Raw genomic sequence first — 288358 nt, forward strand, 5'->3', positions numbered from 1 at the left:
ATGTTTTTCAGAGGTATCTGTCAAAATAGAAACAGATTTAACGAGTGGCATTCCACAGCCCTGTGTAATGATATAGATTACCAATGACAGCAACATGACGCAGAAGTGGATTCATACAACTCCTCAGATGAAACGTTCTTGGATTTCTCTCATCCATCAACTGATTCCATAACGTTTCTTTCCTAATAATACTGAACATAGCAGGCTGAAAACCAAACTGGGGTACAAAGGCCTTAGGAGAGACAGTAAAGGAAGAGGATATTGTAACATTTCCATTTAAAACAGGGGTCCATGGCACAAAAAAAAAAACAAGATTGGGGACCCCTGTTCTAAAATCAGTATAATGCTTTGACCACAGCCACAACCTGAGTGTAGTATTCTCTCACTGTGCCTCTGCGTTTCTCCAAGGCAGTAGTCTACTGCCCATTTGAAGAGTTGCATTCAGGTTGGCATTCATTATGTAACATCCCGGGCTCCTTTGGCCTCAGAGTCTCAAGAGAAGTGGCCTTTTGCAAGGATTCTATTTCTCAGCGAGGTGCATTGATGGAAATAGAGGGCAGTTTTGCTAACGCAGTCCAAAAGCCAAGCATGTCAAGTCATTACACAGAAGCTTCATTCAACACACTGAGGTCAGTTCTGTTTTATTAAATTTACATTCAGTCACCTCCTCCAAATCACCCATCAGTTGAGGCTCCAAAAAAATACTGGTACAAGTTTAGGTTTGCAACAGTATTAGAAAAACAATATTGCTGATTTGTTTGTCAACAGAGAGAGGGAGAGAGAGAGAAGTAAAGTATCTACAATTGGCTACAACTTTTATGAATCATCATTGCTTTGGATAAATGTGTAATATTTGGTGAGGTACAAACACAATGATGGACTAGTGTGAAGTTTTTAACAATTGAATGAAGAACAGTAGTTGGGAATTGAATGGATAACAAGAGCAAAATGCTCATTTATCAATAACATATGCCATGTTTTTGGAAAAATAAACATTCTATGTTTAATTTTGATCAGAGACCAAGAACTCCTCCATCTTCACCAAGTCGCCTATTAAAATACTGCACAGGAAACGTACACCGAAATGCAACCACTTTAAGAGTAAATAGAAAGATGATGATGCTCATCATAAACACTAAGAATTCCACAGATGCTGGAAATCCAAAGGAAAACACAGGAGGATCAGCAGAACAGGCAGCATCCGTGGAAGCGAACAGTCGATGTTTCTGGCAGAGGAGGCTGCAGCTGTTGAATGTCCTTAACGACTCACGTGGCAAAGACATATCCAGACTCCAAATACTGCAACAAATATACTGTAGCTCTTCTACATAAAAATTTTGCAGACTGAACTCTCTGGTGGGCTGTGCCCACACAGTAAGGCTGTCAGGTTTAGTTTCCTGCACCTGATTCTCAGAGCATGCTAGCACAGCAGGGATATACTGCATCCGGTCTTCAATTCGCAAGCCCCAGAATTTCAGACAGGTTACTAATGCAGTAAAGTTAATATTTTGATCACTTTTTTAAACAAAATAAGCACTGACATTGAATCTTGAATAGAGTAACAGACAGGAGTAGTTGTGAGGAGCACAGGTCTGGGAAGATGGAGAGGATCGGACGTAGACTACTGACACAAGGTGCAATCTTCACAAAAGCTGGAGAATGCCACCTTTCGTTAATGTTGAGAGGATTTGTATTTGAACTAGGATTGTACTCTGGAACTTCACACAAAAGTCACAGGATGTGGAGCCAAGACAGGTGGATGGCTCTAAAGTAGGGATTTTACAGGATGGTGGCACAGGTTGGTGTGGGTGGGGGGGGGACAGAACAGTCAACCTCTGTGGTTCCCAAGTCCACTTTGAATTTTCTGGCTGGTCTTAGCTCTGGGACAGGCCGTCTCAGGAAAGTCCCTCATGTTTCAACTCATCACTGAGTGGCCCTATTGGGCATTTGTCTTTGGTGCACACAGGTATGGATTATCTGGCTATCTCTGCTTTCATCTGTAACTGATGAAAACCCAGCAGTTTGTTAAGGTGATTTCTCCCACCTGAAGGAAAAACCAGAGTGTAAGGAGAGTGATATTTTAAGTTCCCGGACAAGACTCTTTAAGATGAAATAAATGAACAAACATAATGAAAGTAAAAGAAATGGAAATAGTAAAGGCACAAGGCACACTGTGCCCAAATGGTTCACATTATTTCAGTTAAATATTCCAATCATAACCATTCTAGGAGCTACAGAACATTTTGTATGGTAAATTTTAAGTTAATTGTAAGGATACAGGGGGCACAAATTCCTTATCTATACGTGCTCAGCCTTTGATATTTTGGCTCATGTGTAAAGTGCTCTGGTTCTGAAATTCAGTTCACCGACCTTGATTTTGGAAACAGAGCACATCACACGCATACACACATTACTCTCTCACAAGGGACAAAGGTTAAAGTTGTACCCTGTAGTAGCTAACGCATTAAAAAAGCCTCCTCTAGCAGCTGCCAGATCCAGAGCTCAGAGGAAAGCTAATCTGTGTGAAGCTTTCGTTCACAAGTCTACTGCTGATGAAGAAAAGAGATCAGTTTAACATTCTCAGCCAGTTTCGTACAAAAATATAAATGCAGCCTGGCGTAGAAATCACTGCTTCATAATGTGCCAAAAATAACATGAGTTACAGAAGATACCCAAAAGTGACCTCAGCAAACTGTCTTGGGGAGCAAAATAATGACTGATGGTATTTTCTGTTGCTAATACTTCTTGATAGATAATCTATCAGTTTCAAACTTATCAATACCTGTGACATATCTGAACTCATCTCTCTTCTGGCTCGATATAGGGCCTTGGAATGCAAAGCAATGACATGTGGGATTGAATTGTGGCTCATTGTGGTGGGTTCATCTTAGCATCAGATGGTGGTTAAACCCCCATTCTCCTCTCCAGACAGTGTTTCACAGCCCAGTGTTGGTGACACTATTTCATTGGATATTCAGTGACCCCAAATACTGACAGTGACCGCAAACAACGCAGAAATAGATCACAACAGCTTCTCAGATGAAAAAATCTTGGACTGCCAGCCACCTGTCAAATTAACCAATAATGCTTCTTTCTTTGTAACATTTGTCCGTGATTGGTTGAAAGTTAAATGGTTAAATGGGGGGAGGGAAATAAAGGCTTTGCTAGGGAGCAAGGGGAGAGGAGGAGTATTTTTTAGTCTTCTGATCACTTCAATGCATCAAGGGCGGTCGCAACTTGAGCGAAGACTTCATCCACTGTGCCCTCTGCGTTTATCTAATGTGTCAGGGAGGAAGAAAAGCAGTCAGTAATTGAGGAAATTGAGAAATCCTTCTTTAAAGGTACTTCAATACAATTCCGTGCTACTACCAAAAACCCCACGCCTCCATGGCCCCTGCCCTCTCCTGAAGTACCCGTAGGCTCGATAGGTGGCATTCCCCAATACTGGACTCAGCGTTTGCTGATACGCGAGTGCTAGCTTATGACTGTGAGAACTCTGAATTACTCTAAAACTCTCCTAAAAAAACACACACAGGCTGTTTGGCTGGAAAATTACAGGTAAAAGGTTGCTTTGCCTTTCCAGGGACTGATGGAAGAATTGTTACTGGCACATTGCCCCATGTCTCATTAGGTCAAGGTCTGCCAGTGCAGCTTAGAAACGGCTTCACCAGTTTATTGACTTTATGAGAATGGCTATCAATTCTACTGAGATGGCAGCTGCAATTCCTTTTGGAACTATGACCCAAGTGTCCCTGGCATGGCTGCCTACCATCAGCCTGAAACCATTAAGGAGCTGGTGTCACTAAGGGACTTCAGAGAATTATGACTATGATGTCAACAGCATACAGTCTATCTGTATAGAAACATCATGACATCGTTGCACTGCAATGGACCTCATTTTTTTCTGTTCTTTCTTATAAAAGTTGTGCACTACTTACACTTTGCTTGTAAATGCTGCTTATGAGAAGCTAAGTGCTGATGTAAAATTAGCTTTACTGGTCACATGCACATCGAGGCATAGAGAGAGATGTGCGGTTTGCGCCAAATCAGATCAGCAAGGATTGTGCTGGGTGGCCTGCAAATTTTACATGCTTCCGGCACGAACATGGCACGCCCACTTTGGTCTTTGGAACGTGGGAGGAAACTGGAGCACCTGGAGGAAACTCACGCGGACACAGGGAGAACGCAGAAGCTCCTTACACGATCAAACCTCGATCTTACAGCCGGTGCTGTAAAGTAGTGACGCTATCGGAATTCAGTATTTCATAGTGCTTCTGTGTACATGTGACAATAAACTGGACTTTCTCCTGTATTTTACCCCCTCTGGCCCCACGCAGCAGTAGGTCTCTTATCTGCTTCCAGTCTTGCACCAATCCTGCCTCTCTACAGGACGGTCTCCTCCCTCCCAGTCAAACACGGTCTGTGTACCAAGCTAACCTCCAAGGACAGGGCAGCAGCCAATCACACTGGTGCCACTGCCCTGCCTACCTTGCTAGACCATCAGGGGCGGTTGCACCTCCATCCTCTCAAAACAACACAAGAACTACAGTGAACCGTCCCGACAGCAGGAAAGGCCTTTCGCTGCAATTTACCGTCCCTGCAGGACTTGTGTGCATCCAGGACGAAGAAGCGGGCAGGAAAAATCATTGCAGACACCACAACCCAGCTAGCAAACTGCCTTTTCCAAAAGCTCCCTTCTGGAAAGTGATATAAGGCTATTAAAACTAAAACTATGCCATCTAAAAAAATTCTTTGCCCAGGCAGTTAATCTGGTCAACCATTATTTTTAGCTATTCCCTCACTTACTTTAGCCACTGCACTGTAAGTACTTTAAACCACTTTTCATAATACTTTTTTACATTGTAAACACCGATGTTATTTACGTAGTTCTGCACATTTTATTCCATCACACGCTTCACCATATTTTATATAATTCTTTAATCTTTATAATAGTTAAATGTTGCTTTTTGTTGCACGCCACACCACAGTAAACTCCCGATACATGTAAATGTATGTGGTGAATAAAGTTGCTCTTTGATCCTCGATATGAAGGACTATGGTGTTGACCGAGGATTTATAAGCACTCACTGGGCCACTATATGTCTTACTAACTTAACTACTTTGCTTAGGGTTGGAGGGATTGAGATGTTCCCAGGGCAGATTTGTGACCCATTACGTGCTTTCTCCCCATTTCACTCCCTTCTCCCCCCACCCCCCCGCCCCCAGGGTTCATGGAGTCAGTGGGAAATCACCCAATGAAAACTACATACTAAAGCAAGGCAACTGGGCATCAACTCTCAAACAAGAGAAAAATCTGCAGATGCTGGAAATCCAAGCAACACATACAAAATGCTGGAGGAACTCAGCAGGCCAGGCAGCATCTATGGAAAAGAGTACAGTCGGTGATTCGGGCCGAAACCCTCTGGAGTCCTGGCGAAGGGTTTCAGCCCAAGATGTCAACTGTCGATCTTTTCCATAGATGCTGCCTGGCCTGCTGAGTTCCTCAGCATTTTGCGTGTGTGTTGCTGGGCATTAACTCTGTTACTTTGGGGATTAACCAGCACTTGCCACCCTCCAGTATCTCCATCATTGGGACCATTCCTCTAGCGTGATGGAAGTGACACCTGGTTCTGCTCTTTCCAAAGGAAGGGCCTCTACAACAGCAAAGAAAAAAACTGGATTGAGCAGATTTCCCTTTAAGGGTTATTGAATTCTCATTTAAACTCGTATTTGGATAACTCAACCCAGTCTCCAAATGCCCAGAGTTTACCCTTGACTTGGCCACTATTTTACACAGTTTACTGACTTGCTGAGCCATCTAGTATTGAACTGAATGGACCTGAGGAAGTCTGCCCTCAGTAGGTTCTCCTCTAGTTTAGAGGCAGCATTGCTCACCTTCCTGATGATGTTCCTGCTTTGATAGTAATTGATGACAGGTTCTGTTGCTTTGTAATATGTTTCCAGACGTTTTGTGATGGTTTCCTCGTTGTCATCAGAGCGCCCACTGGTTTTGCCCCGCTCCAGGAGACGTTTGATCATCGTCTCCTTCCCTGCATCAATATACAGGAGCAAGGTAGGTGGTCCGATCTGCAGAGTGGGGAAAGCAGAGAAGCAACCAATCAGACAAAGTGCTGTCATCAAAGTGCAAACTCTCACTCCTCTCGTCTTGTGTTCCACACAGGCAGATACATTAGGGGAGTAGCGAACGAGAGGATCTCCCAGTACCACCCACTTCAACTCTGCTTCCCACTCCCATTCAGATATGCCCATACATGGCCTCCTCTACTGCCATGATGAGGCTAAACTCAGGTTGGAGGAGCAACACCTCATATACCGTCTAGGTAGACTCCAGCCCCTTGGTATGAACATAGAACTCTCCAACTTCCAGTGATTCCCTCCCCTATCCCTATGTCACTCTGCCCCCTCCCCCAGCTGCCTATCACCTCCCTCATGGTTCCACCTCCTTCTACTACCCATTGTGTTTTCCCCTATTCCTTCTTCACCTTTCCTGCCTATCCCCTCCCTGCCTCCCCTCCCCCACCCCTTTAGCTTTCCCCTCACTCGTTTTTCACCCGGAACCTACCAGCCTTCTCCTTCCCACCCTCCCCCCACCTTCTTTATAGGGCTTCTGCCCCTTCCCTCTACAGTCCTGACGAAGGGTTCCGGCCCGAAACGTCGACCCATCGTTTCCACGGATGCTGCCCGACTTGCTGAGCTCCTCCAGCGTGTTGTGAGAGATACATTAGGGGCATTTAAGATGGACACATGGATGATAGAAAAATGGAGGGCTATGTAGGAGGGAAGGGTTAGATAGATCTTAGAGTAGGTTAGGAGGTCAGCACAACATCCTGGGCTGAAGGGCCAGTACTGTGCTGTAATGCTCTACGCATGTGTCGCTTGAAATCTACAGAATTTATTTTATGTATCAAAATAAACTTCATTCATGGTCAAAAATCATTTACAAGAATAAACCACACAATGCTTTTTCACTCTTACATTCATAGTTAACGCTTTAAGTAGTGTTTTGTTACATTCTTCAAAACCAATAGGCTGCTGCCTCCTGGGGTGATGCTTTAGTAACTGAGGGGCTTCCTCACCCAACCCAGCCCCTCTCTGTCAAAGTCCAAAGTACAGTTACTATCAAAGTATATATACATTGTACAACCTTGAGATTCGTCTCCTTACAGGCCGCCACGAAACAAAGAAATTCAAAAAAGAACCCATGAAAAAAAGCTTGTTAACCATCCAGTGTGCTGAGGTAAAACAAAATCATGCAAACCATAACCGCAAACATCAAATTGAATTGACTTCATTACTTGCATCCTTCATACTGTATACATGAGGAGTAAAAATCTTTGTTACTTCTCCATTTAAATGTGAAATGTGCAATTTATAGTGATTAGAATAAAATTACGTACAACAGGACAGTCAATATAACAGAGAAATACAACTGTATCATCGTGGATTAATCAGTATGATGGCCTGGTGTCCCGGAGCCTGTTGGTCCTGGCTCTAATGCTGCTGTACCGTTTCCCGGATGGTAGCAGCTGGAACAGTTTGTGGTTGGGGTGACTCAGGTCCCCAGTGATCCTTCAGGCCCTTTTTACACACCTGTCTCTGTAAACATCCTGAATAGTGGGAAGTTCACATCTACAGACGCGCTGGGCTGTCTGCACCACTCTCTGCAGAGTTCTGCAATTGAGGGAAGTACAGTTCCCATACCAGGCAGAGATGCAGCCAGTCAAGATGCTCTCAATTGTGCCCCTGTAGAAAGTCCTTAGGATCTGGGGACTCATACCAAACTTCTTCAACTGTCTGAGGTGAAAGAGGCGCTGTTGTGCTTTTTTCACCATACGGCCGGTATGTACAGACTACGTGAGATCCTTGGTGATGTGTATGCTGAGGAACTTAAAGCTGTTCAGCCTCTCAACCCCAGATCCATTGATGTCTATAGGGGTTAGCCTGTCTCCATTCCTCCTGTAGTCCACAACCAGCTCCTTTGTTTTCGCGACATTGAGGGAGAGGTAGTTTTGAATTACACAAAAAGTGTTTTGAACCGAAGTCCACACCCACGGACCCTCAGCTAAGTGCAGAGCTGAGTAAACGTCACGGAGCAGCGAGCTAAACTAGCCTCGGGCCCCGACACCCTGACCTTTCCAATCTGTCCCGGTGCCTAAATCATCTTTGAAACATGGGGTTCAGACACTTTGAGATGCCCTGGGGCCTGGACCTCACTTGCTCGATTCTCCGACTCGGCCCGGCGCTAAAATCATCGCCCAAACATGGGGTTCAGTCACCTTGATGTGAAGCACTCTCTATACTGTGGTGCTTCCCCGCCAATGCTTTGTGGTGGCTGCACCAAGCTTCTGTGCATCTCTCAGCACGTACTCCTAAAGGCTGGGAACCTACAGAACCCACCTGAGGGGTAAGTTGGCTCCACCTTCCTACGGCTCATAAAGACTCGTCTGGTTTATTTAATTTGTGACTTTGATATCCCTTAGGGTACAAGGGTAGAAGCATTCCCACATTTAATAGCTACCTCAGGCACAACTTTCACAACACCCACAGCACATACTGTGAAAAGAGTGAAGCTAGTTCTGCACTGGCCCGTCAAGCAGTCCCTGGACAGGTACAAATCCCTTTGCACTAAACAACTCAGATACTGCACCACATGGCCATTGTCTTTATCTGCGTCCCTATGACTGGCCTCAAACCTCACCTCGTTCCTCACTGTACCAGTGCCTACAGAGTGAACCCTTGCCCCTTTCAGCCAGCCTCCCTTCCGAAGAGAACCAGCTACTTAAACATGGAGGTTCTTGCAGACAACTCGCCCTCATCTCATGAGTCCTGATGCAGGACCGTGCCCCGAAACGCTGATAATTCCCTTCCCCTCTGCAGGGGCTGTGCAGCCCACTGAGTTCCTCAAGCAGCTTTTATTTGTTAAGATCAGGGGCTCCCAACCTGGGGCTCACTGGCCCCTTGCTTAATGGTATTGGCCCATGGCATTAAAAAAAAGGCTGGGAACCCCTCATTTAGATACAGGCCCTTCCAGCCAATGAGCCTGCGCCGTCCAGTGACACCCATCTGACCAATTAACCTACTAACCCGTACGTCCTCGGGTGGGAGAAAACCAGAGCACCTGGCAGAAACCCACATGGGTTTATGTTCCAGATCCCTGCATCTAGTGACTTGTCACTCATCCTCATCCGAGCTCCACCTGCACTTATTTGCCACCAGAGGGAGATATGGCAGCAAACCAGGAACAGCAACCCTGCTTGAACTTACTTGGCCCTCCCTAATTCAGCTAAGGTTACCAAGTACATCAACTTCTGCTTATTATGGAACTAAGTAGAAACTGTGAACATGGCACAGGAAGGTACTGTCAACCAGCAACCAATAAGATACAGTGTCAGCCCTACTTTAACCTTGAGGTAGAGTTTTGACCCTGCAATTATTAAGGGACTACGTATCATATTCTAGCAGTGCAAGTGAAGTAATTATCACAGCTGGATTTAAGAGTCATTAGTGACTTTTGGAACTACTCTATTATCCTGTGTTTAAGCTGCTTTTGCATGCCACATATTGAAAATGTAGCTTGGAATTCACTTTCATCTTTTGTCAAAAGCCTATTAAGGCTAATCTCATTTTCCTGGATTCACTTCATTAAGTATATCAGGGGAAAACTGGAACATAATTTTAGATTTCAAAAAAGCCACAAAATTACTGAGCAGCATTGAGTGCTCCTGTTCCAAGGGCCGCATTATACTGGAGTCACTTAATAACAAGGAAGAAGGGCCTGAACATTGAGTTGTAGATTTGTTACGCACTGAAAAAGGCCATTCAGCCCACTCACTCTGCCTGGCTTCCAGCAGAGCAATCCCATCAGCCCCATTTCCCCTACTGTTTACCAACACACTGAAAATTATTTTTTCCTTGCCAGCTTATACAAGTCCTCTTTGAAAGGGACTTTGTGAATTCCAAATCCTTACATTGGTATACTACCACCCCAAATTTTAAATAAGGACCTTAGAAATGAAACAGATTTGGCCAATTGACCCTGCCAATCTGAGATCATGACTATCTTTTACCTTAGTGGCAACTCCTTGTTCTCCAATTCACCTAACATCCAAAAAGCCATCAACATTTTGTATACATTCAGTTCAAAGTTCAAGATCAATTTATTATCAAATTACATACTATTTTTAGGGGCATCCGTTGGATTTGCGCCTTGGAAGGTTTCCATGGCACAGGCCTGGGCAAGGTAGTATGGAAGACCAGCAGTTTCCCCTGCTGCAAGTCTCCCCTCTCCACGCCACCAATGTTGTCTAAGGGAAGGGCATTAGGACCCATACAGCTTGGCACAGGTGTCATCGCAGAGCAATGTGTGGTTAAGTACCTTGCTCAAGGATACACACGCTGCCTCAGCCAAGGCTCGAACTAGCGGCCTTCAAATCACTAGACGAACGCCTTAACCACTTGGCCACGCGCCAACGCTACATACTACATATCACCATATACTACCCTAAGATTCTTTTGATTTCAGGAATTCACAGTAGAACAAAGAAATACAATAGAATCAAAGAAAAACTGCTTACAAAGACTGACAAGCAATTGATGTGCAGAAAAAGACAAACTGCAAATACAAAAAATATTAATAAGTAAACAGATATTAAATAAACACAGAGAAAATGAATTTTAGAATCTTTGAAAGTGAGTTCTTAAGTTGTGTTCAGTGATCAGTTCAGTGTTGAGGTGAGTGAAGTTACCTACGCTGATTCATGAGCCTGATGGTTAAATGGTCATAAATGCTCCTGAAGCTGGTAGTGTGGGACCTGAGGCTTCCTTACCGATGGCAGTAGCATAAAGAGAGGGCAGCTCAGTATCTGAGCTGCCACAGGTCTGCTCAATGGAGAATTGCTTAAGGCCATGACTTCTAGTTCTGGATAGCGGACCACTGAATTACTGGAAATATCAACTCTACATCAGTGATGTCAAGCTCCCTATGAATTGTGTAAGTCCCTTTGCTTTGAACTACGTTAGCTCTTGTTATGCTTTCTATACTAGTCATTATGTTGTGCATTTCTATTCAAGTCTCCTCTCAATCCTCCAACAATGTCCTGAAAATGAAAACAGCAGTGGAAGATCCAAAGTTAGCAGGTAGATACCACTTGCTTAAAACATCCTAGGAATTCAGAGGAAATATCTTCACTGACTAAACAGTGAAAACCACCATCGCAAGGGGCAGCTGAGACACCAATGGAAACATTAGACCCACAGTGCGGGTGAGAGTTAGAGGAGATGCAGATGCTGGAAATCTTTTCCCACAGGCACAGTCTGACCTGCTGGGTATCTGCAGCATTTTCTGATTTTATTACAGAGAATATAAGAATAATTCAGAGTCAGAAGAGGCTTAATAAATTCAATTCAATTAAAGAGAATTGAAGATGGCACTGGCTCTGCTGTACATTCAGGGCATGGTTAATACTCTAACAAACTTCTACAGATGCACCAGTGGAAGTATCCTGACTGGTTATATCATAGCCTAGCATGGCAATTCCAATGCACTGCAATGTCAGAGGCTGCAGAGAGTAGTGGACGCAGCCCTCTCCACCAGTGACGTCATCTACAGAAGGTGCTTCCTCAAGGAGGCGGCTTCTAATCATAAAGGATCCCCCAATTTCCAGACCATGGTCTCTTCTCCCTCTATTGTCAGGCAGGAGGTACAGAGGCCTGAAGTCCCACAGAATTAGGTTCAGGAATGTCAGGTTTCCAACAACCATCAAGTTTATGAACTGACATCAACTGTGGTGAAGTATTTTGAGAGGTTGGTGATAAAGCACATCCACTCCTGCCTGAGAAGCAACTTGGATCCACTCCAATTTGCCTACCGGCACAACAGGTCCACAGCAGATGTCCTTTTATTGGCTCTTCACTCAACCCTGCAACACCTGGATAGTAATGATGTAACATCAGGATGCTTTTTATCAACTACAGCTCCGCATTTAATACCATCATCCCCTCAAAACTAATCAATAAGCTTCAAGACCTTGGCCTCAAAACCTCCTTGTGCAATTGGATCCTCAATTTCCTCACTTGCAGACCCCACCCCAGTCAGTTCAGATTGGCAACAACACCTCCTTCACAATCTCCCAGCACAGGTGCACCACAAGGCTGTATGCTTAGCCCCCTGCTCTACTCGCTTTACACCTATGACAGCTCTAATGCCATATTTAAGTTTGCTGACGACACACTATCGTTGGCCAAATCAAAGGTGGAGACGAATCCGCATATAGGAGGGAGATTGAAAACCTGACTGAGTGGTGCCACAACAACAACCTGTTACTCAATGTCAGCAAGACCAAGTAGCTGATTATTGACTTCAGTAGGAGGGAGCCAGTCCTCACTGGGGGATCCGAGGTGGACAGGGTCAGCAACTTTAAATTCCTTGGTGTTATCATTTCAGAGAACCTGTAAGTACAATTACAAAGAAAGCACAGCAACACCTCTACTTCCTTAGAGGTTTGTGAAAATTCGGCATGACATCTAAAACTTTGACAAACTTCTACAGATGTGTCATGGAGAGTATAGTGACTGGTTGCATCACAGCCTGGTACGGAAACACCAATGCCTTTGAATGGAAAATCCTACAAAAAGTACTGGATACAGCCCACCCCAGTACAGGTAAAGTTTTCCTCACCATTGAGCATTATCTACATGAAACACTATCGCAGGAAAGCAGCATTCATCGTCAAGGACCTCACCACCTAAGTCAGGTTCTCTTCTCACTGCTGCCATCGGGAAGGCGGCACAGGAGCCGCAGGACTCACCCCACCAGGGTCAGCAACAGTTATTACCCCTCAACCATCAGGCTCTTGGGGATAACTTCACTTGTCCCATCACTGAACTGTTCCCACAACCTACATACTTACTTTCAAAGACTCTTTTCATCTCATATTCTCAATAGTTATTGCTTATTTATCTATTATTATTATTTCTTTTTTTCTTTTGTATTTGCACGGTTTATTCTCTTTTGCACATTGGTTGTTTGTCCACCCTGTTGGGTGGCGCCTTTCATTGATTCTGTTATGGTTCCTGGACTTACTGAGCATGCCCGCAAAAAATGTATCTCATTATGTACTTTGATAATAAATTTACTTTGAGCTTTGAGCAACCCTAACCCGACCTCAGCAATGGAACATCACAGGCCACCTCTTGCACTACTCTGGACATGTCTCTGATAGTGCAAAAAGAAAAGGGCACTGTCTGTCTGTCTGTCTCTCTCTCTCTCACTGCCCTGAATAATTGATGAGTAAGTTATATTCTGCGTGATGTTCGCACCTACATGCCTGTGATGTTGCTGCAAGTAAGTTTTAATTGTACCTACACTCCAGCATACTTGAGCATACAACAATAAACGCAACGTGGCTTAAATTGACTTGGATTCCACAGGATTCCTCCAGAGGCAGAGTATAAACAACTCCCATCTGTATATGTCACCACCTTCAGCAATTCTCTTCATTTCCGGGTTAAAGTTAAGCACGGAGAAGGAATCCCAGTGAAATATTATAGAAAACACCATTGATAGATGTTTATTTAAAAACTTAAGAGATACAGTGCAGAACAACCAATGGGCATCACCCACCCATCAATCTACCTATTGAACACCAGCCTAATCACAGGACAATTTACAATGACCAATTAACCTAGTAACCAGTACAACTTTGGACTCAGACACCCTGAGCTGTATAGTGTCACTCTAACTGCTAGATTAACACCAGAGGCACCCCTGTGGCATTGAAACTAATAAAACCCTTCAGAAATATACAAATGACTCCTAGATTCCTACTCCAGACAGAGGGCACTTCTCATAAATATTCTCTAAATATTTTCTTGCAGGCATTTACAGTAAAACGAAGGAATACTTTGGTCCTATTGTATTTCTTTGTTTTACTGTGAATGCCTGCAAGAAAAACTCAGGGTAGTAAATGGAGACATATATGTACTTTAATAATAAATTTACTTTGAACTTTGAAATATTTCTATCATTCCTTCTCAAGACTCCAGATCTCCCTTCACTACCCAATCCTACTCAGATACTAACAGACAGAAGGAAACAGAAAATACTGAAGATGCACTGCTTGAAGGCCTGAACTGTTAATCCTTGTTTCACTTTCCACAGGTTTCCAGTATAGGCAGTGGTTTTGGTTTTCACTGATGGCAGAAACTGTAAAGGAGCCCCCTTAACTTTAGTCCAGAGGTGAAGGGAATTGCTAAGGAAGGCACCATATAGAGAACGAGAGGGGAATTGTCTACCAATCCGCTGCTGGAGAAAGCCAGTGGAATTTGAGTTACTTCATACAGAATTTATTGTTGTGTGCACTAGTATTGCGAGGTACAGTACATTGACAAAACTTGCTTGCAGCAGTATTGCAGACATATAGTACTGTGCTTTTGTCTTAGGCACCTATTCATAGCTAGGGTGCCTAAGACTTTTGCATACTACTGCCCTAATTTTATATATTGTACTGTACTGTTGCCGCAAAACAAAAAACAAATTTCATGCCATAGGTGAGTGATGATAAACCTGATTCTGATATGGATCTCTATTCTGGACTGAAAGGGGGAAGGGGGCAGGGAAAGGGGAATCATGGTTGGGAAAAGAGGGAGAGGTGAGGGGAGGGAGCAGGAAGCACCAGAGAAACATTTTGATTGGAATCAAATGGCCTCGTCTGGTGGCTCAAGGCTGGGTGTGACTGCACCTGCGCTACTCCCTGCCCCAGCACTAATTACCTGTTCAACACCCCTCCCGTGGCGCTCCAGCCTCACCATTCCCAACATCCTTTTTCCTTTGGTGGAGGCTCTGCCAATTGCAACCTGAACCTTTCTCGACGTATTCTACGTCATGTGTGATGCTGAATGGATGAGCTGTATTGTGACACCTTCACAGCAACGGATATTGACCAGGAGACAGGACTGGTCTTGGGTTAGTAACAAAGGACCTTTAGATTCCACCTGAGAAGTCAGTAGTTTTGCATCTCATTTAAGATATCACCTATGACAGTATAGAAATCCACCCGTACAGGTCAACCTGGATTTTATAATTAAATCTGTGGAGAGGGACTTAAAACACACACAACCTTATTGGACGGAGATTGTAAAACTGGCTGAATGGTGCCACAACAACCTTTCAATGTCAACAAAAGCAAAGAGTTGATCATTGACTACACGAGGAAACCGGAGGTCCATGAGCCACTCCCCTGAAGGGGACTGGAGGTGGAGAGGATCAGAAACTTTTAAATTCCTTGGCTTTCTCATTTCAATGACTCTGTCCTGGGTCTACTAAGTCCAAAGAAGGCATGACAACCCCTCTACTTTCTTAGAAGCTTGAAAGTTACCACTTTCAAGTTCCGACCACTCACGTTCTCAATATTATTTATTTGTTTGTTTATTTTATATTTGCACAGTTTGTATTCTTTTGCACACTGGTTGTTTGCCCACCTTTGTATGTATGAAAATTGATTCTATTTTTGTTACTGTGAATGCCTGCAAGAAAATGAATCTCTGGGTTGTATAGGGTGACATGTATGTACTTTGATAATAAATTTACTCAGACTTTGAACTTTGACTCTTCTAGGAGGCTCACTCAGCCACAACCGCACACATAGCGGTTAGTATAATGTTATTACTGCACTGCCAAACCAGGTTCAATCCTCCCGCTGTCTGTACGGAGTTTGTATATTCCCCGCTCGACCACGTGGGTTCCCTCTGAGTGCTCTAGTTTCCACACACAGTTTAGCAGGTTAATTGGTCTCACGGCTGTAATTGGGTATCGAGGGGTCGCCCAGTTTCAAGAGGATTAGAATATAAGAGTGAGAGAAAAGCCTGTTCCTGTGCTACATCTCTAAATAAATAAAATAAGCAACACACGTCAAAGTTGCTGGTGAACGCAGCAGGTCAGGCAGCATCTCTAGGAAGAGGTACAGTCGACATTTCAGGCCGAGACCCTTTGTCAGGACTAACTGAAGGAAGAGTTAGTAAGAGATTTGAAAGTGGGAAGGGGAGGGGAAATCCAAAATGATAGGGGAAGACAGGAGGGGGAGGGATGGAGCCAAGAGCTGGACAGGTGATTGGCAAAAGGGATATGAGAGGATCATGGGACAGGAGGCCCAGGGAGAAGGAAAAGGGGGAGGGGGGAAAACCCAGAGGATGGGCAAGGGGTATAGTCAGAGGGACAGAGGGAGAAAAAGGAGAGAGACAGAGAAAGAATGTGTGTATATAAATAAATAACGGATGGGGTACGAGGGGGAGGTGGGGCATTAGCGGAAGTTAGAGAAGTCAACATTCATGCCATCAGGTTGGAGGCTACCCAGAAGGAATGTAAGGTGTTGTTCCTCCAACCTGAGTGTGGCTTCATCTTTACAGTAGAGGAGGCCGTGGATAAGAAATATCAGAATGGGAATGGGATGTGGAATTAAAATGTGTGGCCACTGGGAGATCCTGCTTTCTCTGGCGGATAGAGCGTAGGTGTTCAGCAAAACGATCTCCCAGTCTGCGTCGGTTCTCGCCAATATATAGAAGGCCACATTGGGAGCACCGGACACAGTATATCACCCCAGCCGACTCACAGGTGAAGTGTCGCCTCACCTGGAAGGACTGTCTGGGGCCCTGAATGGTGGTAAGGGAGGAAGTGTAAGGGCATGTGTAGCACTTGTTCCGCTTACAAGGATAAGTGCCAGGAGGGACATCAGTGGGGAGGGATGGGGGGACGAATGGACAAGGGAGTCGCGTAGGGAGCAATCCCTGCGGAAAGCAGAGAGAGGGGGCGAGGGAAAGATGTGCTTAGTGGTGGGATCCCGTTGGAGGTGGCGGAAGTTACGGAGAATAGTATGTTGGACCCAGAGGCTGGTGGGGTGGTAGGTGAGGACCAGGGGAACCCTATTCCTAGTGGGATGACAGGAGGATGGAGTGAGAGCAGATGTACATGAAATGGGGGAGATGCATTTGAGAGCAGAGTTGATGGTGGAGGAAGGGGAGCCCCTTTCTTTAAAAAAGGAGGACATCTCCCTCGTCCTGGAATGAAAAGCCTCATCCTGAGAGCAGATGTGGCAGAGACGAAGGAATTGCGAGAAGGGGATGGCATTTTTGCAAGAGCCAGGGTGAGAAGAGGAATAAAATCAGCATCTACCTCAGCCCCAGCTAGAGTTTGGGTGAAAGCTCTCATTCTGAACCGCACCCAAACAACACAAGTGCCCGAAACCTCTTACACCCACTACTGGAGGCGATATCAAATAAACAGCCTTCACCGGAGAAACTCAGTGCCGGCCTACTCCTTGGCTGTTTATTTGAGAATAAGCAAACAGGGCGTGAAGGCATTATGTTCCTAATCTGTCCTCTGGCACTTTTGAAGCTGAATAATAAAGGCAGAAAATTGCTTAAATACGCTACCGGACCTCACGTTTATGTTTCAATTTTTAGTCAGTATTTTTTCCTACGCTAAAAGTTATGATTTTTACTTCCTTATATTTTCAGTCTGTGGGAGTTCATCAGTGCGATGGGCAGATAGCCAGCTTGATATCGTATTCGCTAGGTGCCAGGAATCCCTTGAACTGATACCTGATCATAATCTATGCTGGAAAAGCATTAAACATAGAACGTAGAGTGGAACAGCACAGAAAAAAGCCATTCGGCCTGTGGTGCCTGAGTTCGGACAGCAAGTTAAGAAAGCAGAAGTGCAAGGGGACTTGGGAGTCCCCGTGCAGGATTCCCTAAAGCAGGGGTTTCCAACCTGGGGTCCATGGACTCCTTGCTTAATGGTATTGGTCCATGGCATAAAAAAAGTCGTGAATGCCTGCCCTGAAGGTTAACTTGCTGGTTGAGTCGGTGGTAAGGAAGGCAAATATAATGTTGGCACTCATTTCAAGAGGACTGGAATACAAATGCAAGGATGAAATGCTGAGACTTTATAAGGCACTGGCAATCAGAAGTGAACACAATAGTGGGATCTCTGCAGACAACTTTGTTCAAGTTAGGTGGCAAGTCCTGTCACTTTGCTGCTGAACTTACAGTCCAGGATATCATCAAAGGAGCCCAAGTCTTAAAATGGAAACTGACAACTGGACAAACCATTGATGACTAAGTGCTTATAGATAACGGCCAAGTACTGTGTGAATGCGTCACCAAGCGTCACTCCATCATTGAAATGTTCCCACAACCTAATGACTCACTTTCAAGGACTCTTCATCTCATGTTCTCGATATTTATTGCTTATTTATTTACTATTATTATTTCTTTATTTTTGTATTTGCACAATTTGTGGCTTTTGAACACTGGATGAACACCCATGTTGGTGCAGGCTTTGCAATTGATTCTATTGTGGCAATTTTCTACGATGGATTCATTGAGTATGCCCACAAGAAAATGAATCTCAGGGTTGTACACGGTGACAGGGATATGTACTTTGATAATAAATTTACTTTGAACTTTGCCCTCTGAGAGGCTGGCACAATTAGAATAGGCTCCTTCCTGTGATCCCATAGACCAGGTCTATCAATATTAAAGCACAGTGTAAAGGAGGGTTAACATTTTATCTCTAAGTCCATTCCCAAGCTCAACCCAACACAATTTCCTCCCTCTTTTTACCCAAACCTATCTTGTGATTTTGGGTTCATACTAATGAAAGAAGTAAACTAATGGGAAGTTCATGATGAAGAGTCTTGATCTCAATCGTTGGCTCTTTATTTCACTCCATAGATGCAACCTTACCTGTTGAGTTCCTCTAGCATTTTGTGTGTGTTTATTTTGGATTTCCAGCATCTGCAGAACCTCCTGTGTTTCTGAGGGTCTCTACATCGTTTTTTGGCTACTGGGAGTGGACCATCTACAGGGAGTTGTTGGACCTCATTTGCAGTTTTGTGTCCTGACCTGCACACTATGATTGCAGAGTGAGAGCAAGGTTTGGACAGCTTCGTAGAGGGTCTGCAGTGATGGGACTCCAATCCTTATAGTTTCCAAATCTGTCAGTGTGGCCTTAATCATTAATTTTTGTAACAGCTCTAATAGAAATCAAAATCAGAAGAGGTGCACAATGACCCTTTTATAATTGATTCTTGTTAAAGTAAATTTATTATCAAAGTATGTATACACCACCTTGAGATCCATTCTCTTGCAGGCATTCACAGGATGCCTTGAATAGAATTTGTGAAAAAAAACTATACATATATAAAGACTGACAAACAACCAACATACAAAAGATGATTAATTGTGCAATTAAAACAAAATAAGTAATACTGAGAACATGAATTGTAGAGCATGTTTATCTGCAGAGCACCTTTCAAACAAAGCAGTTCAAAGTGCTTTACATAGAACAAGATATAAAAATCAAATATCAAATTTCAGAAAATATGTAAGAGAATAAAAATCATACAAAAATAGATATGATAAATAGAAGTTACAGTGCTGGAGATTCTAATTAAAAGCTACAGCAAAAAGAAAAGTCTAAAGCTTCGATTTAAAAGAGCTTAAAGTTGGGGCAGACGTCAGATCCTCTGGACAGTTATTCCAGATATCTGGAGCGTAGTAACTAAAGCCGCTTCACCATGTTTGGTTTTGACCCTGGGGACGGTAACAGACCCGCCCCAGATGACCTGAGAGCTCAGTAAGGTTCATAATGCAGCAAGAGATCAGAGATGTATTTTGGCCCTAGACCATTCTGTGCCTTATAAACCAGTAGTAATATTTTAAAGTCAATCCTCTGATGGACAGGAAGCCAGTGTAGTGATCTGAGAATGGGAGTGATACGTTCTACTTTCTTCCTCTTAGTGAGAACTCTAGCAGCAGTGATCTGATTGAACTGCAGCTGTCTGAGAGATTTTTTTAGAGACCTGTGAAAACACCACTGCAGCCTATTAAAAATAAATGCATGGATGAATTTTTTTCTAGATCTTGCTGAGCCTGTTAACTCTTAATATATTTTTAAAATGGAAGTAGGCTGACTTTGTAATTGTCTTAATGTGGCAGTTAAAATTTAAGTTGGAGTCCTTCACAACACCAAGATTTCTGGCTTGGTTTGTTGTCTGTAACGACCGGGATTCTAAATGAGCGCTGACTTTTAATCGTTCTTTTTGGCACCAAAAACAATTAATTCCATTTTCTCTTTGTTTAGCTGGAGGAAATTTTGGCTCATCAATCAGTGATTTGTTCAATAGTTATTTTAGTGATTGTATACAACCATAACCACTTGATGACACTGTTATATAAAATCAGCATCATTGACATAACTAAGGTAAGATATTTTGTTGCTTACCATGATTTGAGCTAGAGGGAGTTAAATAGAAGAGGCCCTAGTATGGACCCGTGAGGCACTCCACATGTCATCGTTGTTCAGTCAGATATGCAGCTACCAATCAATACAAAACAATCCCTGTCCTGTTTAAAACCACTTTAGGACTGTACCAGAAAGTCCCACCCAGTTTTCCAGTCTGTCCAGTAAAATGCCATGGTCCTTGAAAGTGAGTCTATAGAGTGTGAAATCCGTTCAGAGTTGTGATGAGTGAGTTATCCACACTGATCCAGGAGCCTGGTAGTTGCATGATTCCTGAACTTGGTGGTGTGGGACCTATGGCTCCTGTAACTCCGGGAAATCTCACCCAAAGTCTAAACATGCCAAAATGAACTGGCCATGTAGAATCATCTGCAGATGCTGGAAATCCACAGCAACACACAGAATAGTGAAAAAACTCAGCAAGGTGTCGCCTGACCTGCTGAGTTCATCCCGCATTTTGTGTGTGTTTCTTTGGCCAAGTAGTGTGCTCAAGAGAAACTGGTATCTTTGATAACTGTGCAAAATTAATCTTGGAGAAACAGGAGTAGAGACATTAAGTCACCGCCCTAAGCCCCTGTCCATCAGCAAGGTAATTTCAATGCACCAACAGATGGAAACACCAATTATTAACAGAGTTAATCATTCCTTCCAACTTTAGTTATTAAGTGCAAAAGAATTCCAAAAGGTTTGGGTGGCCCTCGCCATTGTTAGCATAGCTGTGTAAAGATATCCTTATCAAGGATTTGTTTTTTTGGGGTAGGAAGGGGTGGAAGCAAACATGACAGAGACATTTAGACAGGCACCTGAACAAGCTGGGAGCCGTCATGTGCAGGCAGATAGCTTTTGTTTAATTTTGCATTGTGGTTGGCAGAGTCATTGTGGGCTGGAGGGCCAGTTTCAGGGTTGTACCGCACTATGCTCCATGAAGGATTTTTGAGTGCCAGGTTACACCGAGGAAGCAGGGGTTATTCGACCTTGCGCAAAGAGAAGCGGAGAGATTTGTTACAGGTTCGAAACACTGCGGTGGTGTAAATATAGCAAATAAGATTAAAGATTAGCTTTATTTGTCACGTGCACATCAAAACATAGAATGAAGTACTTCACTTGTGTAAACAGCCAACACAGCCCAAGCATGTGCTAGGGGGCAGCCCGCAAGTGTCGCCAAGCTTCTAGCGTCAATGTAGCGTGCCCACAAAATTTTCTAACCTGTCTGCCTTTGGACTGTGGGAGGAAGCCAGAGAACCTGGAGGGAAGCCGTAGCTCCCACGGGGCCACGGGGAGAACGCACAAACTCCTTACAGGATATGGTGGGAATTGAAATCATGTCACAGGCGCTGTTAGGCGTTACGCTAACTGCTACGCCAGGCTATCCCCATTAGTTGATGATTCAAGGAGCAGTGGACAAATTTAGAACTGAAGGGTGAAGGGGACGCTGCTTGTGGATCAATACTGTGCGAAGGGAGAGGGTTATTGGCAGAGAAAGATTGGGGGAAATAGAACTGATGGGATTACTCTGTTGTTGTTCCTCATTGAGCATTGTGGCGTATTATGCGGCATTTTTGCTGTTTTCGTTGCATTTGTCTGTTTTTTTTTTACAAGGCCGTGTTGCTAGCTCGATGCTTAACCCAACATGGATGGAAAATGTGCAAGGGGCCGACTGGATTCAAACCGGGAACCACTCACCTCAAAGTCCGGCGTTGATGCCACTACACTACCAGCCAGGTTGGGACTACGCAGTCGCTGAGAAAGAGTGGGGAATAGAACTAATGGGACAACTATAGACACAGAGATACAAGAGATTCTGCAGATACTGGAAATCTTGAGCAACACACACCAAACGCTGGAGGAACTCAGCAGGTTAGGCAACATCTACGGAGGGAAATGGATAGTCAATGGATAGCCAAGACTCATCATCACTACAGGGCTGACTGAGAAAACGATCTCCAGCAGTGCCATAATAATTCTATGATTCTAAGGATAACCAGACACTTGATAATAATCAATACCACCACTCCCTCACCATGTATCCCACTCAGGTTTAATAGTGACAGCCTTAATGTCTGAACCTAAACACTGATTGTAGCCATCACAATCAATCCCAATCCCAGCCACGGAAAATGCCCATAAGAATGGAACAAAGAGAATCTGGCAGAGGTCAAAGTGAAGAGAGCCCTGACCTCATGACTAATTACATTCTGGCAGTTCACCCTCCAACTATGTAAAAACAGAGAGAACTACATTTCTATGATGCCTCCACAACATCACAAAGTGCTAATATTGAAGTGTGGTCAGTGACAACCAATGTGAACACTCCAATTTCCCACTATCAGGCTGCTCTAGTTATTTTCAAAATTTGCTAGAAGCACTCAGCAGGTCAGGCAGCAAATGTGGAAAGGTTAAAGTTTCATGTCCAAGACCAAAACTGGGAAAGAAAGGTTGGTCTTCAGTAGCAGAGAAGGTGGACATATTAGTAGTGAGATGACTTTTACGTCTCTCAATGTACTGCTGGTGTAAAACAGCAAAATTCACGACATATGTCAGTGACAATAAACCTATTTCTGATTCTGAACATTGGACACTGATGTAGTTCCCCTGTTCTCCTTTGAAACGGAGGCATACAACTGGACGGATTTTAAAACGAAACAGATGTACCAGGAATTTCACCTCAGCCCACACTCCCCATTTTCCCTCAATGCAGACTCCGTACCTTCTTCTCGAATTCTTCTCCCTGTTTCACCTCCCGGGGGTAACCGTCAATCAAGAAGCCCTTGGAGACACCTGCTTTGGCGATCATAGCGTCCTTCAGCATTTCCAGCACAGTCTCCTGCAGAAAGGGGCCAGGCAGAAAGAGTGCTCAGCGCGAAGCATCAACGGGAAAGGAAACAAAGGCCGGACCAGCAAGCTTGTAAATGCTGGGCTTGATAGAGTGAGTGTTAAAGATGAAAGGTTAGCTTCATCTGTCACGTTTACATTGAAACATACAGTTAAACGCATCGTTTTGCCCCAATGACTAACACAGCCTAAGAGTTGTGCTGGAGATAGTCTCCAAGTGCCAGCACGCTTCTAGTGCCAAAATACCATGCCCACAAATCTCTAACCTTAACTGTTCACCTTTAGAATGAGGAAGGAACCCCATACAGTCACAGAAGAATGTACAAATTCCTTACAGACAGTGGCAGGAATCGAACCCTGATTGGAGATCACTGGCACTGTAAGACAGCTGCACTAACCACTATGCCACCCCCATGTATCTCTCTACTGCCCAATAACAATCCATTACCACTTATATCATCATGTAGGAGCAGGCTTAGGGGCAGTATAATACACAAGGGTATGTGTGACTCAGCAGGGAAGGAGAAAGACCCCACCCACCCCACACATTCTCTCTTCGCCTCTCTCCCTTCAGGCAGAGGATACAAAAGCTCGAAAGCACTTACGCCAGGCTCAAGGTCAGCCTCTATCCCACTGTTATTAACTCTTGAACAGACCTCTAGTGTGACAAGACAGACTCTTGGCCTCACAATCTACCTCGTAGTGATCTTGTACTTTATCATTTACCTGCACTGCCCTCTTTCAGTAGCTTTTTCACTCTATTCTGCATTGTTACTGTTCTACCTTGTTTAATGCACTGGGTAATGATGTGATCTGTGTCAACAGTATGCAGGGCAGGCTTTTCACTATCTCCTGGTACATGTGACAATAATTAGCCAACTCCAATCCTGTGCACTAAAGGTCCGATATAATGGTACAATATTCTGCCCCTAAACCTGCTCCTAGACGGTAAGGAAGTGGTACAGTAACATGGTGGGGGGGGGGGCATAGTGGTTAGTGCAGTTGTCTTAGAGTGCCAGCAACCTCCGGTCAGGGTTCGATTCCCGCCACTGTCTGCAAGGGGTTTGTACGTTCTTCTGAGACTGTGGGGTTCCCGCATGTGCTCCAGTTTTCTCCCTCATTCCAAAGATTTACGGTTAGGGTTAGAGAGTTGTGGACATGGTATTTTGGTGCCAGAGGCGTGGTGACACCTGGATATGGTCCCCAGCACAATCCTTAGACTAGGTTGGTCATTGACGCAAAACAATGTATCTGGCTGGAAGTATCAGCGTGCACTTAGTTCTGTTGAAGTCAATGAAGAGAAGGCAATGGATGTTTGCCACTTTCTTTCATTTCAGCCCTTCCAATTCAGGACACAGAGCTTATCTTTTGAGTTCGTACAACAGGGCCTTTGTGATTCTGGGGAGGTGTGAAGAAAGTGTGACCTGTACAAAAAGGATGGGTTGCACTTGAATCTGAAGGGGACCAATATTCTGGCTGGGAGGTTTGCTAAGGCTATTGCGGAGAGTTTAAACTAGAATTGCTGGGGGGGGTGGGAACCAAACTGAAGAGATGGAGGAAGGGGCAGTTGGCTCACAAATAGTAAAAGCTTGTAGACAGTGAGAGAGGTTGGATAGGCAGGTGATAGAGAAGGGACATGCTCAGACTGATGGTTTGAGATGTGTCTATTTTAATGCAAGGAGTATTATGAACAAAGCGGGTAAGTTTAGAACCTGGATCAGTACTTGGAGCTGTGATGTTGCGGCCATTACAGAGATTTGGATGGTTCTGGGGCAGGAATGGTTACTTCGAGTGCCAGGCTTTAGATGTTTCAGAAAGGACAGGGAGGGAGGGCAAAAGAGGTGGGGGCGTGTCACAGCTGCAGAAAAGGAGGAAGTCATGGAGGGATTGTCTACTGAGTCTCTGTGGGTGGAAGTTAGGAACAGGAAAGGGTCAGTAACTCTACTGGGTGTTTTATTATAGACCGCTCAATAGTAAGAGGGACAGCGAGGGGCAGATAGGGAGACAGATTCTGGAAAGGTGTAATAATAACAGGGTTGTCATAGTGGGAGATTTTAATTTCCTAAATATTGATTGGCATCTCCCTAGAGCAAGGGGTTTAGATGGGGTGGAGTTTGTTAGGTGTGTTCAGGAAGGTTTCTTGACACAATATGTAGATAAGTCCACAAGAGGAGAGGCTGTACTTGATCTGGTATTAGGAAATGAACCTAGGCAGATGTCAGGTCTCTCAGTGGGAGAGCATTTTGGAGATAGTGATCACAATTCTATCTCCTTTATCATAGCACTGGAGAGGGATAGGAACAGACAAGTTAGGAAAGTGTTTAATTGAAATAAGGGGAAATATGAAGCTATCAGGCAGGAACTTGGAAGCAAAAATTGGGAACAGATGTTCTCAGGGAAATGTAAAGTAGAAATGTGGCACATGTTCAGGGGATATTTGCATGGGGTTCTGCATAGGTACCTGTCAATGAGACAGGGAAAGGAAGGTAGAGTACAGGAACCGTGGTGTACAAAGGCTGTTGTAAATCTAGACAAGAAGAAAAGAAAAGTTTACGAAAGGTTCAAAAAACTAGGTAATGATAGAAATCTAGAAAATTATAAGGCTAGCAGGAAGGAGTTTAAGAATGAAATTAGGAGAGCCAGATGGGGCCATGAGAAGACCTTGGCGGACAGGATTAAGGAAAACCCCAAGGCATTCTACAAGTATGTGAAGAGCAAGAGGATAAGATGTGAGAGAATAGGACCAATCAAGTGTGACAGAGGAAAATTGTGTTTGGAACCGGAGGAGATAGCAGAGGTACTTAATGAATACCTTGCCTCAGTATTCATTATGGAGAAGGATCTTGGCGATTGTAGGATGACTTACAATGGACTGAAAAGCTTGAGCATATACAGTGGCATATACAATAGCTAAGTGAGTAAAAGATGACCTGATTTCCAAAAGGCATAAAGTTAAAGATAACACATTTCTTTAACATTTTAAGAAAACTTTTTTTATTTCCATCTTTTACAGTTTCAAAATAACAAAAAAGGAAAAGGGCCTGAAACAAAAGTTTGGGCACCCCGCATGGCAGTACTTAGTAACACCCCCTTTGACAAGTATCACAGCTTGTGAATGTTTTTTGTAGCCAGCTAAGTCTTTCAATTCTTGTTTGGGGGATTTTCGCCCATTCTTCCTTGCAAAAGACTTCTAGTTCTGTGAGATTCTTGGGCTGTCTTGCATGCACTGCTCTTTTGAGGTCTATCCACAGATTCTTGATGATGTTTAGGTCGGGGATCGCGAGGGCCATGGCAAAACCTTCAGCTTGCGCCTCTTGAGGTAGTTCATCGTGGATTTTGAGGTGTGTTTAGGATCATTGTCCTGCTGTAGAACCTATCCTCTTTTCATCTTTGGCTTTTTTACAGACGGTGTGATGTTTGCTTCCAGAATATGCTGGTATTTAATTTAAATTATTCTTCCCTCTACCAGTGAAATGTTCCCTGTGCCACTGGCTGCAACACAAGCCCAAAACATGATCGATCCACCCTCATGCTTAACAGTTGGAGAGGTTTTCTTTTCATGAAATTCTGCACCCTTTTTTCTCCAAACATATCTTTGCTCATTGCAGCCAAAAAGTTCTACTTTAACTTCATCAGTCCACAGGACTTGTTTCCAAAATGCATCAGGCTTGTTTAGATTTTAACTGATGAAGTTAAAATAGAACTTTTTGGCCGCAATGAGCAAAGGAATGTTTGGAGAAAAAGGTGCAGAATTTTATGAAAAGAACACCTCTTCAACTGTTAAGCACCGGGGTGAATCGATCATGCTTTGGGCTTGTGTTGCAGCCAGTGGCACAGGGAACATTTCACTAGGTAGAAGGAAGAATGGATTCAATTAAATACCAGCAAATTCTGGAAGGAAACATCACATCGTCTATATAAAAAACAGCTGAAAATGAAAAGAGGATGGCTTCTACAATAGGATAATGATCCTAAACACACCTCAAAATCCACAATGGACTACCTCAAGAGGCGCAAGCTGAAGGTTTTGCCATGGCCCTCATGGTCCCCTGACCTAAACATCATCGAAAATCTGTGGATAGACCTCAAAAGAGCAGTGCATGCAAGACAGCCCAAGAATCTCACAGAACTAGAAGCCTTTTGCAAGGAAGAATGGGCGAAAATCCCCCAAACAAGAATTGAAAGACTCTTAGCTGGCTACAAAAAGCGTTTACAAGCTGTGATACTTGCCAAATGAGGTGTTACTAAGTACTGCCATGCAGGGTGCCCAAACTTTTGCTTCGGGCCCTTTTCCTTTTTTGTTATTTTGAAACTGTAAAAGGTGGAAATAAAAAAGTAATCTTGCTTAAAATATCAAAGAAATGCGTCATCTTTAACCTTATGCCTTTTGGAAATCAGTTCATTTTTTACTTGCTTAGCTACTCACAGTAACAGAAATTTTGACCAGGGGTGCCCAAACTTTTGCATGCCACTGTAGATATTAAGAAAGAGGGTGTGCTGGAGCTTTTGGAAAGCATCGAGTTGGATAAGTCACTGGGACTGGACAAGATGTACCCCAGGCTGCTGTGGGAGGCAAGGGAGGAGGATTGTTGAGCCTCTGGTGATGATCTTTGCATCATCAAAGGGGACAGGAGAGGTTCTGGAGGATTGGAGGGTTGCAGCTATTGTTCAAGGAAGGGAGTAGAGATAGCCCAGAAAATTATAGACCAGTGAGTCTTACTTCAGTGGTTGGTAAGTTGATGGAAAAGATCCTGAGAGACAGGATTTATGAACATTTGGAGAGGCATAATATGATTAGGAATAGTCAGCTTGGCTTTGTCAAACGCAGGGTCGTGCCTTACGAGCCTGATTGAATTTTTTGAGGATGTGACTAAACACATTGATAAGGTACCCCATGCAAGGCTTATTGAGAAAGTAAGGAGGCATGGGATCCAAGGGGACATTGCTTTGTGGATTTAGTATTGGCATGCCCACAGAAGGCAATGAGTGATTGTAGACAGGTCATATTCTGCATGGAGGTCGGTGACCAGTGGTGTGCTCAGGAAGGATGTGGAAACTATAGAAAGGGTGGAGATTTACAAGGATGTTGCCTGGATTGGGAGCATCCCTTATGAGAATAGGTTGAGTGAACTCAGCCTTTTCTCCTTGGAGCGACGGAGGATGAGAGGTGACCTGATAGAGATGTATAAGTTGATGAGAGGCATTGATCATATGGATAGCCAGAGGCTTTTTCCCCGGGGCTGAAATGGCTAACACGAGAGGGCACAGTCCTAAGATGCTTGGAAGTAGGTACAGAGGGAATGTCAGGGGTAAGTTTTCTGATGCGGTGAGTGCGTGGAATGGGCTGCCGGTGACGATGGTGGAGGCAGATACAATAGGATCTTATAAGAGACTCCTGGATGGGTACGTGGAGCTTAGAAAAATAGATGGCTATGGGTAACCCTAGGTAATTACTAAAGTAAGTACATGTTCGGCACAGCATTGTGGGCTGAAGGGCTTGTATTGTGCTGCAGGTTTTCTATGTTTCTAAGTGTGGATATTATTGCAGTCGTCTAGCCTTGTATCTCTTACACGATAAAGAGACTGATAATCTGTACTAAGGTAGACAGATTATCATCCTGCCATTTGTGGACTTCCTGGTGCAATTCTGAAGAGACTTTAAACATATCAGCAATAATAGTCCTGTCATAATTCTGTGGTTCTGGCAGAGAGACAGTGGACAGTGAGATTATTACCAAAAAAATCCACAGAAATTAAAAAAGAAGTTTGCTCATGGAGTGAGTGGGAACAAATTAATAGGAACCTTCAGAATGGAGTTGGTTCTACACTTCAAGAAAAGCAATTAGCGGAAAGATGGGGGAGAACGGATAAGTGGGCTAACTGCATAGATTCTTCAAAGAGCTGGCTACATGCTCCTCTTCTGTGCTCTGAGATTCAGATGGTCAGAATCTACCAAAAATAGACACAAGGACAACCCGCTCACAGCACCAGACACGACTGGACATTAGGAAAGAGATGACTGAGTCTCAGCCTTAAGGGTAGAAAACACTCAGTGGCTCTTTATTAGGTCCACATGAAACCTGCTTGTTAATGCAAATATCTAATCAGCCAATCATGGAGCAACACTCAATGCAAGGAAGCATGCTGACGTGGTCAAGAGGTTCACTTGTTGGTCAGACCAAACATCAGAATGGGGAAGAAATGTGATCAAAGTGACTTAGACCATGGAATGTTTGCTGGTGCCAGGCTGGGTGGTTTGAGCATCCCAGAAACAGCTTATGTCCTGGGCACAACAACCTCTAGAGTTTACAGAGAATAGTGTGAAAGACAAAAAAAAAATTCAGTGAATTGCACTTCAGTGGGCGAAAAAGCCTTGTTAATGAGAGAAATCAGAGAAAAATGGGCAGTCTGGTTCAAGCTGACAGGATAGTGACAGTAACTCAAATAACCATGCATTACAAGAATGGTGTGCAGAAGAGCATTTATGAACACACATGTTGAACTTTGAAGTGGATGGGCTACAGCAGGCGAAAACCACAAATATACACTGAGTGGCCACTTTACTAGGTACAGGAGGTCACTAAGTGTAGATAAGAGGACGCAAGTGAAAATGTAGGAAATTAACCTGTTCCCAGAAATGGGTTGAACCATTCAAATAAAGATTATTTTCCAGGAAACTGTTCCAACCACATCTTATTCTCAGTGCTGTGACAGGGTAGGGCTTTTCACCAGGGGAGATGGCATGTTTTAACAAGTAGTTTCAGAGTGGGTGAACTTACCAGCGGTACGAGTTCCCCTTTCTCCATGATGGCCTGGAGAGTCTTACCCCTGTCTGAGCCAGAGCTGACCTCCGCCCTCAGCAGGTCTCCAGTGGACAGGTGAGTGTAACCATACTTCTGCACGACCTTCTCACACTGAGTGCCTTTGCCAGAGCCAGGACCTCCTGGAGACAGGATGAAACCAGACACCATCAGTACCTGGACAACACTAGGGCAGTTCCATGCACAGCACAAACCAAAGCCTATGTTGTGGTTACAGATGCACTGGGAGATGATCACTAACACATCCTTTAGATCTCTGCATTTTATACAGAGCCTCAAGCAGTGGTTATGAGTTTCCCTGCTATGTGCAGAAGGCAGATACGTACAAACTGTGGCAATCCCCATGCAAACAGGAGCAGCCATGACTGTGATGGATTCTACTGACTGCTATCAATTTCAAGGCTGACACAAAGGGGGTACAGGAGCCTGAAGACCCACACTCAATGATTCTGAGATAGGTTCTTCCCCTCCACCATAAGACTTCTGCATCATTCACAAATGCATCAACACTGCATCATCATTCCTTTTATAGATCTATTTATTTTTGCAATTTACGGTAATTTTATGGCTTTGTACTGAGCTGCTACCGCAGAGCAACAATTATATGATGAGAAACACGAGGAAGTCGGCAGATGCTGGAAATCCAAAGCAACACACACAAAATGCTGCAGGAACTCAGCAGGCCAGGCAGCGTCTATGGAACGCCCCTCGCAGTCCTGAAGAAGAGTCTCAGCTTGAAACATCGACTGTTTGAAATGGCTAGCACGAGAGGGCACAGTTTCAAGGTGCTTGGAAGTAGGTACAGAGGAGATGTCAGGGTTAAGTTTTTGACGCAGAGAGTGCTGAGTGTGTGGAATGGGCTGCCGGCGACAGTGGTGGAGGCGGATACAATAAGATCTTTTAAGAGACGCCTGGACAGGTACATGGAGCTTAGAAAAATAGAGGGCTATGGGTAACCCCAGGTAATTTTTAAGGTAAGTACATGTTCCGCTTAGCTTTGTGGGCTGAAGGGCCTGTATTGTGCTGTAGGTTTCTATGTTTCTACTCTTTTCCATAGATGCTGCCTGGCCTGCTGAAGCATTCCTCAAGCATTTTGTGTGTGTTGCTTTGGATTTCCAGCATCTGTAGGATGGTGCAGGTGAAATGTACTCCTGACTTGGAATAACAGTGCCGTTTCTTTGTCCCTGTGGCTTCCAATTCCTGGCAACTTGGGAGTATGTTCATCTGAGGGACTGCAGGGTGTCTTTCTGCACAGCACTCCCACTACCTCGAGGTCTACACACTCCCACTTCCTCAACAGTCTACAAGGAATAGATAGATAGACATACTTTATTGACCCCGAGGGAAATTGGGTTTCGTTACAGTTGCACCAACCAAGAACAGAGTACAAACATAGCAGTACAAAACCACAAACAATCAAATAATAATATGTAAACCATGCCAGACGGAAATAAGTCCAGGACCAGCCCATTGGCCCAGGGTGTCTGACCCTCCAAGGGAGGAGTTGTAAAGTTTGATGGCCACAGGCAGGAATGACTTCCCACGACGCTCAGTGCTGCATCCTGGTGGAATGAGTCTCTGGCTGAATGTACTCCTGTGCCCAACGGTGTAAATGATGTTACACGCCGATGTCGGGTTGGCAGAGGGAGGGATGTACACAACAACCACAATTGCATGTGAGATTTCCCTTGGCAAATAATATGGCAGCAAATTCTGCCCTTGCAACCCACAGATCCCAAGAATGGGTGATGGAGCAGGGACTCCTAGTGAAACCGGAGACAGCAGGGCATCAGATGCCTCCTGGAGCGAGGCGGAGGTGGGTGTGGGAGGAAAGGGGAAGAGGTGTAATGTGAGACACATTCGAGCATCTGAAAGATGCAGAGATGCTTTTAAAGGTCAAGCAGTTGAATCCAACTGAATTACAAAATGTGCCTGAAGAGGTAGCTTATAGCCACAGCCATGGATTGCTGGAAGCCTGCCTGGACGTCAGCGGAATAAGGGAGAATCTTATAATCACAGAGGTTCCCAACCTAGGGGTCCATGGCATAAAAAAGGCTGGTAACCTCTCTTGTAGAGGTATACAAAACCATGAGGGGTATAGGTGAAATAAATGCACGCAGGACTTTTCCCCTCAGATTAGGTAACACTAGAACTAGAGGTCAGAGGTTAACAGTGAAAGGCAATATACTTAACGGGAATTTCTTCACTCAGAGGGTGTTGTCAGTATAGAACCAGCAGAAGTGGTGGACGTGGGTTTAATTGTAACATCTAAGAGGTGTTTAGATAGGTATGTGGATCAGAAGGATATGGAGGGCTACAGTCTGGGTGAAGGTAATTGGGGCTAGGTGGAAGACAAAGCCAGCACAGACTAGATGGGCTGAACAGCCTGTTGCTGTGCTACAAAGCTCTATGACTTAGGAATTCATGGTGATGGAAAGGAGAGCAAGCAGGAAAATTGACAACAGAAAGGATAGGGCTGAGACCAGAAAGACCGGAGGTCAGGGTGACAGGATGGTGGGAACTTGTGATTGCTTTTTCTCAAATTCAGTACCCTGAAGGTGGATATCTGTGGCAGGGACAGGATTTCTAACCCATCCCCTAACTGCCCTTGAGGGGGTGGTGACTCTCAGCACTGCTGTTAAGAAGGGAGTTCTGAGACTTGGGGCCCAAAGATGTCGAAGGCCTGGTAAAATGTTTCCAAGGCTGCAGGAGGTGCTGCTCTGTCTGAGGAGCCATAGCAAGGGAACTCTGCACCTTTCGAGGCACAGTAGCAGTGTGTCGCCCTAGAAGTGATAGCGAGTGATTGGTACACTGTACAAGGGGCTGGTATATGGTAGAGCTGCACTCTCCGGGGAGCATCACACTGCCTGAGGGACCGTATCCAAGGGACAACAGTGAGAGAAGAGTGGATTGTAGCAGGTGTTAACGGAATGGGGGCACTAAACTCTCTGTTGAGCTGTACTGTGGGGTGGGGGGAGGGTCTGAGCAGGTCACTGCTCTACCGAGCCAATGCCGTGCCGCTGCAGGTGCGGTACCAAGGGAGTCTGCCCCGTGCAAGAGGCAGTGGTGTTCCCCATTCTCCCGATATACAGGCACCCAGTATGGAAGGGGGCTGGCTGCTCAGAGGATTTACCGGTGGGCTTGCTCCTGGGCCTGGCCAAGATGGCCATTCACGGGTCCAGGCAGCAGACAGTTGCAGGCTTTGCCAGAGCCGACTGCCTACCCCTCTTCTGAAGATATGTTTGTACATTGGAGAGAGAGCATGTGTCATGATGGGTACAGTGGGGGATGTCCAGGAAAGGTGCCCCCCCCCCGCAGGGAACGGACTGTTTTATAGACAATAATAATCATATTTTAATTTGAATTTGTTCAATGTCTTGTAAAAAGGGGTTGGAGTGGAGATGCTTTGTCTGTGATGTTCTACTTGGCAGACGGGGAAGTTGTGGACTTTATGCACTGTACTCAGTGAGGGAGGTAATAAGCTGCACACACTGGCATGGTGGGAAGGTTTACAGTGTCGCACTCACTGGGGGTGGATTCGCAGAGTCATACTCACTTCGGAAGGGATTCCCGCCCCCCCCCCACTCCAATGTTCCGTGGGAGTTAGTAAGGAGAAGCCGTAAACACTTTGGGGGGTGTACTGTGGCACTGACCACATGGCACAACAATGCAAGAAGGACTACAATTCGACAGTGATTAAGCAAATCAAAGGATACAGGGGGGCTAGTGCAGGACAGTGGGGGGGGGATGGTTCTGAGGTAAAAGATCGGCTGCAACCTACTGAACTTTGGAGGGGACCTAGGGCCTCTAACCCTCATCTTCTTCTGGGACTCAAGCTCGGTCATGCTGCAAATGAGAGGGTCAAAGAAGTGAGAGAGACTGTGTACACGGGGAGGGAGGGAGGGCACAGCACTTCAGTGGGGTGAAGAGTACAGTGCTTCCCCCTATGTAAGGACAACACTACACCCCCATCCCTGAAAACAACGTCACGTCTCCCCGTCCCGTTCAGAGCCCCGACTGGTGAGCGCTCACACAAGCGACTGCCGCTTCACACCACAACTGTTAGGTTATTTTACACTGCTGTGATCTAAGCCCCTTTTTAAAAACTTCAAACATATAGACTTCATTCATAACAGAAATAAAACATACAAAGGAAGAAACAGTGCAAAACTTTTACATTCATGGTCATTCAGTAGTGCACACTTCTAAAAAATCAAATTAGTATCACAACAGTTTGCGTGGCTGCCTGGGATGTCACATCCTTCTATTGTTTTGGGGGAGGGGGTGCTTCCCCACCCGGCTCCGTTCCTCGGTGTGGGAGCAGAAGGACACTACACTGAGGTCTTTGCCCCTCAGAGCCTTTGCATTAGCTGCACCAAGTTCCTGTGCGCCCTCCTGCAGCCCGGAATGTCAGTCAGCAGCATTCCCTGACGGACATCTCGCTGCGTGGGCAGACCAAAGGGCGTCTCTCACCAAGTCAACGACCTTCCGGCGCCACTTGATCTACGTCTTGGTGTGTGTCCCTGGGGGACAGCCCGTAGATCAGAGAGTCCTCCGTTATTCAGCTACTGGGGATAAGCTGGACATGGACACTTGCGTCCTCCTCTACACTCCTTTGGTAAATCTACAGTCTGCCAAGAGATGAGCTCCACCACAACGTAGACAGTGCACAATATTGTCCGATTGTGAGGGTCCCTCTCACTTGTTGGTGAGATCTGGCGATAGTTTGGACAGTTTGCTCAGGGAACCAGCCTACATTCTCCATAGAGTCACTCTCTTACAGTGCCTCCAGGACGTTCCGCACTGACCAATGAACCCTCCCACAAAGGGCAGACAGTGCCGAGCTGAATGGGATGTTGTGCGGTAATGGGGCCAGATCTCTCCTCTGCAGGGCAGTCAGAACCTCAGCCGTTGTGAGACTTGGCGTCCGCCTGCTTTAGATGGAGCTACACACGAGGGGGACTTGTGCGTCGCGACCCGTCTACCTTGGATCTGCAGAAACACTGGAAGACATCCAGTGATTTCTGAGACAGAGGAGCAGGGGACAGGCCACACCTGCGCTCCTTCCTTTCCGTTCACAGAACATCAACAACAATGGCCAGGGTGGCATTTACTGCCCAGTGAAGGTTGCCCCTGGCTGAGGCAAGCCACTTCAGAGGACAGGTGAGGTCCACCACGCTGGCAGACTGGAGTCACAAGCTGAGCAGGACTGAGGTGGGCATTTACAACATTTCAGTCACCATTAATGAGAGGTAACGTTGCAGCTATATAGGACCCTGGTCAGACCCCACTTGGAGTACTGTGCTCAGTTCTGGTCGCCTCACTACAGGAAGGATGTGGAATCCATAGAAAGGGTGCAGAGGAGATTTACAAGGATGTTGCCTGGATTGGGGAGCATGCCTTATAAGAATAGGTTGAGTGAACTCGGCCTTTTCTCCTAGAAGCGACGAAGGATGAGAGGTGACCTGATAGAGGTGTGTAAGATGATGAGAGGCATTGATCGTGTGGATAGTCATTTTCCCAGGGCTGAAATGGTTGCCACAAGAGGACACAGGTTTAAGGTGCAGAGGAGATGTCAGGGTTAAGTTTTTTTTTACGCAGAGAGTGCTGAGTGCATGGAATGGGCTGCCAGCAATGGTGGTGGAGGCGGATACGATAGGGTCTTTTAAGAGACTTATGAATAGGTACATGGAGCTTAGAAAAATAGAGGGCTATTTCTAAGGTAGGGACATGTTCAGCACAACTTTGTGGGCCAAAGGGCCTGTATTGTGCTGTAGGTTTTCTATGCTTCTATTAACAATATTTGCCGACAATAAATAAACTGTGTACTCACCGACAACAAAAATAATTTTGCATCCCTTCAGCTTGTCTGTGGGGTTAAACAGAAAGAGGTAGTTAAAACTACCATTCAGAACTCCTTGTGGTCTTAAATACAAATCCTAAATCCCAGTTCATTGTAATCCAGACCTCCAAAAAGAATAGTTTTCTCAAAACTCCCAATTACGACTGGAAATCCCAGAAATCCTTGATCATGCTACGCTGGAAGAAATGTGCTCACATCCTGCCAAAGTTTCCCTCTTGTCTTGCAGTCTGTTTAACTCGGAGTAATGCCCAAATAAATCTTTTCCCATGTGGTTTTTAAGGCACCGTATCCTCCCCTCGTAAGGAGGTTATAAAGCTGCCCTCCCAATATCCCCGTGGGTGAGATAAACTGCAGGCGGCTACCGTGGCAATCCTCCCTCATTTAGGTCGGGGCAGGGACCCCTCCCCCTCAAGCCTGAGCTGTCCCACTGCCTGCTGCTTACCCTTTGCAGCAATGCTCTGCACTTTGGTCGAGGAGCTCGAGGAGCAGCTGACACCCATCGTTCACGTTTCTTTTTGATGGACCTACTGGGGCAGAGCTGGCATACACATAGCCTTTCCTTTTCAATCAGTGAAACTGTTTAGCCTGCAAGCAGCCACTGTTGAATCATGTGTTTCCATGGCTACAGTTGCTAGTCTCGGTATTTGGCCGGAAGTTGTGGCTGAACCACTAAGTATTGGAATTCCATTCCCTGCCTCGTCTGCTTCCTTCAACGCCGCCCTAAGCTAAGCTAACAGGCAGAAGTCGCCTTGGTGTTGAGAGGAAGGTGGCCAGTGGGACAAGAAAGATAATCAGTTCATAACAAGGCCCACCGAGAAGTGGGGGGGGAATAAAATGGAAAAGGGAAAGTAAGTGAGAATTAGTCTTTCAGGAGAGGAACCAGCCAAAGAGTCGGACAGGAAGTTGGGCTTAGTTAACCATTAAAATCTCCCAACATTCAAACCCATTGTTTCCTCACATCAATAATTTTTAACAGCAGAGGCTCACCTAGTGATACATTAACAAGAGCTGGAAAGCCACTGACCTCTTGTGAGGGCAGCGACATGATTTAAAGATGCCTTTAAATTCTGCCTTGCCAGAACTCTGACATTCTTTAAGTTCTGCACACGGGTGGCCTCCTTCGGAGAAGGGGGAGCGCAGCATTCATCGCGTCCACAGCAAGATCCCACAGTGGCCACCTGCTGAGTGGGCTGCTGGCTGAGGGAAACAGGCCAGAAGGCTCCCCGACCAACTTATGGAGGTGCTGGTGGTCTGTAAGTGGGAGATAACTTCCTTCTGTTGTCATTCAGGTGGCTGAATTACTCACAGCTTCTGTGACCCAGACCTCCCGTACTGTCTGTGTGGAGTTTGCATGCTTTCCCTGTGACCATGTGGGCTTTCCTCGGTTTCCTGCCACATCCCAAAGCCATGCAGGTCAGCGAGTTAAATGATCGATGTAAATTGTCCCTAGCGTGTAGTGACAGAACCTGGGAAGAATTGATGGGAACGTGGGGAGAATCCGGTGGGATTGGTGGCAGAAGGTGTGTGATGTTTACAGTGAATTCAGTGGGGCAGGGGCCTGTACCTGTGCCATACAATCCAATAAATCTGTGCAACCTACCCAGAGTAGGGCTGGCAGTTAACAGTATGAGGCTCGCACACATTCCCAGGCTCGGAGTCCACTTCATGAACTGGCAGCTTCATGAACTCCACCCTTCCACTGTTCCTCGACACTGAAGGCCAAAATTGTGCAGGGATTGAGCATTGGGAGTGGATCGAGGGTGGAGGAGAAAAGGGAGGAGGCCACAGAAGAGTAGTGCATTTAGGTGGTGTGGAGGACAACAGTGGTGATGGGAAATGGTGAACGGTGGGGTGGGAGAGGGCAGGTGGAGGGTGGGAGGGGCTGGATGGAGTGGATGGTGGGGGGGTAGATGACGGGGTGGACGGTGGATGGGAGAGAGTGGATGGTGGTGGGGGGTTAGACAAGGGGTGGACAGTGGGTGGGAGAGAGTGGATGGTGGGGGGAGGGGGGAGGGGTGGACGGAGTGATAGGAGAGGGTGGACTGTGGTGTGGGAAAGGGCAGATGGAGGGTGGGAGGGGCTGGATGGAGTGGTGGGAGAGGGTGGACGGTGTGGACAGTCCAGTGGGGGAGAGTGGACGATGGGGTGGGAGATGGTGGACGATGGGCTGGGAGGGGTGGATGGCGGGATGGTGAGGTGGGGGGGTATGATGAGGTGGGGCGGTGGATGGAGGGGTGGGAGGGGGTGGACAGTCCGGTGAGGAAGAGTGGACGATGGGGCGGGAGGTGGTGGACGATGGGGTGGGAGGGGGTGGATGGTGGGTGGGAGAGGCTAGGTGGTGGGGTGGACATTGGGGTGGGAGGGGGTGTTTGGTGGGGTAGAAGGGTAGAAGGTGGATGGACAGGTGGGAGGGGGTGGATAGTGGGTGGGAGAGGGTAGATAGTTGGATGGGGGAGGGGTGGATGTTGGGGTGGGACAGGGTGTTTGGTGGGGTAGGAGAGGGTCAGAGGGTGGATGGACAGGTAGGAGGGGGTGGATAGTGGGGTGGGGGAGAGTGGACGATGAGATGGGGGGTGGACAGAAGAGTGGGAGGGGGTGGACAGTCTGATGGGGGAGAGTGGACGATGGGGTGGGAGGTGGTGGACGATGGGAGAGGGTGGATGGACAGGTGGGAGGGGGAGGATGGTGGGGTGGGCGAGGATGGAGGGTGGGCACTATTGGAACTGTGAGAATGTAGAGGCAGTGATGGAATCCAGATGGGGGGGGGGGAGAATAAAATGTGATTGGTGGAGGATGAGGACAGACAGGTGACTGATGGGTAGTGTGGGGACCTGGTGGGCAGGACACCCTGTTCTGCATCAGGAGGCCCCCTCAGCCAATGCTGACCTTTCACCTTCAGCATCACCCCTGGTGCTGTACCAACCCCAGCACCCTGCTGGGCTCGAGCCAGTACGTGCAGTGACCCCAGTCCGAGGCCAGCCCCTCACCACGTCTACAATAATGGGCCCTGAGCCCAAGTACAGGACAGGCAGTGCCTGTATAACCGCATGAGGCCAAGAGCCAGCACCTTTGGGTGGGGGAGTGGGTGGGGGAGGGTGGTTAGTGTGGGAACTACCGCAGTCTGGCACCTCGGTGGATGCTGCTGCAAGTGCAATAAGCAGGAAACAGTCACTATACACTAACTTTGAAGAGCTTTGATCATAAATCTGAGACTGAAACACTCCCCCATTAACGTCTGTGCTTTCAAATCTTTTACAGATACTTTGTAGTGCAGTTATAAAAAGCACCAACCACTGAAACCATCTGATGAAAGGATGTGTGTAACTTTATAACATTCAGCCGAGAGGGGCAGGCACCACAGGATATCATTATGTCACTGACAATAACCACTCCTTCAGGTCAGTTCATTTCAACTATCATCTCAGAACGACCCACCCTGCTGATTTGCAGGACGCCCCTCCTGGGCTTTCAAGGAATGTGATCTCGCTGGCTGAATGTTAACTAGGCTTGATCCTGCAGTGATCTTGGGCTTAACCAGTCAAACATGGCATGTTCTAGGTTGTTAGGTATCACATATTGGGTGTAAACACATGGGGCTTGCCCCTGGCTGGCTGTGTTCCTGGAGGTGGCATGAGATCATGCCTCCCACCCCCAAGCAGCCTCTCCAATCATACATGTCCAATGTTTCATCTGAAAGGGGTCCCTCATCATTCTACACCCACGCACCTGCACCGGTCATAGACTTATAGAACACTACAGCACAGATACGGGCCTTTCAGCCCATCTAGTCCATGCGAAACTATTATTCTGCCTGGACCCATTGACTTGCACCGGGACCATATCCCTCCCATCCATGTACCTATCCAAACTTCTCTGAAATGTTGAAATCAAACCCACATCCATCACTTCCACTGGCAGCTCGTTCCACACTCTCACAACCTTCTGAATGAAGAAGTTCCCCCTCATGTTTCACCTTTCAACCTTCACCCATGGCCTCTAGCTCTCATCTCACCCAACCTCAGTGGAAAAAGTCTGCTTGCATATACCCTGTCTATACCCCTCACAACTTTGCATACCCCTATCAAATCTCCCCTCATTCTCCTACGCTCCAGGGAATAAAGTCCAAACTTATTTAGCCTTTCCCTATAACTAAAGCCCTCAAGGACACAGGAACATACATGCACAAATGCACACACACAGACATGGGCACACACCACCCTACAGAGCCAGAGTGCAGCCTCCAGGGCCAATTCCCCGCATCTGGAACCTCCTACACCACAGGGCAGGCGCTTCCCTTCGTCTGCTTGTGCAGATCCAGAAGTGCGGGCTGATTAGGTGCAGCCCTCGTCCAACTGGCTGGGCTGCACTACCTTCAGTTCGGGAGGGGGCAGCCTTCGTGCTCAATAGGAAACTTCCCTGAGCTGCCCCCAGTACACGACAGGAGGAGCGCGGATCTCCAACGAGGATCCCTCGTACAGCAGGGAGGCCCTGGGGACAAGGAAAACCCAACCTCCCAAGGGATGCTCTACTGTTTAGTTCCTTTGTGGGAATGCACTACTTTCAGAAACCCTTCAGACACCGATACTCGCCAATCAGAGTTACACAACCCTTTTAGAACGATTAAATCAAAGCACTATCATACAATGTTTCATACCTGTTCACACACTGACACAAGTCCTTGGAGGCGGAGAGGGTGGGTGGAAGGAGTCTAACAGAACTTTTCGCAAAATGAATATGCAAACCAGGGGGCTGATTTTCGAGTGGTGGAGTCATACTGCATGGGAACAGGCTCCTTGGCCATGCTGAGCAGGATTCCTACCCTAGCCCACCTTTCGCCAACATCTTTCTGAACCTCTCTTGTCGTAGTGTGTTATAAATATTGTTAATCTATCTGCCTTAACCGATTCTTCTGCCAGCCCATACTATTATTTATTTACTGGGTCAGACACCCTGAGCCAAGAGGCTGGTCCTGGACTTATTTCCTGGCATAATTTACATATTACTATTTAATTATTAATGGTGCAACTGTAACGAAAACCAATTTCCCTCGAGATCAATAAAGTATGACTATGAAATACAGCACGGAACAGGGCCTTCGAGCACCCAGCCCAGCAATCCCTGATTTAAACCTAGCCTAATCATGAAACAACTTGCAACGACTAATTAACCTGGCAATCTTTGGACCATGAGAGGAAAGGGGAGCACCCAGAGGAAACCCACCCAGTCATGGGGAGAATGTACTCATTACCGTCTGGGGTGAAAGAGCTGCCCCTCAAGGTTTCTATTAAATCTCTCCCCTCTCACTCTGAACTGCCACCCCCTAATTCTTGATTCCCCAACCCTGGGAAGATAGTGTGTCTTCCCCCTATCTATACTACTCATGCATTTATTCACCTCTATAACATCGCCCCTCATTCTCCTGCCCTCCAATGAATAAACCACTTCTCCTTAACTCAGACCCTCCAGTCCTGGCAACGTCCTGGCAACGTCCTGGCACACATCATTTCTTTAGTGGACGGTTAAGGGTTAATTATCAGCCAGGGTTCTGTCGCCTGATGGAGCCAATCTGGAGGGGAAGTGTAAGTGTGTGGAAGAGGGATGATGCTGGGATAGGGACTGGGAATGATGTTTACCACTCCCCCTCCATCCCACTCCGCACTGATGGCCTATGTGTGTATATACACACAGAGACAGACACACACAGACACACACACACAACACGAACAGCAGCGAACTGGCCACAGCTGAGGCCGCTGGCTGTCTCTCCGTGAGGAGGGAGGGAGGGTTAATTCCTTTGTCAGCAATCCAGATTCACTCAGAGCCTGAGCCAGAGGCAGTAGCAGTATCCAATTCCAGACAGCAAGTTTCTGCCTGTTAACCTCTCACCCCCGCCTTAGAGAAACGGAGTCATTACCTGACATTGTGAAATCTTCCGTGGCCAGAGTTCCCTCAGACTAGAACAGAAGAAAACAAAAACGGGGTTAATTGTCTTTCCCCCTTCTGGAAATCAGGAACATTTCTCTTTAATGAAATCTAGCATTGTGCGGGGGGGGGGGGGAGCAAGGATAATGTGGACGCAGCCTGCGCTAACACATGCAACAGCATGCCCTCAGATTCAAAGCACTACTCTACGGCACTGTAAAGACGGGATCGGCGGATCGCAGCTGTTGGCCCCGGCGCCCCTCCTCAGTCACCTGCCAGAGCTCAGCTCCAGCTGCCGGCGTGTTGTCGGGCCTCCCTGCCGCAGAAAGCCGTGTCTCCACTGAGCATGTGCGGCATCCCGGCACTGCATCTTGGGACCCACCCCTCAGGCCAGCTCCCCTCTTGTCCCACCCCTCAGGCCAGCTCCCCTCTTGTCCCACCCCTCAGCCCAGCTCCCCTCTTGTCCCACCCCTCAGGCCAGACTGGCCTCTTGTCCCACCCCTCAGGCCAGCTCCCCTCTTGTCCCACCCCTCAGGCCAGCTCCCCTCTTGTCCCACCCCTCAGCCCAGCTCCCCTCTTGTCCCACCCCTCAGGCCAGCTCCCCTCTTGTCCCACCCCTCAGGCCAGACTGGCCTCTTGTCCCACCCCTCAGGCCAGCTCCCCTCTTGTCCCACCCCTCAGGCCAGCTCCCCTCTTGTCCCACCCCTCAGCCCAGCTCCCCTCTTGTCCCACCCCTCAGGCCAGCTCCCCTCTTGTCCCACCCCTCAGGCCAGACTGGCCTCTTGTCCCACCCCTCAGGCCAGCTCCCCTCTTGTCCCACCCCTCAGGCCAGACTGGCCTCTTGTCCCACCCCTCAGGCCAGCTTCCCTCTTGTCCCACCCCTCAGCCCAGCTCCCCTCTTGTCCCACCCCTCAGCCCAGACTGGCCTCTTGTCCCACCCCTCAGGCAAAGCTCCCCTCTTGTCCCACCCCTCAGGCCAAGCTCCCTTCTTGTCCCACCCCTCAGCCCAGCTCGCCTCTTGTCCCACCCCTCAGCCCAGCTCGCCTCTTGTCCCACCCCTCAGGCCAGACTGGCCTCTTGTCCCACCCCTCAGCCCAGCTCCCCTCTTGTCCCACCCCTCAGGCCAGACTGGCCTCTTGTCCCACCCCTCAGCCCAGCTCCCCTCTTGTCCCACCCCTCAGGCCAGACTGGCCTCTTGTCCCACCCCTCAGCCCAGCTCCCCTCTTGTCCCACCCCTCAGGCCAGACTGGCCTCTTGTCCCACCCCTCAGCCCAGCTCACCTCTTGTCCCACCCCTCAGGCCAGACTGGCCTCTTGTCCCACCCCTCAGCCCAGCTCCCCTCTTGTCCCACCCCTCAGGCCAGACTGGCCTCTTGTCCCACCCCTCAGCCCAGCTCCCCTCTTGTCCCACCCCTCAGGCAAAGCTCCCCTCTTGTCCCACCCCTCAGCCCAGCTCCCCTCTTGTCCCACCCCTCAGGCAAAGCTCCCCTTTTGTCCCACCCCTCAGCCCAGCTCCCCTCTTGTCCCACCCCTCAGGCCAGACTGGCCTCTTGTCCCACCCCTCAGCCCAGCTCCCCTCTTGTCCCACCCCTCAGGCAAAGCTCCCCTCTTGTCCCACCCCTCAGCCCAGCTCCCCTCTTGTCCCACCCCTCAGGCCAGACTGGCCTCTTGTCCCACCCCTCAGCCCAGCTCCCCTCTTGTCCCACCCCTCAGGCCAGACTGGCCTCTTGTCCCACCCCTCAGGCAAAGCTCCCCTCTTGTCCCACCCCTCAGCCCAGCTCCCCTCTTGTCCCACCTCTCAGGCCAGACTGGCCTCTTGTCCCACCCCTCAGCCCAGCTCGCCTCTTGTCCCACCCCTCAGGCAAAGCTCCCCTCTTGTCCCACCCCTCAGGCCAAGCTCCCTTCTTGTCCCACCCCTCAGCCCAGCTCCCCTCTTGTCCCACCCCTCAGCCCAGCTCCCCTCTTGTCCCACCCCTCAGGCCAGACTGGCCTCTTGTCCCACCCCTCAGCCCAGCTCCCCTCTTGTCCCACCCCTCAGCCCAGCTCCCCTCTTGTCCCACCCCTCAGGCCAGACTGGCCTCTTGTCCCACCCCTCAGCCCAGCTCACCTCTTGTCCCACCCCTCAGCCCAGACTGGCCTCTTGTCCCACCCCTCAGCCCAGCTCCCTTCTTGTCCCACCCCTCAGCCCAGCTCCCCTCTTGTCCCACCCCTCAGGCAAAGCTCCCCTCTTGTCCCACCCCTCAGCCCAGCTCCCCTCTTGTCCCACCCCTCAGGCCAGACTGGCCTCTTGTCCCACCCCTCAGCCCAGCTCCCCTCTTGTCCCACCCCTCAGGCCAGACTGGCCTCTTGTCCCACCCCTCAGGCAAAGCTCCCCTCTTGTCCCACCCCTCAGCCCAGCTCCCCTCTTGTCCCACCCCTCAGGCCAGACTGGCCTCTTGTCCCACCCCTCAGCCCAGCTCGCCTCTTGTCCCACCCCTCAGGCAAAGCTCCCCTCTTGTCCCACCCCTCAGGCCAAGCTCCCCTCTTGTCCCACCCCTCAGGCCAGACTGGCCTCTTGTCCCACCCCTCAGCCCAGCTCGCCTCTTGTCCCACCCCTCAGGCAAAGCTCCCCTCTTGTCCCACCCCTCAGGCCAAGCTCCCTTCTTGTCCCACCCCTCAGCCCAGCTCGCCTCTTGTCCCACCCCTCAGCCCAGCTCCCCTCTTGTCCCACCCCTCAGGCCAGACTGGCCTCTTGTCCCACCCCTCAGCCCAGCTCCCCTCTTGTCCCACCCCTCAGGCCAGACTGGCCTCTTGTCCCACCCCTCAGCCCAGCTCCCCTGTTGTCCCACCCCTCAGGCCAGACTGGCCTCTTGTCCCACCCCTCAGCCCAGCTCCCCTCTTGTCCCACCCCTCAGGCCAGACTGGCCTCTTGTCCCACCCCTCAGCCCAGCTCCCCTCTTGTCCCACCCCTCAGCCCAGCTCCCCTCTTGTCCCACCCCTCAGGCCAGACTGGCCTCTTGTCCCACCCCTCAGCCCAGCTCCCCTCTTGTCCCACCCCTCAGGCCAGACTGGCCTCTTGTCCCACCCCTCAGCCCAGCTCCCCTCTTGTCCCACCCCTCAGGCCAGCTCCCCTCTTGTCCCACCCCTCAGGCCAGACTGGCTTCTTGTCCCACCCCTCAGCCCAGCTCCCCTCTTGTCCCACCCCTCAGCCCAGCTCCCCTCTTGTCCCACCCCTCAGGCCAGACTGGCCTCTTGTCCCACCCCTCAGCCCAGCTCCCCTCTTGTCCCACCCCTCAGCCCAGCTCCCCTCTTGTCCCACCCCTCAGGCCAGACTGGCCTCTTGTCCCACCCCTCAGCCCTGCTCACCTCTTGTCCCACCCCTCAGCCCAGACTGGCCTCTTGTCCCACCCCTCAGCCCAGCTCCCTTCTTGTCCCACCCCCCAGCCCAGCTCCCCTCTTGTCCCACCCCTCAGGCAAAGCTCCCCTCTTGTCCCACCCCTCAGCCCAGCTCCCCTCTTGTCCCACCCCTCAGGCAAAGCTCCCCTCTTGTCCCACCCCTCAGCCCAGCTCCCCTCTTGTCCCACCCCTCAGCCCAGACTGGCCTCTTGTCCCACCCCTCAGCCCAGCTCCCCTCTTGTCCCACCCCTCAGGCAAAGCTCCCCTCTTGTCCCACCCCTCAGCCCAGCTCCCCTCTTGTCCCACCCCTCAGGCCAGACTGGCCTCTTGTCCCACCCCTCAGCCCAGCTCCCCTCTTGTCCCACCCCTCAGGCCAGACTGGCCTCTTGTCCCACCCCTCAGGCAAAGCTCCCCTCTTGTCCCACCCCTCAGGCCAGACTGGCCTCTTGTCCCACCCCTCAGGCAAAGCTCCCCTCTTGTCCCACCCCTCAGGCCAAGCTCCCTTCTTGTCCCACCCCTCAGCCCAGCTCGCCTCTTGTCCCACCCCTCAGGCCAAGCTCCCCTCTTGTCCCACCCCTCAGGCCAAGCTCCCCTCTTGTCCCACCCCTCAGCCCAGCTCGCCTCTTGTCCCACCACTCAGGCCAAACTGGCCTCTCGTCCCACCCCTCAGGCCAAGCTCCCCTCTCGTCCCACCCCTCAGGCCAAGCTCCCCTCTCGTCCCACCCCTCAGGCAAAGCTGGCCTCTTGTCCCACCCCTCAGGCAAAGCTCCCCTCTCGTCCCACCCCTCAGGCCAAGCTCCCCTCTTGTCCCACCCCTCAGGCCAAGCTCCCCTCTTGTCCCACCCCGCCTCTTGTCCCACCCCTCAGGCCAAGCTCCCCTCTTGTCCCACCCCTCAGCCCAGCTCGCCTCTTGTCCCACCCCTCAGGCCAAGCTCGCCTCTTGTCCCACCCCTCAGGCCAAGCTCCCCGCTTGTCCCACCCCACTGCCTCCTTTCTTCCAATGTTCTGCCTGACTGTCACCTCTCTAGCAGATTGCCCAGCCCAGAAAAAAAACCTCCTTCAGTCTTCCCTGTGTCTTAACCAAGGAGGCAGTCCCCCTTCCTCCTAACCAGGGGCTTCTAGGTTCGAGTCCTGCAGCAGAAAATCCTAGGTTGGGACACCAAGGGGGTCTACTGAGCCACCTTCAGGTGAAAGGTAACCTCTGCCCTCACCTACCCCCTCTAAGATCACAGGGTAACATTCTGCAGCAAGCAGGGGGAGGTGACTGGGGTAACTCCCTGGCCAAATAATATTTTGCATTGCACGGCTGCTGCAAAGACAACAAATTTCAGAACATATGCCGGTGATATTAAACCTGATTCTGAATGATCCCTCATCAATGTCATAAGAGCACATCTGAGTCATACGGATGGTCGAATCCCTGCTGACCATTGAATGACTCCTACAATAGTCCTCCTTTGTTCCCCCACACTCTTATCGACACAATCCCCAGATTCGACTGTTCACCTGCTCGTCAGGGGCAATTCCACAGCGGCCAATGAACCAACCGGCACGTCTCAAGGAAACCCGAGCACCCAGAAGAAACCCATGGAACCACAGGGAGAATGTGCAAACACAGAAAGGTCTGTGGGATGGGGGAAGAGTGTAAGGAAATCAGGACTGAGTTTGGCTGGTGGGAACTGTGAGCCAGCGGCTCCACCAGGTGCACGATTGTGTGCTGTTCCTCTTCTTCTATTTCCGGCAGTTTAGAGGCATCTAGGCGTATTACTGCCCTCTGCAGGAATGTATCATTAATTATAGAACTTCAAGGAACTCAAATTCTCAAATATAACCTAGTCTCACATATAAACTGAATAATAAACTCTTCAATCAGATGTTGATTCTCTTGATGGCCAAACAAAGATTTAATAGAAAACCAAAATACATTTAAGCCAGACAGCCTCCGTCCTGTGTTTTTGTGATATCACACCGGAGGAATATTGTATCACTTCTTAATGCATGCATTACTAAATGACAATAAAAGAGGACTGTGTGTCTTCATAATCTAATCTAATCTTGAACAGCATGCTTCTTTCAATTTTGTTTCGATTACAGCTCAGCAAAACATGCTGGACTGTCTCTGGACCACCACAGTCACATAATCCAGTAGGATGTTTTCCTATTATCTTTAAATAATCGTTTAGCCCACAATGCTCCAACCTAAGTCTTGTTAATTTAACCATATCTCTACGATTTAAAAGGTAACAGTCTGAGACCTTTTTAACTGGTGGGTGACTAGAAAAATAATGCCTGCCCTTTAATTCATTTTTCCAATCCTCCTGCCACTCTTCTCTATACCTTTTTTAATCCTACTTCTCAATTCTGCTCTGCCTAGGGGAACTCTAATTTCTACTTGCCTGCTCTGTAAGGAAGACTTTGCAATGCCATCCACAGTTTCATTTCCCTCCACCCCAGCATGCCCAGGTATCCATGAAAATTCTTTGGTCGGCCTGAATTGTGTGCTGTTTACTCTCAGCCAGCCTTTTAAAGTAACAGCAAATGCTAATGCGGTGAGATGGGGAGGTGGGGGGAGAAAGAAAGGTAGAGAAAAGAGAGGAAAAGAAGAGAGAAAAAGTAACGAGCAAAATGGAGAAAGAAAGGGAGAGAGAAAGAGGAAAAAAGAGAAAAAGAAAAGGAGAGAGAAAGAGACAAAGAAAGGAAGAGAGAGAGATAGACACACACACTAAGGATTTAAATTAGTGTAAATGGAGCCAGAAGCTGTTCTTCTTCCTTCCTCTTTTAGCAACCCCGTTGCCTCATTTGTTTTATTCACTGACTCCCAGCAACCAGGACATTACTCTGGGCCGCTTGTGAAAGTGCAGCAGCCACTAGAAACAGAAGCAAAGATCGTGCCTGGATGTTTGGGAGTGTCCTGGGTGAATCACTTCTCTCCTTTGCTGCCACCTATGGAATACTCAGATACTGGCCACCTTTAGCATTTGCTAAACCCTGCCTTAGTCTGGCTGGTCTTCATCAAAGATCCAAGGACAGTGAGTGTGAACACAATTTTCTCAGCTCGCTCATATTTCCTTATCCTGATAGCTAGGAATTTGCTGATCAGCTTTCATGGGAGACTGGGAAGCACGGACGAGGATTCTAGTCCTTCGTGCTGAAGCTCAAATGAACATAAATTAGGGGAAAAGCAATTCTGGATTGGGAGTTGTGAACTGAACCAGATTTGATTAGGGAGCTTAAGGTAAAGGAACCCTTAGGACACAGTGATCATAATATAGAATTATGATAACGCTGCAGTCTGGGAAGGAGAAGCTGTTGTCAGATGTATCAGTATTACAGTGGAGTAAAGGGAATTATGGAGATATGAGAAGAGACAGCCAAAGTCGATTGGAAAGGGACAGTAGCAGGACTGATGGCAGAACATCAATGGCTGGATTTCTACGGGGCAGTTTGGAAGGCGCAGCATAGATACATCCCAAAGATGAAGAAGTATTCTAAAGGGAGGACGAGGCAACCGTGGCTGACAAGGCAAGTCAAAGGTAACACAAAAGCAAAAGAGTGGGCGTATAATATTGCAAAAATTAGTGAAGTTGAAGGATTGGGAAGCTTTTAAAAACCAACAGAAAACAACTAAAAAAGCCATAAGGAGAGAAGAGATAAAATATGAAGGAAATCAAGCCAATAGTATAAAAGAAGACACCAAATGTTTTTCAGATGTATAAAAAGGAAGAGGTGCGAGAGTGGATATTGGACTGCTGGAAAATGATGCTGGAGAGGTAATAATTGGGCGGGGGGAGACAAAGAAATGGCAGTGGAACTTAACAAGTACTTCGCATCAGTCTTCATTGTGGAAGACAATAGCAGTATGCTGGGAATTCTAGAATATCAGGGGTCAGAGTTCAGTATAGTTGCTATAACTAAGGAGAAGGTGCTTGGGAAGCTGAAAGGTCAGAAGGCAGATAAGTCACCTGCACCAGATTGACTACACCCCAGAGATGAATGAAGAGACTGTGGAGTCATTAGTAATTATCTTTCAAGAATTACGAGATTCTGGAATGGATTCAGGAAGAGTGGAAAATTGCAGATGTTACTCCACATTTTAAGAAGGGAGGGAGGCAGAAGAAAAGGAATTATAAGCTAGTTAGTCTGACCTCAGTGGTTTGGAAGATGTTGGAGTCCATTATTAAGGATGAGGTTTCAAAGTACTTGGAGGCACGTGATAAAATAGGCCAAAGTCAACATGGTTTCCTCAAGGGGAAATCTTGCCTGACAAATCTGTTGAAGTCCTTTGAAGAAATAAGAGGCAGGATAGACAAAGGAGAGTCAGTGGATGTTGTGAAATTGGATTTTCAGAAGGCCTTTGACAAGGTGCCACACATGAAGCTACTTAATAAAGTTAAGAGCCCGTGGTATTGCAGGAAAGATTCAAGCATGGCTAGAGCATTGGCTGATTGCCAGGAGGCTAAGAGTGGGAGTAAAGGGAGCCTTTTCTAGTTGGCTTCCAGTGACTAGTTATGTTCCACAAAGGTCGATCACTTATACGTCAATAATTTGGATAACAGCTTTATAGCCAAGTTAGTGGATGATACAAAGATAGGTGGAGGGGCAGATAGTGTTGAGGAAGTAGGCAAGCTGCAGAAGGACTTGGACAGATTGGAAGAATGGGCAAAGAAGCGACAGGTCAAATACAGTTTGAGGAAGTCCATGGTCATATGCATTGGTAGATGGAATAAAGGTGCAGACCATCAGACTATCTTCCAAATGTGGAGAAAAAGGTGCAGTGGGACTTGGGAATCCTCATGCAGGATTTGTAAAGGTTAACTTGCAGGCTGAGTCAGTGGTAAGGAAGACAAATGGAATGTTAGCATTCATTTCAAGAGGACTAGAATATAGCAGCAAAGGTGTAATACTGAGGCTTTATAAGGCATTGGTCAGACCACACATGGAGTATTGTTTTATCTAGAAAAAGATGTGCTACCATTGGAGAAGGTCCAGAAGAGGTTCACGAGAATGATTTCGAGAATGAAAGGGTTAATGTATAAGGAGCATTTGATGGCTCTAAGCCTGTATTCAATGGAGTTTTAGAAGAATGGGGTGGGGGAAGGGAGAGGGGAATTGAAACCTATTGAATATTGAAAGACCTAGATAGAGTGAATGTGGACAGGATGTTTCCTGTAGACCAGGACCAGAGGGCACAGCCTCAGAATAGAGGGATGTCCATTTAGGTCAACAATGAGGAGGGATTTCTTTAGCCAGAGGATGGTGAATCTATGAAATTTATTGCCATATATTTAAAGCGGAAGTTGGTAGGCTCTTGATTAGTGAGGGGGTCAAAGGTTACAGGGAGAAGGGGGTTGGGAGGGATAATAAATCATCCAAGTGAAGCAGACTTGATTGGCCGAGCGGCCTAATTATGCTCCTATGTCTTGTGGTCTTATAAAGTGACCAGCTGCAGGGGTCACCCTCCAGTTGCTGAAAGCGATCTGAGCTTGTTCTAAAACTACTCCTCAATGACGCAGTCAGCCACCTGGCGTGATTATTCTCGGCACAGGGCAGCGATCACCTTTCACACAGGCGGGGTTGGCTCTCTGTCACGCCTCCAGCCAGCCCAGTCCTCAGGACCCCCTGGCTCTGCTTCTGCACGTGCTGCCGATCGACACACCCAATTCTCCTTCTTTAGATCAGCAGTTAGCATCGGTCCACAGTGCCAGTGACCCCGGTTTGGTTCCTGCTGCTGCCTGTTAGGAGTTTATCCACTCTTCCCGTGACTGCGTGGGTTTCTCCCGGTGCTCTGGTGTCCCCCCACACTCCAAAGACGCATGTAGGGTTAGTGAATTGTGAGCATGCTATGTTGGCACTGGAAGCATGGAGACACTCGTGGGCTTTCCCCTCAGACAATATTGGTTGCAAATGATAAGTTTCATTGAATGTTTCAACGTACAAATAAAGCTTATCTTTAACCGTTAATCGTCAGACCAAAGGGAGGGGCTGCTTCAGAAAGAGCTGACAACCAGCACGTTGCATTTGATACCAGGCAATTCTGCTTCCTCGTCGACAGCGGGGATTGGAGCTATCTTTAGTCCTTCCTAGGCCCAGCTGTTTGCTAAAAGGTCAAGAGCCCACGCAGAATTGGTAAACGTCCCACCAGATGTCAGCGCTGTGCAGCCTCCAGACATCCGACGGGGAATCCTCAGCTGTTCGTGTGGGACCGCGCCAGCCAGGAACTTGCTTACTGCCCTTGACATCGCTGGAGTTTAGGGCAGTAGTGAGGGTCCTCCGTCTCTGTCTGTTCACACAGTCACACACAGGTAGAGAAGTATCATTCATTGGTCTGTCCGTGACAATTTTGTTTTACCAGTCAGGGTTGATATACCAATGCTGAACCCCCAAACCTAGAGGATAGGTGGACCACTCTTAGTCTGGCCTCTACCCTTTGACCTGTTTGGCATGGGTGACTCTACCAAGAGCTAAAGCACAAGGCCCTGACTCCAGCAACGTAGCTCTCCAGGTAATTGAGGCACACAAGCTTCCAAACCCTACAGTAGGGTGTGGTCCTCTTGGAGGACCAGCTTGGAGAGGGAATCATTATCCACGTTCTCCACATTCAGGGAATAATACCCAGCTGAAGGGAAAAACTGGCCACTCTATGATTTGGCTTGTACACTGGCCTCTCCTGTTCACTGAGAGAGGCTGTTCAACCCATCATGATCACCTTTCCTATCCCCTCCCACATTCCGATCGAATTCCATCAGACAGGTTGGCGAGGGGTCAGGAGAAACTCATATGAAACTGTCGGAGGTTTTGAAAGGGAATGTAATCCCGGACCAGAGAGATTCATATCCAGAGGAGCAAAGTCAGAATAAGCCACAAAGCATCTTCTGGAGGAAGTCAGTGGGTTGAGCAGCATCTGTGGGTCGAAACTCTTCATTTCAGGTTGAAACTCTCCATGAGGAAAAAGGTTGGGAATTGGAGAGAGATCCTTACTCAGGGAGCTATGGAGACTCAGTTCCAAGTGAGAACAGTAACTGTGTGCAGACCGAGGGGGCGGATCACTGTTTGAATGGGGGAGGAAGTTTGCTCGTGTCAGTTTTGTGATGGTGGCCCACAGGCTCCAGCAACAGACACCCACTGGCCACCCCCCACTCCCCCTTCCTCCCCACCTCTCTGCCGAGGAGCTGCAGCTGACACACAAGCACGCGGCGGTCAAGTCGAGCGAGGGGTCTGTCCAGACCCAGGACACCAGGGATTGAAATTAGGACCAGAGCTGGTCTGGATTCAGACCGACACCTCTCCCACCTTGGCCACCATGTGCTTGTGTCCATCAGGAGCTGCAGCTGGGGGTGGGGAGAGGAGGCAGGTCAATTTACATGTGGGTCAGAGTGAACTTCTCTGACCTGTAAAATGAAATCCCATCCCCGTCAGGAGACACTGATATACAGTGTTGGTGATACATTATGAGTGGGAGACTGACTGTGTGCATACATATAAGATAAAATATTAGTTTTTTTTCTCACATGTATCAAAGCATACACTGAAATGTACAGCTTGCATTGAGGATGTGCTAGGGCCAGCTCACTAGTGTTTTCACACTTCCAGCACCAGCAGGACATGCCTACAACTAACCCTAACACAAATGTCCTGGGAATGTGGGAGAAAGCTAGAGCATCTGAAGGAAACGCACATGGTCACAGACAGAATGCACAGACTCCTTACTGACAGTGGTGGGACTTGTGGCTAAAAGAAGTCCACAGGGAGCTTAACATCAAAGGACGTACTTCGTATTGAAAGGACAGACAGAAAGCCATAGGCGGTGGTGTGGCTCTGTTGGTATGAGATGGAATTACATCTTTAGAAAGAGGTGACACAGGGTCAGAGAATGTTGATAGAGATGAGAAACTGCAAGGGTAAAACAAAAATTATGAGAATCATATATAGGCCTCCAAATAGTAGTTTGAGATGTGGGGTTGAGATTGTAAAGGGAGCTGGAAAAGTCATGTAATAAGGGTAATGTCACAATTGTAATGGGGGACTTCAATATGCAAGAGGATTGGTAAAATCAGGTTGGTATCAGATCACAAAAGAGGGAATTTGTTGAATACCTACAAGATGGCATTTTAGAGCAGCTTGTGCTTCAGCCTACTCGGAGAAAGGCTATCTTAGATTGGGTGTTGTGTAATAACCCAGGTCTTATTAGGGAGCTGAACGTAAAGGAACCCTCAGGAAGCAGTGATCATAATATGATTGAATTCATAGTGCAATTTGAGATGGAGAAGTGTAAGTCACATGTATCAGTATCCCAGTGGAATGAAGGGAATTACAGAGGCATGAGAGAGGACCTTGCCAGGTGGATTGGAGGGGGATACTGGCGGGGTTGACAGCAGAGAAGAGATAGCTTAAGCTGAAATGCCTGGGAATAACTCTCAAATGGCAGGGGTAGGCAAGGGAAGCTAAGGACTGCATAAAAGCCGAGGAAAGGGCATATAAGGTAGCAAAAGTGAGTGGGGAGTTGGATGATTGGAAAGCTTTTAATAATCCAAAAAAAGGTAACTAAAAAAGCTACAAGTAGGGAAAAGATGAAATATAAGGGTAAACTAGCCAATAATATAAAGCAGGATACTAAGTTTTTTCAGTTATAAAAAGAGTAAAAGGGAAGCGAGAGTTGATACTAGACCACTGGAAAATGATGCTGGTGAGGCAGCAATGGGGGAGAAAGAAATGACAGACGAACTTAATGGGTACTTTGCATCACTCTTCACCATGGAAGACACTAGCAGTGTGCTAGAGGTCCGTGAGTGTCAGGGTGCAGGAATTAATGCCATTGCTATTACAAAGAAAAAAGTGCCAGGCCAACTCAAAGGTCTTCAGGTGGATAAGTCACTTAGACCAGAGTCCTGAGAGAGGTTACTGAAGAGATAACAGATGCATTGGTCATGATCTTTCAAGAATCACTTGATTCTGGCATGGTCTCGGAGGACTGGAAGATTGCAAATGTCACCACTCTTTAAAAAGGGAGGAAGGCAAAAGAAAGGATATTTTCAACCAGTTAGCCTAACCTCAGTAGTTGGGAAAGTGTTGGAGTCTATGAAGGATGAGGTTTTGGGATACTTGGAGATTAGTGATAAAATAGGTCAAAGTCAGCATGGTTTCTGTAAAGGGAAATCTTGTCTGACAAATCTGTTAGAGTTTTTTGAGGAAGTGGACAAAGGAGAGGCAGTGGATGTCACTTACTTGAATTTTCAGAAGGCATTTGATAAGGTGCCACACATGAACGCAATGCAGTTCCAGCAGGACTTGGACATATTGGAAGAATGAGCAAAGGAGTGGCAGATGGAGTACAATGTCGGGAAATGTATGACAACATATTTTGGTAAAAGGAACAATAGTGCGGACTATTATTTAGATGGGGAGAGGGTTCAAACATCAGAGGTGCAGAGGGATTTAGGAGATCTCGTAGAAGGCCCCTAGAAGGTTAATTTACAGACCGAGTCTATAATAAAGAAGGCAAATGCAATGTTGGCATTGATTTCAAGGGAAATAGAACATAAAAACAAAGGGATAATGCTGATGCTTTTTAAGACACTCATTAGGTCACACTGGAGTGTTGTCAGCAGATTTGGACTCTATTTTTCAGAAAGGATGTGTCATCATTGGAGACAGTTCAGCAAAGGTTCACGAGGATAATTCCAGGAATGACGGGGTTAACATATGAGGAGTGTTTAGCAGCTTTGGGCCTGTACTCACTGTAATTCAGAAGAATCTGGGGTTGGGGTATCTCATTGAAGCCTACTGAATGTGGAAAGGACTAGATGAGGTGGACATGGGGAGGATGTTTCTTATGGTGGGGGGTATCCAAAACTAGAGGAGAGCCTCAAAATTAAGAGGCGACCTTTTAGAACAGAGGTAAGGAGGAATTTTTTAGCCAGAGAGTGGTGAGTCTGTGGAATGCTCTGCCACGGACTGGGGTGGAGGCCAAGTCCATGGGTATACTTAAGGCGGAAGCTAATCGCTTCCTGATCGGTCAGGGCCTCAAAGGATATGGCGAGAAGGCAGGCGTATGGGGTTGAATGGGATCTGGGATCCGCCATGATGGAATGGCAGAGCAAACGCGATGGGCTGAATGGCCTAATTTGCTCCTCTGTCTTGTGGTCTTATGATTAGGCTAGCATGAAAAATTGGGGGATTGTTGGGCAGCATGGCTCGAGGGACTGGAAAGACCTACCCTGTGCTATATCTCAATCAATAAATCAATCAATAAAAAGATTGATTGATAGATAAATGTTTTTATTTATTTATTTGACAACATAAAGAAATAGCAGCTTGTTTAATTCGAGGAGATGTTGACTTCTCATTTCTCAGCCCTCATATCTTTAGAATCTTCTAAGAAATCATCTTTCATTTCGACCTATTCTGGCTCGTTCTCAGTGTCAGACTTCCTGCCTCACAGCAGGCTGTGGTTATTATCTGCCAACATGACACCCACTGAGCACTGAACTGAAGGGCTTAGGAGAATATTTTACAACAAATGACAAATAAAATGTTCTGGCGACAACAATTAAAAAAAAACTATTTGGTCTCCTGTCAAACTGTTGTCACCAGAATGGTTCAAGGTATAGATGAACAGTTTGTTCTGGTTCAATCACATGGTCAGCACGGCTAAGAACGCTCACTGACACGTCTGCTTCCTCAGAAGACTAAGGAAATTTGGCCTGTACCCCGTGGACCCTCAGCAATTTTTATAGGTGCACCATAGAAGCATCCTATCCCGCTGCACCACAGTTCGGTGCAGCAATCGCCCTGCCCAAGAAAGTAAGAAACTGCAGAGAGCCGTGGGACACGGCCCAGCACATCCGAGAAAACAGTTTCCTCGCCACGGGCTCTGTCTACACCTTTAGCAGCCAGCACAATCAAACACCCCACACATTCCCTCTTTCCCCCCTACAACGGGGAGAACATACAAACGCCTGATAGCACGTACTGCCAAGCTGAAGAACAGCCTCTACTCCGCTGTTATAAGATGACAGAGCAGTTCTCTTTCAGCTGGATTCCCTTCTTCCATCATGGCCTTGCGTTTCATTGTCTGCCTGCTTTGCACTTTCCCTATCAACGTAACAGAATATTCTACATTCTGAGATTGCTTTTTCTTATATTACTTCAACCTACCGATGTGTTGAAATGATCTGAATGGATGGTGTGCCAAATAAAGTTTATCACTGTACCTTGGTACACATGACAGTGAAGAGCCGTTTACCAGAAAGTCTTTGTTAAATAAACTACAGGAGGAGAATTAACTGTTACGGGAGGGGGTGGGTTGTTGGAGGAGGAGGGTCAGTGGAGGGGAGAGTTGGAGGAGGAGGGTCAGTGGAGGAGAGGGGGAGGGTTGGAGATGGAGGGTCAGTGGAGGGGAGGAGGGGGGTCAATGGGGAGAGGGGGAGGGTTGGAGGAGGAGGGTCAGTGAAGGGGAGGAGGACGGTCAATGGGGGAGAGGGGGAGGGTTGGAGGATGAGGGTCAGTGGAGGGGGAGGGTTGGAGGAGGAGGGTCAGTGGAGGGGAGGGGGAGGGTTGGAGCAGGAGCGTCAGTGGAGGGGGAGAGTTGGAGGAGGAGGGTCAGTGGAGGAGGGGAGGGTTGGAGGAGGAGGGTCAGCGGAGGGGGAGAGTTGGAGCAGGGTCAGTGGAGGGGGAGGGTTGGAGGAAGAGGGTCAGTGGAGGGGAGAGTTGGAAGAGGAGGGTCGGTGGAGGAGGGTTGCAGGAGGAGGGTCAGTGGAGGGGAGGGTTGGAGGAGGAGGGTCAATGGAGGGGGAGAGTTGGAAGAGGAGGGTCGGTGGAGGAGGGGGAGGGTTGGAGGAGGAGGGTTAGTTGAGGGGGAGGGTTGGAGGAGGAGAGTCAGTGGAGGGGAGGGTTGTTGGAGGAGGGTCAGTGGAGGAGGAGAGTTGGAAGAGGAGGGTCGGTGGAGGAGGAGGGTCAGTGGAGGGGGAGGGTTGGAGGATGAGGGTCAGTGGAGGGGAGGGTTGTTGGAGGAGGGTCAGTGGAGGAGGAGAGTTGGAAGAGGAGGGTCGGTGGAGGGGGAGGGTTGGAGGAGGAGGAGGGTCAGTGGAGGAGGAGAGTTGGAAGAGGAGGGTCGGTGGAGGAGGAGGGTCAGTGGAGGGGGAGGGTTGGAGGACGAGGGTCAGTGGAGGGGAGGGTTGTTGGAGGAGGGTCAGTGGAGGGGGAGGGTTGGAGGAGGAGGGTCAGTGGAGGGGGAGGGTTGTTGGAGGAGGGTCAGTGGAGGGGGAGGGTTGGAGGAGGAGGGTCAGTGGAGGGGGACGGTTGGAGGAGGAGGGTCAGTGGAGGAGAGGGGGAGGGTTGGAGATGGAGGGTCAGTGGAGGGGAGGAGGGGGGTCAATGGGGAGAGGGGGAGGGTTGGAGGAGGAGGGTCAGTGAAGGGGAGGAGGACGGTCAATGGGGGAGAGGGGGAGGGTTGGAGGAGGAGGGTCAGTGGAGGAGAGTCAGTGGAGGAGAGGGTTGGGGGTCAGTAGAGGAGAGGGGGAGGGTTGGAGGATGAGGGTCAGTGGAGGGGGAGGGTTGGAGGAGGAGGGTCAGTGGAGGGGAGGGGGAGGGTTGGAGCAGAGGGTCAGTGGAGGGGGAGAGTTGGAGGAGGAGGGTCAGTGGAGGAGGGGAGGGTTGGAGGAGGAGGGTCAGCGGAGGGGGAGAGTTGGAGCAGGGTCAGTGGAGGGGGAGGGTTGGAGGAAGAGGGTCAGTGGAGGGGAGAGTTGGAAGAGGAGGGTCGGTGGAGGAGGGTTGCAGGAGGAGGGTCAGTGGAGGGGAGGGTTGGAGGAGGAGGGTCAATGGAGGGGGAGAGTTGGAAGAGGAGGGTCGGTGGAGGAGGGGGAGGGTTGGAGGAGGAGGGTTAGTTGAGGGGGAGGGTTGGAGGAGGAGAGTCAGTGGAGGGGAGGGTTGTTGGAGGAGGGTCAGTGGAGGAGGAGAGTTGGAAGAGGAGGGTCGGTGGAGGAGGAGGAGGGTCAGTGGAGGGGGAGGGTTGGAGGATGAGGGTCAGTGGAGGGGAGGGTTGTTGGAGGAGGGTCAGTGGAGGAGGAGAGTTGGAAGAGGAGGGTCGGTGGAGGGGGAGGGTTGGAGGAGGAGGAGGGTCAGTGGAGGAGGAGAGTTGGAAGAGGAGGGTCGGTGGAGGAGGAGGGTCAGTGGAGGGGGAGGGTTGGAGGACGAGGGTCAGTGGAGAGGAGGGTTGTTGGAGGAGGGTCAGTGGAGGGGGAGGGTTGGAGGAGGAGGGTCAGTGGAGGGGGAGGTTTGTTGGAGGAGGGTCAGTGGAGGGGGAGGGTTGGAGGAGGAGGGTCAGTGGAGGGGGACGGTTGGAGGAGGAGGGTCAGTGGAGGGGAGGGTTGTTGGAGGAGGGTCAGTGGAGGGGGAGGGTTGGAGGAGGAGGAGGGTCAGTGGAGGGGAGGGGAGGGTTGAAGGAGGAGGGTTAGTTGAGGGGAGGAGGAGGAGGGTTGGAGGAAGAGGAAGGTCAGTGGAGGGGAGGGGGAGGTTTGTTGGAGATGGAGGTGGAGGGGGAGGGCTGTTGGAGGAGGAGGGTCAGTTTCTGACAACTGTGAGAGATGCTGATGAAGGGCAATGAGAAAAGTTTCAGAGAGAAACAGAAAACACTTTCCATGGGTTTAGGGTACACCCTCACGCTGTGACGAGAAGATAGCACGTCTGGTGCAGAGAAAGCAGGTCTTTAAGCATCTGAAATAATCTCTGCAGCCTGAGGGGTTCAGTGAGTGCCCTGGACTAAATCCTCTCCCTCCCAGGATTCCTGACATAGCCTGACGTTCTTGTGGAGGAAGGAAATATATTTCCCTACAATGCAACCGAGGTGAACAGAAGAACCCCAGAGAAAGCTCAGCTCTGTGGAAGCTAGGACCTGTCAGCAGCCACATCCTGCTCTCGCGACTGATGCCTGCTGCCAACACCCCGTGCAAGTTAGAGCGCTGCCCACCTCTGGGCATCACACACCACACAGGGACACATTACAGAGTGGTACTGGAGCCGAGGCACTGCGGGAATCGAGTCTGACACCAAACACCACTTCAGTGCTTTTACGGAAGAATAATTATTACACAATAACCTGTTTGGCCGTGCTCTCCAGGCAGGGGGTGGAACAAAGCAGACACAGAGCTTCATTTCCCCTTGAGTTTCAATTACAGCTGATGAAAAGTGACAAGTGAGGAATGCTTGGAATTTGCAGTCCTCCTCCTGTTAGGGAGACTTACTTTTAAGCAACTCAACTCCAAAGGAGCGGGCAAGACCATTTAACCAGCCCTTGCAATCAGCAGAGAAAAAGAAGAGGAGACACTTACCTAGAATGGTTTTTGAATGTGAACGCGTCTTCTGCTGAGAGCTAGGCAGCAAACTGGGCTTCAGGCGTAAGTGGTTTCTTGTAGTATCACCCTGGTCTATATATATCGTTCTGTGGTGGGGCTGGGCATGTCAAACAGTCTCATTGCAATCTGAGACAGAATTTTAATGTGCAGGAGGAGCCTTGCCTGGCAGGCGGTGAAGTCCGGGGAAAATGGCTCCTCAGCTGCTGCAGGCTGTTGCTCCCGATGTTTAAGGGTGCTGCAGTACGCGGGAGACACGTGTTCTGTGGCGGTGTTATTCTGCTAACCATGGCGGCCACACACAGCTTGAAAGCCCGATTTTTCCAGCGCGAGGGGCCGCGTGCGACCAAACTTTGCGGAGACCGGCACATTCCAAGGCCCACAACTGGGTGCTGAGGGGCAGACTGGAGCGGTCGCCCATAGTCTTTGGGGGGGGGAAGGGGGTACAGCTCAGGGCTGCCCCCACCCGAGCACGGAAGGGAAAACTGACGTCAGGGTGACAGGTTGCAAACCCGCGAGGGGAAACAAAATAATCTGCCCCGCACCGTGAACAGTGACATACTGTACTGTGTACTGGTGAATTTTATGATTTAAAACAGTTTGCAGTTTAACAATCAGGTCCATGAGATTCCGAGGCCTGACTGGAGACACCATGGCGACAACCGACAAGGGTGAAAGGTTTTCCTCAAAGCTCCAGGGTCATTACGGCTTGGGGGACTCTGCAAGTTCTGAACTACGGCTGGGGCCACGTAGTCATTGTGATGCAGACTAACAGCAGGAACACCCTGGGCCCAGCACGGCGATAAGGTGAAAGATTTGCTTTGTTTGTCACAAGTACTGTACATCGAAGCATACAGCGAAAGGCGCTGTTCGCACCAACAACCGACAGTCTGGGGATGGCGCTGAGGGCAGCCTGCTTCTGCCGCCAGCTCACTGCCGGTCCGTCTTTGAAATGGAGGAGGAAACTGGAGCAGCTGGAGGAAGACCACGCGGTCACGGGGAGTAACGTACAAACTCCTTACAGACAGCGGCGGGAATTGAACTCCGGTCACTGATAGCTGGCGCTAACCGCTCGACAGCGCATCTTTCTCAGTGGCAGGAGGGGATTCAGCATGCAGTCAGATGCTCTTACACGTTCACTGCCTTAGATGCTCTGGAGAAAGTATTCTGACTGGCTGCATTGTGGATTGGTCCAGCTACTCCAAAGCACAGGAATGCAAAAGAGTTCTTTGTTTATTGGATACAGAACAGAATTGGCCCTTCCAGCCCTTCGAGCCACACTGCCCAGAATCCCTCAATTTAACCCTGGCCTAATCACGGGACAATTTACACTGACCGATTAACCTACCAACCGGTACGTCTTTGGACTGTGGGAGGAAACTGGAGCACCCGGAGGAAACCCATGCAGTCACGGGGAGAACGTACAGGCTCATGACAGGTTATGGACGCAAGCTAATCCAACACAGGCACAGCCCTCCCCACCAGTGAGAGCTTCTACAGGAGGTACTGCCCCAAGGAGACAGCATCTATTGTCAAGGATACCCACCATCCAGGTCAGAGCCTCTTCTCACTGCTGCTGTCAAGCAGGAGCTACAGAAGCCTGAAGTCCCACACCATCAGGTTCAGGAACAGCTACATTCCTACAGCCATCAAGTCCGTTAACCGAGCTGCACAATCCCAGCCCTACCTCATCAATGGAACATCACAGATTGCTTCTTGTGACAACATGGATGCCTCCATTTGTGTCCCTTCAGAGACCGTCTGCCTGGCGTCAGTGGTCGCATAGCCAGGACCTCCTGGCTACTCATACGACCATCCACCACCTGCTCCCATGGAGTCTCGTGGCCCTGATCAGAGTGGGGGGGCTAAGCAGGTGCTACGTCTTGCTCAAGGGTGACCTGTAGGCCAGGAGAGGGAAGGAGAGCCTCATATCTCATTTGGTAGAGATATATCTCCATCCCACTACCCTATTTATAAATAACTTACGTAAATTCTGTCTGTTGGCTGTATCCACGTGCCCTGTGATGCTACTGCAAGTTTTTCCACGTACCTCAGCCTCACTGTGCCTGTACACATGACAATAACTGGCCTGGCAACACCAGCAGGCTTTGAAGACTCAAAGAGTAATTGAATGCAGAAGCAGGCCATTCAGCCCACAAAGTCTGTGCTGACCGCCAACCACCCACTTTACTCTCCCCAATATTCCCATCAGCTCCCAGTCTACAAGAGGAGTCAGAGCCGTCTCTATTTCCTGAGGAGACTGAGGTCCTTTAACATCTGTCGGACGATGCTGAGGATGTTCTACAAGTCTGTGGTGGCCAGTGCTATCATATTTGCTGTTGTGTGCTGGGGCAGCAGGCTGAGGGTAGCAGACACCAACGGAATCAACAAACTCATTGGTAAGGCCAGTGATATTGTGGGGATGGAACTGGACTCTCTGACGGTGGTGTCTGAAAAGAGGATGCTGTCCAAGTTGCATGCCATCTTGGACAATGTCTCCCGTCCACTACATAATGTACTGGTTGGGCACAGGAGTACATTCAGCCAGAGACTCATTCCTCCGAGATGCAACACAGAGCGTCATAGGAAGTCATTCCTGCCTGTGGCCATCAAACTTTACAACTCCTCCCTTGGAGGGTCAGACACCCTGAGCCAATAGGCTGGTCCTGGACTTATTTCCTGGCATAATTTACATATTACTATTTAATTATTTATGGTTTTATTACTATTTAATTATTTATGGTGCAACTGTAATGAAAACCAATTTCCCTCGGGATCAATAAAGTATGACTATGACTATGATTCTACCACTCACCTCCACACCAGGGATAACTTACAGACTTGCACGTCTCTGGGAGGTGGGAGGGAACACAGTCACCGGGAGAAATGCAGACTCCACACGGACAGCACTGGAGGTGGAGATTGATTCTGTGGCCCCTGGAGCAGTGAGGCAGTGACTCGCTGTTTTCACCTCACACCGTGTTACAGGAGAAGGCGACAGATGGATTCATTACGCTGGGTGTGAGGAGAGCTGGCACGCCCTCGAGCAGGACGTCAGCAGGTTTAGAGTGATGCAAACAGACGCCCTTTTGGAACTTGGTGGGACCTAGCGGCAGGTATTAACAGCAACGCACGAAGCCACCGTGTCTTCAGCTTCTTGACAGCATGCTTCCCAGATTCATCCCCAGGTGTAAGGCAGGAGGAGGAGGATGGCAGGAATTGTGGGTGGGAATGGGGTCAGGCAACAGAGACAGGGAGGGGCAGGAACTGAGGGTGGCTTGAAGCACTGGGGTGTTGGAAGGTTCATTGTCGGTCATGGGGCTGGGAAGCAGAGGACTTGAGCTTTGGTGGGACATGATCCTGGGTATCAGAGGAGGCTGGCAGAGACAGTGGGAAATTACCGAAGAAATCTATGTAAGGATCTGCTAAACTGGGAGCTTAGAAGCCAGAGAGAATTAAATAAGGACAATCGGTGAGCAGGACTTGCTTTGGGAGAGGTTGTGAGTGAGGCATTTGAAACAGAAGTAGGTTAAGGACTCAAAGGATTAATTAGAATTAGCAACCGAGTCTCCAAGGCAAGTGGATATGTTATTACACTCCATATAATCACTTAATTAAGGTTTAATGTATAGTGTAAACAGAAAGTTTGGCTGCTTGGTGTGCACCATGACATGCTTAAGGATGAGTTACAAGGTTGGTGGCTGTAACTTATGCTGAATCCACAAGTTTATTTTTCTGAATAAAGAACAGCATCTGAGATGTCAATAAGAGCCTCCTGCTCATATCAAAGTGCTTCAGAATGAACACTGTCCTCACCCTATCACAACTATTTCTGTGCACCCCTGTCACCCCATTCTCCGCAATGTATTTACTTACAGCCCCTTACGCCGCTGGCGTTTAGGGCAGCAATGAAGGCCCTTCGTCTCTGTATGTCCACAGATGGAGAAGATTCCTTCATTGGTGATTCCGTAACTGTTTGACACAGTCAGGGTTGTTAGCCCTGAGCTGAACCTCCAAACCTGGAGGACTGGCGGACCACTCTTAGCATGGCCTCTACCCTTTGACCTGTTTGGCATGGGTGACCCTACCAAGAGCCAAAGCTTAAAGCCCTGACTCCAGCCGACATCTCTCTCCGGGTTATTGATGCACACAAGCCTCCAAACCCAACGACAAGGTTGTGGTCCTCTTGGAGGCTTCTTTGCAACAGAAAACTCTATTTTTCTACCAGTTCTGATGAAGGGTGTCTGAGCTGAAACATTAACTGCTTCTCCTTCTACCGATGCTGATGGAAATTCTGGGGGTTTCCTGCAATTTCACCTTTTCTCCAAAATTAATTTCTACAAAGCGTCCACAGAAAAGGTTGGAAAGGGTGCCATTTTCCCCACTCTGTGTTCCTACTTCACTTGCAGTGATTGGTGGTTTTGACACCCAAGGATTTGACATTCGATACACCAGCCTCCCGAACTCCATGCTATGTAAACTTGAAAGCACTCTGACTTACTACACATCACTGGCCTGCAGTCTATCACTCTCCTTCACCCAGTGATGGACCAACCTGCTTGTTTTCTTCTGCCTGGCTGTTATCCCCCATCTCCAGCTTTGGATTCCACTCGGCTACACTGACTCTGGTCTTCCACGAGTCCTGCTGAAGGGTCTCAGCCCAAAGCAGCAATCGTTTATTTCCCTCCATAGATGCTGCCTGACCTGCTGAGCTCCTCTGGCATTTTGTGTGTGGTGTCTGGATTTCCAGCAAATTCAGAACCTCTTGAGCTTAAGGTCCATCTACCCCTCTAGCCTACTAATGTTGCATCATAACACTCCGAATTCTGCCTGAAAACATTCTCCATCCTGACCCACTGGGACCAGAACACCAGGGGTGAGGAGTGTGGGTGGTTTGTAGTCAGAGCTGGGATTCAGATTGAGGTATGTTTCCTGCTCCTGGAAACTTTTTCAATATGTTATACAGTAGTGTAATAAAGTGAAAGAAAAGTATATATGGGTATTCAGAGGAATAACATCCAATTGTCCAGAAAATCTGCACCATGTCCCAAGAGTGTCAGAGTTCTAGTGCATCTCTCTCTCTCAATCACAAAATAATCTGAACAACAGTTATGTAATACCAGTTACACTCTCCGCAAGTAACGACTGAGTGAGATTAGTTAACGATATAAAACAAAGTGCTGGAGCTCTTGTAACAGAAAGCTGAGATATAGTCATCAGGTGCTGATAAAATCTGGTCCTTTGGGAACCACTCTCTGTGCCTGCTCAGTACCCATTCTTAACCGGGGACCTCAGAAACAGAGAATCACCACGTGTGGGTCAACGCCTTCTCCAACAAACCAGGCTTGTTTGGAGCAGGAGGGGCATCCAATGCCCCACTAACTCATCCAGTCTATGAACAGTAGGCATCACAGCCTGGGTAACCACCACTTGCCCAGTACAAAGTAGCAAATGAACACTCTGCCTTGGAGCCACGTCGGACCGTGTAGCTCAGACATCCAGTGGGTCAACCGGTTTTCAGGGAATCTAACACAAACCACTGAGCACTGACCAGCTTAGTGTCAATGAAAGCCACTCCATCAAGGAGACAGTGAATTTAGCGACATGGCGTCGTGACAACAACCTTTTCCTCAACGCCAAAAGAGCACATGAGCTGGTCATTGAGTTCAAGGGGAGTGGTGCACCGGCTTCTGACCATATCTACGGTGGTGAGGTTGACAGCGTCATGTTATTGGGGATGAACATCTCCTGATCCAACCACACTGCTATCACAGCCAAGAAATCTCACCAATGCCTCTACTTCTTCAAGGGGCTAAGGAAATTTGACGCGTCCCTGTTGACCCTGGCCAGTGTCTATCTGGACGCTTAACAGCTTGACACGGCAACTGCTCTGACTGTGTCCACGAGGAACCGCAGAGAGTTGTGCACACAGCTCAGCACATCACTGAGACCAGCCTCCCCTCCGTGGACTCTGTCTACGCTTCTCACTGCCTGAGTAGAGTAGCCAGTACAATGAAAGACCCCACCCACCCCAGGCACTGTCTCTGCTCCTCTCCGCCATCGGGAAGAAGATACAAAAAACCGGAAAGCACTCACCTCTAGGTCCAAGGGCAGCTTTTGTCCCGCTGTTCTCAGACTCTTGAACAGACCTCTTAAATGATAAGGTGGACTTTTGACCTCACAATCTACATCGTTATGATGTTGCACTTTCTAGTTTACCTGCCCTGAACTTTCTCTTTAGCTGTTACACTTTGCACTGCTATTGATTCATCTCGTTCTGCCTTAGTGTACTGTGTAACGATTTGATCTGTATGCAAGACAAGCTTTTCACTCTATCTCGGCACATGGCAATAATTGACCAATAGCCATGCCAATGGAGTTGCCAAGTTGCCAAGTGTAAAATATAATAATGCAAAAAGTTATCAAAATGTGTAATTTTCTCCCAGCTTCACACACTTATAATTGGAATTGGTTGATGATTGGCACAGGTACTGAGGTACAGGAAAAGCTTGCCTTGCATACTGTTCATACGGATGATCTATTCTTGGAATATGGCTGGCCATGAGTTTGAGACCGTGAGTAAAATGTGTGCACTCCTTTAGTCACAGGGCTGGTGCGATTTTATCGCGTTACTTCATAAGTCATCAATTAATGAAGGCAGCAGGTGTCCCAGCCAGTTTACGACAGGTTTGATGACACAGAAGAGAACCAGGGGGTTGAAGGTCAGCTGATCACCAGTACACACAGCCGTGCGTGATACCAGTTCGATCTCCACCACCCCCCCAACTTCAGATCATTCTCAAGGGACACCAAAGACCCTCAGAATGGAAGGCTTGCACTTCCATTGGACCCAGACAGTGCCTGAAGCTGTGCGAGCTGCAGTGCTGGTAAGGATGGAAAAAAGCAATTGTGTATTCATGGCAGTCTCCAACATCAGCACGATGACTGTGACCAGGTGAAGCGATTTAATCACATTCACCGAGGGAGGAAGATCACTGAGGTATTGGGGATAGATCACTCACTCCTCAGCCATACTTCTGTTTACTATTCATAGGTGGTGTTGGATTAGAATGGAGAGTTGTTATTTTTCTTGCAGTTTCACTTTCCTATGCTTGCCTGTATTTTTATATAATCATGTACATATTTGCTAGGGTCCCTAAGACTTTTGTACAGTACTGTATTTGTCAACATGGAGCGGACAGCGAGTTTGTCAATCTAGTGGAAGCAAAAGATGTTGGGAATGGTGAGGGTGGAGTACCGTGGGAGGGGTGTGGCGCAGGTGGCAGAAAAGGAGTGCCAGGGACGGGGGTCTGGCACGGGTGCAGACACACCCAGCCCTGAGACACCAGACAAGGCAATTTGATTCCAAACGATTGGTTTTTTGATCATTACAAAATGTCTCTCTAGTGCTTCCTGCTCCCTCTCCGCTCCCTTCCCCTTTTCCCAACCATGATTCCCCTCTCCCTGCCCCCTTCCCACTCTCAGTCGACAGTACAGACCCATATCAGAAACAGGTTTATCATCATTCACACGTTATGACATTTGTTTCTTTTTGCAGCAGCAGTACCATGCAATACATAAAATTACTACAGTTCTGTGCAAGAGTCTTGGGCATCCTAGATATATATTTTATATTTACAGTGGCATGCAAAATTTTGGGCACCCCGGTCAAAATTTCTGTTACTGTGAATAGCTAAGCGAGTAAAAGATGAACTGATTTCCAAAAGGCATAAAGTTAAAGATGACACATTTCTTTAATATTTTAAGCAAGTGAACTTTTTTATTTCCATCTTTTGCAGTTCCAAAATAACAAAAAAGGAAAAGGGCCTGAAGCAAAAGTTTGGGCACCCTGCATGGTCAGTACTTAGTAACACCCCCCTCGGCAAGTATCACAGCTTGTAAACGCTTTTTGTAGCCAGCTAAGAGTCTTTCAATTCTTGTTTGGAGGACTTTGCCCGTTCTTCCTTGCAAAAGGCTTCTAGTTCTGTGAGATTCTTGGGCTGTCTTGCATGCACTGCTCTTTTGAGGTCTATCCACAGATTCTCGATGATGTTTAGGTCGGGGGACTGTGAGGGCCATGGCAAAACCTTCAGCTTGCACCTCTTGAGGTAGTCCATTGTGGATTTTGAGGTGTATTTAGCATCATTATCCTGTTGTAGAAGCCATCCTCTTTTCATCTTCTGCTTTTTTACAGTATGACGTTTGCTTCCAGAATTTGCTGGTATTTAATTGAATTCATTCTTCCCTCCACCAGTAAATGTTCCTCGTGCCACTGGCTGCAACACAAGCCCAAAAGGTGGCCGCAATGAGCAAAGGTATGTTTGGAGAAAAAAGGGTGCAGAATTTCATGAAAAGAACCCCTCTCCAACTGTTAAGCACGGGGGTGGATCCTTGTGGCTGAAAAGTTCTATTTTAACTTCATCAGTCCACAGGACTTGTTTCCAAAATGCATCAGGCTTGTTTAGATGTTCCTTTGAATCTTTCGAATAGAACTTTTGGAAATCAGTTCATCTTTTACTCGCTTAGCTATTCACAGTAACAGAAATTTTGACCAGGGTGCTCAAACTTTTGCATGCCACTGTATACCTAAGACTTTTGCACAGTTCTGTATACATACATATGTAATTGTTCAGTGAATTTTCCAGTAATAATGGTACAGTTGCTTCTGTATTTTTCTAGAAACTTCTTTGCTTTCAGAAGCAGATGTGAGACGATTGAATCCATCCGATTTATGGGTTGATTGTTCTTACTGCAATTTGCTGTTATTTCCAGTCTGATAATGAGACAGCCATGCCTACTTTTTGGTCTGGACCTTTCTTTATTCTCTTGACATTTCTTCTTGCTTTTCTTTGCTCTTGTAACACTTCACAAAACGATCATAAGCAGCAAGCTTTACACCTCATTCTTGACTTCCGAAGAACACTTGGATTGGAAAAACTTCAGGATCCAACAATGGGGAGACCATCGCATTCAAAGTGTCCCGCAATCAAGATGTCCTGCATCACATTCGAGGTGTCACTGGTTAATATTTTATTTATGTTTGATTCATTTGTCAATTTTATTCTTACCTTCCTAAGTTATTGTGTGTTATGTGGACTACTGTGCTTTACACCCTGGTCTGGAGAAACAGTATACCTGTATATCGTTAAATGACAATAGATTAGGTTAAATTAGATTCACCTTTATTGTCATTGTGCCGAGTACAGATACAAAGCCAAGGAAATGCAGTTAGCATGTGACCAGAAATGCAAAGAATAGTGTTATTTACAAAATAACTGCGAATAAAAAGTAAGTGCTACAGCACACAAATATAAAAGTACTGAGACAGTACAATATGGGTGCAATACTGCTTAGCGCTGTGATGTGAGGTTCAGCAGGGTCACAGCCTCAGGGAAGAAGCTCTTCCTGCGCCTGCTGGTGCAGGAGTAGAGGCTCCTGTAGCACCTACTGGATGGGAGGAGAGTAAAAAGTCCGTGGTTAGGGTGAGATGCATCCTTGATAATGCTTTTCACCCTGCCCGGGCAGCGTTTATGGTAGATGTTCTCAATGGTGGGCAATTGGGTGCCGATAATCTGCTGGGCAGTTTTCACCTCCTGGTGGAGTGCTTCACGGTCCGATACGGGACAATTGCCATACCACATTGAGATGCAGTTGGTGAGTATGCTCTCAATGGTACAGCGGTAAAAGTCCATCAGTATCCTGGGACAGAGGTGAGCTTTCTTCATGCTCCGCAGGAGATAAAGGCGCTGTTGCGCCTTTTTGATCAGGATGGAGGAGTTCAGAGACCAGGTGAGATCCTCGGAAATGTGGACACCAAGGAATTTGTAGCTTGATACATGCTCCACTACAGCTCCACGTATGTAGATGGGGACGTGAGTGTGGGTCCTAGCATGCCTGAAGTCCACAATGATCTCCTTGGTCTTCTGGGTGTTAAGGGCCAGGTTGCAGTCGGCACACCATGCGACCAGGTGAAGGTTGATTTGATTGGCTGGTGTTCTAGGGCAGTTCTAGTGGACATATCACTAGGCCAGGTTGAGGGTATAGGATGCTGTCATAGTCGTTTTGTGAAGAGGTCGGCTGTTCATCCCAGCAAATCTGTGCTGACCATTCCAGATTCTACCACCTGCCTACCTACGCACTATAACCTGCACTCATACCTGAGGCAAAAACCTGCCAACCTGCACATCTTGGGAGAGGGAGGAAATGCAATCACCATAGCACCGGAGCGTGGTGATTCATCACGAGCTCTCCCTGCACGTCTACTCAGGACTTCCATCATAATTGCTCTACTCATTTCAACCTAAATTTTCTGCCTTTAAGAACTGGTAATGGATCCGTGATCTTGCGATTTACCTTGCGGCTATATTTCATTAGGTGTTCGAGGAGATTTGGTATGTCACCAAAGTCACTCACAAATTTCTACAGATGTACCATGGAGAGCATTCTAACTGGCTGCATCACCGTCTGGTATGGGAGAGGGGGCACTGCACAGGATTGAAATAAGCTGCAGAAAGTTATAAACTCATCCAGCTGCATCATGGGAACCAGTCTCCACAGCATTCAGGATGGCTTCAAGGAGCGATGTCCCAAAAAGGTGGCATCCATCATTAAGGACACACACCTCACAAATCACACAAGACGTGCTCTCTTCTCATTGCCACCATCAGGGAGGAGGTACAGGAGCCCAACGGGACACACTCAACAATTCAGGAACAGCTTCTTCCCCTCAGCCATCAGATTTCTGAATGGATATTGAACTCATGAACACTATCTCACTACATTTTCCCCTCCCTTTTTCCACTACTTATTCAATTTAACTTTTGTAAGTATATATATCTACTCCTTACTGTAATTTGCAGTTTTTTATTATGTATTACAGTGTACTGCTGCAGATGGGGCTCGTCAGTCTTGGCCTAATTCTGCTCCTAAATCTTATGATCTTATGTTGAAGTTGCATAATATGTTGGTGAGGCATAATTTGGAGGATTGTGTGTAGGTTTGGTTGCCTACGTACAGACGTAAATAAGGTTGAAAGAATACAGAGAAAATTTACAAGGACGTTGCCAGGTCTATTGCAGACATCCCACCTCTCCCGGAAGTTCCGGGAGTCTCCCACATATTGATAGTGGCTCCCTGATGCCCGCAAATTATATACAATATCACGGAAATTAATTTTTTTGAGAGCGAGCGAGAGAAAGCAAGAGAGAGCGTGAGAGCGACCATGAGAGAGAGCGAGAGCAAGCAAGCAAGCGAGAGAGAGCACGAGCGAGAGTGCGCCATGGCAGAGTGTTCCAAAAAAAATAGAATGTACGTCACCCCAGACTACACTAAAGTGTACCCCTGCCTAATAGGGGTCAAAATGATGACAGTATTGCTCGCTGCACTGTTTGCAACAGTGACTTTTCTATTGCCCATGGTGGGTTAAGACTGTAAAGACATGTTGAGGTGAGTTTAACAGGTGTCATTTGTTCGTTAGCATAGCTAACGTTATTTAAACTAGCTGGCTGGCTGCTAAGGAGCTACTCTATTGCAGACATCCCACCTCTCCCGGAAGTCTCCCGCAAATTGATGGTGCTACCTCCCTGAAATGAGGTTTTGCAGGGTGGGATGTCTGCTATTGGACCTGAGTTACAAGAAAGAATTGAATAGGTTAGGACTTTATTCCTTAGAATGTAGAAGACTGAGGGGAGATTTGATAGAGGTATACAAAATTATGAGGGGTATAGACAGGGTAAATGCAGACAGGCATTTTCCACTGAGGTTGGGTGGGACTACAACCAGAGGTCATAGGTCAAGGGTGAAAGTTGAGAAGTTTAAGGGGAACATGAGGGGAGACGTCTTCATTCAGAGGGACATGAGAGTGTGGAATGAGATGCCAGCACAAGTGGTGCACATGAGCTTGACTTCGACATTTAAGGGAAGTTTGGGTAGGTACGTGGATGGTAGGGGTATGGAGGGCCATGGTCCAAGTGCAGGTCAATCAGAGTAGGCAGCTTAAATGGTTTCAGCATGGACGAGATGGGCCAAAGGCCCTGTTTCTGTGCTGTATTTTTCTATGGCTGGGATATTAAACCTGATTCTAACTCTGATGGTTATGCTCTTACACTCGAATATCATTTTCCAGCACTGCACTTTTTCAGTAACTCTTACACTTCATTCTGAATAGTTACTTTTACCTTATTCTCAATGCATTGTGTAATGATTTGATTTATATAAACAAGCTTTTCACTATGTCTTGGCACATATGCCAATAATACACCCTCACCAGTGACAGGGTACGTGCAAACTCCACACAGACAGTAGCCTAGGTCAGCCACTAGCTGATCCCTTACTGACAAACGGCTCCTCAATGGAAAATCATGCGTCCTGATGTTATGTAAATAACCGAGTGAATGGTCATTCCCCACGGAAGCCACCCGAGTGACTCCGGCAATGTACTTGCAGCTTCAACGAGCACTGAGCAGTAAATACACACCCGAGTCCGAGAAACCGTAAATGAACCATGGAGGCTGGTCGAACACAAGGACATTTTATTCCCAGCCGACTGGCTGTCTGGAGACTGATATCCGACACCGAGCACACGAGAAAGTGGAAAAACAAACTTTTGACAAAAGTTCCTGCGGTCTCCAGGAGCAAACTATGCAACAGACAACAACGTCCAGGAATAACTGGGCACCCAAGGTGATGCAAAGAATCTAAAGAAAGAATGGCCTGGGGAATTGTCTCCCTCTTCACTTCCCTGTCGAGTCTTTGAACACGTGAGCATGTTCCTGTAAATGCTCACAAGAAAATGAACCTTCAGTTCAAAGTTCAAGGTAGATTTCATTATTAGGGCACGTATATGTCACCAAACACTATGCTGGGATTAATTTTCTTGCAGGCATTCACAGTAGCATTAAGATGGCACATGGTATGTATGGATTTCCACATATGCAGAGCTTCTCGTGTACATGGTAACATACACCGTAGGCACTTTGAAAATAACTTACTTTGGCTTTGAACTTGGATAGGTTAATGAGGAAGTCAAAGAGGACCCTGTATAAAGCGATAACCAGGTGCAACGTGACGGCTTTAGCGACTAGCACTGCTTGATCGTGTCCCTCGAAGGGTCAAAAGGGACGGCTGTATAGATCCGATGTGGAAAGCTGCAGATGCCAAAAACCCAAAGCCAGAAAATGCTGGAATCACCCAGCCTGTTAGGCAGCATCCGCGGAGAGGGAAATGGAGGGAATGTTTCAGAACTGGTGGTAAAGTCGTCGATCTGGAACATTAACTCCACTCCCCACAGATGCTGCTCGATTAGTTGAGCATTTCTCAGAACAAACCTGCATCAACAACTCTGTTTAAAAAAAAGAGCGAAGGAAGCAGAGAGGCCAGACCTAGAGTCATAAAGTGTGAAACCGATCGTTCAGCGCAACTTGCCCATGCTGACCACGATGTCTGTCTAACCTTGGATCCAGAAGCCACTTGAAGCAGTGAAGCCGGACTCTCCAAAGCTGAACAATGGAGCTAAATCTGTAACTACATGAAGATTTCAGTCTATCCTTTCTGTGTAGATTCAGCTCACCGATGTAATTGCTTGCAACAGGCTGGTTGAAATGGACCAGTAAATGACAGAAGGTAATGTGTAAATGCTCCAGTACCCTTCCTTTTTAACCATCAAATGCTCAAGTGCTCCTCATCAAATGCCCCCTGGAAATTTCTGTAAGGTTCCCTCACTGGTTTCCTCTGTACCAGCAGCACATAGCGTACACCACAGAAGTCTTAGGTGCACATATGCAGCCAGGGCTCCTAAGACTTTGCACAGAACTGTATTTGTCTACGTGGAGCGGAGAGCGAGTTTGTAAATCTGGTGGGAGCGAAGGATGTTGGGAATGGTGAGTGTGGAGTGCTGCGGGAGGGGTGTGGGACGGGTGGCAGGGAAAGAGTGCCGGGGCGGGGTGGTGCGGGTGCAGAGACACCCGGCCCAGAAACACCAGGCGAGGTTATTTGATTCCAAACTATTGCTTTATTGGTCTTTACAGGATGTCGCTCCGGTGCTCCCCACTCCCCCTGTAGGGCAATGTAATGGCTGGCAGCAGTACAGGGCAATACATTAAATGACTATGGTACTGTGCAAAAGTCTTCAGCACACTAGTGCCTAACTAATTCCATGGCATATGTGAATGATGATAAACCTGACTCTGCTGTGAGTCTTTATTGTGGACTGAGATTGGGAAGGGGATAGGGAGAGGGGAATCAATGTTGGGATGAGGGGAGGGAGCAGGAGGCACCAGAGAGACATTCTGTAATGATCAATGAACCAATCGTTTGGAATCAAATGACCCTGCCTGGTGTCTCGGGGCTGGGTTTGTCTTCACCCTCACACACCACCCCCTCTCCTCACCCCACCCCGGCACTCCTTCTCTGTCAAACGTCCCGGACCCCTCCCGCGCCATTTCCAACATTGTTTGCTCCTGTCAGATTTGCAAACTCGCTCTCTGCTCGCGTTGACAAATGCAGTACAGTGCAAAAAGTCTTAGGCACCCTAGTTATATACTGTCAATGTGCCAAAGACTTTTGCACAGAAGTGTGACTTCTTGAAAAGAACTCCAATGTCCCGTAGTTCTGCTGAGGACAGTGTACCCACAGTGAATCGTGCCCACCATTCCAGGACAGTCCCACTGCATGTGAATTGTGGATGAGTGAGTCACTCACTCAGCACACTTCAGAGCATCGTAGCTGTTGAGTGAAAGCCAAATCCCATCCCGATATTGATTCCCAGTAATCTGCTCTCTCAGGGAGATACAAGCAGACTTTTTGCACTGCGGAGCCCAACGGTCCCGGAACATCTCGACGGTCGCCGTGGACTGTGCGTATTCCTTTTCAATATTCACCTGGGCACGAACATACCCCCTAAACATAGCCAGGCAGTCCGCCCGGGGAGAACCTCCTGCCACCCTTTTCCAGGAGCCATGGATGGCAATTTTCGCCAGCCCCAGGAGCAAGTTGACAAGGACATCCTCATCCCTCTGTGCCCCCCTCCTTACTGGATGACCATATATGAATAGGGTGGGACTGAAGTGCAACCAGAAGGCGAGAAGCAGCCCACGCAAATACACGAAAAGGGGCTGCAGCCTCACACACTCCACGTACATATGGTACACGGTCTCCTCCAGCCCGCAGAAGTGACACGCGGCTGGGAGATCTGTGTACAAACTAAAGAACTTATTGCAGGGCACCGCTTTATGCAGCACCCTCCAGCCGAGATCCCCAAGGTGCATGGGAAGGACTCCCTTGTAGAGGGACTTCCACTGGGGACCCCCCTCACCTCCAGGTGGAAAGACCGACCGCCATGGCGTGTCGGGACGGTGGACAAATGCTAGGAAGTGGAGGGTGTGGAGCAGCAGCCCATAAAGGTACCTCCTGCCTGCATCCCTGAATGGGATTGTGGGTGTTGATGAAAGACGGCTCAAGTTGTGTGGATTCGTCTCTCGGGTAAGGCTGCGGGGCCTGGGCCCGACGAGCAGCTCAGCCCGAGTCGTTCCACACACCTGAGCCGCACTGACATCCGTTGAGACAGGGCAAGGGTCGGCCAGGACCCCGCCCTCTGCCAGAGGAGGGGATTCCCGGCCTGAGGCAACCATGTTCCAGACTCTCAGTAGGTCCTGATAGAAGCCGGGCAGCCTCTGCAAAGCAGCACGGCTAACGCCCGCCGGTGGTAGCTGCATATCTTCGACAAGACAGCAGCCCCTCCGGAGGAAGAAAGTCGCCAACACGTGCCACCTGGGAGGGTGCTCGGCGTACAGGAATCTCTGCAGCGTCCTGAGGCGGAGAGCCGCCAGTCGTGTGCGTACACACACCAGCGACTGTCCGCCCTCTCCTTCTGGGAGACTCAGAACCGCTGCAGAGACCCAGTGCTTCCTGTTTCCCCAGAAGAAGTCCACTAGCTTCCTCTGCATTCTTGCGACAAAAGGGGCAGGGGGGGCCAAGGTGACCATCCGGTACCACAACATGGAGGCCACCAGCTGGTTTATGACCACCACCCTGCCTCGATAGGAAAGCACCCTGAGAAGGCCTGACCAGCGCCCTAGCCAGGCCATGACCTTTGCCTCCAGGTCCTGCCAGTTCGCCAGCCAGGTCTCCCCAGAAGGACTCAGGTAGACTCCCAGATAGAGAAGACGTCTGGTGCTCCACTCAAAAGCTCTCATCTCCTCCGGCAGGGAGTCCACCTGCCACTGGCCTACTAAGAGTCCGGAACATTTCGCCCAGTTGATCCTGGCGGAGGATGCCGCCGAGAAAACATCTTGGCACTCGCGCATCCTCCGCAGGTCACAGGGGACTGTCATCATGAGGAGTACGTCATCGGCGTAGGCCGAGAGGACGACCCCCATGTCCGGTTCGCGCAGAACCAGACCTGTCAGCCTTCGCCGAAGAAGGCTGAGGAATGGCTCAACACAGATCGCATACAGTTGACCGGACATGGGGCACCCTTGACGCACTCCTCTTCGGAAGTGGATAGGTCCTGTCAATGATCCATTAATCTTAACTAGGCACTCTGCGGCAGAGTACAGGAGCCGAACTCGGGCCACAAAGTGTGGTCCGAGCCCAAAAGCTTGCAGGGTGCCCACCAGGAAACTGTGGTCCACCCGGTCAAAAGCCTTCTCCTGGTCAAGAGAAAGAAACGCTGCCGGGGTCCCAGTCTCCTGGAGTAGGTGGATCAGGTCCCGTACTAGGTGGACATTGTCCTGGATGGAGCGGCCCGGGACTGTATAAGATTGGTCAGGATGGACCACCTGTCCAATTACCGAACCCAGACGGTTGGCCATTGCCCGGGCGAAGATCTTGTAGTCCACGCACAAGAGAGAGACCGGCCGCCAGTTCTTTAGCAGGCGGAGGTCTCCCTTCTTGGGCAGTAGGACCACAACAGCTCTCCGCCATGAGAGGGGCATTTCTCCGGTGGCTAGGCTCTCCCCTAGGACAAGGCTGTAATCATCCCCCAGGACATCCCAAAAAGCCTGATAAAACTCAACACTCAGTCCATCCAAACCAGGGGACTTGCCCCTCCGGAGTTGCCGAAGGGCAGTGGACAGCTCCTCCCGAGTCAGGGGGGCATCCAGACGCACTGCGTCCTCTGGACTGACCTTCGGCAAATCCAACCCTGCCAAACCAACTCCTGTCAAACTGATCCCACCCCGCCAAACTGACCCCACCCCGTCGAACTGACCCCACCCCCATCAAATTGACTCCACCCCGTCAAACTGACCCCGCCTTGTCAAACCGACTCCTGTCAAACTGACCACGCCCGCATCAAACTGACCCTGCCCCCGCCCCCGTCAAACCAACTCCACTCCTGTTAAACCAGTCCTGTTAAATTGACTCCACTCCTGCCAAAGAGCCTGAAGTTAGTGGGCTCAAATCCCACTCGAGGAGACGCTGATGCTGCAGGGAATTCCTCAGTAAGCACAACCCTACAGGAGTCGCTGGGCCTTGTGTTCAATGGAGGCCCTGCCTACTCTATAACAGGGATGTCAAAGGTGCAAAAGCACTTCGTCAGGGAGCCATTCCTGGTCTTCTGGCCCGGGGTTTCCACACGCCAAGTCATGGGATTCCCACACTTTTATCAATACTCTGGGATGCAGGATTCGCTCGCTCCCCTCGGCATTCCAGGAACCTGGAATTTCCCATGCTCTGCTTGACACACCGGGACCCAGGGTTTCCACGATCCCATCAACAGTCGGAACTTCCGACTCCCATGTTTCCTTCACCACTGTGGGACCTGGGATTCCCACACCCTGTTCCCATTCCCTGTTTCAGTGTTCTGTTGGAATTCACCAGATTCCATTTCCTGTGTTCCCTTTAACATTACCAGGCTTTTCTGTACAACTTACTGTACAACCATGTAACATCCAAAATGTGAATTATAAGTGTGTTAGAGTATTAAATGGAATAAATCCAATAATCTGGAAAGTTTCCAGTTCAGCAGAACTGAGATGGGAGAGTGGAGTTTTACTGCACCGAGTCTCTCTCCCTTTCCGTGGAGGCTTGTCTTACTAATCGGCCAACAGGTTCCGACCGTACGAGGCTACAACGCCCATGCTCTCGTCCTGTTATTCAGCAGGCCTGGCGGAAGGGAGGCTTAGCATGTGAGCCTCAACATGCATCAGGATTGGTTGTGCAAGGCAGGCCGGGAATATAAACTGTCACTCACCTGAACAAGTGGCTCCGCCCTATCCTGGGGTCTGGGGGCCTTGTCGGTAAACTGTAGTGTCTCCTCGGCAGCTGCCTCTGAAAGGAACAAACAGACGATGAACTGAAACCACCGCTGGACATTAGGACAAGATGAACATCGCGGCCCGTTCCTGCAGATCGGAAGTTTAATGTATGGGGAGTAGGGTTGCCAACTGTCCCGTATTAGCCCGGACATCCCGTATATTGGGCTAAATTGGTTTGTCCCATATGGGACCACCCTTGTCCCATATTTCCCCTGCTAAGGTAGAGTGTTCCTATGAAACCGTTCGTAAGTGGAAATGGCGGAAAGCGAAGAAGCAATTACCATTTATTTATTTGGGAAAAATTTTTGAGCGTTCCCAGACCCAAAAAATAACCTACCAAATAACACATAAAACCTATAACACTAACATATACAAATGTTTGTAGTAAAAGCAGGAGTGATATGATAAATACACAGCCTATATAAAATAGAAATAATGTACGTACAGTGTAGTTTCACTCACCAGGATTGGGAAGATTAAGCCAAAACTGAGTTGTAGAAAAAAACCAACACGTACACGCATGCACCCATCACGTATGCGCACGTCACACATGCGCACACAGGTGCCTACGCAAGGCTTCATGGTCATGGTAGTCTTACTTGGGGTAAACACAAGTGTCCCGTATTTGACTGCTACTTTTGTCCCTTATTTGGGAGTAAGAAAGTTGGCAACCCTAATGAGGAGTGTCTGATGGCTGAGGGACTATACTCATTGGAGTTTGGAAGAATGAGGGGGGATCTCATTGAAACCTGCTGAATATTGAAAGGCCTAGATAGAGTGGATGTGAAGAGGGAGAGTCTAGGACCAGAGGACACAGTCTCAGATGAAGGATGAGGAGGAATTTCTTTAACACAGGGGTTCCCAAACTCCCATTAACAGAGGAGCCTGTGGACTTCAGCTAGGTGACCCCTGTTTCAGACAGATTGTGGTGAATCTGTGGAATTCATTGCCACAGACAACTGTAGCAGCCAAGTCAAGGGGAGGTTGATAGGTTCTTGATTAGCATGGGCGTCAAAGGTTATGGGGGGGGGGGGGGAGGAGGCTAAATGTCCTAATTCTGCTCCTGTGCTGTCTGGTTTTATGGAGGTACCCCTGACATCAGAGGTCCCAGGAAACAAGTCACAGTGTCATAAAGTAACACGGGCTCTTCAAATCAATGTATCCATGCAGACTACGGTGCCCAGGTAAGCTTTGTCAGTGAGAGAGGTCAGGGGAGGATGCGCACTGATTTCCCACAGTACAAGCTGCCGACCCTTGCTCTTGCTTCAGGCACGGCTGGCTGAAGGCGCCAATTTTGAAAGATCAGCAGCAAAGCATTGGTCAAATATTTGCAACTGATAGCCTCTTCCCCGAAGCCCTTCATCCAGGACATGTTAGAGGCACTTATGGACATGTCCAATTCCTGTTGCTATCTTGGGAGGTTATTTGGCCACGTTATTTATGCATTCCCTGCTTAATCGCAGGCAGCTGATTCCGTGTGCGTGGGGTGGAAGAGGCCAGGGAACTGACGCACAAGCGCCCCCTCTGCTGGCAGACAGCTGCAGCTACACTCCGCCTCCGCCAGTTATTTAACTGGTAAAAAGGAAAGGAAAGGTTTGGCGTTTCTCTGGTTAGCAGACGATTTCCCTCCACGCCTCTCTGACGTAGTGGGGAACCACGTACGAGGCAAGTTACAGCAGTGGTTTGCCATTATCTTCTGCCAGGTGAGTTTCCAAAGAGATCACCAGCTCATAACCCAGCACGGATGGAAAGCGTGCAGGGGAGCCGGCTGGATTCGAACTCCGGACTGAAATACCTTTCGTCCCAAAGTCCAACGCTGATGCCACTTTGCCACCAGCCACGTCTTAAATGCAGGTACTCTGGGATAAAGTGATTATTGTCAAATGTACAGGGTACACTGAGAAAATCTGCATGCCATTCATACATTAGCACCCACTCAAAATCTGCTTTACTCACAAAATTGTTGAAAAGGTTATTGTGAGGTGCATTTGGTGAAGTTGACACAGTGATTTGTGCAGAGATAATGATTTACATGCCACACCCTCCCTGCCAACACACACAGGTTGAGCTGTTTTGCTGTCTCATTTGTTTCATCTAGCATATTTTCCCATTCAGTTCATCCTGGGTTCCAATTACATGCATTAATCTCTCTTTTTACTTAAATGTCTTTGTAATAATTCATTAAAACAGTAAACTTATCATGGCCCATTCAGAAACTCCTGTGTTCCCCAGTTTCTGTTTTTCACTTGGGCCCCGACAAAGTCCAGCAGAGGCCCATGGGGGAGGAGGCATACGGCCCATGTTGAGAATCACTGACTTAGAACACCACAGCACAGTTCAGGCCCTTTGGCCCACGATGTTGTGCTGATCTCCTAACCTACTCCCAGATGAATCTAACCCTTCCTGCCTTCACAACCCACCATTTTTCTTTCATCCACATGCCCATCTTAAATGTCCCCAGTGTACCTGCGTCTACCATTGACCCTGGCAATGACGTCCACACACCCACCACTTTCTGTGTAAATAACAATGGCAATGACATCCGTAAGGCCAGTGATGTTGTGGGGATGGAACTGGATTCTCTGACGATGGTGTCTGAAAAGAGGATGCTATCCAAGTTGCATGCCATCTTGGACAATGTCTCGCATCCACTACATAATGCACTGGTTAGGCACAGGAGTACATTCAGCCAGAGACTCATTCCACTGAGATGCAACACAGAGTGTCATAGGAAGTCATTCCTGCCTGCGGCCATCAAACCTTACAACTCCTCCCTTGGAGGGTCAGACACCCTGAGCCAATAGGCTGGTCCTGGACTTATTTCCTGGCATAATTTACATATTACTATTTAATTATTTATGGTTTTATTACTATCTAATTATTTATGATGCAACTGTAACGAAAACCAATTTCCCCCCGGGATCAATAAAGTATGACTATGATTATGACTCTGACTATCCCCCCCAATACTTTCCTCCAATCACCTTAAAATTATGCCCCTTGTAATAGCCATTCTGGTCCTGAGAAAAAAGTCTCTGGCTCTCCACTCAAACTGTGCCCCTTACCTTATACACCTCTATCAAGATCACTTTGTGGAGATCTGTTTTCACTTTGACAGAAATGAGTCTTTTTTTCTGTTGATCAGTGTCAAAAAAGCCAAATTAAATCCACTGTGATTCACTTTTATAAAACAATAAAACTTCTGGGGGGGCAGGGGGGGTGAATACTTTTTGTAGGCACTGTAGCTATGCTTCAAGCTAAGCAATTCCAGTACAGTTACATCACTGGCAGCCACCTTTGCTGGAAAGCTGTCCTATCCAAGAAAATACCCTCAAATCAGTCTATTCCTTGGGCTGGAGGGGACTGCTACTGTGCTGTGCAGCGGTCCCAACACCAACCACTGTGAAACTCGACTGGTAACTGGAGCCAGCCAGAGTAGGATCCCTTTATTCCCACTCTCTGTTTTCTGCCGACCAGCCAATGCTCCACCCATGCTAGCAACTACCCTCCAATTCCATGGGCTGTTATCTTGCGAAGCAGCCTCCTGTGCGGCACCTTGTCAAAGGCTTTCTGAAAATCCAAGTACACCCATCTCCTTTGTCTACCCTGCTTGTAATTTCCTCAAAGAATTGCAGCAGGTTTGTAGGCAGGATTTAAACAGGTAAATTAAATAATTAGTGTAAAATGGGTGAGGTAGTGTTCATGGGTTCATTATCTCACTACCTTTTTTTGGAGAATGGAGGGCAATGTAGGAGGGAAGAGTCAGATTGATCTTGGAGTAGATGAAAGGGTCAGCACAACATCTTGAGCTGAAGGGCCTGTACTGTGCAGTACTCCTCCATGTTCTATGCACATATTTTCACATCCAGAATATTCAAAAGGTAAACACCACCACCCCCACCTCCACCATCGCACGCTAAAAGATCCCCACTTAAGAAGACTCTCTCCCTCTTTTAACTGTGATGTGAAAAGTTACGCAGCAAGACCAGTGAAATCAATTCCCCCTCCATTGCCAGCACTGGCCGCAGAGCAGTACTGGTGTGAAAATGGTGCTGTGGGGAACTTGGAACAACTAAGTACCCAGTCGACTTGAACTGGGCACCAACAGCACCCCCTAGTGGAGAGACCACGGCATTTTCAGCAGACGCAGGAATCCAGAGCAACTAATACATATCATGTGGAGTAACTCAGCGGGTCCAGCAGCAGCTGTAGGAGGAAAGGGATAGTCGATGTTTCGGGTCAAATCCCTACTTCCGGACCAACTTCGTTCAAGGTGGCTTAGGATCACATATGAATTTTATTTAAATTTAGCTGCACCCCGATAACAGGCCCTACCGGTCCAATGAACCCGTACTGCCCATGTGACTAACTAACCTACTGACTCATTTGTCTGTGAATGTGGGAGGAAACTGGCACAGCCCGAGGAAACCCATGTAGCCATGGGGATAACGAATGAAGTCCGTACAGAGAGCGGCAGAACTAAACTTGGGCCAGTGGCACTGTAACAGTGTCACACTGACCCTCATTGGATCACTTCAGGATGAGGCAGTTCCAATAAAAGTTAACAGCAGCATTTTTCAGTAGATGCCAAAGGCCATAAGACAGAAGTGCAGAATGAACCATTCCATCATGGCTGATTTATTATCCCTCTCAACCCCTTCTCCCCGTAGCATTTGATGCCCTGACTAATCAAGAACCTATCAACTCTGCTTTAAATATACTCAACGACTTGGCCTTCACTACTGTCTGTGCAATGAATTCCACAGATTCACCAGCCTGTGGCTAAAGGCATTCCTCCATATCTCTGTTCTAAATAGACGTGCCTCAACTCTGAGTCTGTGCCCTCAGGCCCTTGACTTCCCCACTATAAGAAACGTCCTCATCATTATTTGATAGGTTTCAATGTATCCCCATTCATTCTTCTAAACCCCAGCGAGCACAGGCTCAGAGCCATCAAATGCTCCTCGTATGTTAACCCTTTCATTGCTGGGATTATTCTCGTGAACCTTCTCTGGACCCTCTCCAATGCCAGCACATCGTTTCTTAGATAAGGGGCCCAAACCTGCTGGCAAAACTCTGTGCAGTCTGACCAAAGCCTCACGAAGCCTCAGCGTCACATCCTCCCTAAATGAATGCCAACACTGATTTTGCCTTCCTTATCATTGACTCAACCTGCAAGTTAACCTTTATATAACTCTGCACGAGGTCTCCCAGCTCTGATTTTTGAATTTCTCCCCATTTAGAAAATAGTCCACCTTTATTCCTATGGCCAAAGTGCATGAGCATGCATTTCCTTACATTATCTGTAACTCTGTTGCTCATTCTTCAACCTAAGTCCTTCTGCAAAATCCCTGCTTCCTCAGTCTTCTTCGGTTGTCCATCGAAATCCGATGACTACATCCACTCCTTTAACGGTGAGATCTTTGATGACTATACAGTCCTATCTTGGACCCACAAGCTCTATTGCAGATGGGACATGTATATCTGGTAGGGGTGGTGGTAACCATGGCTTCATTTCTCCTGGCTCTCTTCTGTTGTCTTCTGATTGTTCTTTCCATCTCCAGAATACGAACCCCATCCCCACACAGCTGTCGCCAAGTGGTACGGTCAGCAGCAACATCCTCTAGGTCCTCAGGTCTGATCTTGCACTTCCTTAAAGCATTCTTCATTTGATCCTTATAGCACTTCTTCAGCCTTACAGCTGAGCATCGACCATGATGTAGTTTGTCGTATAATACTCTGCAGAGTAGCTGACATGGGGGCATCCTCATCACGTGTCCCAGCTGTCTCTCCACCCGTCTCCGTATCGCCTGCAAACTTGGCCACAAAGCCATCAATTCCTTCATCCAAACCATTAACAGACAAAGCAAAAAGAAGCAGTCCCTACAAAACACCACTAGTCACCAGCAGCCAACCGGATAAGGCCCCTTTATTCCCATGCTCTGGCACCTGCCAGTCAGCCAATCACCTATCCATGCTAGTGTCTTCCTGTAATACCACGGGTTCTTATCTTCTTAAACAGTCTCATGTGCGGCACCTTGTCAAAGGTCTTCTGAAAATCCAAATAAACAACATTCGCTGAATATTCTTTGTCCATCCTGCCTGTTGTTTCCTCAAAGAGTTCCAACATATTTTCCCCTTTAGAAAACTATGCTGACTTTGGCCTAGAAACATAGAAACGTAGAAAACCTACAACACAATACAGGCCCTTCGGCCCACAATGCTGTGCCTAACATGTACTTACTTTAGAAATTACCTAGGGTTACCCATAGCCCTGTTTTTCTGAGCTCCATGTACCTGTCCAGAGTCTCTTAAAAGACCCTGTCATATCCACCTCCACACCGTCACCGGCAGCCCATCCCACGCACTCACCACTCTCTGCATAAAAAAACTTACCCGACATCTCCTCTGTACCTACTTCCAAGCATCTTAAAACTGTGCCCTCTTGTGTTAGCCATTTCAGCTTCGGAGAAAAAGCCTCTGACTATCCACACGATCAATGCCTCTCATCATCTTATACACCTCTATCAGGTCACCTCTCATTCTCCGTCACTCCAAGGAGAAAAGGCCGAGCTCACTCAACCTATTCTCATAAGGCATGCTCCCCAATCCAGGCAACATCCTTGTAAATCTCCTCTGCACCCTTTCCATAGTTTGCACAATTTTATCATGTGCCTCCAAGTACCCCAAAACCTCATCCTTAATAATGGACTCCAATGTCTTTTCAAGCACTTAAGTCAGGCTGACTGGCCTATAATTTCCTTTTGTCTGCCTCCCTCCCTCCTTACGAGGTGGAATGACATTTGCGACTTTGCTGTATCATCTGCCTGTCCTTCCTCACAGTCTCACTGCACACTTCATCTGGACCTGGCACAAGGCTGGAGCCATTAAAGAGTGGGAGGAATCTGCCAGGGACAACTGGTCTGATATCCCTCAAAATTCAACCGATCCTCAACGTGATTTCTGCACGATGGCAAAACCTTTGGACGAGAGAGTGCTGGCAGCTTCTGTTCTGGACTCAAGCCCTTGACCTGGAGCCCTCTGGTCCCTGCTGACCTCTCACTCTTTCATTGATCTGGGCTTTAACCTCAAGGTCTTCGATGTCAATGACAGGTTAAGGGTGTGCGGAGATTTCACGATCAATGAATCAAGTGCATTGCCCTCCACCTGACGCCATTAGAATACGATTCTCAGTTCCCTGCTCCCTCCTGCTTTCAGGCAAGCTTGTGGAGAGTGGTAATATAAAAAACATAAATCTGTTTTCCACCGAGGGGCTGACGTCAGTCCCTGGTATGGTAACCATGCTCTTGCTGCACTTAGAGCCAACAAATTGATTAAAGTAGTCTTCCACGCACTTTACACATGGAATTCATACAGAGGAGAATCAAGCCTGCCGTTCCTTTGTACACCTCTGCTCAATTATAACCCGTAGATAAAACACACAACTTTACCCACACGTCCCACTTGCAAGAAGAAAGATGGAGGTCTGTAAAATTTGATCTATGTAGTCCCCAGGCAATTTTACCTTCTGTAGAGCGACTTAAGACCATAAAATATAGGAGCAGAAGCTGGCCATTCGGCCCATCCAGTCTGCTCCGCCATTCAATCATGGGCTGATCCAATTCTTCCAGTCATCCCCACTCCCCTGCCTTCTCTTAATACCCTTTGATGCCCTGGCTAATCAAGACCTGTGTTGCCAGGGGAGGCGATCAAGACTGCTTCGTCGACAGCATTTTAAAAGGTACTTGGACAGGTACACGGATAGGGAAGGTTTAGAGGGAGACGGGCCAAACACAGGCAAGTGGGATTAGTTTAGATAGGGATCTTGGTCTGCAAGGATCAGATGGGCCAAAGAACTTGTTTCTAGGTGGTATGACAGAATCAGAATCAGATTTTTAATCACTCATATCCTCAGGCCTCTGTTGGTCCGGGTCGACCATGGATATTGCAACCCATCTGTTTAGATACACAAGCCAGGGCAGTGCAATATGGAGAGCGAGCTGTTGCCCACGTAGTAAGCTCCACGCAGCTGATGAACCCAAAGGAACGACAGAGACCGATACTATTTGGCACCGGCAGTGTCGCAGGAGTCGCCAGCCAGTGTTGTACTCAACACAGGACTGCCTTAGGGACTCCAGCTCTAGAACCTCCCCTCGGGGCTTACTCCTGAAGCCTTTCCCATCAGCGGGTACAGCCACGAGGCAGCGGAGGTTTGAGATCAGAGTTTTCCTTCTCCGAGATAAACTGCCAGCCACGGCTGACGAGCCCCGTCTGCCCAAAGCCACTGGTTTTAACCCGCCTTTGCCCCTTATTCCAGCAGTAGAAACAGTTCTGCTGGGTTTAGTAGTGAAGCCACACGTGAAGGCCAGGAGCTGGTCTTGGTTGTCAGAGACTATTTGAGGTGCACGCCATTGGGAGCATTTAGTAGGTAGTAAGAGATTATCCCCACTACCTTCCTCGGCTACAACCTTAATAAATATCTGAAATTAGTTGTTTTGAGGCCGCAGTGCTGTGCAATACACAAAAAATTACTTTAAGTTGCAATGAGAAATATAAAATAATGAGTGCAAAAAGAGAACAGAATAATGAGGTAGTGTTCATTGTCTGTTCAGAAATCTGACGGCAGAGGGGGAGAGCTGTTCCTAAAACTTTGAGTGTGGGTCTTCAGGCTCCTGTACCTCCTCCCTGATGGTGCCAATAACAAGAAGGCATATCCCGTACGTTGAGGGCCTTTCAATATGGATGCTACCTTCTTGAGGTGCTGCCTTTTGAAGCAGTCCTCGATGGTAGGGACTCTAGCGCCCATGAAGGAACTGGCTGAGGTTACAACCCTCTGCAGCCTTTCCCAGTCCTGTGCATTGGAGTTACTACACCAAACGCTGACGCAATCAGAACGCTTTCTGTGGTACGTCTGTGGAAATTTGCTAGAAGCACAAGGCCGTAAGACGTAGGAACAGAATTAGGCCATTCAGCCCATCGAGTCTGCTCCCGGATCCCACTCAACCCCACACACCTGCCTTCTCGCCATACCCTTTGATGCCCTGATTGATCAGGAAACGATCAACTCCTGCCTTAAAGCTTGGGTGATGAACCAAACCTCGTGAAACTCTAAAAGAAATGTAACCACTGCTGTGCCTTCTTTGTAATTTAGAGTCAGAATCAGGTTTATTACCCTAAGTTACAATTAAAAATATATTTAAAAACAAGTAGTGTAAAAAAGGGCAAAACAGTGAGGGAATGCTCAAGGACATGTCAGAAATTTGACAGTCTAGGGGAAGAAGCTGTTCCTAAAACACTGAGTGTGCATCTTCAGGCTCCTGTACCTCCTCCCTGATGATATCAAGGAGAAGAGGGAATTTCCTGGTGGGTGAGGGTCTTTCAAGATGGATGCCCCCCTCCTGAGGCATCGCCATTTGAAGATGTCCTCGATGGTGGAGAGGCCAGTACCCATGATGCATCTGGTCGACTCCACAACCCTCTACAGCTTTTCTGATCCTGTGCCTGCTGCCTGCTTCCCGTTCACCAAACAATATACTACTCAGATAAAATACTTCCTTTTCTCAAAACCTTTCATGCAGCACCTTATCAAGCACCTCCTGTATAGTACATTAGCTGGTTTCCCCTATATTGGCAGCACATAATATTTCTGGTGTCAAAATGGTGGTTGTGACACTAGTGTGGTAGTGTTGTGGGTTGTGCTTGTCGCTCCCATTTTCAGCTTCCACCACTGGCTTGCAGTCTTGCGAGAAGGAGAGCTGAGTGTGTAAGTCTCTCCCTGCCAGTACACAACCTCTCCAACAGCAAGCCCCATGTAGAGCCTCCTCGCTGGCGATACACGGAAACTGAACTCCTTCCGGACTCAGGCTGAACCACAGAGGTTGGGGAGGAGGTCTGGCCCCTGCACAGGTAGCATGCTGGCCCACCGGCCTGTAGACACACCCTGGTGCTCGTGAACCAGATCCCCAGCCAAGGGTAAATAGCCCCACTGCCTTGTGGGCAGCCTCGAGACAGACGAAGGCTAAAGCAGTAAACCCAGAACAGCAAATCCGGAGTGGAGCTCCTAAGGCGGCTGGACGTCATTGAACTTCCTTCCAGCAGCTCCTGCAGCCGAGCTGGTGACAGACGTATTGCTTCACAGGCTTTCCTTTGGACTACAACGGCGAGGCCGAGAGGGAGATCTTGATGACTGGGCATCTCAGGATCTCCATATCCTGCCCAGGCTTGTGATGATGATCATCACCCATTGTCCTTCCAGACAGACGGCTGCCAACCAACCAACCATTATTTCTTCAAAAGAACTGGCAACTAGCCATCACACGAACTATTGAATCATGTACACAATCCCAGGAGTCTGTGCTCCAACTGCCTGGGAATTTTGGGTGAGTCACTCACTCAGGACACTTCAGGCCATTGGTAGCTTCTGAAACCTCCAGTCCAATCCAGAATTCAACTGCTAATAATCTGCTCTCTCTGAGAGACACAAGCCACTCTGCGAACGTTACTCCATGTGAAGCAGGAGTATAATTCCCTGAAAGTGATTCACATCAAGGATTAAGGGGAGAAGACAGGAGAATGGGGTTGAGAGGGAAAATAACTCAGCCCAAAACATCAACTGTTTACCCTTCAACAAAGATGCTGCCTGACCTGCTGAGCTGCCCCAGCATTTTGTGTGCGTTGCTTTGGACTTCGAGCACCTGCGGACTTCCTCGTGTTTGTGATCTCCTGTTGCCGCGGAGCGAAGAAATGAAGTGAAAAATGAGAAGCTCTGCACTGCTACATGTTGTGACCTTGCATTTATTTCTGACAGGGTGTTGGAAGCGGGGTCAACAGTCACATTCAAGAGGCAACTGGGGCTGTGCTCTAACAGGGACATGTCTGCAGGGCCGGAAGGAAGAAAAGGTGAGCAGGATTAATTTGAGAGCTCTGACAAAGAGCCAGAATGGGAACAATGGGCAAAGTGGCCTTCTTACATACTGAATGAGCCTGAGAATGCCAAGTAGCCAAAGAGAATTCCACGTGCAAATAGAACAGAAAGCCACAGATCTCCGGGCTCGAAGCCAAGACCTACGTTTGGACAAATTTCAAGCCTCCAGACAGATATCATTGTACATAGGCGTGATGCATTGTCGAGTGAAATTGGAGCCCACAGGCATTTCTTTCTTTCTGGTGACCTCCAAAAGTTTCCAGTGAAGTCAGAAAGAATTCCCCATCTTCAATTTGCTGACAACAGTCCTTTGTCAACTGTGAACTTGCAGGTAAGAGGATCTGGTTTACCAATGTGTGCAGAAAGAAGGGGATTTCATTAAAGCTAGTAGAATTAACTCTATCTGATTAAAAGCTTCCAGGAGCAGTTTCCTGTAAAAATTCACCAGCAGGTTTACAATGGAGGATTCAATCTGTCATGGTCATATCTAATAAATAAACCCTGACTCCTGTATTGTTCATAAAACTCCAAATTTCCACCTGACAACAAAAAAATGTCAACCTGAGACATGAACTATTTTCTTCTCCACGGTCCTTTCCCGATCTTCCAAATATTTCCATCCCCTTTTATTTCAGGTTTTCAGCAAGTTCAGCATTTTGTCTCAGTGCACCCCCCCCACCCCGTCACTTCATTATTATCCACGTAATTGTACTTGCTTCCCCCCCCCCCCTCCCCCGGGAGACCGTGTCTTTCAGATTTGTCTTTCTGAAGAGCAGTTGCTAAGTATAAAACGTGCTTGCCCGTGCATTCCCCAGTAAGCTCGGACCAGCGCTTGGCAGCTATGCAATTGAATAATGGCTGCCTGTGTCAGAACGCACTTTCCTTGGCAGTGGTGGACAATGATAACGCTCCAGTGTATCCCTGATGGAGTAGCGTGCCGCCATGATCAAATTACTGGCAATGCCTGCAGGCAGTCAGATGAAATGAAAGGCAGGGCTACAGTGGGAGTGCAGGCCGAAACACGGCTAGCCCTGAGGCTGCACTGGGATAACTTGTTTTGTAGACACAAGAGACTGGAGCTGCTGGATTTACGCACATTTTATTCCATATCTATTCTTCGACCTTTCACTTTGTTTTTATGCAATCCTTTATCTTTATAATCATTGAATGCTGTTGATTTTTGTTGCGTGTTGCGTGCTGGCCAACAAACCACAGCAAATTCCTCATACACAAATAAAGTTCCTCCTGGTATCCAGCGCTGCACACAAGGCGCAGGAGGAACTCGGCTGGCAAGGCAGAATTCCTGGAGGGAAGCAGACGGACAATGTTTAGGAACAAGCCCCTTCCTAATACAGATCTGAAACCTCGATAGCCCATTTCCCTCTGTAGATGACGCCTTGCCCTGCTGAGTTCCTCCAGTGCGTTGCAGAGTCATGGGGTCAAAGAAAACATACAGCACGAAAACAGGCCCTTCAGCCCATCTAGCCGGTGGCGAGCCATTTAAACTGCCTGCTCCCATCGACCTGCACCAGGACCATCGCCCTCCGTACCTCTACCATCCATGTACCTGTCCACACTCTTAAAGGCTGAAATCGAGCTCACGTGCACCACATGCGCTGACAGCTTGTTCCACACTCTCGTGACTCGTTTAGTAGGTGAGCGGTGGTGAGCACTTGAACTGTGGCCGAGGCGAATGATGCTGTTGTGACAGGATTTCTCCGTCTTCACTGACCTTGGACACACTCGGCAGGTCATTGAGATTTTTCCGTGGGGGAGGGGGGAGACTGACCCCGGCATGGACTTGCATCGCTGCATGCTGACCAGAGCTTGAGAGGGCCTTGTGGGCTTCTGTGCACACAAGACATCTCTTCCTTTTTACCTCCTCCTCCCAAAGCCTCCAGAATGGTGTCTCAAAACCTTGGAGTTTCTCTGCCAACCTGTGTTGTTCTTTGCTCTTTCCCAGGTGTAGTGACAAAAAAAACAAATCGATCCAAAATCAAAACAAAGCAATTGCCGCCAGCCTGCGACCTCATGGAGTCGCTACGCTTGCGTGACACGCCCACAGCTCCAGTTAATCGAATTCCCCATTTCGATCCTTTATTAGCAATTAACAAGTATTATTGAGCATTATCTCAGTGGTCAGCAAAGATATGACCTCCGCGGTCCCAAGCTGCAGACTGCCACGAAATACGTAATTTATTCCATTCACTTTTACCACCCCCATTAAGGTGACTAGTTACCTAACCTAGTTAGTTAGACCCCACTTGGAGTACTGTGCTTAGTTCTGATCACTCGCTACAGGAAGGATGTGGATACTATAGAGAGAGTGCAGAAGAGACTTACAAGGATGTTGCCTGGATTGGGGAGCATGGCTTATGAGAATAGGTTGAGTGAACTTGGCCTTTTCTCCTTGGGGCGACGGAGGGTGAGAGGTGACCTGATAGAGGTGTATAAGATGATGAGAGGCATTGATGGTGTAGATAGTCAGAGGCTTTTTCCCAGGACTGAAATGGCTAACATGAGGGGACATAGTTTTAAGGTGCTTGGAAGTAGGTACGATGGGGATGTCAGGGGTAAGTTTTTCACACAGAGAGTGGTGGCTGCGTGGAATTCACTGCCAGTGACAGGGGTAGGGACCGATACAATAGGGTCTTTTAAGAGACTCTTAGATAGGTACATGGAGCTTAGAAAAATAGAGGGCTATGCAGAAGGGAAATTCTTGGCAGATTCTAGAGTAGGTTACATGGTCGGCACAACGTTGTGGGCTGAAGGGCCTGTAATGTGCTGTAGATTTCTATGTTTCTAACCAAATAATAGTTACCTAGTTACCTACTAAGGTGACTATACACACAATGAATGCACAGTATAGAATACACGGTTCCTACACCAGGTCAGAAGTGCTTTCAGGTTCCTCATGATACACTGAAAACCCCAGCCAATCAGGATGAAGGCAGCGTGAGTTCGGCAGTGCAATCATCGGTGAATTGATTCACAGCTGTCGACTGCAGTTTCCCCACCCTTCAGCATAGAGCTAAACCATGCTCAAAAAACACTGAGCACAGAACAGTAAGTACAGGCCCTTCAGCCCTCGATGTTGTGACTATCTTTTAACCTACTTCAAGATTAATCTAACCCCTCCTGACCACATACCCCTCAATTTTTCTTTCCCAATGTGCCTCTCTGTGAGTCTTTTAAATGTCTCTCCATTCAAGTTCGTTTAATGTAATTTCCAAGGCATAAACTTGAAGGAGAATTAACTCATTGCTACTCCAGATCCGACGCAGCACAAAAAAACACAATGAGATAAAGACGACAATAATCATTTTTTAAAAGCACAATAAAAATAAGTACTTAATATAGCTTACATACGTAGATTGATTGTGTGTCCCTAAAGTGACACTAAGCACAGGAGTGTCTGTACATAAGGTGACTGACAGGAAATTATAAAGTAGTGGTGGTTGGGGGTTGTGGAGAGATCGTGTCTGTTGAGCTCTGCTGTTACCTCTGCGGCCAGCAGCTTAAGAGTAGTTTTGTCTAAGAGTTCAGCAGCACTGTATTCGCAGAGCTTTGGTTGCTGTAAGTTTAGTTGACTCCATCTTGGGTACTAAGCCTACAAACCACCCAGGACATCTTTAGGGAGCGGTGTCTCAGAAAGGCAGCGTCCATTATTAAGGACCTCCAGCCCCCAGGGCATGCCCTTTTCTCACTGTTACCATCAGGTAGGAGGTACAGAAGCCTGAAGGCACACACTCAGCGATTCAGGAACAGCTTCTTCCCCTCTGCCATCCGATTCCTAAATGGACATTGAACCCATGAACACCACCTCACTTTTTTTAATATATATTTTTCTGTTTTTTGAAATAATTTTTAATCTATTCAATATACATATACTGTACTTATTTATTATTATTTTTCCCTCTTCAGTATTATGTATTGTATTGAACTGCTGCTGCTAAGTTAACAAATTTCACAACACATGCCAGTGACAGTAAACCTGATTCTGAAATCCCTGATTAGAAACTTTAAAACACTAAGAATTTAAAACTGGCACTGTTATTGAATCTTCTCACACCCATCAGTGTTAAACATGGAAACGTTTAATCAATTTGATCACTTTGCACTAAAATGGACTTTGTTCTAATTTTGTTTTATTCTTGTAAAAAATGTGCATAACTTATGTTCATTAAATTGTGCGAATGCTGCCTGGCTGATGCCACGTGCCTGTGACGAAGCTGCAAGTAAGTTTTTCATTCCACCTGAGCGTACGCTTACGTATTCACATGACGATAAACATGATTATAACTACACCTCTAGCCTGGAAAACCAATTATCACCTGGAATTTCTGGCTTTTTCCAACTTAACTGGGCAAGTGAAGAAGGAAAACCCCAGTCCTGACTGATCAAAACCCTCAAAGCAGTTCACTGAGTGGAGCTGGGGTCCCACAACCCCAGCGACATGGGTCCAGTCCTGACCCCCGATGCTGATAGAGTGGAGTTAGCACATGGGATTCTCCCAGGTTATCTCACTTCCTCCCTCATTCCAAAGGCATGCGGGTTTGTCAGCTAAACGACCATGAATAATTTGACCAGAGTTAAGGGGAATGCAGGGTGACGTCTTTAAAAATGGCATTTGTGTAAATGGACGTTCAGTAGCCATCATGGACTCAGGGGGCTGACAGGTCTGTTTCTCTGGCTGGGCTAACTCTGGGGCCTGCCCCGCGTTCCTCAAGTCAGCAAGGCAGCAAAAATCCTCTGCAGGTATCCTGGCGCACCAGCCAAGAGATCTGCTGCACATCCCAAGCCAGCTTAACTCGGCACAGCTCCTGACTGGCCCACGCACTTCACTGGGGGGAAAGGGCAACAAAGAGACGGGTTAATTTTCTTTCCACTTTGATATAACAGTTAGGGTCAGTGAGCTGTGGGAACTCTGTTTTGTGGGAAGATGTACAGTTAGGGTTAGAGAGTTGTGAGCACTCTGTGTTGGTGTTGGAAGTGTGGTGACATTTGCGGGCTGCCCAGCACCATCCTCGCTGATTTGATTTGATGCAAACAATGCATTTCACTGTCTGTTTCAATGTACTTGTGGCAAATAAAGCTAATCACTTTGAATCTCTCTCTCACTATAATTAGGCTGATTCACAATATATTTTATATAATATATCAATTTATTTTTAAAATAAAATTTGAATGGATTTTAAGTCAGTGTCAGTTGCAAATATTTATTTTCATTGCCAGCCTGAGCCAGGGCCTAAGTTCCGGCGATAGGACCCACAGCATCCATTGGCCTGGATCTGGCTCTTGCCAATCAGCTGGCAGGAGAAGCTCAGCCTTTGGTTAGAATCGGAGTGGAGGCAGGAGGGAAATTTGCATCTCTGTGGAAGTCTCACTCTGACAAACAGAGAGGACAGGTCCTAACCGAAACAGTACCTTTTGATGGGACTGCTCGCTGAACAATTCAACAGCTTGCAGTCTCCAGAGGATCAGGTGTGAAGTCGATCGGGTGGGACGCCTGCCTACTCTCTCAGGCCAGAGAGAGTCCTGAAGGAGTCCCATCCACTATAAACTGACATCGCAGAGGGATCGTTATCAAATATCCAGTTAATAGGGAGGAAAACTGAGGATAAATCCAATATATAAATGGATGCTGGAAATCTTTGGCAGCACCCACAAAATGCTCAGCAAGTCAGTCAGCATCAATGGAAGTGAAATCAGGCCGAGACCCTTCATCAAGGCTGGAACTTCCAGTCCTGATGAAGGCTTTCCACTCGAAATGCCAACTGTTTATTCCTCTCCATAGATGCTGCCGGACCTGCTGAGTTCCTCCAGCATTTTGTGTGTGTTATTCAGAAATCCAATATTCACATTCACTCACAAATGGGAGTTCCTAGCACACCAGATTTAACTGTATTCAAATTTTGTATCACTTAAAGAGCACGAAATTCATGCATTATTCAACAGGCTCTTCTGTGATAATATATTCAGGCATGGGGACTGGGTTAAGTTCCCTCCCACACTGTCTGCTACTTCTCAGCTCACAAAATTTAAATCCCAAATCCCAGCACCGGCCTAAATTTCCATTTCTGTAGCTTGATGATTTTATCAATGCAAATATACTGAAGTGCATGAGCACTGAACTGGGACTCTGAGACAGACACTTTATGAAGTTCATTCCTTCCGGGGAAGTTAAAAATGCAGAACTATTTAGTGACATATGGAAAGGTCACTTGGTCCAACCTGTCAGTGGCGGCAATAATTCACCATCACGGGTCCATATTCCCTTGACCCTCATCCTCCATTTCTACCACCTCACCTATTTACACACGACGGTCATAGTCTGTGACATGTGACACACACACTCAATGTTTTATGAGCACCTTCTTCCCCTCCGCCATCAGATTTCTGACCGGACCATGAACACTATCTCATTATTTTTGCTTTTGACTCTATGGCTGGCTGGTGATATAGTGTCATATGCACTGGACTCCTGCTCACTGCTAAAGCGTGATCCCCAGACTTTCAACTCTCGGATAAGGCCTTCCCCAACTCTCAATTCCTAAACGTATCAACCTGCAGCTTAGAAAGAAGGCACCGAAATCAAGACCAGCACAGAAATCAAGCTGGATATCTTAAGCAACGTGCACAAAACGCTGGAGGAACTCAGCAAGTCAGGCAGCATCTATGGAAGGGAGTAAATAGTTGACATTTCAGGCCATGACAAATTCAGTTGCTGGAAATCTGAAATCAACATAAACAATGGGTTTGGTCTAAAACATTAACCCTGCTTCTCCCTCCACAGATGCTGCCTGACCTGCTGAGTGCTTCTTACATTTTCTGTTGGAATGAGGCCATTTCGCTAACTGGTCTGTGATGGTGTTTACGATTCTCCTCTCATTCCAAAAGATCGTACGTCTTAGCTGAATTTTATCACAGGTTGGACAGCAAAATTGTCACCATTGTATGAAAGTCAACCAGTTGTTTCAGGGGAAACAACTAACCTCGTCCTTGCAACAAGAAGAGTTTCTGTTGATGAGGGAATGGCTTCCTAGAACCTCTTCCTGTTTGGTGTGGTACATCCTTGGAACTTCCTGTGTTGAGCTTTATGAAGAGGTCACAGTAATTTCTCAGAACACATCTTACCATATCTACCCGTCGTAAACAGTCTCTCCATAACCACGGCATTGATATCACTGAATATTTCATCCTCTTCACGATCGGCATCCAACTGGAAAACAAAGGGAAATAAAAAAGGAAATACAAATCTTCCACATTGCACAGAGTTACTGCCTATCCAAACTGGGTGCCTCAAAATACTGACTACTGTTCGTATACGGTACTGTGCAAAAGTCTTAGGCACATGTAAAAACGTTCTGTAAGGTGAAGATGCTTTCAAACAGAATGAAAAATTTCTATATAACAAAATAAATTACTATAAAGAGCAGTAAACAGTAAAAAAAAACTAAATCAAATCAATATCTGGTGTGACCTCCTTTTGCCTTTAAAGCTACAACAGTTCTCTTCAGTACACTGTCGTGCAGTTTTCTAAGAAATTCGGCTGGTAGGCTATTGCAAGTTGGCCACAGTTCTTCTACAGACTTTGGCTGTATCCTTTGCTTCTGTCTCTCCAGGTAATCCCAGACAGCCTTGATGACAATGGGATCAAGGTTTTCTGGAGGCCATACCATTTGAAACTTTGTAAAAATCGAGGGTGCCTCAGAGTTCTTGCGGAGGACTGTAGTGCTTCACACAGGAGTATACCGGATGTGTGATTGGCATCTAACGAGCTATTAGGACAACTGGCACAAAGTTTGGGAAAATATACGTACTTCAACTATTTCTTACGGGAGAAGATGGAGATCCAGAGATGAAGGTATTTGAGGAGGGAATTCCAGAGCTTGGAGCTCAGTCATCTGGAGGATTGGCTGAGAGAAAAAGCAATAGGAAAGTCTGTGAATCTTCGGACCATTACAGAGCTACTACACCAAATCAAATCAACCAGGAAGAGTCCTGGTCTGAATGCAGGGTTCACTCAGCCAAGCAACTGACTTGAGAAGAAGTGTCAGATCAGAAAGGCAGGGGTTGCACCTGATGCTGCTGTCTGCTGACCTCTACTGGAAACTTGAAAATGTGCAGGTGTAGACTTTAAAATTTATTCATTTACGGGAAGTGGGCGTCGCCAGCTAATCCGGCATTTATTGCCCATCCCTAGTTGTCCTTGAGAAGGTGATGATGAGCTGCCTTCCTGAACCGCTGCAGTCCCTGAGGTGTAGGTACACCCACTGTGCTGCTAGGGAGGGAATTCCATGATCTTGACCCAGCGACAATGAAGGAACGGCAATATGTTTCCAAGTCAGGATGGTGAGTGACTTGGAGGGGGATTTCCGAGTGGTGGTGTTCCCAGGTATCTGCTGTTCTCGTCCTTCTAGATGGTAGTGGTCGTGAGTCTGGAAGGTGCTGCCTTAGGAACTTTGGTGTGTTGTTGCAGTGCATCTTGTAGCCAGTACACACTGCTGCAACTGTTCGTCGATGGTGGAGGGGTTGGATGCTTGTGGAAGGGGTACCAATCAAGTGGGCTGCCTTGTACTGGATGGTGTCGAGCTTCTTGAGTGTTGATGGAGCTGCACTCATCCAGGCGAGTGGCGAGTATTCCATTACACTCCTGACCTGAGCCTTGTAGATGGTGGACAGGCATTGGGGAGTCAGGAGGCAAGTTACACACCGCAGGATTCCTAGTCTTTGACCTGCTCTGTTAGCCACGATGTTTATATGGCTAGACCAGATCAGTTTCCTGTCAATAGTAATGATGGTTGAAACGAGCCTGCTTGCTTGAAAGGCCTTCCAGCACTCACAGGCCAGAATATGATGAAGGTATAAACTTATTGATTAACAATGAATGAACTTGAGAGGTAAATTGGGAGCCAGAAGATGTGAAGAGGAGCCTTGGGGTCCCATTTACCTCAAGAAACTGGGTTTGTTCTGCTTCTACTGAAGGAATTAATCTCAGATGCATTACAACAACAACAACAACAATCTGCCCACAAAAGAAACCATCGAGCAAACGAGTGCACAAGGCAAGCAAAGCCAAGAGTGCATAGCAGGTGTGAAGAGAAAGAGGGTTCATGGACCTATAGATAAAACTTACCTGGAATTTCATGTCTGTCAAAAACAATCCAACTAGTTGGAGACACAAGGGTCTGCACATGCTGGAATCCGAGGCCCGTTTTTCTCCTCGCCTGCATTAACATTTACCCACCCTTCTCCTTCTCCATCTTCCTGTCATCCTTTGTCCCTCCCTGGTCCCATCACACCACTCCCCCTCTATCTGCTCATATTCACTCCCAACAGAGGGCCGCCACCCAAGAGGTTAACACACTCCCTTCTGTCCCACTCCTCCACAGTTGCTACTTGACCCTCTGAGTTCTGCCAGCAGGTTGTTTTAAATTGCTCCAGTCCAGCTGACGACTGCCCTGCCCATCTAATCTCAACCCCCACAGTGATGTGATATCATTGACTCGTTTTGGTAACCCGGCCACTAATGCCAAGCTCTCGGGAGGAGAAGATGGCGGCGCAATGCAGCTCGCAGCGGCCACTCCAGTGGTGATGTTATTTGTCAAGTAGGATGCCGTGCACAATCCTGATTTGAAGGAGACGTACGTGAGAGCACGGAGGAACATCTGGAGAAACTTCTGAAATGCCTGTCTCGCTGCTGCTGCTACTGTGTGGTCCAGAATCTCTGGAGGGGAAGGCCCCGAGTCCTCAGCTTTGCCTGTTGCTCGGCGACTGGGGTGGGGTCGAAGAGCTCTGCAGAGGGTGGTGCTCGGAGAGGATGTGTCGGAGGGGCCGGTCGGAGGCTCGAAGTTTTTGGACGGACTCAGAGTCGGGTGCTTCCAATGGTGCTGCATCGGCAAGTTGGTGGCGCTTGGAGGTTCATGGCAGGGAGAGTTTCTCCCTTCTGCCGCCTGCGTGAGATGAGTCTATCGGGACTTTAAGACTTTTTTTTACCGTGCCCATGGTCTGCTCTTTATCAAATTACGGTATTGCTTTGCACTGTTGTAACTATATGTTATAATTATGTGGTTTTGTCAGTTTTAATCTTGGTTTGTCCTGTGTTTTCTTGTGATATCATTCTGGAGGAACGTTGTATCATTTTTTAATGCATGCATTTCTAAATGACAATAAACAAGGACTGAGTGTCCTCATCAACTAATCTAAGCTCCAAGTCCCCCAGCCTGTCCCAGCAGTGAGATCGCCATTAAGGTTTGTGTGTTTCTGAAGGAAGTAGTGCAAGGTCTGAATATTGCCTCATTGGATCACACAGTGCAAAGAAATCTGTCCACTGCAGACAAAAATCAAATTGCACCTCTTCAACAAATTTCCAAGTGGTCTCTCCTTATAACAAAAAAAGGGGGTATGCCCTCAACAGGGGTGGCCCTCGTGTGATGCCCTGGTTCATATTTTTTACTGTTACGCTGTAGGTATTTCATTTTGTGCAGCTCTCTAAGAGCTGTTTGCTCAGCTGTCAGCCTGTTTGGGTTATTGTTGAAGATAAAGGCCAATTTATACTTGTGCGTCAAATTGACGCCGAAGGTACGGCGTAGCCACGCACCCTATGCCGTAGCCTGATGCGCACCTCCCCAAAAATGTAACTATGCCTCGCGGCGACACAGATCACAACAACTGTGATTGGTCCGCTTGGTAGTGTCACATTTCCTCCTACGCTGCAATAGCTTCCCGTTGGGTGACTGAAGGGCAGGGAAGGAACTCTGGCTGCAATGCTTTCCAAAAAGCTTTACAGACCTCTGAGATTATGGAGGACCCTGTGCTCAACCCCAGTTTGTAGCTAGCTGCTACAGTCTGTTGACTTCCACCGGAAGCTAAAACTCGAATGGTGATTGCCAGTCTCTGAGTATACTGTGTGTACACTGATGCGAAATAAATGGTTGGAGACAATGAACCAAATCGTCAAATCTAAATGCCGACATCCAAAAATATTTGAAATGCATTTCCTCGTCCATGTCTCTCAGTGGCCGGACAAGCACAGAAAATTCACCCTCCTTCAGTTTCAGACACCATTGTTTGAAGTTTGAGTTTCTTCGTGTTGAGTTTCAACACGAAGAAACTCAACACAGTGGCATAGAAACCCTACCGCCAACTAGCGTTTTGGCGGTGAATTGCAGAGCGATGCAGACACACCAACGCACAAGTATAAATGCTCACAACGGTGTAGCCCACTTGCGTAGGCTACGGCATAACCTAGTACGCACAAGTATAAATCAGCCTTTAGGGATGATGTGGGATGTGTGTCATCCAATTAGTGGGAGGATTTTCTTGGTGAGGGACAGTAAGGTTGGTCTTGGGCTTTTGTTCGAGAGGAGATGAAGAGAGAAGACACTGGGGAGATGGATTGCGAGTGATGTTCGGAAGGTGGTCTGTGCTTTCACATTGACCGAAGGCCCAGCATGTGAGTGACAGAGAAGTTCAAGATGATCTCCAACTTGTGTACATTTCACTGTTTAATTAGAATGGGCCCTTTTCTTTTTGTTATTCTTCACTGACCCTTCAGTTAAGATTCATAAATATAATTCCTTTAATTGTATGCAGTGTTCTGTCTGTTGTTTTGTGGCATTAATTTGTAACAGAGTAACAAATGACACAGCATCCACACAAACCACAGAGTCGTCTACCTGCTGAACTGTGTCTACGCCCACCTGGACAAGCCAGCGAGCACTGTGAGGGTCATGTTTTTTAACTTCTCCAGTGCGTTCAACACCATCCGCCCTGCTCTGCTGGGGGAGAAGCTGACAGCAATGCAGGTGGATGCTTCTCTGGTGTCATGGATTCTTGATTACCTGACTGGCAGACCACAGTACGTGTGCTTGCAACACTGTGTGTCCGACAGAGTGATCAGCAGCACTGGGGCTCCACAGGGGACTGTCTTGTCCCCCTTTCTCTTCACCATTTACACCTTGGACTTCAACTACTGCACAGAGTCTTGCCACCTTCAGAAGTTTTCTGATGACTCTGCCATAGTTGGATGCATCAGCAAGGGAGATGAGGCTGAGTACAGGGCTACGGTAGGAAACTTTGTCACGTGGTGTGAGCAGAATTATCTGCAGCTTAATGTGAAAAAGACTAAGGAGCTGGTGGTAGACCTGAGGAGAGCTAAGGTACCGGTGACCCCTGTTTTCATCCAGGGGGTCAGTGTGGACATGGTGGAGGATTACAAATACCTGAGGATACAAATTGACAATAAACTGGACTGGTCAAAGAACACTGAGGCTGTCTACAAGAAGGGTCAGAGCCGTCTCTATTTCCTGAGGAGACTGAGGTTCTTTAACATCTGTCGGACGATGCTGAGGATATTCTACGAGTCTGTGGTGGCCAGTGCTATGATGTTTGCTGTTGTGTGCTGGGGCAGCAGGCTGAGGATAGCAGACACCAACAGAATCAACAAACTCATTTGTAAGGCCAGTGATGTTGTGGGGATGGAACTGGACTCTCTCACGGTGGTGTCTGAAAAGAGGATGCTGTCTAAGTTGCATGCCATCTTGGTCAATGTCTCCCATCCACTACATAATGTACTGGGTGGGCACAGGAGTACATTCAGCCAGAGACTCATTCCACCGAGATGCAGCACAGAGCGTCATAGGAAGTCATTCCTGCCTGTGGCCATCAAACTTTACAACTCCTCCCTTGGAGGGTCAGACACCCTGAGCCAACAGGCTGGTCCTGGACTTATTTCATAATCTACTGGCATAATTTACATATTACTATTTAACTATTTATGGTTCTATTACTATTTATTATTTATGGTGCAACTGTAACGAAAACCAATTTCCCCTGGGATCAATAAAGTATGACTATGAAAAACGCCCACTTGGCTTGCTTTAGTATGCAATTTTCATTGGATGATCACCCACTGACCCTATGAACTCTGGGGTGGGGAGAAAGCACGACCCAGTGGATCGTAAACCTGCCCCGGGAACCTCTCAGTTCCCCCGGCCCTGAGCAAAGTAGTTAAATTGGTAAGGCATGTCGTGGCCCAGTGGGTGTTCATAAATCCTCGGTCAACATGATACAGCTTCGTATCGAGGATCAAAGATCAGCTTTGTTTGCCACAATGTGTTTTAGGCATTTGCTGCGGCACGTTGGCGGGGCATGCAACAAGAAAAAAAACAACATTCACATCAGAAGCACAAGAGATTTTGCGGGCATTGGAAATTCATAGTAACACACACACACACAAAATGCTGGAGAAACTCAGCAGGGCAGGCAGGCATCTGTGGTAAGGAACAAATAGTCGACGTTTCAGGATGAGGGTCTTCATTAGAATATTCACTTCGGAGAAGCTAATGTGACTTTGACTTCACCTCTTGGACATCACTCCATTGGTTTCGGCAAACGTCTTGAGCCGATTTATCCAGCAGTATGTTCTGCATACTCAGGCACTTTGTTCAGACAATCATTGCCCTCCAGTGTTCAACGAAGAGTTTTAGAAACAATCAAGCTGAACTCAGCTCTGGCTGGTAGTGTAAGAGGCGCTCTATCAATCCAGCTGCCTGCTATATATTTTTTTTCAAGAACCGATAATCAGGAAGGTTATAAATTGCAAGGACAGGTCTGATTGAATCCCTCTCACACCAACCAACTGGCCACAATCTTATCAGGTTCTCCCACTTAAATGAAAGAAGCTTTTCTTAAATGGATAAATCTTCTTAATCCTTTTATCGATACATCAAAATGAAACCTGTGAGCCATATACAAAAACAACATCAGCTTTCCCAACAGTCCGCTGTAAATTTATATCCTAAAACCAGCTGTGATAGCACAACTTGGTGTGATAGTCACTAAATGTCAACAGCATGGGGGACCATGTAAACAGAATTACACGGAGGCAGGGATTTTATAGCATGACTCACTGTTTAAACAGTGATATTGAAGTTTGAGTAGTTTGTAACAACTAGGGATATAGAGAGGAGGATTCCGAATGGAAGTTTATTAAAGAAACTTCTCTCTTTTTTAACCATATAACCATATAACAATTACAGCATGGAAACAGGCCATCTCGGCCCTTCTAGTCCGTGCCGAACTCTTACTCTCACCTAGTCCCACCGATCTGAACTCACCCCATAACCCTCCATTCCTTTCCTGTCCATATATCTATCCAATTTAACTTTAAATGACAACATCAAACCTGCCTCAACCACTTCTGCTGGAAGCTCGTTCCACACAGCTACCACTCTCTGAGTAAAGAAGTTCCCCCTCATGTTACCCCTAAACTTTTGCCCTTTAACTCTCCACTCATGTCCTCTTGTTTGAATCTCCCCCACTCTCAATGGAAAAAGCCTATCCACGTCAACTCTATCTATCCCCCTCATAATTTTAAATACCTCTAGCAAGTCCCCCCTCAACCTTCTACGTTCCAAAGAATAAAGACCCAACTTGTTCAACCTTTCTCTGCAACTTAGGTGATGAAACCCAGGTAACATTCTAGTAAATCTTCTCTGTACTCTCTCTATTTTGTTGACACCTTTCCTATAATTCAGTGACCAAAACTGTACACAATACTCCAAATTTGGCCTCACCAATGCCTTGTACAATTTCAACATTACATCCCAACTCCTATACTCAATGCTCTGATTTATAAAGGGCAGCATATCAAAAGCTTTCTTCACCACCCTATCCACATGAGATTCCACCTTCAGGGAACTTTGCACCATTATTCCTAGATCCCTCTGTTCTACTGCATTTTTCAAGGCCCTACCATTTACCATGTATGTCCTATTTTGATTAGTCCTACCAAAATGTAGCACCTCACATTTATCAGCATTAAACTCCATCTGCCATCTTTCAGCCCACTCTTCTAACTGGCCTAAACCTCTCTGCAAGCTTTGAAAATCTACTTCATTATCCACAACTCCACCCATCTTAGTATCATCTGCATACTTACTCATCCAATTTACCACCCCATCATCCAGATCATTAATGTATATGACAAACAACATTGGACCCAGTACAGATCCCTGAGGCACACCACTAGTCACCGGCCTCCAATCTGACAAACAGTTATCCACCACTACTCTCTGGCAACTCTCATCCAGCCACTGCTGAATCCATTTTACTACTTCAATATTAGTCCCTAATGATTGAACCTTCCTAACTAACCCTCCGTGTGGAACCTTGTCAAAGGCCTTACTGAAGTTCATATAGACACCATCCACCACTTTACCCTCGTCAACTTTCCTAGCAACCTCTTCAAAAAATTCAATAAGATTTGTCAAACATGACCTTCCACGCACAAATCCATGTTGACTGTTCCTAATCAGACCCTGCTATCCAGATAATTATATACACCATCTCTAAGAACACTTTCCATCAATTTACACACCACTGATGTCAAACTCATAGGCCGATAATTGCTAGGTTTACTCTTAGAACCCTTTTTAAACAATGGAACAACATGAGCAATATGCCAATCCTCCGGCACTATCCCCGTTTCTAATGACATTAGAAATATTTCTGTCAGAGCCCCTGCTATTTCCACACTAACTTCCCTCAAGGTCCTAGGGGATATCCTGTCAGGACCTGGAGACTTATCCACTTTTATATTCCTTAAAAGTGCCAGTACTTCCTCTTCTTTAATCATAGTTTCCATAACTACCCTATCTGTTTCCCTTATCTTACACAATTCAATATCCTTCTCCTTAGTGAATACCAAAGAAAAGAAATTGTTCAGAATCTCCTCCATCTCTTTTGGCTCCGCACATAGCTGTCCATCTGATTCTCTAAGGGACCAAATTTATCCCTCACTATCCTTTTGCTATTAATATAACTGTAGAAACCCTTTGGATTTATTTTCACCTTACTTGCCAAAGCAGCCTCATATCTTCATTTAGCTTTTCTAATTCCTTTCTTAAGATTCTTTTAACATTCCTCGAGCACCTCATTTACTCCATGCTTCCTACATTTATTGTAGATATCTCTCTTTTTCCAAACCAAGTTTCCAATATCCCTTGAAAACCATGGCTCTCTCAAACTTTTAACCTTTCCTTTCAATCTAACAGGAACATAAAGATTCTGTACCCTCAAAATTTATCCTTTAAGTGACCTCCATTTCTCTATTACATTCTTCCCATAAAACAAATTGTCCCAATTCACTCCTTCTAAATCCTTTCGCATCTCCTCAAAGTTAGCCTTCCTCCAATCAAAAATCTCAAACCTGGGTCCAGGCCTATCCTTCTCCATAATTATATTGAAACTAATAGCATTGTGATCACTGGACCCGAAGTGCTCCCAAATACAAACCTCCGTCACCTGACCTATCTCATTCCCTAACAGGAGATCCAACACTGCCCCTTCTCCAGTTGGTACCTCTATGTATTGCTGCAAAAAACTATCCTGTACACATTTTACAAACTCCAAACCATCCAGCCCTTTTACAGTATGGACTTCCCAGTCTATGTGTGGAAAATTAAAATCTCCCACAATCACAACCTTGTGCTTACTACAAATATCTGCTATCTCCTTACAAATTTGCTCCTCCAATTCTTGCTCCCCATTTGGTGGTCTATAATACACCTCCATAAGTGTTACTACATCTTTCCCATTCCTCAGTTCCACCCAAATAGCCTCCCTAGATGAGCCCTCTAATCTATCCTGCCAGAGCACCGCTGTAATATTTTCTCTGACAAGCAATGCAACACTTCTCCCTCTTGTCCCTCCGATTCTATCATACCTGAAGCAATTAAATCCAAGAATATTTAGTTGCCAATCACACCCCTCCTGTAACCATGTTTCACTAATAGCTACCACATCATACTTCCAGGTATCAATCCATGCTTTAAGCTCATCCACCTTTCTTATAATGCTTCCTAGCATTAAAATAAATGCATTTAAGAAACTTTCCACCTCTTACTCTGTTTATCACTAACGATGCAAACAACTTTACTATTTTCTTTATCTTCCTTCTCTCCTACATCTGTTCCTACACTCTGTTTCCCCTCCCCCCTTGTATCTAGTTTAAGTCCACCGGAGCCTCTCTAGCAAACCTACCTACAAGAATATTTGTCCCCCTCCAGTTCAATGGTTGCAATCCTGAGATTGCTATCCTGGAGGTCCTGTCCTTTAACTTGGCTCCTAGCTCACTAAACTCACCTTTCAGGACCTCCTCACTCTTCCTACCCACATCATTAGGTCCTACATGGACCACAACATCCGGCTGCTCACCCTCCCTCTTAAGAACTCGATCCGAGATATCGCGGACCTTGGCACCAGGGAGGCAACAGACCATCCGGGATTCTTGATCTCTTCCACAGAACCTCTTATCTGTCCCCCTAACTATCAAATCCCCTATCACTACTGCTCTCCTCCTTTCCCTTCCGAGTTGAGGGTCCCATCTCGGTGCCAGAGACACAACCACTGCAACTTGTCCCTGGTAGGTCGTCCCCATCAACAGTATCCAAAACGATGTACTTATTATTGGTGGGAATGGCCACAGGGGTGCTCTGCTCATTCTGTCTATTCCCCTTCCCTCTCCTGACAATCACCCAGCTACCTGTCTCCTGACTTTTAGGGGTGGCTATCTCCCTGCAACTCCTGTCTATTTCTGCCTCTGCCTTCCGAATGATCCGAAGTTCATCCAGCTCCAATTCCCTAACTCGGTTTGTCAGGAGCTGCAGCTGGATGCACCTTTTACAGGTGTAGTCATCAGGGACAATTGTGCTCACCCTGACTTCCCACATACTGCAAATGGAGCACTCAACTGCCCTAACTGCTGCCTCCATTACCTACTCCTAATGTAATTAGATTTATTAAAGGAACTTACCCGGCCTTACCTCACTTGGAGTGAAGCTCTTCCTCAGCCTCTGCACGCCAAAGCCTTCCTATTCTGTCTCCCTCTACTCTGTCGCCCGCTCCATTAATCTGCTCTCTTTTAAACATTCCCGCTGCCTCACGGTCCGACTTACACGCACTTACGCAGTCGTGCCCCGTTCAACTGCCGAAGAAATGACTGACTTCCACAAACTGCTCTCTTTTAAACACTCCCGCTGCCTCACGGTCCGAATTACATGCGTTTGTGCAGTCGTGCCCCATTCAACTGCTAAAGAAAATTTTTGATTCCCCACCTTGGCTATCCTCTCTCCCTTCTCTCTTCCTCACCTGCCCATCATCTCCCTCTTGTCATCCGCCTCATTCCCTTTTGTCCATGATACACTGTCCTCTCCTATCAGATACCTTCTTCCTCAGCCCTTTGCCTCTTCCACGTATCACCTTCCAGCTTCTTAATTCATCCTCCCTTCCCCTGGTCTCACCTATCCCCTGGCACCTTGTGCTCCCCCCCTCCCCCAAGCATCCATTTGGCTTCTGTCCCCTTCCTTTCCAGTCCCGATGAAGGGTCTCAGCCCAAAACGTTGACGGTTTATTCCCCCTCCCCATCGACACTACCTGACTATTTACTCTTTTCCATTGGCTTGCTGAGTTCGTCCAGCATCTTGGGGGTGTTGCTCGAGATTTCCAGCATCTGAAGAAACTCTTGTGGCAATGGAACTAACTTCATGCTCCAGTAAATTACGGCTCTTTTCAACTGGACACTTATTTCTTACATACAAGATATAAAACTTTATGTCTTGACACCCAGGTGAAGATGTCATGTGAAGATTGTCCAATTAGATCAAATTAAAACTATTCAGCAGAACTATTGTCCGAGCTTATCTCAATAGACATGGTGAAAGAGAGCAAACACAAGAAGATCTGCAGATGCAGGAAATCCAAAGCACCAGACACAAAGTGCTGGAGAAACTCAGCAAGTCAGGCAACATCTACGGAAAAGAGTTAAGAGTCAACGTTTCGGGCCAAGTCTCTTCTTTAGGACTCATGGTGAAGGAAGGCTCCTGAATACCCCCTTCATCTGTAACTGGCAACTCCTGGGAAAGATAAAATAATCTGAGAAATTCTATCCCAACTCTGGGTTCCCGAAGATCTAGGTAATGGCCTACCTACACACAGGGTGATGTTAGCCACAGGAAGGGACCCTACGCAGAGATTAAATAAACAACCGCCGAGTCAGGATTTCCACAGAGACAGGTAATTATTAAGTTCAAGCAAGGCTCTCCTAAAACATAATTTAGCCCCACGTGCCAATAGCTTGCAGAGATAATCACTTGATTCCCCTGATTCAGGCAAATTGCGGCAAATCACTCTGGGGCTAAAAGTTCACCGTCGCACATTGGTTACCAGGCTTTACAATGCAATTTTAAAAGTGAGCTACTCGGCCACAGGATACATCACAGATGGAAAGAGCCCTATCCCAGACTATCCTAACAATCTCCTTCAGCAGGAGCTGGTCCTCTCTAATAGAGCAGTTAATTAACTTGGATCTCTGTAGCTCAGGACCATCCACCCAATCCTTTGAGAGAGGACTTCATGATGACCTGACACTCAGAGTGGGTGAAAACGATTGGGGTTACTATTCACGTGGAGGAGGAGGTTGAGGGGATACAGGGTCTGTGTCTCTCTTATAACCTCTGGAACGTAGAGCGCACGGAAGCGCAGTGGTTCACGCCACGCTTTCCAGTACAGGCGACCCGGGCTCATCTCCCATCTCTCCCTTTAAGGAGTTTGTACGTTCTCCCCCTGACCGCGTGGGTTTCCTCCGGGTGCTCCGGTTTCCTCCCACAGTCCAAAGTCGTACCGGATGGTAGGTTAAATGGTCATTGTGAAGTGAATAGGATCGAGTTAAATTGCAGGATTACTGAGCAGCATAGCTCAAAGGGCTGGAGGGCCTATTCTGGCTGTATCTCAATAGATAAACAACAATAATAACAGCACAGTACAGGCCCTTCAGCCCACAATATTATGCTGACCTCTTAACCTACTCGAAGATCAATTTAACCTTTCCCTTCCACATGACCCTCCAGTTTTCTATCATCCATGTGCCCATCTGAGCGTTTCTTCCACATCTCCAATGGACTTGACTCTAACAGCACCCCTGGCAGCATTCCACCCCCCCCTCCCACACACTGTGTACCTGCTTCTGACAACCCTCCTGTATCTTTCACCAATCATTTTAAAATACGAGCTACTTCCAGCCTAGGAAATAGCTTTCCCAGTGTTACTGTGGCAAGTGTGACAAGGTTATGGCCTGCCTCTGGATGAAGAAGCGGAACTAGATCTCATTCCCTTCTGCCACGGTCACCTTGCCTCAGTGAATGGTGTCCTTGTCCCTGACCAGAAAGTTGCGGGTTCAAGTGCTGCTGCAGTAGGTATTCCACTCTCAGAGATGCCGAGCCACTAAACCCCAGCATTATCAGCCCTCTTGGATGTGGAAGCTTTAGAGAAAGTTCAAAAGAGTACCAGGGTACTGCCTGGAGTTGAGAGCATGTCCTATGAGGGTAGGTTGAGTAAACTAAAGCACTTTACACGCTGTCGGAGCAGTGTTGCCAGGATAATCAAGGACACGACCCACCCAGCCAGCACACTTTTCGTCCCTCTTCCCTCCGGGAAAAGGCTCAGGACCTTGAAGACTCGTACGGCCAGATTTGGGAACAGCTTCTGACTGCTGAACGGATCCTGACCCGGATCTGGGCCGTACCCTCCAAATCGCCGGACCTGCCTCTCGGTTTTTTTTGCACTACCTTACTTTCCCTTTTCTATTTTCTGTTTATGATTTATAATTTAAAATTTTAATATTTATTATCAATTTGTACTCCAGGGAGCACAAAGAGCAGAATCAAATATCGCTGTGATGATTGTACGCTCTAGTATCAATTGTTTGGTGACAATAAAGTATAAAGTATAAAACTTTTCTCTTTGGAGTGAAGGTGGCTGAGAAGAGACTTGATAGAGATGTACAAGATGATAAGAGGCATAGATTGAGTGGACAGCCAGAGACTTTTCCCTCAGGGCAAAAATGGCTAGTACAAGGGGGGATAATTTTTAAGGTGATTGAAGGAAAGTATAGGGGGAATGTCAGAGCACAGAGAGTAGTGTGTGCATGCCAGGGATGGTAGATTCATTAGGGTCATTTAAGAGACTCTTAGGTAGGCACTTGGATGAAAGGAAAATGGAGGATAACGTGAGAGGGAAGGGTCAGATTGATCTCAGAGTAGGTTAAAGGGTCAGCACAACATTGTGGGCTGAAGGGTCTGCACTGTGCTGTTGCGCTCAAAGTTCTCTCACAGGAGTGTGGTGTACGGAGGTGTCATGATTAACGTGTCAGACAAGCAACCAACTGTTGATCCAGAAGCAATCCAATTATTATGAAAGGGATATTTAAATTCAAGATAAAAACATCTGAAATTTAATGGAGCAAAGCTTAGTCACAGGATCTATGTAAAAACCAGTCTACTTCTCCTTCTGAAGAGGAGGCGTCGTCCTCCTCCATTCAGGCCTACTTATGACTCCAAAGCAACTGATATGATTGATATTGGAGCACCTCTTCTATTTAAGAGCAATTCAAGATGCAAAACAGGTGTTGGCAATGAAATCCACATCCAATGATTGAATAAGTAAAAAGATCCCAGTGCACTACTCAATAAAGAGGATTTACAAGCGTTTTAGACAAAGCTTCTTCACAGTAGAGCTTCACAGCCTTCAAATGACCAGAGACCCAGATGACCAGTGCGCAAGGAGACAGTCTTACGACCTGTTTGCTTTGCTGAGAGTACTCTTCGATTCCAGCTTCTCAGCCAAAACAACTAATTAATTCCTGATTTACAAGAAAATAAATTCTCAAAACCTCTTCTCCCTTGGCAACCCACGTCCAGTCATTAAGAGTGAATGATCCTTCTGAGGCAGAGAGAGAGCAGGTGAGACAGAAAGGTTTCTAACTGGGCTGATGTCGTATGATATGTTAATTGGATGATTCATTCAGACATCTGACTGAAAATTGGAAATAATATGCTCATGAGAGCATAGCTTCTGTCGCAGGGTTTGCCTTTGTTCTGTCTGTTCATCTCTTCCTCCACTTTGCAAATAATAAAAGCCTGAAGCCATTTCTCCGGCTGTTCAGATTCTTGTCAGTTTTGAGCCCTCAATTTCTTGCTGAAACTTGCCTTTCTCTGCAGGTGCTGTGCCTTGCTGGTGTCTAGTTCCTGGGGAGGTAACACGTTCCCCCCCGTGCCCCTGGGGTAATAAAATATCTACATCTGTGTCTGTAGGTTGTACCGTGGAGAGCCTTTTAACCGGCTGCATTGCCATCTGGTACAGGGGGGTGGGGAGCTACTGCAGAGGATCGAAGTAAGCTGCTGAGAGTTGTAAAAATTAGTCAGCTCCATCATGGGCTCTGGCCTTCGTAATATGCAGGACATCTTCAAGGAGCAGTGCCTCACAGGGGCAGAGTCGATCAATAGGGACTTCCATCACCCAGGCCATGCCCTCTTCTTATTGTTACCATCAGGAAGGAGGTACAGAAGCCTGAAGGCACACAGTCAGCGATTCAGGAACAGCCTCTGCCATCCGTTTTCTGAACGGACATTGAACCCCTGAACACTACCTCACTACTTTTTTATTTCCATTTTTTTTTTTTGCACGACTTATTTAACTATATATGAACTGCAATTCACAGTTTTTTCTATATTGTCCTGTACTGCTTTGTACTGCTGCTCCAAAGTTAACAAATTTTGCGACGTATGCCGGTGATATTAAACCAGATTCTGATTCTAGTAGATATCAGCAGTGTCCGTCTTGGAGCTGTCAAGGTCCTAGTATCTCCTGCTAATCGTAGCCCAGAATCATGCAGAATCCTGCCTTTGGATACCTTAATTCTCGGCCCCAAACAGCCCTTCCAGATGAGGCAATACTTCACCTGCAAATCTGCTGGGGTTTGGCTATTGCATCTGGTGTTCCCAAGGTGGCCTTCTCTACATTGGTGAGATCCATTGTAAACTGGGGGACCGCCTCGTCGAACACCTTTTAATTCTGACTCCCATTTCTGCTTCAACATGCCAGTCCACGGGCTCCTCTTATGCCAAGTTGTGATCACCCTCGGGGTGGATGAGCAACACCTGATATTCCATCTGGGTAGCCTCCAACCCGTTGGCATGAATAGTGATTTCTCCTTCTGGTAAAAAAAAGTTTTTCCCTCCTCCTCCCTCTTTCTCTATTCCCCCACTCTAGCCTTTTACCCCTCCTCACCTGCCTATCAGCTCCACTGGGTCCCCTCCTCCTTCCCTTTTTCATATGGTCCACCCTCCTCTCTTGCCCTTGACCTTTCACCCATCACCTTCCAGCAAACCTCCTTCCCCTCCCCCCACCTTTTTATTCTGGCATCTTCGCTCTTTCGGCCCTGAAGAAGCGTCTCGGCTCGAAACGTAGACTGTTTATTCATTCCCATATTTGCTGCCTGACTTGTTGAGTTCCTCCAGCATTTTGTGTGCATTGAAAAGGCACTGCTTGTTTTATTTTGAGCAATACACAAAACACTGGAGAAGCTCAGAAGGTCAGGCAGCAAATCGGGGGAATACAGTCGATGTTTCAGGCCATGACTGACCCTGATGAAATGTCTTGGCTAAAACTTTGACAGTTTATTTCCCTCCATTGCAGCTGCCTGACTCGCTGAGTTCCTCCAGCACTTCGTGTGTGTTGTTCAAGATTTCCAGCATCTGCAGAATCCCTTGTGTCTCGGTTTTGTTTCATTTGGTTTGGCACAGCATTGTAGGCCAAAAGCCCTGTTCCTGTGCTCCGGTTTCTATTCTGAGGTCATTTCTAGGCAGGGAGTGTAGAGGGGATATTTAAGCCTCCAAATTCAAAGGAAATAAATCCTTGAAGGAAACTACATCTTGAACTTTTCAGAAATTTCCTTGTACTAATGCTGCTGAATAATAATCGGTCTGAAGCCTTAACTGTGCAGAGGGAGCTAGCATGTGCACAATGGAGCTAAACGTTCTGCTGAAGTTTCCATGATGGCTAAATTAAAGCCATTGTTCTCCCTATACCTCCCTGCCATACATCCAGTGTCACACCCTGCTGATTTCAATGCACAGCCACTTCAGGCATTTTGCTAAGCCACTGAAGCACAGCTTTATGGCAGCAATGACCAGGGTCCAGTTCCTGCCACTGCCTATACATTCTCCCTGTGGCTGTGTGGGTTCCCTCCCACATCTCAAAGACGGACTCGTTAAGGTTAGTAAACTGTGGGCATGCAACGTTGGCACGGCAACACTTGCAGGCTGCCCCCAGCACACCTTTGGACTGTGTTACTCGCAGGCAAAAACAACACATTTCACTGTGTGTTTCAATGCACGCCTGACAAATAAAGCCAATCGTGCAAACGTGGATAACGTAGGCTCTGCTGCCCGCCCATGGGATGGACTGAACTTCTTATGTAAGGGGGGGGTGGTATCCCTGGCCAGCACAGAGCCTGTGCCCACTTCTAATTGCCCCTGCTATGTACGCTAATGATAACCAGGGTCACCATAGCGGGATAGCCTGGTTTATTTAATTGCTTGAATTTATAAGTGGTGGGTTCTGAACTCACGTCACCAGATTCTGCTTACTAATCCAGAAATTCGGTTACTATGTTCTAAACCCTTCTGATCAGCAACTTTCGCAGCAGAGTGGTCACTGATATCATAACGTAACTTTAAAAAATAGGATTCAGGGCAGCTGAAGTTGGTAGATCAAAAGTAGGTGTCAAAATGGTTGTTGTGATGCGTCTAGTGTGATGGCATAGTGGGTAGTGCCTTTCGCTCCCATTTTCAGCTTCCACCACCGGCCAGCAGTCTTGCGAGAAGGAGAGCTGAATGTGTAAGTCTCTCCCTGCCAGTACACAACCTCTCCAACAGCAAGCCCCACGTAGTGCCTCCTCACTGGCGACACATGGAAACCGAGCACCTTTCGGACTCAGGCTGAACCACAGAGGACGAGGAGGAGGTCTGGCCCCTGCACACGGAGCACGCAGGCCCACCGGTGAGTGGACACGCCCTGGTGCTCATAAATTGACCCACTGCCTTGTGGGCAGCCTCGGGAGAGATGAAGGCTACAGGAGTAAACGCAGACAGCATATCCGGAGTGGAGCCCCTAAGGTATCTGGACGTCATTGAACATCCTCCCGGCAGCTCCTGCAGCCAAGCTGGTGCCACACATATTGCTCCAGAAGCTTTCCTTTGGACTACACCGGTGAGGGCGAGAGGGGGATCCTGACGACTGGACATCTTGGGATCTTCATACCTTTCACCCAGACTTGTGATGATGATCATCACCCATTGTCCTTCAAAACAGTTGGAAGCCAACCAACCATAGAAGCAGGTGATTTGACACAGCAAACTTATGCCAGCTTACCAGAGTAATCTAATCAGTCCCATCTCCCCTGTTTATTCTCCCTAACGTTGAACATTGGCTCCTGATCTGAAACATCGAACATTCACTTCCTGCTACAGATGCAGCCTGATCTGTTGAGTCCCTCCAGCAGATTGCTCATTGCTCCCTTCTTGACGTCTGGACACTCCAATATCTTTACAGCCAATAAAATCTTGACACCATTTTAATGCAGGCCACCACTTTGCAGTTCATTTCAATTCTGATTTTTTAATTATTATTTAGAGGTACTGCACAACGAGCCCGCGCTGCCCAATTTCACCCGTGTGACCAATTAACCTACTAACCCGTACATCTTTGGAATGTGGGAGGAAACCAGAGCACCAGGAGGAAACCCACATGGTCACAGGGATAATGTACAAATTCCTAACGGGCATCGGCAGGAATTGAACCCGCGTCACTGGCATTGTAACAGCATTGCGCTTAACCGCCACACTACCATGCAATGCAATAATAACCCAAACAATCAGCTTGCTGAGGGACAGACGGTGGCCATGACACTACGAGTAACCGCTCAGACCTTCACAATGATAGTGCTGTATTGCTCTCATCCAACTGTGAGGGCAGAGAGACTTATGTATAGCAAAATACTAACTTCAGCAACCAACCTTTAGACCCGAATGTGAATTGTAGGCTAAATTTAAAATGCAGCCCAGCACAACTGTTTCCTAGAGCTGTTGACAGGAGGCATTTGAAAAACCAGACAATCTGGATTAACATGCACTTTGGGTGCCTGGAGTGGGGGTGTGAAAATTAGATGTAAGTCAAAAGAAGCATTGTAGATACGGTGTAAATGTAGAATTGTCCTTTCATTTTTTAGTACGTACTACTGGGTCAAACAGGCCTCTCTCTTCAGAGAGCGTCTCATTCTGTCGAATAAAAGACTACTTTATGTCTACTGGCTGCGTCTGTCTGGTGACTTTGTTCACATGACGACAGAGAGGAAGCGAAGACCGCAGTTGATGGAAATCTGAAACAAAACCAAGGGACGCTGTAAAGACTCAGCAGGTCAGGCAGCATCAACAGAGAGAGAGAAAAACAGAGTTCAGGTCAATGACACGTCCGAACTGAAACTGTTCACACTGCTCCTCCCTCCATGGATGCTGCCTGGCTGGCTGAGTGTTTCAGCATTTTCTGCTTCTAGGTAACCTCCTTGACTCAACAAAAGGCGACAGCTCCCTCAGCAGTGCACCCAATGTGGATTCTGATTATATACCCAGCTCTACGGAGGGAGACTTAAACCCTCAGAAACAAAAGCACAACACAACACAGAATTGTTTGCCAACAATTATGCTAAAAAGACTTAAACATAACTCTCAAAAAGCATTACGAATAAATGCTTAAAACAGAATGAAAAAGGACAGGAAAACTCTCAATAACAAAATGCAAAGACTTCAAATCACTTTGTGAGCAGTGATGCACTGTGGCCTTACCCGAATAATGAGCTCCTTTTCCTGGTAATACTTCACAATCAGGTTGATGTTCTGCTTGAAGGTCTCGACCCTGCGCTCGATGGCGTGCCTGTTATCATCCAGCCGGCCTTGCTGCATAGCTCGCTTCTCCAGCCGCTGTCGCAAGCGGTGGTTGGAGCAGGCCAGGAGAAGCACCAGGTCCGGAGAGCCGATCTGCATTAAGCACGCATAGAAAGGAAACAGGTTTCAACGACTCGAGGAGGAACAGTCAGGTAGTGGAGGTGATCCCAAGGCAGCAAAAGGGTTAAGGTGGGCACGAGGAAAGAGAGTTAGCATTCCAGCTTAGTGGCTTGCAAGACTGAACTTGTTCGGAGGTCCCTGGGTATTGATGTCAGCAGATGAACGAGGTGAACTCTGCAGGTTTCACAGTCCCTGTTGACAGGCTGAACACCCCACTGTAGCCCAATCTACAGAATGCAGTCCAATAGATTTGTTCAAGCTTAAATCTACAACACACACTACCTCACACCACACGCTGCCATCGATTCTTCAGCCAACCAACACAGCCTCGGTCACTGTAGTCTACTAAGATTCTGGCGACTTTCTGCGCACAACTTATCTTTTCCTTGTGCATGCTGCTTTCTAAGACGCTGTGTGACTGGAGAAGGAAGCCTGGAGGTCAGTCCTAGATTTGGAGGACTGCCCGAGCATGTGGGAGGGAGGAAAGGGGCTGGTTTTGCTGCTGTGTCTGTTCTACTGAACACCGTTGCCATGCTCTGCGGGCTGCTGAATGTTTGGCAACACTTGCAGCCAGCCTCCTGCACGTCTGGAGTCTGAGCTGGTTGCAACGCAAACTACGCACTTTGCTCCACGCTTCCACGTACAGTACATCCAAGAGGGCCAAAACCTTGTCATTGGGTTTGGAGGCTTGTCTGCCTCGATAACCCGGAGAGAGATGTTGACTGGAGTCAGGGCTTTATGCTTTGGATCGTGGTAGGATCACCCATGCCAAACTGGTCAAAGGTAGAGGCCAGACTAAGAGTGGTCCACTGGTCCTCCAGGTTTGGAGGTTCAGCTTAGGGCTAACAAACCTAACTGGTAAAACAAAGTTGTTACGGAAACAGTGATGAAGAATCTTTCTACACCTGAGTGCGATGGTATTCCTGAGTCTCCACCTGGGACTTGGATGACTGACAGTAAACACAGAGGAAGCTACTGACATGATAAAGAAATCCCTGAACACCACCAGAGATGGAGGACCTTCATTGCTGCCCTAAAAGCTGTTACAGGCACCAAGTTCCATGTACATAGAAACAGAAAATAGGTGCAGGAGTAGGCCATTCAGCCCTACGAGCCTGCACCGCCATTCAGTATGATCATGGCTGATCATCCAACTTAGAACCCTGTACCTGCCTTCCCTCCATACCCCCCGATCCCTTTAGCCACAAGGGCCATATCTAACTCCCTCTTAAATATAGCCAATGAACTGGCCTCAACTGTTTCCTGTGGCAGAGAATTCCACAGATTCACCACTCTCTGTGTGAAGAAGTTTTTCCTAATCTCGGTCCTAAAAGGCTTCCCCTTTATCCTCAAACTGTGACTCCTTATTCTGGACTTCCCCAACATCGGGAACAATCTTCCTGCATCTAGCCTGTCCAATCCCTTTAGGATTTTATATGCTTCAATCAGATCCCCCCCTCAATCTTCTAAATTCCAACGAGTATAAGCCTAGTTCATCCAGTCTTTCATCATATGAAAGTCCTGCCATCCCAGGAATCAATCTGGTGAACCTTCTTTGTACTCCCTCTATGGCAAGGATGTCTTTCCTCAGATTAGGGGACCAAAACTGCACACAATACTCCAGGTGTGGTTTCACCAAGGCCTTGTACAACTGCAGTAGTACCTCCCTGCTCCTGTACTCAAATCCTCTTGCTATGAATGCCAGCATACCATTCGCCTTTTTCACCGCCTGCTGTACCTGCATGCCCACTTTCAATGACTGGTGTATAATGACACCCAGGTCTCGTTACACCTCCCCTTTTCCTAATCGGCCACCATTCAGATAATAATCTGTTTTCCTGTTTTTGCCACCAAAGTGGATAACTTCACACTTATCCACATTAAATTGCATCTGCCATGAATTTGCCCACTCACCTAACCTATCCAAGTCACCCTGCATCCTCTTAGCATCCTCCCCACAGCTAACACTGCCGCCCAGCTTCGTGTCATCTGCAAACTTGGAGATGCTGCATTTAATTCCCTCATCCAAGTCATTAATATATATTGTAAACAACTGGGGTCCCAGCACTGAGCCTTGCAGTACCCCACTAGTCACTGCCTGCCATTCTGAAAAGGTCCCGTTTATTTCCACTCTTTGCTTCCTGTCTGCCAACCAATTCTCTATCCACATCAATACCTTACCCCCAATACTGTGTGCTTTAAGTTTGCACACTAATCTCCTGTGTGGGACCTTGTCAAAAGCATGTGATAAATAACTCTACTGGGTGTTTTTTTACAGACCACCCAATAGTAACAGGGACATCGAGGAGCAGATAGGGAGACAGATTCTGGAAAGGTGTAACAATAACAGGGTTGTCGCGATGGGAGATTTTAATTTCCCCAATATTGATTGGCATCTTCCTAGGGTGAGGGGTTTAGATGGGGTGGAGTTTGTTGGTGTGTTCAGGAAGGTTTCCTGACACAGTATGTAGATAAACCTCCAAGAGGGGAGGCTGTACTTGATCTGGTATTGGGAAATGAATCTGGTCAGGTGTCAGATCTCTCAGTGGGAGAGCATTTTGGAGACAGTGATCACAATTCCATCTCCTTTACTGTAACATTGGAGAGGGATAGGAACAGACAAGTTAGGAAAACTTTTAATTGGAGTCAGGGGAAATATGAAGCTATCAGGCAGGAACTTGGAAGCACAAATTGGGAATAGATGTTCTCAGGGAAATGTACGACAGAAATGTGACAAATGTTCAGGTGATATTTGAGTGGCGTTCTGCATAGATACATTCCAATGAGACAGGGAAAGGATGGCAGGGTACAGGAACCATGGTGTACAAAGGCTGCAGAAAATCTACTCAAGAAGAAAAGCTTACGAAAGGTTCAAAAAACTAAGTAATGATAGGGATCTAGAAAATTATAAGGTTAGCAGGAAGGAGTTTAAGAATGAAATTAGGAGAGCCAGAAAGGGCCATGAGAAGGCCTTGGCAAGCAGGATTAAGGAAACCCCAAGGCATTCTATAAGTACGTGAAGAGCAAGAGGATAAGACATGAGACAATAAGACCAATCAAGTGTGACAGTGGAAGAGTGTGTATGGAACTGGAGGAGATAGCGGAGGTAAGTAGTGAATACTTTGCTTCAGTATTCACTATGGAAAAGGACATTGGCGATTGTAGGGGTGACTTACAGTGGACTGAAAAGCTTGAGCATATAGACATTAAGAAAGAGGATGTGCTGGAGCTTTTGGAAAGCATCAAGTTGGATAAATCACCGGGACCGGATGAGATGTACCCTTGGCTACTGTGGGAGGCGAGGGAGGAGATTGCTGAGCCTATGGCGATGATCTTTGCATCATCAATGGGGACGGGAGAGGTTCCGGACGATTGGAGCGTTGCAAATGTCATTCCTTTATACAAGAAAGGGAGTAGAGGTAGCCCAGGAAAATATAGACCAGTGAATCTTACTTCAGTGGTTGGTAAGCTGATGGAGAAGATCCTGAGAGGCAGGATTTATGAACATTTGGAGAGGCATAATATGATTAGGAATAGTCAGCATGGCTTTGTCAAAGGCAGGTCGTGCCTTATGAGCCTGACTGAATTTTTTGAGGATGTGACTAAACACATTGATGAAGGAAGAGCAGTAGATGTAGTGTATATAGATTTCAGCAAGGCATTTGATAAGGTACCCCATGCAAGGCTTATTGAGAAAGTAAGGAAGCATGGGATCCAAGGGGACCTTGCTTTGTGGATCCAGAATTGGCTTGCTCACAGAGGCAAAGAGTGGTTGTAGACAGGTCATATTCTGCATGGAGGCTGGTGACTAGTGGTGTGCCTCAGAAATCTGTTCTGGGACCCCTTGTCTTTGTGATTTTTATAAATGACCTGGATGAGGAAGTGGAGGGATGGGTTAGTAAATTTGACAATGACACAAAGGTTGGAGGTGTTGTGGATAGTGTGGAGGGCTGTCAGAGGTTACAGCGGGACATCGATAGGATGCAAAACTGGGCTGAGAAGTGACCGATGGAGTTCAACCCAGATAAGTGTGAGGTGGTTCATTTTGGTAGGTCAAATATGATGGCAGAATATAGTATTAATGGTAAGACTCTGGGCAGTGTGGAGGATCAGTGGGAACTTCAGGTTCGAGTCCACAGGACGCTCAAACCTGCTGTGCAGGTTGACTCTGTGGTTAAGAAGGCATATGGTGCATTGGCCTTCATCAATTGTGGATTGAGTTAAGGAGCCGAGAGGTAATGTTACAGCTATATAGGACCCTGGTCAGACCCCACTTGGAGTACTGTGCTCAGTTCTGGTCACCTCACTACAGGAAGGATGTGGAAATTATAGAGAGGGTGTAGAGGAGACCAAAGCAACAGCACTTCCAACAACTGGCTACATCCATCCCTTCAGTAATTAAGCATGGTGATTGCCATTACATTTCCTGTGATGGAGGAAGTGGTGATGAGGAACGGTAAAGGTCATTACAGCGGGGAAAGGAGAAAGGCAGAGGAGCTGGGGGAAAATGCTTCAAAGACTTGAACAATGAACGGTAGGACCCTGATGTGTGCGCTAGAGCAGGGGAGGGGCCTGGGTGTACAGATCAATGATTCCTCGAAAATGACATTGCAGGAAGATAGGGTCATAAGAGGTACCTACCTATTGGCACATTGGTCTTTATAAATCAGGGCACTGAGTACAGGAGTTGGGATGTTACGTATAAAACATTGGTAAGGCCAAATTTAGAGTATTATGTGCAGTTCTGGTCACCTAGCAACAACAGAGATATCAACATGCTTGAGAGAGGGTAGGACACACTTACAGGGATGTTGCCAGGTCTTGCGTTATAGGGAAAGGTTGAATAGGTTGGGGCGTTATTCTCTGGAGCATAGGAGAATGAAGGGAGATCTTTTAGAGATATACAAAGTTGTGAGGGGTGTAGATAGGATGAATGCTTACAGGTTCTTTATCCCCCTGGCTGAGACTAGAACTAGAGGTCATCGGTTTAAGGTGAAAGGTGAAACATTTAAGGGGAATCTGAGGGAAATCAGAGGGTGGTGCAAATGTGGAACAAGCTGTCAGAGGAAGTTTCGGGGAAGAGGAAGTGGTAGATGTGAGTCCACTCGTAACAGTTAAGAAAAGTTTATAAAGGTGCATGGATGGGAAGGGTACGGAGGGATATGGTCCAGGTGCAGGTAGATGGTATTAGGCAGAAGATTAGGTTGGCATGAACTGGATGGGCTGAAAGGACCTTTTTCTGTGCCAACAGGATGCCCCACAGATCACCAACCTGCCTGAAGTTCACCGCTCTAAGACACGTCACCCCGGCTGTTTTCTGCTGTTCCTTTAGCATTAAGAAACGAAGGTGCCCAGGTGCCCTCGCACCCACACAGAACTGTTGTTGCTCCCACCTTGTCCTTTGGCTCAGCACAACAACTTGGGTTTAGTCCTGTGCTGTACTAAAAAGCTGACATTCCCATGAATGAGAACCCTAACTTTCACTGCCCAAACCGCACCCCCTGTAATCCTCCTTCATGTCATGTCACCATTTGGTGACGTCACTCAGGGTCATGTGACATTGGTTCAGTACAGGGCTTCAGGGAGGTGTTTGGGCAGCATTGCTTAGGCCAGGTTAGTGGAGCGAGCTCTCATCCTGAGCTCCATGGTGGGACCCTCCCTGTGACAGACTCTGGGGTAAGAGAAGCGGCAGAGCCCCACCTGTTCTTCAAACGTGAAGGCCTGGCTGATCTCCTTAGGAAACCCATCCACGATGAAACCTTTAGCATCTGGGTGCTTCATGAACTGGTGCTTCAGTTCCTCGATGGTCGTTTCCTGAAAGGCCAGAAGGGGCACATTTTGGAGTTTGGTACTTTTAGAACAGAGAACACCTTTACCCCATCTGCAACAAGGCAGTATTTCCCTATGGCCAATCATTTTAGTTCAAGTTTTCACTCCCATTCCAACGTGTCAGTCCATGGCCTTCACTGCCACGATGAAGCCACTCTCAGGATGGACGAGGAACGCCACATATTCTGTCTGGTTATCTTCTGAACTGATAGCATGAACACTGATTTCGCTAACCTTATAATTTCTCCCCCCACTCCCACCACCTCTTCTCTTTTCCATTCCCTATTCTGGCTCCCCTCATCAGCTCCCTCTAGTGCCCCTCCTCCTTCCCTTTCTCCCATAATCCATCTCCTGTCCTATCAGATTCCTTCTTATCCAGCTCTCTACCTTTTCCACCTATCACCTCCCAGCTTCTTACCTTAGCCCCCCTCCCTCCCCACCCACTTCCTTACCCTTCACCTATCACCAGCCAACTTGTGTTCCTTCCTCCCCCCCCCCCCAATCGTCTTTTTCTGGCTTCTCCTTTCTTCCATTTTGTGTGTGTTACTTCTAAACACAGAACAGTACAGCACACTACAGGCCCTTTGGCCCTCAATGTTATGACAACCATTTGATCTACTCTACGATTAATGTAACTCCTCCCTCCCACATAGCCCTCTATTTTCTTTTCATCCACACACCCATCTAAAGTTTTCTTCAAAGTCCCAAATGTATCTGTCTCTACCACCACCACTGACAGATTCCATGCACCCACCACCCTCTGTGTGAAAAACATATCTCCAATATCCCCCTATACTTTCCTTCAAACCACCTTAACAGCTATACCCCCTCATATTACAGTAGCTATTCATTTAACTTTTTAAGATTATAAGACAAAAGAGATTCTCCAGTTGCTGGAAATCTGGAGCAACACAGACAAAATGCTGGAGGAACTCAGCAACAGGTCAGGCAGCATCCATGGAAGGGAATACACCGTCGACGTTTTGGGTCGGGAGCCTTCATCGGAGAAGTTTCTCCCGCATTTTGCGTGCGCTGCTACGTGTTACAAGCAGAACAGGCCCATCAAGTAACACAGGGGTGAAATGCTGGGGTCGTTAACATTACTGTAACATGTATCGACCCGGCTGGTGGCGTACTGGCATCAGCGTTGGACTTTGGGACAAAAGGTCCCGAGTTCCAATCCAGCCGGCTCCCCTGCACGCTTTCCATCCGTGCTGGTGATCTCTTTGGAAACTCACCCGGCGGAAGGCAATGGCAAACCACTGCTGTAACTTTCCTCGTACGCGGTTCCCCATGACGTCAGAGAGGCGTGGAGGGAAATCATCCGCTAACCGGGGAAAAGCCAAACGTGACGTAGCTTTCTTTTAGCAAGATACAGCTAAAAGCTTTTGGAGACACAAGAGACAGCAGGTGACGGAATCTGGAGCAATGAATAATCTGCTAGAAGATCTCAGTAGGAGGAATCAACACAGCCATGGGGAGAATTTACAGACCATTTCGGGAATTGAACCCAGGTCATTGGTGCTGCAGTATTGTTACGCTAACTGCTGTGTTGCTGTGCCCCCCCCTCCCTCCCTACTGCTTCACCCAGGCAGTATTCCATCCAAGCAATATCCAGGCCTGAGCTCACTTAGCTCGCGAGGTCAGCTGATCAGCTGTGAACTGCCACGGACCTGAATGTAGGAGGCCACCCAACAAGTCCTTACCGGAGGTGCCAGCTCCCCATTGGCGATGATCTGAGCAATGAGCTCCCACTTGCAATCGCTGGTGGCGCGGTGCAGCATCTGTCGGCGCAAGACCTCCCCCACCGAAATCGCCTCAAATCCGTAGTGGCGCGCCATCTTGGCGCTCTGTGTGCCCTTCCCGCTCCCGGGACCACCTGTGGAGGGGGCAGAGATCAGAACAGGTGAGGGGCAAAATGGACAATAATGAATACTGGTCCCCAGCCCCACTCATTAACGATGAACCCTGCAAAAATACTGTCCAGGAAGGGCAAGGTGAGGGAGGAGAGGCCCGCAGCTTCGCATGGGCAGAACTACCAGCTCTTGGGATACAGATGGTGGCAGGTTGTCATTCAGAAAGAAAGTTCAAAATTTAAAAATTAAATATCTGCTTCATTTCAAGCAACATACAAAAAGTGCTGGAGGAACTCAGCAGGCCAGGCAAAAAAGTAGTCGAAATTTCAGGCCAAAACCCTTTGGCAGGACTCAAATCCGTAATTGCTTCATTTGCCACACGTACATTGAAACATACAGTGAAGTGCATCATTTGCATCAAATCAAATCAGTGAGAATTGTGCTGGGCAGCCCGCAAGTGTTACCATGTTTCCGGCACCAACAGAGCATGCCCGCGACTCACTAGCCCTAACCACGTGTCCTTGGTGAGTGGGAGGAAACCGGGGCACCCGGAGGAAACCCACGTGGTCATGTGGAAACTCCTTCCAGGCAGTGGCTGGGATAGATCGCGGTTGGTGATCGTTGGTGCTGTAAAGCATTGCGCTAACTGCTAGGCTACCACGACAGGACTCGAACTGCAATCTTCTGATGATTTCGCTTCAAACACCAGCAAAGTCTTATTCGTTAGGCCACACCCTGTTCAGAATCACACAGCAACAAAAAACAGGCCTTTCGGCCCACTGAGCCCTTCCTAGCCACCTTTGGACTATAATGGACTTTGTGCTTTTAGCTCTAATTATATTCTTTCTTCTGTAATTTATGTCTATGTTTTTTGTCGTATATTTTATCCCTCTATTGCCACGTCTGTGATGCTGCTGCAAGTTTTTCACTGCACCTGTACCCATATGTAACAATAAACTTGACTTTGACTAAGCAGCCACTCACACTAATCTCATTAAATTCTCCCCTCACTCTCCCCAGGTTCCGTTGCTCACCTGCACGCTTAGGGGCAGTTTACAGCAACCAACCTACCTGCCTGCACATCTCTGGGGTGCTGGAGGGAACTGGGACATCCAGGGGGAGCTCCACACTGTCACAGGGAGAACATCAAACTTCACAATGAGAGCACCAGAGGTCAGGATTTAACCCATGTCGTTGGGGGGGGGGCGGGTTCTGAGGCATCAGCTCTATTAGCTACGTCACTGTAGTGGCAGGCTTCTTCTTAAAGATTTTGCTTCCTGAATACTTCTCGGTGTACAAACGTTTGTACCTTATGGATTTTGGGCTGCTGATCATGAAAATCACTATAAAATGTCCCCATAACACATCTTTATTTTTTGGAAATTGCCTAAATTTGCTATTTTAATTCACAGTTCAAGTCAGAGCAACTTATGCCAAGATTAAGGAAGGCATTTTTTTTTTGGTCCACGAATCAAACAGGTCATCAATGACAGGCAATTCAATGAATGTTAAATGGACTGAAAAGTTATTGTTGCAGAGGACGGCAAGGTAGCATTGTGGTTAGCAGGGTTCAATTCCCCCAGCTGTCTGTAAGGAATTCGTATGTTCTCCTCGTGACCATGTGGGTTTCCTCCGGGTGCTCTGGTTTCCTCCCACAGTCCAACGACATACCAGTTAGTAGGTTAATTGGTCATTGTAAATTGTCCTGTGATTAGGCTAGCGATAAATTGGATGTTACTGGGTGGCTTGGCTCAAAAGGGCCAGAAGAGCCTATTCCACACTGTATCACAATAAATAAATAAACAAACACACACTTCTACTGGGACCGGAGAAAATCACATGGAAGGCATTCAAGGATGTTGTTGAAAATTTTCTTGGCAACTACAGAGCACCAAACTACATGTAGCTAGTTGACGACATGCTTCAAGCATACAAAACTATGAAGTGCAACATGTCACTAAAGATTCATTTTCTGCATTCCCATTTAGACTTCTTCCCTGCAAATCTTGGCACTGTCAGTGACGAACATTGCGGTCACAGGGAAATGGTATCAGGGCAACTAGAATCCATCAATGTTGGCTGCTTACTGTTGGACACTTAAGCAAAGAAGCCTCAGATACTGAGTACAAACAAAAATCATCAACAAAACATTTTTAGCTTAGTTGAACTATTGAAAAACTTCAGCACCATTATGCAATTAAATGCATTATATTCAATAAAAAATTAATTTCTTGTTTCTCCAAATTCCCATGTAAGACAAGCAGTCTGAAACTATATTTGTGTTCAGCTTCAAGCGGTCTATCATAAACGAAAAAAAAATTGAGGAAGCAACACTTCTGGAAAAAAATTGTTATCCAGTGTTGGGGGGTGGGTTTGGGTAAGGAGATCCTGATGATGATGGATGACGATGATGGACAATGATGATGACGGACAATGATGGTGACAGTGATGGACGATGATGGTGATGGTGTATGATGATGGTGACAGATGGTGATGGTAATGGATAATGATGGTGACGGACAATGATGGTGATGGACCATGACAGTGATGGTGATGGACGATGATGGTGACGGATGGTGATGGTGATGGATAATGATGAAGGAGGAGTAGGGCTGTCAGCTTGGTGGTGCATCACTGACCAAACCATAAAAATGACCCACTTTTAACCAGGCAGTCTCACCATTCAGGACATGCCCTCTTCCCATTGCTACCATCAAGGTGGTGGTACAGGAGTTTGAGGACACACACTCAATATCCACCTATCACCTGCCAGCTTGTACTCCATCCCCTCTCCCCACCTTCTTAATCTGGATTTTTTTCCCTTTGCTTTTCCGTCCTGATGAGCCAGAAACATCAACTGTTGATAGATGCTGCCTGACCCACTGAATTCCTCCAACATTTGAGGAACAGCTTCTTCCCCATCAGATTTCTGAATGGTCCATGAACCCATGAAAATTATCTCACTATTTCCCTCTCTTCCAGCACAATATACTTATCTTTTATATATATTTTTCTTATTATAACTTAGTTTTTTTAAACAAATTGCACTGTACAGCTGCTGGAAAACGGATTTCACAACATACATCAGTGATAATAAACCTGATCCTGATTAGGCTGAGCTGAGCGCATAACCAGGGAGAACTGGACACTGACCTCATACTGACACAGTAGCATAGTGGTTAGCACAACACTTTACAGTTCTAGTGACCTGGGTTCAATTCCCGTCGCTGCCTGTAAGGAGTTTATACATTCTCCCTGTTCTTCCAGGTCCCCAATTTCCCCCCTCACAGTCCAAAGACCTCTACTGGTTGGTAGGTTAATTGGTCATTGTAAATTGTCATGTGGTTAGGCTAGGGTTAAATCAGGGTTTGATGGGCGGCTCGGCTTGAAGGACCTATTCTGCATGGTTTCTTAATAAATAACTAGTAAGTAAATGTTTTAAGGTCTCCCTGGGGGAAATAGCTGTTTTGTGGTGGGGGGAGAGGATGACCATCATCATGACCATCTCCACTCTAGTTTAATGGTGTTACTGTGCCAGCATTTACACAGCACAGGACAGCCTGACCCCTTGGAACTTGTTAACCAGGCTGCTGTGAGTGTCCGCAGCCTCACGTGCACCAACACAGAGCTTTAGATCCTGTAGTACTCTCAGTCTGCAAGAGGACTTATTAAATTCCAGGAGCTCCCGGGACAATCCGTGACGGAGAGTATAACACTGGTATAAAGATTCCATCGGTCTCCGAGAGCACTCTGAACTGGTGAGGTTGCCAAGCTCTCGCTGCCCTTCGCCACCTGCCCACTTCCTGCACGGTAACAGCTCAAAGACTGTTGCAGCAACTGCCTGTAAACCACTTCAGAACCTGCTGAGGATGTCAGGGGTGTCATCTGAAAGCAAGTTTTAAAAAAAATAAACACGTTGAGAAAAACAAAACTCGCGTCACTCTATTCCTCATAAACACAAGAGAATCTGCAGATATTAGATGTCCAGAGCAGCATACACAAAGTGTTGGAGGAACTCAACAGGTCAGACAATATCTATGGAGAAGAATAAACTTCTTGTTTCAGGTCAAGGCCCTTATCTATTCCTCAGTCTGGACATGTACTAAGGAAAACAAATCTTACTTTACAAGAGGTAACCTATGAAATGGTCAGATTCGGTGACGTGATACTGACTGAAGAGAAACTTCTACAAAAACACAGATTCAGCTATACTACAATTACCGAAAATAACACCACAATCATACGCCTCTGTAGAATCCAGGACATCTTCAAGGAGTGGTACCTCAAAAAGAAGATGTTCATGATTAAGGACCCCAACCACCAGGACATGCCCTCTTCTCATTGTTACCATCAGGGAGGAGGTACAGAAACCTGAAGGGACACACTCAATGATTCAGGAACAGCTTCTTCCCCTCTGCCATCCGATTCCTAAATGAACCCATGAACACTACCTCACTACTTTATTTATTTCTATTTTTTTTGCATTACTTATTTAATTTAACCATTTAATATATATACTGTAATTCACAATTTTTCTCCATATTATCATGTATTTCATGATAATATAGAAAACACCACCCACCCACAGCTCCAATCTGCTAATTAAATTTGCTGACCACACTACACTGATTGGCCTTATCTCAAGTAATAACGAGGCAGCCTACAGAGAAGAAGTCATCACCCTGACACAGTGGTGTCAAGAAAACAACCTCTCCCTCAATGTCGCAAAAACAAAGGAGCTGGTTGTGGACTACCTGAGGAATAGAGACAGGCTAACCCCCTATAGACATCAATGGATCTGGGGTTGAGAGAGTGAACAGCTTCAGGTTCCTCGGCATAAACATCACCGAGGATCTCACGTGGTCTGTACATACCAGCTGTATGGTGAAAAAGGCACAACAGCACCTCTTTCACCTCAGACGTTTGAAGAAATTTGGTATGGGCCCCCAGATTCTAAGAACTTTCTACAGGGGCACAATTGAGAGCATCCTGACTGGCTGCATCACTGCCTGGTATGGGAACTGTACTTCCTTCAATCGCACGACTCTGCAGAGAGTGGTGCGGACAGCCCAGCGCATCTGTAGTTGTGAACCTCCCACTATTCAGGAAATTTACAAAGACAGGTGTGTAAAAAGGGCCTGAAGGATCATTGGAGACCTGAGTCACCCCAACCACAAACTGTTCCAGCTGCTACCATCTGGGAAACAGTACCACAGCATAAAAGCCAGGACCAACAGGCTCTGGGACAGCTTCTTCCACCAGGCCATCAGACTGATTAATTCATGCTGATGCAACTGTATTTCTATGCTATATTGACTATCCTGTTGTACATAATATTTATTATAAATTATTATAATTGCACATCTGAACAGAGAAGTAATGTAAAGATTTTTACTCCTTGTGTATTTGAAGGACGTAAGTAATAAAGTCAACTCAATTGCACTGCTGCCACAAAGTTAACAAACATCACAACATATGCCGGTGATAGTAAATCTGATTCTGATACACTGCAGGTGATTATCTAAGAAATACAAGAAATCATAGAGAAAATTAAGTAATGTGAAAAATAACAATTTTACACTCTAATTCCAACACAGCCAGCATCCAACAACTGGAACTCATCTGTCACCTGTCCCTTAGGCCTTGCTTTCCCTCTCTTGTTGACTCCCCCTCCCTCTCCACCAGGTTCTGCCTTTCTCCGGCAGTTTGCTCCATGGCCTGTTCTAAGTCTAACAGCCCAAAGCTGACAACGTAAATGGAAAAGCTAGGTAAGGAGCCTGCACCGAGGTCACAGGGCAGGAGATAAGGTAAATTGGGAAGAGGTGGTTAAACTGACGTCAATCTTAGGTTTGTAAACACCTGCAGATTATAGGAGAAAGAGGAAACTGAACTCCATTTAAGTTATACTTTAAATCTAAAGTTAACTGTTTTGATGCACCACGTCTCTTGAGATATCACAGCCCATTTCTCCTCTGTCCCAATGAGCCATCGCCCCATGTTAACAGGGTACTGGGAAGCGGGGGGCAAGGCAATGGTTGCTAGCGGCAACTTGCACCTGTGGTGTAAGGAGTCAAGGACAACCGGAGAGGATGAAACACAAGCAGCCACCATGTGGAGCTCGTGGGTGAAAAGGAAAAGGAAGGAAATTGCCTTTTAAACTCATGAGAGAGCATAGGCCATCAACTTTTTGCTGTTGATGTCTCTGTAGCAGGCAATTTCTTTTTTACGAGGCCAAGTTGCTAGCTCAATGCTCAACCCAGCACGGATGGAAAGCGTGCCTGGGGAGCCGGCTGGATTTGAACTCAGGAGCCTTCGCTCCGAAGTCCGGCGCTGATGCCACTATACCACCAGCTGGCCTTGTGGGTGAAGGTCAACCCTACCACCTTTGGCCTATCCTCCCAAACAGGGCAGGGCAGAGTTTCTATCCCAACACTGGAAAATCATGAGCTTTAAGCAGGGCTAAGACCTGACACTTTTTCTGGGAAAGGGACGCAGAGATGGAATTGGGTTGAAGTTCATGAGGGGAAGGGGGATGGTGTTAAAACTGCGCTCAGTTGCCAAGTGCTTCATACAAGGAGCAGCAATGCATCAGGAGCTTCAGGGAGAAAGTGACGAAGTCTCACTGTTGATTCCTGATGCAGAATCAACCGTCGGTCAACCCCAAGCTGCTGCTATCAACTGGGACAGAATTACATCAGGATCCAAGCAGATCACATGACCATCCCTGGACTAGAGGGGAAAACTAAACCGCTGGTTTCATATCCCAAACCGTGGCATGACCTGTCCATCTTTGCTCCAGCTCCCTTCCCATTCTTGGAAGGGCCTTGGATTTTAACCTTTAAAGCAACTATCTCAACTGCAACAAAATAAGATGAGGAAAACTGTAAACTGAAGTTGCAGTTAATTATCCTCAGTGAAAATGCATATCAAATTCGACTTAAATAGCACATTTAACATGGCAAAAATGCATCCAGGCGCCTCACAGCTCAATTACCAAACTAAGTTACGACTTTGAGACATGTAGAATGCTCTCTTCCTGCCGCCGCCATTGGGAATGAGGTAAAAGAGTCCCACACTTCCAGATTTAGGAGCAGTTATTACCCTTCAACCATCAAGCTCTTGAACCAGAGGGGATAACTTCACTCACCCCAACACTGAGCTAAATCTGCAACTATGGACTCACTTTCAAGGACTCTACAACTCATGTTCTCAGGATTATTTATTCATTTATTATTTTTATTTGCAGAGTTTGTTTTCTTTTCCACATCAGCTGTTCGTCAGTCTTTGGGTGTAGTTTTTCACTGACTCTCTTAAGTTCTTTGTTCTACTGTGAATGGCTGCAAGGAAATGAATCCCAGGGTAGCATGTGGTAATACAATCGTACATACTTTGATAATAAATTTACTTTGAACTGAAATTTGGATCATAGGCGTCGTCTATAACCGGGGTCCCCAACCTTTTTTGCACCGCGGACCGGTTTAATATCGACAATATTCTTGCGGACTGGCCGACCGGGGGTGGGGGGGTGTTCAAGTACGGTTAAACTCACCTCAACATGTTTTTACAGTTAGGGTTGCCAACTTTCTCACTCCCAAATAAGGGACAAAAGTAGCAGTTAAATACGGGACACTTGTGTTTAGCCCAAGAAAGACTACCATGACCATGAAGCTTTGCGTGGGCTTCTGTGTGCGTATGCGGGACGTGTGCGCCTGCGCGTATGTGCCAATTTTTTTTCCACAAATCGGTTTCGGCTTAATCTTCCCGACTATACTGTACATACATTATTTCTACTTTATATAGGCTATGTATTTATCAAATCATTCCTGCTTTTACTATATGTTAATGTTATTTTAGGTTTTATGTATTATTTGGTATGATTTGGTAGGTTATTTTTTGGGTCTGGGAATTCTCAAAAAATTTTTCCATATAAATTAATGGTAATTGCTTCTTCACTTTACGCCATTTTGGCACGAACGGTTTCATCGGAACGCTCTACCTTAGCGGGGGAAATACGGGACAAGGGCGGTCCCGTATGGGACAAACCAATTTAGCCCAATATACAGGATGTCCCAGCATATACGGGACAGCTGGCAACCCTATGTTCAAGTTCAACAGTGCGTGACAGGGAATGAGGAAAGGTGCAGCTGACTCATATCGTTTCCTCACGGCCCAGTAGCACATGCTTTGCGGCCCAGTGGTTGGGGACCATTGGTCTATAAGGAAGCACCCCAAAGGCAAAGGGAGACATTTCCAAATTTCAGGATCTCTGCCTCTAATGGCGGATGAGCAGCGTTGTAGTGGAGAAACAGTGTTCACTTAAGACACAGCGCATTTGATCGTCCAGTCTTATAGCTCAGAACCAGGCCCTTCACCCCATCAAGCACCATCTGTACTCCGCCGATGTTGACAGATGGCCACCCCAGGATGCAGTTGCCATCTCCTCAGCGCGTGACTTGTTTGCTGGGACAAAGTTTAGGCAGCCAATTCACACTGGGAAGAGGCTATTTAAATAATCTCCATTTAGAAGGCAATTTGCTTCTAAATGCCACCTGCTCCCGCCCCACTGTAGTCCTTAGGTTCTGCTCTTCATTACATCCTGTGTAATTATAGCATCTGGCGTGTGTGAGTGCCAATATTAATAAACCCCTTTAATTGACAATATTTTAATATTGGTAAACAAACCAGCTCTCTTCTCCAGGAATAATCTCATGGGCTCATTACTTTCAAGGCTTCGCGTGTGCCAAGTCCAGTACTGAAATTCCTTTCAAGCAAAATAATTAGAATAGAATGCATCACAAGTGAATTCAGACCACTCAGACTGATTTGTCCAGGCGTGAGTGATCTCAGAAAAATTAAACCAAGATTCCCCTTTACTGCAAGTGTGGTTATTGAAAGCCCCTCTTGGTCCATTCGGAGCTGGCAAAAATCAGAAGAGCAATGGACACCTCTAACGTCCTGGTTGTAGCACCCTGGTTAAGATTTTACTGCTAATGCTGTGGGGTATTTCACTTAATAGTTTTCTGTAGAAACTGTGCGTTTTGCTGGTCGTGTTTGGGTTACCGTGAAAGATAAGGGGTTGTGACGTTCAGCTCAGGAATGTCGCGTCAGCTAATCAGGATGGTGGTGGAATTGGGGCAAGTTGTAGAGAATGCTGGGCGGAGAGGGCTAGTGATGGATGCTAAAGGGGTCAAGGCTCTTTTCAGTGGGAGTTGGAGAAAGAGGAATATTGAGAGAACCGGCGGTAAGAATCAATCCAAGCGGAATGCACGATTTGATGGAGTCCAAAATGTTAAGTTCTATTGGTGACCGGAGAATAGGAGTTAATGCTGTGAGTACAAAGACACCTCCAGCTTTTGGACAACCTGAGCTCCAACTTTGTGCATATGTGACAGTTTCAATTGTAATGGGCCTTTTTATTCATTTCCTTACTTACAAATATTTGATTAAGTTGACATTCACAAATACACCTTGCTTATAATTGTATGCAGTGTACGATCTGTTATTTCTTCCCGAAGGGTAATTGCAAGTGGGCAGAATTTACACAGTATTCACTCAGATTGGGGTGTGGGTGGTCGAAACGTCCCGGCTCTCCCGGTCTGGTGGGACCCAAGTCATATCGACCCTGGATGTATGGAATTTGAGAAAGGTGGTTTCCTCACCACTGAGACGATTGGATTGTTAGGGAGGGGCTAACCAGCCGTGATTCTAGAGACGCCCAAGATAAAGAGGTTTCAGTATGAATCTATATCTTTTAGAGCATACAGCAATGACACCCCTCCCCCCACTGACCTTTAGCACTAGGTATTGATCTGTTGCCTGCTCATGCGCTTTGTTCTCTCTCTCTCTCGTTGCAATGTGAAAACACCAGTTAAAGCCATCTCCAGCGTGTGTGCATTTATTTAATATATAGGTAGTTGTGCACAGACACAACAAATATCACAATCTGCACTGACAGTTAAGGGACGAAACAGCAAGTGTCAAACAGCAAGAGAAAGCTAAAGGAGCCATGTGTAACTATGAAAGACGCGCTGAATTTAAAGTGAAAGTAACATGGCAATGGCTTCAGTCAGGAAAATTGATGAATCTGATAGCAGTAATGAAGTCTGGGGATCGTATATTGAGAGGGTGGAACTGTATTGTAACGTGAACAACATGGAAGAGCAAAGGAAAGCCCCTACGCTTCTTAGCTTAGTGGGCACAAGGACATAGTCTTTTACTCAACCTAGTAACTCCCGAAAAGCCAGCAAGCAAGACATTCAATGAAATTGTTACAACTTACAAAATCACTTGAGCTCTAAACTGCTGGTAACAGCTGAGAGATTTAGATTTTACAAAAGGAACCAGTTAAAAGATGAAAACATTTCTGAATACATTGCAGAACTGTGCAAACTTTCCCAATACTGTGACTTTAGAGATGGACTTCCTGATGCATTAAGGGACAGGCTTGTATGTGGCATGCAAGTCAAAGCACTCAAAGGAGGCTACTGGCAGAAAGAGACCTAACCTTAGAACGGGTATTGACCATTGCAATATCGTTAGAGACTGCAGCAAAGGATGCAGAACGACAGAAAAGGAGGTTAGAATGTGAAATGCACAAAATGTCCTTGAATGGTATAAAAAGCCACAGGTGTTATCGATGTGGCAAACCCTCCCAAATGACTGTCGGTCCAAAGAAAAAGCCTGCACAAAGTGTCACAGACAAGATCACAGTGGCATTCAATCAAAGTTCCCAGTGTGACATCAACAGACAATGGCAGCCCAAATGGGAGCACCAACCAGAGACTGGCACAGCTGCTTGATGGTAGTGAGAAGGTGTTTGAGAAGGGGATTGGTAAATTCAAAGGCATGAAAGCCAGAATTGATCTTGTATCCAACAAGACGGACACATTACAGTCACCGGACTTGCCTCTCAGTGACGATGTCACTAACAGCAACATGACATGGGAAACCGAGAACATTGTCTTAGACAAGACACCTACCAAACTTCTTGCCACTCTACAGGTCCAGAGGCTCTATCCAGAAAGAAACAGTGCCACCTAAAAGACTGAATCTTTAGAACTGTGAACTTAGTCATGGACTGTTATTGTGAAAGCATGTTTTTTTGGAATATGGGTTATGAAGAGGAAACTAAATGTTTTGTACATATACAGTTTTATGGTGCATTAATCTAAAGGGGAGGAAGTGTAATGAATGGATCTATTTCATTTAGAGCAATGACCCTCCTCTTAGCACTACATATTGACCTGTGGCCTGCACATGCGCATTGTTCTCTCTCTCTCTCTGCAATGTGAATACATCAGTTAAAGCCATCTCCCTTGTGCGTGCCTTTACTTAGTAGTAGTCATAGTCATACTTTATTGATCCCGGGGAAAATTGGTTTTCGTTACAGTTGCACCATAAATAATTAAGTAGTAATAAAACCATAAATAATTAAATAGTAATATGTAAATTATGCCAGGAAATAAGTCCAGGACCCGCCTATTGGCTCAGGGTGTCTGACCCTCCAAGGGAGGAGTTGTAAAGTTTGATGGCCACAGGCAGGAATGACTTCCTATGACGCTCTGTGCTGCATCTCAGTGGAATGAGTCTCTGGCTGAATGTACTGCTGTGCCCAACCAGTACATTATGTAGTGGATGGGAGACATTGTCCAAGATGGCCTGCAACTTGGACAGCATCCTCTTTTCAGAGGCATGCAACTTGGACAGCATCCTCTTTTCAGAATACAGATGTTCAGAATTTAATATAGATGCAGCTGTGCACACCCACTCCTCCTGTCTGTCGCTCAAGTGGTCAGCATCGTCACGCCTTGCAGGGACTACACTCCGTGCCTCAGCATGCCCTGAATTCCTACTCCCACGCAGTTGCCGCTCTTCTTGCCTGACCATACCCAGCCCAAACACAAACCGTTCAGGTCAGCAGGTCCATGCTGTACTTGAGCCTCCTCCTGCCCTTCCGGATTTCTCCTGTCTACAGGCTCTTCTGTACTTACCAGTGTAAGAGAAGGATTTTTGCCCCATCCCCAGCACGGCACTGTGCCACTAAGTCACCTTCAGTTTTCCCCTAACTGCTCTCCAAGAAAGTGGGCTCCACTCTCTCATGTTCCTCCATTAGAAGCCCATCCCTCCCAGGACCGTGACCCTCGTGCCTTCCTCTACGCCCGAATGCTACCTGACCAACATACCATAGATTCCCTGTCACTCATTGTAGCATTGGTTATGTGCCCTGTACTAAGAGCTTTGAATTTTCACCTTTAACCTTTTATTCTCTCTCAAAACATGGCATCTATGTTCAAGGAGAACAATAAACCTCCCTCAGTCTGTGACGGTCTGTGATGGGGAAGCTGGTGTCTCCCTGGGGGGGATTGCTCTACCATGACGCTCTTCTGTCTGGGCAGCTCCTGACAGGGTCTGTGCGGCCCCTCGACACCAGGGGGCAGGTGCTGCTGGTGTGCAGCACCAGCCCAAACCCTCCCAGGCAGCCTCCTTCCTCCGAGCCACGGGTGTTTCATGGTTTTGCAGATCCGCACCTGGTTCCCCCACGCAACTGCGATGCTGTTAATAGACCTCTCTATAGAAAGTGCTGAATGATTCCACTGAGATTTCTTGCTCCCAGGCTCCGAGTATCAGTGTGGTAAACCTCAAACTGCCCTCTGAAACCTCAGCCCGAAAGGCAGTTAAAGGTGGATAAATACTGATCTTCTCCGACCTCAGGGCTTCCCACAGCGCTGCCCAGTGCTGGAAACGTAGTCACTGTGGGAATGCAGCAGCCAGTTCGTGCACAGCAAGCTCCCACGGGCTGCAGCCTTAATAATACATCTGGGCCAGAGAGACGACGAAACGAGGCAAAGTCCCCTGGTTTCACAGGATCTGTTACATCCACATGAGCAGACAGACACAGCACTGATTTAACTCTTTAAACGCAGGGCCAGAGAAAGCTCAAAGTAAAATTTACGTTCGGCGTACATCCATGTCACCTTATACAACCCTGAGATTCTTCTTCTGCGGGCATAGTGAGCGAATCCATAGAACGGTAACTGGAAACAATCGACAGAGAACTGTGCAAACGCAATTATAAGTAAATAGCAATAACAATGAGTATGTGGCAACAAGGCAAAAGAGTCCTTAAATGAGTGTAGGCACCCCCTTTTGTTCAAGAGCCTGCTGGTTGAAGGGTAGTAGCTGTCCTTGAACTTGGTGGTGTGAGTCCAGAGGCTCCTGTACCTTCTACCTGATGGCAGCAGAGAGAAAAGAGCATGGCCTGGGTGGTGAGGATCTTCAGGTAGGACTGGCTCAAGCAAGAGGATTATGACTGAGCCACAACTCACTTAGGGAACACACTCTATAATGAAGCAGTTAGCGGGAGCCTGTAGTGTAACCAGCACAGCAAAAACATTACACATTCAGTATCAATGTTCGGCAATTTTACAGTCAGAGCAAAAATAGCAGCATTATTTAGCATTGAATAAAACACCCTCACTAATCCTCTGTTCAAGCCTTTGTTCCAATGTTATTGACTTTTTAAAATTTTTACAGCACAAATGTCCTTGGGCACTTTATGTTAAAGGTGGGTTTTTTCTACAGACAACATTGAAGGAAAGCAAAGGCCTACCAATAACAAAGATGATGCAGGGCCTTGGTTTGCCTGGGTCGAAGACGTCATATTCTTGAATCAGCCCTGAAGATTCTGTCATGTCCGAGTCGCTCTCGATTGAAAACTGGGCTTGGATGGGAGGCAGACGATCATAGCGGCGATGGGGGGCAATTCCCAGCTCTAGAAGACAAGGTTAATTACAGTAAAGTGCAGCCCTGGTCCCAAAGGTATTTCAGACATTAACTCCCCTTCATCTCCCTGGCTACCAACCAGAAACAATCATTCACCCTGTCTCTACAGATGCTGCCTGACACATTGGGTGTTCCCAACGTTTTCAGTTCTGCTTCACATTTGGCTGGGATCCCTTGACCACTTAAGGTCAATTCGACTGAAATGGAGGCATCTCCCTCAGATTCAGAAACAAGAACTGATAAAAACAGAAGCAGGGGTTGGCCCATTCAGCTTGTTGGATTAGGATGTAGAATTGTTATTTTTAATAACAACAACAAAAAGTACCTTATTGATCCTGAGTGGGAAATTATTTTGTTACAGCAGCAACATTTAAAAACACAATTGGTGATAATAATAAATATAATAACTAATAAAGTATAGAATAATAATATACATAATTTACCATTGTGCAATAATAATGTACAAAATAATAAAACAGAGAATATTGTACTATAATGTGTGTTCTCCTGTCACTCAGAGATAAACTGTTGTATATGCTTATTGCATTTGGTATTTTTCGTGTAGTTTACTTTTCCTATACTTAGTACTGTTATATAATCACCTATAGACCTGCAAGTTTCCAGTTAATTTTCCAGAAAATTGTCAAGTTTGTCATTTAACTATATACAGTACATGTATACCATCAAACGAGACAACGTTTCTCCGAACCAGGGTGGAAAGCCTAACACATTACACACATATAACACACAATTACTTATGTAAGTAAGGATAAAATTTACACAGGGATTATGTATAAATAAACAAAGTAAAGAGCATAAATTAAATATTGGAAGGTACAGAACAGATTATCCAGTGATGCTTCAAATGCGACGTGGCAGTGGGTTCAGAAGCCTAATGGCCTGAGGAACAAACTGTTTCTGACCCTGACCATTCCTGCTTTTATGCATCGGAGTCTCCTGCCCAATGGTAGAAAGTCAAAGAGCATGCTGGATGGATGGGTGGGGTCCTTCATTATACTAAAGGTCCTGTCTACACAGCGCTCTTGATAAATGTCCCCAGTAGATGGTAGGGAGACCCCTATGATCAGAGGTGTCAAACTACCAGCCCGCGGGATGATTTGGGGGAAAAAAAAGTATATTCACCACCATTTATTACGTACCTGTATGGCAGCCGCTCTCTCTCCCACCGCTGTCTGTGCTGCCTGCTGCGCCGGCAGCTTGTTGTGTGTACTTAGAAAACAGTAGACGGCAGTTAACCACCCGCTGTGCATAAGCACCTACCACCCTGCACTGAAGACCACTAGGGCCCCACTTACATCGTCAGACACAGTATAAGCACACAGAGTACTCAGGTAAGTAACACCTGTAGCAAAGCTGAGACTGTTTGCTGCTGCGGTTCAAAATGCTTTCCAAGAAAAGTTGACATCGAAGGTCGGATATTCAATGATAATTGGAAAGTTTGTTTTTTCTTCTGAGAGGTCAACGGCAAACCTGTGTGTCTGATATGCTCGTAACAAGTGGCTGTGGCAAAAGAGTACAATATCGAACGACACTATGAGACGTCACACAGAGAAAAATACAACAAGTATACAGGACAATTCAGAACGCAAAAGGTAAACGAGCTTGAAGCAGCTCTGAAAAAAATAGCAATCAGTGTTCACCAAAAGTCGAGAGACTCATGATGGAGCTGTCAAGGCCAGCTATATTATTGCCAACAAAGTAGCTGCTGCGTCGAAGCCATACTCAGAGGGGGAGTTCATCAAAGCATGCATGCTGACGGCAGCTGAGCTGGTGTGCCCTGAGAAGAGACAGGCTTTTAGTAATATCAGCTTGTCAAGAAATACTGTGGCAGAGAGAATCGGGGACCTTGCAGGAGATTTGAACAGTCAACTAAAAGACAAGGTGAAGTGATTTATTGCCTCCTCTATTGACGTGACTGATGTAGCTCAGTTAGGAATACTTATTTGTGGTGTTGATGCATCTTTGTGTGCACATACGCCGGTCGTGCATGCAGCCTGGTACAGCCGTTCCGATCTATTCTTACTTTCTTCTTCTTACTTTTTAATTTACGTTAATTTTTGTATTTTTTTCCTCACAGTAACACGTCGAAGCTGCACCCTCTTTAACATGCTGGTAGACAGAGTTTTATTTGGGTTTTCTTTAGCGCTGGAAATGGTTACATCCTGACACACGGGACAGAAGCAAGGTCGCATTGTGTATTCCACGGACCAGCAAATACCGGCTAGTTTAGCAAACGGAGCAATGGACACCCCTGCTGAAATCCGAAGGAAAACACACAGGGGATGCAGAGGGGGATCACAAAGTCGAGGAAAGAGGACCAGGTCGAGACAACAGAGACTTTTGGAGAAGAGGAGTTTGGTGGGTAATACCGTTCCGGCTGACCGGAAGTGCACAGAGAGCAGTAAGCGTAAAGGAGTTGGGTGCTTAGTGATCTGGCTAACAACGGATGGTGCAATCCGGGGCATATTATGATTGAGGAACGTGTTTGCAGACTGGATATTGAACTTTTTATTGTTGAACTTCGGCCACATTCCACCGAGATACAACACTTGGCGGCACGGGAGGTTGTTCCTGCCTGTGGCCATCGAACGTGCAGCTCCTCCCGTGGAGGGTCAGACACCCTGAGCCAATAGACTGGTGCTGGACTTATTTTCCATTTGGCATAGTTTGCATTTTGTTGTTTGATTGTTTGTGGTTTTTGTATTGCTATATTTACGCTCTATTCTTGGTTGGTGCAGCTGTAACGAAACCAAATTTCCCTCGGGATTAATAAAGTATATCTATCTATCTATCTATCTTTGACCGTCACCGAGGAGTTTGTGGAGATGGTGCCCATGACAAACACCAGTACAGCGAACAACGTTTTCTCCAGCCTCGTCGAGGCCTTGGACAGACTGGGAGTTGACTGGAGTCACACTATCAGCGTGGCAACAGATGGCGCACCATCCACAGTTGGGAAAAAGACAGGAGTTGTTGCGAAACTCAGAGAGAAAGCTCAGACAGGGAATCCAGAGCAGGAACTCTGGAATTTTCATTGTATTATACACCAAGAGGCGTTTTGTAGCACGAGCCTGAAAATGGACAATGTCACGGATGTAGTAATCAAAACGGTTAATTTTATTAGAGCCAAGGGACTCAACCATCGGCAATTTGACACTCTTTTGTCTGAAAGTAATATTGGACACGGCCTACCCCACCACACTGAAGTCTGCTGGTTGAGCAGAGGGGTTGTACTCAAACGTTTTTTCCAATTACGTGTGGAAATTGGACTATTCATGAACGAGAAAGGGAAGCCAGTGGCAGAGTTGGATGACCCAGACTCCATCACACCAGATGGAGATGCAACTTGTCCAGACACTCTCAATGGTGCTCCTGTAAAATTCACTTGGGGGCAGGGGGAGCCCCAGTTACCTCAATCTCCTTAGGAAGTGGGGACGCTGCTGTGCCTTCTTGTTCAGGGAGGTGATGTTGAGGGACTAGGTAAGGTCGTCTGTGCTATGAACTCCCAGGAACTTGATGCACTTAACTCTCTCTATGGAGGAGCCATGTTTTCGCGGAGAAGGATGGTTCATCTGCACCTTCATGAAGTCCACAATGATTTCCTTGGCCTTCTCCACGTTGAGAGTTAGGTCGCTTCTGTATTTTTCTAGAAGCTTCTTAGTTTCTCTGTAGCAGGTGTCATGCCACTTGAATCTGGCTATTTTATAGGCTAATTTTTATCAAAAGAGCACTATTTTTTTTAGTTGGAACTAGTTTTTGTAGAAGACCACAATTTTTTTGTTCTATTAGCTCTTTCTTTGTTCAATCTTTGTTCTCGTAATGCTTAGTAATATGGACATAAGCAACAAAATTTGTGCCTCATTCTTGACTTCTGAAGAACCTTTGATAGCAAAAACATCGTGATTCAAGAAGTCCCTCATGCCTGTTCTCCTACTAAATAATATCATGTTCGTTCCTTTACCATTTTCCTCCACTAATGCCTCACCCTTATTGTATTAATACATAAAAATTCACTGATCTGCACTTTGAACATACTCAGCAACTAAGCCCCTACATCCCTCTTTAGTAGAGAATTCCAAGGATTCCTTACTGTCTGGCAAAATCTCTTCTCATCTGTTGTGGATACTGACCAATTATTCCGAGAACTTGACCTCTAGGGCTGGACACTGCAGCTAAGGGAAATATCAACCCTACGTCTACCCTTTCAACCCCACAAGAACCTGTTCAACTCAGTGGGACCTCCTCTCATTCTTCTAAACTTTAAAAGAACAAGAGGAGATTCTTCTAAACTTTAGAAGAACGAGGGCGATTCTTCTAAATTTCAGAAGAACGAGAGAGGAATGGACTTCAGAATCCATTCTGAAGAGCACAAGTCCCACCTGCTTAATCCCCGCTCACGCACCATTAACATATCTTTTTTCTTTAGTCTCTTCCTGGCGGAATCACTTGCTCTCACACAGAATCTTCCATAGACACTGGCATTCCACCAATATTCCAGTCACAGGACTATTGCCAATATATCAACCTAGAAGTAGTAGCAGAGAAATATTTTCCCCTCCACCAGGGCTAAACCACAAACTTAACTGTAGCCACGCAACTGTTATGCAAAATAACAATCTTAAGTTCGAACAAATCGAACAAACTAAAATTGATGTATAATGACAACTAAGCTTTTGGAGAAGATCTCAATTAAAGGAGATGTTGGCCTGAAAGACAAAGCTATTGTTGAAGAGACATCCTTATTGGTTCTGTGGATTTTTAGCAAAGATGGCGCAACTAGAAACTGGAGCAGTTCCAGATTTAATCGTTCTCTTGCCCTATAAACTTCTGATTGCTAGTAGCCAAGGTAGACAGTCTGGAAAGAACACATTATTAGTAAGATATAATAATCAGCTTCAGATGGTGTCAGTTCCTCTCAGTAAACAGCAGAGTGAAATTGGTAATTTAAAAGGAAGTTAATTGTTTAAATGCAAGGCAAACTCAGCCTGACAACAACAATGCTTGAATAGAGCATTTGTCCAAGCAACTGTCTGCATAAATAAACGAACTATTTTATTGATGGCTGAACTCTAAATTTAGACATTTAAATGGATTTGTTTCAATTTCCCTTTTAAGTATAATTTTATAAAGGAGCTAACCCAGAACAAAACTTAACCTTCATCTGGGGGGAGGGGGGTGTCTGATGTTTCAAATATCCGATTCTGATCAGCAACGTTCAGAAACAATCAGCATGTCCGACCCCCAGACATTGTTTGGAAGAGATTCAGCGATGGGATTAGTCACGTCTGATGAGCACTGCACATAGTGGTCAGCAAAGGTGTCAGACTCAAAACATCTAAGCAGCACCCAAAAACTTCAGATGCAGAAGGTGAACTTCCTGTGGGGAGGGGCTCGCTGCCACTTTGGTTTCACTGCGGTGAAGGCTTAGTGCAGTGGGATGGGACATCTGCTCCCCGCTTGACTCTGCCTCGAACATCTGAGGCCAAGAGCAGAACAGGGACAAGAAGCCTGCGGTCAGGAAGTTGGAAAACAAAAATAGACACAAAAAAAAAGGCCTCAGCCAATAGTTCAATCTGCTTCTGTGTGTTTTAAATAGCCAAGTGCATTTTTAAACTTTACTCAGATGCACTGCAGGTTCCAGTACTCACTAATGGCAAAATTAATCATAAAACATTGCCAAAAGGAACCTGTTACCAGTAATACTCTCTCTACATAGTCCTAAGTGCAATCCTGAAGAGGACATACAATTGATTTTTTTCATTATTTGCAGCTTTTATTGCTCATTACTAACTGTTCAGGGTGGCAGGGTGGAGATACGTCTCTACCAAAGGAAGTGTATGGAGCTCCTTCCCTCCGCTATTTTGCATATCTCAAATCCTGGTTTTGTAGCCACTAACACCAGGCAATCGCTGAAGAGCATTGACAATGGCTGGGACCACCCATCTAGTAAAGTCACTGCCCAGAAGAATGCAATGGCAAACCACTTCATTCGAAAAGTTTGCCAAGAACAATCACCGTCATAGACAAGACCGTGATCGCCCACATGGTGCGACACAGCACACAAAGAATGAACTAATTGTTTGCATGAACGTGGTGGTGAGCTGCCTCCTTGAACCATGACTGGTAAAGATGCTCCCACAGAACATTCCGGATTTAGATGTACTTCTGCAACCTGGAAAATGCCAGTCGGTAGCATTCCTCTCTGGACATTTCAATGTGCCAGCAAACCAGCAAGTTTTGGGGAGACCAAAGGCCATCTTCTACTGAGTCAATGATCTCCCAGCAGCATTTGATGCCCGTCTCTGAGATCAGCCCATAGATCAAAGAGTCCTCTCTCACACAGCTTTCCAAATGAACCACGGCACAGACCCTTGCCTCGTTTTCCACAGCCTCTTCGCAAACCCGCAGTGCACAAGGAGTTGAGCAATTCTCTTGTCCACAGACAGGAATCAAACATCAGAAGCAGAGGGCATATTTCTTCCTTATCCTAGTGCAGATGCAGGGCACCCATCAGGTCCTGACTAAAGATCACAGGACGAGCAGGACGTTTAAATCTTCAGCTTTTATAAGGAATCACTTGAGGTTAGACACCAACCCCCCCTCGAGTTCCGGCAGCTCACCAGTGGCCAAATCAGAGAAATGTGGCCAAAAACAAACCATTTCCGGTAACAGGTCAAAGCCAATTTAATCCAAGTCACAGTTTAGTTCCAGTTCACCTTTCATGGACAGCTTCCTGTTTCCTATGACCAGTCCAGTTTCACAGCCGATTCATCATTGCATGGCTATAGTTAAGGAAAGGACCAACAGCAGATGCCATCTGGGGAGGAACTGACAACGAAAGATCAGTGGGAGGTGGTCAGGATCAGTTTGCAGGGAAAGCAACCCTGAGGATATGTAACATCTGAGACCCTTCAGGATTTTAAATGTTTCAGTAGAGTTCCTTTATAATGTTTTAAATTTCATTGGAGAGACCAGCGGATTGCCCACTTCCGCAGCTGGCCCAACACGACTTGAGGAACTGCTGCATGTTTGTTCTTGAGGAAATATGGCTCCAAGACAAAATTGCATGCGCCATCAATCTTCAGGCCATGCCACTTGGGGACTTGTACAAATATTATATTGTGAATGTACATGCCATCATAACCATACGTACTGTGTGTGACTGTCGGCCTTGTATTTTGCAGCTTGGCCTCGGAGGAATGCTCTTTCGTTTCGCTGTGCACACGTACTGTATATGGTTGAATGACAATTCAACTGGAACTCGAATAGGAAGACAAATCCCTCCAATCTTTTCTCTTGAGGCAAACCAACCATCCCACGACGTGCATGGAAGGTGACGGGGGAGAGGTTCAAAGAGGTTGCAAGGGGTAAGTTTTGTTAGTCAGACAATAGTGGATGCCTGCCTGTTTTAGTGGTAGAGGCAAATACATTAGAGGCTTTTAAGAAACATTTAAATAGGCACATGAATATGAAGAAGATGGAGGGATATGGACATCATGTAGCGAGTAGTTTTCTGGAGGATTTTTAGATTAATTTTTAGCTGGTTTGGTACAACATTGTGCACTGAAGGGCCTGTCCCAGCACTGACTTGTTCTATTTTCTGTTTCAAAGTTCTAAGTTCTAAGTCCTAAATACATACACATACACACACACACACACACACACTCAGTAAATCCAAGAATCATAATGAAAGACTGCACCTAACAAAGAGCAAAAACGGCCCATGTGCAAAAGACTGTGCACTTCCTTTGTTCTCTGAACAATTTCCAACACACTTACATCCTTTTTTAAGTAAAGAGATCATTACTGTGCAGAGTACTCCAGATGTGGTCTCACCAATATCCTACACAACTGAAGAACAAGCTCCCTACTCATGTGGTCAATTCATAACACAATATTCTGTTGGGTTTCCCAATTATTTCTTTAACTTGCACGCTAGCCTTTTTGCAGACCAGGCAACGGTACACCCAGATCTCTCTGCATTATGCTCTTATGTTCTCAGAGCTCCCGGTCTCTCACCGTTTAAAACAAAGAGCTTCCTTTATTTTCTTTCAGGCAAAATGGCCAATATCACACATTCACACATTATAATCTACTTGTCAGATAATTGTCCACTTGGTGAACCTCATCTCATTGAAACAGAAAATCAGTTGGGGGATTTCTGCAGCTTCAGTGAGGGGAGCTCTTGGAAAGGAACTGTGACCTTTCAGATCAAAGTTCAAAATTCCCTATTGCTGTGTGGCTCGCTGCAGCAGGCGGTTGGGCCTCTGCCTCATGTGGTGTCCCTGCTTCAACAATGTCAGTAATCCATAAGGTATAGGAACAGAATTAGGCCATTCGGTCTGCTCCGCCATTCCATCATGGCTGATTTATTATCCCTCTCAACCCTATTAAGCTTTGCCGCTCTGACTAATCAAGAACCTATCAATCTCCACTTTAAATGCACCCAAGGCCTTGACCTCCACAGCCGTCTGTGGCAGACAATTCACCAGCCTCTGGCTAAGGAAATTCCTCCTCATCTCTGCTCTAAATGGACGCCCCTCTAAGCTGAGGCTGGGCCCTCTGGTCCTAGACCCTCCCACTACAGGAAACATCCTCTCCATATCCCCTCTATCTAAGCCTGTCAATATTTGGTAAGTTCCAATGAGATCCCCCTCCCCCCTCGCCCCTACATTCTTCTCAACTCCAGCAAGTACAATGTGCACTCCCACTCCCAACTGTCGTCACATCCCTTCCCGTGATCTGGGACCAGAGCTGAACGTGGCGGCTTGAAATTCCGCTTCCACATTGTGTCTCTTTGCAATTGTGGGGTCTCGCTGCAATACATTCCAATTGCCGGATGAGTTCACCAGGCTCCCTGTTTATTGCTTTCTGTTTGTGTGTGTGTGTGTGTGTGTGTGAGTGTGTCTGGGGAGCCAAGGGGGTAATAAGGAAAGATAGAGAGATGACAGGAATTACAGTAAAAAAATTAACACACGAGAACTGCCACCTTCTCCGTGAAAGAGGGACTGGCTTATTTTCCTGCGTGTCAGTCATTGAAGCAAATTGTTAAATGACTAAATCGGTGTCACACATCACACACACCTTCCATACATCAGCTTTTGTTTAAAGCCTTTATAATCTTTAAATAAACCCTCAGAGACCCAGGCTTGCATTAGACTGCAGTACTGCTAAAAAGCACTTGTCATATATTAAAAATGTTCCTTTATTTCCTGTTAAAAAAGGCATTACTCTCCCCAGACTTCGATAGGTTGCCAGCAATCTCACTCTAGTTACATTTTCCACACCACAAACACTGAATACTGCTCCCCCAATCCCACTTTGGAACCAAAGGAAATCAGGCACACATTTCACCCTTCACCATTTGGAAAATTGCAACAATGCACAGAATAGTAGATCATGCATTTGTACAAGTTTTTATTGTTTTCATAGGTGGGCATACCCAGGGTAGAAATGCTGAGAAAATTAGCTATTTACAGCAGCTACACAGTACAAGACAAGGACAAATACAAGTTAATGTAAATTATAAGTAACTTGCATGTGCAAAATAACAACAAAATTAACATAAGTTTATTGGTGCAAGATTATATATTTTTGTTTTTAGAGATACAGTAGGGTAACAGATCCTTCTGGTCGAATTAGCCCACGCAACCCAATTACACCCATGTACATCTTTAGAATGTGGGAGGTAGCCAGAAAACCCACATGGTCACAGGGAGAATGTACAAAGCGGGAATTGAACCTGGGTCCCTGGCACTGTAATAGTGTTATGCTAACCACTATCCTATCATGAGATTGAGAGAAACAGGGAGAGAGAGAGACAGACAGACAACAGAGTGAGAGAATGACAGAGACAGAGAGAGACAGAGACAGAGACACAGAGACACAGAGACACAGAGACACAGAGACACAGAGACAGAGAGAATGAATACATTAGCTGGTTGTATGACAGCCTGGAATGGAAACACCAATATCTTTGAAGGGAAAATCCTATAGAAAGTAGCGGATATGGCCCAGTCCATCAGGGGTAAAGCCCTCCCCACCATTGAGAATCTATATGGAGCGTTGTGGCAGGAAAACAGATTCCAGCATCAGAGACCCCCCCCACCACCCAGGAAATTATTTCTTCTTGTTGTTGCCATCAGGAAGAAAGTGCAGGAGACTCAGGACTCACACCACCAGGTTCAATAACAGTTATTATGTCGGAGGATATTTTGATGGTTCTGCATTTATGGATTGGACTATTGCGGTTATGGACTGTGGACTTTTACCAGACTTATGGTTTTTATATTCTGTATTTTTTGCCTGTTCCTTCTCCACATTGTTGTGCAAGGGGAGGGGGTTTGCGAGTTGATGTTCTTGTTATGTTCTGTTCGTTTTTTTGTGCAGGGGAGGGCTGTTTGGGGGTCGTGTTCTTGTTCCATTTTGTGTAGCAGGTTGGGGGGGTCTATGCTCTTGTTGCATTTTGTGTGCGGAAGGTGTTTGGGGGTTGAAGATTGGATGCCATTCTTTTCCGTGTGGGGGGTGGGTTTGCTGTTTCTCTCTGAACAACGTTCACGTCCTTTCTTTGTTTCATGGCTATCTGGAGAAGATGAATCTCAGAGTTATATATGGATACATACTTTGATAATAAATGAACTCTTAAACTTCTTTTTGGAATTTGAAAGTTCAAAGTAAATTTGGTATCAAAGTACATATATATCACCATAAACAATCCTGAGATTTGTTTTCTTGCAGGCATAAATACAAGAAACACAGTAGGAACAATAAAAGACCGCACACAACAGGATGGACAACAAACAATGTAGGAAAAATAACTGTGCAATACAAAAAGGAAAAAAAAATAAATAAGCAATAAATATCAAGATCATGAGATAAAGAGTCCCTGAAAGTGAGTCATTGATTGTGGGATCAGTTTAGTGATGGGACAAGTGAAGTTTAGTGAAGTTATTCCCACTGGTTCAAGAGCTTGACGGTTGAGGGGTAATAACTGTTCTTGCACCTGGTGGTGTGGGCACTGAGGCTCCTGTACCTTCTTGATGGCAGCAGTGAGAAAGAGAGCATGGCCTGGGTGGTGGGGGTCCCTGATGATGGATGCTGATTTCCTGTAACAAGTGCTCTGTGTAGACGTGCTTAATGGTGGGGAGGGCTTTACCCGTGATGTACTAGGCAGTATTCACTACTTTTAGTAGCATTTCACATTCAAAGACATTGGCGTTTTCAAAACAGGTGGTGATACAAACAGTCAATATACTCTCCACCGCACACCTACAGACATCTGTCAAAGGATTAGATATCAAACCAATTTTTCACATACACCTAAGAAAGTAGAGACACTGCCATGCTTACTTAGTAATTACACTTCCGTGCTAAGCCCAGGGCAGAAATGATAATACTGAGGAATTTAACATTCCTGACCCTCCACACCCTGCAGCAGGACAGAGCGGAGAGGCGAGATGGCAGTGAAGATGAGAAGGCGAGTGGAGAGACAGGAGTCCAATCCTTGATAAAGGGAATCTTCCTTTACCCCTTTGTAAACTCCTTACAACATACATACACTCTGTGACCACTTTATTAGATAGACCTGTACACCTGCTCGTTAATGTAAATATCTAGTCAGCCAATCGTGTGGCAGCAACTCAATGCAGACATGGTCAAGAGGTTCAGTTGTTGTTCAGACCAAACATCAGAATGGGAAAGAAATGTGATCTAAATGACTTTGATCGTAGAATAATTGCTGGTGCCAGATGGGGTGGTTTAAGTGTCTCAGAAACTTCTGATCTCCTGGGATTTTCAACACAACAGTCTCTAGAGTTTACAGAGAACGGTGTGAGAAACAGAAAAAAACATCCAGTGAGCAGCAGTTGAGTGGGCAAAAACACTCAACTCTTGTTTAAAAAGAGTTGCTAGAGGAAAATGGCCAGACTGGTTCAAGATGACAGGAAGGTGACAGTAACTCAAATAACCACATGTTACAACAGTGGTGTGTGGGAGAGAACCTCTGAATGCAGAACATGTTGAACCTTGAAGTGGATGGGCTACTGCAGCAGAAGACCATGAACTTACAGAAACATACTCAGTGGCTACTTTATTAGGTATCTCCTGTATCTAATAAAGTGGGCACTGAGAGTATTTTCCTACCTTTCTTTGTGACATTGACAATTACACATTCTGTATGTTCATCCAAAGTTGAAGCCACCAGTGAAAGAAGCTGAGACACTAGTGCTAATTCTGTGGCATTCAGCTTGTTACCCTTTTGCCACCAGCAAAAATACCCACTAATGCCTACTGCCCATTTCCTGCCAGACACTGTGTCCTTCTTATCCACAGTAATGTGAGCTTTTAAAATGGCAACGCTCAACCCCAAGAAAAATACAGCATCTCCAGCGGCTTCACTCAGGAGAGCCTGGCGCAATGGAATCAAGTCCCCTTTCGCTCAAGAGCCTTTTGGTTGAGGGGTAGTAACAGTTCTTGAACCTGGTAGTGCGAGGTCAAGCCCGGAGTTGGCAGCAGATGTGTTGTCATGTTTGAGAAGTCAACATCACTGTTCTTCCTTCCCCACCCAACAGCAGAGCTGCTGTCTCCTGTCTCCAGTGGCTCTGGAGCAAGGCTGACCTTTGGTGCTGCCCGTGAGGATTTTGTTCCGTCTCCTTGTATCTTCTGCTGCTGGAGCAGGGCAGCACCTCTACTTCCTCGGGAGTCTGCGGAGAATCGGCTTGACATCTAAAACTTTGACAAACGCCTATAGAAGTGGAGTGGAGAGTGTATTGACTGGCTGTATCACTGCCTGGTATGGAAGCACCAATGCCTTTGAATGGAAAGTGCTACAAAAGGTAGTGCTGTATGCCTGTGAAACGTGGACTGTGTATCGAAGGCATGCAAGACAGCTCAACCGTTTCCACATGACTTATCTTCGCAGAATATTAGGCATCAGATGGCAAGATAAAGTACCAGACACTGAAGTTCTCTCTAGAGCAAGTCTACCATCAGTCCACACACGGCTGATGAGAGCACAGACCCGGTGGGCAGGTCATGTCATCCGCATGCCGGGCGAGCGCATACCCAAGCAGCTCCTTTTTGGGGAACTCTCTGCTGGAAGACACTCACATGGAGGACAGAAGAAACATTACAAAGACACACTAAAGGCCTCCCTGAGGTCATTTGACATAGACACGACCTCCTGGGAAACACTGGCACAAAACCGCCCTACCTGGCGCGGCCTCATCCACAAGGGCTGTCAAGCTTACGAAGCAAGGTGCATTGCTAAAACACAACATAAGCACGAGCCGCGCAAGTCCAGAGCCACCAGCGCAACAACTGCAGCGCCTACACGTCTGCCCAACATGTGCCAGGACATTCCGTGCCCGAATTGGCCTGACAAGTCATCTTCAGACACACCGCATCCAGTCTCAAAGTGACTAATGGTGTCGAGATCTTCACTGAGGACGATGGACAAACCACCACAGAAGGTAGTGGATTCGGCCCAGTACATCACTGGTAGACCCCTCCCAAACACTGAGTATATCTACACAAAACACTGTCATAGGACAGCTGCATCCATCAGGTAGAAGGTACAAGAGCCTCAGGACTCACACCACCAGGTTCAAGAACAGTTACGACCCCTCAACCATCAGGCTCTTGAACAAAAGGGGTCAACTACACTCTTGCCCATCTATTGAGATGATCCCACAACCAACGATCTCACTTTAAGTATTCTTTATCTCAGATTCTTGTTATTTTTTGCTGTTTATTTATATTTACGTTTGCACAGTTGGTTGTCTTCTGCACTCTAGATGATCTTTCACTGATCCTGTTATAGTTACTATTCTGTAAACTTGCTGAGTATGCCCACAGGAAAAATAAATCTCAGGGTTGTATATGATGGCATATATGCACTTTGATAATAAAATTTATTTTGAACTTTGAACATCCCTGTGGGTCTTCTTCCCACATTCCCAAAGGTGTGTAGGACGTCAGCTTTATTGGCCACTACAAATCGCCCCTTGTCAGAAGGTAGGTGGTAAATTCTGAGGTGAGTTGATGAGAATTTGGGTAAAATAAAATGGAATCAGTTTAGAATGAGCGTAAATGGATTAGTGTAAATCATTAGTGCAGTGTAAATTCATGTAAATCATTAGGGTAAATGGATTAGTGTAAATCAGTTTAGGATTGGGGCAAATGGATGTGAGATAGTTGATGTACACTGAAAGGGCTGAGGAGCCTGATTTCATGACATCCTCCTTCTCCAACCAGGAAATTAAAAGGCACTTTCAGGAAGACTGGAACGTAAAGCAGTTAGGCAGGTTGGACTTGGCTCTGATTTACCCATGTGTTGCTCCCGCTCCAGCTCTGTGATTCTCCTTTCCAGACAAACAATCAACACCAGCCTTTCCAAAGCAGGCTCAGCTCCCCCCCCGCCCCCAGCCCCCCCAACACCACCACCCTCTTAGATACAACCGCAGAGTAATCGTTTTGCTCGTTCACCTGCCCGCAATATTGGCTTCTTCCCCTGCCCGCCGTTGATGGGGGGTAACGGTCGACGCTCCTGAGAGATGAAGGTGTCCCACTTCACCTTCTCTGGCCCTCCAAGCTCCCGGACTCTCTGCAAACATCCCTCCAGGTACTCCACAGGGTCCTCAGGCCGATAGTACATCAGTCCCGTCAGCAAGCTCTGTGGGCAGAGAGCAGAGGTAAGCATCCTGGCAAGTTCAACAGAAGACAGAGACATTGATAAATGGTTTGGATCAAACTCAGTTTAATTCTTCATTCACTTTAACACCCTCTGGCGTTGCTCTCTTCAGAACCTCCAGGACCAAATGGGGGGCTTCTTTCCAATGTTGCAATTCTTTATGGTACAAGTTTCAAATGGTTCAATTTAATATCAGAGAATGTATACAGTATACAACCTGAAAGTCTTACTCTTCACGGACATCCACAAAACAAGACACCCCATTGAATGAAAGAAACATTAGAACCCCGCCTTCCCTCTCCCATCTCACAAGTAGCAGCAGAAGCATCGATCCTCCCCCTTCCCCCCACCTCCACTTCAGAAGATCAGTTGGCCCATCATCTCTATACCTGAAGCAGCTTTCCAATTCTCCACACGTTCCCACTCCCTGTGAATCTACATCCAGCACCTTCTCAGATAATGCATCAATAGTACAGAAAACTATTCTCACTTCCTTGCGTGTAACTCTTTGGTCAGCTTGTGGAGGGCTACTCCAAGCAGCCCTCCGAACACTATGGGTAACGCTAACTCCACATGGACAAGGGAAGTCACAGTAGCTTAGTGGTTAGCACAACACTTCCCATTACCAGCGACCTGGGTTCAAGTCCCATCGCTGCCTGGAAGGAGTTTGTGTGTTCCCCCATGACCACATGGGTTTCCTCTGGGTGCTCTGGTTTCCTCCCACAGTCCAAAGATGTACTAGTTGGTAAATTAATTGGTCATTGTAAATTGTCCTGCGATTAGGCTAGGATTAAATCAAGGTATTACTGGGTGGCATGGCTCAAAGGGGTAGAAGGGCCTACTCGCTCTTTATGTCAATAAGTGAATAAATAAAGTCCCATATTTCATCTATAAACCGCTAGCCCCATTTAAATCCCATATGGCAACAATAACAGGAAGGAATTAGAAATCTTGTCAGCTCAAATCTCTATGCTTTGGACTAATATAACAAAATCAGTGAATGTTAGAAGAACTCAGCAGGTCAGGCAGCGTCTGCGGAGAAAGAAACAGAGATAATGCTTCAGGTTCATGGCGTTATGAACTGAATCGTCAACTGCTTCTCTCTCTCTACAGATGCTGCCTGACCTGTTGAAAACTTCCAGCATTCTCTGATTCTATCTCAGATGTTCAGCATCTGCTGTGTTTTGGTTGTTGCTTACTGTCCTGGGCCAACGTTGACCTAAATCACATTCAAGGAATAAGCAAGGACTTCTTACTAGTACGTCATTGATATGAATTAAGCATTGAGCTGAGTTCTGGTTGTGTTGTGATCTGTTACGCAGCCTAAGCGAGGGATTCCCAACCTTTTGATATGTCGTGGACCCCTCAGTTGATGGTAGGGATCCGTGGCATAAAAAGGTTGGGAACCTCTGGGTTAGAGGGTGCAGATGACAACGATTAACAAAGGATTTAATGTAAGTGGCAGATTCACAGACAGCAAACTACCCCACAAAGAGTCTGGGCAAAAGGCCTCATCGGTTAGCTGTCCCTTGTAACACAAAGACACTGCCTTCCGAGCCACACTAGCACAGCATAAGCCGCCTGCTCACACAGGCTCTCCACAAGCATCAAGAAGACAATCGCCACCAGAGACCAGCTGAGTCAGACAGCCCGTTTCCTTGTAATCGTGGGAAAGGATGTTCCCCCTTCTATTGTTTCTGTGTCTTCCACCCTGTGAGAAAGGCAAGAATTCCCCCCCAGAGGAGACCCGTTCCCTGTTTTGCCAGGACTTCTCTACATTCTAACCATAAAGCGAGCTTCTGCTCCACTTCACCCACATTCTACCCTTCTCCATTCCTCTTGGTCTTTTAGGGACACAACATGATTGCTAGAGAGAGATTTTACTGTGTTTCCAAGTTCCAGGAGATTTTAGATTAGATTAGGTTATGAGGACACGCAGTCCTCTTTTATTGTCATTTAGTAATGCATGCATTATGATACAATATTCCTCCGGTGTGATATCACAGAAACACAGGACAGACCAAGACTGAAAAAGTAACAAAACCACATAATTATAACATATAGTTACAACAGTGCAACAATACCATAACTTGATGAAGAACAGGCAGGCCATGGTCACAGTAAAAAAGTTCAAAGTCTCTCTAACGTCCCACATCTCACGCAGACAGGAGAAGGAAGAAAAACTCTTCCTGCCATGCCCGACCACATTCCGATTCTGAGTCGTCCGAAAACTTTGAGCCTCTGATCAGCCCTCCGACACCGAGTACTGAGCACCATCTCTGCCGAGCGCTTCAACCCCAGCCTCGGTCGCCAGAAGCAGGCAAAGCCGGGGATTTTGGGGCCTTCCCTCCGGAGATTCTCGATCGCACAGTAGCAGCGGCAGTGAACCGGGCATTTCAGAAGTTTTCTCCAGATGTTCCTCTGCGCTTCTCACGTCTGTATCCATCAAATCAGAATTGTGCACGGTACTTGTATATAATGAATGGTTTTGATATTCATTGTATCAAGAAGGAACCTGCTCACACAGGTCAGGGACATCGTCACTTCAAACCCCAATATAGGGTACTGAACACAGGACTGCTAATCTAACAGCGCATGTCTGCAGTACGTAGGCATCTTAGGTACACATACTATAAATTTTCTGACAATACGACCATTGTTGGTAGAATCTCAGGTGGTGACGAGAGGGTGCACAGGAGTGAGATATGCCAACTAGTGGAGTGGTGCCGCGGCAACAACCTGGCACTCAACGTCAGTAAGACAAAAGAGCTGATTGTGGACTACAGGAAAGGTAAGACGAAGAAACACATACCAATCCTCATAGAGGGATCAGAAGTGGAGAGAGAGTGAGCAGCTCAAGTTCCTGGGTGTCAAGATCTCTGAGGATCTAACCTGGTCCCAACATATTGATGTAGTTATAAAGAAGGCAAGGCAGCAGCTATACTTCATTAGGAGTTTGAAGAGATTTGGCATGTCAACAAATACACTCAAAAACTTCTATAGATGTACCGTGGAGAGCATTTTGACAGGCTGCATCACTGTCTGGTATGGAGGGGCTACTGCACAGGACTGAAAAAAGCTGCAGGGGGTTGTAAATCTAGTCAGCTCCATCTTGGGTACTAGCCTACAAAGTACCCAGGTCATCTCCAAGGAACGGTGTCTCAGAAAGGCAGCGTCCATTATTAAGGACCTCCAGCACCCAGGGCATGCCCTTTTCTCACTGTTACCATCAGGTAGGAGGTACAGAAGCCTGAAGGCACACACTCAGTGCTTCAGGAACAGCTTCTTCCCCTCTGCCATCCGATTCCTAAATGGACATTGAAGCTTTGGACACTACCTCACTTTTTTTTTAAATATACAGTATTTCTGTTTGAGCACTTTTTAAAATCTATTCAATACTGTATACATAATTGATCTGCTTGTTTATTTATTATCATTTTCTCTGCTAGATTATGTATTGCATTGAATTGGTGCTGCTAAGCTAATAAATTTTACGTCACATCCCATGATAATAAACCTGATTCTGACATACATACCTTGTGCTTTGGCATAAGTGTACGTCCGCTTGAGGAAACGGTACAAGTTTAGTGGAATATGCACTTTGCAGGTTTGTGCACTGGGATCCACTTGTATTGCAGGGTGTGTTTGTGAACATGTGTAAATTTCTGCTAGGTAAGTGTCGGCATCTTTTATTACCTTGGTGATCCAAATACAGCAATGATGCTCTTCCACAAGGAGAGAGAGCCATTTTCTCCATAAAGCCAACAGATGCCGTAACAACGTTGTCAATAGCAAACTGGAGAGTCGAAAGCCAAATTAGTCAGTAAAGAGTTAACAGACAGCTGAATCCTGTGGTGGGACGTGAACCCTGAAAGGTTAGGACTCACTCAGAGGAAAGCACATCAGGAGAACGAGAGTTTCCAACACCAGCTTCAACGAGGTGAGGGCAAGAGATGACAATCATACAAATGTTTCTCTTTGACCCAGGACAACAGTGGTACTATTTTGAGAAGTTGGAATCACCTGAAATACTTTACAAATGAGGTGTTGACTAAAAACTGCAAGTGACTTGATTCGCAATTGGTTCATTCATGCTACCTCCACCATACTTTACTGTAGGGATGGAGTTACCCAAGTGATGCTCCATACTAGGTTTGCACCACATATACTGCTTAGTATTGAGGCCAAAACAAGTTCCTCTTTAGTCTCATATAAGCACAAGACCTTCTTCCACATCTTTACAGTACTTTCCGTGTGACGCTTTGCAAAGTCTTGACAGGCAAGGATAAGCTATTTTTAAGCCAGTGCTTCTTCCTTGCCACTCTTCTATAAATACCCTTTTAATTGCAAGGCCTTGGAGATTGTGGAGCCATGAACTTCATCTCCAGTTGCAGCCGCTGACTTCTGCAACTCACTCAGAGTGACTGTTGGTGTCACAGTCGCCTCTCTTACAAGTACCATTCTTCACTGGTGACTAGGTTTAGAGGGGCGGCCTGACCTAGGCAGTGTGGCTGCAGTTTCATTATTTTTCCACTTTTTTTTTTTTACTAAGGACTGCACTGAGCTCCGAGGTATGGTCAGTGCCTTTGAGATTGTCTTGTACCCTTCCCAGATCTTTCCCCTCCATCTTAGCTTTTTGCCTTCTGGAGGGAGAGAAAAGTGGGTGTATTCACTCTACCTATACTCATTATTTTGCACATCTCTGTAAGATAAACACTCGCTCTTCTACAGTCCACAGAATAAAGTCCCGAACTCTCCCTGAGACCCAGTCCCTCGTGTCCTGTAAATCTTTGCTGCCCTCTTTCCAGCTAATGGTACATTGCCTATTACAGGGTGACCAAAACTGAAAACAATTGCAGCCTCACCAAGTCTTAAACAATTGCAAAATAACATTCCAACTTCTTTACTCATTGCCCTGACGGACAGAGGCCAGAGTGCCAAACCCTTCCTTCGCTACTCCATCAACCTGCGACACCATTTTAAGTGACACTGTCCTTGTACTCCTAGGTCCCCCTGTTCTACAATCAGTCACTTCAAGACTCACATGGAAGCAAGCCACTTGGCCCACAGCAAACATGCCAACCAGGAGGCACCTGTCCATATTACAACCATCTCCTAGTCCTTGGCCAGTAGCCTTCAATGCATTGACAATTCAAGTACTCGCCTAGATCCTTCTTAAAAGCTATAAATGACTCTGCTTCCACCATTCTCCAGCAGTGCATCCCCAGGTACTCACCACCCTCTGGGAATCCTGTTGAGGTCACTAGAATATAAAAGCAAGAGGCTGTAATTATGAGGCATTTTAAGGCATTGGTCAGATCACATTTGGAGTATTATCAGCTGTTTTGGGTCCCTTATCTAAGAAAGGATGCACTGGCATAGGAGAGCGTCCAGAGGAGGTCTATGATAATGATCATTCACATATAACGAGCCTTTGATGGTCTTGGGCCTGTAGTTGCTGGAGTTTAGAAGAATGGGGGGGGGGGGGCTTGTGGTAAACCATATATATATGTTGTAACTGAGTTAACTGTCTGGACACGCCCCTCTGCTGACTGCCCCTGTGGCTCCTCCCACAGATCCCTGAATAAAGGTGTTTCGCCTTGCCCCTCCCCCTCAGACCGGGGGCAGACACTCACCGCGGAGGTCATGGAGGTCCTATTGTACAGTGAATAAAAGCCTTTCAGTATTTTACCAAACCTCAGTCTTTTGGAGTTATTGAAGGTGCTTCAGGGCTCCCATTGAAACTTTCCAAATATTGAAAGGCCTAGATAGTGGATGTGGAAAGGATGTTTCAAATATTGTGGGAGTCCAGGACCAGAGGTTACAACAGAATAGGAGGACATCCTTTGAGAATGGAGGTGAGGAGGAATTTATTTAATCAGAGGGTGGTGAATCTGTGGAATTCATTGCCACTGCTTGCTGTGGAGGCCCGGTCATTGGGCATACTTAAAGCAGAGGCTGATAGACTCACGATTAGTAAGGACGTCAAAGATTATGGGGAGAGGTCAGAAGAATGGGGCTGCGAAGGAAAATAAACCAGCCATGATTGAATGGCAGCACAGACTGGATGGGCCAAGTAGCCTAATTCTGCTCCTATGTCTTTTTCCCTAATGAATGTGAAGTGTCCCCCACAAATCCCCTCTTAAACTAGATTAGTTCCCATCTGATGAGGAGAGAAGATTCCTGTGGCCCATCCTGCCTATACTCCTCGTAATGTGATATACCGTTTCTTATCGCAAGAAAGTCTGAAGATCAAAAAGAAAATTCCATTCACCTTCAGTTTGCCAACCAGCCTTTTGTGAGGGGCATCCTCAAACTGCTTCTGAAAATCCGGACAATATAGCACGTGCGGCTCTTTCAATGTTTCTGCTGCCCTGTTATTCAATGCAGATTGAATGCAAATAGAAGTGATTCCCTGGGAGGGTTTTGTTTGAGCCTGTACGCGGGGGCTGCTCAATGGCTTCACTTGTTCCTGTTGGGTGGCAGGCATCTACGGGAAGCCGGGGCTGCTGGCTGTCTTGTGCATTTCAACCGCAACATGAAAAGAGACACATTGGTCCACCTTGTTCATGCCAATCAAGATTCCTGTCCAAGCTCGTCTCATCTGCCCACGTTCGGCCCAGATCCTTTTAATCCTTTCCTATCCGAGGACCTGTCCAAGTGTCTTTCAACTTTTGTTATTGCACCTTCCTCTGACAGCTCATTACACATACAAGCCAAGTTGCCCCTTGGGTCTCCTTTAGATCTCTCCCTCTCATTGTAAAACTACTGCTGTCTAGCGTTTGATTCCTTTTCCCTTGGGTTACAGAGACAGCTGGTCATTGACTTCAGAAAGGAGGATGGGGATGGGGGTGTGGTGAGTACGCATGTGGCTGCCTACATCAATGCTGTTGATGTTGAGAGGGATGAGGGTTTCATGCACCGAGGTGTGACTATCACCGATGGCCTGCCCTGGTCCTACCCCACTGATGTTACAGGCTTGCCAACACCTCTACTTCCCCAGGAGGCTAATGAGATTTACAACGTCCCCGTCAACTCTCACCATTTTTTTTTCCAATAATCGAAGCACCATAGAAGACATCCTGTCTGGACGCACAATGGCTTGGGCTGGCAACTGCTCTGCATGTGGAACGGCAGAAAGTTGTAGACCCAGCTCAGTACAGCGCAGAAACCAGCCTCCCTTCCCACTTTGGGCAGAAGATACAAATCCTGAAAGCGCGTACCACCAGGGTCAAGGACAGCTTCTATCCCCCGTCATCAGACTCTGGAACTGACCCCTGATAAGATGAACTCTTGACCTCACAATCTACCTCATTGCGATCTTGCACGCTATTGCATTTTCTCTATAACATTTACATGTCATCCTGTGCTGTTATTGTTTTACCTTGTTCAATGCACTGTGTAATGATTTAATCTGTATAAACAGTATGCAATACAAGCTTTTCACTGTATCTTGGGACACGTGACAACAATAAACCATTCACTCTATTTCCGCCATGTTTTTTTCACACCTCCATAATGTCACCTCTATAAAGTCCTAATTTGCAAGCCTCTCCCTATAACTCAAGTCCTCGAGTCCTGGCAACATTCCCATTAATCAACTTGGCACAATTCCCAGCTTAATGGTGTCTTTCATATAACAGGATAACCAAAACTGTGTGCTATACTCCAGGTGCTACCTCAATGACATCACGTACAACTGCTTCATAGCATCCCAGCTCCTATGCACGATGTCCTGACTGATGCATGCCAAGTGCCTCCTTCATTGAACTGTGACTCTACTTTCAGGGAACTTTCTATTCCTACGTCGTTCTGTTCAAAGTCAGCGGTATAATGGTCCAATCCTGTACCAGTCTGGAGCAGTATCCCCAGTGTTGTACAGTGAGAGCATTGCCACCTCAAAAGTAGTGTTGAGTCTCCTTTGTTCGGTCCGGTTAAATATTTTGTTTACTCCCTCCTCCACTTTGAATTTATGCTTTTATTCAATTTACTGAAGCTCATCATAAGACCATAAGCTATAGGAGCAGAATTAGGCCATTTGGCCCATCAAGTCTGCTCCACCATTTGGTCATGGCTGATCCAATTTTCTCCTCAGACCCAATCTCCCCACATCCCTTCATGTCCCTGACCAGCCTCAAGAATCCATCAACTTCTGCCTTAAGTATGTATAAAGACTTGGCCTCCACAGCTGTCTGTGGCAACAAACTCCACAGATTCACCACCCTCTGGCTGAAGAAATTCCTCCTCATCGCCGTTCTAAAAAGACACCCTTCCATTTTGAGCTGTGTCCCCTGGTCTCAGACACTCCCACCATGGAAACATACTCTCCACATCCACTCTATCAAGACCTTTCACCATTCGATAGGTTTCAATGAGGTCACCCCTCATTCTTTGGAAATCTAGTGAATACAGGCCCAGAGCCATCAGACACTCTTCATGTGACAAGCCATTCAATCCTGGAATAATTTTAGTGAACCTCCTTAAATCATATTTTAACTAAATTAATTATTTTGCTTGTAAGTACTTTAAAAATATTTTTTATTTTGTCATTAAATCATATAAGCCAACTTTTGATATCTTGTGCAGCCTCAGGTCATTAGGGCGTTGCTAGGGGCAAATCGTCAGGTTCTACCATCTGGGGCCCAGTTGCCACCCATGGCCTGTTCTGCCTCACTGCAGGGACACTGAGAGCGGCTGATGCTGAGTGCAGCCGTGGTAAATCAGGTGGCATAGACAATGTTCTCCTCCCCTTTATTTGGAGGCTCTAACTGCCCTTTCAGGAGGACAAGAAAGATCTTGTGGAATTATCTGGAATGCCAGCACAAGAGTTTGGTGGGGGGGGGGGGCGTGGACAGCCCGGTAGCGTAATGCCACCACAGCGCCAGCGACGGAATTCAATTCCCATCGCTGTCTGTAAGGAGTTTGTACATTCTCCCTGTGACCATGTAGGTTTCCTCCGGGTGCTCCGGTTTCCTCCCACAGTCTAAAGAGTTATGGTTAATTGGTCACATGGGTGTAATGCGACAGCACAGATTCTTTAGGCTGGAGAAGCCGGTTACCATGCTTTATCTTTAAACACATAAAATAAATAAATCAAGAGTTTGCACTGGTATCCTGATCAATATTTATCCCAGACAGAAATGCAGAATTGCCATCAGTACACCTGGTCCCAGGGACTGTCTGGGGTAACTTGCTCTATCTTTTTAGAAAGCTGAAATATTCCTTCAAAATACGAAATCCGTGGCCACAAAGCCTTTTGAAATGCTACAAAGCTGTAATTGTGCCAGAAAGAGTGGTTGCTTTGATCACCCTCCAGCCTTTGCAGTAAAGAACCTCTTCTTGACTCACCAAGCTCACCAGTCACTCATTTGAGTTGAGCACGACAAAATAACAGCAGAGGAGAAGCCTAGGTGGGTATCACTCACAAAAGAATAAAAATGTGCTAGGTTATTGTGTCCTGCCAGGCAGGGAATATTATAGTCTATCTTCTCAATTACTGCTTTCATCTCCCTGGCTCTGAAGAGAATATGCCATCTGCCATCTACTTCCATTACTTTCCAAGATTATTCAGTCACTTACTCATAATGAGGGCCAGAGATTTCTACCAAGGGGATATCTTGGCCTTCAAATTGATCTTAATGGAGCAGACTGAAGAGATGGTCTCCTGCCTTTTGTGTGTTTGTTCACGGGGGACAGAAAGCTAACATGCAGCGACAGCGAGCGTTTGGTTAGGTAAATGAGAAGCTCGCTTTCACGATGGCAACAGGAGTACGAGGTTAAGGTGGTGCTTGTACGTGGCCTCGGCAAGACCGCACTGGGAGTACTGCGTGTGGTTTGGTCTCCGGACTGGAACGACACACTGTATGCTCTCTGCATTTATTCTTGGCTTGATGGGAGATTGAGCTATGTCTTTACACAATGGAATTTGGAAGAATAAGATTTAACCAGCTCAGAGAGACTTTGATGGAATAGATTCAGTTTTCTCAAGCTGGAGAATGCAGAACCATGAATCCCAGCCCTGGGAGAGGGATTTGGCCATTTAGAAGCGAGACGAGAGGAAATCGTTTCACTCTGTGGGTTGTCCCTGGCTGTGAATACCCAGACACCACGTATATTCAAAGTTGGGACTGCTAAACCTACGAACATTGAGTGAATCAAAAGATGTAGAGAACAGGCCGGAAATTAGATGAGGCATTGCCTGAGTCAAGATCTGAACAAAGAGCAGAGCAGGTGAGGGGTGGCTGTAAGACCTACGAGGGTTCAGTTGCCTCAATGGGCTCCACTGAGGACAACTATGCTAGATGTGAGGGAAGCTGGAGAATTGTCCATGAGGGACCAGAATGGGACGGTAACAGAAGTGTGGGGGCATTTAGTTTGCTACAGGGTTGGGCAAGAGTTGGGAGTGCAGGGGGGGGGGGAGGAGGGGAGAGAAATTAAAGCCACAATGACAGAAGGAAAGAGAAAACATCTAGACCAACACCACAGGATGGCCCATTAGGAATGTTCCCTATTGTACAGGCCACGGTGCTTCAAGCTTACATACACTTGTTTATCTCCATGAGTTTCAAATATGTTTAGAGCATACATACATGATAGATTGATTGTCCATCGTACCCAATGATGACAAATAAAACCTGTCTGGGAGAGCTTTTAAAGTGGAAAACCCATTGCACTAGGCAGTTTCACTCTCTTGACCCGGAAGGTTGGAGCGCCAGGTTCAGTGGTATGAATAGTTGTCACAACAGGGTCTTTCTTGGTTGCAGTGGATGACTATGATTTCTTCTGTGCCGTGTCATGCCCTTCACTACCCCTGGTGTGATAGGGACATGCCTGTGCTAACATGCAAACTCAGCTCTGGCGGACTGGGCGGATGAGATTAGCAGTAAGGTCCAGCAGTCAGGAAGGCAGTTTGCAGCAGGCAAAGGTTGGTGAATTCCTACTCTGCTGAACTTCGGGTGAAAGTTGATCTTCCACCTCAGTTTGTTCGATCTGCATAAGGCACAGAAACTCCTGACATTGAATGTCCAACCCCTCACGGCCCCATGGTCCACCAGCCAGCTTTGTCATTGGGAGTCTGTGCATTCGAAGTGCTTGAAGAACCTCATTCAGGATCGTGGCTTGTACCATCAGAGTGAGACCATGCACTTAGGGAGGTATAGGGAAAACACTAAGTGGAAGGACATCAGGATTTCGTAGTTCAGCAGGCAAACAGAATGCTTTCCTTCATTCAAAGTAAATTTATTATCAAAGTACATGTATGTCATCATATACATCCCTGAGGTTCATTTCCTTGTGGGCATACTCAATAAATCCATAATAGAACAACAGCCATAATAGAATCAATGGAAGTCCTCACCAACCTGGGCGTTCAACCAGCGTGCAAAAGACAACAGGCTGTGCAAATAGAAAAAGAAAGAATACTAACAATAAATAGGGAATAAATATTGAGGAAGTGAGATGAAGAGTCCTTGAAACTGAGTCTATGGGTTGTGGGAACATTTTAATGATGAGGCAAGTGAAGTTGAGTGAACTTATCCCTTTTGGTTCAAGAGCCTGATGGTTGAGGGGTAATAACTCTGGTGGTGTGAGTCCAGAGTCTCCTGTACCTTCTTCCTGATGGCAGCAGCAAGAAGGGAGCATGTCCTGGGTGGTGGGGGTCCCTGATAATGGATGCTGCTTTCCTGCACCAACACCTTGTGTAGATGTACTCAATGGTGGGGAGGGCTTTACCTGTGATGGACTGGGCCCTATCCATTAACTTTTCTAGTATTTTCTGTTCAATGCATTGGTGTTTCCATACCAGGCTGTGATGCAGCCAGTCAATATTCTCTCCACCACACATCTACAGACGTTATCAAAGTTTTAGATGTCATGTCGAATCTTCACAAACTCCTAAGGAAGTAAAGGCACTGCTGCGTTTTCTTTGTAATTGTATTTCTTCATAATAACCAAGGTAAAGAGTTTAAGAGCAGAAAAAATTATGCTAGAATTGTACAAACACTGGATATACCTGTAAATGGTCCTAGCCATTCATTTCATTACAGATTGCGGAAAAAAGTGTGCAGAGGAGACTTATGAGAATATTGACAGAACTGAAATAGTTGAGCTGTTGATGAAAGAGGGCAGCCCAGTAAGTAGCGGCTAGTGTTATGCTTTACAGTGCCAGCAATTGAGGTTCAACTCCTGCTGCTGTTTGTAAGGAGTTTGTACGTTCTCCCTGTGACCGTTTCGGCTTCCTCCGGGTGCTCTGGTTTCCTCCCACATTCCAAAAGTTTACGAGTTAGTAAGTTGTCAGCATGTTATATTGGTGCTGGAAACATGGCGACACTTATAATCTGTCCCCACCACATCCTTGGTCCCTGTTGTTCATTGACGCCAACAATGCATTGTACTGTATGTTTCAATGTACATGTGACAAACAAAGTTAATCTTTCATCTTTACATTAGATGGGCTGGTGTTGTTTGCTTTAGTAAGAAAAAGGCAAGGTAAGATTTAGCTCTGATGCATAAAATTTCGAAAGACTGAGATACAGTAAATAGGAATATCCCAACTCCCTTAAAAGAAGAGACGACAACCAAAGTGACAGAGATATGAGTGGGTAGAAGGTTTAGCAGAAAGATGAGGATAAACTGTCACCCAGGTGGTGGGGCTCCAGAAACCCTACCTCAATGACAGTAGAATCAGAAAACCTCATTTGAAAAGTACTTGGGTTAGGATCTGAAGAGATGTGACCTGCAGCATCATGAAACACGGGAAACAGGCTCCTTAGCCAACTCATCCATGATGATCAAGTTGTCGACCTGACATCATCGCATTTGCCTGTGTTTGGCCCTTATCTTCCGAAACATTTCCCATCTACGTATCTGTCGGAGTGTCTCTTAGATGCTGTAAGGTGGAGATACAAGGTGATCCTTCCCTCCGCTAGCCTGCAGGTCACCCTTGGGCAAGGTGTAGCACCTGCTTACCCCTGACCCCACTCCAATCAGGGTCACGTGAAGCCATAGGAGCTGGCGGTGGATGGCCGTATGAGCAATTGGTGCATATCACAGGTCCTGGTTATGTGACCACTGACACCAGACGGACAATCTCTAAAGAGTATTGCTAATGGAGGGTGTCCCCAATCTTGTAAAGACACTGCCCAGATGAAGGCAATGGAAAACCACTTCTGTAAAAAAAAATTGCCACGAATAATCATGGTCATGATAGACCATGATCACCCAGGTCATATGACATGGAACATAATCAAAAATTGAATTCCACCCACCCCTACTAGTGCTTCTGGCAGCTTGTTCCATATAATCACTACCATCTGTGTGGAAAAGATTTGTCCCTCAAGTCCTTTTTAAATCTTTCTCCTCTCACCTTAAATATATGCCCTCTTCCCCTGGGAAAGAAAAGACATTATCTTTGCCCCTCAATTTTATACACCTCTGTAAGGTCACCCCTCGGCCTCCTGTGCTCCAGGGGAAAAATAATCACCAGCCTATCCAGTTTCCCCTTTTAACTTAAACTCTCCTGCTCTGGTAGCAGCCAAGTGGAAAATGGAAATTAGTCTGAATAGGTTTTTAATTGTATGATTGGCTGAAAAGCCTCTGTTATATACTTTTCTGGATTCCAATGATCATTAGTAGTCATCTGGCGCTGTGCAACAGGATTTAACCCCCAAGTTTATTAGAACCAGGTTTGTAAAACCACCATTGTTTCCCTGGCAAGCTGTACTGGTAATGCGAAATCATAAAAACTCTTCATAGTTTTAACTGAGCAGTAATAACCCTGTCCATTAAGGTGTGTTGCTTTGCACATCTGACTAGTAGTCATTAACTATGACCACCATTTCCATAACTACATTGCTGTGCAAAAGTATATATATATATATATATATAGAGCTAGGCTGCCCAAGATTTTGCACTGTCTTGTAGTAATTTTATGTATTGCACTGTACTGCTGCCAGAAAAAAAAATTCACGACATATCTGAGGGATGATAAACCTGATTCTGATATGGGTCTGTATTGTGGACTGAGAGTGGAAGGGGGCAGGGAGAGGGGGACCATGGTTGGGAAAAGGGGAAATAAGGGGGAGGGAGCGGGAAGCACCAGAGACATTCTGTAATGATCAACAAACCAATTGTTTGGAATCAAATGACCTCCCTGGTGTCTCAGGGCTGGGTGTGTCTGCACCGTGCCACCCCCCTTTCCCTGGCACTCCTTCTCTGCCATCCGTCGCACACCCCTCCCGTGGTGCTCCACCATCACCATTCTGAAGGTCCTTTGCTCCCGCCAGTTTTACAAACTTACTCTCTGTTCCATGTTGACAAATACAGTACTGTGCAAAACTGTTAAGCACTCCAGCAATATACACAGTATGCACCCAAGACACATGCGCAGTACCGTAGGTCAATGTAGATGAGATTTGCCTGTGGCCAGCCAGAGCTCGGAGACCAGTGTTCTCACTGTGGGCTCAACTCAACAATCACACAATACCACAGGTCTGCTGATATCGTCAAACAAGCTGCTTTTTGAAAGGCACAATCACCTGCTGGCTCTCTTGGGTGTTTGTGAATTATCTCTGGAGAGCAGTCTGAGCACTCAAGTTGAGTATGATGTTCCCCTGAGGGGTTGTTATCTTAATGGAGAACGCCTGAGGAGGCTGATGTACGGGCAGCCGCCACAGGGGTCAGGGTCCAGTGACATGGAGTGCAAGACCACTGGGGACCCTCCAGTGCTGCTGCCTTCCTCCCCCTTCACTGCTGTTAAGACGGGTCATCATCTTCCACCAAATCCACTGATGAGGTCTTAGGTGGATCATTCCTTGTCTGGAACCTACCCTCTGACCTTACCCACATGGGCGACCCTGTCAGGAGCAAAGCTCCAGACAGCATTGGTCTTGGGATCTCAGGAACTCAAGCCTCTCCACCACGACAAGGTGATGTTCCTCGAAGAAGATCTCAGGGTAGGTTATCCAAAGGGAGCAGGGGAATTGATCATGATTAATACTTACCCTCAACCAGCCAGCATCATTAATCAGGCTAGTGGGACCTTTGTCAGGGAGTCAGACAGTCATGCAACAGGGAAATTTAACTTAGTTCACACCATTTATAATGCATGGGGGCACAGTAGCACAGTGGTTAGCATAACGCTTTACAGTGCAGGCGACCGGGGTTCGATTCCTGTCACTGCCTGTAAGGAGTTTGTACATTCTCCCTGTGACCGTGTGGGTTTCCTCCGGGTGTTTTGCTTTCCTCTCAGTCCAAAGATATTCTGGATGGTAAGTTAATTGGTCAAACGTCAGAGGTGGAGAGGGACTTGGGAGTCCTCGTGCAAGATTCCCAGAAGGTTAATTTACAGATTGAGTCTGTGGTAAAGAAGGCAAATGCAATGTTAACATTTATTTCAAGGGGAATCAATATTTAAACAAGGAGATAATGCTGAGCCTTTATGATACACTAGCCAGGCTGCACTTATAGAGTATTGTCAACAGTTTTGGGCCCCTTATCTCTGAAAGGATGTGTTGTCATTGGAGATAGTCCAGAGGAGGCTCACAAGGATGATTCCAAGAATGAAGGGGTTAACATATGAGGAGCATTTGGCAGCTTTGGGCCTGTACTCACGGGATTTAAAAAAAAAACAGGGGTTTCTCATTGAAACCTACCAAATTTGAAAGGACTGGATAGCATAGATGTGGAGAGGCAAATCATCTAATGGTGGGGATATCCAGAACTAGAGGCCACAGCCTCAAAACTGAGGGCAAACCCTTTAGAACAGAGGTAAGGAGGAATTTTTTTTTGGCCAGAGAGTGGTGAATCTGTGGAATGCTCTGCCACAGACTGCGGTGGAGGCCAAGCCCAGGCGTATATTTAAGACAGAAGTTCATCGTTCCCTGATTGATCAGGGCATTAAAGGATATGCGAGAAGGCAGGTATATGGGTTTCAAGTGGGATCCAGGATCAGTCATGATGGAATGGCAGAGCAGACTTGAAGGGCTGAATGGCCTAATTCTGCTCCCATGTCTTGTGGTCTCTGTAAATTGTCGCATGATCAGGCTAGGGTTAAATTGGGGGGTTGTTGGATGGTGCAGCTTGAAGGGCCAGAAGGGCCTATTCTATGTTATAGCTCAATAAATAAATAAGTCTACATCAATCTAACATGAATTCATAGTCAAAGTAAACTTATTATTAAAGTATGTATAATATGATAATGCCGGCTGGTGGCATAGTGGCGTCAGCGCCAGACTTTGGAGCGAAGGCTCCTGAGTTCGAATCCAGGTGGCTCCCTTGCACCCTTTCCATCTGTGCTGGGTTGAGCGTCGAGCTAGCAACTCGACGTCGTAAAAATAAGAAAGCCTGCTAAAAAATCGCCGTCATGACGGCGTCCCGATGACTCCACTCGGAGTTAAGGGCTTTCTTCAAGTATATATGGTACCTTGACATTCATTTTCATGCGGGCACTTACAGGAAAATAAAGCAACACATTAGGATTTAATGAAAAACCTGCTCTCCTCACATTCTTCCAGATTCTGTCCTTGGTCTGCAGGTAAGTGCCATGCTGGTGGTCATTTGGAATGCGTGAGGAATCTAGAGCATCTGGGGAGATTTCAGGCAGCCGCTGTATGTAAAATTCACACAGACAGCGCCAGGGTTAGGGTTGAGCTCTTGTCACTGGAGCCGTGGGGTACCCGAAGTTTCCATCCTTCCACAGTACTGTACTTACCATGCTTAATCAGTAAAAGCTGCTTGAGCCAGAAGCTTCAAAATATAATTTCTCCGATTCCTCAGTATTCTGTTTTATATACAGAATCATTCATTCATTGTGTGCCATGTTGAATGACGTGGGCGATCATGGTCTATCCAAGACCACGATTGTTCTTAGCAATTTTTTTCTACAAAGGTGGTTTGCCTCTGCTTTCTTCTGGGCAGTGTCTTTACAAGACGGGTGACCCCAGCCATTATCAATACAGGTACTCTTCAGAGATTGTCTGCCTGGTGTCAGTGGTTGCACGACCAGGACTTGTGATATGCACCGGCTGCTCATACGACCATATATATAGAGCAGACATTTTTTTTTGTAAAAGAAGGTTCCTAACATGAAAGTACCTTGTCGGAGTATTATACAAAAAGCCTGCATCAAGGATGAAGCTCTTAAATTTTCACTTGAGTTGAGGCAAAGCGCTCTCCAGCATGCCGTACAGCTGCAATTAAAGGCTACTGTTTGTTGTAACCAACGTTACTGCCCTTACTGCACACCGGTAACTCCGAGCATCATCCGCCTTTAAACGGATTAGTGGAGGCAGGGGTCCCCCAGAGTCCCGGCTGATGTCCCACTCTCAGTGATCATTGCGCTTTTGGGGCAGTGACTTGCACAGATGACTGCGACAGCTGCTCGCCTAACACCAGCCACTGCACACTCATCTCAGGCAAGCAGGGAACACTCAGAAGGCGCTACTTCAATTCAAATATTTCATCCTGAACGGATGCCAAAGGGGCGGGCAAATTCACTTTCGAAATCCACAGCTCGGCAGAGCTCAGTGCTGGAAGGAGCTCGAAGGATCTTGTTTTATTTGCGTTTGCCCCAGAGAATAAGTAGATTTCCTTCAGGCTTGCACTGCGAATCACCAAGCCACAGGAAGGACAACATGATTCATAATGAACTGCTGCATACGGAAACATTCATGACACATTAGACTGTCCATTAGAGAGAAGATTAAAAAGCATGTACATTCACCCAAAAAAATCTGCTGCAATCATTCATGTTAATATATACAGCACATTTCTTTCAACATCATACACACTTTATCAGCACTTCCTGAATCTGTTAACTGATGTTTCCACCTCGTTTTTTTTTAAATTTCCCTTTTTTTAAATAAGTTCCTCTTTGTACATTTTTTAAAAGAATATTATCTCTGCTGAAAGAATTCTGCAGATAGAATTCAATGGACTTATTGAATTCTGACCTGGTTAGCCATTCTTGTCGTGGCCAACTAGATGTTTCCTGCTTGGCATTGCTGTCTGCTGCGCCCCTGGGTCAGCTGCCGGGGAGCACCGCTCACTGGTGTTTCTCTCCCTGAGCCCTGATCCATCTCCTGGTGGTGGAGCAACGGGCCCGACGGTTCCCTGCCACCCCCTGCAGCTTCCTTCTGGGTTAGTCGGACCCCCAGTTTCTGCCCTTCCCCCTCAGCCGCAGCCAAAAGCTGCCCTTTTCTGTCTCTTCAGCCAACACTCTGGTGGGCCTCCCGAGCTTTGCTCCAGTCACTGCCATATCTTGGAGTAGCCTTATCGTCAATATGCCAACAAAATCGCAGCATCCTACCTCCACAGAGTAATCGATGTTCCTCCAGTCAGCCCCTCAGATACTGGGTGAACTACTTTACTGGATGGACAATTTCATCACGGAGCTCTCACCCGACAAACCCTCCTCCCTCTCCCTCCCCAACTACACACATACATGTACAATCCCTCTGTCACGGAAGAAGTATCACATGCACACACTCATGGACGCAGGCACTCACCCATACACACTGGCACTGCACATCTCTCACACCAGACCCTTTACACAGACACACACGTAAACTTTCTTGCTCTCTAGCCACCAGCTCTCACCTTCATACACCCCTGCTCACCGCCCCTCTCCCTCACATTCACACCCTCTGTTACAAGTGTTTTATATCCCCCCTCCCCTCACAGACATATTCACATTCGTTTATTTGCCAAGGATGAGTCTTGCCACACATTCTGATACCAACATAGGATGTTCAGCAGAACCACAGCAGCGAAACAAGTCCCTTTCCTCACTCCCATCCACCCCCACCCGTTCACAAAGAGTAACAGCCTTCCAACTCCGGCCTCAGATCGATTCATAGACATTGGGCCTCCGGCTTCCCAAGTGGACTTGACACACTCTCCCTCTCTAGCATACCCTTCAAACACTCACTCACATAACACACACTTACATACGAACTCGGACTCTCAGGCACACATCTCTTGTATGCACACATTTCCACTCTATCTAAAGCTGTCTCACACCTCTCATTCATAGATAAGCACATCTTCCCTATCTCACACACAAAACCCACATTGAAGCAACACACATCAAAGTTGCTGGTGAACGCAGCAGGCCAGGCAGCATCTTTTCTCCGTCTCACACACGCTCTCTCACTTTCACACACAAGCTCTCCGACTCGGGCATTCTCTCTCTCTCACTCACACACACAAACACTCTCTCTCTCACTCTATCTCCCATATTGCTTTGTAGAGCCCGCTTATATGAAGCCAGTGAAATTTGCTGCAGTTCCTCAAAAGATAATGGCCCTTTATCTCCAAGTTTTCGTTCAGTGATTTAAGTTTTATGCAACTACTTACTGCATTACGGCAACAGGAAACTATAACTTTACAATTCGGTTCCTAATTACTACAAGGCTTCTGTTCATTTTCACAGAAAAAGCCCTCGGCACCACTGAGCACATCTACAAGGAGCACAAGAAAGCAGCATCCTTCATCAAGCACTCCCGCCATCCAGACCTTGGTCTCTTCTCACGTCTGCCACCAGGAAGTGGGTACAGGAGCCTTAGTCCTCACCACCAGGTTTACCAACAGTTATTGCCCCTCAAACATCACGGACAATATTGCCCATCTCACTTCTGATCTGATTCCACGCCCTATGGGCTCACTTTCAAGGACTCTACAACTCATGTTCTCGGTATTTTTAATTTTTTTTGTATTTGCAGAGTTTACGTTGGGTATTTGTCAGTTTTTGCATGTAATTTTTTTTCATTAATTCTATTGTAATTCTTTGTTCTACAGTGAATATGAATCTCAGGGATGTATACGGTGACATACATGCACTTTGAACTTGAAATCACAACGTCTAATTCAACAATTCGGAAAGAAGGAAATTTCTTGCAAGCAAATTTGAGAATGAAACATGGTACTTTCTGGCTACTTTGTAATATACCCGCTTCCCAATGTGGCTATGGATCTACAGGAACTTACATGCGCTCACTGCCATCAGACACATAATAATTACTGGGAATTCCGGGACTTGCACTGGGCAGGAACTTGTTCCTTTTCTGCAGTACACAGTCTGAGCTCCCTGACAAAAGGGACAGGATAGTCTGAAATGTATTTCTCCATTGGTTATCTGCTGCATCCTCACAAACACCAGCTACGATTGCATTAAAGGCAATGTCACTAAGAATCACCGTGCTCACAGTGCCAGTCTCAGAAATCTTAAAAGTTATTCATGTTTTACCCCTCATTGTTTTTGAGCTGATGCTCTAAAAAGCTTCATACAGGGACCCGGAACAATCGCTAGGACCTCATACGCCACAGGGTGTCCAGCTGTTAACCATCGATCATCAACTACGGGATCTCTAGCCACTGCAGCGTCTGAATGGTTTTGGGAGAAGGAGAGGCAACGACACTCTGCATTTAAAGAAGCATTAAAGAAGCATAAGGTATTTACTTACATGGTAAACTTCTAGCCTCCCCACTTATTAGATGTGTAAGACGAGGGAGCACCAGTGTTATCTATTGGGATTCCGCCCCCCGATAAACGCATTCTCAATTTTGCAAATAGATTTATATCAGAAAGGTTGGCGAGTCAGAGTTCATGTGGGGGGGGGGCGGGGAAACGGGGAGCCTAAGATTTCTCTACTTGGTCAGCGGGAAATTTTACAGAGATGTTCACAATCATGAGTGGTGGGTGGGGGCAGAAGGGGAGAGCGATCTGGTAGATCTGTGGAGGAGGTGGGGGAAGAGAGGCATACTTTCTTCCATTCAAGGGAATTGCGGGTTTCTTCCATTCAGTGGGTCACTGTGGTCTGAAATATTCATTCTGAGCTGAGATTAACCCCTTAAAGGATAATATATCCCTGAGGCGGTATGGGGTTTGTGGGATGAATTGGAAAGCCAAGAGCTAGTATAGGATAGATGGTTCAAATGGCCTCACTTTGTTGTGTCATACTGTGATTGATGAAACAATGGGATTCAATTCAAAACCGCAGCAGTATACAAGATGTTTGTGTAGATTGGTTAAAAATGTCAGGACATATTTTAACTGAACAAATCCCAAACTAGAGTATTACACTTAGGAAAGATCCAATTTCTCTTGTACTGGACGAGTTCCAAAAATAATTGGGGGAAGGTTCAGCACTGTGCGGCCGTTCAAGTCAGCAGTTTACAGTAATTAAGAACAGCCCCAGAATTATGGCGATGAGAGGAGAGCATGCAAAGGCAACGCGATACTATAAAGAGTTAACATAAAAAGCCAAGCTGAGCAGCAACATCCCCTGGCGCACAAACTACCGAAGCCCGACAGTCGCTTGCTGATACTGGTTTTACTACATTCGGGAGAACAGTCTCTCCAAAGCACGCTGACCCGTCATGTAAAAAAAGTCTCAAAAATTATGCATTCATTTTTTAAAAAAAATTGTTCTCAATTGTACCATTACAATTGGAGACTTCTCCACCTTAAAGTGAACGAAGACTCCGGCCTCCGCGCCCTCGCTCCTGGGCTCCCAGCCGTGATCTTACCTCGAACAGCACAGGTATCTCCCGCTTGTGCAGGTAATCTTTGGCATCCCCGGAGTTCATCTCGGCCAGGTGACTGAGTCCTGAAACTGCCCAGTGAAAGTGACACGGGTCTTCGCTGCTGCTCGCTCTGCCGTCTTGCATGCAGTCTGTCCCAGTACGATACAATGCAGCATCAAAGTCTCGAATATCTATTTTGTTGTTGGCGAGGATCCTTCAATAAAATCGAATCCAAGCCTTTTCCCAAGCACAGATCAAGGAAAGCACGACTATCGTTGCAAATCCCAATGACTCTGACTACTTTTGCAATTTCCCCGCAGCTTTCTGTAACTAATAAACGGCGACTTCACCTGGGTGTTCTGTCCCCTCCTTCCCTTCTCCCTCCTCCTTGCCTCTGCATCCGGCACTAAGAATTAAAAACACGCACAGCCGCCCCGCATGCTTCTTGTTATGGTCCCAGCGCTCCCTGAGCTTAATGAGCGAGGCGCCTTGGACTGTGCGCGCCTCCCTCACAGCTCGCTGCCCGGGGTCCAAACGCCCGCTGTGTTCCCATCCAACCTGAAACCAAGACTGACAATGGCCTCCGCTGAGCTGGAAGGGCGGAGTCATGAAACGTATTTATTCATTCATGGCGTTACAGCGGATGTAAAATTCCTCCAGACGCCCGGAGGTGGAGCGACAAAAAATATTGTCTGAGAGGGGGAGAGAGAGAGAGGAGATAGAAAGAGAAAACATGAGGAGAGAGAGAGAGCCAAAGATTATCTGCAACACACACAAAAGTTGCTGGTGAACGCAGCAGGCCAGGCAGCATCTCTAGGAAGGGGTACAGTGTTTCGGGCCGAGACCCTTCGTCAGGACTAACTGAATGAAGCTCTTACTAGCTCCTCTTTCAGTTAATCCTGACGAAGGGTCTGCGGCCCGAAACGTCGACTGTACCTCTTCTTAGAGATGCTGCCTGGCCTGCTGCGTTCACCAGCAACTTTTGTGTGTGTTGCTTGAAATTCCAGCATCTGCAGATTTCCTCGTGTTTGTAAACATCATCTGCCTCTGTTGGTGAGGCATCTCATTCCCCCCGGGGCTGAGGCTCCATTAGTCCATTAGTCTCTGGAGAAGAGCAAAAATAAATGCCCTCACTCACCCGGAGAGGGTGTTCATAAGCGATGCTTTCGCTCAGGTCCTTTGCTCCTACAGTTTGTGCCTCACTACACAGGTACACGGCCCCAGCACCCAGGAGCACAGCCGCTAGGCAAGAACAGGTGGCGTTTCAATATATGATTCAGCCCACCCCGGGTCTGGTGGAGGCACTATACCTTACAAACCACAGTGACGGCAATTCTTGGCTCCACCCCTTCAAAGCAGCGGGGATCATTGTCAACATTATTCCGGTTGGATTGAAAAGCAGCAGCTTCTCTCCCTCAGTCTGCTCTTTCAGACAGGGTGGGGTGAGGGTGGTAACTGGTTAGCAGCGAGTTACATGGAGGTCCCGCACCCTTCTCCCCCCTCCCCGAGACTGAAGAGTGTGCATTTGCAGGAGGTGGGGCAGCCTAGAGGTTGAAGAAGACGATCAGGACACCCAAAACGCTGGAGGAACTCAGCAGGCCAGGCAGCGTTCATGGAGGGGAATAAACAGTCAACGTTTCAGGTCAAAGACCCTTCATCAGGACTGGAAACAAAGGTGAGAAGTCGGAGCAAGAAGGCAGAGCGAGGGGAGGACGAAGCACAAGCCGGCAGGCGATGGGTGAACCTAGGAGAGGGCGAGGGGCGGAGTAGAGAACTGGGAAGTTGATTGGTGAAAGAGATGAAGGACTAGAGAAGGGAGAGTCTGTAGGAGAGGACAGAAGACCATGGAAGAAAGGGAAGGAGAACGATCACCAGAGGGAGGTGATGAGCAGGATGGGGGGGGGGAAGGGGTGGTGAGAGAAAGAAAATAAGAATCAGAACACAGCTCACTTTCACAATTGGTTATAGAACGACAAAATGGAGTCTTGGAGCTCTCCGCCGAACTCATCCCTGGCAAACACAGCGCCTACTGAGTTAGACCCGTCTGTCCACATCTGACCTGTCCCGCTCTAAACGTTCCCTAGCCATGAATCTTTCAAACATTCTCATTGTACTCCAACCCCACCCCTCCCCTCCCACACATGCCCCACGAAAATATATACCTGCTACTTCTAGTTGCCCCTACTCTGGGGGAAACACAGTGGACATTCACCTTATCTCGGCCCCGTATAGTTTTCTAAACCTCTGCGAGCTCATTCTCCATCCTCCATCACGCCAGGGAAAACAGTCCTAGTCTATCCAATCTCCCGATAAAAATCGAGCCCTCCAGTTCTGGCAACATGAATGTCTATATTTAGTGAGGGTGGCTAAGAAAGAGATAACCACTTTCTTCCTGCTGACCAATGCGTTCTCAACGTCCTGCTGAGAGAATGGGTGGCCCTTGGTTTGACACCACGCCAGAAAGTGCGCTCTCCCTTGTACTCATTGCTGGCCTTTGAATTTGCTTTCAAGTTGCGGGCAAGGGATTTGTAACCCAACATTTCCTGACTGAGGGGTGACTGTGACACTCGTGGGATGGGTCTAGACCAGCCTGAAGTCCTCAAACCCTACATGTGTCAGGGCTCCTTCATCCACTTGGGGATCTACTCTGAATAAGCAGCTGAGTTAACTGAGACTGGGGCTGAGGGTGAAGCACCTGGGGTAGGTAGGTGGATTCTATGCCTGTTGTCAAGAGGGTGGGAAAGGATAACCATTCATCACTCTTCACAGATGCTGGGGCATTTCCCATTCGTCCTTACTCCGGTATTCACTCCCGCCCTGGAGTCTCAATCTACGGTCCTCAGTCATCACCGTCTGCAAGTCCTGGGTCGATGGCGAAAATCGAAACCCGAAGGCCGATTGGGAGTCCGGATGGAAGCCCGAAGCTTGATCAGACGTCCAGAAGTCAAGGTCGATGGTGGAAACTCTGCGACACTGTTCCCTCTAGTTTGAAATGACCAGTGTGCGTAAAAATCTTGTGCTGTGTTTTTTTTTTGCCCAGTGAGTGATAGCGTGTGCGCACTGAATAATTTCTTCAATAAAATCAGCGTAAATAAATCAGTTCTAAAACCTGCAGACAAACCATCGCAAATTCCACGTTTTCAACACCATCCGCATCAGAAACCGAAAAAGGAGACGTGATTGTGTACGATTGTGAAATATACTAACACGTCAGCGAGGAGGAGGGTGACAACCTTCTGAGCGCAGTTTAAATTCCTTCGTGCGCCAGCAGCAAAAGATGCACACCTTGGAGCGGACATTGCTCTGCGAGTCCTCTGGAGGAAGTCGCGGCCCCGTGTCTACGAACCCGTGAGCCTGCCGGAGGCTGAAGACAGCCTGCATCGGGGTTAGAGGGCAGTGTCTGTGCATGGGTGGGTGGGTGAGTGGGGTGGGGGAGAGAGGAGTAAGACTTGTTCTGCTGTTGTTGCTTCGTTCTGCCAAGCATTGTGGGCATGCTACGCTGGCGACACTTGTGGGCTGCCACCAGCATATCCTTGGGCACGTTGGTTGCGAAGCAAGTGACTCATTTCACTGCAGGTTTGGATGTAAAAGTGATAATTAAATCTGATTCTGAACCTGAATTTGAACCTATCCACTCCTCTCATTTCTTGGCAACCCCTGCTTGCCCTGTAAATCCTTCTGATCCATTCATCCAACCTCCTCCTCTGTTCTTACATGCTCCAGATTGGAATCTCTCCACCTCTGGCTGTAGTCCCTTCATCTGCTAAGAGTCTATGCTCTAATATTCCTCTTTAGCTTTCACTTCAGAAGGAATCAAAATGATTTTATGCTGAGGCTTTATACAGCTTTGGTCAGACCACATTTGGAGTATTGTGAGCAGTTCTGGGCGCCATATCTCAGAAGGATTGTGCTGGTGTTGGAGTGAATCCGAAGGAGGTTTGTGATCATGGTTCTGGGAATTAATGGGTTAGCACATGGGGAGTGTTTGATGGCTCTGGACCTGTACTCACTGGAGTTTAGAAGAGTGAGGCCGGATCTTATCGCAACCTACCAAATATTGAAAGGCTTGGACATGCAGAGGATGTTTCCACTTGTGGGAGAGTCTAGGACCAAAGGGCACAGCCTCAGAATACAAGAACATCCCTTTAGAATAGAGATAAGGAAGAATTTCTTTAGTCGAGAGTGGTGAATCTGTGGAATTCATTGCCACAGTTGGCTGCCGAGAGCAAGTCGTTGGGAATACTCGAAGCAGTGGTTGACAGGTTTGTGATTAGTCAGGGTGTCAGAGGTTACATATGTATATGTATGTAAATTGTGGCTGTTTATTTAATCCAACATGCGATGGCACCACGTCCCCTGAATAAAAATAACTTTCTAAATGTGGCACAAAAAGGCCAGTGCAAGTCCACAGAAGCAGATTCACTCTGTCAACAGCTCTGGGAATCAGCACAAAGTTTTTGAATAGATTTCACTTGCTCCTTCTCCAATACGATGAGGCCACAGTGGGTGGAGCAGGAGGTGCTTGTGAGGACCTGGGTGGGTATGTTACGGTGTATGATGTGGCCCTCTCACCATTATACTGGGTTTCTGTGCGCTGCCCACAAGTGGACGAGGTTGTCAACACGTTCCTGAGTGCTCCTTCCTCATAATCAGAATCAGGGTTATTATTACTGGCAAATGTCATTAAATGTATTGTTTTGTGGTAGCAGTACGGTCCAATATGTTTTAGAAAGTTCAAAAAGGAGAGCACAAGTGTTCATGGGTTCATGGACTGTTCAGAAATCTGATGGCAGAGACAAAGAGCCTGTTTCTAAATCGTAGAGTGGGTGCCTTTGGGTAATGATAAGAGGGCACGTCCTGGGTCATGGGGGTCCTCAATGATGGATGCCCCCTTTTTCAGGCATGGGCTTTTGAAGATGTCCTCGATGCTGAGGAGGTGAGTGACCTGAGCCACGGATTCTGGAAGTTAGTGAGTGGCATCACACTTTTTCAAGAAGACTTTGAGCACATCCTTGGATTTTTTTCTTTCCCTCTGTCTCACCAAGTAGTCCCTTGGTAAGAAAGGGTGTCTGTTTCTGGAGTTTGATCGCCAAAATGACGACGATGTGGCCTGCTCTTCAAAGCTAACTGAGGGTAATTAGGGCCTCCTTGCAGGAGATGTTGTATTGGAAGAAGATGCTTCCTTTATTAGGGATGTCGAATTGTCAGATGAACAATTAGTTTTTGATGTACAGTACATGGTGGTCTTTCTTGGGGGCTTTGCTGTTGCTTGCTTGATGGGTGGACGGTGCTGATGCTTTTTTGCTGAAGTAGGTAGGGGAGCAGGAAAGTCATTGCTTTACTGCTGCTTGTGTGTGGGGCTTTGGGTTTCCAATGTTTTTACTGTCACTCACTCTTTGGGGCACTCTTCTGTTTTCGTGGACGTCTGCGAAGAGCAAGAAAACCAGGATGGACATGGTGAACACTTCTCTGACCTTCAATGGAACTATTGCACTATTGAACTGTATCCCTCCTGTGGCAGACTGTGTGAAGATGATATTGGTGATATTTCTCAAGTGCTTTGAAGTGCCTGCTGTTGATAGACCAGAACTTCGTCAGACAGGAAGGCAGGGATCACTGCTACATCGCTACTGTGAACCAGATCTTAAACAACAATGAGAATGAGCACAGGAAGGAGGTAGAGAGCATAGTGACATTGCGCAAAGACAACAACCTCCCCCTTGATACCAGCAAAAAGCTAGACCTGATCTTTAACTTCAGGAAGAGGAGTGGAGCACACACCCCTGTCTGCATCAATGGTGCTGAGGTGAAGATGGCTGAGAGCTTCAAGTTCCTAGGTATAAATATCACCAACCATTTGTTCTGGTCCTGCCACGTAGACACCATGGCCCAAGAGAGCACGCCAGGCCTCTACCTCCTCAGACTGACTTGCTGCCTGTTACACCACTGGCACTCGGGGCAACAATGAAGGTACTCCAACCCTGGTGGTGTTCAGGGCTCCCTTCGTCATGTCAGTAGCTTCCTCTCGGCTTTCACTACTGTCGGTCATGCAAGTCCTGGGTGGAGATGCAGGAATACCACCGTACTCAGATGCACAAAGTTTCTTCATTGCTGTTTCCATAATGGTTTTGTTTTACCAGCCAGGGTTAGCCCTGAGCTGAACCCCCTAACCTGGAGGACTGGTGGACCACTCTTTGTCTGACCTCTACCCTTTGACCTGTTTGGCATGGGTGATCCCACCAAGGGGCAAAGCATAAAGCCCTGACTCCAGTCAACATCTCTCTCCGGGTTATCGAGGCAGGCAAGCCTCCAAACCCAATGATAGGGTTGTGGCCCTTTTGGATGTACTGTACATGGAAGCGTGGAGCAAAGTGCATAGTTTGCGTTGCAAACTGGCTCAGACTCCGGACGTGCAGGAAGCTGGCTGCAATTGTTGCCAAACATTCAGCAGCCCACAGAGCATGGCAACGGTGTTCAGCAGAACAGACGCAGCAGCAAAACCAGCCCCTTTCCTCCCTCCCACATGCTCGGGCAGTCCTCCAAATCTAGGACCGACCTCCAGGCTTCCTTCTCCAGTCACACAGTGTCTTAGAAGCAGCATGCACAAGGAAAAGATAAGTTGTGCACAAATTTTGCAAGAAAGAACACAATTGGAACAAAAAAAGCCAAGTCCATTTTCAGACAAAATGATCAAAGTCACCAGAATCTTAGTAGACTACAGTGACCGAGGCTGTGTTGGTTGGCTGAAGAATCGATGGCAGCGTGTGGTGTGAGGTAGTGTGTGTTGTAGATTTAAGCTTGAACAAATCTATTGGACTGCATTCTGTAGATTGGGCTACAGTGGGGTGTTCAGCCTGTCAACAGGGACTGTGAAACCTGCAGAGTTCACCTCGTTCATCTGCTGACATCAATACCCAGGGACCTCCGAACAAGTTCAGTCTTGCAAGTCACTAAGCTGGAATGCTAACTCTCTTTCCTCATGCCCACCTTAACCTTTTTGCTGCCTTGGGATCACTTCCACTACCTGACTGTTCCTCCTCGAGTCGTTGAAACCTGTTTCCTTTCTATGCGTGCTTAATGCAGATCGGCTCTCCGGACCTGGTGCTTCTCCTGGCCTGCTCCAACCACCGCCCTGATTCCAGCCAGCATCACTCTCTGGGTCACTGAGGGAGGCAGGCCCCCAAACCCAGCGGCAAGGTTGGGGTCCTCTTGGGGGTACCTCCTTAGAAGGCTAAGGAAGTTCAGAGTGCCCTTGAAAACTCTCGCCAGTGTTTACAGATCCAGCACAGAAAGCATCCTATTCAGATGCATCACAGCTTGGGGTGTTAACTGCTCTGACCAGGACTGCAAGTAATCACAGGGAGTTTGAATGCAGCGTAGTCTGTCATGAAAACCAGCCTCTCTTCCATTGCCTCTGCCTATACTTCCTGCTGCATTTGGAAAGTATATAATCAAAGACCCCTCCTACTGCACTTCCTTTGAAACAATAACATTATATTCTGTATTCTTTCCTTATGCATGGAATTATCTGCCTGGAAGGCATGCAGACAAAAGCTTTTCACTGTTTCTTGGTACATGTGACAATTTAAACCAATTACCAATCATCAATTACACATAGATCAGGAGCTTGCTGTCAAGTTTTAAGTGTTGAGCTTCAAAATATCAGAATCAGATTTATTTATCGCATGTATATCAAAACGTACAGTGCAGTCCATTGTTTGCATTGACAACCAAGTCACCCAAGGGCGTTTTGGAGGCAGCCCACAATTGGCACCACACATTCCCGCAGCAACATAGCATGCCCACGTGTCTTTTCCTTCGCTCGCCAAAGGTTTTCTGGGCACGCTGAAGACAAAGGCGAATATCAGCGTCGATGTCTGGCCTCACAGAGTGGTGGCTCCCTGAGATACGGGAAGTGCTCCATATCTCCCAAGGTCTCAACACTGGCCTTTAATGGTGCTGCAAGGTGAGGTCAGTTTGGTAGAGATTAACTATAAGCCTTTTTCTCTGATAAAGTCCGGATGAAGGGTCTCAGGCCAAAATGTCAACTGTTTATATTCTTCTCCATAGATGCTGCCTGACAATCTAACTTTCTTACTACCCTTTACACCACCGACATTTAGGGCAGCAATGAAGGTCTTCCATCTCTGTCTGTCCACACGGGCGTACACAGATACAGAAGGATACTTCATTGCTGTTTCCGTAACAATTTTTCTTTACCAGTCAGCACTAGGCCCTGACTCCAGCGAGCATAGTTTTCCAGATCACTGAGGCATGCAAGCCTCCAAACCCAACGACAAGGTTGTGCTCCTCTTGGAGGTGGCCTGCTAAGTTCCTCCAGTATCCTGTGAATACCTGGGGCTTGGCTCCCAAGCAGGCCCATACACAAGCATTGTGTGGTAACTGCTTCTCCATGATTAAAGTTGTGGTACAAGTGACAGTTCCCCTTTTGTTGCAGAGGTCAGCTGCACTCTGCTGAGAAGTTTGTTGGAGGTGAGGTGCAGTGTTGGAGTTGGAAGTGTCACTGCTGTGACACGGTCTTGTTTCACATCACTCTACACTGAAACCAGCTCAGCTGGGTACCTGTGAAATCGCAGGTCCACAACCCATGTAACATCACGCAACTGACAGAAGAGGGAGATAAATTTCTGAGGGCAGCTAAGTTTGAGAAGAATAACCCTCCTTATTGATGGAGCGAGGGGAGGTCCAATGTTTTATGATATCGAAGAAGCCACACTGAATGGTTGATACTGTCATACATCCTCAACAGTACAGTCGCCTTACATGTTACGCAGCTAGTTCCTGGTTCAAAACGTTACTGCAGTTCATTGACGAGCATTAGAAATGTACGTCAAGGAACTTGACTTACATTTGGTGGAAAATAACTATTAACTTTTCTCCCTCGTGTGTCAGAGAACAAGTTAACGATGATTTGGAGCTTGATTGGTGAACATACCTGTACGCAAACAGTTGTCGAGAAACCTCCGGTAAGATAGCAGCATGCTTGGTTGCAGCCGCCTCGCTGGGACCAACAAATATGTGCCTTAAATATTTGTCCTGTGATCGTAAGCCCCTATTGGACATTGGTAATATAAAACTTTTCATGCCCATTTCAAGGGTTCATTGGTGAGACTGCCGGCGGGGGAGCTGCGTGGCCTCGGTTGTTGCAGTGTCTCTGCTACAGCCACTCGGGGAGGAGGCGCCGGAGGCGGTGTGGAAGAGAACAGAGACACGGTGGGCATCTGCAATCCATATTGGGTTGGGGACTGGCCCCCAGCGGGCTGTCTCTCCTGTCGGCGCTGCTCTCCAGTGTTCGCTCCCTGGAAGACAGGCTGGATTGCCTTCGTCTGCCCGAGATGAGGCACTGCTACGTGCTTGTTTTTGCAGAAATGTGGCTCCAGGACAACATCCCATGCACCATCAATCTTCAAGCCACGGCATTCAGAGACTTGCGCTAATATTATATTATGATTGTATGTGCTATCGTAACTATATATGATGTGTGTTGTGTGTGAGTATATTTAGTGGAAGAACACTGTTTCACTTAGCTGTACATATCTGTATGGTTAAATAATAATTAAACTTGAACTAAGACTGTCATTTTTAAGAAAGTGGAATCTATTGTGTATTGGGTGGGAAGCTAAGAGAGTCTGCTCTGCATTTGACAGACCTTTCTGAGAAGTGGCACCCTGATCCGTCTCTCCCTAACCCAAATCAGTATCATTGTGAGATGGTAACAGGCCATATGCGGGTGTGCACGTTCCCTGACGTGCATCCAGTCGGCAACAAAGGGAGAATGATGAAAGGGTCGGGGGAGGTTTGGGAAACAGGCCAGGGCACTTCCTTGTACATTCCATGCTGGATCTTATCACTGAACCTTCCTGGGACAGAGTATGAGGAGTATTAGAGTGTGTACTTATATTCCAATTGTGTGTGTGTGTGTGTGTGTGTGTGTGTGTGTGTGTGTGTGTGTGTGTGTGTGTGTGAGAGCATGCATGTGTTTGCTTTTGTATCTGAGTGGCTCTGTGTATTTCTTTGTGTGTGTTTGTGTCTGAGTACATTTGTGTGTGTGTGTGTGTGTGTGTGTATCATTGTGTGCTTCATGTTTCTGTGTTTGTCTATCTGTGTGCATATGCGCTTCAGTGTGCCCATGTTTTCAGCAGAGTGTGAGTGTGTTTCTTTGTGTGCTTCAGTCTGTATATGTTTCTGTGTTTATCTGTGCCTATGTTCTTGTGTGGCTGATGTGTGTGCACGTGTCTTCATATGCATGCGTGTACGTGCGTGTGTGTGTATTTGTGTCTGTGTACGTGTGTGTGTGCGCGCGCGCGTGTTATTTGCATCTGTGTACCTTAGTGTGAATGTGTATATGTGTGTGAGTGTGTATGTGTGTGTGTGCGCACGCGTGTTTGTGTATTTGCATCTGTGTACCTCTGTGTGAGTGTGTGTGTGTGTGTATTTGCATCTGTGTACCTTTGAGTGAGTGTGTGTACATGAACGAGTGGATACATATGCAGGCGGGTAAGCAATCAGGCGAGGGCCAGACCTGATGACGAGGCTCTCTGTGATTCAGCTGTAAAAAAGTCATTAGAAGAACAGAAAGATTTGCATTTAGCTCACACTGTCCCAGAGTCCCTCATCACCGAGAAAGAATTGTTAAGGTGGTGACGTAAGCTGGGAAGGGGAGTATCTGCAATCCGTAGTGAAAACAGACATTTGACCACATGTAGTGCAGTGAGTTAGCGCCTCCCGACAAGGCAGGAGCACCACAGAGGAGAATCGGGAGGAGACCGAGGGGAGATGCAACTGTCCCTCGGCTGTGTCACGTGACTGGGTGAGGCCACATCCACTCTGAAGTGGTAGTGGATACCCTGGGCGAAGATGCTGGCGTCTCACTCCTTTCAAAGCAAATATTGGAGGCTGCTCCATGATGAAATCATGTGTGTCATAGCCAAGTACCAGGAAGAACAAGCAGGCACGTGGAAAATTCTGCTAATTCAATTAATTAATTTATTTAGAGCTACAAGAAAGAATCTGGCCCTTCAAGCCACATCCTGATTACCTCAATTTAACCTAACCTATTCACGGGACAATTTACAATGACCAATTAACGTACCTGGTGCATTTTTTTTCCTTGTGGGAGGAATCCGGGGAAACCCTATGGAGGACCTATTGAGACTCCATATAGAGGATGCTGGGATTGATCTCTGAACTCTGACACCCTGACCCCTGACACTGCCACGCTACCGTGGCACCCTCCAATAGAAGTGGAGACTGACTGACTCATCTCCTGAGATGTTATTGATGGCTCTTCCAAAAGTCCTCAAGATTCTTCACTGCATGAACATGCAGGGAGGGGCCAGCTACACTCCAGCACAAGGTCGGAGGTTCTGACGCCCGCACACACAGCAGAGGAGGCCTCCCGCCAGCGATCCTTCCACAGGGTGGTCACCACAGTATGCTGGTAATGGGGCAGCAATTAGGGATAGGGGTGGGGGCTGATCGGGGGCGACCACCAGTGACAGGACAGGAGGGTATCCAGGGAAAAGGAGACTGTTTCAGAGGTGATTGGAAGGATTGGGAGATGACCACCATGGAGATGGGTGAAGACGGGATGTTGGGGGAATGTTCCTGAGGGGGTGAGGGGGATGATGATCAGAGCGACAGTTTGGACTGGTCCCGGAAGAGTCACCTCTGATCAGAGCGATGAGTGGACTGATTCCTGTGAGAGTGGCAATCTTCAGAGTGATACCATGGACTGATTCCCGTGAGAGTGACCATTGATCAGAGTGACACCATGGACTGATTTCCTGTGGGCTGACCATTGATTGGACTAATTCCTGTGGGCTGACCATTGATCGGAGTGATTCCTGTGGGCTGACCATTGATCAGAGTGATGGAGTGGGCTGACCATTGATCGGAGTGATTCCTGTGGGCTGACCATTGATCCGAGTGACACTGAAAGATGTTACAAGTTGTCAGTGTGATGTTACTGTCTTGTTTATAAACCGCCTCCCTCCATCCCCACACATTTATTCTGTTCTCAATAGAATGTAGTACAGTAAAGGAATGGGTCCTTCTGCACTAAATACAAAGACAAATTAAGCTCATCACTTTCCCCTACGCATGATCAATGTCCCTCTGTCCCTGAATATCATGTGTCTATCTAACAGCCTTTTATCTGTTTCCACCATTACCCTCAGCAGCCGGTTCTCGGCACCCACCAGTCTCAGCATGTGACTCCCTTGCCCAGCACACGTCCTTTATGCCTCTCCCCTCTCATCTTAAATGCACGTCCTCTAGTGCTCGATATTTCTACCCCGGGGAGATATTTCTGGCTGTCTACTCTGTCTGCACCTCTCAAAATTTTGTAAACTCTTATCAGGTGTCCCCTCAGACTCTGCTGCTCCAGAGGAGGCACCCTAAGCTTGTCCAGCCTCTCCTTGTCTCGGTCCAAAATGTTGACTCTGTATTCCTTTCCTTAGATGCTGTCTGACCTGCTGAGTTCCTTCAGCATTTTGTGTGCGTTACTATGGATGTGCAGCACCTGCAGAATCTCCTACCCTACCCAGGTGGCATCCTGGTAAACCCCTTCAGCACCCTCTCCAAAGCCTCCATGTCCTTCCCGTAATGGGGTGATCAGAATTCCACAGTGTGGGCCTATCCAAAGCTCTATATAGCTGGACCATTTGCTTTTAAGAGATATTAATAGAGGAGCAAAGGGCTTGTCAATTAAGAAACATCAAAATAGGCTGCTCTTGTCCACTCACACTCTCTTAACACCTCAGGATTGAGACTATGAAATGACCATCATAGAAACATTGAAATAGGTGCAGGAGTAGGCCATTCGGCCCTTCGAGCCTGCACCGCCATTCAGTACGATCATGGCTGATCATCCAACTCAGAACTCTGTATCTGCCTTCCCCCCATACCCCCTGATCCCTTTAGCCACAAGGGCCATATCTAACTCGCTCTTAAATATAGCCAATGAACTGGCCTCAACTGTTTGCTGTGGCAGAGAACTCCACAGATTCACCACTCTCTCTGTGAAGAAGTTTTTCCTCATCTCGGTCCTAAAAGGCTTCCCCTTTATCCTCAAACTGTGACCCCTCGTTCTGGACTTCCCCAACATCGGGAACAATCTTCCTGCATCTAGCCTGTCCAATCCCCTTAGAATTTTATACCTTTCAATAAGATCCCCCCTCAATCTTCTAAATTCAAACGAATATAAACCTAGTCGATCCAGTCTTTCATCATATGAAAGTCCTACCATCCCAGGAATCAATCTGGTGAACCTTCTTTGTACTCCCTCTATGGCAAGGATGTCTTTCCTCAGATTAGGGGACCAAACTGCACATAATACTCCAGGTGTGGTCTCACCAAGGCCTTGTACGACTGCAGTAGTACCTCCCTGCTCCTGTACTCGAATCCTCTTGAATCATCAGGGATAAAAGATCATAATGGATCCAAGCCATGCCACCCAGGGACTTGTGTTAATCTTATTTTGTGACTGTATGTACTAGATTATAACTACAGGTACATGTACTGTGTTTTGCACCGTGGACCCAGAGGAACACTGCCTCTTTTAGATTTATACATGTGTATGGTTGAATGACAATAAACTTGGAGCGGTTACAAGACGAGGTTCTCACAAGATGGGAAGCTGAATTCTGCTTTGAAAGTTCAAAGTCAGGAATACATTGTTTGCATAATGCAAGCTCTGGAATGTAAACAGGCTGAGTTGAATCTTCCAGTCTGTGGGGCTGCCAGCCAATGTTACAATGTGAGCACACAGGTGGTTGTCCTGGAGCAGTTTTACAATAGTAACAGCTTGCATTTTTAAGATAGTAAATAGACCTAAGGTACTTCCCAGGGTGTGATCAAACAAAATCTGACCCTGAATGGCAGGAGGAGATATTAACAGAAGATTAAAGGCCTAGTCAAATAAGCAGCATCAAAAAGAAAGGAGGCAGAAAGAGTTGAGCAGGGATTCCCAAAGCTCAGGCGCATTTATAGCTGAAAACACAGCTTAAAGTTTGAACCTAGGGTGATCCAGCAACCAAAGTTGGCGAGGTGCAGAAGGATAGGGAGGGGGAGATCACGGATGAAAGGAGACCTGGATGGGAATTTTTAAATGGATGTTTTCTGAATGGTTGGAAAACGGGAAAGTGGCCAAGAGAGTGCTGGAATCAGATTTAGAACAGGTTTATTAACACTGACAAGTGTCAGGAAATTTGTTCTTCTGCTGCAGCCAGTGCAATCCATAAAATATACTCTAATTTACATTAAGAAACATACACTCAGTGGCCTCTTTGTTGGGTACCTCTGAAAGCTGATAAAGTGGCCACAGTGAGTATGTCCGTGGCCTTCTGCTGCTGTAGCACATTCACTTCAAGGTTGGACATGTTGTGCGTTCAGAGATGCTCTTCTGCACACAACTGTTGTAATGCATGGTTATTTGAGTTACCGTCGCCTTCCTGTCAGCTTGACCCAGTCTGGCTATTTTCCTCTGACCTCTCTCGCTAATAAGGCATTTTCACCCACGGAACTGCCACTCATTGGATGTTCTCTTTGCACCATTCTCCGTCAATCTGGAGATTGTTGCACGTGAAAATCCCAGGAGGTCAGAAGCTTCTGAGATACCCAAACCACCCCGTCTGGCACCGACAATCATTCCATGATCAAAGTCACGCAGGTCACATTCCTTCCCCATTCTAATGTTTGGTCTGAGAAACAACTGAAACCTCTTGACCTTGCCTGCATGCTTTGATGCATTACATTGCTGGCACGCGATTGGCTGATTAGATATTTACATTAACGGGCAGGCATACCTAATAAAGTGGCCATGGAGTGTGTACAAAAAAAATAAATATGTAGTGCAAAAATAGTGAGGTAGTGTTCGTTGTCCATTCAGAAATCTCATCACAAAGGGGAAGAAACTGTCCCTAAAACACTGTGTGTGTCCCCTCAGGCTTCTGACCCTCCTCTCTGATGATGGTCGTGAGAAGAGGGCATCAGTTGAGTGATGGGGTCCTTAGTGATGGATGCTGCCTTTCTGAGGCATCACCTTTAGAAAATGCCCTTGATATTGGGGAGGCCAGTGCCTTTGATGGAGTCAGCTGAGTTCACCCTCTGCAACTTCTTCTGATCCTAAGCATTGGCCCTTCCAAACTGCACTGTGATACAAATTAGAGCATTTCCACGACCCATCTGTAGAAATCTGCTAGAGAGCAACTAATCAAGCGATCTCATTTGAAGAACTAATTCTTACACTGCTTGTCAGGGAGGAATCTTCCCTCCAAGGATCTAGAAAGCAAGGACTACAGTTTCAGAATAAAAATCAGTTAGGTCAGAAATGAGGAGATATCTCATTGCAGAGAAGGTTTGGATTCTCCCCCAGAGCTGTGAATGAGTTGATCCAACACACGCACTTCAATGGATGTCAGGAAGAGGGCAGCCAGGCGTTACTGAGGCGGATGATAACTGAGGGTCCTGATGAGTGTTTTAGCAGGCTTCAGGGGACAAGTGGCCAACACCAATTCTTAAGCTCTTAGAGCGACAAAACATTTGGACACGTTGGAAATAGTCAGATACGTGGCACCTTTGCGGGGAGAAGCAGAGTCGGTGTCTGAAGGAAGGTTTTTCACTCTGACAAGACTTCCTCTTGTTCCTCTTACCATACTCGGAGTGTACGTATACAATCAGAGTTCTGGCCACCCCATGATAGGAAGGTTGATGTTAATTAATTTATTTAGAGAGATACGGCACAGTAACAGGCTGTTTAGGTCCCATGAGCCCACGCCGACCAATTACATCCAATTAACCTACTAAACCGCACATCTTTGGAGCGTGGGAGGAAACCAGAGCACCTGGAGGAAACCCACGTGGAGAACGTACAGACTTCTCACTGACAGTGGCGGGAATCGAACCCGGGTCACTAACACTGTAATAGGATTTACACTAACCGCTAGGTTAAGTTGGAAAGAGTGCAGAAAAGATTCACAAAGATACTCCCAGAACTGAATGGCTTAGGTTAGACAAGGCTAGGACTTTTTCCCTTGAGCATAGGTGTGATCGTATAGAGTCATGATGTGGGTAAATACAGTTCTCTTCCCAGGGTAGGGGAATCCAACAGTGGAAGGTATAGATTTAAGAAACAGAATCCTACATCATGAAATTTGTTGTTTTGGTGCAGCACGTCTTAAAAATTACTATACGTTACAAATAATTAAATTGTCCAAAAGAGGAATAGTAAGGTGTGTTCACAGACTGTTCAAAAATCTGTTCACGGAGGCGAAGAGGCTGTTTCTCAAACATTGAGTGTGGGTCTTCAGGCTCCTGTACCTCCTCCCTGATGGTGCTATTGAGAAGAGAGCATGTCACAGATGGGGAGGTCCTTAATGTTTAAGGTGAGAGGGGAAAGGTGATGAAAGAGATCTGAGGGACAACTTTTTCACACAGAGGGCACTGGATATATGAAACGAGCTGCCAGAGAAAACGGTGGAGGTGGGAACAATTGTAGCCTTTAATAACGCATTTAGACAGGCGCCTATGTTTAAGAACCAAGTTTAAAGGGATATGAGCCAAGTGCAGGCAAATGGGAGTAACTTGGTCAGATATATGGTCGACATGGACAAGTCGGGCCAAAGGGTTTCTATTTGTGCTGTACAATTCCATGGCTCTATATTACAGGACTCCTAAAAGATGAGTATACCACAAAGATCAGGGGTTCCCAACCTTTTTTATGCCATGGACCAGTACCATTAAGGAAGGGGTCCATGGTCCTAGGTTGGGAACCTCTGACATAGGTGGACCTTTATGAATTGTGCTACCATGAGATTCTGCCTTCAGTACAGGACATTCTATTTAGAGATCTACCTTTATCCAGTGACCCATGCTTCCAGCAATGTAGAGAAGCCTAGAGCCACTATTACTTACGTTGGCATTACTTCCTTATGTCTGGACCTGGAGAGTTACTGTTCTGAAATGGTGTCTCAGATTCTCGCTCCACTGTCACCTGACCTACTGAGTGCTTCCAGTTTTTATTTCAGGTTTCCCATTGTCTGCGGTATTTTGCTTGTGATCCTGGGGACCAGCTTTAATGATTGGGTTGGTTGGAGAGACAGTTTCTCTTGTTGACCTGGTGCCTGCGGGCTGACAGGAAGTCTGATATCGTCCCCCATGGGAAGCCAGAATTCAATACGTGTGCCATGTGGCACCGTACTTGTATTTGGAAATCCCAAGTCAGCAACTCTCCTGAAAAAGCAAAGGAGGATTTTGTCAGCACACAGCACAGAGCTCCGTTATCAGCTCTAGAGTGAAGTGCATGGCACACAGGAGACTCATTAAGCAAATAGGATCCACACAGGTTTGATCGATAAAGTTGATAAAGCAACATTTTTATTTATTTGTAACCTATAGTAAGCTTTACGTCTTGCTGCCACAAATCAACAACGTTCACAGCATAAGCACAAGAAATTCTAGCACAACGCTTTACAGTACCTGCCACCCGGGTTCAATTCCCACCGCTGTCTGTAAGGAGTTTGTATGTTCTCCCCGGGTAGGTTTCCTCCAGGAGCTCCAGTTTCCTCCCACAGTCCAAAGACCTACTGGGTGGTAGATTAATTGGTCATTGTAAATTGCCCATGTGATTAGGGTAGGATTAAATGAGGGGATTGCTGGGCAGCACCAAGGTCTTATTCAGCACCGTATCACAATAAATCAATAAAAATAATTGCTGGACGTCCAGAGCAAAGCACACTAAATGCTGGAGGAACTCAGCAGGCCAGTGGAGGGGAATAAACATTCAATGTTTGAGGCTGAGACCCTTTATCAAGACTGAAAGGAAGGGGGAAGGAGCCAGAATAAGAATGTGGAGGAGGGAAGGAGTACAAGCTGGCAGGTGAGACCAGGTGAGGGGGAGGGCGGGTGCGTGAGTGGGGGAGCGGTGATATAGTGAGAAGCTGGGCGGTGATCATTGGAAGAGGTAGAGGGTTGAAGAAGAAGGAATCTGACAGGAGAGGAGAGTGGACCATGGGAGAAAGGGAAGGAGGAGGGATACCAACAGAAGGTGATGGGCTGCAGTAGAGAAGAGAAGGGGTAAGAGGGGAATGGAAAAAGAGAGAAAGGGGAGGGGTGAAGAAATTACCGGAAGTTAGAGAATTCAACGTTCATGTTCTCAAGTTGGAGGCTACCCAGACGGAATATGATTCCATGTCAGTATGTCAGAACATACGATTCTTACTCTTAAATCTGGATCCTCCACTGTTCGACTCCCCTTCCTTGGGAAAAGGACTGTGACCATTCCCCTTATTTACACACCACATGATTTTATAAATCTCCAGATGGTCACACTTCCCATTCGCCAGGAGGAGTTCCCCGGCAGGGACAGAGAAACAAACACTTCCTACACTCCTTACACAAGCACAGCCACTGTTGAAAACATCATATTTTCATATTCATTTGGGAAAAAATATAACAGATATAATCTCTTTCTCTCTCTCACTCATTCTCTCTCCCTCCCCCCCTCTCTCTCACCCTCACTCTCTCTTTCTCTCTCCCCCTCTCTCCCTCTCTCTCTCTCTCACTCTCCCCTCTCCCTCTCTCTTTCTCTCTATCTCCCTCTCCCCCTCTTTATCTTCCCCTCTCCCCTCCTCCCTCTCTCCCTTCCCTCCCATTGCTGCAATCTGAGCAGAGGTCAGTGGGATCTTTGGAGTCTGTTTTCTGCTTTTGTAAGGCACCAGCCTGAGACCTGGGCTGTAACATGATAGTTCGTCATGGCAGTCAGGACTCCAAACCATCAAGAAAGAGGAGCAAATTTGAATTCCACCATGCTGACTGGACAATTCAAATATTAAGTTCAACCATTAATTCAGTCAGTTAATGTTAAATAAAAAAAACAGGTTTGTCAATGGAATTGATCTGAAGAGACATCTGGTTCATTAATGTCCTTCATGAAAAAAGTTATATAAGACATTGGTGAGGCCTAATTTGGAGTATTGTGTGCAGTTTTAATCACCTACCTACAGGATAGGTTGAAAGAGTACAGAGGAAATTGACAAGGATGTTGCCGGATCTGAAACACCTGAATTGTGAGGAAAGATCGAATAGGTTAGGACTGTATTCTTTAGAATGTAGATGATTGAGAGGAGATTTGATAGAGGCATATAAAATTATGAGGGGGTAAATGCAAGCAGGCTTTTCCCACTGGGGTTGGGTGGAACTACAAGCAGAAGTCATGGGTTAAGGGTGAAAGGTGAGAAGTTTAAGGGGACCATGAGGGGAAGCATCTTCACTCAGAGGGTCGTGAGAGTGTGGAACGAGCTGCCAGCACAAGTGGTGTATTCGAGCTCGATTTTATTGTTTAAGAGAAGTTTGGATGGTAGGGGTATTGAGGTCTATGGTGCTGGTGTAGGTTGATGGGAGTAGGCTGTTTAAGTGGTTTCAGCATGGACTAGATGGGCCAAAAGGCCTGTTTCTGTGCTGTACTTCTCTGTGACTCTATGACTCTGAAAGAATATTTACCGTCCCTACCTGGCCTAACACCAGTTCCACTGAACCGGCTGACATTTAACTATTTCCTGAGTCAGTGTTGCCGAGAACATCTGCTTTGGACTATTGAGATATCTGTGAGGGCACCGATGCACGCATTACTCACCTCAGCTGGACTGGAGATTGGCCAGTTGAGGTGTCAATCAATATGCAAAGGCTGCTGGTCTTCAGCGGTTAATTGCACATTGCACTCCCGCGTTCACATGTACACCGCCCTCACAGTCTCTGACACACACATGGCCAGATACAGGTGAAGCAGGCGCCTGCATGGCTGATTCTACAACTCAAGGACAACTTGTAGGGCACTACGGTTCACGTTCTCAGCATTATTTATTTGCTATTTACACAATTTCTCTTCCGTTGCACATAGAACAGTACAGCACAGGATAAGCCCTTCAACCCACAAAGTCTGCACCAAATTCCCTATCTTCTATTGGTTGCTTACAGTCTTTATGTATAGTTTTTCATAAATTCTGTTGTATTTCTTTATTTTTCTGCAAGTGCCTGCAAGGAATGGAATTTCAGGGTAGGATATCGTGACATATACATACTTTGATTATAAATTCACTGTGACTTTGATTCTCTTCTTCAGTTCCACTTTCCTACACTGACGCCATATTCATCGTTTCCATGAATACATTTAAAAAAGCCTTTTGAGGTTTGGGTTAGATAAACTGATCAACAGAATCTCTGGACGAAGAAGACTTTTTAAAAAAACATTTGAATCTTGCCATTGTTATTGTTTTACTCTGTTCCGCCTCAGCGCACTGAGTAATGATTTGATCAGAGTGAACAATACGCAAGGAAACCTTTCGGCGGTATCTCAGTACAGGTGACAAGAATAAACCAGTTCTAATTATTGCCACCCTGTTACAGGAGGGGTTTGGGGAGGGTCTGCATGAGTCTCACTAGGATGCTGCCAAGAGCCAAGTGCAGAGGATGGACACCCTTGGGTTATGTTCTCTGCAGTGTTAGAGGCCCAGGGGAGACTGGTGTTCATTAATCATCCCGATTTAACTTGAAATGGAAAAATGCCAGGAACTTTGCATCTGAAGTGACATTTATTATGGATCTTTATTCTCTGGAACGTAGAAGGTTGAGGGGGGACTTGACAGAGGTATTTAAAATTATGAGGGGGATAGATAGAGTTGACGTGGATAGGCTTTTTCCATTGAGAGTGGGGGAGATTCAAACAGGAGGACATGAGTTGAGAGTTAAAGAGCAAAAGTTTAGAGGTAACAAGAGGGGGAACTTCTTTACTCAGAGAGTGGTAGCTGTGTGGAACGAGCTTCCAGCAGAAGTGGTTGAGGCAGGTTCGATGTTGTCGTTTAAAGTTAAATTGAACAGCTGTATGGACAGGAAAGGAATGGAGGGTTATGGGCTGAGTGCAGGTCGGTGGGACTAGGTGAGAGTAAGAGTTAGGCACGGACTAGAAGGGCCGAGATAGCCTGTTTCCATGCTTTTATGGTTATATGGTAATAGAGGTTTATAAAAATATCAAAGGCATTGATACACAGCCATGTCAAATACTGGAGGGCATGCACATAAGGTGAAAGGGGAAAGGTTAAAGGAGATACTCGGGGCAAGTCCTTTTACCCAGAGAGTGGTAGGTCTCTGGAATGGGCAGTAGCAGAAGCAGGTATGGCAGTGGGTTTTAAAGGATGTTAGGTAGACTCCTCAATATGCAGGGAATGAAGGAATACAGATCGTGTGTGGCCAGAGGAGATTTAGTTTAATTTGGCATTGTGTTGGGTGCAGGTACTGTGGGCTGAAGAGCCCGTGTTGTTCTATGTTACTACGTAGGTCGGGCAGCATCCGTGGAAAAGATTGGTCGACCTTTCTGGCCGGAACCCTTGGTTCCAGCTCGAAATGTCGACCAATCTTTTCCACGGATGCTGCCCAACCTGCTGAGTTCCTCCAGCGTGTTGTGAGTGTTGCTTTGACCCCAGCATCTGCAGATTATTTTGTGTCTATGTTACTACGTGCTGGGAGATCGAGTATCTGTCCCCCAGGTCTCTCCTGGCTGGGGAAGGCAGGGGCTACTCTCTGTATTGTACACTGGTTGATAGGAATCATTGCCTATGGGTGATCAGCCACTCTGTTGTCTTTATTTTCCTGGAAAATACCTACATGACAATGAAGCTCAAAACATACATTTGTATGATGACATATATGTATTTTGGTAAGATATTTACATCAACATTGACTTTTTTCATCCTGAATTTCCTGACTTCTTTGACGCCCAGGCCTGAATATCAGGAATGATCATTGCAGACAGGTGGGTGTCCAGGATTCTGGGTGGCTCTCAATTTAAATCATCCATGCCAGATATTAAAACAAGGATGAATTTCTGTGGAAGAACTACAACTCGCAGCGGTAACTTGAAATCTCATCAGTGCCGAGGCCGGGTGCAGTCTGTGCAAAGTGCCAGAGCGAAGCCACCTACCAAAGCCTAGTGTGGGAAAGCATGGAGCCCGTGTGGTTGTTTCTTATTCAAAGTGAGGTTTTTAAACGCATAGCTGTAGCTGTGTTAAGTGTTTGAGTGATGTGTGTTTACATATTTTTCTCTGGAAGTATTTTTAACAAAGTGAAGTTTTCTTTTGGAACAAACTGTTTAACACTAACAGTACCACACCAGCTGTGTGGACAGCTCTGTTGTTCTGCTGGGCGTCGTGGGTATGGATTGCTAGCACCAGAATTGCGGGCTGCCCCCAGCACATCCTTGGGTGCGTTGGTTGTTAACGTAAAGTGACACATTTCACTGTATGTTTCAATGTGATATGCGTGTACATCGAGATCTAGATAGCCAGAGACTACTTTCCAGGGTAGAAATGGTTAATACAAGGGGGCTTAATTTTAAGGGGTGTGAAGAAAAGTACAGGGGTGGATGTCGGAGGTAAGTTTCTTACACAGAGTATGGTGGATGAGTGGAAAACCCTGCCAGGGATGATGGTAGAGGCAGATACATTAGGGGCAATTAAAAAACTCCTAGATAGGCACATGGATGAGAGAGATGGAGGGTCATGTAGGATGGATGGGTTAGATTGATCTCAGAGTAGGTTAAAAGGCCAACACAACACTGTGGGCCAAAGGGCCTGTACTGTGCTGTAACGTTCTGTGTTCCACAAATGAACTTGAATATTGAACCTTGAATCAGCTTATGCTTAATATAACTTTGCGAGGTTGAATCTTTAGTGACTGTTATGCTTTGTAACTCCAGAAACTAATTGGAAGGAAAACAAAGGAGCCGGAGATAACCTGTATACGTTTAGTTTTACTCAAACGTTATTGAAATATTAAATACACAACACCCCTCCCTGCTTAGCAACAAACTCCAACTCAATATAGAATGCACCTCAGCTGAATTACAGTATGTAAAGTATCGCTCTCTATGCATACAGGTACCTAAACAGTATACTATATAGTACAACTACTGCACATAGACATTCGCAGCATAATAAATTTTAAATCTGTCCATTCAGGTTTAAACATTTAATCATTGTGGAGGATTTCTTACTCCTGTGGGATAACGTCTTTCCTGACAAGGTAGGCCACTTTGCTCGGCAGGAAAGGCCTGTGGCTGTGAAAAAATCTCAGGTTCTGGGGCCTCCTAAGCGTTGGTTGTAGTTGTCGTCTCTGTGACTGCAGGAAGTGGTTCTGAGAGTTCTTCTCTAACAATCGACTCTGCTCTCTTCATCTGATTGACATCAGATGTCTCCACTGTATAGGAGAGTGTCCATTTCTGTCCTTAATCATTCCAAGTGCCTACTTTTGATCACCTGTAGTCCCCCACTGCCAGGACTGCTTGTGCAGGAGCGAAACATTGAACTGCCTTCTTTGAGGAGCCCTCAATTTGTCTCAGCTGTTTGTCCTGCTCACTCCTCCTGAGATTGGGTTTGAGGAGATCCAAGTGTGAGTGCAAGGGACAATCTAGGAACAGCATAACTGGTGAGCTGTTTGTTGTGGAGTGTGTTGCACACTGTGATATGCAAGGAGGAAATTGGTGAGTTTCTGATTCAGTGTTAGTGTAGTGTGTTCAGCTGATGTCACTCACAGTTTATTTTTTAGACTCTGGACAAACCTTTCCACTAAGCCTTTTCTAGTTGGGTGGTACAGTGCAGATGTAATATGTCTTATTCCATTCACTTTCAGGAATGACTAAAACTGTTCCACAACAATCTGTGGTCCATTGACTAAATGCCCTGGAACACCAGTCCTTGAGAAGAGGCCTCTCAATGCATCAACAGTGTGCGAGGCTGTAGTGGAGGCTTTTGGGAACACTTCTGGCCACTTTGTAGCTGCATCCATGACTACCAAGGAATTTGTTCCCATGTATGGTCTGGCAAAATGGAGGGGAGGAGAAGATGGCAGTGCGACGCAGCCGCTCCAGAATGATATCGTATTTGTAAGTAGGTACTGTGCACAATCCTGATTTGATGGAGACAGACGTGAGAAGCACGGAGGAACATCTGGAGAAACTTCTGAAATGCCCGCTTCGCTGCCGCTGCTACTGTGTGATCGAGAATATCCGGAGGGGAAGGCCCCAAATCCTCGGCTTTGCCTATTGCCTGTTGCCGGGGCCGGGGTCAAAGCACTCGGCAGAGATGGTGCTCGGTGCTCGGTGTCTGAGGGCTGGTTAGAGGCTCGAAGCTTTCGGACGGACTCAAGAGTCGGCTGTGGTCGGGTGCTTCCAGGGTGCTGCACCAGCAAGTTTGCGACGCTGGAAGCTCATGGCAGGGAGAGTTTTTCTTCCTTCTACCGTCTGCGCGAGATGATGGGACTTTCGAGAGACTTTGAGACTTTTTTTTTACTGTGCCTATAGTCTGTTCTTTATCACATTACGGTATTGCTTTGCACTGTTGTAACTATATGCTATAATTATGTGGTTTTTGTCAGCTTTTCAGTCTTGGTTTGTCTTGTGTTTCTGTCATATCGTTCTGGAGGAACATTGTATCATTTCTTAATGCATGCATTACTAAATGACAATAAAAGAGGACTGCGTGTCCTCATATCTAATCCACATGAATCCTCTGCAAGGGCAATGCAAGCCATTCCCATGATGGACAGGCACTGCTCTTGACATCCTCAGGACGTATTGGGATCGTGAACAATGTATGGTGAACTGCTTAATCTGCTGATTTAACCCAGGCCATCAGACAAAACGTCAAGCTAACACTTCCATTTTGACCATGCCTAGATGACTGGTATGCAGCCTCTCCAACACTTTACCTCACCCTGGATGGACTGGAATTTCTGCTGCACATTCCAGCCATTTTGAGATTGTAGACCTAAGACTGTGTGGGATTTTTTCTGGTTTTCTTTTGGATCATCCCTGTCATAATAGGAAGATTTTTGATTTGCATTAGGGAGAATGTGTCAAGAGGGGTGTCCTCATTTGTAAATTTTTGAGCTATTTCCTTTTCCAAGGGTAAACAGGAGAATCTACCAGCATTTCGATGATTAGTTGTCCTCTTGAATTCGAACTTGTAATTGTTTCCTCTGAGAAACAGAGCCCATTTCTGCATTTGTGCTGCTGTTAGTGTAACAAGCTTCTGTTAATTGAAAATGGACACCAGTGGTTGATGATCAGTAATGAGGGTAAACTCTCTCTCCTATACAAGTACTGATGGAAATGTTTTACACCCTAAACTAGACTCAAGGCCTCTGTGTAAATCTGTGTGTAACTTTTCTCTGCACTGGTAAGTAAATGTGATACAAAGTCTGCGAGGTGGTCATTTCCATCACTCATTACATGTGACATGACTGCACCTATACCAGAAGGTGAGGCATCACAGGCAAGCTTCATTGGATGATGTGGATCATAATGAGTACAGTGTTTCATGTCTCTATTTCCTTTACCTTTTGGAAAGCCACCTCACACAGCTTTGTCCTTTGTCATTTCTTCCCAATCTGTAGTAATGAGTTCAAGGGGTGCAGCACAGTAGCCGGGTTTTGGCAGGAAACTCCTATAATAATTGACAAATCCAAAAAAGGACTGCAACTGTGACACGTCCTTTGGCCTTGGGGAAACATTTTTATCATTTCTTAATGCATGCATTACTAAATGACAATAAAAGGGGACTGCGTGTCCTCATAATCATAATCGTAAACCACCACTGCTTGAATTTTCTCAGCACACTTGTGTAATCCCTGTGAGCCAATGGTGTGACCACAGTATTGGTTTAAAGAGTTCACATTTGTTACTTGAGCTCTGAACCCATAATCTTCTAATCTTTTTAACACTGCCTTGAGATTTTGGAGATGTTCCTTGTCATCCTCACTGGTAAGAATTATGTCATGCAGGTAACACTGAGTGCTGTACAGTTTTGCAGCACCTGGTCCATAGTTTTCTGCCAGTGTGCACGTGTAGTTGCTACTCCAATAATTAGCCCATTATTGTGAATGTTTGTAAGAAGCACGTTGGACTCTTCTTCCGTCTCCATCTGTGGGCAGCCCTCAGCGAAGTTCACTTTGCTGAAGTGTTGCCCTCCAGAAAGGTTTGTGAAGATATCTTCTATCCTAGACAGAGTTTATCTATCTACCTTCAGTCGTGGGTTGATGGTGACCTTAAAATCACAACAGATCTTAAGAAACCCATCCTTCTTAGCTACTGGGAACACAGATGCTGCCTGTGGGCTCCACTAAAGCTTGGAAAGAATTCCTTCAGCCTCCATGTGATCTAGCTAACTAGCTACTTTATCATGAATGGTATAAGAAACCAGATGGGCTTTGTAAAATTTGGGTGTGGCAGTGTTCATTTAACACTATTTTACCCCTGATATATTTGATTTTTCCAGTGCTATCCTTGAACATTGCTGTGGCATCATCCAGTACCTTTCATAATTCGCTTTCAGCTGACTCTACTGCAGGTCATGTAGCATGCAAATGGTGGATGGATCTCCAATCAAGTTGTAGTTGTCTAAGCCACTCATAGATCCACAATGTTGGCCCTCCTGTTTTTACCACATACGAGCTCAATGTGGCTTGTTGGTTGTCATATTTCACTGTCACAGGAGTCATCTTTTCTCCAGTATAAGTTCTTCATTGGATATCTGCAGCCTTCAGTTTAATATCTTTGAATTCCCATTCAAACTTATTTTTGTGGAATGACTGAAACAGCTGAGCCAGTGTTCAATTCCGTTTTGAATTAATTTGCCATTCATTTCTGGTATAGGCCATATTACTTGTCTGTTGTTTTCACACTGTAAATCTTAAGGCTACATGGTCCAGTGTCGCTGTCAATATTATCATTTTTTTTTATCAACAGCATGCAGATTAGTGCTCTTTTTGAAACTGAAGCTTGACCTTTTATCTTTCTCTTTTCCCTGTGCAGTACATCTATTTTTGTCTGCCCAACATGCTTTTTGTGTATGTCCTACTTTGATCCATTTTCTGCAAGTTTCACCTTTAAGTATGCATTGGTCTGGTGCATGTGAGCCCCTACCACAATGGTAACACAGTTTGTTCAGCCAGGCAGGTTTCCATTAGGCAGTGCAATTTTGTTCACACTCTCCTTCATTCCTGACTGCAACTCAATTGCATCTCTGGCTGCTGTTTCCACAGACACAGCAATTTCAACTGCTCTTTTAAATGTGAGTTGTGCTTTGGTTAGGAGACATTTTTGAATGCTTTCTTGTAAGAATCCATAAACTTAACTATCTCTCAGTGCATCATTAAGGCCATCACTGAACTGACAATGCTCAGACAATTTCTTCAGTTCAACCACGTAAGCTGAAACGGACTCTCCTTCCTTTTGTTTCTGCTTATGAAACCTAAAGCATTTTGCAATCAATAATGGTTTTGGTTCTAAATGCTCCCATATTACTTTCATGATATCAACAAAGCTCATTTCGGCTGCTTTGGTTGGAACAGTTAAACTTTAAAGCAAACTGTATGCCTTTCCACCTGTTGTGTTCGTCCATCATCGGCATCAATGAGGACCTCGACATCATTATGATGGTGTCGAGACTAGCGCGTGATTTGGATTTAAATGAGGGAGAGTTGTGCAGCGTCTGCCTCACTCTCTCTTCCCAATTCCCATCTGGATCCAGTGGCAAGACAGAGTCAAGACGGCTGGAGATGGGACTAGGTGCAGTGGATGACTAGGACATCTTCTGTGTCTTGTCCTGCTCTACACGTTCCACAACGCTTGCAGAGACCGCCTTCTTGACCGTTGGACCTTCCATTGGTCTCGTCGGCTCAATCCGCCGGAGTCTGTCTTCACATGCTGGGATAGACAACTCCCTATCTCACCGAGGGTTTGAGACCCGGCGGCAACCCTCACCTGGTTTAGCCAGCTTGTTGAAGCCGTTACCCGGGGTGTGGCTGCTGTCGCATGCAAACAGCTACGGGGAGCCACAGGTGAGAGCTGAGTGCCAGGTGGGGACCAAAGGTGGACTAACCATCTTGAAAAGGACACGACATGTTCCCCCACCAGAGGTGCTACCCCTCCCTGGCACCCCATACACCTATTACAGTCAGTAACACAGGCATGCTCTTTTTATTGGCTATTTCATTTCCTTCAAAATACTGCTCAATTCACTCAGTACACAAAATCCAGTTATCTGTTGTGCAACTGATGTAATTGATGCAATCTTTCCAATGTAGCCAGATATTTCTGCTCTTACTAAATTTATTATTATCACCCAATACTGTTTATGAACCCATTAATTTCATCTGTTTTTCACTTTTTTTAACACGACCATCTTCTCCCCCTTCCAAAGAAAAAAATGTGCTGCGCTTTTTTTAAACTCGAACATCTTGCTGTGCTTGAAAAGTTAGGTAGTCATCTCAGGTTCACTTTAAAACTTTTGTTATGTTTTGTGACTCCAGAAACTACTCGAAAGAAAAACACTGGAGCCGGGGATAACTCATGTGCGTTTAGCTTTACTTAAATATTTCCGATATATTAAATACACAACGGTGACCACCAGGAAGGGCCACACTCCTTCTCTCCCCCCAGCACATCTGGTGTCGATTGGTTAAGGTTACCCTAGCTGCTGCTTTGATGCTACAAGTGTTTGGTGCTTTTGTGGTTGTTTCCAGTTGTTGAAGTCTCGGTTGAAGTGGTGGGAAGATCCTAGTGGATACTTTGCCACCCTCCTGGGCTCCACACAGGCTGGAGGTGGTCCTGCTCTGGGTGCTACAGGAGCTTTGCAGAATGGGACACCTGGGAGGATGGGCAAGGGGACACCTGGAGAAGGACAAGCAATTTTCTGCTCATTGACACAGAAGTGAGGTGTCCCACCAAAGAATGAATGACATTTCATTATCCCTTGCTAAAAGCCAGATGGTAGACAGAGTAGATAGCCTTTTTGTGATGTTAATGCCAGTCACGCAGAAGTCAAGCAGGTAAGGGCAATAAACTGCCTTTCCTAAAGTACAGGAGTGCATTGAACTGAATTCATACAACAATCCAGTTCATTGTTACTGGTATTGAGATCAGTTTTTGTTAAAATCCCACATTTATCCAATAACGTGAATTCAAAGTCTCCAAGAGCAGCTTTGCTCGGTCCATAGCAAAAGGCAAGATCTAACCTGGACGCAACACATAGATGCAGCTACACATTAGGAGTTTGAGAAGATTCAGTGTGTCACCTAAAACACTCTTAAATTTCTACATTTGTACCGTGGACAGCATTCTAACTGGCAGCATCACCATCTGGTATGGGGGGTGGGGGGGGGGGAAGCTACTGCACAGGATTGAAGTAAACTGCAGAGAGTTGTAAACTTAGTCAGCTTGGTCATGGGCATCAGCCTCCGTAGTATCCAGGACATCTTCGAAGTGCAATGCCTCAAGAAGACAGCATTTATCAGTAAGGACCCCCTCAGCCGGGACATGCCGTGTTCTCATTGTTACCATCAGGAAGGAGGTACAGAAGCCTGAAGACACACACTCAGTGAGTCAGGAACAGCTTCTTGCCCTCTGTCATCCAATTTCTGACTGGATATGAACCTGTGAGCACTACTCATACTTTTTATTCCCATTTTTGCACAACTTAATTTATGTAACTAATTATATATACTTACTGTAATTCATGTTTTTTTTCTATTATTGTGTATTGCATTGTACTACTGCCTCAAATTCATGGCTACCCATTTCAATTCGATTGCCGACACGTCAGTCCATGATCTCCTCTACACCACAATGAAGCCAAACACAGGTTGGAGGAGCAATACGTCATATTCTGACTGGGTAGCCTCCAACCCGATGGCATAAACATCCATTTCTCTCATTTCTGGTCATTTCTCATCCTCTCCCCCTCGCTCTTTTTCCTTTCCCAATTCTGGCTCCCCTTTTACCTCTCGCCTTCTCCTCACCTGCCCGTCACCTCCCTCTGGTTCCCCTCCTCCTTCCCATTCTCCCATGGTCCACTGTCCACTCCCATTAGATTCCTTCTTCTTCAGCCCTTCACCTCTTCCCCCATCACCTCCCAGCTTCTTACTTCATTCCCCTCTCCCCCACCCACCCACCTTCCTCCTCATCTGGTCTCACCCATCACCTGCCCTCCTTCCCCCTCCTCTTCCTTTCCAGTCCGGATGAAGGATCTTGGCCCAAAAATCGTCGACTGATTATTCCTCTCCTTAGATGCTGTCTGACCTGACGAGTTTTTCCAGTATTGTGTGTGTGTGTTGCTCTACTTCTCAATGCTAGAATCAAACATAAGCACAGCCAATGAGTTTGTATCTTGGTGGGTTATGTTACCTTTATATGGTGCTGTTTGGCACAAGTCTCACTTCTTTGTTTTTTACATTATAGAGACCTTTTTACCTCCTGGGGGATCTTGAATCATTAAGACAGGAGAACTGAAATTATGACAGCTTAATGATTTTTGCAGCTCCTTCCAAATGCTCCATGGAATTTTTATCAACCGAGAGCAGCACTTGTTCCAACTTGTCCTCGAACCTGCTTTGCATTCGGTTCCAAGTATATTTCTCATTGCCTTCAATGGCAACTTTATTAGGTATAACTGTACACCCGCTCGTTAATGCAAATCATGTAGCGGCAACCCCATGCATCAAAGCATGCAGGCATGATCGACACGTTCAGACCACACAGCAGAATAGGGAGAAAATACTCACCTTGAGTATTGTGAACAGATTTGGCCTTCTCATCTGAGAAAAGATGTGCTGGCATTGAAGAGGTTTCAGAGGAGGGTAATAAGGATGATTCTGGGAATGAAAGGGTTACTATATGAGAAACATTTGATGGCTCTGGGTCTGTCCCCTGGAACTTAGAAGGATGAGGGGGAATCTCATTGAAACCTATTGAATGTTGAAAGCCCTAGACAGAGTAGATGTGGAAAGGATGCTTCCCATGGTGGGAAAGTCTAGGCCAAGAGGGCACAGCCTCAGGATAGAGGGGCGTCCATTTAAAACAGAGATGCGGAGAAGTTTCTTTAGCCAGAGGATGGTGAATTTGTAAAATTTGTTACACTAGCAGCTGTGGAGGACAGTTCGTTGGGTGTATTTAAGGCAGAGCTTGATAGGTTCTTGATTGGACATGGCATCAAAGGTTACAGGGAGTAGGCCAGGGAGGGGAAAAGAGGATCGGCCGTGATGGAACGGCAAAGAAGACTCAATGGGCCAAATGACTTAATTCTGCTCCTACGTCTTTTGGTCTTACGGAAACGTGATCTAAGTGACTTTGACCATGAAATGATTGTTGGTGCCAGATGTGGTGGTTTGAGTATCTCAGAAACTGCTGTTCTCCTGGGATTTTCATGCACAGCAGTCTCTAGGGTTTACAAGGAATGATGCAAAACACACAAAAAAAACACCCGGCAGTTCTGTAGGAAAAAAATATCTTGTTAATGAGAGAAGTCAGACAGGAATGGCCAGACTGGTTCAAGGTGGCAGGAAGGCAACAGTAACTCAGATAACCATGCATTACAACACAGTGTGCAGAAGAGCATGTCCGTGCACACAACAGATTGAGCTTTAAAGTGTTCTTCTGGCTGCACCACAGAAGATCATGAACATGCACTCAGTGACCACTTTTTTTAAGTGCAGGAGGTACCTAATAGAGTGGCCACAAAGTGTACATACAAGCCCTAGACCTTTGGAATAATATTTCAGTCTGTAAGTCACTCCTGTGTATAGTTTTATAAAAGTTATTCTGCATATATACAGCACTGTGCAGAAGTCTTAAGCACATATGTATAGCCAGGCTGCCTAGGATTTTTGTGCAGTACTATACTTGTCAACATGGAGCAGGTAGTGAGTTTGTAAATCTAACAGGAGCAAAAGATGTTGGGAATTGCAAGGATGGAGTGCCGTGGGAAGGATGTGGGACAGGTGTCAGAGAAAGTGTGCCAGGGGCAGGGGCTGACACAGGTACAGGCATACCCACCCCTGAGATTCCAGGCAAAGTCACTTGATTCCAAACAACTGATTTATTGGTCATTACAGAATGTCTCCTTTGTGCCTCCCTCTCCTTCCCCTCTCCCCTTCCCCTTTTCCCAACCATGATTCCCCTCTCCCTGCCTCCTTCCCACTCTCAGTCCACAATAAATACCCATATTGCAATCAGGTTTACCATCACTCACAAATGTCATGAAATTTGTTTTATTTTAGCGGCAACAATACAGTGCAATGCATAAAATTGCTAAAGTACTGTGCAAAAGTCTTAGCACCCTAGCTATATATATGTGCCCACGACTTTTGCACAGCACAGTAAACTATTCAAATACTTCAATTAGATTTGGGTCCTGAACTTTATTCACAGGCACAGGATTTGTTAACCCCACCTAGTTAATAAAGCTGAGAAATGGGACAGACAGCCCACTACTCAGTGACATTCTTTCCCCCTTTAAAAACTTTCTAAAAATTGATATTTCATTCTGTAACACAGCTTATATCCAGTGTCAACTTCTGATACTTTACTCAAATGGCCACTCGCCATAGGTGAGTCCATTTGTAAAATGGTTAGACATGAGCAGCAAATAACTTTAGTGTTTAATCACGCAGACATTCCTGTGACTGGGGTCTGTGAGTTTTGTTTCTTTCAGCTTTTCATGTGCATTTCATGCCTCTCTGGAGAAGACACATATCAGAGTAGTATTGTATGTGCCTGCTTTGACAATAAAATGAACCTTGAACTTTGAACGCATGATCATTTGGACATGCACTTGCATTCAGTCATACACACATGCAGTACTGTGCATACACATGCGATCACTCGCACAAGAATAAATACTTGTGTATGCACATTATGCACACACATTTGTGCATCTATACCTGAAGAGGAAACACTTTCGTCTTTACCATACCATTTATGGTAAAAGCAAGGACGTAATGCTGTGGCTTTATAGTTCAAGTTTACTGTCATCTGATTGTACATATATACAACCAAATTAAACAAGGTGGCAAAGATCAGACTGTACTTAGAATATTGCGAGCAGTTTTGGGCCCCTTATGTAAGGAAGGACGTGCTGGCATTGAAGAAAGTTCAGAGGAGGTTCACAAGAATGATCCCAGGAATGAAAGGGTTAATGTATGAGGAGTATTTGATGATTTGGGGCCTATACTCACTAGAGTTTAGAAGAATGAGCAGGGATCTCATTGAAACCTATCAAATAGGAAAAAGCCTAGATACAGCAGATGTGGAGGTTTCCTGTAGCAGGGAAGTCTAGGTCCAGAGACCACAGCCTTAGAATAGAAGGATGCCCCTTTAAAACAAGAGATGAGGAGGAATTTCTTTAGCCAGTGAATGGTGAATCTGTGGAATTCATTCTCACAAAGAGCTATGGAGGCCAAGTCATTGGGTATAATTAAACCAGAGGTTGATAGGTTCTTGATTTAGTAAGGGTGTCAAAGGTAACAGGGAGAAGGTAGGAGAACAGGGTTGAGAGGGAAATCAGCCATGATGGAATGACAGAACAGACTTGATGGGCCAAATGGCCTAATTCTGTTCCTATGTCTTATGATCTTGCAATAGAAATCCAGAACTCAGTCATGTGTGTGTGTGTGTGTGTGTGTGTGTGTGTGTGGTGTGTGTGTGTGTGTGTGTGCGCGCGTGTGTATGTTTGTGCTCCTGTCACCCCTGGTTTTCCATAAGCTAATTGACAGAGATGAGTTGTCTGCAACTCCCTTATTGCACCATGACACTGTGACATTCCCACTGTGGTTGAAGCCAGTAACCAGGAGGTAATCTTTCATCCAGTAATTGCCGACGTCCTCCAGGTCCAGGGCTGAGAATGGCCACTGGCCAGTGGGCATGGCAGAGCCCAGGACACTGCATCATCCTCTGCTAACCATCCTTGCCTGTTACCAAACATGCACACTGAAACATCTAGAGAAATACATTGTTTATCTCAGATCAAATCAACAAGGATTGTGCTGGGGGCAGCCTGCAAGTGTCACCATGCTTCCAGTGCCAACATTAGCATGCAAACAACTTCCTAACCCCAATGTCGGTATTTTGAATGTGGGAGGAAACCGGAGCACCTGGAGGAAACTCATGCAGACACAGGGACAATTTACAAGCTCCTTATAGACTCCTGCAGGAATTGAACCCCCATCGGTGATTGCTGGTGCTGGAAAGCGATGTGCTAGCCACCACACTACCATGCCACCGGCTTTGCTTCTGGACAAGAAATAGAACCTGCAGGGGAGAAAATCCAGAGCAAACAGGGAAAATAGAAAGCAAGACTTGACAGCAGTATAGAGAGGGAACACTGGAAGAAAGCAGAGCATGAATTAGCAGACTGTAATTGGCCAGAGGTGAGCAGGAAAGGGTTAATGCCCTCTTCAGTGACTCCTGACTTAAAGTAGATGAGAGCTTGCTGCCATCTAGTGGAAGTGTGTAGACATCTCACTCATGATGCCCAGGGTAAACTTCCTTCCAAAAGGATCATTCAGTGGTCGCACTGTGGTGGCCTTCACATTGGGAGCCCACTTTATAACCTGAATTCTACAGGTTCAGGTAACATGTGATATCCGTTCACTTCTTTCTCTCTCCACTGACACAGTCTGATCTGCTGAGCATGTTCTTCAGCCTTCATTTTACAAATTCCACATCCTTTTGATTGTGTTATCACTCTCTAACTGCATCCATTTCATACCTTTTGTCATCTTTTTCAAGTTCAAGTTTAATTGTCATTCAACCACACATGAACGCTCATAAATACAGCCAAATGAAAGAGCATTACTCCAGGGTAATCAGTTACCTTATTCACAGATTTTCCTCACAGTGACCTTGTCCTCACCTCATCCATAATATTCCCTTTCTCCCACCCATTCGCTTCCACACTCTCGGTCGTAGAACCAACGTTTTCCCTTCCACCAATGCTGAAGACCTGAGGCAGTTATTGTTTCTCTTTCCACAGTCGAGCCTGCCGCTCCAATGCTATAGTCAAGTTTGCTGACAACACCACTGTCGTAGACTGAATCAAAGGTGGTGCCAGATCAGCATACAGGAGGGAACCTGAAAATCTGTCTGAGTGGTGCCATAACGACATCTCACTCAATGTCAGTAAGACCGAGGAGCTGATATTGACTTCAGGAGAAGGAAACCAGAGGTCCATGAGCCCGTCCTCATCAAAGCACCAGAGGTGGAGAGGGTCAGCAACTTTAAATTCCTCGGTGTTTTCACCTTGGAGGACCCGTCATGGCCCAGTACGTAAATACAATTACAAAGAAGGCACGGTAGCATCTCTACTTCCTTCGGAGTCTGCGAAGATTTGGCATGACTTCTAGAACTTTGACAAACTTCTATAGATGTGTAGTGGAGAGTATATCGACCGGCTGCATCACAGCATGGAATGGAAACACCAATACCATTGAACAGAAAATCCTACAAAAAGTCATGGATACGGCTCAGTCCATCATGGGTAAAGCCTTCCCCACCATTGAGCACATCTACACCAAGTGTTATTGCAGGAAAGCAGCATCTGCCATCAGGAGGGATTCCCACAACCCAGGTCATGCTCTCTGCTGCTATCAGGAAGAAGGTACAGGAGCCTCAGGACTCACACCACCAGGTTATTACCCCTCAACCAAAGGGGATAACTTCACTTCCCCATCACTGAACTGTTCCTACAACCTTCAGAACTCTTCATCTCATGTTCCTGATATTTATTGCTTATATATTATTATTATTTCTTTCTTTATGTATTTGCATAGTTTGATGTCCTTTGCACATTGGTTGGACACCCAAGTTGCTGTGGTCTTTCATTGCTTCTATTACAATTATTATTCTATTATGGATTTATTGAGTATGCACACAAGAAAATGAATCTCAGGGTATATATGGTGACACTTGCATTTACTTTGAACTTCCAGTGTTTCCAGCATTTTCTGTTTTATTTCGTCGTGTTCCAGAGTTCAGACGCAAATCATCAGTTGAAAATTCCCAGCAACTCTGCCACACTGACCCACTTATTTAGATGACTTGTTCAACATTAATTGCAACTGCATTGTTTGCACAACACACTTCCCTGCTTTCCACTGTGAACCAATGGGCCATTCAGGTATTTGAGTCATTCATCATTCAGTGAGAGACAGTAAGCTGTAGGATCAATTTACAATTGCTCCAACACACAATTCCAGTGAAAGAGAGCTTTTATGTACACTTATCACCTTTAATGTGATACAACAACCCAATGCCATACACAGGAGTGATAGCAAATGAAATTGGGCAGGTAGACACAAAGATACATCTGTAGAATCTATTAAAACCTTTCTCCCCCAAACCTTCATATCCTAACCCAATAAAATTCTTTTGATCAAAGACTTCAATTGATCCCAAGTCTCCCTGGCTATTTCTGGGCAACAGAGGGGAGCAGGGAAAGTTCAAGTTTTTGATTACTATTTTCAGAAAAAGTATTTTCTCACTTTTACTCTTAGCTGTCTCTTTTTCCAGAATCCTCTCCACATAACCCATTAGGGGAATCAACCTCTCCATGCCAGCCACATTGAACCCTTCGGTAAATTCAAATGAGCCATTTTAATCACATTTAGTAAGCAGAAGCAATTGAGCCTGATGTCTTACTGAGGGCAGGACCATGTTAGGCTAATCTTTCAATGTCAAGAACAAGAGTCAAACAGAAATGCAGACAAAACAGCCAAAACTAAAATCGCTGTTAGTGCCCCACAAGTTCTGACACTATCCTTGAAAGCAAATGTTATACTGCTACATCTTCTGCACTGGGTCAAAATCCCGGAACACTCAGCACCCTCAACACAAATACTTCAGCTGTTTATTTACTTATCAGGATACAGAGCTGGCCCTTCAACTCATGCCGCCCAGCAATCCGCTGATTTAATCCCAGCCTAATCACAGGGCAAATTGCAATGGCCAATTAACCTACCCACCGCTACGTCTTTGGACTGACAGAGGAAGCCCACGCAGCCACAGGGAGAACGTACAAACTCCTTACAGCAGCAGAGAGAATTGAACCTGGGTCGCTGGCACTGGCCGAAACTTCGACCGTACTCTTTCCCGAGATACTGTCTGGCCTGCTGAGTTCCTCCAGCACTTTGTGTGTGTTGCTAGGAAAATCAAGGATGGGTGATAAATGTTGTTCTAACAAGCAATTTCAATGAAAGAGAACTTTTAGTACACATATCACCGTTAATGTACTACAACCACCTAATACAATACACAGGAGTGTTAACAAATAAAATTGGATGAGAAACCACAACGAGAGATCATTGAACCCACCAAAAGGTTAGTAGTAAAGAGAATTTTAAAAAGAGGGAAGTAGAGGGACACACTTAGAACCTTGGTCACTAATGGTACGGCTTCAAATTCTCTTTAGTATAAGCCCTTTATCCTCAAGGTCATCTACTTTTTCATCTGTCTACTTATTGATGGTTTGACTGCCCCAATATTACAGACTATCCATGATCTGTTCCCTTCTATTCCACATCAGTTCATTCTTGAAGCATTAAGCCTCTCAAGAACCAAAGTCCTTGTCGCTCTTCAGATTTTTAATGGCGATTGGCAGGCCGACTTAAAGGTGCATTATTGCCACCAAATGGACTGGAAAAATAACCTTTCTATTTCTCTTTCAAATGAAAGATAGATAGATAACTTTATTGATCTCAGAGGAAATTACAGTGACACAGTAGCATTACAAGTGCATAGATATAAATATTAGCAGAGAAGAATAAAAGGTAAGAATAATAAATAGAAAGAATAAAAAATAAGTTACCACAAACAGTCGAACATCACATCCCCAGCTCATTATATAGCCTGAGGCTGAGGGTAAGAACAATCTCATATAGTGTTCTTTGGAGCTGCGCAGTTGTCTTAGTCTGTTACTAAAAGTGATCCTCTGTTCAGTCAAGGTGGCATGCAGAGGGTGAGAAACATTGTCCAGAATTGCCAGGATTTTCTGTAGGGTCCTTTGTTCTACCACAGCCTCCAGTGTGTCCAGTTTGATTCCTATAATAGAACCAGCCTTTCTAATCAGTTTATTGAGGCTGTTGGCATCACCCGTGTTGATGTCATTGCCCCAGCACACCACTGCATAGAAGATTGTACTGGCGACAACAGACTGGTAGAACATGTGAAGGAGAGGCCTGCATACTCCAAAGGACCTCTGTGTCCTCAGGAAGCAGAGGCTAAATTACCCCCCCAAATCCTATAGATTAATGAAAGACGATACTGTGAATTAAAGTCACTCGCAGAGTACAAAGTAAATGGCAGGATACTTGGTAGTGTGGAGGAGCAGAGGGATCTCGGGATACATGTCCACAGATCACTGAAAGTTGCCTCACAGGTAGACAGGGTAGTTAAGAAAGCTTATGGGGTGTTAGCTTTCATAAGTCGAGGGGTAGCGTTTAAGAGTCGCGATGTAACGATGCAACTCTATAAAACTCTGGTTAGGCCACACTTGGAGAACTGTGTCCAGTTCTGGTCACCTCACTATAGAAAGGATGTGGAAGCATTGGAAAGAGTACAGAGGAGATTTACCAGGATGCTGCCTGGTTTAGAAAGTATGCATTATGATCAGAGATTGAGGGAGCTAGGGCTTTACTCTTTGGAGAGAAGGAGGATGAGAGGAGTCATGATAGAGGTGTACAAGATAATAAGAGGAATAGATAGAGTGGATAGCCAGCGCCTCTTCCCCAGGGCACCACTGCTCAATACAAGAGGACATGGATTTAAGGTAAGGGGTGGGAAGTTCAAGGGGGATATTAGAGGAAGGTTTTTTACTCAGAGAGTGGTTGGTGCGTGGAATGCACTGCCTGAGTCAGTGGTGGAGGCAGATACACTAGTGAAGTTTAAGAGACTACTAGACAGGTATATGGAGGAATTTAAGGTGGGGGCTTATATGGGAGGCAGGGTTTGAGGGTCGGCACAACATTGTGGGCCGAAAGGCCTGTACTGTGCTGTACTGTTCTATGTTCTATAACTTAAAGGTTTTAAGAAAACTATCAACCCCCAAAGATTGTAATGAAGCCCGCATTGGATTTAAGAACCACAATTACCTGCATATCCAAATCTTCTACATTCTCAAATAATGACAAATATCAACACCACTCCAAGAATAAATGCCTCTGATCTACATTTACCACAAGTTTGAATCAAATAAGACTAAACACATGTGTAAACACATGCAACAGCAATGACTGTATATAAAACACCTGCTTATTATTGCCATATGTTTTTATTATCTAAAGTCAGATAATATGAAGAGAGGTCTGGGTCAGGCTGCTGATTTATTTACCACATTAATTATGATTAAGGAGATTATAAGTGTCTTCTCTCATTTGAGTGATGGCTATAACATCACAATAGAAAGTTAATTAGTTGACATTTTGGGACCAAATAGGTCTCACCTGAATGTATTTTGAGAAATCACTTGAAATTGATAAGGAGCTTTCAATCCTATCCGGAGGAAAGCAGTAGAGATTGTAGGCAGAGGCTTTGAGTGCTTAAAGCACCAAAGCAAAGGATGTACTGAAGGAGGTTGTAGTTTGATGAAAAGCAGTCTTTGATATGAAGTTGTGTGATGCTGATTTCATGGCTTTTCTGGGAACCAGAGGTTTGAACTGTGTTGAAACTATCACCCCCACCCCTTGCACCAATGCAGACATCTTCTCAGCCTGTGCTTTGGGCATTGAAGACAGTGAGGAGATGTTATCTGATAAGTCTGAGGATTCTGTGTCTGAATGGTATGTGGTCTATATGCATTCAAGTTGCCTTGATGGGTTTTGATATGTTTATAATGTAACTTGTTCAGTGATTTTTATTATTGTATAGAATATATGACCCAAGTGTTTAAAACTATTGCTTTTTCTGGGCTTGCAAATTACTAAACTTCCTCCTCTGTTTCACAACCCTGTCTGAAGTCGAGCTACTTTGAGACAAGCCACGCACATACAAAATGCTGATGGAATGCAGCAGGCCAGGCAGCATCTCTAGGAAGAGGTACAGTTGATGTTTTGGGCTGAAACCCTCCTCTACTGTAAAGATGAAGCCACACTCAGGTTGGAGGAACAACTCATCTTCTGTCTGGGTAGCCTCCAACCTGATGGCATGAACATTGACTTCTCTAACTTCTGCTAATGCCCCACCTCCCCCTTGTACCCCATCTGTTTATTTAAATACACATTCTTTTTCTCTCTCTCCTTTTTCTCCCTCTGTCCCTCTCACTATACCCCTTGCCCACTGTCTGGGTTTTCTCCCCCCCCCCCCCCACTTCTCCCTGGGCCTCCAGTCCTATGATCCTCTCATATCCCTTTTGCCAACCAACTGTCCAGCTCTTGGCTCCATCCCTCCCCCTCCTGTCTTCCCCTATCATTTTGAATCTCCCTCTTCCCCTCCCACTTTCAAATCACTTACTAGCTCTTCCTTCAGTTAGTCCTGACGAAGGGTCTTGGCCCAAAATGTCAACTGTACCTCTTCCTAGAGATGCTGCCTGGCCTGCTGCATTCCACCAGCATTTTGTGTGTGTGGCTTGAATTTCCAGCATCTGCATATTTCCTTGTTTACTTTGAGACAATATAGCAGGGATTCCCAACCCTCTCTAAGCCATGGGCCCCTATCATTAACTGAGAGGTCTGTGGAGCCCGGGGTGGGAATCCCTCTAATATGGGGAAGGGTATGATGAACTGACAATATTTCTTCACAGAATGGTAGTTGCCTTCTATATCTGAGTCTTGGGCGTGTGTTGGGAGAGGGTGTCTTTTTTTAAAATGTCCTTCCATTCTACAGAGTGCTGAGAAATGTGGTGGGGTTCTGATGCCTTCCTGTTGGAGAGCTATGTGTTGGCTAGAGCACTATAAATTGAGTCTGTTTGGGTGTGCCAGTGTGCTTAAGTATGTGGAACACCCAATGTGACCCAAACAGTACCTACTTTATCCTTGTCAAGTGAAACAATGTCTATCAATGGAGAGAAACACAATTATAGTCTATATTTTGGTACCTGAATGTTTGATCTTTGAACTGATTTTAAAAAAAAATATATATTTGAAATGACATTTACTGAGCAAAACCAGTGATGTATAGTCATACTTTATTGATCCCAGGGGAAATTGGTTTTCATTACAGTTGCACCATAAATAGTTAAATAATAATATGTAAATTATGCCAGGAAATATCCAGGACTCTGTCCTATGATGTTGGAATTATTCTAACACTCCTGCCTGAATCTAATAGTAAAAGTTTTAAAAATGGTTTGACTCTTTCATTGGCTCATCACCTCTGGACTGAGCGATAGGAATTCTGCTCTGTCCCAATGCCACAGTGTTTACAAGAACTGCTCTGAGTATTTTTTTCCCCCCCTCCACCAGTGACTCTGGCGAAGAAGAGGAGCAGAATGGGGTTAAGCTTGATGACTTCCAGAAGCGGATGATAAGGGAACATCAAGAAGCAATGGCAAAGGCAGAAGCACAGGCTGGCAAAGTAAATGTGATCAAAGAGCGAGACAGAAGGTACCCTCTCTTGGTACAGTACTAGATTGTATAGTCATACTTTATTGACCCTGGGGAAATTGGTTTTTGTTACAGTTGCACCATAGATAATTATAGTAATAAAACCATAAATAATTAGTGATATGTAAATTATGCCAGGAAATAAGTCCAGGACCAGCCTATTGGCTCAAGGTGTCTGACCCTCCAAGGAAGGAGTTGTAAAGTTTGATGGCCACAGGCAGGAATGACTTCCTATGACGCTCAGTGTTGCATCTCGGTGGAATGAGTCTCTGGCTGAATGTACTCCTGTGCCCAACCAGTCCATTATGTAGTGGATGGGAGACATTGTCCAAGATGGCATGCAACTTGGACAGCATCCTCTTTTCAGACACCACTGTCAGAGAGTCCAGTTCCATCCCCACAACATCACTGGCCTTACGAATGAGTTTGTTGATTCTGTTGGTGTCTTCTACCCTCAGCCTGCTGCCCCAGCACACAACAGCAAACATGATCGCACTGGCCACCACAGACTCGTAGAACATCCTCAGCATCATCCAGCAGATGTTAAAGGACCTCAGTCTCCTCAAGAAATAGAGGAAATAGTATTCCAGCCATAGTCCCACCTATAAAATTATTTATCAAAATGAAAAATGAGGGGAGATTTTGTAGGCCAGGGGTTTCTGTCCTGGGGTCCATGGACTCCTTGCTTAATGACATTGGGCCATGATGTGATAGAAGGTTGGAACCCCTGTTATAGAAGCATACAAAACTACACTGAGTGGTCACTTTATTAGGTACACCCATACACCTAGTGAATGTAAATATTTAATTTGCTAATTGGATGGAGCAACTCAATGCAGGAAAGCATGCAAGATGTGTTCAAGAGGTTCAGTTGTTCAGACCAAGTATCAGAACAGGGAAGGAATGTGATCTGAGTGACCCTCACTGTGGAATGACTGCAGGTCCAGATGGGTGGTCTGAGTAAATCAGAGTGCTGATCTGGGATTTTCACACACAGCAGTCTTAGAGTTTAGAGAATGGTGTGAGAAACAAAAGAAAAATCTGGTGAGCAGCCATTCTATGGGTGAAAGTGCCTTGTTAATGAGAGAAGTTGGAGAACAGCCAGATGTTCAAGCTGACAGGAAGGTGACAGTAACTCAAACAACCACTGAATCTGTTACAACAGTGCTGAGCAGAACAGCATCTCTAAACACACAACTTGTCAAACCTTAAAGTGGATGGTCTACAACAGCCGAAGACCATGAACATGCACTCAGTGACCACTTTATTAGGTGCAAGAGGTACCTACTTGTGGGCTTTTTCCTCCAGATTGGGTGAGACTAGGTTTACGGTGAAATATTAAAGAGGATTCTGATGGGGAACTTCAGTCACAGGGTAGTGCAAGTGTGGAATGAGCTGCCAGTAGGTGCGAGTTCAATTGAACATGAAGACAAATTTGGATGGGTACTTGGACGAGAGCGGGATGGTCCAGGTGCAAGTAGATGGGACTAGGCTGGTACAGGCTAAATTGGATAAGGGGCCTGATTCTGTGCTGTACTCCTCTAAGACTATTATGCTGCCAATGGTGACATTACTGATTCACTGATGTTGGGGGGGAAAAATATAATTATTTCAGTGTGGACAGTTATAAAGTAAGAACAGTGACAATAGGGGATTGAATTGTATTTGCCTTATTTCTCTTCTTACCCCCATCTCCTCTCGTCTGTGTGTAACATCACAGTAGAATAGCTAGCAATAAATTAACTTGCACTGCATCGTCTAGCTCTTCCAACATGCCTTGTGGGACAAGAAAATCCTGAAGCTATGATGGTTGTTGCATCTCCCCCACTAGACTGGGCTTCGAGAACTAGTTTCCCTTATTACTGAGGAACTTGTTACACCCTGACATTGTGGACAGCTCTTTCTTACTGAAGGATAACTGAGCTATGAGGCATTCTCTTTTTCTTGGCTTGACTTGCTTTGAGTGGTTGCTGCAGCTTTCTGCTAATTCATCAGTGGAGGAGCAGACTAGATGGGCTGAATGGCCTACTTCTGCTCCTTTGTCTTGTGATCTTCTGAATTAAGGTTTTTTTGATAAACATTATTTTCCAGTTCAGAAACATGATGCACCTTTGCTTTACTACAAGCCAGCGGTCTTGGTTCCTCAAACAGGAAGCTTTGTAGAAAGCAGTGGCAATCTGACAAATAGAAGCATCTTCCAATGGCACTGGAGAGGAAGGGTGGGTTGATTCGTGGTGCAGAGCAGCCAGCACAGTGCTGAGCTGCATGTCCTTCCCTGTATACTGTAACTGGAAGGAAGCATGAGATTGAGCAGCAATTAGCGCATCGATTTGCAGTGGTAGCTCTGAGATAGGGATTGAATTCTCATTGCTGTCTGTAGGGCGTTCGTACGTTTTCTCTCCATGATGGCACGGGTCTCCTCTAGGTACTTGAGGGTTTCTTCCCATATTCCAAAGATATAAGGTTAGGGTTAGTGAGTTGTGGACATGTTGTGTTGGCCCCAGAACTGTGTCGACACTTGTGGGCGGCCCAGTACAATCCTCGCTGATTTGATGCCAATGATGCATTTCATTGTATTTTTCAATGTGACAAATAGTTATCTTAAATGGTATTAAATGGTGGAAGCAAATTACCCATTAGTAGTTAGTGCTACTTGCCCATTCCAGCACGTGACCTTTGAACTATTGTTGCCTAGTTCTACAATTATGGGAAGAGAAAATTGACATGAACCACAGTTGGGTAAATGTTGTGCTCCATTTCCTGGGGGAGGAGAGGGGAAATAAAAATTAACTAGTACATTCACCCTTTCATATATAGTTGATAAACTGTGCCCGAGTGGTGGTTAGTCTTGGAATCTTGCTAAAGGTTCACTGTGAATGTACTGGGTGAGGTTATCTTTCAATTCAGTGGTTTTATACCAGGATTGGGCAGTGAGTTTGCTCTGGGAGTAAAAGCCATCACCTCTCAGAATGAGATGGGTAATGGGAATGTAGGGTACAAAGTGTTGGGCCCCTCAGACTAGTTAATAAGGTTAACTAGAGATCTACCAAGTAATTTTGGCTGTTATCTGAAATAATTAATTTCACCATGGGTACTAGCCTTCCTGCCATTGAGGACATTTTCAAACAGTGATGCCTTAAAAAGGTGGCATCCATCAAGGGATCCCCACCACCCAGGACATGTCTTCTCCTTATTACCGTCAGAGGTACAGGACCCTGAAGAGACACTCAACATTTTAGGAACAGCTTCTTCATCAGATTTCTGAAAGGACCCACGAGCACTACCTCACTATTTTTGCTCTCCTCTTGCACCACTGTTTTACATTTTTAATATTTATAGTATATTGATTGCACAAAACAAGTTTCACAACATGTGTCAGTAACACTACGAGATTTAATCTACCAGGAAGCGGATTAAGATTAGCTGTGATCAGCTTCGTGATTTGCTACCTAAATTTGAAGGACGAAGGAATGATATGGCATCTGTGCTGGAGATGACTGTGAAATATCTGGAGCTCGTCCACGCACTTGTCCCACCACAGGAACAGTCCACAGTGAGTACCTGACCCAATTTTACAAGCGCCTTCCTTAGTGTTGCAGCCCACTTGGTCTGTTAAGTCCCTGCCAGCTGAAGCCAATTCCATTGGTCCATTTCCCTCTACTTGAACAATCCCTTGTTCTACATTTGTTGGCATCCTCTTCCAATGTTTCTAAGCTAAGGCTGATTAATGCCAAGAAATATCACCTTGCCATCATGATGTGTGGTTTGGGTGAGCAGGAATGACCAACAAAAACCTGCTCTTCAGTTCCCATTTAGAAAGAAATTGGAGTTTGGTGGCCAATTGGGCTGGAGGTTTGTAATACTACCAATCTTGTGATCTGCAATGCAAATTTTAAAATTCCTTTGTTCTGACGCATTTCAGACCTTGTCTGTGCCTGAGAGTCTCTACAAAAAATGGCAAAAACCCACAAAGACTGAACCAACAATACTGTATTCTGTGCAAGAGGGAGAGAAGATGAGGGGAAGGAAAATATTCCCAAAAGGGTTTGTAAAACTGAATTACCAGTAATTCAATTTTCTTGGTTGCTAGTTATCCAAAAGTTGGGAACATTTGTTTAATCTGTGGTGAATAATAAATGCTGGCCTTGCTAATGATGGTTGTATCCCAAAAAAACCACATCTGTTCCCAGGAGATTGTATGAATTATTGTGTGTGTGTGTGTATATTATAATAATTAAAAAAAAAACAAAAAACTGGGTGATGGATTGTAATCCCAGTGGCTAAGCTAGGGGAAGAGAAACTGTTTGAATAGCTTCTTTTGAAAGGGTTAGTTGGTTATACATAGAAATCCTAGAATGTAAGATCTTGTTGCTGGATTAATGTTTGCCAATGTTAACTTGCGCTGTTTGAAGCAACACCATTGATTTAGTGTTTGTGCCTTCCCATAATTAGGGAGGTTAGCTTTATTTGTCATATGCACACCAAAATGGTGAAATGAGTTGTTTTGCATCTATGACCAATAAGGCCTGAGGATTGGCTTGAGGGAAGCCCCCAGGTGCTGCGACACTTCCAGTACCCACATAGCATGCCCACAACTTACTAACCCCCAACTTGTACATCTTTGGAATGTGAGAGGAAACCAGAGCATCTGGAGGAAATGCATTCAGTCAAAGAGAGATTGCACAAATTCCTTACAGACAGCAGCAGGGAAAGAACCCTAATCATCGACCTGTTGCCGTAAAGACCAATATGCCACAATGACATCCATAATAATGAGGAAAATGATGTTGATCAGTGTCGTCTTGACCAGAATAGATCCCCTTATTGGGCATCATTTACCCTTTAAGCATTGCAAAGATGATAAAACTCTGCCATCATCAATGCCTGTGTGCGACACATAAAGTGAATGCTGCCACGAACAGAGATCTGGGTTCAGTCCTGACACTGGGTGCGATCTGTGCAGCTTGCATGTTCTCCCTATGACTCCAGGCTTCTGGTGCTCTATTTCTGCCGCACACACCAAAGACATTTTAGGGGTGAATGCCAGAATCTGGGGGGAGTTGATGTCAATGTAGGATTAGTATAAGATTGGTAAAAATGGGCACTTTTTCTAACTTCTGTTAATGCCCCTCCTCCCCCTTGTACCCCATCTGTTATTTATTTTATATATATTTTCTCTTTCTCCTTTTTCTCCCTCTGTCCCTCTCACTATACTCCTTGCCCATCCTCTGGGTTTTCCCCCCCACCCCTCCTTTCTTTCTCCCTAGGCCTCTCGTCCCATGATCCTCTCATATCCCTTTTGCCAATCACCTGTCCAGCTCTTGGCTCCATCCCTTCCCCTCCTGTCTTCTATCATTTTGGATCTCCCCCTCCCCCTCCCACTTTCAAATCTCTTACTAGCTCTTCCTTCAGTTAGTCCTGACGAAGGGTCTCGGCCCAAAACGTCAACTGTACCTCTTCCTATAGATGCTGCCTGGCCTGCTGCGTTCACCAGCAACTTGTATGTGTGTTGCTTGAAATTTCAGCATCTGCAGATTTCCTCGTGTGAGTGAAACGTGTCGTTTGCATCAAAAGTCCGTCATAGTCTGAGGATGTGCTGGTGTCAGTCACAGGTGTCACCATGCTTCCACTGCCAATGTAGCATATCCTTGACATGCTAACCTTAACCCATACGTCTCCAGAATGTGGGAGGAAACCAGAGCCATACAAACTCTTTACAGACATTGGCAGAATTGCACCTGGGTCACTGGCACTGTATAGTGTTACTCAATCCGTTGCACTGTGGTGTGAGTGGATTTGGTGGGCTGAAGAGCCTGTTTGTGTGTGGTACCTTTGACGCAGTATTAACTGGCATGTTCTTGACACCTGTTAGCCACTTCAAGTTGCCATGCTTGCATCAACTTTTAGTTTAACAGTGGAAATGGCACTTCCCAGCGATGCAGATGTCTCATCCACTGCCATCCATTGTTTCCAATGAAGATCTATGAAACCAGCGGGCTTTAATCAGGCACTTGTGCAAATGAAAGACCAGTCAGTAACACTGAAGTTCTAGGGAAAAACCTGTTTAAGCTTTCGATACTGTCCACTTAGAATACCACCATGAAGCTTAGAACATTAGGACTCCAAAGGTGTAGTGAATTCTTTTTTGTACTTCATTTCTTCAACAGGAAAAAGGCCCCAGTGAAAACACACAGTTCACCACAAGTTACAGTAAGCAGAATGGCACCTTTGGCTGGCAGCATTGACGTCTCCCAGGACTTACTGCCATTGAGTCTTCCAGTCATTCCAGGTCAGTTGATGCTAGTTCAAGTATGAAGTTTGTTTTTGCACACTAAACTTGGCCTACTGTAAGGCCAGAACTGACTTGAGCTTCCTTGAACCAAAATGACAGTTCTTAAATTGATTGGATGAATATTTGGAAGAGGGGAGTTGGTGGGTGGTGGTAGAGCTCTCATGCTTTTAAATCAGCGGTCCCCAACCACCGGGCTGCAAAGCATGTGCTACCGGGCGGTGAGGAAACGATATAATTTGGCGATATGAGTCAACTGCACCTTTCCTCATTCCTTGTCACGCACTGTTGAGTTTGGACACGTGAGGTCATTACTCGTGCATCATCCATGTCAGCGCAGGAAGAAGATCAACTCCTCGAGCTTGCAAATTACGCCGGGCTGAAAAGTATGTTTGACATAACATCTCTGCTGGCATTCTGAATCAAAGTCAAGGCTGAATATCCTGAGGCTGCCACGGAAGCACTGAAAGCGTTGCTTCCATTTCCAACATATCTCTGCAATGAATGCAACGAAAACTAAGCTGCGGAATAGACCGGACATAGGAAGCCCCGTTCGAGTATTGCTGTCTCCCATCACCCCTCGATAGCACTGTCATGTTGCAGGGAACAAGTATTCAGCAAGCGCAGGGCTCCCACTGATATTGGTGTGTTGCAATGATTTTATATGTTCATATGGGGAAAATGTGCTGTTGTTGACTTGTAAGTGACTTATAATTGACTTATCACTATATTCATGGGAGGAAAATATGTGCTGTGTTTAATATTAAATTTGTTGGATAAACCCTTTTTAGAAATGAAATTGAGTGTATTAGCCACTTATAAGTGACATAATTCTTAGCACCTATATTCTGGTCGTGACTAACACCCCCCCACCCCCAAACAGAATCGCCAAAAACGATGTAGAAAAAAATGGGCATGTACACACATGCGCACACAGATGCCCGTGCAAGGCTTCATGTTGGGGACCCCTGCTTTAAATGCAAGATGGTAGAAAGGGGTCTTATTCTCAAAGAACATCTATCTATTTAGAAACGGTGCTGAACAGGCCTTTCAGGCCCCAATGAGCCGCACTGCCCAGCAACTGACCTATTTAACACTAGCCTAATTGCAGGATAATTTACTAATCAGTATGTCTTTGGACTGTGGGAGGAAACCCACATGGTCACAGGAATAACATATGAACTCCTTAAGAGGGTGCCAGAATTGAACTCTGAACTCCAGATTGCTCCGAACTGTGATAGCACTGCGTTACCATAGCAATGCCCCCACACCAGTAGTTTATCAGAATTATTACTAGAACATAGAAAATCTACAGCACATTACAGGCCCTTAGGCCCACAATGTTGTACCGACCATGTAACCTATTCTAGCAAATGAACATGAAGATTCAGCATCTGGTGTAACACTTGGAAAAGAATAATTTAAAACAATTGAACCAGAGCCTGTATTGCATTAGTGTAATGCTTAATTATGTACTGCTGGATGCTGCTTCGTTTTAACTATGCTGTAGAGGATTGTAATGATCACCTACTTGTGCTTTGCAGTTCATATTGTAAATTTTAATGACATTTCTGTTGTAGAAAATCCAGCAGTAATGCCTTTTACTGGCTCTTCTGAGCAGAATGTGACACCTCTGACCAGCTACCTCCCTGACAAGTGGTTTCCGATGCTCCCCGGTGTGTTAGAAGACCAGCCTGGACAAAATCTTACAAGTTGTAAGGCTGTTCCAGTTCAACACAATGGGTTTGTCTTTCATTCTTCTCTCCTTCCCCCCCCCCCCCCTAAAATTTGAGATTGGTGTAAGATTCTTGGGTTTAACTGTTGTTAATCTCAGTTTTCCAGGGGGAATAGCAACTCAATTACCTCATCAGTCCTTCACTAATCTGGAGCCACAGGATATTGTTCAAGGTAAACTTCAATCATTGTGATGCAGCAAATTCAACAGCTTACTGTTGGCAATTTTCCCTCAAAATGAAGAGAATACTTTTTCACCCACTTGGTACCCTTGCTATCTCAGGAGTGTGCCCAAGATGGTACCTGTGCCCCACTGCTCTCTACATGTCTTGTAGTTCCATACAATGACTGATTTAAAAAAAAAAAAAAAAATTCTCCTGGTTGAGATCTTCCAATTTCAGCATAGTGGCAGTAAGCACTGACAACCAGTTCCTGGCTTTGGACACCTGCTTTCCCAATTCCCTTGCAGAGGCTTACTCGTACTTCCATCAGTACTCTTCTGAGGAGATGTATTCCATTTAAGACACCAGAAGGGAGTTGGCATGCATGGTACCACCAGCCCAATGGTGGTAAAAATCCAATTGTACCAGTGAATTTTGATGCACCTCCATCTAGTATGCACTTGTAGTATCGACTGAGTAACTGGTTGTCCATTGTATCCTATGACAGTTGACACCTCTGCAGGGGAGGTTTTTAAAGTGGGGGGAAAAAACTGTTGCACTGGGGCAGTTCCACTCTCTTGACCCTGAAGTCTGGGTCCAGTGGTATGAGTAGTCATGACAACTGGGGTTTTCCTTGGTTGCCATGGATGAACTTGACTGCCTTGTCAAGCCCTTCATTCTCCATAGAACATTGCAGAACCACCTTGCATGCTGTTGGATCTCACTGCTGATCTCATCTTCCCAGTCTGGTGAAGATGACTTTGCATGCTAGGACAGGCATGTCCCCATCTCATTGGGGTAAGAGGCCCACAAGGTACCCTCATAGTATAAGGGTGTCACATTTCCTACACCAATCTCCTATTCTGCTTTAACTTGTCAGTATCAATATCAAACTTGTGGAGACTTAATTCTTCCTCACCTGTATCCTGCAGAAATGCAGATATTTGCTGTATGTGCCTACCTGTCATCTTGCACATCCTCAACAGTGAATTTGTCAAGAAGGAAATGAATAAAGTAAGGGTGGAATGGGCAGAAAATTGTAATTCCATTTAAATTGCTTCACTTTTATCCAATGACCACATTTCTTTGAACTTGCCAATCCATTCAAACTAACATGTCAAGTATCTCCTGGTAAACATAATTGGAAAGAATCTTTAAATTTCCAGTGATTGGAGGGAAGTATGAGGGGATGTCAGGTGAGGTGTGTGTGTGTGCGCGTGCCAGGGGTGGTGGTGGAGGCAGATACATTAGTTATTTAAGTTCTTTGACTGGCATACAGATACAAAAATGGAGGGTTATGTAGGATATAAGGGCTAGATTGATTTTAGAGTAGGTTTAAGGTGCCATCATTACATCATGGGTTGAAGGGCCTGTGCTGTAGTGTTCTATTTTCAGGGAGAAGGTAGAAGAATGGGGCTGAGAGGGATAATTTATTACTGATCTGCTTTGAAGGAATGGCAGAGGAGACGCTGGGCTGAAAGGAGCAGAATTAGGCCATCTGTCTTGCATTCAAATATTCCATTTACATTGAGCAATGAGGCACAGGTTTTACACTGGGCCTGTTGTATGGCAAATGCTGGGATCGGATATTGTCCATTCAACAGCTTTCCCTACAATGGGGGGAAAGAACCTAGGAATTCTCATTTCTGACATCTGTTTATACAAGCACCAGCCCTTGGTGTGTGCTACTACATAGGTGATTCCCACTCTGCACGCTACACAAAATAAATGTTTCAAATAGAACTCTCCACACTTTTCTCGTTGAGGGACACAGGATGCATTTCTCTCCATATTGGAGAACAGGATATGCTTTTCACCCCCTATCCATAGTTCAGTGTTAGCTTTGACACTAGATCCCTCAGTAGCCGTACAGCACAGAAATGAGTTCTCCCGTCTACCTTCAAGCACCCATCTAGAGTAAATCTGTTACTAGCACCATAGCTCTCGCTGTCTTTGCAATCCAACTGCTCCTCTAGATACTTAAGTGTAACTTCCAATGCACTCCAGATTCCAGCAATCGGCTGGGTGGGGAAAATGTTTCTTGGATCCCTCTCAAAACAGCTTGATTAGAAATATTTGGATCAGATTTCCCTCTGAACAAGTTTTTCTTTCCATAAATGCTGTCTAACCTGCAATGTTTCAGGTATTTTGTTTGTTTTTTAGCATCTACAGTTTCTATTTTTCATCCACGAGTATAATCTGATCTTTTTTACTGCCAAATACTTATTGCCTCTCACCTAAAATCAAGTTCTAACTCGCAGTTGACCTTTATTCCCCTTCCTCAGGGGAGGTGTCACTCTCCACACTGCAGAACCATTTACCACTAAATACTTCTGTAAGTAATGCTTTGTGACTGCCTTCAAATACTGCTGTCAACTCCACTCAGTGACCACTTTATTAGGTACACCTGCTCTGGTTGTTAATGCAAACATCTAATCGGCCAATCACGTGGCACATCTCAATGCATAAACGGGAGGGAACGTCGACTCAGACCATGAGAGGCCCGCATCGGGCATTTTCATGCCTTACAAGGTGCAGATTGGAAGTCTGTGTGGGGTGACACTCCTTGCACAGACACTAGAGTAATGTGTGATTAAGTGCCTTGCTCAAGGGCACAAACACACTGCCACAGCTGAGGCTCGAACTAGCGACCTTAAGATAACTAGATGAACGCCTTAACCACTTGGCCACATGCCCAACACAAATGCATAAGAGCATGCAGACATGGTCAAGAGGTTCAGTAGTTGTTCAGATCAAACACCAGAATGGGGAAGAAATGTGATTTAGGTGACTTTGACTGTGGCATGATTGGTGCCAGATGGGTGGTTTGAGTATATCAAACTGCTGATCTGGGATTTTCATGCACAACAGTCTCAAATTTATAGAGAATGGTGCGGTGGGGGAAAAGTTCAGTGAGCAAAAAATGCTTTAATGAGAGAGGTCGGATGAGAATGGCCAGACTGGTTGAAGCTGACAGTAACTCTTAACAGACATTACAACAGTGGTGTGCAGAAGAGCATCTCTGCATGCACAACACAAACCTTAAAGTGGATGGGCTACAGCAGCAGAAGATTCAGAACATGCACTGTGGCCACTTTGAGGTCCAGGAGGTAAAGTGGCCAATGAGTGTATCCTCTGCTCATTGGTCTTGATGTTTTACCTGTATCACTACAGGATTGTATATGCACCCAACTTTTAATGATCTTTGAATCTGAGTTATGTGAAATTGTGGTTTCTTTTAAACTCCTCACAGCTGACACAAGTTTGGCGACTTCTGCATCAACCATGGATCCAAATGGTTCTAACGACAGTTGGATTTCAGAAGCAAAACTAGCAACAGAAAAGCCATTTCCCATACCAGATTTTGATAGTCTGATGGGTGAGAATTGTTGGGAAACTGGCCAGAAGTGGAGACAACTGTGACATGATCAGCGTGCTGAAGAGACCACTGCAGTATGTGAACCTTTTACAACACATTTAATCTTGATTAATGAATAACTAAGTCTCCTGGGCACTAGTTGACTTCTACTAGTGGTCTAACCAAGATGTAAATGCTTGATACAGTGACTACATGAATTAATCCAGCTTCATCTAGATGTGAATTCTGATATACTTTTTATAAATAAATAAATAAATTAAGTTTGTGAAAGGGTATTCTACTGGATTACTTGAATGTTTTGAGGGAAATAGCTGTTTCTGGAACTTTGCTAGAGCAAACTGCTGTGCTTTAAGGGCTAAAAGCGATATTGCCTTGTTCTGATTATTTTCAATACTCATTTCTGAAGCTCAAACCTCCAGTATTGTAAAACTGGTTGTTGAAATAAAATTGTGAATCAATTGAGTAATAAGCTTGAGGTTCAAGTGTTTGTCAAACAAGGGTTCAGTTATTCCAAAACTGGTTTTCAACATGTCTGGTCTATTTTATTTAAATACTGTACAAGTCTTAAATGTACAACCGCAAACATCTCTTACAATGTTTCAATTAAGCATCTGGGTCATTAATCCATTACAATAGTAGTAGCATTCAATTAAATTTAATGGATACTTCATGTAGGGGTACAATGGAAATGCTACAACTTAATGGGAAGTGAAGTGCATTAGCCCTGGAATTGGTTCCCAAAATTAAACTAATAGTCTTGTCTTGGAGCTACAATGATATGTGGAGATTTCACTACTTAGCTCTACAGCTGAGGTAGTAACTTGCAGCTGTTAAAGCTTGAAGAAACAGTTGCATGAAGATATTTAAAAGTAGTGCAAGTTTTAGTTACCAGCTGTAAAGACACTATACCATTGTCTCAGGACTAAACTTGTGCATAAAATCTAAAGCACTTGTGATTGAAACTGAAAGTTTAACATTGCACAGGATAACCGAATTCTTGGTTTTGGTTAACTTGTGGAAATCCGACCGTACGTTTATCTAGCCAGTCGTGCTCTTTTAATGCAACCCTCACTTATTTGACCTCCAGGGGGGAAAATAAATTGAGTTAGGCATGACAGCTGCATTAAAGCTCAAATATAAAAGTGGACTGGCAAAGTTTAACACAATCCTGTCTTGCTTTATTTCTCCTAGTGCAAGCTTGCACATTTGCTTGTATTCAATGAGTTGGATGTACTGCATAATAGTATTTTAATAGATTTGTAATGCTTATTAGAATCACCAACTTGATTTTAATGCAAACTTTTGTCCAAAGCACAGTGCTCCCTGGATTATACTGACTTTCCTGTGCCTTTCTCAATGTTGTGCTGTTAACCTTTGCCTATAAAGAGCATTCAGCTATTATTTTCTTTGCGAGCTGCATAAACTGTGCTGGTTATAAGGCGTTCAACTGCCATGATGTTATTTCAAAAGCTTATAAATTGAGCATCTTTAAGAGTTGATTAATTTAAGGCCACTGGTTTCATTTCTCTAAGATTAATCGGATGCCTCTACTTATTCCTATTACAAATAGAAATGAAATGCCCATAGAAACATTAAAATGTACAAGTTTGCTTCATACCCAACTTGTTCCAGCAGGTACTCTTCCAGCAGATGGCATTTAAATGGACAGTCCAGTGCCTGGTGATGAATGGTAACAACATGCATACCAATCCTTTGGGAAGTGTCAGTTCACCAAATGTGGGACTCGCATTGTGTCATTTTCACCACTCCAACCCCACCACCAAGGCGTCTGTAGTTCATACTTCCGAATAATCTGAAATTGGGACAGTGTTTGATCCAACATGCAATGAGTAGGTGGAGAAAAAATAGGTCTTTACATTGTCTCAATAACATTTCATTTTCTATAGCACTTCAAATGGGCAGTGGATTTGTTGATTTAGTTTCTTTGTCTGGAGGAGTAGGTGTTAAATTAAGACCATAAGACATAGGAGCAGAATTAGGCCATTTGGCCCATTGAGTCTGCTCCACCATTTAATCATGGCTGATCCTTTTTACCACTCAGACCCACTCCCCAGCCTTCTCCCTGTAACTTTTGATGCCATGTCCAATCAAGAACCTATCAAGCTCTGCCTTAAATGTGCCCAATGACCTGGCCTCCACAGCTGCCTGTGGTAATAAATTCACCACCCTCTGGCTAAAAGTATCTCTGCATCTGTTTTAAATAGACACCCCTCTATCCTAAGGATGTGCCCTTTTGTCCTAGACTCTCCCACCATGGGAAACATCCTTTCCACATCTACTCTGTCTAGGCCTTTCAACATTTGAAAGGTTTCAATGAGATTGTTCTCCCCCAACCCCCCCAATCCTTCTGAATTCCAGCGAGTACAGACCCAGAGCCATCAAACACTCCTTGTATGATAATCCTTTCATTCCCAGAATCATCCTTGTGAACCTCCTGAACTCTCACCAATGTCAGCACATCTTTTCTTAGAGGAGCCCAAACCTGTTCACAATTCTCAAGCTGAGGCCTCACAAGTGCCTTATAAAGCATTGCATCCCTACTCTTGTATTCTAGACCTCTTGAAAAGAATGCTAACATTGCATTTGCCTTCCTCACCACTGCCTTGACCTGCAAATTAACCTTTAGGGTGTTCTGCATGAGGACTCCCAAGTCCTTTTGCATCTCAGATTCCTGGATTTTCTCCCCATTTATTTCTACTACCATAGTGCATGACCATGCATTGTCCAACATTGTATTTCATTTGCCACTCTTGCCCATTTTCCTAATCCAAGTCCTTCTGCAGCCTGTTTCCTCAACACTACCTGCCCCCTCCATCAATCTTTGTATTATCTGCACACTTGGCAATAAAGCCATCTATTCCATCATCTAAATCATTGATGTAGCATAAGAAGCAGTCCCAACACTAACCCCTGCAGTACACCACTTGTCACTAGCAGCTAACCAGAAAAGGATCATTTTATTCCCACTCACTGCCTCCTACCAATCAGCCAATGCTCTAACTGTGCCAGTAACTTTCCTGTAATACCATGGACTCTTAACTTGGTAAGCAGCCTCATGTAGGGCACCTTGTCAAAGGCCTTCTGAATGTCCAAACATCCACTGCATCCTTTTATCTAACCTATGTGTAATCTACTCAAAGAATTTCAATAGGTTTGTCAGGCAAGATTTTCCCTCGGAAACCATGCTGACTTCATATCCTATCCTGTCCTGTACTCCGTAACCTCCTCCTTGACAATTGACTCCAACAGCTTCCCAACCTCAGGTCAGGCTAACTGGTCTAAAATTTCATTTCTGCTGTTCTTTTCCTTAGAGTGGAGTGACATTTGCAATTTTCCAGTTCTCTGGCACCATGCCAGAGTCCAATGATTTTTGGAAGATAATTTCTAATGCTTCCACAATCTCTACCACTACCTCTTTCAGAACCTTGGGCTGCAGTTGATCTGCTCCGGGTGACTTGTGTACCCTTGGTGCTCAAAAAGCTGAAAGACTTTTCTCCCTTGTAACAGTAACTGCACTCACTTCTCTTCCCTCCCTCTTCAACACCTGGCACACTGCTAGTGTCTTCCACAGTGAAGACTGGTGCAAAGTACTCAGTTCATCAGCCATTTCTGACCTCTGCTATTATTTCTCCAGCTTCATTTTCTAGCGGTCCTATATCCACTCACAGCTCTTAATATTTTTTAAATACTTAGAAAAAGCTTTGATATCCTGTCTTCCCACTAATTTTTGCTTTGTATGCCCCCTCTTTTGCTTTTCCATTAGCTTTGACTTCCTTTGTCAGCCATGGTTGTACTATTTTGCCATTTGAGTATTTCTTTGTTTTTGGAATATATCTATCCTGCACCTTTCTCATTTTTCCCAGAACCACTCACCACTGCTGCTCTGTTGTCATTGCTGCCAGCATCTCCTTCCAATTCACTTTGGCTAACTCTTCTCCCATACCACTGTCATTTCCTTTACTCCACTGAAATATGCCAGACTTACTTTCTCCTGATCAAATTTCAAGTTGAACTCAATTGTATTGTGATCGCTGTCTCCTAGGGGTTCTTTTGCCTCAAGTTCCCTAATTGCCTCCAGTTCATTACACAACACTCAATCCAGAATAGCTGATCCCCTAGTAGAGTCAACAACAAACTGCTCTTAAAAAGCAATCTCATGAGATCCATTACCAACCTGATTTTTCTCAATCTCCCACGACCACCATAAACATTGCCCTTTTGACATGCCTTTTCCATCTCCTGTTGTAATCTATGGTCCATATCCCAGCTCTGTTGGGAGGCCTGTTAATAACTGCCATCGGGGTTCTTGCAGTTTCTTAGCTCGACCCCCAAGGATTCACCATCCTCCAATCCTATGTCACATCTTTCTACTGACTTGATGCCATTCTTTTTACCAGCAGAGCCATGCACCCCCCCCCCCCCTTCTGCTGACCTTCCTGTCCCTCCAATGCAATGTGCAACCTTGGACATTCAGCTCCCAACTACAATCGTCCTTTAGCTATGACTCAGTAATGGCTGCAACATTATGCCTGACAATCTGTAATAGTGCAACAAGATAATCTTGTACTCCTGCATTGAGATATAACACCAAGTACTGTACTTGTTACCACCTTTGATGCTGCATCCTTAATGCACTGGTACTCGTGCTGCTGGCTGCAGTTTTTTTTCCCTATCCTGACGGTCTGACTGCATGCTATCTTTGCTTTTTTAGCCATCCATCCTGTCTTGAGTCCCTTCACTCTGGTTCCCACCCCACTCCCCCACCAAATTAAGATATGCAAAAGGTGGTAATCTGTCTCATAGGTTCAGCAATTAAACTAACACAATCCAGAACTTGCATTGGGTTTGTTTAAACTATAAGGCATGCAAGGTGGTTTGATATTTTAATGGAATTAAGTGAGCAAGATGGCTTCACACTCTATAAGTATGTAGACATCCTGACCTCCTTTTCTGAATTTGAGTTCTTCTGCAAGAAGCTGCCACTTCAAGCCGTGTTAATTGGGATATGGGTTTCCTTGCTCTTACAACAAGGTATCAACCCCATTTATTGTTTTCTGTTTACCATAATGGCTGTATCAGCTGAAGGCTTATCAGGCTAAACAGCATCTGACCTCTTGGATGTAACAAGTAGTACTTCAAGTGGCATTTTCAAAAGCAGAATACCTCTCACTTCTGTATCATGTGAAATCCCAGCCATTTTATATATAGAACAGTAACCATGCTATATTGGATGAAATCAGCTGCAATTAAGATCAAATCCATTAGCAGTTCATTCTATGCTCTCACCAACCACCACCTTTGCCCTGTGCCCTCTCATTCTTGTCTTGCCAAGGTTAAGGGTGAAATATTTTTTAGGGGAGCCAGAAGATAGTGGAAGGAACTGCCAGCAGAAGTGATTTCAGCATTTAAGGGAAGTTTGGATAAGTACATGGATGACACAGAGCCATGGACAATGTGTGGGTCAAGGGATTAGGCAGAATATCAGTTTAGCACAGACTGGATGGACAGAAGGCTCTGATTCTAAGCTGTAGTGTTCTATGACTCGATAAGATTTGTTTATACCTCCATGTGTTTGCATCGGGGTCAAACACTTCAACGGTTTTTAAATAGGTCGTGCCATCAAAGCCGCCGACAGCCATCAGAAGTCCATTTACAACGGCAAGCCCAACCTGTATGGAGGAGTAAACAAGACACTTAATTGTCAGAAACATCAGCATTTACCTTATCATTTCTGATAAAACCCACTTGGATAACACTATGGTATCTTGCAAGTGTGTGCTTTTGTATATCAATTTGCTCAATGCAGGTACTGTAGTGTACCAGAATTTGGCAACTTTTATAGAAACAAATTCTGTTACCTGGTGGGTAATTAACATTCTATATTTCACCCAAGCTGAAGTGTCACGGTAGCATAACAGTCAGCGCAACGTTTCACAGCCGCAGCTCTAAGAGCGGGGTTTGATTTCTGCTGCTGTCTGTAGGGAGTTTGTACGTTCTCCCTGTAATTGCACTGATGCATTCCGGTGCTCCAGTTTCCTCCCCCATTACGACGATGTACCAGTAGGGTTAGTAAATTGTGGATGTGTTCAGTTGCTGCTGGAAGTGTGGCACCACTTGCATCCTGGCCAGCACAATCAATTTGACACGCATGATGCATTTCACTGTGTGTTTTGATGTACGTGTGACAAAGTTAGTCTAATCCAAACCTGAGGTGCATGCTTTTGAAGTACCTTTTTCAAAAGTGTCAGTGTTCACCGTGCTAGTGCAAACAATTTGTTCATTATGCTGACACCATCAGCAAGGCGTCACAGGAAGGAAGCCACCCTTCTGTAAATCTAAAACTTACCTTCTCATTAGAATCAAGTTATTCTGCCTAGTGCACCACAGGTCAACAATAACTTCAATTATAAAGACTTGTAAAAGAGCACAATGACCAAAGCTACCCCCTCACCCCCCACCCCTGTTCTGAGTGGAGGAAAGAGGCAATAAGGCAGAGAGTTGGGAGGTGGACTTCTAGGACCTTCAGCTGCCAAATGCCTTAATGGTAGATGGTCAATATGAGAGAATGCAATTATCTCAGAGGTATAAAGGGCTAGAGGAAACTGGACAAGGAACTGGAAAATGGGGTGAGATTATGAGTAGAACCCTGATGTGAGCTATAGTGTGGACAGCAGCTTTTTTTGATCTCAAGTATGTGGTGGGCAGAACAAAAGAAGCTAGCAGGTTGTTGGAATATTCAAGCCTCAAGGACAAAAATGTATAGGTGAATGTTTCATTGTAGATAGTGATAGAAATTTTGAGGAAATTACAAGCAGGGTAGACAAAGGAGATGTAATGGATGTGGTGTATTTAGATTTTCAGAAGACCTTTGACAAGGCACTGGACAGGAGGCTGCTTCGCAAGATAAGAACCCATGGAATTGGAAGGAAGTTACTAGCATAGGTGGAGTATTGGCTGGTCGGCAGAAAACAGAGTGGGAATAAAGAGATCCTATTCTGGTTGGCTGCCAGTTACCAGTGGAGTTCCACAGGGGTCGGTTTTGGGACCGCTGCTTTTTACAATGTATGTTAATGATTTGGACTATGAGATTAATAGATTTGTGGCTAAATTTGCAGATGATACAAAGGTAGATGGAGGAACAGGTAGTGTTGAGGAAACAGAGCCTGCAGAGAGACTTAGATAGTTTAGGGGAATGGGCAGAGAAGTGGCAAGTGAAATATAACGTTGGAAGTGTATGGTCATGCACTTCGGTGGAAGAAATAAATGGGCAGACTATTTAGATGGAGAGAAAATTCAAAATGCTGAGATGCAAAGGAACTTGGGAGTCATTGTGCAGGATACCCTAAAGGTTAACCACCAGGTTGAGTTGGTGGTGAAGAAGGTATTCATTTCTAAAGGTATAGAATATAAGAGCAGAGATGTGATGTTGAGGCTCTATAAGGTACTCGTGAGACCACACTTGGAGTACTGTGTGCAGTTTTGGGCTCCATATTTTAGAAAGGATATACTGACATCGGAGAGGGTTCAGAGAAGATTCATGAGAATGATTCCAGGAATGAAAGGGTTACTGTATGAGGAACGTCCGGCAGCTCTTGGGCTGTATTCCCTGGAGTTCAGGAGAATGAGGGGGGATCTCATAGAAACATTCTGAATATCAAAAGGCCTGAACAGATTAGATATGGAAAAGTTATTTCCCATGGTAGGGGAGCCTAGGACGAGAAGGCATGACTTCAGGATTGAAGGATGTCCATTTAGAACAGAGATGCCAAAAAATTACTTTATTCAGAGGGTGGTAAATCTGTGGAATTTGTTGCCATGAGTGGCTGTGGAGGCCAAGTCATTAGGTGCATTTAAGGCAGAGACAGACGGCATCAAAGGGTATGAGGAGAAGGCAGGGGAGCAGGGATGACTGGAAGAATTGGATCAGCCATGATTGAATGGCAGAGCAGACTCAATGGGCCGACTGGCCCTCTTCTGCTCCTATATCTTATGGTCTTAACTAGATTTAGTGAGATTTGGATACATGGTCCATACCTCATCAAATATTGTATAATACCAAAATAGTGAACAGATGAACAAATCAGGTTAGACAGAGGACGTTGCTTGGATTAATGGCAGTTACTTTCCAATGTTCAGTCTCAATTCTAACACTTACACACAATTTTAGTATTCACTTACTCCACTGCGTCTGGAAGTCATAGCAACCACTGGAGACCATTGACTGGTCCGAAGGTTGTATCGCTCAGCACTGCTGAGCTCTGTTGTGTCATCACGTCCTCCCACTGCGTAGATCATGTCCTGGAAGACAGCACAGCCAAGATGTTTCCGTCTTGTTCCCATAGGTGGACAAGGAGACCAACGGTTCTCCTGAGGAATGAAACGTTCAACTGGAAAGTACATGAACCCAAACAACAATGTCAGTGCAGTAAATGAGCAAAACAGGCTTTGTGTATATTTTTGTTTGGTAGCTCACATAATTTTAATTTTTTTTCAGTTGCACATTACTTAAGGTTTGCCCTAGGTATTCGCAAAGATGCCAGTTGCTTTTCCGCTATATATTAAAAAAACTATTCAAACAAGAAAATAATCTCATCAAAGGCTGGCTTTATATATAGAGGACTAGGATCAGCACAGAAGTTTTACAAGAGGTTGGACTAGAGTAGTTTAAGCAATTCCAGGCACATGAGAAATATCCTGAAAGATATAAAAGTATAACAGAGGGAGGAAGTACAAGGAAAGATAACTGGTATTAAATTACAACTTTCAAGATGACTTCCTCTGATAAACTAAAGTGTGCTTTAGAGTTTAATAGATTAAAATGTGACTTGATTTCATTTCAAGACATTAAGGGGAACTTCATGTGTTGGAAAGAAATTGTTTCTGCAGGTTGGAAAACCCAAGCCTTGTCTTTCAGGAGCAGGCAAGAAAGACTTCTTCCCACAGCTGGAGGTGGAATTCTGGAACTATCTTCTGCAAACCATCGATTATAGCACCATCAGTCAATTGAAAATTTGAGAATAATGGCTTCTATTTATTTTAAATATTGTGAGGGATTCTGAATAAAAGATATACAGTGTTGAATCACAGATCAGCTTTGACCTCATCAAATAGGGGAAAAACAGTTTTACACCCATTCCCATTACCCAAAGCATTCTATTTAAGCAGAGGTTGTTGAGACTCCACACAGCTGCAAGGTCTTTCATGCTGTCTAAGGCATACTGTCAATTTCTACACTGAAAAGTCTGAGGTTTCCCTGAGTTTACATAATTTATTTAGGCAGTAGCTCTCTGTCTAAGGCTGGGGTCCACAGACTCCTCAGTTAATGGTAGAGGTCCATGACATTAAAAAAGTTGTGATCTCTTGGTCTAACGCTTCTCCCTCCACTCCTTCCATAACTCATCTCCTTCCTCACGTCTCACCGACCAAAGCTGGTTTCTATACAACTTCCTCTGACTCAGTCTAAACGTACCAAATTGTGTAGATTTCCATATCCCTCTACAAATCTATTAACATCGCATTTCTTTAACTATAAGATCTGGTTCTAAAATCCATCTAAAACAGGCTCTATGAACTTATCAACAGGTTTCAAAAAACTTCAGACCGTGTTTTGGGATGCCCAGAGAAAATAATCCTGTGGTTTCCTTTTGTTCTCAAGTTCTTTTTCTGGCAGTAGACCACGATATTGACTCCTCCACAGGTTGATAGGATCTTGATTAGTAAAAGCCTCAAAAGTTATGGGGAGAAGGCTAGAGAATGGGGTTGAAAGGGAAAGTAAATCAGCCGTGATCAAATGGAGGAGCAGACTTGATGGGCTGAATGGCTTAATTATGCTCCTGAGTTTCATTTTCCTATATCCTTACCTGTGAAGAAAAATTACTTATTTTGGGGACTGCGGAATTCAAAGAAATGTAGAGCCTAAGGATGCAGCTTCTTGGAGGCTCACTACCAATTCATTGTCAGGACCAGAGGACCAGAAACCTGTCCAAGACCATCTGTACCAGTGAGAGGGAAACTAGACATGAAATGAGACTGGGTATCGCAACCCAAGTATAGGTGGATCCAACACCATAGCTCTAAACCTCCCATGAGTTTAGCAAGAATTACCACTGAACCAACAAAAGTTGGTATAGGAGTTGAATAAGTGTCAAAAGATATTGGATCAAGTCTAGATTCACGCTGTGTCTAATCTGAAGTACAGAAGACAACCTATACTTCCAGAGTATTCTTTGAATGCCTGAACTTTGAAGTAAAAACAGAAAAAAGCTGCGTATTTTGGCTGGACTGTTGTGACGCTTCTATTCTTGTTTTCTCACTCTCATAGTAAGGTGCAAAAATTTAAACTAACAAAAAACTTGGTCACATGTGCATCGAAACATTGAAACACCCAGTGAAATGCGTAGCTTGCATCAAATCATATCAATGAGGATTATCCTAGCGGCAGCCCACAGGAGTCACCACGCCAAGGTAATGTAGTTTTTTTGCACGACGCTATTACAGCTTAGGACGTTGCAGAGCTCGGAGTTTAATTCCAGCGCTGTCTGTAAGGAGTCTCTGTACGTCCTCCCCGTGGAATGAGTGGGTTTTGCCCGGGTGCTCCAGTTTCCTTCCAATCCAAAGACATACTGGGTAGATTAACTGGTAAATTGTCCTGTGATTAGGTTAGGGTAAAATCGGGATTGTACGGTCGCTGGAGTAGTGTGACTCAAAGGGCCTACTCCACACTGTTTTGCCAAGTATAGCACGCCCGCGATTCACCAGCACTAACCGTACACCTTTGGAACGTGAGAGGAAACCGAAGTTCTGGGAGAAAATCCACATGGCATGGGAAGAACATACAAACTCCTTACAGGCAGTGGCGAGAATTGAATCCTGATTGGTGATTGTTGATGCTGTAAAGCTACAGTGCTGCCCCAGATAATGTTCACTTTATTCAAAAAAACTGACGAGACAAGCGGGCATGCAGGTACAGCAGGCGGTGAAAAAGGCGAATGGTATGCTGGCATTTATAGCGAGAGGATTCGAGTACAGGAACAGGGAGGTACTACTACAGTTGTACAAGGCCTTGGTGAGACCACACCTGGAGTATCGTGTGCAGTTTTGGTCCCCTAATCTGAGGAAAGACATCCTTGCCATAGAGGGAGTACAAAGAAGGTTCACCAGATTGATTCCTAGGATGGCAGGACTTTCATATGAAGAAAGACTGGATGAACTGGGCTTGTACTCATTGGAATTTAGAAGATTGAGGGGGGATCTGATTGAAACGTATAAAATCCTAAAGGGATTGGACAGGCTAGATGCAGGAAGATTGTTTCCGATGTTGGGGAAGTCCAGAACGAGGGGCCACAGTTTGAGGATAGAGGGGAAGCCTTTTAGGACCGAGATTAGGAAAAACTTCTTCACACAGAGAGTGGTGAATCTGTGGAATTCTCTGCCACAGGAAACAGTTGAGGCCAGTTCATTGGCTATATTTAAGAGGGAGTTAGATATGGCCCTTGTGGCTACGGGGGTCAGGGGGTATGGAGGGAAGGCTGGGGCAGGGTTCTGAGTTGGATGATCAGCCATGATCATAATAAATGGCGGTGCAGGCTCATAGGGTCGAATGGCCTACTCCTGCACCTATTTTCTATGTTTCTATGTTTCTATATAAGCTGTATGAATGGAAATGGTTCGCTGAAGTTGCATATTAAGAATCTTAGACTTTGGTTACTTAAGGTCATATCACTTTTCCAATACATTTACAGGCTTATAACATTATCTTAGAATTCATAGACATGTGACGTGAAATGAACTAAATCAGGATAAAATGCTCAAAACTTATGCAACATTTTAATATCACCCGTTGAAGCATGAACATGTGATCAGATCAACACCCCTTGAATTCCTCGTTTACTAGTATTATACTATTTTTCCGTTCAATTTACACCATTTACAATCTGAATAAAACAAGTTAACAGTTATTTAAGGCCATTACCCACACAGCAAGGATGAACAATTAAGTTCCTTTCAGATACCAGTTGCAGGTATCTGAAAGGAACTTAAGGTATGTTCTTCCTGATCTTTGTAGGGAAAATGTTCCTTTTCCATCTTCATTGCCTACCAGAGCCTGTCGACATTGGCTTTAGAACAATGCACTATTCTTCTGCTACTTCTACAGATGCTTGGACCAGTCTAATGCACAATGACAACTGTTCACTGGCTTTAGAAGGAATCCATTCCCAATAACATTACCTGTATTCAATGGAGATGTTCCATCAGAGCCCCCTGTAGCATAAAGATGTCCACCAAGAACTGCCACAGCTACCCCGAGACGACGAGTACTCATAGGTGCTACTCTCATCCATTTATTTTCCTTAGGATCAAACCTGGTAAGATAAGTGTGCTACAAATCAGATTTCCTCTATAAATCTCAGCGTATCAAGTCCAACAAGTCGTCTTCTTCTGCGACTGCATTTTCTACCAATTGTTTCACCTTCTGAACGTTTTTTTTCCTAGATTTCCACTAGCCTTCTGGCAGTCTTTGTGTTCATTTTTTACTTGAGTCTAGACTAAGTGCTGCCAAGTATGTGGGTGTAAAGAATATAATGATCAAGTCCAATTTATTCCAACAAAGGAAATTCAGTAATGCTCACAGGATAGATATCAGGCACATGGCCTTAACTTGTTTCCTCTCTCCAAGCTTGGAAGTTATATCCTTTATAGAAATAATGCTATGATATAATGAAATGATACAAACAACGAGTCCTGATGAAGGGTCTCGGCCTGAAACGTCGACTGTACCTCTTCCTAGAGATGCTGCCTGGCCTGCTGCGTTCACCAGCAACTTTGATGTGTGTTGCATGAAATGATACAAGTTGGTTCTCTCCTTGTATGTGTGACTGAGCCACAAGCTTGAACCCTTGGAAGAAATTCTGATGTCTGTTTTCTAAAAATATGTCATATATGTTATATCTTCTAACTTGACTTCCTTCCACTTCCCTACCTTCTTATTCTGACATCTTCCCCCTTCCTTTCCAGTCCTGAAGGGACCCAGCCCCAAATGTTGACTGTTCATTCTTTTCCACAGATGCTGCCTGACCTGCTGAGTTCCTCCAGCATTTTGTGTGTGTTGCTCTAGATTTCCAGCATCTGCAGAATCTCTTGCGTCATATATGTATATTTAATTTAAACAGAAAATTCACAATGGGTTTACCACAGAATAGTATCAGGCACAACAATGAAATCCATGGTGTTCAGTTTGTCCTCTCACTAGTGCACATCATCACAAAGTGGCCAAAGGTTGCTTAAAATGAGAGAAAGTCAACATGATTTGAGAGGAACATGTATACAGTATTTCAGAAACAAAGGATAAGAACAAATGTAAAAAAAATCATTGTATTTCAGTCAGAGGGGTGAATCTATGGAACAGTTGTAGTGAGAATTTAAAAATATGCACCACACTTAACAAGTTTAAAAATTATTTTAAAATAATTTAATGAACAAATATAAAATACATGATTTAAAATGAATGGGAGTAATGTAAATAAATGATACTTGGAATTGGATTTTGTGTTAAAAGATTATGAAATTTTTTGCTTTGATGTGATGATTGATGCCAAATATGTCGTTGTATAAGTAAGAGGGGTAGGCGTAATAAGCTGTAGCTTCAGCCTACACCCTTTCAGTCTGTTTTAAAGAATATCTATGTTTTTTTGTTGTAATTTTGCCCAAATAAAAGAAATCTTTAAAAAAAAATCTCCTTATCTAATCACTCAGGATCTGGGTAAAAGTTGGCAAGGATGTTGTAAGAATTTAACAGGATACAGAGATCAACAATGCTGAAAAAGTTACTGTTAGTTGTCCAGCCAGCTTCTTCATATTGTAGAATTATCACATTTATCCATACAGACCTGTTACACTATTCATTGGGATCGTGGCTGATCTGCAATCTAACTTCATATGGCCTTCTTCAACCAGATACCTTTGGTGATAACAAAGACTTATCATTGCAAATTTTAAAATTAATTTTTTAATGTCAAATGATATTTGCAGAAGAGAATTCCAAACTTTTACCTTTCATAGGTAGTGATATTTCTTAATTTCACTCTCAAAAGGCCTTATTTTAATTCCAGAACTCTGTCCCTAGTCCTTTTTTCCCTAACCCAGAAGAAGTAGTTTCTCAATATTCATTCTATCAATTCCCTATAATAACTTAAAGAAACCATTTCAATCCCAAGGAATAAGTATCTACTTTGCTTAACTCTTTCTGCTCAGTGTTCAAGGACTGTTCTGCTAAATTCATATCAATGTATATAAAAGCCAGTATTTCCTTTCCAAGGTGCACCATGGCTCATGATACTCCAGGTAGAGAAGGTGCTTTTTTCTACTGCTCACTGCATGGAGCAAGCTATCTAACTGGATGAATCCTAATGTGCACTAAGCTAGAGCCTGATTTAGATAGTAGAAATCACTGAAACAAGACACTGCTCTGTGATACTGCAAACCAATATTGGATTGCCAGAGAAAGACTCAGTTCCAATTTCCTGTCATGAGTGACTCACTTTCAAACCAAAGAAACCACAAGAAAACTGAACCTTACCATCTTTCTCATGAGTGGGCAAACGGGCAATAACGGAAGTAAGGTTTCAACCTTACAAGACTCACTGTTGTGCCAAGAAGCCAAAGGTGGTCATACACAAGCACATTTTGCCACCTCCTGAAGATACTACAACTAATTTAACATCACCATTTACACCTTTAGAGATTCAGCCACTGTTTGGAACTCAATAAGTGTAGTAACTAGGCCACTGGGAAAAAAAAGTGTTCCTGAATCCAACCGTCAGGTGACTATTTCTAACAGTAGTCTTTTCCAAATGCAGCATTGTCTAGAATCATCTTCAGCATATTACGAAGGTCCAGTGCAGGGCAGCTTGTTACCAACTTTGCATTTTAAGTCTCCCCTCACCAAATACTTTATTCAGTTTATGACATCAAAAGGAGCTTGGTAGGTGCGGCCGTTTATTCTCTCCCGTGAGGCAGAGCCCCATTTGTAATCAGTCCCCTCAGATCCTTCTCCCAGTTGTCCCAGTACGTGTAATTAAATCTACCCTGCTGAATGGTCAGAAATCCTCAATTAAGAAAGAGAATGGAATGGTTCATGCACCCTTTAGGCAGCACCAAGACTTTAGTCATTGAATAGGCAATTAGATGAAAACATTACCTTTCGACAATGTTAAGGCAGGACACTCCATCTTGTCCTCCAACAGCATATAGGTATCCTCCCAGCACGGCTACCCCAACACTGGTTCTACACGTGCTTGTTGGAGCTACATCACTACTCCACTGGTTTGTCTTGGGGTCATACCTTTGCAATACAGCCGAAATAATATCAAATTAGAAGAGACATGGTTTAGTAGGAGAACCCACAAATTCGAACACATTATTCTGAAAGCTTTCAAGATGTAATAAAAAGACACAGTTCTCACCTATTTTTCATTTACTTAGACAACACTATCATGTGTACTTTTTGCAGATCCAAAGACAAACAAAAACAAAAGGAACGTCACAGCAAATCAAGTAAATTGTCAGTTCATTACTGCAGCGCTTATCGTTGATTAATCATTCAGACAGTGAACTTGAGAAAGACAAAACAGTATGGATGAATCAAACAGGAGAAAAAAATGCAAATTTTACTCTTAAAGATAAAACAAATTCATTAGCATAAACTATTTAAATTTAAATATCATCTACAGCATAGAAGGATAAGGAGTTTTATTAAAAATCTTAAGTAATGAAGGAATATCTGCTACAAGACATAAATTTGCACATCATACATTGAATTTTTTTTTGTAAACCCCTTAGGTCTTGCTGAAAAAATTCCAACATTTTCCCCCAGCTATGCCAGTTAATCTTTCATAATTAAATCTGTCAATTATCCATCTTCCTTTGAAAAAAATGTAGATATTACACAAACAAGCTAGACAGTATTTTAAAGACATACAAAAAAGGATAGACGTGACTGGACAATGGACCTCTAGAGGTAGAGGTGAAGAAGGGAGAAAGCTGGATAAGAAAAAGCCTGGCAAAACATCCAGTTATTACTCTCCTTACCTATTTAGTTATTACACCAACAGTTAAATTTGCCTTCATTTTGTAAATAACCGAACAAATATTGGCCTTTTCTCCTTGGAGCAACAGAGGACGAGAGGTGACCTGATAGAGGTGTATAAGATGATGAGAGGCATTGATCGTGTGGATCGTCAGAGGCTTTTTCTCAGGGCTGAAATGGCTAACACGAGAGGGCATAGTTTTAAGGTGCTTGGAAGTAGGCACAGAGGAGATTTCAGGGGTAAGTTTTTTTTCCCCCACAGAAAGTGGTGAGTGTGTGGAATGGGCTGCCGGTGACAGTGGTGGAGGCGGATACAACAGGGTCTTTTAAGAGACTCTTGGATAGGTACGTGGAGCTTAGAAAAATGGGTAACCCTAGTAATTTCTAAGGTAAGGACATGTTCGGCACAGCATTGTGGGCCGAAGGGCCTGTACTGTGCTGTAGGTTTTCTATGTTTCTAAATATTTATTTTCCAAACTGAATTTTTCTGAACCAGTCTGAATATAACTAATAATTAGATCTCCTTGAACATGCTACATGTATTCTAATCATTATAGGAAGACCCCAAATCATTTATGCTGCCTTTGGCTCAGTGTTACAGGAAAACCCCTCAGTAGCACTGCTCCAAGTGCCTTCTTTGCACAATACAGCCCAACAATCTGTAGCAACCTTGAGGATTGGAAGTGTGAAACCGGCCAAACTGACCACTGGAAACTTTGTGCTCAGGAAGGGAGCCCCAATGTTGCAAGGAACATTGCCTTCTGACCGCAGCACTCCTCTTCCCACTCACAAAACCTGATTCCTTTTGCTTGCTCCTTGGCGGCTATTATGTGCTTTTTCATTAGCAGCAACATTAATTTTGAAGTAAGTAGAAAATGCTTATGCACGGCACATGAAGCAAGCACATTTCTGCCAAGACCATGTACAAATAACTATGTGAAATTTCTCATGGTTGCTACTGCTTGTCTGAACAACACACAAAGTCTTTGATGGACAAAGTCTTCTCAGTTAATCACTGAGAACTCCAGCTGTGCAACAGTCAGTGCAAGAGAATGAGCACTTCCCTCCAATGGAAGGAAGCTCAGCCACCACATTTCCTAGGATGGTGGTGAATATTGGAAGCTCAGGTTGAAGCATTTGATGTTGCAGTGTTTGCCGAGCTTGGCAATTAGCTTGCAGACGTTTCATCACCAGTCGAGGTGACATCCTCAGTGCACAGTTGTTGGTATCTCTCTCTGGGAGTGCTTGCGTTTATATAGGTCCCCCGTTTGCTAGCCTCCGTCCTGATTGGGTACCACTTCAGTTGACTTCTGAACCCTATTGGCTCTTGTTTTTCTGGATCTTAAGGGTTCGTAGATGGCTTCTATTTCAATATGATTGTTACAAGACACCACAACATCAAACTATATTTTCTGCATTATTGCTCTAAAGCAGGGGTCCTCACCCTGAGGTCCATAGACCCTTCAGTTAATGGTAGGGGTCCATAACATAAAAAATGTTGGGAACTCCTGCTCTAAACTAATTACAAAGTTTACTTCACTTTCAATCCTTCCAGCCAGTGCACAGGTCTACGAACAGCCTTGTGCAATTAACCTTGATAAGTGTCTCATTTCTCATTACTTTCTCAACTAGTATGGAAGGGGACAATAGTTACTCTCTGTAAGGCACAATCAAGAGATTGACGGCACACTCACTTCCTTGCCAAGACGAGTGCAGCTCCAACCGTACCCAAGCTAGACACCATTCAAGATAAAGCATCCTGCTTAATTGATATCCTTCTTACTTCCTCCACTGCTTCACAACCACCACCCCCAACCCCCCCAGCGCATTCGACCCGACTTAGACTATGACACCACTTCCCAATCCTGCAACATCACCACCCACAGGTTTCCCTACAAATTATATATCGTTCAGATTTAGAAACAGAGGGTCTTTCATTTCACATGGCTCAAATTAAATCCCATGACACCTCATCAAACAGCACTGAATAACTGCAATGGTTAGAGTTCACAATGACCATCAATACTGGCCCAGCTAATGAAATCCACATTCCACAAATGGGCTGAAGAAGAAGAAATCTAATAGGCTGGAGACTGCACAGGCAGAATATGACGTGCCGTTCCTCCAACCCGAGTCTGGCCTCATCATGGCAATAGAGGTCTGGGTAACCCCCAACCCACAACACGCAAGACACATGAGCATATTAAGCCATTCAGCCCATCAAGTCTGCTCCACCATTCCAGCATGACTGATCCCAGACTTCACTCAACCCCATACACCTGCCTTCTTGCCATTTGATGCTCTGACCGATCAGGAAACTATCATCTTCTGCCTTAAATATACCCATGGACTTGGCCTCCACCACAGTATGGCACAGTATTCCACAAATTCACTACCCTCTGGCTAAAAAAATTCCTCCTTACCTCCGTTCTGAAAGGTCATCCCACTATTTTGAGGCTGTGCTGTCTAGTTCTGGATACCCCCATCATAAGAAACATCCTTTCCATATCCACCCTATCTAGTCCTTTCAACATTCGGTAGATTTCAATCAGATCCCCCCCGGATTCTTCTAAATTCTGCTGAGTACAGGCCCAAAGCTGTTAACTGCTCCTCAAATGTTAACCCCTTCATTCACAGTATCACCCTCGTGAACCTCCTCTGGACTCTCTCCAATGACAACACATCCTTTCTGAAATATAGATAGATAGATATACTTTATTAATCCCGAGGGAAATTTGGTTTCGTTACAGCCGCACCAACCAAGAATAGAGTATAAATATAGCAATACAAAAAACCCCCAACAATCAAACAACAAAATGCAAACTATGCCAGATGGAAAATAAGTCCAGGACCAGTCTATTGGCTCAGGGTGTCTGACCCTCCACGGGAGGAGCTGCACGTTCGACGGCCACAGGCAGGAACGGCCTCCCGTGCCGCCAAGTGTTGTATCACGGTGGAATGTGGCCGAAGTCCAACAGTAAAAAGTTCAATATTCAGTCTGCAAACACGTTCCTCGATCGTAATATGCCCCGGATTGCAACATCCGTTGTTAACCAGATCAGTAAGCACCCAACTCCTTTGCGCTTACTGCTCTCAGTGCACTTCCAGCCAGCCGGAACGGTATTACCCACCAAACTCCTCTTCTCCAAAAGTCTCTGTTGTCTCGACCCAGTCCCCTTTCCTCAGCTTTGTGATCCCCCTCTGTGTGTTTTCCTCTGGATTTCAGCAGGGGTGTCTGCCGCTCTGTTCGCTAAACTGGCCGGTATTTGCTGGTCCGTGGAATACACAATGCGACTTTGCTTCTGTCCCGCGTGTCGGGATGTAACCAGTAACCATATAGGGCCCAAAACTGCGGCCTGACTAGTGTCTTATAGAGGTTTGGTATTATCTCGTTTTCATATTTTATCCCCCTTGAAATAAATGCCAACATTGCATTTGCCTTCTTTAACACAGACTCAGCCTGTATATTAACCTTCTGGGAGTTTTGCATGAGGACTCCCTCTGCACCTCTGATGTCTGAACCTTCTCCCCATTTAGATTATAGTCCACACTATTGTTCCTTTTACCAAAATGCATTATCGTACAATTCCTAACACTGTATTCCATCTGCCACTTTTTTGCCCATTCCTCCAATTTGTCCAAGTCCTGCTGCAATCGCATTGCTTCCTCAGCACTACCAACCCTTCCATCTGTCTTCATATCATCAGCAAACTTTGCCACAATGGCGTTAATTCCATTCCCCCCCCATTCTTACTTCATCCCCCGCCAACTTCACCAGCCATCCCTCAGCCTTCTTATTCTTGTGCCTGCCCCTTTGCTTTCCAGTCCTGATGAAGGATCTCAGCCTGAAACATCAACTGTTTATTCCCCTCCATAAATGCCGCCTGACTTGCTGAGTTTCTCCAGCATTTTGTGTGTGTGTGTGTTAGAGAACTGCAGCAAACGTGAGCAAGTAAAATTAGAGATATAACATAACTTCATAAATGAATGATAATCCTTTTGCTTCTCTCATTTTTGAGAACTTTGTGCAACCTATAGTTTAACAGTGACAGCAGCAAATCATTTTTATGATGGAAACATTCAAGTTTCCAAAACATTACTTGACTATCCAACCTATTACGCCTATTGTGCTATTCAATTAGATTGTGCTAGATCCATAGATTTAAAACAAGGTCTCAGCAATTTGTTTTGAAAGAAATGCTTTATTGTTTATATAGAGTAGATGTCCAGGAATTCACACAGCTCTAATTTTGCAAACCAGGGAGAAGTAAATGCAGGGCTACAATAAAACAACATCTGTACATCTGGTCCAACTTCAACTTATGCAAGTTAATTTCTAATATTTAATGGTTTCTATATTGGTGATAGTTTATTCTATCAATCTAGTATCAATTTTTTGTATAGTATTTATTGTATCAATTCTGAGCGTCACAGGAAGTCATTCCTGCCTGTGGCTATCAAACTTTACAACTCCTCCCCTTGGAGGGTCAGACACCCTGAGCCAATAGGCTGGTCCTGGACTTATTTCCTGGCATAATTTACATATTATTATTTAATTATTTATGGTTTTATATTGCTATATTTATACTCTGTTCTTGGTTGGTGCAACTGTAACGAAACCAAATTTCCCTCGGGATCAATAAAGTATGACTATGACTATGACTAGTACCCTTCTCTAAGGGCTCAGGACTGGTATGGAAGCAACAAGTACTTCCTCATTCAGAAATGTTCGATTGATTGAATCCAAGTTCCTAGAACTATCCCGAGTAAAAAAAGTTCCTTCTAAATTCTCTATTGGATTTTTCGGTGACGATCTTGTGTTGATTGCCTCTAGTTAATAACTTCCCCATAAATCAAAACCTTTGGTTGTATCACTCTCTCATACAGAACGAAAGATTGAATTCATAATCCTAGTACCCTAAAGGTGCAGCAATTTTGCTGATTTCCACTTTAAGCACCCAATCTTTATTTGCAAGCCTACACAAAAAATACCTCCGGGATATAAACCTAATCTTCCAAGATTAGTTAAAAGATAGTAATTTGAAGCATGACACTACCCTCACCCCAATGATATTTGCCTGCTTTTCCCAGGCAGCAATAGCCAATTCACATCCCAAATGTTACCCAATAAAATCAACTGCTAATACTGGATCCTGATCAGTATGACTTAGCCCCAACAAGACCATACAGTAATCAGATGTGCCGCCTGCTTTTTCATGAAGCAAAAATAGGCCATTGATGGAAAAAAAAGTCTTTAAATTTACCTTTCTACACTATTGAGATAGGAAGACCCATCATGACCTCCAACTGCGTACAAAAGATCATCAAGAACTGCCACGCCGACACCGCACCTTCGCTTAGACATCGACGCCATCATCCGCCATTCATGTGCTTGAGGATCATAGCGTTCCACACTGGAGATTGCATCACCACTGCACCAACCACCAACTACATAAAAAAGAGACAAAAAACGTTAAAAGATAGGATGAAAAAAATTCTTGTATTTAACACAGTTTTGCTCATCCATAATCTCACTTGCTAATGTTAGAGGCTCAGTGTTCACTGGCTTGAAGCTGTACCTAAAGCTCTGTCCATCCCAATCAAGCTGCTGTTAATAAGATGATGTTTCTAGGAAATGGGGAAGAAATAAGATACAGAAAGCGATTGAAAAGTTCGATAGGTCAAGCTGTGGACCCTTGACAGTTAATTTCCCGATGCTGGCCATAAGGAGTTTGTACATTCTCCCTGTGACTGTGTGGGTTTCCTCCGGGTGCTGTGGTTTCCTCCCACAGTCCAAAGACGTACCAGTTGGTAGGTTAATTGGTCAGCGTAAATTGTCCTGAGATTAGGCTAGGATTAAATTGGGGGTTGCTGGGTAACGTGGCTGGAAGAACCAGAGCGGCCTGTTCCGCAATGTATCTCAATAAATAAAAATTATTTCTCTTTCCACTGATGTTGCCTGGCCTGCTGAGTTTTTTTTTAACATTTTCTAATTTAGGTTAGCTAGAGGTGCTGCTTTATTTAGCTTGATTAAGGGTTAAAATCTCTCCATTTAACAATCCAACATTAAACTGCGTGCTGAAAACAACTGTTAACTGAAAAGACAATTTTATATGTCTAGCTGCCAGCTTAATGATTTGCAGTATGTTTTAGTAAAGCAGGCAGATTTATAAGCCCTATAACGACATACAGTAATTTTGGGAAAGACTAATAGTATGACGTTAGATTCATAATTAACAGAAAACACTGTTGAATCCGCAGAAATGTGAAGTATTTAGTAATAGGCTAATGATACAATAAACCACGGTTTAAATAAACTGCCATGTTCACCTTACCAGCAAAAAGCACCTCTCCACATCGAATAGGTTTTCGAGGTCGAGTTCGAGGGCCCTGCATTAGGGGTCTCTCCTGTGGCAGAAGTAGATAATTTTTTGCTTCATCCAAGAGATCTCTGAAGAACACATGGAGTTGGGCAATACAAAATGAAAATGTGGTGTTGGAATAGAGAAAAAGATCATTATAATGCAAGCATTCATCTGTCAAGTGCATATAATGACACACAGCTGCAGCAAACAAAGAGAAAATATACAGATGCTAGAAATCAATGCAATGCACACAGAATGATGGAAGAACTCATGAAGGGTCTTAGCTCGAAATGTTGACTGTTTACCCTTTTCCATAGATGTTGCCTGGTCTGCTAAGTTCCTCCAGCGTTTTATATGTATTAAAAAAAGCTACATTGAGTGCAACTTGCACAGCATTGCCAACTCTAAACAAATATTATATAATTGCTTCTTAAAGGCAATTAATCTGAACTGCAATACTTTCCAAAGATATTGATTGTGACATTCTTGTGAATATTGAACTGTTTCAGAAGTATTTTATTCTTATCACAGAGATCAGTGAATGACAGAAGGGAAATTATCTAGTCCTATTAACTAGTATCTTATAAATTTGCCCATGAAAAATTGGTTAGAATACCAAAAAAATGCTAATGGAATTCAGTGAGTACAAGGCATGTTTATTTGTCTTTACAAAAGGCTTATTTTTCCCCTATGAAAAATTACAACCAAATAATGGTTCTTTTAAAAAAAAAGCAGGGTCAGGATTATATAAATAAAATTCAATGAACAAAAATCAATCACAACATGCATATAGATTCCACTTATGGCCCATCCAAAGCAAAATGTACATTTCACAATACTTAAAGTTTTAACTGGAATGGAGTACTAACCATTAAAAGAAAAAGCCCAGCTATATGCAAAGAATTTGAAAATGAAAACACACAGGGTAACATTAGGGATTTCGTTCATATAACAAATATTCTAATTGTAGGGACCTGGAGCTACAGTATATATCTAGCAATAGACTTCTACACAGTAACTTGTAGATTCTAACAAATCAGCATGGATTGAATATCTCAGACTGTTCTAGTAGAAAGCAACAAAGAGCAGCCAATGTTAAAAAGGTGCAAAAATCTAGAAAACACTTCAGCAACCAGCCTTATACAGCTATCAATAAAACTGTTCATATAATCAGATGTTTTAAAACTTAAGTAAATTACCCTTATAAAAACTGTATCCGAGAATAAGCCCCAACATCGATTTCACTTTGGATATTCCATTCAACTGGTCAAACATTAAAATGCTGTTGGTTCAAGAACACAAGAAAATAGAAGCAGGAGTAGGCCACCAGGCCTTTCAAGCCCATCCAACCATTCAATCATTTCATGGTTAATCTATGCTGGCCTCAGCTCTTCTTCAGTGACATTTCTCCCATAATCTTCAACTCCTCAATCTTTAAAAAATTGATCCACTTCCCCTTTAAATATATCTAATGATATGGCTCCCAGTATCACCAGGGGCATAGAATTCCACCAATTCACTGGCTTCCGAGAGAAGACCTCAATGTTAAATACCAAGTCCTTATTTTCTAGCTACATCCTTTTGCTTGTGACTTCCTCCCTACTGAAAATATAAACATCTACCCTGCCAAGCTCAGGGTCTTAGAATACCCTTAGGATCTGAAATATTTTGAATAAGGTCACCTTAACTCTAAAGATTTCAGTCTCTGGAGTTGACATGCCTATCTTGATGGGACAGCAGTAAGTTGCTAGGAATTTGTATAATTGCACATGTCTCCTCTATTTTAATAGAGAAAGTATGACAGTTACGTTACTAAGTTACTTTCCACTTCCAAAAAGCTTCTGTGGTTGATCTCAGACTATCTGGCAGGAGGAAAGCATTATTAAAATACTTTGCCATTGAGAGTTGATATTCCATTAAGGGAAAGTATTTCATAAGAAACTCCACTTATTTAATGCAGAAATTCAGTACCTTTTTTACATCCCTGATCTGGACACATCCTGCCACTTTGCAACTGTATTTTCGAGCAAATGGATTCACCTCAGCATGTTTGATGAAATAGTTTTCATTTCACTATATGTTTTGATGTACGTGTGATAAATAAATCTGAATAAAATTATCTATCATCCAACGTTAAATTCCAGCTAAACTGCTTTCCTAATACACAAATACTAAGACAAATGTAGGACTGGCAATTTACTACAAATAAGATTCTGGAAACAATTAACTTTCAGCTGGTAACATCAGCATTTTGTCATTAATAGTCAGTCCAAATCACCAAATAAAAGCAATAAAAATAAAATGTTTAAAATTTATGATTTCACTTAAAATTAGTGAGCATTGTTAAATAATGGAATACTCAATTTCCCTTAATGTTTAAAATTTATATCACATATTCTATAGACCTCTCTTTAAAAAATGCTCGGATGTATAAGACCTAGTGCAAGGAAAAAAACTTGAAGTATCTGGAAAATATTACAATCCCGTAATCAGTTCAAGAATAATCATTAAAAATAATCAATTAAGTCTCAAGAGCTCTGTTGGTGATTATTGCATATGCAAAGCATCAGGGCAGATTAAATATGTCTGCATCAAATATGAGGTCCAGAAGTCAAGGCCCAGGTCTATCAATCTCTGCAAGTCCACTGGGGAAGCTGGGGGCCAGCGTCTGCGAATCCACGAGTCCACTGGAGCTGGAGGCCAAAGACGACCTGTCCTGGGGTTGGAGGATTGCGTGTGTGTATTGGTGGGTGGGACTTGTTTCACTACTTTTGTAGGACTAAAGTGCTACATTTTGGTAGGACTAATCAAAATAGGACATACATGGTAAATGGTAGGGCATTGAAGAATGCTGTAGAACAGAGGGATCTAGGAATAATGGTGCATAGTTCCCTGAAGGTGGAATCTCATGTGGATAGGGTGGTGAAGAAAGCTTTTGGTATGCTGGCCTTTATTAATTAGAGCACTGAGTATAGGAGTTGGGATGTAATGTTGAAATTGTATAGGGCATTGGTAAGGCCAAATTTGGAGTATTGTGTACAGTTCTGGTCACCAAATTATAGGAAAGATGTCAATAAAATTGAGAGAGAACAGAGGAGGTTTACTAAAATGTTGCCAGGGTTTCATCTCCTAAGTTACAGAGAAAGGTTGAACAAGTTAGGTCTTTATTCTTTGGAGCGTAGAAGGCTGAGGGGGGACTTGATAGAGGTGTTTAAAATTATGAGAGGGATTGATAGAGTTGACGTGGATAGGCTTTTTCCATTGAGAGTGGGGGAGATTCAAACAAGAGGACATGAGTTGAGAGCTAAAGGGCAAAAGTTTAGGGATAGCATGAGGGGGAACTTCTTTACTCAGAGAATGGTAGCTGTGTGGAACGAGCTTCCAGCAGAAGTGGTTGAGGCAGGTTCAATGTTGTCGTTTAAAATTAAATTGGATAGATATATGGACAGGAAAGGAATGGAGGGTTATGGGCTGAGTGCAGGTCGGTGGGACTAGGTGAGAGTAAGAGTTCAGCACGGACTAGAAGAGCCGAGATGGCCTGTTTCCGTGCTGTAATTGTTACATGGTTTATATGTTATATACTTTTTTAAAAATGGTATGCTCTGTTTTGCTGTGTTCTGTGTGGTTATGCTGAACACCGTGGGCGTGCTTTGTTGGTGCCAGAATGTTTGGCAACACTTGTGGGCTGCCCCCAACACATCTTTGGGTGGGTGCATTGGTTGTTCGTGGAAACAGTGCATTTCACCGTATGTTTTGATGTACACGTGACAAATAAATCTGAATCTGGGGGTGGGAATGAATAACAAAACTAAGCATTTTTCAGCACTGATTGTTTTGATCTCCACTTTCATGTAGTCCTTGTAATTTTGTAGTTAAGTCAGTGCAATGAACTTGTTGGTCATATAATCAAAACAGAAAATGCTGGAAACATACAGAAAGCATCTCTGCAAAGTGTTAGTATTCTTCAAGAACACACAAACAAGATACAGTAGGTAACAATATACCCAATGGGGAAATTCAGGGGAAAATATTCATTTTCCAGATAATTGTCAGAATTAGAGCTTAATATCATAAATAATTCTTGTGATCGATGCAAGTATATTGAAGGCGAAGGCTGGTGACACAAGTGTGAGAAGGGCATGCCTGAATGTTTTTTTTGTGTTGTGCCAAGAATACGCACTTTAAAGAGTTGGAACCCCCTTGCAGCCTTTTACTGCAGTCTTCCTGGAAGTGTTAAATAAATGAGCAAGTGACAACAAAAAAACTGCACTACATTTTAACAAAGTGTGCTAAAACACTGCCCAAGCCAATTCACTTTATGGCCAATCAGTAATAGGGGAGAATCTTTAAATGATTACTTTGCTAATTCCAGCTGAAGGCCAGTGATTAATTCACTATTAAAACTCTGTATGTTAAGAGTTGTTGCAAATTGGATTTCCATAGCTTTGTCCACTTCCACTACAACACACATTGTGTAAGATCCCAAAACTGATTGCCCCTCTTTAGCTAGTTCATAAAATTTCAATAACTGGTCTTAACACTATAATTTGATCAATGTTCTGTACTCTTGCAACTGACTTGAGGGAAAAATTGCATGATAGTTTGAAAATCATTACTGTACATTTGAAACACTACAACAATGTTTTACTTCCACCCTTTTTAGATAGTTCAAGTCAGATATCAGACATAATATCAATTCACAAAAGCTCTCCTCCCAAAACTGCACAAATTTTTGTTTAAATAATTGTAAATGATGGTGTGGAGTCAAACGCCACTAGACAGTTCTTCAGCAAAGCTCAAATAGACTAAAACTAAAATAAGTACTGAAAAAAAAATCACTGTAACTGATACGAAGATGTAAAGACTTTGCTCAAATGGAGTTCCAAATCACTTGAAACTACAAAATGACATAGATGTTAAAATGAATAACAGATCAACAGTAAATACAAAATGCTGGAGGAACTCAGTAGGTCAGACAGCATCTATTGAAAAGAGTAAACAGTCGACATTTCAGGCCGAGACCCTTCATCAGGACTGGGGAAAAAAGATGAGAAGTCAGAGTTAGAAGGTGAGGGAGAGGGGAGGAAGAAATACAAGGTAGTAGGTGATAGGTGAAACCGGGAGGGGGGGAGGGTGAAGTAGAGAGCTGGGAAGTTGATTGGTGAAACAGATACAGGGCCGGAGAAGGGGGAATCTGATAGGAGAGGACAGAAACCTTCAGAAGAAAGGGAAGGGGAGGAGCACCAGGGGGAGGCGATAGGCAGAAAAGGTGATAAGATGAGAGAGGGAAATGGGAATGGGGAATGGGGAAGGGGGGGAATTAACGGAAGTTCAAGAAATCGATGTTCATGCCATCAGGTTGGAGGCTACCCAGATGGAATATAAGGTGTTGCTCTTCCAACCTGAGTGTGGCCTCACCACAACAGTAGAGGAGGCCATAGACTGACATGTCGGAATGAGAATGGGTGGCCACCAGGAGATCCCATTTTCCTCTGGTGGACGGAGCGTAGGTGCTCAGCGAAGCGGTCTCCCAATCTACGTCGGGTATCACCGATTTACAGGAGGTACCAGATACAGTAGATGACCCCAACAGATTCACCAGTGAAGTGTCACCTCACCTGGAAGAACTGTCTGGGGTCCTGGATGGTAATAAGGGAGGAGGTGTACGGACAGGTGTAGCACTTATCCTTGCAAGCAAAGCAAATGGAGGAGCAACACCTTATATTCCGCCTGGGTAGCCTTCAACCTGATGGCATGAACACTGATATCTTGAATTTCCAGTAATTGGCCTCCCGCCTCCTTCACTATTCCCCATTCCCATTTCCCTCTCTCAACTTATCTCCTAACCTGCCCATCACCTTTGGTGCTCCTTCCCTTCTCTTCCTTCTGTGGTGTTCTGTCCTCTCCTATCCCCTTCTCCAGCCTTTTCTCTCTTTCACCAGTCGACCCCAGCTCTCTACTTCACCCCTCTCCCTCTCCCGGTTTCACCGATCACCTGCCACCTTATACTTCTTCCTCCCCTCCCCGCCACCTTCCTACTCAGAATTCTCATCTTTGTTTCCAGTCCTGATGAAGGGTCTTGGCCTGAAACGTCAACTGTTTATTCATTTCAATAGATGCTGCCTGGCCTGCTGAGCTCCTCCAGCATTTTGTGTGCATTGCCTAGATTTCCAGCATCCACAGGTTTTCTCTTGTTTGTAAATACAATGAACAATTATCCAGCTTCCAGTGATCAGCCATTTTATACAGCAATGTTGTGGCTTCATAAGTACTGATTGATTTTTTAAAATATAGAAACTCTTCCGTATAGCACGCTAGCTCAGTGTACGATGGATATTACCTGCACATTTCATCACTTTTGATCAAAGAGTCTGTTCCAACTGTGCCAACCAAGAATTTAGGACTCAGCAATGGCAGTCGAACATGTTGCAAGACCTAGGGTGGGGGAGAGAATGGGAAGAAGAAAAGAGCACAAAACTTCACTGCAATATATATTATTCAGAGGTATACCCTACAAACCTGAGAACTACAAAAGGCACTTTGACACTTCTACTCTAAACAAAGACTGCTCACTATAGTCAAAAGACTGCCAGCATTAACTAATGGAAAGTTCTTAAAGATTAAAGATAAAGATTAGCTGTATTTGTCACAGGTACATTGAAACATACAGTGAGATGTGTTGTTTGAGTCAAATTAGATCGGCAAGGATTGTGTGGGACAGGCCACAGGTGTCACTATGCTTCTGTCACGAACCTACAATTTACTAACCCTAATCAGTAGATGTTTGGAATGTGGGAGGAAATCAGAGCACCCAGAGGAAACACTCGTGGTCAAAGGGAGAACATACAAACGCATTACAGAGAGCAGTGGGAATTGAACCCTGATCAATTTTACAGCTAGCCGTGTAATACCATAATGCCAACTGCTACACGACCATGCCGCCTATTCTCCCATTTTCCATCTCCTCCCTCAAGTTGCTGTAACTTCAATCACACAATTCAAAAGCAATCCCAAAGTCACGCCAAACCCAGCATCTAAGCCGGCAGTTATTGTATCAATACTACCATTCCAATTCCCACTGTCTTTTATTAATACGCCCATTCAAAGTCAAGCTGCACAGAGTTGGAGGTGATGGTGGCATTGACTTTGCCTCAATTTATCTAATGGTTAGTTTTAATTTTTCAGGCAATTGCTGGTTGCAAATAGCCACGGAAAATGGTTCGGATTTTAGTTAAAAAATGCTACAGTAGAAGTTATTGGGGTTACTTTGCACCTTGTGCCAACTATCACCAAGTAAGAACCTCACCTGTCAACAGAGAACCCAACAATACAATTGACACTTTTTGTTTAAATTATGGGACAGCTGCCAACAATCAGCTAAATCCTTACTCAAAGATGCTACATAGTAGTTATGACAGTCTATGGAGATGACTCAGAATAACCCAAAGCAAAAGAAAGTCATGTGAATTATTGGTTAGCCTCAACTTGTTCTTTGAAAAATGACCTTAATTATGAGAGTTCCCTGCTACTATAAATAAGATGACTTTTCAGATAGCACAGTAGCAAAGTTGTCAGCACTACGCTTCACAGTACAGGTGACACAGGTTCAATTCCCTCCTCTACCAGTAAGGAGTCTGTACATTCTCCCCAAGAAAGCATGGGTTTCCTCTGGGTGCTCCGGTTTCCACCCACAGTCCAAAGACGTACCGATTGGTAGCTAGTTAGTCATTGTAAATTGTCCTGTGATTAGGCTAGGATTAAATCAGGGGATTGCTGGGCAAAGGGCTGGAAAGGGCTTTTCTGTGCTGTATCTCAACAATAATAAAAATAGTGATAATATTTGGATAGTATTATGATGAAATAATACAAATTAGTGTGAGATTGTACAAGTTACTATTGTAGTACCACTTGTGACTTGCAACTCCAAAATCGTTCTCATGGAATACAAAATATACTGTAGATGGATTAACATAGAGCCTTTCATGGCCTCATGCCATTTCAATTTACAATTTACAATGGAAAAATTTCAGAGGATATTCACCTTGTTAAAGTAGGAAACACGACAGCCAATTGGCACATGGCAGGCTGCAGAAGTAACTGTTCAGGTGGGTATTTCATGACATTTAAAAAAAAGTGTATGCCAAAGTTCCAGCTGCTACATCAAAAACCTTAATACCCACAAACACATTTTCAAATTAGAGGATGCTGTTCACTTCTTAAGAGCTTTCCTCCTACTCAGTGTGCTGCTACATTTGAGATGATTAAATTTGCATTAAAATTAAAGCAGCTTGAAGCCTGCCGCTGCATGATGAACTAAGGGTGGTCCTCCACATTATTACAGAGCAGAATTGAGAGCAGCTTCAAAATTTACAAACATGTGCCAAGTAAAGCAGAATTTGACATTCATTCTCCTTTACAGGATGTGCAGCTCTGCTGTCTTCTTTAGCATCATCAAGGAAAGTTATTGGCCACGGAAATAGCAATTTATTCTCATCATAAAATACTTTAGAAGTGTTATTTGGTGCAGGGTGTGAAAGTGAAATTTTAACGGTGTATTAACCTGTACTTAAGACTCTGGCTCTAAAATTATTTTGCTTCATGACATCACTATCATCAAACACTAGCAGCTGCCTTGACTCAATAATGATACCAGGCAATATTGGTAAATATCACAGTTTGGTAGATTTTCGTGGCAGTTTTCATCAAGATTAGTGGCCATGATAGTTACTCAATCTCAACAGCACAAACCTGAAAGCAGATACATCCCAAACAGGACTAGAATTAACATTTTTAACAGGAAAAGTGTGACTTTTTTTATATTTTGTGATCTGATCTGACTGAAATTAGCATTTTGGAACAAATTTCAGGTGTGTTTTTTTAAGTCCAGACATGCAATTATTGAGAAACAAACTCATTATAAATATCCATTACAAACAATAAAGTCAACGCTCATAACATCAACTAACCAATGTGTTATATGTGCCTCAGATGTGCCTACTGTTTTGGGTTAAGTCCTACTCCAAAGGTTTCAGGTAAAATATCTAAGCTAACACTCTAGTGAAGCAGGGAGTACTCTACTTTGTCAACCATTGAGCACATCTACGTGAAATGTTGTTGCAGGAAAGCAGCATCCATCATCGGAGATCTCCACCCACCACCCAGCTCATGCTCTCTTCTCACTGTTGCCATCAGGTAGATGGTACAAGAGCCTCAGGACTCACACCATGAGGTTCAAGAACAGTTTCTACCCCTCAACCATCAGGCTCTTCAATAAAAGGGGATAACTACACTTACTTGCCCCATCATTGAGATGTTTCCACAACCAATGATCTCACTTTAAGGACTCTTTATCTCATTACCTCATGTTCTTGTTATTTATTTATATTTGCATTTCCTCAGTTTGCTGTCTTCTGCACTCTGGTTGATCTTTCATTGATCCTGCTATAGTTACTATTCAATAGATTTGCTGAGTATATCCACAAGAAAATGAATCTCAAGGTCATATATGGTGACATATATGTACTTTGATAATAAAATTTACTTAAAACTTTAAACTTTGAGTACTCTATATCAAATGAAATGGCCCACTCTGTTCTCACAAGCAAAGTTAAAAATTCCAAAGACCTCAACCAGAACAAGAGCACTGCAGTTACATCCAGGGTCCTGGACAACATTTATCCCTCAGTCAAAATCACAAAACATTCGGTGATTATTACACTGCTGTCTGTTGATTGGCTTCCAGTTACACTGCCTTCTGTTGATTGGCTGCCAGTTACACTGCCGTCTGTTGATTGGCTGCCAGTTACACTGCCATCTGTTGTTTGGCTGCCTGTTATCCCATTAGTTCTTCGGATGAGAAAAACTCTGGAGCATCCCAAGAATATGGAAAGCTGAGATGAATTCAAAACAACATGCAGAGAGAGCATAAAAATCTACTTTTCCACTCAATCACTTCCTTCATACCTGAGCAAGGTGTCCCCTCCTCTCTTGAATGTTATATTTGACCCAGGATACAACAGCACTGTAAACCTGTTCCTCACTTCGCACATTCAACTCATCACTGGAAATAATGTCAATCATCTGGTTTGCTGGCAGAAGCATAAACTCCTCACTCTCCATTACCTGTGTAAAAAGGATTCACAAAAAGCAAAAGCTTCAATTTGGTATTAAAAACAATTATAATTGAATAAGAATATATCAATGGATGCACTTTGTCAATAGATAAGGGTGTCTTCTGTGAAGTGAGCATATCCACTGTCCCTGTAAACACAAAATAATCTGCAGATGCTGAGGTCAAAGCAACACTCACAACACGCTGGAGGAACTCAGCAGGTCAGGCAGCATCCGTGGAAAAGATCAGTTGACGTTTCGGGCCGGAACCTGGTCCTGACCCCAAAACGTCGACCGATCTTTTCGAGGGATGCTGCCTGACCTGCTGAGTTCCTCCAGCGTGTTGTGAGTGTTCCACTGTCCCTGTATGTCACATGTAAACAAGAATAGCTTCATTCCATAAAGTTACAAAACTTTATTGAAAATATACAAAGCCTGCATTTTACTAAAAAGTTTTACTAAAAAAAAGTTTTACAATCAAAAACATATGGTTTCATAATAACAGGATTATCACACCATGTACACATTTCCCTTTGTAGGAGCTTAAAAGAGAACATTCCAGTTAGACTAGAATCTACTCAAGGGGTGTTACAAGAAAGGGGGACAACAACAAACAGACGTAGGTGGACAGCCAGGGCTTGAGCATCAGAATTGTGCACGGCTTCCTTTCAAACAGAAGCCGAGTAGACTACCATTCGAATGCACTTGAAATGTATACCAGCAGCTCATACGTATCCACCATGACACAAAAGAGCAAAGAGCGATTATAGCTGTCTAGACTTACCAACTTTCGCTGTATACTCTTTGGGAAGCTGAAATGACCCTGTAATACATTACAGTGCTCTTTTATAGCCAAATGTATCTGCACCTTGTATGCTTTATAAAATCTGATTTGTTATTTGTGATGAAGTGCCAGTAAGGCATCACAAAATGCCAAATACATTCAGTGGTCACTTCACTAGGTACACCTGCTTGTTAATGCAAATATCTAATATCTTTGGAGTTTAGAAGAATGAGGGGGAGACCTCATAGAAACATTTCGAATGTTAAGAGGCATGGACAAAGTGGATGTGTCAAAGTTGTTTCCCATGATGGGGGAGTCTAGTATGAGAGGGCATGACTTAAGGATTAAAGGGCGCCCATTCAGAACAGAGATGCAAAGAAATGTTTTTAGCCAGAGGGTGGTGAATCTATGGAATTTGTTGCCACGGGCGGCAGTGGAGGCCAAGTCATTGGGTGTATTTAAGGCAGAGATTGATAGGAATCTGAGTAGCCAGGGCATCAAAGGTTATGGTGAGAAGGTGGGGGAGTGGGACTAAATGGGAGAATGGATCAGCTCTTGATAAAATGGTGGAGCAGACTCGATGGGCCGAATGGCCGACTTCTGCTCCTTTGTCTTATGGTCTAATCAGAGAATAACGTAGTTGCAACTCGATGTATAAAAGCATGCAAACATAGTCAAGAGGTTCAGCTGTTGTTCAGGCCAAACATGAGAATGGGGAAGAGATGTGATCTAAGTGACTTTGAGCATGGAATGATTGTTGATGCCAGACAGGGTGGCTGATCTCCTGGGATTTTCACACACAAGTCTCTAGAGTTTACAGCGAATGATGCCAAAAACAAATAATCCAGTGAGCAGCAGTTCAGTGGGTGAAAACACCTTGTTAATGAGAGAGGTCAGAGGAGATGGCCAGAGCGGTTCAAGATGACAGGAAGGCAAATAACAACACATTACAACAGTGCTTTGCAGAAGAGCATCTTTGAACCTTGAAGCTGATGGGCTACGACAGTAAAAGACCATGAACTTACACACATTAGCCGCAGGAGGTGCCTAATAAAATGGTTACTGAAAGTATAACCCAAATATCCGAAGAATTAATTCATTCCATATGGGCATAATACTTAAGTGAGAATATACAAAGAAATCAAAATTTCTAATGCTGAAATAAACAGGAGTCAATCAACTTGTCATAAAATCTGGCGCTCTTTACCTGACCCTGAAACTGGATCGTTGACTTCCTCATCAGGAGACCACAGTCAGCGTGGATCAGAAATAACATCTCCTCCTCACTGACAATCAACACTGGCACACCTCAAGGATGTGTGCTTAGCCCACTGCTTTACTCTCTCTACACCCATGACTGTGTGGCTAGGCACAGCTCAAACGCCATCTATAAATTTGAAGATGACACAACTATTGTTGGCAGAATTTCAGATGGTGACAAGGAGGCGTACAGGAGTGAGACAGATCAGCTGGTTGAGTAGAGTCACAACATCAGTAAGACCAGGGAACTGACTGTGGACTTCAGGAAGAGAATTCAAGGGAACACTCTCCAGTCCTCATCAAGGTTCAGCAGTGGAAAGAGTGAACAGTTTCAAGTTTCTGGGTGTCAACATCTCTGAAGCTCTATCCTGGGCCCAACATATTGATGCAATTACAAAGGAGGCACAACAGCGGCTGTATTTCATTTCTATAGACGTTCCCGTGGAGAGCATTCTAACTGGCTGCATCAGTGTCTGGTATGGAGAGGCTTCAGCAATGGATCTGGAAAAGCTGCAGAATGATGTCAAATGAGTCAGCACCCTGATGGGCACTAACCTCCCCAGCATTGAGAACATCCTCAAACGGCAATACCTCAAAAAGGCTGCACCCGCCATTAAGGACCCCCATCACCCAAGGCTTGCCCTCTTCTCATTGCTAACACCAAGGGGGGGGGGGCGAGAGACAGGTGCGTGAAGACACACACTCAATGTTTTCGGAACAGCTTCTTCCCAGACGTCCCACCCTGCAAAAACTCATTTCAGGGAGGTAGCACCATCAATTTGCGGGAGACTCCCGGAACTTCCGGGAGAAGTGGGATGTCTGCAATAGAGTAGCTCCTTAGCAGCTAGCCAGTTAGTTTAAATAACGTTAGCTATGCTAATGAACAAATGACACCTGTTAAACTCACCTCAACGTGTCTTTTACAGTCTTAACCCACCATGGGCAATAGAAAAGTCACTGTTGCAAACAGAGCAGTGAACAACACTGTCATTATTTTTGACCCCTATTAGGCAGGGGTACACTTCAGTGTAGTCTGAGGTGACGTACATTTTATATTTTCTTTTTTTGGAACACTATGCCATAGCACGCTCGCTCTCTCCCTCTCTCTCCTGCGCTCTCTCTCTTGCTCTCGTGGTCTCTCTCTCTCTCTCTCTCTCTCTCTCTCTCTCTCTCTCATGGTTGCTCTCGCGTTCCCTCTCTCAAAGAAATTGATTTCCGGGACATTGTGTATATTTGCGGGCACCAGGGACCCACTATTAATATGCGGGAGACTCCCAGAACTTCCAGGTGAGGTGGGATGTCTGGCTTCTTCCCCTCTGCCATCATATTTCTGAATGGACATTGAACTCACGTACACTACCTCACCATTGCCCCTCTCTTTTAGCACTAATTATTTACATATATTGTAATTGATAGTGTTTTTATGTATTGCACTGTACTGCTGTCACTAAACAGCAAATTTCATGGTGTACAATATGTCAGTGATATTGAACCTGATTCTGATAAAACCAAATAACTTCTATACCAATATAAAAGCTGGCATTTTACTAAGGAGTTTTTAAATTCAAAATACATAGTTTCATAACAACAGGATTATCACACCACAAAACATTTCTCTTTGTAACATGTTATGTATTGGCATTCTTTTCCTTAGGGGAAACAAGAGGCAGTCTTCAGGAAAGGTGGTGACTGCAGAGGAAGACCTGCGTCTCACTATTTCACAAAGCATTGAGCAATCTATGTGGTATTTACAGATCGCCAAGTATAACCTTGCCCAAGTCTTTAAGGTTACATGCTAACTGCTTTTACTTCCTGCAGTTAATCAGACTACTTCTTACTTAGAAGATAATAGACTAGAAAACAAGAAAATAATTTATCTTACTTTTATATAAAAAAGGTCCAAGGATAGCTGAAGGAACAGAGAAATGTGGATTTAAACAACTATAACACCTAAAATATAACAACTACAAGTAAAAGTGAAAACGCAAGAAATTCGGCTGGAAATCCAGAGAACGCACACAAAATGCTGGAGGAACTCAACAGATCAGGCAGGCAACTATGAAAAGTAGTAAAGAGTCGACTTTTTAGGCCGAGAGCCTTCATCAGCTGGCCTTCCACAGATGCTACCTGACCTGCTGAGTTCCTCCAGCATTTTGTGTGTGTGCACAAGTGTAAGTGTCACAGCTAATCTTAATCCTGGCAAATTTCTTTCTGTGCTAGACAGGATTTAACTAAATACTACTGAGATACTATGATGTGGTCTATTTACACCAAAGACTATTTCAAGTTATTTTGAAAGTGGATAAATGCAGTACAAGTTGTGCAGTGGTGATAAATTATCCAATCTCAGGACCAAACAACGGGAATCAGTCAGATGCCTGATCCTCCTAATCTCCAGTTAAATGAGTGTTCTTCTTGTGACTCCATTTCACGGTTTATAACAGCAATTTAATTGCTCCAGATAAAAAACATCAAATGTGGTAACATTCAGCAGCTCAGACAGCATCAATGGAAAGAGAAAAAAAGAAAAAGTTTTATATCCAAGTTTTATATGCTCCCTGTAATCAAGGATGGATTATGGGAATGGCAGGATAGACAGTTATCTTATTAAAATATAATCAAAGGCTAGCTCCAGAACAGTAAAGATGTGGCTTTGCTGGTGGACACAGGTGACCCTCTAGAACCACTGTGAAAGCATGAAATAACAGGACAGAAACAGGAAGACCAACTCAGATTCAGATTTATTTATCACATGTATATCGAAACATAGTGTGCAGTGAAATGTGTCATTTTAGTCAACAACTAACACACCCAAGGATGTGGTTGGGACAGCCTGCAAGTGTAGCCACATAATCTGGCACCAACATACGATAGCACGCCCACAACGTTCATCAGAACAACCCAAAAGGTAACCAAATAAAACAGCAAAACAAGCCTCTGTCCCACCCTCTCACCTACCCAGCTGTAGTGGTAGTTAATCGGTTATTCCTCTGCCACTGTGTTAGCCACTCCCACATGGGAGGAGTTCACATACTGTACAAGCAGTAGGCTTGTCAATAAAGTTCCGTCAAGTATCCTGCATACAGGCATCCTGGTGTGCTCTGCTCTGTCCCTCAATAACAAACACAGCACCACCTACTCACACACACAACAGGCCTCCAAACCCAGTGCAGGCCACCTCTGGGCAACCCTAGTGACCTGGTTGGGGGAGGTGGGGGAGGGGGTGTTCACCAGCCTACGTGACTCATGCGCCATACGGATCTCCAAGACCCAGGACTCACTCGCCTGGGGTCGCCGATCTCTTCAGCTCCTGCCAACCTGACCTGCGGGATCTCTGTCCTTTGACTGTGGAGTGCTCCAACCTGAACTCTAAACATCAGCTCCTGTCCAAACTCTTTGTTAACTTCCCCTCATCCCTGAATCTAAATCCTAAATCGTCCCCCTAATGACCCTGGCTGCCTTACGAACCTGAAAAAAACAACAAAATCTGAACCACGACATCTGCGAACATCATAGCCCAGCGTCATCTCTTAAATTTCAGCTCCATTTAGTCTGTGTATATAAGATGACTGCCTACTTGTACTCTTTTGAAACTTTACACTGTGGCCCTTGTATCTGCTAAGATTCATTGTACCACCAACACAAAAGCTGCCTATGGGACGACATAGCAGTCTCCAGATTGCCATTCCGAATTCCATTCTTCCATCCGCAATTCCAAAAATAGTTCAATTCGTGGGAAGGAAAAAAAATGAAATTTCTCACCTCCTGAAAGTTGTGTTGTGTGAACTTATCCGCCACCCGCAGCAATTCCCTGCACGCGTGAGTGTCAGCAAACGCTCGGATTCCCAAACAATTGGACGGATCTAGCTGCCGCTTTAAAAATTCACAACAGGTCTCCTGAATCTCAGTCAGCTGCAGTAAGCAAGCAGCTGGCAGCAAAGTCTGAACATTGTTCTCTTCCACAATAATTTGGGATGTATATGCAAATTCAATGAGAAGCTCGATGGCCCGCTCATCGATGTCTCTAATGAGAACCTCCGTCTGTCTACTCTCAGCAAGCTCGCTAGTGAACATCGCATGGAAGTACGGACTGCAAGCCGCAAGCACCACTCGATGGGCATAGATCTTCTTCAGGCCTACGACAAGCACCACGTCGCACAGGCCCTGGTTCTTCCTCAGCTGGTTGATGGCGTCCAGCGTCAGCCGGGGGTGTTTGTCAGAGACATAGTGCAAGCACGCAGACTGAGGCAGACCCTCCGGAAGCCGGTTCGGGTCACCACTTGTGCATCGGCTGGTCACATCCATTCCTGTCACCACCGGAGACATGTACAGATCTAAAAAAAACAGGTGTGAAAATTTGTTCATTGAAACTCATTTGGTGAGCAGGCATCCATTCTGCAAAATTATCAAGCTCTTCAATGGTTCAATTTAATATCAGAGAATGTATACAGAATACAGCCTGAAATTCTTACTCTTTGCAAACATCCACAAAACAGAAGAAAAAAAACCCTGGAGTGAATGACAGAAAACGTTATAACCCCACAGCCCCCTCCCTCTCCCATGCACATGCAGCAGCAAAAGCATCAACCCTTCCCCCCTCCCCCCCAATTGTTCCAGCGTCTTGGTATTTCGATCTTCTCTGCCACAACCCAACCAGACAAATTTAATGTCATTCTCATTTTTTGAAAATGTAATTTTAATTTGCAGAGTACAGCGTAGAACCAGGCCTTTCAGCTCCGAGTCCACGCCAAGCATCACTTACACCAGCCCCTTGTGAATCCCACTTTATTCTCCCAATCTTCCTTCCCAGATTCTACAACAAAGTTCAAAGTAAATTTATTACCAACGTTTATATATATATATGTCACTATATACCACCCCGAGATTCATTGTCTTGCAGGCATCGTCAGCAAATTCACAAACCATAACAGAATCATTGAAAGACTGTACTCAACAGGGTGGACATACAACCAGGGTGCAGAAGACAACAAACTGCGCAGATACAAAAGAAAAAAAAGTAATAATAATTAATAAATACGCAATAAATATGGAGAACATGAGATGAAGAGTCCTTGAAAGTGAGTCCATAGGTTTTGGGAACAGCTCAGTGCTGGGGCAAGTGAAGTTGTATGAAGTTAGTCATTTTGATTCAAGAGCCTAATGGTTGAGGGATAACAACTGTTCCTGAGCCCGGTGGTGTGAGTCTTGAGGGTCGTGTTCCTGACGGCAGAAGAGAACAGAGCACGACCTGGGTAGTGGGAGTCCCTGATGATGGAGGCTGCTTTCCAGGGTTGTACTTGGTGACATATATGTACTTTGATAAGAAATTTACTTTGAGCTTTGCCGTAGAATCTAGGCAGGAACTCCACAACAGAGTTTGGGTAGATGTGCTGAATGGTGGGGAGAGCTTTACCCGTGTTAGACTGGGCCGTATCCAGTACCTTTTGGAGGATTTTCCGCCAGATGTGCGGTGGAGTATATTGACTGGTGCAGCCAGTCAACATACTCTCCACCACACATCTATAGAAGTTTGTCAAAGTTTTAGATGTCATACCCAATCTTCGCAACCGCCACACTTATATACTGGGGACACTTACAAGAGGCCAATTAACGGACTAATATGGAATTCTGAGGGATCAGAAAAATAAGAAAAGTAGTTTAATTTAACAACTCTTAGAGCTTGACGCTGAATGACAAAATCGAAGTTATTTATTAGAGAACTTTAGTTTGTTTAATCATACGGTGACCTAGATACCACTCAGTCAGTCCGTCGTCTCTGTTCTAGGATCTTTTGGTCCCAATCAGTCGCGTTTCCAGAGTCTGGCAGCGTTTTGACCTTCCAGCATTCATCCCATTCCCTGCGGGCAGGTCAGGGTTCCGACTCAGCCCAAAACCGACACGGATCTGCGGCTAAAGCCTCTATTTGTTCCGAGGGATGACACTCACCCAGTTGGCGGCCTGAAGCCGGACACGGTGAGCACTCAAGCCCCAGCTCCGCCTCACTGGGTCAGGGAGAGCGGCCGGGGGCTCTTGCCACCATCACCAAGCCAAACAGACTCAAAATCTACGCCAACTCTCCATACGTAAACCGATCCGCTTCTTCGACGCAACTCGGACTATTGTCCGTAATGGAAGCCAACCTCATCCCAATCACTCTCCTCCAATCCGACCAGGACCAACCACCGGACTGACACATCCCGCCCTCACTGCAGTCTCATAGGCTCCTATCGTCCGCCCGTGACGGCCCACTCCATGATACAACTGGTTGTCAAAACTGCCAGTCATTTGAAAACAGGGCCTTCCTTCTAACGCCCCCCCGCCCTCAGCGCATTTCATAGGCCGCGATCAACGGCCCATGACAGCTCTTTCTGTGAGCTAATTGGTTCCTAAACTGCCAGTCATCGAACAGATCGGCCTGCCCCACCTTCAGCGCACGTTCATAGGGTCATCATTCCCACTGACCCAGAGACCTGCATCTTGATACGGCATTTGGTTTGCCAGTCATTCGAGTAGTTCCGCCCTTCCTCATGATTGGGTGTAAAGGGCCCCCGCCAGCCCCTTTCTGTTTCTGATGCGACAGTTGCCAATCATTGTGAAGAAAATTGCGGCGGTGCCGTCGGTACTTGTTCGGCTGTTCCAAGCAGCCGCGCCTAACATTGTTGTGATTCCCCGGTCTCTGTTGTGTTTGTTCCGCGTGGGTGATGAATCAGCTTTCTCATCCTTTTCCCTTCTACCATAGTGAACGTCGATTTCTCTGCATCTCTGGTCTCACCCTCCACTTGTTGACACATGCCGGACTAAACCTTGCCCCCAACAAATCAACGAATTATACTTTGTGATTTCCACCGGACATACTGTTTATTCCCCTACCGTTTCTGCATTTGCTGCCTTTTCAACTTTCTGATCCACTTTTCAACAACCCCCCCCCCCACCCCGCAGTATTCCTTATGCAACTAACTCCGCGGGGGTCGCAATGCTTCTCCTGCCGTCACTTTTCTCCCACCATCGGGAGACCTCAGCAATCTTTCTGTGTGAGGCATGTGTATTTCTTCCTATCCGAGTATGGCGTTTGGTGTTCACTATGCGATACTCTTTACGCTTGCGAGGCCAGGTCCAAATTGAGACAATTTCTCGAACTTCCGGTATTCCCGCCCCCACCCTCCCTCACCTTACCTGCGCCTCACCTCCCTCTGGTGCCTCTCCCCCTTTTCTTTCTTCCATGGCTTTCTGTCCTCTCCTTTCAGATTCCCCATTCTCCAGCCCTGTATCTCTTCCACTAATCAACCTACCAGCTCTTTATTTCACCCCTCCTCCCCCCGTTTCACCTATCACCTACCACCTTGTGCTTCTTCCTTCCCCCACCCCACCTTCTTGCTCTGACTTCTTATCTTTTTTCCCGTCCTGATGAAACGTTGACTGTGTACTCTTTTCCACAGATGCTGCCCGACCTGCTGAGTTCCTCCAGCAATTTACGTCCGCTGCTCCAGATTGAGTGTTTGTGGGATACCTGAGTTCAAGGCACTCGAGTGACCCTGAACTTCTGATTGCTTACCACTTGTAATTCAGCATCCCACTCCCACTTTGACCTTCCTCTCTGCGTCTGCTTGCACTGTTACAATAAAGCCCTTGTCCTTGGAACAACACCTCCTCTTACATCTCAGCACATTGTAGCCCTCCGCACCCAGCCCTGAATTCTACAACTTTAGATAACTCTTCCTGTTTGTATCAGAGCTAGCCATTTCTACCTATCAGCTTTTTTTCTCTTTCTATTAGTATTGTCTAGCTCATTAGTTAAGACCCTCAACCCTACTATTAGCAACAATTTGTCCAGACAAAAAAAGCACAATGTACTTCTAACTTCCTCTTTAAGACTTTTGGTCTCACTGTTTCAGAGATATTCTCTTTGTTCTACCCATCCTTACTTTACCTTCCCTGATGCTGAAAACTAGGGTGGTTTCTCTTTCCCAGTTCTGGCCAAAGGTCTCAGACCTGAAAAAGTAGCCATTTCTCTTTCTGTTAGTCAGTATTTCCTGTTTTAATTTAACATTTCCAGTATTTACAGTTTTATTTCCAAATTTTCACTGTCTTCAGTCTTTTCCACCTTCAGCTTTGGGGTATTTAAATGCAAGTACTCCTCAACTTGTCTTCCGGAGGCTCTAACTAAACCCTCCTGGGCAGAATCAGAATCAGGTTTAATATTACCAGCATATATTGTTATGCAGAAGCAGAACGTTGCAATACAGAATAATAAAAACCTATAAATTACAGTAAGTATATATATTTAAGAAGTTAAATTAAATAAATAGTACAAAAAGAGAAGAAAATAGTGAGGTAGTGTTCATGGTTTCAATGTCCATTCAGAAATCGGATGGCAAAGGGAAAGAAGCTGTTCCTGAATTGCCAAGTGTGTGCCTCCAGGCTTTTGTACCTCCTCCCTGACGGTAGCAATGAGAAAAGGGCATGCCCTGGGTGATGGGGGTCCTTAATGATGGATGCTGCCTTTTTGAGGCCTCTCTCCTTACAGATGTCCTGCCTGCTGGGGAAAACTAGTGCCCATGATGGAACTGACCGGGTTCACAACTTTCTGCAGCTTCTTTTGACCCTGTGCAGTAACAACCCTCACCACCCCCCCCAACCACCCATACCAGTTGATGATACAGCCAGTTAGAATGCTCTCCACAGTACATCTGTAGAAATTTGCTGCAAACTATTCTGAAACATTAATTGCTAGAGATTCTGTTTTCTAAGTTTTCTGAACAAATTAATTTTGTTTGAAATAGCTCACATTCTTGGGTCATATGAGCTCTTGTCTACAACTCAGTGGCTAGTGTAGTGCTTCTTGGGCATTTTTCTTCTGAATTGTGGACGTTTAGACAGTGGAGGGCTCGTGCGCCGAACAGTATAAATACATTCAGATTTATTTCATATTGATCAGCATTCAGAAGAGAGAAAAATATATACAATCAAATCACAAACATTTAACTTTCAGTAAAGTGTTTTACCCATAATTTGTCTTTTTTAAGAGAACTGTTCAGTTTCCTTAGACCATCAAGATGTGGCAATTAACAGAAACTATGTGCTTACTTGTGGAATTTCGTGTCAGAATTAAATACCTAATTGCATTGCAGTTACGTAGTTCAATGCTCTGGAGACCTGGCGCAAATGTTATTGATAAACAAAGCAATAAAAACATGAGAAAATCTGCAGATGCTGAAAATCCAAAGTAACACACACAATACGCTGGAGAACTCATAGGTCAGGTTGCATCTATGGAAATTAATAAACAGCCAAGACCCTTCATCAAGACCGATGAAGCTGTAATAGAAAGGGTTAACTATCTTAAAACTTAGAGGGATTAGCAACGCATGAAACTCAACCCTGATTATGTGGAATTTAATAAGGCACCAGAAAAAACCTGAGTTATCTTCATTTAAAAAAGCTTGTTCCTTATAAAAATCTTAAGCATTTATTGTTTTGAATCCAGGTGCACCTGTGTACTCCTGTGCTGTCCATTCTGGTGGGTTAGTGTTATACAAGTATTTTGATGCAGATTTTCATATGTTTTATGTAAGATATGATTCTGTAAGAATAACTATTTTTATTTACATTTACTCCCATTATGCCATTGGCATTTAGGGCAGCAATGAAAGTCATTCATATTTGTCTGTATAAAAGATTTCTTTATTGATGTTTCCGTAACAAATTTGTTTTACTAGACAAGATTGTTAGCCCTGAGCTGACCCCCGAACCTGGAGGGCTGGTAGACCACTCCTAGTCTGGCCTCTACCCTTTGACCTGTTTGTCATGGGTGACCCTACCAAGAAACAAAGCATAAAGCCCTGACTCCAGCTAACACAGTTCTCCAGGTCTTTGAGGCACACAAGCCTCCAAACCCTACGAGGTCCTCTTGGAGGAAGAATAACTATGTCAGACTGTTTCTTATATTGCATGTGAGGCAGTTATCACAATTTTGACTCTAGCTGCATAATATTTGTGAAATACTTTGCAACTACTTTATCACATTCAAATTCAGTATCAAGTTGAAATGAAATATCTTTATTGTCATTGCATAGTACAGTTGTCATGCACCAATACAGCGAAAATGAGTTCGCAACTCTCATACTCAATGCTATAAAACAACAAATAAAATAAATAAATAAACAATAAATAAATCAAGTAACCAGCCGGTACAAGCAATGTCCAGCAGTACAAAAGCACAACTCAGATGCGTGACAGACATAAAACCAGTATTAAAGTAGCAATATAACAATTTATGGATGATGCTTGATAGATTGGTTCAGAGCTATTATAGCTCTGGGGAAAAAGCTATTTTTCAGTTTGGAAGTGCGGGCATAGAAAATCTTATAACATCTGCCAGGTGGAAGAAGTTCAAACAGATGATTGCATGGGTGTGTATTGTCCTTACAGATGCTTGTAGCTTTCCTTAGGCAGCTAGAGCTGTAGGTATCCTCCAGGGCTGGGAGCTGTGTCCCGATGATCTGTGCGCGAGAGACGACCCGCTGAAGTGCTTTCCTATCAGCTGCTGCACAACTGAGATACCACACAGAGATGCAGTATGTTAAGATGCTCTCTATGGTGCAGTGGTAAAAGGTCATCGGCATCTGTTCAGGTCGACCAGCTTTCTTCAGCGTCCTGAGGAAAAACAAGCATTGCTGTGCTTTCTTAACTATTGTGGTGGTGTTAGTGGACCAATACTGGCTTGCCTACCCAGTTTTATTCTTTCTGTGTTTCAGCATCACAGTTATGATGGTTGGCTCTGGGATGTTGGACCATTTCAGAAATGTGCTGGAGTCCCATACAAGGTTAGGATGGCATTATTGAATTAGATTGTTTGTGGTCTGTGGTCACCATTACAACTGATAAATTCGTGTTTAATTTGCACTGTGGTCGTCTTATCAGATGCTTCCTGTACCTAATAAAGTGGCCACTGAGTGTACAGTATGTTCATGTCCTTCTGCTGTTTCAGGATTTGACCTGCGTTGCATTTAGAAGTGTTCTACTGCACACACCTGCTGTAACATGTGGTTATTTGAGTTACTGTCACCTTCCTGTCAGCTTGAACCTGTCAGGCAATTCTCCTCTGAACTTTCTCATTAACAAGGCATTTTCACCCACAGAACTGTCATTCATTGGCTTTTTTTGTTTTTGTTTTTCACACCATTTTCTGTAAACTTTGGAGATTGTTGTGCATGAAAATCCCAGGAAATCGGCAGTTTATAAGATATTCAAACTACCCTGTTTGGCACCAACAATCATATCACAGTTAAGTCACTTAGATCAAATTTCTTCCCTATTCTGATGTTTGGTCTGTACAACAATTGAACCTCTTGACCATGTCTGTGTGCTTTTATGCATTGAGTTGCTGCCACATGTTAGGTATTTGCATTAACAAGCAGGAGCACAGGTGCACTAATAAAGTGGCCCCAGAGTGATATGATAGTTAGCTGAATTAAAGTTTCAAGAGAAGCCTTGGTAAGATTTGAACTAGGCTGTCTGGAGTATTAATCTAAGACTCTGGATTATGAGCTGAGTAACTTTGCCACTGCACTGCCATCATAGCCCACCTTAATGGAGTGTTTCCCATCCAATTTCAGAAATGGTGTAAAAAGAGCTAATTACGTTTGTAGTTTAAACATCTCAAAACAACACTTTCAATTAAAAGCAGCTCCCTTTCTTACCAGTCCTGATAAAGGCTCTCGGTCTGAAACATTATCTGTTTATGTCCCTTAATAGATACTGCCTTATTTACAGAGTTCCTCCTGTATTTTCTGTGTGTTGTTGAAATAAAAACAGACCTTACTGTAATTTCTTGTCTACCTTACTGAAGTTATGATTTTATTTAATAGATGTTGGTATCATTTGAACAGCCTGTATCATGCAATAAGCATAATCATTTTGTGCATACAAATGCTATTTGTTCTTTGGGTCATAGAGAGCCTTGATGCTCTGTGGATTTGTATCTATTTAATTTGTGTCCTGATATTCGATACCGAAGGTTATCCGTTTCACCTTTAGTACTAAATAATTCACCTAATGCAAGTTACTTTCAACAACACAAGCTGCAAAAGAAAGCAATGAGTAAGTGCACATTGAAATATATGCAATGCCCTGCAACTATACACAATGATACATGAAATAAGTTAGCAATGGAACACAATCTAACTTGTTTTATTTGTTTCTTGTTCGTTTTCTGAGGTACTTGATCTGACGGCGAGCAATGCGATACGACTCTCTGAACGCATCTTTTTAAGAGGAGAATTGGGTCAACCAGGTAGTCTCTTGCCTCATTTTAAAAATTGCACACTGAAGTACGACAGAACAATTCGTCAAGTTGAATACACAGCTACTAAAGACCAGTTAATCTCTACATTACAGAGGAGTTAATCACCTGGAACTTAATACTCTTATAGTGACCATGCAGGTAAGTTTGTTACATTATAATGAACGTTCAAGCAACTATTGACAGTAGATACTATTGAAACTGATCAGAAGAATCGGTGATGAGAACTAACTTATCCTGCCAGCTTGGCAAGATTGAATATGATTTCAATTGTGTACCATTCATTTGGTAACTCAGTATGTTTGAATTATGTAGTTCAAATTTAGAAAAGCTGTGGAATCTAAAACCCCTCCAGCACTGGGAAGGCACCATTTCACCCTGTATGCTTATTTTGGCTACTTGTGGAAAGATGCCGGGATTATATGTGACGGTTGTTCACTGACAAATCGACACAGAAGTATCATGATGCGTTTCTGTGAAAGAATGAGCAACTTAAGACATAAAGTATAAACTTCAGTGACTCTGCTCATCACGCAATTTCCTGCAAGTTAACTGAAAATTATGTTGCGAAATAGTGTCACTTTTTATAATATTAACACAATAAACAGCTTTATTGATAAAAGATAAGAACGCTCTCTAACTCCCCAGCTGTTCAAGGGAGATGCATATGGTATAGATGCTACAGTCACATGCCATAACAGTATTGCATTCTGAAGTGAACTGGAAAAGTTTAGCCATTGTTGTCTCTATAATGTTATGCTATCTTTTAAATTAGTGATTCAGGAGAGAGAATGGAATGCTGCCTGAAAAGCGGATGCCTCAGGTACAGTAGTGCAGCAATGGTAATAGGAAATATTTCTGATTTAAAAAAAGACAGCTATTATTAAACAATATATTAAATGGAGGCATAGAGTAGGGATTTGAAAGTTGAAATCTATGCTTAATTTTGAAGGAATATCACTGTGCCTAACAAAATACAAGTGTGAACAATATGGGGTTGAAGTCTCCAACTAAAATGGGGTTGTTTTCTTTCAAAAAATGAAGATCAGGTTGAGAGCAAATTTTTCAAAATGTCGAAGGCTGAGGATGTTGACGCAGGTAGATGATTCAATACATTGAAGCTTCAAGTACTACAGCTAAGAATGTGTAAGAGCACAGTTAAAAAAAAAGTGGATGTTGCATTAATTGTTTCCGTTTGGTGTTTCAAGGTTGCGGTACAGTTTTCCAGGACAGAGAAGAAACCATTTCACCCCTGAAGTAAAAAGAATTAGACAAAATAAACAGTAAATGGTTAGAAAGAGCTAAGATTGAATGGGGAAGAGAGGTAGGTGACCTTACAAAAACAGCGAGATAGCGTAGCAGTCAGCGTAACACTGTTCCTGCAAAAGTGACCCGAGTTCACTTCCTGCCACTGTCTTTAAGGAGTTTGTACACTCTCCCCGTGACCACGTGGGTTTCCCCAGGTGCTCCAGTTTCCTCCCACATTCCAAAGGCATACAGGTTAGTAGGTTAACTGGTCGTTCAGGTGTAATTCATCGGCACTGTCTTGTTGGATCTGTAGGGCCTGTTATCATGCTGTACGTATATCTACAGTAAATATAATTTATAAATAGTGTTGGCGCATGGCCAAGTGGCTAAGGCATCAGTCTAGCGATCTGAAGGTCACGAGTTCAAGCCCCAGCTGAGGTAGCGTGTTGTGTCCTTGAGCAAGGCACTTAACCACACATTGCTCTGCAACGACACCGGTGCCAAGCTGTATCAGCCCTAGTGCCCTTCCCTTGGACAACATCGATGGCGTGGAGATGGGCAACTGCCGGTCTTCCATACAACCTTGCCCAGGCCTGCACCCTGGAAACCTCCCAAGGCGCAAATCCATGGTCTCATGAGACTAACGGATGCCTATGATGAATAAATAAATTAATTAAATAGATTTGTTCTGTCTAAAGTCCTTTTCTTTAACTTAGACACAATTTTGTTTCTCCAGCTGTTATTTTGTAGGCTTCGCACACATCAATGGTGCTTCCTTCTCTTCAATGTGGTCCTCTTCCATGCCTTGCTCTTTGGGGCTGACTTTATGGAAGAATATCTGCTTCAGTCCTCCCCGACTACTTACACAGACGCCCAAACCTTGGATATCCGAGAGAGAGCCAGAAAACTGGACATGAGCTCAGTCAAGAGAAACATCTCCAGTTTCTTTCACATCAGCAATGTGGGAGCTTGCAGTGGCAGCGATCTCTTCCTCCTGGCCGTCATTTCCAGCAATGCAGAAAACAGAACACGACGGGAAATCATTAGGAGGACTTGGGCTAACATGACTAAAGTGCAAGGGTATCACTTGATGACGCTGTTTGCAATCGGCATCCCTCAGGCACCAGCAACACAAGAGGACATCAGTGAAGAGTTTGCAGACCACAAAGATATCATCCAAGGCACTTTCTTGGATTCCCCCAGCAATAACATCCATAAAACCATAATGATTATACGTTGGGTTGTGACATTTTGTCCTAAGGCTTTGTTTATTCTGAAATCCGATGAGGAGACCTTTGTTAACTACAGAAGTTTGATGGAATATTTGCTTGGTTTGAAGAGGCATGCAGAAGATCTCTACATTGGGAGGGTCTATCACCAGGTCCTGCCAATCAGAAACCCCCTGAGCAAACACTACGTGCCTGTCAGTCGGTATTCGGAGAAATTCTACCCTGATTATTGTAGTGCCACTGCCTATGTCATCTCCCAGGACGTGGCCAGGAAGATTTTTGTTGTTTCCCTGGTGATGGACACCTCAATGCCTGAAGACATTTACGTTGGAATCTGTGCTAAGAAGGCTGGCGTGGTGCCGATCCATAGCTCTAGGTTCTCCGGGGAGAAGCACATTAGGTTCAATCGCTGCTGCTACGATTTCATCTTCAGTTCTTTTGGAATGTCAGATGAGGAGACGGCCAGGGCCTGGGAGGAGATTACTGACAGCAGACACTGTGCTATGTTAGAGACATACTATGGACTGGTCAAGTGCAAAGCATTAACCTATCTGGACAAGCTCACATAATGCGATAGCGTTAGGTCTGGGTAATTTGTTGTACCATCACATGAAATGTTGCTTGATTATAATGGCAATCCCCATAAAATGCAATTCTAGAGGAAGTGAATTGGATGGTCATGAGTTCGAATCCCACGACAGAGACTTGAACAAATAGCCTGCACAGCACTGCTTTTCTCAGGAGGATGTAACACAGTTGTTTAGAGGTAAAGGTATTCCCAGTGTTCCTGTCAATACTTTGCCTAATAATTAATAAACAGATTACCTGGCCCTTGTAGCATTGCATTTCGTGGGGTCCTTGCTGTTCACAGAGTAGAGTTTCAATATTTCCTCTATCATTACTGTAACAGCATTTCAGTAACGTTCTTAATGTTAAAGTATGTAAATTTATGATGCTAACTGCAAAATGTTTTGGAACATATTGAGCTTATGAGAGCACCATATCCACATCGGATCTACACTATCTCTTTAAAATTTAATTTTCTTTTGTAAAAGCCATGAAACTCATTGTTTCTCTCTCTTCCCAAACCTGGCACCCTGTGGATGGTTGCTATGTATGACAAACCATTACTGGACCTCTGTTCAGGGGTATGCTACTCACTTAAGTTCAAGATGGCAACAACGATGGTTCAGAGCAACTAACACAAAATGCTGGAAGAATTCAGCAGATCAGGCAGCGTCTATGGAGAGGAATAAAAAGTTGACGTTCCGGGCTGAGCCCCTTCATCAGAACTGGAAGGGAAGTGGAAGGAGTACAAGCTGGTAGGTGATAGGTGAAACCAAGTGAGGGGGAAGGTGGGTGTGTAGGGTAGGGGGGATGAACTAGAAGCTTGGAGGTGATAGATGGAAGAGGTAAAGGGCTAAAGAAGAAGGCAAGGAGAGTGGACCGTGGAAGGAAGGGAAGGAGTGTTGCCAAAGGAAAGTGATGGGTGGGGAAGGAGAAGAGCAGAGATAAGCAGAGAGCCAGAATGGGGAATGGAAGGAGAGAGAAGGGGGAGGGGAAAAATTACTGGAAGTTGGAGAATTTAGTGTTCATAGTCCAGAAATGGTTCCCGTTCTCAGTGTGTTAGTATCTGGCCCCTGCTCCTCACTTTTTTCCTGCTCACCTCAGGCAGTCTAGGTAAATCGCATCTCAAAGCTCTTTCCTATGATGATCAATGCAGTCCATTAACCCAGTATCGTTGGAAAAGAGTAAACAGTCGAGCTTTCGGGTCGAGACCCTTCATCAAGTCTGGGCCTGAAATATCGTCTCTTTACTCTTTTGCGTAGATACCGCCTGGCCTGCTGAGTTCCTCCAGCATTTTGTGTGTGTTGCTTGGATTTCCTGCATCGTGTTTGTGAACCCAGTATGGGTCATGTTTTTTTTTGTGGTAAATACCCTTTTCCTGTTTAATTTCTTCCTCCAGTTGCTTCCACAAGAAAATTCCAACCCCTGCTTGCATTGTTTTGTTTTTAAACGTACGAAAAATGACTAAACATGGTGATCAAACTTGCGGTTGTTATTCACTGTGTTTTTCTGTGTCGTGGATTCTCTAAGGTTGCATCATTGTGAGGTGTTATTAATTGCGTTCAAATAGAAAATAGATTTGAGATCCTGTCACCAATGTTTGATAGCAGTACCTCTGCAGTCACGTAATAAATTATTTTAAGGATTTCGATGAGTGTAATGGCTATTTGTTTTTGTGAGGAAACATCTGCAATTGCTTTATATTAGATCACAAAAAGAACCTAGGGGAAGCCAGGATAATGCTACGTTACCATGGAAGTGCTCAATTTCTTCACTGAAGCAGCTATTTGGGCATTACAACACGAGGGAGGTTAAAAATGATAATACGGTCCCCACTTCGGGTTACTGCCCAATGACTGTGCTGGGATATTAATTCATCTGCACATCTGCAGTTATATGGGTGCTTGCGTGTGAGCTTTCTTCATCAGTGCATATAGTCATGCTGGTTATTGTCTGAGCTGAATCGCTTGCTGGACAATTCCATGGGATAACCACATTGCTGGAGGCCATATAAGCTGAACTGAGGAACGATTTTCTTTCCGGGAGAAAATTAGTGAACCAAATGTACATGTATTTTTGGGACAATCCATTAGTCTGTATTAATTAAAGCAGCATTTGATTACAGAGTATCTAATTAACTCTAATTAAATTCCCAACTTCTCGAATGACATTTCATTCAGCTACATACATCCATTTTGTGTGTGTGTGTGTAAGGAGGGGAGGTAGTGTTGTATGTCTGTGCGTGGGGGAGAAGCAGGTAGAGAATGGTATGTTGATGTGTGTGTGTGTGTGTGTGTGTGTGTGTGTGTGTGTGTGTATGTGTGTGCTGGTGTGTTTAGGTGACCGTGTGTACAGGTGTGGTGTGGGTGTGATGGCTGCAGGCTGTATCTGTTTATTTTGGATAACTCAGACTCAGATTGACACTCTCTCCGCCCCCACCCCCCCAGTCACATGTCCTGGATCATTCGTGAAGAACGATCTCCTGCCAAGCAGCTGCACCAGTCAACTTTCACCTCGCTAAAATTGGGAAGAAAAGAAGGGAAAAGAGTAAAAAAAAGTCTTTTCATAATTTTTGATAAATAAAAAGGAAGAAAATAAATACCCCTTGTTAAAAGAAAACATCCTTGATACGTGAATGACTTTATACTTTATACTTTATTGTCGCCAAACAATTCATACTAGAACGTACAATCATCACAACGATATTTGATTCTGTGCTTCCTGCTCCCTGGATTACAAATATTAAATATTAAAAATAGTAAAAATTTAAAGTTTAGAAGCAATGTATATTGGTGAGCAGATTTTGATCATTTTTTATGTAGGATTACGGTAATTTATGGCCAGAACAATATATGATTCCTGTTTGTTAGTACATATTTTTGCCTGTCAGACGTTACCACAGGACCACAATACATAGGAACAGAATGAGGCCACTCAGCCCGTTGACTCTGCACCACCATTCCATCATGGCCGATCTGTCTTCCCTCTCAACCCCATTTTCCCATAACCCTTGACACTGTTACTAATCAAGAATCTATGAACTTCTGATTTAAATAAACCCAAGGACTTGGCCTCCACAGCCACCCGTGGCAGTGAATTCCACAGATTCACCACCCTTTGGCTAAAGAAATCCCTTCTCATCTATGTTCTAAAGGGACGTCTCTCTATCTGATGCAGTGCCTCTGCTCCTAGACCCTCCCACTATTGGAAACATCCTCTCCATGTCCACTCTACCCAGGCCTTTCTGAGATTGTATTTGGTCACTTGTATTAATGGTGATGCAATGGGCACAAGTGAGAGAAAATGTAAACGTACACAAGGGAAATAGTGGAAGCTGAAAACTGTCAGTTCTGAACGTAAATTATAATAAAATGCTCTGCTTTAATCTATTTGCAGCAATTTCTCAGAGATACTGATGGCAGACTGTGAAAAAGTATGCTCCTAAAAGTGGAATGGGTCGTCTCCTTAATGTGATATTGATGGCATCTAACATATTGGTGGCAAAGTCAGCAACATCTGTACAGAGCAGAAATTTAATAAGCAAGTGCTTATAGATGTCTGTGCCAAGTAAAATGCCAAACTGAACTCATCCTTTCTGCTAGCTCGTGATCCATATCCCTCCTCTCGTTGCCTTCTCACATGCGTATTGAAAAGCCTCTCGAATGCCACCTGACGTATTTGCTCCTGTGATCACCCCGGCAGCATGTTCTAGGCATCTACCATCCTCTGTGTAAAGCATTCGACCCTACACACCCCCTTTAAACTTCTACCCCACCCCCCACCCCTCTTCAAGCTGAGCTCTCTACTACTCGATATTTCTACCCTGGGAGGAAAATTCTGGCTGGCTACCCTATCAATCTTTCTTAGAATTTTATAAATTTCTGTTAGGTCTCCCCACAGCTTCCAACATTTCAGAAAATAGAAATGCAAATTTGTCCTGAGGCCACCATTGGTCAGGGTCGACCATGTTGTGTACCAGCTGTCTAGATACATAAGCCAGGGCAGTAAAACACAGAGAGCAAGCTGTTGCCAATGTAGCAGGCTCCCTTTCTGCACCCAAAGTAATAGCAGAGACCGATACAGTTTAGCACCAGGCACGTTGCAGGAGCTGCCAGTCACTCTTCTATCACTTTCCTACCGCTGACATGAGACTCACTGGTCTATAGTTTCCAGGATTATTGCTTGTCCCAACTTGAATAATTGAACAACATCAGCTACTTGCTAGTCATCTGTGACCTCACCTGTGGCTAGAGAGGACACAAACATATTGGTCAAGGCCCCAGCAATCTCTCCTCTTGGCTCTCTCATTTATCTGGGGTATATCCCATCAGGCCCTGGAGACTTATCCATCTTAATGCTCTTTAAGAGACCCAATACTACATCCTCTTTTACCTCGAAATGCCCTAGCATATCAATATGCTCAGCACTGATCTCCCTATCACCAATGTCCTTCTCCTCGGTAAATACTGAGGTAAAGTACTCATTAAGGACCTCACCCACATCTCCAGATCCAAGCAAATGTTCCCTAATTTATCTTTGAGCAGACCTACCCTCTCCCCAGTTACCCTCTTGTTCCTGATGTATGTATAGAATGCCTTGGGATTCTCTCTAATCTTGCTTGCCAAGGAATTTTCATGTCCCCTCCTGGCTTTTCTAATTCCCTTCTTGACTTCTTTTCTGGCTTATTTATAATCCTCAAGGGCTCTGTTTGTTTCTAGCTTCCTGAGCTTTATATATGTTTTCTTTATCTTCTTCACTAAATTCATCATCTCTCTCGACATCCCAGGTTCTCTTACCTTGCCACCCTAGCCCTTCCTTCTGACTGGAACATACCTGTCCTGTACTCTGTGCACTTGGTCTTTAAATAGCCTCCACATGTCAGATGTGGACTTGCCCAAAGACGCCTGTTCTCAATTACTACTCCCTAGTTTCTGCCTAATGTTCTCCTAATTTGCCCTGCTCCAACTTAACACTCTCCCGCAAGGTCCATATCCCTCCTTATCTACAGCTATCTCAAAACTTAAAGAGTTGTGGTCACTGTTCCCTAACTGTTTACCCACTGCGAGGCCAGCTACCTGGCCGCTTATTGCCCTACATAAGGTCCAGTACAGCCCCTCTTCCTGTTGGCTTGTCTAATATTGAAACCCCCGTGGCTACACCTGGATGCTCCAGCTAAACCGTTTGCACTAAGAAGGTCCCAGTTTATATTAGGGAAGCTGAAGCTCCTCAAGACAGCAATGATATCAGGTACCAGCGAGGAGCCAGGAGCAGGGGCTAGAGGAGGAGGGGGAGGAAGAAGGAAGGCGGCAACCAGCGCCACGGTAGGGCGCGGCGCTATTACAGCTCGGGGTGTTGGAGCTCGGAGTTCAATTCCGGCAGCACCTTTAAGAAGTTTGTACGTTCTCCCTGCGACCGTGTGTGTTTCCTCCAGGTGCTCCACTTTCCTCCCACAGTCCAAAGACGTACTAGTCAGTGCGTTAATTGTTTATCGTAAATTGCTGTGTGATTAGGCTAGTGTTAAATAGGTGGAGAGTACAACTCATTGGGCCAGAAGACCCAGCTCCATTCTGTGTCTCTAAATAAATAAACATAATCCTTGAACCTCCCTTCTCAGTCACATCCCTGCTCAGTCTATCCATGAACATCACATCCCTTAACCGCAGCTCCCTTTTCCTTTTTCTCAGCTATTCCTTTCCTGATCACAAACCTCCATTTCAATCCAAGCAAAATTAATAGTCACTTCAAAAAAAAAACATTCTAAATCAAAATAGTGCTAATAATAGTTATAGTTCTCCATACCTTCTGAGTGTGCCTCAGGATGGATGGATTTCTCCTCCTGTCAGCTTCCTTGTGTGGCCAAGTGGTTAAGGCATCGGTCTAGTGATCTGAAGGTCGCTAGTTCGAGCCCCAACTGAGGCCGTGTGTTGTGTCCTTGAGCAAGGCACTTAACCACACATTGCTCTGCGAAGGCACCGGTGTCAAGCTGTATCGGCCCTAGTGCCCTTCCCTTGGACAACATCGGTGGCGTGGAGAGGGGAGACTTGCAGCATGGGCAACTGCTGGTCTTCCATACAACCTTGTTCAGGCCTGCGCCCTGGAAACCTTCTAAGGCACAAATCCATGGTCTCACAAGACTAACGGATGCCTATAAAAAAGGAACCTTGTAGTCCACTCTCTCTTGCTACAGTACCTAGCCATGCACAGCAGCTGATACGGTGCAGTCGGGCAGTAGACGGAGCAAGCTCTGCCTATATGTTCCTGATTCCCTTTGTTACATGGCTGTTGGCCCCTAATCCAACCACTTCATGTGGGCATCGGCCCGCTTCGAGCAGTGCCATCTTGCTCTAATTGAGTTTTGTTTTTGGCCTCTTCCTGCTCCTAAAAAGATTCAAAAAATCAACAGCCTGACTGTGTAGTGCTTTGAAATATTCTGATTATGTAATTAGAAGTGATTTTTTTCCCCCAGATACTTTAGGACAGCTACCTTAATTTTATATTATGGTATTAGTGGTAAGAATAATGCCGTGTGGAGGTTCAGAGGGATCTTGGGGTCCGAGTCCATAAGACACTCAAAGCTACTGCACAGGTTGATTCTGTGGTTAAGAAGGCATACGGTGTATTGGCCTTCATCAACGGTGGGATTGAGGTAATGTTGCAGCTATATAGGACCCTGGTCAGACCCCACTCAGAGTACTGTGCTCAGTTCTGGTCACCTCACTACAGGAAGGATGTGGAAACCATAGAAAGGGTGCAGAGGAGGTTTACAAGGATGTTGCCTGGATTGGGGAGCATGCCTTATGAGAATAGGTTGAGTGAACTTGGCCTTTTCTCCTTGGAGCGACGGAGGATGAGAGATGACCTGATAGAGGTGTATAAGATGATGAGAGGCATTGAGCGTGTGGATAGCCAGAGGCTTTTTCCCAGGACTCAAATGGCTAACTCAAGAGGGCACAGTTTTAAGGTGCCTGGAAATAGATACAGAGGAGATATCAGAGGCAAGTTTTTTTACGCAGAAGGTAGTGAGTGCGTGGAATGGGCTGCGGGCGACAGTGATGGAGGTGGATACAATAGGGTCTTTTAAGAGACTCCTGGATAGGTACATGGAGCTTAGAAAAATAGAGGGCTATGGGTAACCCCAGGTAATTTCTAAAGTCAGTACATGTTCAGCACAGCATTGTGGGCTGAAGGGCCTGTGTTGTGTTGTAGGTTTTCTATGTTTCTATCTCATATTACATATATTTGCCTTGCTATATTCTACATTTCACATTGTTTAATTTATTCAAAATGCATCGTGCTTCGTTTGACATTCAATTATCTCTTTTTTGTGTGTTTCTAATTAAATATTTATCCTGCACTTTTCCAAAGGTGTTAATTGATACAGATCTAACTCGGAGTTTGTTCCACATTTCCACACCCTCTGGGAGGATGAAGGTCTTCTAATCATTTGTTTTAATCTTTTTAATTTAACAAAAATAAATGAATTCATTAAATTGTACAACAAATATTTTTTTAAAAAAAACAGTGTATGGCTTCCTTTGCATTCACAGTGTTTTTCAGTTAGTATCTTCACAGTGTTATACATACAGGTATAGAAGGCATCATTGTTTGGGAGGTTTAGCACCTCAATTACTAGTGTCAGCAGGACCCTGGACTGCAGTCCTTCCCTTTTTAGTGCATCCCGTAGCATGTCCTTCTGCAACACCATCCACTTCTGGACATCTGTACTGGAAGACCAACAAGTTTTGGGCAGTCCAAAGTGCATCTTCACCGAATCCAGCAGTATTTGATGTCAATCTCAGTATGTGACCCTGGGAACAGATAACAGATCAGAAAGTCCCCTGTTACGCAGCTGCTTGGGACCCGAGTTCAAAAGGACCTTTGCATCCCTTTTCCAGGCCTACTTTGCCAATGTGCAGCCCACAAGGAGGTGGGCAGTCATTTCATTCTTATCTCCATAAGACCACAAGACATAGGAGCAGAATTAGGCTATTCAGCCCATCGCATCTGCTCCACCATTCCATCATGGCTGATTTATTGTCCCTCGGAATCCCATTCTCCTGCCTTCTGTCTGCAATCTTACTAATATTGAACCCTATCAACCTCTGCTTTACATATACCTAAAGACTCGGCCTCCACAGCTGTCTGTGGTAAGACATCTTGAGGGCATCATGGATTGTGGGTGAGGAGTTGACTTCCCCCCTTCCCTTCAGTCCTGAAAAAGCATCTTGGCCTGAGACGTCAGCTGTTGACTCTTTTTTTTGACTTTTTAAAAAAGGAGGGAGAGAGAAACCGGGGAATTATAGACCGGTTAGCCTAATGTTGGTGGTGGGGAAACTGCTGGAGTCAGTTATCAAGGATGTGATAACAGCACATTTGGAAAGCGGTGAAATGATTGGACAAAGTCAGCATGGATTTGTGAAAGGAAAATCATGTCTGAGGAATCTCATAGAATTTTTTGAGGATGTAACTAGTAGAGTGGATAGGGGAGAACCAGTGGATGTGGTATATTTGGATTTTCAAAAGGCTTTTGACAAGGTCCCACACAGGAGATTAGTGTGCAAACTTAAAGCACACGGTATTGGGGGTAAGGTATTGGTGTGGGTGGAGAATTGGTTAGCAGACAGGAAGCACAGAGTGGGAATAAACGGGACCTTTTCAGAATGGCAGGCGGTGACTAGTGGGGTACCGCAAGGCTCAGTGCTGGGACCCCAGTTGTTTACAATATATATTAATGACTTGGATGAGGGAATTAAATGCAGCATCTCCAAGTTTGCGGATGACACGAAGCTGGGTGGCAATGTTAGCTGTGAGGAGGACGCTAAGAGGATGCAGGGTGACTTGGATAGGTTGGGTGAGTGAGCAAATTCATGGCAGATGCAATTTAATGTGGATAAATGTGAAGTTGTCCACTTTGGTGGCAAAAATAGGAAAACAGATTATTATCTGAATGGTGGCCGATTAGGAAAAGGGGAGGTGCAACGAGACCTGGGTGTCATTATACACCAGTCATTGAAAGTGGGCATGCAGGTACAGTAGGCGGTGAAAAAGGCGAATGGTATGCTGGCATTTATAGCAAGAGGATTCGAGTACAGGAGCAGGGAGGTACTACTGCAGTTGTACAAGGCCTTGGTGAGACCACACCTGGAGTATTGTGTGCAATTTTGGTCCCCTAATCTGAGGAAAGACATCCTTGCCATAGAGGGAGTACAAAGAAGGTTCACCAGATTGATTCCTGGGATGGCAGGACTTTCATATGAAGAAAGACTGGATGAACTGGGCTTGTACTCATTGGAATTTAGAAGATTGAGGGGGGATCTGATTGAAACGTATAAGATCCTAAAGGGATTGGACAGGCTAGATGCAGGAAGATTGTTCCCGATGTTGGGGAAGTCCAGAACGAGGGGCCACAGTTTGAGGATAGAGGGGAAGCCTTTTAGGACCGAGATTAGGAAAAACTTCTTCACACAGAGAGTGGTGAATCTGTGGAATTCTCTGCCACAGGAAACAGTTGAGGCCAGTTCATTGGCTATATTTAAGAGGGAGTTAGATATGGCCCTTGTGGTTACGGGGGTCAGGGGGTATGGAGGGAAGGCTGGGGCGGGGTTCTGAGTTGGATGATCAGCCATGATCATAATAAATGGCGGTGCAGGCTCGAAGGGCCAAATGGCCTACTCCTGCACCTATTTTCTATGTTTCTATGTTTCTATGTTTCCATAGATCCCACCTGACCTGCTGAGTTCCTCCAGCACCTTGTGTTCGTTGCTTTGGATTTCCGGTATCTGCAGACTTTATGATCTGCAGTAAGGATGTGACAGAGCTGTCTCTTGCAACTACCAGCCAGGTTTTGACAGTCTGCTTGCGGAACCAGCTCGTAGGATCCATCACGTGCTTCTCCGGCAGGACATTCCAAGCGGACCACTGCCAAATGGATTTGTGGTCGAAAGTGTTCCCCCAAAATAACTTTTCTGTGAAGGATAGGTCGTGTGGCCATATCCAACAGAGCAAAACATTGGGCAGGAACAAAGCCAGACGCATTCTTCGCAACACTGGGGACAAGTAGAACCTCAGCATGTAGTGACACCTGCGTACTTCATTTATACACACATATTTTACATTTTTCATTATTTATAAATAAAGTTCAAAGTGCATTTATTATCAGAGTATGAATACATTATACAACCTTGAGATTTGTCTCCTAACAGACAGCCACAAAATGAAGAAACCCAAAAGAACCCTTAAAAAAAGACTGAAAAATGCCCAATGTGCAGAGAGAGGAAAAAAAAACAAATCATGCATACAATAAAAGTGAGCAAATAGCATTTAGGATGAAACGGAGTCCTCAGACATGAAGCCTGGAGCAGCTGGAGCTGGAGCCAGGCATGGTCTCGGCGTCAGTGCACCGCAGAGTGGAGCAGTCGTCGCGGAACAGAGAGCAGAACTGGCCCAACCCTCGCCTCTGGTCCAATCACCCTGCCTCTTAAGCCCATCTGGCCCAGCGTTTAAATTGCGCAAAGATCCAGGCCCTGGCGCATCGATACGCTCCGGGCCTGAACCCCGCCACTACATTACAGCCCGTACCCAACCTTTCTAAATCGGCCTGGTGCTTAGATCAATCAAAGCTCAACGACCAAATAGCTTTATTCATAAAAACACACACACATGCACAAATGCTGGAGGATCTCAGCAGGTCAGGCAGCATCCGTCGCCTGTTTATTCCCCTCCGTAAGTGCAGCATGACCTGCTGAGTTCCTCCCATGTTTTGTCTGTGCTACTCAAGGATTCCAGCATCTACAAAATCTCTTGTGTTTATTCATAAAAATCTATACAAAACCACATATAGCTTATTTTTCACATTCAAGGTGCTGTTCTGTTTATAAGTTCACAGTGTTGTTGTTTCCATACATTGGTAATACTCGGAAATTCTGTGTATAGCACATTGTTGTCACTTATGTGGCCTCCTGGGATGAAACAACTGTGTTTCACATCAGCCCTCAAATTTAGAAGAGTGAACAGTCACTCAACCGTCATGTACTCCACAATAAAGTACAAGCGGCTGGACCCGAGGGGCATTGTAGACTCACAAAGGTGTGAGCAGTCTGACCACAGCAACCTCCGCCTCTTGCTGAGCAATGTCCGATTTGGGAGACTGAACTCATGTCACCAGCAGAACCTCTCCCGCTACGTTGCACGTTTGTTGAACGGCGCGGGGTGGTGGGGGGCCTCAGTATGGCGACGGCGGTTGCTTGGAACAGACATTGAACCAGTCTGCCTTTCACAGAGCCCAAAGAGAGAAACGGAATGGAAGCAGAGCCTTCAGCCCAGCAACCACCCACTAACACAAGCCCTCCACCAATCCCATTTCTTATTCTCCCCACCGTCTCACCAACCGTCCCCAGACCTCTGCTCCGCTCACCAGAGGCAGCTTACAGCGGATCCAATGGACGCTTGGAACCTCCTGATCCAAGTGTCCTTTGGTTGTGGAAAGAAAACCAGAGGACCCAGAGGAGACCCCATGTAGTCGCAGGGAGAGAGTGCAAACCCCACACAAGCAACATTCAGCTTTAGGATGGAAACTGAATTGACAGAATTGTTACGAGGCAGAGGTTCTACCCAGCTACACCACTCTGCTACCCTGACTATATTTGTACACAAATGCTAACATTGTAACTGACATCTGATTACAAGTTTGGAATGCCTCCTTTGGTGTCTGATATGTCATAAATTCAGGTTTTAATTCATCTTGGCACATATTTCATTAATTTAGAGAGTTGTTTCTGCTCGTGATTAGCCATGTCCACCAAGCCCGGGCAATTGATGTTCACAGAAGGGTAAACATGACTCTACTGGTTTCCAGTTTGGGATAAAAACACAAGAAGAATAGAAGTGAGAGGTCACTTGGCCCTTCAGGTCTGCTCCCTTCATTCAACATGATCAGGGCTAATCTGCCTCATTTCCTGTTCTGCACCAGCTCCCCGTTGTCCTCTATTCTCTGGCATTTTAACAAATGTGTTTACTTCCACTTTGATTGCCCCCCATCCCATTGATCAAGCCTCCCCTCGCATCAGGGTGGAGA

General features: G+C 45.4%; 3 protein-coding genes across 7 annotated transcripts; 1 reads left to right on the forward strand and 2 right to left on the reverse strand.

The window, feature by feature from the left end:
- Nucleotides 1-625: 625 nt before the first annotated feature.
- LOC140186215 (adenylate kinase isoenzyme 1-like) lies at nucleotides 626-173881 on the reverse strand. 5 transcript variants are annotated; one of them, XM_072240199.1, is made up of 14 exons: nucleotides 173321-173881; nucleotides 151591-151777; nucleotides 136913-137074; nucleotides 123154-123326; nucleotides 121319-121432; nucleotides 115400-115591; nucleotides 95793-95877; nucleotides 77668-77744; nucleotides 41751-41790; nucleotides 35807-35842; nucleotides 29932-30095; nucleotides 23028-23144; nucleotides 5896-6087; nucleotides 626-3276 (listed from the first exon to the last, which is right to left on the reverse strand). In XM_072240199.1, the coding sequence occupies exons 1-14, from the start codon at nucleotides 173459-173461 to the stop codon at nucleotides 3208-3210; spliced, it is 1749 nt and encodes a 582-aa protein (XP_072096300.1). In that variant the 5' UTR covers nucleotides 173462-173881; the 3' UTR covers nucleotides 626-3207. The 5 variants fall into 5 exon arrangements, with proteins under 5 accessions (XP_072096300.1, XP_072096304.1, XP_072096305.1 ...); XM_072240203.1 differs by lacking the exons at nucleotides 77668-77744; nucleotides 95793-95877; nucleotides 115400-115591; ... (3 more) ...; nucleotides 151591-151777; nucleotides 173321-173881 and adding an exon at nucleotides 59457-59545; XM_072240204.1 differs by lacking the exons at nucleotides 77668-77744; nucleotides 95793-95877; nucleotides 115400-115591; ... (3 more) ...; nucleotides 151591-151777; nucleotides 173321-173881 and adding an exon at nucleotides 46639-46756.
- Nucleotides 173882-226838: 52957 nt separating this feature from the next.
- Nucleotides 226839-267136, reverse strand: LOC140186218 (kelch-like protein 20). The gene is made up of 11 exons (XM_072240210.1): nucleotides 266887-267136; nucleotides 264703-265274; nucleotides 258750-258908; nucleotides 255127-255221; nucleotides 248757-248872; nucleotides 247686-247869; nucleotides 241534-241677; nucleotides 238566-238699; nucleotides 234516-234724; nucleotides 231900-232006; nucleotides 226839-228129 (listed from the first exon to the last, which is right to left on the reverse strand). Exons 2-11 carry the CDS (start codon nucleotides 265264-265266, stop codon nucleotides 228045-228047), a joined length of 1797 nt encoding a protein of 598 aa, XP_072096311.1. The 5' UTR covers nucleotides 265267-265274; nucleotides 266887-267136; the 3' UTR covers nucleotides 226839-228044.
- A 1891-nt stretch (nucleotides 267137-269027) lies between these two features.
- LOC140186082 (beta-1,3-galactosyltransferase 9) lies at nucleotides 269028-276889 on the forward strand. Its single transcript, XM_072239947.1, has 4 exons — nucleotides 269028-269207; nucleotides 271695-271763; nucleotides 273157-273382; nucleotides 275226-276889. The coding sequence occupies exons 3-4, from the start codon at nucleotides 273377-273379 to the stop codon at nucleotides 276285-276287; spliced, it is 1068 nt and encodes a 355-aa protein (XP_072096048.1). The 5' UTR covers nucleotides 269028-269207; nucleotides 271695-271763; nucleotides 273157-273376; the 3' UTR covers nucleotides 276288-276889.
- The last annotated feature ends 11469 nt before the right edge of the window (nucleotides 276890-288358 follow it).

This window comes from Mobula birostris, chromosome 22 (assembly GCF_030028105.1).
Source record: "Mobula birostris isolate sMobBir1 chromosome 22, sMobBir1.hap1, whole genome shotgun sequence".
NCBI classification, from domain to species: Eukaryota; Metazoa; Chordata; class Chondrichthyes; order Myliobatiformes; family Myliobatidae; genus Mobula; species Mobula birostris.

Coding starts and splice junctions, on each gene's coding strand:
- LOC140186215 (XM_072240199.1), bottom strand. CDS start 173,461: ATGCAAGACGGCAGAGCGAGCAGCAGCGAAGACCCGTGTCACTTTCAC. Junction 123,327..136,912: donor CTGCATCATCTTTGTTATTG/GTAGGCCTTTGC, acceptor CCCCCTCCACAG/GTGGTCCCGGGAGCGGGAAG. Junction 41,791..77,667: donor GGGCGGAGCCACTTGTTCAG/GTGAGTGACAGT, acceptor CTTCTGTTCTAG/TCTGAGGGAACTCTGGCCAC.
- LOC140186218 (XM_072240210.1), bottom strand. CDS start 265,266: ATGTCTCCGGTGGTGACAGGAATGGATGTGACCAGCCGATGCACAAGT. Junction 238,700..241,533: donor TGCCTTAACATTGTCGAAAG/GTAATGTTTTCA, acceptor TTATCTTACCAG/GTTTGATCCTAAGGAAAATA. Junction 234,725..238,565: donor AACATCTCCATTGAATACAG/GTAATGTTATTG, acceptor TGTACTTTCCAG/TTGAACGTTTCATTCCTCAG.